Below are 287,760 nucleotides of genomic sequence, written 5' to 3' on the forward strand. Positions count from 1 at the left end.
CATGTCTGCATTTCAACCCTGTTAGAACAGAGCCTGAAGTGGCAGATTCACCATGACAATTAACATAGCTGAGAAATCAAGACCCCTCTCTTGCAAGGACCCCTTAGGCCCTGTATTTCACTCTGTATCTATAATTTTGTTTTTCCAAAGAGGACTCCAAAAATCACGTGAACCTCTGGCCACCCAGAACCTGGATCCACACCTGCAGAAATGACACCTTTACCTAAGAGATTTTCTAGCCAAGTAGTCAGGTGCTGCACGGGGGTTCACAGATCATAGTCTCGGGGTTACAGCTTAGATTACAGACACAGACCTCTCCGTGCCCCACGTCTTTCCACTTGTGCGCCAGGCTGGGCGCCTCCCCCCACCCCATGGGACTCGCTGGCCTTGGTCAGCCCTGCTCCGCTGTGGCCTTCAAACCAAGGGAAGGCCACGGCTCCCAGCTCAGCAATTCGCCGGAGCTCCACCCTGGTCCAGCTGTGTCCACTGGGCTCTTGGGGAAGGGCCAGCCCAAGCCAGATGATCTGACATGATGAAAAGGGAAATTCTCTGCATTCTTTCAGCAGAAGACATTTGCCAAATGCAATGCAGAGAAGAGAAGCAGGCTGGGGTTTTCTTGAGCAGCCAAATGCATCTTTACCCCTAATACAGTTCTCTAAGGGGAAAAGCTGGATCACATCTCAGTAAATCGAATTTCAGGGGGAGCTGGTGTCTGCTGTGGACAGAGCTGGGGGCCAGGGAAGGGGAGCCAAGGAAGGATGCTCGACGAAGCATCGAGATGCTCTCTCGGTGCACGAACTTCCAGTATTGGAAAAATGTCTTCCTATTCCCAGAAATGACCCAATGGAACAATCAGATTACATTATTTTCTCCAGTCATCAATGCACAGTGATGGCTTTAGATGGAAAGGGCCAAAACCCTGTTTTTAACTCTGTCCTGACTCTCCCACACTAACCAGTTACCCAAAGATTCTCTCTCATGAAGGTCCTCTTTCCCAGATGTTCATTTTCCTCTCTCACCAGCAACTAAGGAGGTTTGGTGGGGAACATGTCAGTCTGTCCATCTGAACCTCCCAAGCCAGCTTCAGCTGGTCAGCTTGCACCAGGACACTTGAGGGGTGCCCAGAAGGCTGGCCAGAGCCATCTTTCCCCACAGCCAGGGGGGCACCTACAGCTCTAGAATCACTTCCAAACATACCCTCTCAGGAAGCCCGTGCATTTTAGTTATTAGATGTACCGGAATATCTGGTCAGGCCGGCAGAGCCAAATATTCCTTCAAAACGCAGCTGGTCACCTCCTCCACGAAGCCTGTCTGATTGCCTCCCACCTTGAGGCTGAATCAAGCATCCACCTCCCAAGCATCTCTGTAGAATATATGATTTTATATAATTGTCTACATCCATTCTATCTCCCTCACCAGTCTGGAGGCATAACATTTCCACCCTCCCCTGCTATGACTGTATCTCTACTACCCTTTAGAGTTCAAAACCACCTCTGACTTACTTCCCACTTAATTGTTATAACTATGAGTTGCCATTTTATCCGTCAAGGACCTGAGGCTTGGAAAGACCGTTGACACCTAGACCTACATCCAGATCCCCTGATTTCAAGTCTGGTGTCACTTTCCCCATTCCAGGGCTACAAGAAACAAGGCTTTGAGGGAATAAAGATCCTGGAAGGGCAAAACCCCAGAACATAGCTTCCCTGCTCTCAAACATAAGGCTGGATGATAAATTATAGTCAGAGGTGCCAAAAATACACCACAACCACAAATCAAAATGCCCCCAGATGCCCAGCTGGGATTGCAAAAGGCTGACACAGTCTGGGCGGGGACTCGGACCCACCTGTCGTGTCCACCTAACAGGCCCACTTTTTATTCAGAGCCAACAGGTTGCTACCACACAGGAACACAGGCCCAGAATGACTAATTTTATTTTTGTATTTGGAAATCTGGACTTTTAATACAAAATCTACAATATTTTAATGTCGGCAGCTAATCTAAAGCTTAAAAAAGTACTTAGGGCCAAACAACTACATCAGCAAGCTGAACGTGGCCTACGTGTAGGCTACCGGTGTACAAACGCTGGTGCAGGACCACCCCCTGGACATCCACCGATCCACGCACATCCATTTAACGCAGCTCCTGTGCCCCGCCCACTCACACAGCACCGCCTTGCCATGTAGAAAATGGGGCGGGCCATCATATTTCCTAGTGTACAGTCTGCGTTGCTGTGATTGCTAGCTCCCTTGGAGAACTGGAATTTCGGAGGGTTCAGACACAGGAATGGTGGCCTTCAGCATAAGGCCGCCACTCTGACTTGACTTTCTATTCCTCCATAAAGCCTTTATCCTCACAGGTCACAGCTGAATAATAACCTCACGATTTTATTAACCACAGGCCATTCAGATCAGCCAGCCTCCCAGAAGGAGACTATCTTTTAAAATTTGTGTCTGATTTGGCATTTATTTTGCGTCCGTGAATCTTTCAACTACTTTCACATAGGCTCCCTTTCGGATGGCTGTTCAAGTGCCCCACAGAGCCTCACCTGACATGTGTACAACAGTGACCATGTCACAAATGAGAAACAGAGGAACGATGGACCTCAAACCTTCAACGCGCCCTCTCCTCACTGCCCCTCTGCAGGCACTTTCATCTTAGGCCAGCGGAAAGGCTGATATCTCTCTCCCGCCATTGCAATCATCAGCACCTACCCCACACCAGGCCTCACTGAATCCTCACAGCAATCCTCTAAGGCAGGGCCGAATTTTGGTGTTGTAAGGAGAACAAGGCCCAGAGAAGGGAAAATATACTTAAGTAGCCAAGCTAGGATTTGAACCCAAATGAAAGCAATTCTGGGGTCCACACCCAATGATAGATACCAGCTGTATAACCTTCACAGGCCCTGTTACAATCCCTATTGTACAGATGGAGAAAGTGGACAGAGAGATCCTAAAACGCCCTGAAAGTCACGCCCAGCTGGTTAAAAAAAAAAAAAGAGAGCAGATTCGCAATTATATCAGGTCAACAATAGACCCAGTTCTAAATCCACTTCTAAATTTTAACACAGGCTTAGTTGAAATGAAAAAAAAAATGATGATAATAAGCGTAAGAAAAAAGTTTAACCCTGGCTCTGCTCTAATCCCTGCTAATCGCACCTTTAATTAAAAAACTAAAGGGGAAAAAAAGGTACACATGAGCTTACCCTGCTGGATCTCCCCCTTCATTTGTAAGTCTGATTTCTCCTCTGTTTACATGTTTGCTCTTGTCTGCCAGCCTCTCCCCACTCCATGTGTGGTCCATGGATCCACAACATCAGCAACATCTGCAACATCTGTGAGTTCCCCAGGAGCTCGGGATCTCAGGCTCCCTGAATCAGGATCTGCATGTTAACAAAGCCACCAGGTTACTGGTGTAGACAGGGAACTTTGAGATGCACTGACATGACCCCAAGAAATCTCAAACATCAGCTGTTTCTTATCTGTGTTAAAGACAACATTGGCTAGTGGGCACTGATTTTTACACACACACTCTCTACCCAGAGACACAGCTGGCAACAAGAACAGCCTGAGGGGAACACAATGAAATGTCTCAGAATCCCCGTTTACAGGCTCCGGAGTCCACTTTGGGGGACCCCGGATTACACCTGTGTCCTCAACTCCCCCTGTACCCAGTCATCTGTGTCATCTGCCACAGTGACTCTGCCTCCTCATCCGAGATGCCCACTCACCCTGCTACCTGTACTCTGGGTCTGTTTTTCAGAGATGCGGGGAGGGTGTCATGGTTTTCAAACAGTGCCTTGCTGAACAACAGGAGAAAAACTGATCTTTTGCTACATGGAAAAAAATGCACCCAAAAATGAAGTAATAGGGGAATAACAATGAACCTTAGGGGCTGTCCATAAAGCAAGCCTAGGATAGGATTGAGAACTTCCTTATAAAGCCAGATGGAGGTTCCTCGGTGGCTGAGCTGTGGGTGGTATGGGGCTGAGACCAGAACCGTGGAATCCTGGGTTATAAAAGGTCAGAACAGTTTCTGCCACTGGTCAAATCTTCCATGAGTCCTTGGGGGAGACACAGGGGAAGGGACCCTTGGCGAAAAGGAGGACGCAAGCCCGGGAAAGCCAGGAGCCTTCTCCAAAAGGCGATGCTTGGCTTTTCTTGGGGCTTGTGGGAATTTCATTATCCTGTGCACACTGTACAGATGGGAATTTAATAATTAATTAGGGAGGAGCTCACCCGAGAGCTCGTGCAGGGGGATTATGCAAAGCAACCGAGATGTGGCAAGGGGCTGAATATTTTATAGTGTGTTTAATTTGCAAACACTACCTACTCAGAAGGCTTAGGCAGGAAACCTATCATCATCATAATAATTATTACTCATGCAAAACTACTTGAATTTCCATCAGACCACCTTCCTTTCAACTGTTTTCACCAAACACTTCTCACAAAAAAGTAATTTTTTTAATGAAGGAAAAGAAAGTAACAAATGCAAAAGAGTATTAGAAATGAAAGGAACCCATGTTTGAATTAAAAAAAAAAAAAAAACCTAGACACCGCCTTTGTGTAGCCTGCAATTCTTTTTAACGTTCGAACAGCTTCCATTCTGATAATTTCCTCTTACATGCATTCTATCAACTGAGCTCAGACGCCAAACCCCCAAAGAAACCAACCAATACATTATTTCTTGGACGCTCTAAACACAGCGCATTAATTATGCCACCCACTGATTCTGAGTACCCCAACATTCTATCTATAAATTCTCCTCTGCTTAAATAAGCCAGAGCAGTTGCCTACTGCCTCCCAACAAAAAAAAACCCTCACTGCTCTAAATTGTGTGGATAATAGGGGCTAGAGGAGTGCACGCCCAAGGCTTTCTAGTTAATTCCACCTGTCCCGCAACCAGCACAGGTGGAAAACTCAATCATCTACACAGGGTCAGCAAACTTTTCTGTAAGATGCCAAATAATAAATATTTTAGGCTTCGCGGCCTCACCGTCTCTGTTGCAACTTCTCAGCTCTCCGGCGGCGAAGGAAAGCAACCACAGACAATCTGTAAACAAAACAGACGTGAGCGTGGCTGTGTTCCAATCAGACATTTCCAAAGCTGGTGGCGGGCCTTAATGGTCCGCTATGGCATTTTTTAAGACTTTATGCAATTTTATTGTTTAAATAACGACTGGGGGTGGGGGGCTCTCTCTGATTCCGAGCACACGTTAATATGCAGACCTACATATATTAGATCAAACCGGTGGTTCTCACGTTTGGCAACGTCTGGAGACCAGGGTCAGTTTCCCAGGTGTGTAAGTTGCACGATGGAATGGCCTACCACACTTAGAAGGGCCCCGGTCCCACACTTGATTTTAACACTTGACTATCACTGTGTTGAAATTCTTAATACTTTTTCTGCAGGGGGCCCACATTTTTCTTTCACACTGGGCCTCACACATTAGCTTGGCAGGCGTGCCGGAGACACGGAAAACATCAAAGATTGCAACGCCTGGAGAGACGCTGTTTGGGCTTCGGCTTAATGGGCAGAGCAGGGAGGCTGTTCAATATTCTGCAACTCACCAGACAGCACCCGCAAAACGGCCAAGAATTACCAAATCGTCAGTAGAGTGGTGCGCGCCCCCCCCCCCCATTACCTGCAGCTTCACTTACCCACCGTCAGCTGCGGCCTAAAAATATTAAATAAAAAAATTCCAGACACAAGCAATCCCTAAGTTCCCAACAGCGCCATTTTGAGGAGCGGGAGGAAATCGCCCCAGACCTGCTCCCGCCGACGCCGGCGGGACGCTGGCTTTCTGGAGCCGAACGGAGCGGCGCACGCCACGCACGTTTCCCGCCAGGTGGCCCGTCCTGGCGCATGCGCGATTGCAGGGGTGAACCCGATACCACAGTGCTTGTGGTCACAGAACCCTTATTTCACTTCGTAATGTCCTCTGATCGCAGAAGTAGGGCCTCTGGCCATTCGGAAACATCGGAGATTAGCCGGGCATGCTTCCTTTAAGTGACAAGGTAAGTATACAAACCCCCCCCCACAAAAAAAAGAAAGCAAAACCACAGTGCATGTAGGGTTCTATACTGTCTATGATTTCAGGCACCCACTGGAGTTCTTGGAATGTATGCCCTAGGAAGAGGGGGTACTACTCTAGTGCCCAAGCTTTAAAAAAAAAAAAAACAAAAAAACAAACTAAGCCCTGGCTGGCGTAGCTCAGTGGATTGAGCACGGGCTGGGAACCAAAGTGTCCCAGGTTCGATTCCCAGCCAGGGTACATTCCTGGGTTGCAGGCCAGAACCCCCAGCAACCGCACATTGATATGTCTCTCTCTCTTTCTCTCTCTCTCATTCTCCCTCCCTTCCCTCTCTAAAAAAATAAATAAATAAAATCTTTTAAAAAAAACTGCGTTAAACCATGTAAAATTGTTGCTATTCTACCTTTTTGGACATGCAAGTAAAGTCATTTTGTACAGTGCAGCCTAATTGAACCAGGTTTTACATGTTTATGAGACATAAAAGTATTTATGGAGCAAGAAGAAAGCCCTCTATCAATCTATGCATTTCTGGTTTGTTTGCATTTGCCACAAATAGGCCTCTTTAAATCTATCCCGACTTTGTGTACCCGTGCATTTATTTGTTTCCTGTTTATTTTCTTAAGAAGGAATACATGCGAATGCAAGACGTTTGAGGTTCTGAAACATGCTCAGTAAAGCGACTCTCCCACCCATCCTGCCCCTCATCCCTGTTCCCCTTCTTAGGACAATCCCAATTATCACTGTCCTGCTCAGGCACTTGGTAAAAGGGAGCACTGTGTGTACGGGGCTACTCCATTTTCTTTAGGGTGTCCTTTATCTGCCTGCCTCAGACGTTCACCGATGATCCGCTGTGCATGGTCCAGCCCTTGCTTTGCTTCCCATTTCTCCAGGGGCCCCCCCCGAGGGCGGGGAGGTGGCTGCTTTCCAAAGAAGGACTCCATGTATTTCAGGGCCTTCTCCTCCCCCAATTCTGCCTCCTGTTTCCCTTCTCTTGAAGTCACACCTGAATAAAAAGTAGCATTGAATTTTCCATTTCCTGATTTCTCCCCCTCCGTGTGCTTTGTCACAGAATGCCTCATTGCTTTATTTCAAGTCTGCTGGGACCCAGCAACGGTCAAAGTTGTTGAACAGAGTAAAAAAGCACTTGAGCTAGATTCAGGCCAAACCTCTATAGATAGATTTGGCCCTCATTTCTGTTCCAAAAAGAGCCGGAAAGAGACGGCCTGACATTGGAAGCTCAACTTCCCTGGTATTGATTTTGACTTGAAGCATGAAGGAGAGGCTGCCTCTCCCTATGCATGTGAGCATGGGTATATAGGACCATGTAGGTGCTCGTAAATTATTAATACCACGTTTGAATTGAAAAGAGAAAAAGACAAGCGAAAGCAACCAGAAAAGCATAGGCAGGCAGAGAACACCAATTCAAAAGAATGATTAATTATTTAGAAGTATTTAACGACTATCTTAGTTGAAGGGCAACGTTTCTCATTCAGAGAAGTGAGAAGCCTGTGGGGAAAGTGTGGCTCTGGCCCCAGGCGGCAGCAGGTGGATGTGGGAGAACCCCAAGGCCCTTGCCTCCTTCTTGACCCTTGAACTCCTGGGCCACCATACTTTGTCTCCCAGGAGGAAGGCTGTAGGCTCCAGTCTCCCTCAAGCCTCCAAGGAGGTGAGGATGAGATGCCCTGGAGGGTTGGTTGTCCTGGCAGCTTAATGTCAGAGGTGGCAATTCTGTGATGACGAGAAGGCTGGGTTGCATTACTTCTGATGGGGTCACCTCCCCAGAGCACTGCTGTCCTTACACTCCAAGGTGACCCTGACTGGTGCAGAGACTAGGTTGGCAGGAGAGGGGGGTTCTTATTGTTGGGAGGAAATCCCTCCACCAGCTCTTCTAGCTAAACCCTCCTGCCTCCCACTCCTGCTACCTTGTCCTCCAGGGCACGTTGGGTCCTTCCCAGTTCTTGCCGCATCCCTGTCTAAGTGGATGGCTTGAGATGGTGCAAAGGGGTGAAGGATAAGATAGGAATAAAAGAACAGAAAATAAGCATTTGGAATGGTGGAATAGTCTCAATTTTAGATTCCCAGATTTGCTGTGCTAGAAAAGTCTGTGAAGGGTTTTTTGTGTGTGTGGTAAAATACACATAATATAAAATTTACCATTTTAATCATTTTTAAGTGTACAGCTCAGTGGCATTAAATGCATTCATACTTTTGTGCAATGGTCACCCTCAGCCATCTGTAGAACTTTCTCATCATCCTAAACTGAAAGTCTGTTCCCATTGAACACTAAGGCCGCCCCCCAGCCCTGGCATCCCCTCCCCCAGCCCTGGCAACCACCATTCTACTTTCTGTCTCTATGAATGTGACTTCTCTAGGTATCTCATGTAATTGGCATCATACAGTATGTGTCTTTTTGTGACTGGCTTATTTCACTTAGCATAATGTCCTGAAGGCCCATCTGTGTTGTAGCAAGTGTCAGAATCTCCTTCCTTTTCAAAGCTGAATAATATTCCATTATATATATACCACAATTTGTTGAGCCATTCATCCATCCATCCATGAATGCTTGGGTTGCTTCCACCTCTTGGCTATTGTCAATAATGCGAATATGAACATGGGCGTACAGATATCTGTTCAAAGTAGGTAGCTTTTTAAAACATATCCCTAAGTCTTACCTTGTGAGATTTTTATTTCACTAGCTCTGGAGTAAGTGCTGGGAACCTGTACTTTTAATAAGCATCCCCCTGATTCTAAAGCCAGACCAAGTTTGGGAGATAATGAACTACATGCCTGAGCAAATTGTGCTAATCTTAGGGAGTCCTCTTTTTAGTTCCTTTGTAATCCCTGATGATGAAAGCAAAAACATCTTTCATTTTGTAAACGTCTGCTCCAGCAGTCTGAACAACGTCTGATATTTTTCGTTTACAATAGGGAAACTGAGGCAGAGACACAACTCAAGCACCAGGATTCAAGCTCATTTCTCTGACTCCAAAGAGCTTGCTGTTTGGTCATAGACTGTCCTGCTCTCACTCCCCTAAGTCTGTAGCAGCTCTCCGGAGGAGCACAGGGCAACATCAATGCCAAGGGATATAAGTGAAAGGAGAGAAGAGCCTGCACCACACAGGGGTGGCCGGCCGCAGGCGCTGTCTGGAGTAGCCATTTCTCCATGTCCAGCAAGGTGTCATCCACAGCTTGGAAACAGTGAGTATGGCCCGTGTTTGGCTTTAAGACCGTAGGTCAGCCTCCTACCGTCTTTAATGCGAAGATGCAAGGAAGATGCACGGAGACCTAGATGGGCTGGCTGCCTTTTGCTACACTCCCGCCGATCGATTCAAAATCCTGTTCTGGGTATTTTATATCATTTAGCTTATTGAGTCCTCGCCGACTCTTCCAGGAAAGATCTTTCCACTTTACAAATATGAAAATGAGAGCGATGTTGTATGATTTGCCCGTGGTCACTCAGCTAAGGCCAGAGCCAAGGTTTAAAAGCAGATCCTTCCAGCCTGGCAGCGAGTGTCCTCTCTTCCTCACTCTTTGCTTCTCACTCCTCCTTCCCCACCTTCCATCTCCAAAGAAATTTAAGGTCACAGCACTTGAAGATCAGTGCTCAGGAGAAAAAGAATGTTCTCCTTTTTTGGCACTCTGCTAGACTTCTCATCTTCTAGCCATTAATCGTTTTTGTGACTCTGAAGTTCCCAGAAAAGGGGCCATTGTCTGAGCAAGCCTACTGTGTGTCTCTGAGCCCCCGCAATGCTTACTACCTGGTTGTTTCGTGAGACTCTACTGGGCACTTTCAGGGAACCACAATATGAGCCCATCACGCTTTGATATTACAAATCGTGTCCAGGGCCCTCTGCAGGGCTGTATACATGTTTATCTCAATGAATGATTACTGACCAGATGAAGGAGTGAACGAATGAATGCATACTCCTCATATGTCTTGAGTGGACCTGTTTGCTGTATTAGTCAGCGTTTGCCAGAGAAACAGAGCCAGTATTAGAGAGAGATTTATTTTAAGAAATTGGCTCACATGATTCTGGGGCTGACAAAAAAATTGTCGAGCAGGACAGCAGGCTGGAAAGTCAGACGGGGTTTCTATGTTTTAATATTGAGGCAGAGTTCCTTTTTCAAAAACCTCAGTCTTTGCTCTTAAGGGGCCTTCAACTGATTCGATGTGGCCCACCACGTTATCAAAGATGATCTACTTTACTTAAAGCCAGCTGATTGTAATTGTTATCATATCAAAAAATACCTTCACAGCAACATCTAGAGCAATGTTTGACCAAACTGGGCACCATAACCTAATCAGGCTGATTCATGAAACCACCCATCCCAAGCACATACCTCTCAAATTCAGAGATTTATAAAAATACAAGATACTATGAATATTACCAAAGGAGAAAAGAATAAGAATGTTACAGATTGACAACTGTTAATGATAAGATTACTATGAATTTATAATCCCAAAGTCTAGAGTCGGGATGTTGTTACTATTTATATCCTACTTGCTTACAGAAAATATTTGAGGAATCACAGTCAAGAGCAACAATCCAAAAAAAAATTGTCAAGAGAATTGGAGTTATTGAGCTTTGCCCTAGTGAGTAATAAAATTATATATATTTTATCTCCGCTAAATCATAGGATTTTAGAACTACAAAAGAACCTAATTTGGAGACCACTGTTTTATGTAAAAATAAATCCAGGACCAGAGAGAAAAGTTTACTGAAGGTCTTACCCTATTAAGCCATATGCCCTAGCCACTCTATAACCAGATCACACAGTGAAATTAACCCAGCCTAGAAAAGGAAAAGATTTTTTCTTAATTGAATTGGACTTATTGCAGAGGCCAGCTTCTGGGGATCATGGGATCTGGCCTTCACATGTTAATGAACCATTTTAGTTTTCAAAGACGTTGAGGGGTTACTTGGGAAGCATGGTGAGCCGAAGGGGGGCCATAGTGGATCAAAAAGAATGAGTATCCACCAATGAGCTCCTTACCAACGGGTCCAAATTTGAATACCAAGGTAAGATCTTTAGAAACAGGTGTGACTCACTCATTTCCTGGGAAGCTCACCGGAATACTTAAAGGAAGCAAATGTCTCTCTGAGCTTCCCCACAATTTATGGACTGACAAAGCCCCCCAAAGCCCACCAGGAGAACAACCCACCAGCAGAGCTTGCTCTGAGGACATTGAGTACCCGTGGCCGGAAGTGACAGCCCTCCATTCTTACTCCACCAGCGTTGCCAGCGCTGCAGAAAGTGGCAGGTGTAGGTGTTCTGGCTCAAGCCCAGCAGGAGAGGTGGGAAAAGGATGATAAGGAAAACAGACAGTATGCTTAGCGGAAAATGTGTCAGTTTGGGGCTCAGGTGGGTGTGGATTGAGTCTACTCCGTGTTCATCACCTCAGTTAACACTTTGAACCTCAGTTCCCACCAGAATGGGAATAGTTACACCCACCTCATAGAGAGTTATGAGAACTGAGGAAACATCTATAACATTCATTCAATGTCCTGGTAGGGATGGTGCTCGGTAAATGATAACAAAACTCAAACCAATCCTGCCCCTGTGGCACTGGCTTCTAAAAGGGCCTGGAGAGGGACCCCTCTCAGAAAGAAAAGAAAAGAATGGCTAAGAAGGGGTGGACACCCCAGCTCTCCTATTTTCTTCTACAACTATGAGTCCAGACTTTAACCTCTTCCTTGGGAACATTGCACACTGGACAAGAGAGGAAGTCATGGAAATAGCAGCCTTGTACTGCATTAGATACCCACCTCACACACCCACCCCTGCTTGTTTCTTCATGACTTTACTTTTCTAACTCTTGAGTCCAAGTTAGCTATTGCCTGTTCCTATTTTTAAGGAAAGTCAGGCCCTTTGCAATAAAGGAGACAGGCATTCTCTGGCATTTTCTATTGGGAATGTCTCTCGATTGTCAGTAGAAAGCACGTACATTTGTTAATTTGCACCCTAAACACACCCCATGGCCTCATTTAACTCTGAGTGCTCATCTGTGTATTGCAACTGCCTATGCATGGTTCCAACTTAATCAAGTACTTAATGAGTAGCATTAATATTCATTGTCTTCTCCACAGGAGCTTATGCTCATCAAGGTAAATAGCTGCTGGCCTGCCGCCTGTGCAGCCTGTGGTGGAGCTGAGAATTGTCTGTTTCCATCTAGACAGTGGACTGTTTGCCCCCCCAAGGCGGGGAAACCCTCCTGGGTACTTTCCAAAGGCTTCATTTTAAAACGAGATGTTTCCACTTAACATCTCGTATGAAAATGCCAAGTTCCTTGGCATATTTTGAAAATGCCAAGCAACTTGGAAGAGCAGTAAGAAATCCATTATCTGTGTGATAGTCATTCCAAAATTCTTGTAGCATGCCTATTATGTGCCAGCAGGCACTGTACTAAGTACTGGGGATGCGGTGATGGCCCCAGGCAGCCCTGGCCCCGCCCTCCTGGCTGCTTACGGTGTAGTGGAAGAAGCCCACACTTATGGAAGGGTTACCCTCAAGGGCATAACTGCCAAGTGAGAGCAGTGTGAGAGCATGGGGTGTTAGGAGAGCTATTCCCGAAGGAGATGATGGAGCTGAGTGCAAAGGTGATTAAGGGAAGAAATCAGTCATTCACCAGATACGAGGACTGGAACACACACTCACCCAACATCTAGTACAACTCTGTTTACAGATGAGGAAACTGAGGCCCAGCAGTGTCTCAGTTTGCCCAACCTCTCGCCCAAGGTCAGAACTAATTATAGAAACCAGCCTTCCCAATACTCAATCCCTTCCTGCTAAATCCCATGATTTTATTTATATCCCAGCAATAGATTCTCTCAGTACACTTGGCCAATGAGATGCAGGCTATTACTGTGTTAAAACCACATCCCTCAAGACCACAAGCATCAATAACGATTGTGCTTTAATGTGGACAATGCCTTTTCATTTTGCAAATCCAAAGAGTTCCCATCATATCAAAATCCAAGACGGTTTGTTTTCTGTAAGAACGGGAAGGTCATAATACTGTCTAAAAAGTACTGGCAAATCTCCCCCTGCGCGACGCGATGCTGGTTTGGGAGTGAGCCGCGCTGAAGCGGACTTCCTACCCCGGCTGGGGTTGCAGATCTGCAAGCGGCGTTTGGGTGGCTCTTCGCTGTTTCCCCGCTATAGTCTGTCTTTGGCCTCCGGAAGCCTCTGGGGATTTATCACCGCTGAAGCGGCGTGGTGGTGTTCTCGCCAGTGTGTGCATGCGCTGCATGGTTAAACATGCTTTTGAAAAGCCCGTGAGAATCCACTTGCAATCGGTATGTATGCATGCAAAAGTGCAGAGCGAGGACGGAAAAGAGCCGCAGCTGAGCACACCCTGACCGGAGGTTACCTCTGGGGAGCGGCTGCCATGGGGAGGGAACGTGATGTGGTCTTTTTGCTCTCGATACGCCCAAGTTGTGTGAAACCTCACGCAAGAACGTATTCATGTGTTACACATTTCATACATATGTATGAATTCTTCAAAATAAGATTCTGAAACAAAAATAGCTTGTCAGTAGAACAAAGGTGCGTCTCCCAGAGGGCAGCGGCGTTTCTCGCGGCTGCGACTGTCTACCGCAGAGACCTCACAGCAACTCCCTCTGGCCATCAAGGAATTGAGGGTGCAAAACGTGCTCTCCACGGCATCCCTGCGGGAGATTTGGAAAGTTGGGGACATCTCGGGGATGGCCACACTAGCCTGCACCCCCAACCCGTGCGTTTAGCGATGTCTTGACTTTTCACAGTGCGTACCCCTCACCGAGCCACCCAACGGGTGCTGATGCGGGAGGGTGCGGCAGCGACGGGGCGGGGCGAGCGGAACTCTCACCCCCACCTACTCCCCAACCCGCCCTCGCCCCCCGCCCACGCCTGGGCGCCGGCCCGCCCCCTCCCCTCCGCGCGCAAACGAACCTCGCGACGCCGCGCTCCGCGACTGCGGGCGGGGGCCGGGCGAAGGAGGGGTGGCCCGAGCCACCCGACTCCCGACTCTGCAGTCGTCTCCCGAGCGCGGGCTGCGCCGCCCGAGCCGCTGGGCTGGGGACGCGATAGCTAGCTGTTCGCTCGCGGGCCGGCTCCTCCAGGCGCTCGCGAGCATGCAGCGGGGGAGCTGGCGGCACGTCCCGGGCCGCTGCTGATCCGGCCGGGGCGGCGGGAACCAACGCCTGCCGAGCCCCTCCCTCCTTGCCCCGGGGCCGAGAGCGGCTCCCGGGCACCCCCTCTTCGCCTGCAGCCCCGCCACGCCACCCCCCGCGGGCCGCAGGGGCTCATGCAGCCGCCAAGGTAAGCGCGGGCCAGAAGCGGGGTGGACCCGACTCCCGCCTCCCGGAGGCGCCTCTGACATTTGCCGGGGCCACCGCACTGGTTGGGTCCTCCCTAGCCCCACGTCTCATCTTGCTCCCATCTTGCCCAGATTTGGAGCTTTGCTGCGCCTCGATCGCTTTTAGCTCTTGGCAGCAGTAAAGTTTTTGTGGTTTGGTATTTGCTCTTTTTTTCCTAAAAGTCTCTCCCCAGGCAGCCAGCAGCGCGCGTGGTTGGACAGTCCCGGCGAAGGTCTCCACTGTGTGCGGGCTGAGAGCTCCTTTCCTTTTTGCTTGACCCCCTCTTCCCGGTAGCCAGCGATGGAGCCGGTCACCCGGCTGCCCCGCGGAGAACGCCCGACTGGCTCAACTCCCTCCTCCGTCGGTGCGTCGGTTTTTCTAAACCAGCTGCAGAGCCACAAGATGAGTGCCTGCACCCGGGGGCATCAGCTCAGAGCTAGGCCAGGGCTCAGGTCCCAGCGGTCCTTTGCTTGGGAACGCAGGTGTGCTGGAAAATGCAGGACTTTGCTTAAGTGCTAAGGATAGGATTTCCAAGTGGCCCTGGTGTCCCTGAGTGGGTGGCTGGGGCCTGCAGGCCAGGCACAGGGATCACTGCACGCCTAGCTCTCGCGGTGGCTCATCCCAGAGAACCAGCTGGGGCAGGGGGACAGGTGTATTTAGGGGGGTAGGCCCAGGTGGGGATGCTGGGATGCAATTCTTGATTGCATCCTGTTAATGTAATTGCATTGGATTTGCTCGGAGGTAGAATCAATTCCCTCAAATTGAGATTTTAATGGGGGCCTTCGAGCTGCTATTATGTAGTGTGGTTTCTGAAGGCGTTCGATTTTATTTATTTTATAAATAGGGTGTCTTGCGGACGAATTAGGGGAAATTGCGCCATCTAGAGGAAATGGTGAGCTGCGAATTCCTTTTAGGCTGCAAAGTTAGGTGTTCTCTACAATAGGTGTCTCTTGAGCCAGGTGGGGAGGCAGGAACAAGACTGCAAGGAAGACTAATTGCCTATGTTTCTACAGACCCGCTGAGCCCCAGAGTCTGAGCTCAACGGACAGAATTGCAGGTCGTGGTGAGTGGCACAGTCGTGCTGTCACCTCAAGGAGAGCCATCACCTTCTCCATCTGGCTTTAGGATCCTCCAGCAGAAATGTAACATAAAATGTTACCTGCTGGTAAGAGGGGGTGCCTGTTCTTTAGGCATCTGGGGCAGGAATCTGGAAAGTCTGTGCACGAACCTTGCTCTTCTCCCGTGTATCACACGGATGAGTGATTTTTCAGGTGAATCCTGAGCCCCGATCCCTGAAAACAAAACTAGCTGTGCTCTGAAGGGCAGCTGAAGGAGAACTTGGCAAGGCTCTTACCAATCTGTGCAGGAACTGTGTGGTGTGACAAAAATGGCATGTTTACATCTACAAAGAAGAGGTTTCCCACTGTTCCGCCACCATAGCAGGTGACAGGCAAGCCCCCCTCGTGAGGGACGTGATCTCCAGTTAACAACAGAGCAGACTTGGCTGGGTGGCAGGCAGAGTGAAGGAAGGCGCTGGGTGGGGCGCCCACGCATCCAGGCATCCCCACATTCTCTGTGGCTGAGTTTTGCTGCCACCTTCCAGGCCAGATAGTGTTAGCAATGAGCTGAGTTCTCTCTGTCCAGAAAGGGGCCGCAGTTCCTCGCAGATTAGTGCCAGGTTCTGCTTGTGGGGAAGACCCTGCCGCTTGAGATCCTCGGAGGAGCTCTGGTGGTGGATCCGCTCCCATCCTTCCTGCCCAGGTGTCAGACAGGTGCTTCCTCTCTGGATAAACATGGAGAATGGTAGGTGGCTTGTCTCCCACCCCCAAGCTGTCTCTCCCATTTGCAGGTGTTTACTTAGTAACCAGATTTGTGACAAAAGAAAAAAAGGGTCTTGCAGTAACCTGGCGGTTTTTTTTTCAAGGAGGGCTTCTCTGATCTTTGCCGAGAAACCTCTGTTTGCCTTCTCTCCTTCCAAGCCTCCTCAAGACACAATTCACTGCCTCCCTAGTGTGTGTAATAATGCAGAATAAGGTGTCAAAAGCTCCTACTTAAATGGCTCTCCAAACACCCAGTGAGGGACCAAACACAGGAATTCTTAAATGAGGAGATGCAAAAGAAAATGAATAGATACTGAGCATCCCTGACAATGGAGCAGGCGGTGTTATGAGCCATGCTCCCAGTGCCTCTGCATGTGCTGGTATTTCCATTTCTTGGAAGAAGAAACTGACTCTCAGAGAGGCAAAGAAGTACAGGCCGGGCTCTGTGGAATTAAAGTGCTGTTTCCCCTACAGCCTTGCTACCAAATGAATTAAACTCAAGCACTTGCTTTTACACTGCGTGGTTCCCAAATCTGGTCACACCTCAGGAGGTACAATCACCGACCTCTCCAGAATTCTGCCATCCAGACACAGAGAAGGTATATTCCTAAGTGAAACTGAGCCTAGATAAATGTATTATCAAAAACCAGTGCAGCCTCACTGGAATCTATTATGTTGGTGAAATGAAAAGGTACCACTCCTTAAAGATCATTGTTCTAGAACTTGACTTATAATCCCAAAGAGAAGTTCAAGTAACTTATAAGCGTCTGTGGTGTTCCTGGGGCTCTTTAGGAAATGGCTTTGCTTTTCAAACAACATCATTGCTTATTCATTCAGCAAACTGAACATAAGTTCAGCCTGAAGCAGGGAGGTCCAGGTTTTCCCACCTGTGTGGTATCCAGTCCTATTCCAATGACAGATGGTTCTTTTTCCTTCTTTTGAGCAAATGACAGCTCGGCATCGGCCTCCTTTCCCTCAGCTACGGAGCTGTGAAGGAGCGATCATCAGGGCAGTGGGGAGAACTAAGGACTGCCTCGCCCAAGGGTGCACACAAGGTCGGAGTCACCTGCCGACCTGACGAGGTTCCTGGTGGCATCCCCTCCCAGGTCCAGCCCTGCTCCTCATCCCTCACTGTTGAGTTTGGCAGGCCATTCTGCCCCCAAACGGGATTCATGGGAGTCAATATTGTTTTACATCAGTCAGTGGAGCTAAAATACTCCGATCCTTCGATTTCAACATCCTGATTTCAAAATGCTTCCCTCACGACCCTGAAGCACACCTGGTTTCGGAGCTTGGGTGTCTCAAGATCATACGGTGAGAGAAAGCCAGATGCCAGCCTCTTCCATGCTGTCAGGGTTTTACGTTGCTTTTATGTGTCTCTGTTGAGAGCATTTCGAGAAAGGGTATCCCTGTGCTCCGAGTGCCTGATCTGTTCATGAGCGCATGGATTCTGTTGGCAGCCTGGCTGACTTTGGACCTCACAGGGGACACATTGCCCCTCTGAGCCTGGGCCCAGAGTTAGTGAGGGCAAAGCAAACCCAAGCCAAGATGCTGCCCAGGCCCTCCCTTCCAGGGTCCATGACCCATCTCTAGGGGCAGAAGCCCATCTAGCTTTGAACTTGAGGCGTGCCCTGAACAGCTTGTGGCTGAAGGGACTGCAGTGAATTGATGCTACAGATAGGCTCACCCAGACGCCTTGGTGCGTGGTACTCACCTGTCATTCAGAGACTTTGAAGTGCAGGTGAGTACTATATGAAAACTTGACCTAAATGTACCATTTAGAATGCAAAAGAAAGAAAAATAATTCTGTAACTATTTTAACTTACTAAGTTTATAGGGAAATGAGAGAGATTATTCAGGGAGACTTATCTTAAAATGTATGTCTTTGTTTATTTCTGGAAGACAGTATAATTCTAAATATATTCCCATCTCTAACGCATGGTCTGTCATTGGACGTACAAGGCGTAGTATCTGACTAACGACAGCAGCGAAAGCTCTGAGTGAAGATGAGAAGCAGCGTAGCAGTCTCCTCGTTTATGAATGGAGACGTGTGCACCCATCCCATAGTTGAGACGACCCTGCAGTTACGCGGGAGACCTACTCTGCTAACAGGAGCTCACCAGAACTTGAGTATAACTAATAGTGCGCTTTGAACCCACCAGGAGTCAAGTTTACCTAAGAGTCCTTGGGGAATTCTGCCTATTTCCCCGCTGGTAGACACTGTCCTAATCCAAACAATGGTTCTTAACCATAATATAAAAGTAATATCGGCAACTACTCATCGACACTTTCTCTTTGCCGTGCATCTGTACGAAGTGGCCTATTATTGTTTTCACTCATTTCATCCATACGAGAACCCCCTTGTATGATGAGCTCAAGTGTATCCCTGATTTATGGGCCCAGGTCTCGGCTCAGCCTGCGTGTTCTCGGCCAACATGCTATGCTGCCTGTCAGTGTAGAAGTGAAGAAACCCCTCGGCCTCCAACACATTTTAAAAAGGACACCGTGGAGGTAGAAGGGAAAGTCACGTAAATCTGACGCGTTCTTTCTGGATGGGCGCCCTTCCCCACCTCCCATCAACTGGGGATCTTCTTTCCTTCAGCTTTGCATGAGCCTTTCTAAACAACTTTGAACTTGATAAATAACCTGGTTATCTGTTCCTATTGCTAAACGTTTGTGGTATGTGTGCTTGGCACCAAACTGTTCATTAATCCAAATACTCCAGCCTTCTGCTGGTTGAGAGAGACACAGAGACTCCCTGGCAGTTCAAACACTTGCCTTTTGGTGCCTAAATGGTTCCAAGCTGGTTCTTCTCCCAAGAACTTTGTGGAATGGGGAGAGGTAAACACTAGGTTGTCTGTTTTCCATGACAGGAACCTGGTGCATCTTGATATGGGTACCCAAAAGCTGCTTTAGAACAAGAGGTTGCTAAATGTTTTTTATGGTGTGGTTTCAGATATGTAGAAGTATTGCTGGGGGTTATGGCTGAAGAATTCATGCTGAGACTAAAGCACAAGATGTCACTCCTCAAATGACATTCCCCACTGTTCAGTGACATGCTCACTTGGCATATTCAAAAATGCTACAGGTGAAGCTCCTCAGAGTCAGAGGTCGGTGAGGCCAGTTAGGTACACAGCCAACACCAGTTCACAGGATGCCTGGACACATGGGGTCCCTCAAGCTAGAAGATCACCCCTCCAAGCAGCCAGGCCATGATTCTGTGCACTGGGAAGCTGAGGGGGTCGAGATAGGACAGGGCACCCAGGGGCCACAGAGCTGGAAGTGAAGTGACCCCATACCCCACGTGTCTTTCTCCATGTCTACTGCCGTGTCAGGAAGTCTCCATTTCAATGCTGGCAGTTAAGCAATTCAAAATGCTATCGTTCTCATCCCTGGCTTTGGAGGCAGAAGCATTTGCAAGCTTATGGACCAGATAATAGATGTGCTCCGGAGTCTCAGACCAGAGGCTCAAGAGGGAAGAAGAGGAATCTTTTGTGTATGAAACTCCCGTTAAACACTAGTTTATAATCCCAATAGGGAAAGATGGGAGAAGTATCAAAAGAGAAGATGCTGCTGCTGCTGCTTCAGAAGTTTACTGAGCAACTCCAAGGTCAAGAAGGAGAGGTGTGAAAAGATAGAACGGGTGGGGCTTAAATGCAACCCCAGAAACTGTTAGAGGTCCCCAGGAGGGCTCCAACCCCAGCTGAGGCTGGGGGGAAGAGAAGGGACCCCTTGCCCTGTCCAGAACCAGCTCAGGAACACGCAGATGGAGTAGCGATAGCAGAGGCCGAGAGAAGACCAAGTATTCCCATGCCTGGGCAGGAGTTGAGCTCACTGGAGGCAGGGTGACAGCGGAGAGTCACCTAGACCTACTACCATGTCAGCTGGGTGACTCGTGGCCAATTACCTGCCTTCTACAGTGGAATTTGGGATAAGTACGGGTTGTCTGACTTCCACATGGGAAGGGAGAGAATTAACATCTTTACATGGGAATTGAAGTCCTAGAGAGGATGTAGCCGTGTGAAAGCATTTGGCATCCCTCATCTGGACTGTTTTTTATATAAGTCTGCCTGTACATCCCCTTTGGCTGGTGAACTCAGTTCTTCTCTGACTGCTTATGCCTTGCCATGATGGAAAGGTTCTTGGGACTGTTTCACTGAGAAAGAAAATAAAGTAGGAAATACCCACCGGGGAGGGAGCAGGCAGAGCGTTGCTAATAGTTTTTGGGAAAATGATAGGTAGCTAGATAGCTTGATGGATTGATTGGTTTTATATCTGTCTATCCTGGGGTCATCTGGAGGGGAGAAACCAAGGGTAATTAAAGATGGTAGCGCTACCTAGTGGCCCAAATGAGCAACTGCCCTTCCACGCCAGCCCCGCGCCCAAAGGCGTACACACCGGGCCCCTTGTCCACCAAGGGAGCCCAGCCATGTAGGAAGGGTCATTTTTAGTGGTCACTTTGGTGGAATATATACTAAAATATAACATCACTGAGCACTTTTCAAAGTCCCAATTAACGGCACAAAGCACAACACACTCTCTGAAAAAAAGACCGTGAAACCAAGCCAGTCCGCGAGCATTCTTCGAGGAGGCAGAAAGAGGCTTGGAGACCAGGGAGAAACCCAAGGGTGAGTTCTGTTTAGACTTCCAGAATTCCTTCTGACAAAAGTCCACCCCCAGGGTCATTTATGATAGTAAGTTGTGCCAGAGCGTGGGGGAGATCGCCATGGATCGGAATTGTCTTTAGAGGCGGGAAACAAAAAAAAAAAAAAAAATAGAATAAACAGGTACTTCTCTGGATGAATAATTATAAACAGCGGGGATCCCCAGGGATCACTGGTGCTCCCAGACTTAGTGTAAATGTTCATATTTCATCTGGAGCAGAGAACACTCAGCTGGTTTCAGGCCTGTGGTTGAAACGGCGGCTCTGCAGAGAGATGGCAAAACAAATGGTGATTAACAGCAGGCCAGGCTTAGGCCTCAGCGAGAGAATGTGTATTAGGCTTTTGCAGGGGCCAGCCTCACTTAATGCGTTTAGGGGAACATAATCCAAATTACAAGAAAATGGACTCTGTCTGTCCTGTTTACAGCCACAAAAGGGATTCTGGGGGAGTCTTTGCAAAATGTTTGGTTGCTAACAGCCACACGGGACTGAGTGTTCTAGAAGGTATCCAGCTTGAGGCCCAGGCTACAGTCTCGGGGAAGAGGTGTCAGTGATGGGACTACGGCAGGAGCTGGGTGTCTGAAGTCAGCTACACTTTAAGTTCCATGAGTTTCTTTGGCAAATGACATGCCGAGTTCCAAAACCCAGTGTTTCAAGGATTTCTTATTCTCGCAAAGAGTTGTCGACAAGCTGGCCGCTTTGGCCAGCATAGACAGGTTCCTCCAGGTCAACACAACCCCACACTGCTCTAATAATGGGCCTGGATTTCTCTTGATAGTCTAAACTGTGCGAAAGCCAAATCTCCACTTTTTGTGATGTCCAAATTCAGCCGCGCACATGGCTCCTCATGAGAAAAAGGCCCTTGGCATTACCTTTTCCAAATTATCTGCTTCTGCTGTGAGAGTTGCTTCCCCTCTCCAAATGACAGCCAATGAGTCCCTGGCAGGAATGCGGGGGCGCTCCTATGGCAGGTGTCCCTCCCAAATGGTATTATCGGCCTGCCCTTTACAGATGAAGAAACTGGGGTATAGAGACCAGAGGTCTTGCTGTCAAAGGCCTGCTCTTGGGCAGGGCAGGGCTGTTTCGGGTCTTGACATCACACCGCCTCTCTGCTGTGTTCTGGACCTGCAGATGAGGCAGCAGTGGTGGTGGTGCATTCACAGGTAGGCGTACGAATGGGTCCCTTCCCTCTCATCAGCGGGAGGCTTTAGGTTAACTTGTGAAAGGCAAACTCCAGCCAGTGGTGCTGACTGGTAGAGCTGGAAGGTGCCTCGGTAACAGCTGGTTCTGTGCCTGCTTCAGTGTGCCAGGGCTGTCCTGGGCTCCTGAAGATTCTCCATCGTTGGGTCTGGCCCAAGGATGGGCCAACCTGGAGAGGAAATGTCATTTGAGACCTGGATTTTCGTAGGCAAACCTATAGTGTTTTGCAAACCAGGGTTTCAGATGTGGCTCCGTTTAGGGAAGCGAGCATCTGACGGAGTCTGTTAGACTGAGACCTAGAGATTGCAGGGAAATGGTGGTGGCACCCCAGCTGTAGAGGCCAGTGGGCAGTTGTTTGGCGTGGCCTTTAGTCCCCAGGGAACCACAGCTTTCCTTGTGCCCCACGGCCCGGCTGGCCTCAGGAGGCCTCCGTGGCCTTTTGTACCTGTCCTGCAGAAGCCAGATTCAAAGCGTTACTGCTTTGGGTTGTGTCTTCGCAGACTTAGGGCTCTCTTCTCTTGCCCAAAGTTTGCTCCTGCAGAGGCGGCTCCCCTCCTGGCAGCGGAGAGCCCTGCAGCCTGTGTGGCCTCCAGCAAGTGAGGACTGTGATAGTGCTTAAGAGAAACATCTAAATTGGATAAAAACTCAGACTTCTTTTCCAACGAAGCAGATGAATAGGCTTGGAAGTGACGTGAGGGGGCCAAAGGAGGAATTGGTTTGACTAAAAACACTTGCTCTGGCCTATTTGTATTCCATCCAAAAGATGTTTCTCAGGGGAAGCTGCCAGTCTCTTAAATATCCCAGGAGCAGCGGCAGAAGAGCTGTAGGGCCTAGGAGGAGCCTCGGGGAGGAGACATTTTTCTCCCAGAAAAAGAAGCGACCAAGTGAAGTCTTCACCCCGATGCCCTCCCAAGAGTGGCCTTGGTGCCAGGGTCCTGAGCACCGCAGGGATGGCGGTATCCACACCTCCTCTGCGGTAGCAGTGGTCCTACCCCCGACAGGATCGCAGGCCCGCAGCTCGGGAGCGCAGCCAGGGCAAGTCCTCTCGGGAAGGAGCTTGGAGGGGATGCTGGAGGCAGCCGAGCCCAGGCAGGGTGGGTGGCCCGGGACAACGGCGGGCAGGCCGCGAGGTACGCTCATGGCTGAGGTCCGACAGGCCATCCCGCCTAACCCCCGACAACTGGGAAGCGGATTTGCAGCCTCTTGCACCGGGGGACACATCTGAGTGAGAGAAATGAGCGGCTTCGGGACGACAGTCTAGTTGGAAAGGGGACCTGGGGTTTGTCTCCACGTGCAGTCTCTACTTAGATCGGATATTTACGGGGAAGAATGGGGGGCTGGCGGGCCTGGGGAATGGACCCGTTCTGCGTGAGGAGCTGCGCGCGCCCTACGTCCCGGTATCCCTGAGGTCCCCAGGGCCAGCGCCGCGGCCGGACCGTCTGGGTCCCCGCCCAGCTTCCCCACCCCTGGCGGGCGGCGCTGAAACTCGAGCGCCAGGGGGCGGGCAGCGCGGCGGCGGGGGTGGCAGGGCCACGCCGGCATTGGAGGGGACTGGGTGATGGATGGCGAGGGCGGGGCGCGCGGGGGGGAGGGGGCGCGCCGGGCGCCCGCAGCTGGCTGAGGGGGACCGAGCCGCCCGGCTCGCTGCTCCCGCCGGCGGAGCGAGGCTACCCTTTCTCCGCAGCGTGATTGATTTTCTGCTTTTCTTCTAAACTCTTCTTCTAGGGAGAGGCTAGTGGTAACAGGCCGAGCTGGATGGATGGGTATGGGGAGAGGGGCAGGACGATCAGCCCTGGGATTCTGGCCGACCCTCGCTTTCCTGCTCTGCAGCTTCCCCGCAGGTAAGGCATTGCCGTGGGAGTGCCCCCCGGGGGATCCCGCCTCCCATTTCCACGGGTCTTTGTTTCTCCCGCGCCCCGCGGAAGGCGTGACGGATGCCGTGGGGAAAGGGTGGGGGGCTACTGGGGCTTCATTACAAAAAGGCTGGACGCGGAGGTCACTTGAGCCAGGGGTACCTCCTTCCGGGAAAGTGGGGACCAGGGATGCGTACCTAATTCCCTGGAGGAGGGGGAGAGGGGGTGGCCTGGCCTCGGAACTGGGGGCACTTTCCCTGGCTCCTCACCCGCCAGTTTGCAAACCTGCCGGCGCCCAGGGGTGGACCCGGGGCCGCTCCCGAGGTCCTAGCCAAGTCCCCGAGACCCCTCCAAGTGGGACCCCCAGCCCGGCCCCACGCGGGGAGCCCAAGGACTGGGCTCAAACCCGCCCATATTCCTGTTTGATAACATCCCGCGTCGCCCCCTGTTTGTTTTTATTGTGTCAGAAAGGGAGAGAATTTCAGAATTAAAGCTGAAAAAGCCCATCTGTTTCCAATGAATCCCCCATAGTTTTTCACAATGTTTTTGGCAGATCGCTGCTTTCAAATTCCTCCGAGCCCGGACCTCTTGTTTTTGTTGGGGGAAGGGAGACCAACTCCACAGAGAAGCATTTGTTCGTTCCCAAACGCTCCAGTTTCTTGACTTTTTTTTTTCCTTGGGGGGGGAGGGGGGAGGCACGAAACTTAAATCCCTGCTCTGTTTTCTTTATAATGTTTCATAAAACTTTATTTCATTTTTGCCATATGCTACTCACAGCTGGGAAACACTAGTTAAACCCTTTATACCCATTTTTCTCTTGCTAAAAATACAAATAAACCCAGTGTCGTGGGCCAAAGGGTCCCCCGTCGCAAGGCGGAATCTCCAGGCCATTGTGGTGTTGGGGTTCTGAGGTGTCTTGCAAAAATGCAAGTTTGTTTCGCTCTGTAGCCCAAGGAGCGGATGCACAGCCCCCCATGCTCCACGGAGCTTTGCAAGAAAGGACTTGAGTTAGACTGGGATGGGGTTGTTTTGTTTGCTCCTCAGCCAACTGGGTTTCAGGAACTGGCAGAACTGGGCCATCCAGGCTACAAGTTACGGCTCCCCGCAGGCGGACCGTGCAGGCAGCTAAGGGGCCAGGGATCAGTTTACCTTCCGCCCCAGCCCTGCTGCGGGTGCCCTGCCTCGCCCTCTGGATCCAGCGCACCCAGTGCATACTCTGCAGCTGAACCCCCCGGGGGCACCCTGGAGAGCCCTAACCTGTTCCCAGCCCAGGATTTCTTTGGAGGCCCAGGCCGGGGAGCAGGGGAGAGGAGTGGTGTCAGTGCCGCAAAGAGCCCTTGGACCTCCTGTGTCCCGGCCAGCCCGGGAATATTAAAGCCTCCACAGTGGGTCGAGCAGCCGGGCGTCGTCCTCTCTGCCTGTGCCATCCCCCAACCCTTTCTAAGGCAGTTTCTCCATCTACTGAGAGGTCTGGCTGAAAGGCTGATTTGGTTGTCTCCCAGGAACCAAAAAAATACCATTAAAAATGATCCTCTGCTTTAAAAGGAAGTTCCCCTTTTGGAGAGCAGGGGTTTGCGATATGTGTGCATCTCAGTTTGGTCTAGATAAAGATCCAGCCCATTGGAAGTTTTATCAGATGGGTTGATAAATGGCTTTTGTCCCTTGGCTGCCATGGGGGATGTGATCTCAGCTCCAAGCTGAAATTGAGAAGGGGGGCTTAGAGGCCCTTAAAACAACACCTTCCTGCTCTTAAAGTGGCAGCGCTCTTTAACTTCTTGGGGAGAGAGGGAGGAAAGGGAGGCCTGATGGAGCCCTCAGGGGCAGGGGGAGCTGCAGGGGCTACTGGTGGCAATTTTGTTTTTGTTTTTGTTTTCGTTTGTCCATCTTTAAAACCTTCAAGTATCCCCCATAGTCTGGGGAGAGCTGGTGGGTTATGTAATTCACAACCCGAATTCCATCACTTTTGTTTCCAAGAAGCCCATTTCTTCTTGGCTTCAGGGCTGGTAACTCAAACCTGGCAGATAGAACAGATAGCTGCAGGACTGGCATGCCAACTGGCTAATGTTTCTTCTAATTTGAGGCCCTAACAGCTGCATTTAGTCAAAATTGCCCACCTTACTGAAAGCTGAGCTTTCAAGATCCCCAAACTCAGTACATGGGAGGGGTGAGGGGGTGGCCAGAAAGTTGTGTGCTCGAGAAACCCGGGTCAAAAGACAGTTTCTTCAGGCAGAGGTGAAATGAGCCATCTCCATGACAAAGAGATGGACTGTAATATTCTTTGATGCATTGGCAGAGGGGCTGCTTTGGGGTTAAGTCAGAGAACCCTCAGATCTGGGGGACAGCAGGGTGGACGTTAGGTGGCGGCGGGGAGGGGAGGACGCTCTGGCAAGGGCGAGGCACAGGGACCTTCAGGGACCCCTTGTGCCACGGCCTCTCCCGCTGAAAACAGGTGGACTGTGGCTCCAGCAGCCGCGTGAAAGCGTCGGTTTGTTCGATGCTAGTTGACTTGAATGCCTGCCAGCAGTAACCCCAGGGGAGTGCAAATTAAATTGGACGTAGTTATGTGGAGAAAGATGCCTTAATTTCTGCTAGACTGAGAGCGTTTGTATCATGCTGGAGTGTTTACATGTACTCGCCCGACGTTTATGGCACACCTACCGTGTTCCTGACTCGAGTGACATTGGGGGCCCCTCATCTGAGTGAGGCTGGCATCTGCCGTCAGGGAACAGGAAAGGGGCTCTGCGGTGTCCCACGCGCTGTGAACGCGTCTGCTGGGCCCGTGCTGCGTCCTTTAGTGGATGGACGGAGCAGCCCCGTCTTCTTACTGTAGGGGACGGGGCCAGGAGAGGCTCCTTACAACAGTCTTCCACAAGCAGCAGCCTCTTCAAAACACGATTAATAGATATGTTGATAACATGGAAACCGTTGGGACTTCTTAAAACAGATTTCTAAGAGCAGCCCGTCCGAGGCGTATGTGGCCGGCACGTTGGCACACGTCCTACAACCCCACGTGCGTGCTGTACTCTGGCGGGGTGGTTCTCAAAGTCTGGTCCCTGGACGAGCCCCGTCTGTCTCCCCTGGGCGCTTGCTAGAAACACAAGTTCCGGGCCCACCCCAGACCTGCCGGAGCGCATACTGTGGGGTGGGCCTTGCGGTCCATACTCTATAACAGGCCCTCTGGGGGTTCAATGCACACCCTGGTGTGAGGACTGCTGCACTAAGAATTGCTGCCCTGCAGCCTTCCTTTTGTCTTTATTTTTCCCCCTGTTCTTTTAAACGGCAGCTGTTTTTACAGTGTTAGTCCTCGGTGGGGAAACCAAGGCTGGGGAGGCCCAGGCCCTCTGTAGCGTGCAGGCGCATCTGTGGCGTTAGAGACAAGAGACTATTTCTCGCAGAGCTGTTCTTTAGAAATGTGCAAGCAAGGCAGTCAGCCCGCTTGCCACATCACGGCCCTCCTGGTAGGACTGTGTGTCCCAGAGTGAGAGAATGAAACGGTGGCCAGTCACAAGAGCCAAGAGGCAGCAGTGCCAGCCAGCAGGCTGGTGCGGGACACCCCGGAGGGCCTGCCGGACACAGCCTCGCCTCCCAGGGAGAGCGGGGGGTACAGTCCTACAGAGAGTTGGCCCCTTCGGCCCAGAGGGTAGTAAGGAGAGGATGTCTGAACTTCCGGGAACCGTCTGTGAGGCTGGAGAAATTGCTAGCCATCCCCCCAAAGCTCCGTGAGATGGGGGGGGAGGTCCCAGGACCCTCGAGGTGAGAGGGTGGGCTGGGGCCAGTTTCCATATTGGGGGGCTGCCCCCCCAACAGAATTGGGCAGAGAACCCCGACTTCATGCTTTGGTTGAACAGTGAGGACCGAGATGCTGTTTCAGTCCCTCGGCTGAATCCAACCGGACAAAAGTCGAAGGCACTGTTTCTTCCAGGTGACCAACCGGTCTGGGTTTGCCTGGGGCTTTTCTAGTTGTAAAACAAAGTCCCATGTCCTAAAAAAGCCTCCTCTGTCCTGGGCACCTGTCCTTGGATGATTGCTCACCCAAGGTTCTTCCCCTCCTGCCCGCCGGACTAGTACCTGCCCGTGTCTGTTAGGGACGCCATGGCCCAGGGCCACGAAGGCCGGTCCCCTGGGGCTGGGCCTCCTCCTCCTGCCTGTTCTCATGGCCACTTGGCTACAAGCAGCTGTCCGGCTCGAGGACCCGCTTTCCCGCACCCCCCCCCGCACCGAGTTGCCAAATGACTTGCAATCCCTTTTCCAAAATAAATTTGTCTGCTTATAAAAACAAAATTCGTTTTTAAACCGCAGGCTGAAAACTAAGTGAGAAAAGGTAAACAGCCCACATCCCACCCTCTCAACAGACCGCTATCACTGACGAACATTCATGAACGTCCTTTGGGACATAATATGTTTATGTTGTTCTCTCCAAAGCGTGATCATTTGAAGGACAACAGTAATGTTTCATTTGTAAAGCTCTTTAAAGCTTTACTGAGTGGCCACGGTATCTACCAGGCGCTCTGCTAAACGCATACTGACAGCGTCAGGTCATCACACTGTCCTGGTGCGCATCATCACGCCCACCGTACAGGTGAAGAAACAGGGTCCGGGAGGTTGCCCGGTATCACACAGCCTGTCGGCAGCAGCAGAGCCAGAAGTAGAAAGAACCCAGACCCCCGCCCTTTGCACACAGCTGATCTTGCATCCGGACACTCATTGAACTTGCTGCGTAACTTATTAGACGTTGTTCTGTGAGTTTGCGTGGCTTTGTCGTGGGGAAAAATAAGACACAGACTTTGGAGATAGGTGGTAGCAGAAGGAGGGATGAACACATTTTCCATGGATCTAGCTCCCTCGCCTCCTCCCAAGGCTCCTCTCTGCTCCCTCTCCGTCCCTGGCTTAGCATTCCGGAGAGGATGCCACCCAGCCATAGGTTGGGAAAACCAGTTGGCAGGGCTGTCTCTGTGCAAATTTTCCTGAGTCAGATATTATGTCTTTTCGGGCTTTGCTTATTTATTCATCTCATGCACCATTTCACCCGAGCAGTCAGAATACCAAGACGCCCATTAAAGCCGTCCGTCCCTCCGCACCCAGGTCCCTGCAGAAAGGAGCCCATTATTGCCCCCCATGCTACGGAATGTCCCATGATCACAGGCTCACCCTCGTGTGTGTGTGTGTGTACACACGTACCCTGGGCACGTGCCCAGCTGGCCTGCCTTTGCCCTCCCACGGCAGGAGGAAGGTGGAGGAGGAAGGCCTGCCTGCGGGTGGCAGTGACGGAGAAAAGCCACTTCAAATGAGGGTTGACCTGGAGTGGCCAAGCAGATGAGCCCAGGGTTGCTGGAGGCAGAGCCAGAATGGAAAATTAGCATCTCCAGAGCTAGCCCTAGACTCAGGAAAACGGGTTATGCCTCACCTCAAAACAGAAAGACTAAATTGCCCACCTGCAAGCATCAATTATATCTGAAAAGTGATGTCTTTCTTTGCCCGTAACTGACCTCCTTGGGGAGCCCCAGCACCTCAGTTCTGTGTCCTAAGCCAGGGTGGTGTGGAAGTGGAATCCGTGCCCGGCCCTCGCCCACCATGGGGCCCTCCTACCCAGAGAAGCCCTTGCCTGCCTGACTGGCCGTTCTGTTTGCCGTTGACCTGGCTCCGTGTGGCCCCAGTGGGAGCTGGGGGAGGGCGTCCAGTTTGTAAGCTGAGGTGTGCCCTCTTGCTTGGCACTCGGCATGCTTTCTTGCAACAACTTGGCATGTCGGGAGGCTGGGGCAGAGCGGCCCGGCTGGGTGGGGCCAGGGGCAGTGCCTGTTGCCTCAGCCACCTCTGCCCACACTTGGCAGGGAGTTAACCCCTCACTCCCCAGGCCACCCTCCTCCCCTTCCTAGCTCACTTGAGATTCTCCAAGAAAATTCCTCTGGCCTCGCTGTTTCTCCTGTAAGCCAGCTCCTGGAGGAAGCCCCCCAAGACTTCCAGTGCCTTCAGTGGGTAGGAGCCACGTTGGAGCCACGGGCTAGGCCGGTTCCCTGGGACAGTCTGCGTCCGGACTGGGGAGGAATGCCTTTTCAGAAAGGTGATCAATTCTGTCTGCTTGTCGCTTAAGTAAGGTTGTGTCTGCCGTACCTGGTGAAATACCCAACCCCTCACCTGGGTGTGTTCCTTTCGGTGTCTGATGCCAAACATCTGCGTGTTTACACCGGGACGATGAGTGACATTCCTGCAAGAGCGACACAGACAGGCAGCCTTAGGCGTCTGTCAAGCGAGGAGACGCCAGAATACTGCCCGGGCCAGAGTTTACCAAACACCGGCCCTTGGTCAGGTTGCTGTCCCCTTCTAGGTTCAGGCTACTGGGTCTCACAGGGGGCGAGGCAGGTTGGCCCTCCTGCCTGGCGTTCCTTGCCCACCACCTTCAGGACCCGCTCCACAGCTTGTGGCCAAGGAGGAGCCTTAGCACCAATGCTGCCCAGGGTGGGTGGGCGGGCAGTGAGGACAGGGGACAGGGTGGACTCTCAGGCTTTAGCATGGCCTTTCCAGAGGCCGTGCAGCAAATTCTCTCTTAAGCTCTGCCTGCTTCTACCGCGATTGGAGCCACAGTCTCTGAAGTTACACCACGCCCTGAAATGGTGTGCAGGTGGCGCCGTGTGCTTACTGAGAACTACCCAGGAGCCCCTGGGTAATCAGATGGGTCTAGCCCGAAGTCCTGAGGCTGGTGAAGGAAGACCACACGGGGCATGTCCACAGAGGGACTCAGCATAGGGGATGGCAAATGGGGTGGAGGGAAAGTGAGGGCCACGAGGGACCTCGGGGTGGCATGCAGAGTTGCAGAAAGTGGTTTCCAGTTTCCACCCCTGGGGTGGAGAGTGGGGGGACAGGTCGCTGGGGAGGGGCCCCCACCTGGCTGGTCTCAGTGCTTCTCAGTGGCAGCAGCGATGCTAAGGGGAGAGAAGGGCCACTGTCCCGTGGTGGTGACAGAGCCCGGGGACAGAAGGGGCAGCAGTGTGAGCCACCATCTCTCTCTCCTCCGTCCTGTGCCCCTTCGAGGTAGAATCTCACAGGGAGCCTGGTGGGGTCCCACCCCTCACAGCAGAGGGAAGTGGACATTCGCTTCCTAGCGGGCACAGCTGGCACTCGAGGCTCTGGTGTCCAGCCCCAGACCCCCGGCTCCACACCCACCGGGCAGCACTCGGCCTCTGGCCAACCTCAGCTGGCGGGAGGCCCCGTGTCTTCCTGGAACTTTGGGCAGCACCCGTGGAATCCCACTGCCCTTCCAGACCCGATTGAAACGCTACCGCGTTTCAGAAAGAAATGATAGCATCTCCAGCCTCCATGCTTCTATCGTTGTTGCGTTTTAGTACTCAGATGAAACCCTGCATTCTGGAAGTTTCCATGGCTTACTCTACCTGAGCACAGGAGCTCACGGGGGCTCGTTCCAGGAACAGCATGAAGTGCAGTGCCTGGCACCAAGCTGCACCCGGAACTTGCAGCAGGTCACGCAAGTTGCCGGGCAGAGGCCACGGCACTGCACACCCCAGCATGGCCATGGGGCTAGTCTGCAAACTGGGCTTTACCCCTTTAAGAAGAGGCAGGTTTTTCTGTTTCCTGGCTCACCCCACCCCTTCTGCCCGGCATCTGAAACCTGATCTAATCCCTTTGCACGCGGGTAATTTATTGGTCTATTGGGCTTTTCTTGGTGGCAAATTGCATTGTCTTTATTCCTGGGTTCAGGCTGTGGAGCGGCTCACCGCATTCCTAAGACTCCTTTCTCAGGGCCCGTCCCTCACACCCCCTCTGCGCGCAGCCAAATAGATTTTATTGGGCTTCTTTGTCATGCAAACAAGGCGGTAATAATCAGGCTATTATTCTGAAAGATTGGGCTTGATTAACAGTTCAAAGGAGGTCTCTGAAAGCAGCTAATGCCGCTCTGGTGCACTCTGGTGGGTAAATATTTTCATCCCGCCTGGGACAGTGCAGCTGGTCCTCCAAGCTCCCTGCCTCCCTCTTTCTGCTTCTCAGAGGTGCTGGGTTGCTATCGAGGACAGTCATTGAGCCAGAAAACCTGCGTGGCTGTGACTTCTCTCTCTGCTGTGTCCCAGTCCACGAGGGAGGTAGCCTGGAGCCCCCCTGCCCCAAATGTGAACGTTACACCTGTGGAGTGCTGCTGAGTGAGGAGGGTGGGAGCCAAGGATTCCAGGACAAAAATGAGGGGCTCCTACTCTCAGGAGACCCGAGGGCAGGAGGTGGCAGTGGAGCTGGGGTATCGTGGATGACACAGACAGTTCAGCGAGGCCCACAGAGTGGCTGAAGGGTGAGGCCAAGGGTGGCGACACAGGAGAGCCGAGGGCCTGTCTTTGCTCGCAGGGTGGCAGTGTTCCAGCCTTTTCTGTGTGGCTCTACAGGGCGGATCGAGGTCCCGTGAAAGTCCCTGGGAGGCAGGTGGGAGTTCACCACTGGAGCATCCCTGAGCCGGGGGTAGGGGGACCAGCCCTGCGCTGGCCGAGTTCAGTGGCAGTGAAAGCTTGGATGTCCACAAGGCCATGCTACAGGGAGATTTCCTACCTTGGGGGCTGGCTGGAGGTAGAAACCAGTGACCTCCGGCATCCTGCTGGCATCCCTCTGGCTCTGAGTTTTAAAACTCCCATGGCACATCTTGAGAAAGCAACACAGAGGCTGGTCACAAAGTGCTCACTGGGGCTTTTGACAGAGTCCCTTGCACAGAGGACAGAGAGCACTGGCCTTCACTGCACGAGTCAGGGGCAGACAGGTCAGATGGTTGCCCAGGGTTCGCTCCACCCCCAGTAAGTCTGGGAGACCCGAGCACAGGCATCGCCTGCACCCTCCTCTTTCCCTGCGCCAGCCACGTCTCTGCAGCCTCTGAATTCTCCTGTTTGTCCCCCTGTAGCTGATTCTAAACGTGCTGTCCCACGAGGCCTGGGTCGAAACAAAACACGCATCATGGGCTTCAAAGGAGCGTCCATCGCTGTGCGGGGCCTTTGCGTTTTCCTGGGCCTCTGCGGTACGGCCCTGGGTACGATCCTGGGCCTCTGCAGTACGGCCCCGGGTATGAGAGCTAGCAGAGACCCCAAGAGCCGTCCCTGCCAGAGGACATAGTGGGCAAGACGGAAATCTTAGTTCCAATCAGTTTCTTTAATACCCTGGCTGCAACCTTCTGGCTGTCTAGGATCCATCGAGAAGTGGCTGAAGGGCCAGAAGGGGCTGCCTTGCCGCCTGCAGCCACATCTCTGCAAAGGGGCTCGCGCCTGTAGCCACAGGACCCGTGTCAGACTCCCAGACTCTGCTCTCCTTGCTTCTTGTACACTCACACCAGAAAAGGCCAAGGTTTACTGCCCAGAATTCAGGTCTCATGGCTTTTTATTGGAGATACTGAACATAAAAACCAGCGCCCCTGGGGTCTCTTTGGCAGGTGACGCCTCGGCTGAGAGCTCTCCCTTTTGATGCCAGGCCAGGCTGCATTCCGGTCCCTGACCTGGGAGGCCGTCGACCCGTGATTTAATGGGGTGGACACGGGGAGGCAGGATGGCTCCTAGGGGGTCCGGGGGCCCCTCATCTCACCACCATGGGGACTGTCCCACCCTGGCATCCCTGACACCCTTCCCCAAGACTACAAGGAAATGACGGCCCCATGCAGTCCACTTGAGGCACGCAGGCCCTGAAGAGAGGTGACAGAGGGGAGCAGTAGCCATCAAGTCCAGCCCCAGCCTGTCACTCTCAGTGGCCTCTGGCAGGCCAGCCCCCACCCTGATCTATAATTTCTCCACCTGGAATGGTGCATGGGCTTCCTCTTCGACTCGTAAGAAGATGTGTAAGGGCCCAAGCTTTTAAGCAGCTGGGGACACCCAGGAAGTCAGATGTGTTGAAGCCACGGTTCTCAGGCATGGTCATTTGTAGCCATCGTGAGGGTCTCAAAGCTTGTGAGGGGCTTTAAAAAAAAGAAAAGCCACACATTGTGCAAATCCGGAGTTACCACCCTCACTTGCTTCCTAGCTTGCTCTCCTGAGCAGGAGGCGGCGGGGGAGCTAAGGCAGCAAGGTGAGCGGAACCAGGCCCCTGTGACGAGGGCTGAGCCAGTATCATACTAGCCAGCGGTCACTGAGCTTCCGCTGCGTGCTGGTGCCTTTCTGAGTCCTCTCATGCTTTCAGCAGCCTCACACGGTAGCTATTGTTACCCATTTTCCAGATGAGTACAGTGAGACACAGAAAAGTTACTTGCACAAGGTCACACAGTGTCAGAGCTTGGAATGCATCCATTCCCTGCCAGATTTCTTCCGCTGTTACCAAATTCTTAGGGGGTGGGACTCTGAATGTGTTAACAGATGTCAGAGGCCTGCTGCCCCGGAAACTCGGACCACACCCCTCCACAGGCTGGGAGCTGTGGGAGGGCTGCCACAGCCCTCACAGCGGGTGGGAGTACGTGCCTGGCCGCATGGGGTTATTAGGGCCTTCGCGGAAGGATCTGGACAACCGAGAGCCTGCACTTCATTACTACCTTTGGCTTGGGTTTGTTTTTCTCCAACTGTGTGGGTGCCTCCGCCCCGGCTGGGGTGTCCTTGGGTGTGCACCCCCCTCATGACACATCCCTTCCTTTCTCCGCAGCCACCTCCCCGTGCAAGATCCTCAAGTGCAACTCTGAGTTCTGGAGCGCCACGGCAGGCGGCCACTCCCCAGCTTCAGACGACGCCCCCGAGTTCTGCGCTGCCCTGCGCACCTACGCGCTGTGCACGCGGCGCACTGCCCGCACCTGCCGGGGCGACCTGGCCTACCACTCGGCGGTCCATGGCATAGAGGACCTCATGAGCCAGCACAACTGCTCCAAGGATGGCCCCACGTCGCAGCCGCGCCTGCGCACGCTCCCGTCGCCGGGGGACAGCCAGGAGCGCTCCGACAGCCCCGAGATCTGCCACTACGAGAAGAGCTTCCACAAGCACTCGGCCACCCCCAACTACACGCACTGCGGCCTCTTCGGGGACCCACACCTCAGGACTTTCACAGACCGCTTCCAGACCTGCAAGGTGCAGGGCGCCTGGCCGCTCATCGACAACAATTACCTGAACGTCCAAGTCACCAACACCCCTGTGCTGCCCGGGTCTGCTGCCACGGCCACCAGCAAGGTGAGGGTGCGCCTGAGGCTGTGGCGGCCCCTCGGGGTCCCCTCGAGGTCGGGAGGCGGCCTCCTACCCACCCGGGGCCTCCTATGCCCAGCCGTGTTCTCATTCTCAGTAGATGAGCAGATCATTTAGAAAGGAATGAGAGATTTTTAACATTGCCTGGAGGGTGGTGCTTCTCAAGCTGCTGCACACCTGCACTGTGGGTGTGTGAGACCGGCTTTCAGGCTGGGGAGGTCTCAGAAACCACATATATACGGTTTGTGGAATCGGGCAGGGTAGAACAGGGTAGTGGAAGCTGGCATACCTAAAAGGCAGTTTACAAGTGCACTGTGCTTGGTTAAGGGGCAATGTTTGAGGAAACCTAGTTTCTGTCACGTGCTGTGTGTGCACACCTGTGGCCCAGATGATGGCTCAGCCTTGTCCACCCCAGGTTCGCCCACCTCTCGCACTCACTCCCAGAGACCTCACGTGACCTCACGTGCAGACTCGGCCAGAAGGAGGCGGGTGGACTCTCAGAGTCCAAGCTTCAGGGGACACCTCTGCCCCCTCGGGGCCAGGCCCACCGGAGCCTCCGGGGTTTCCAGGTTGGCTGCGGGTCTGTTTTCCTGGGAGCACCCCGCTGCCAAGGCACCAAACTGGCCCACAAGGGTGTTTCTGTTCCTTCCCATCCCTCCCTGCCCCAGAGGACAGCGAGGTGACCTGGGAGCCAGGAAAATTCCCGCCATTTCCCTCTGTGCCCGTGGCCCTTGCGTGCCCACAGAGGGTCTCCTTCTGAGACCAGCTGCTGGGTAGGAAACCAGCAGGTCTTCGCCCCGTGGACGTACTCAGAGGCTCTCAGTGCCAGGCCTTGCAGCCTGGGGGCAGCAGGGTTGTGGCCTGCCCTCTCTCTGCCCTGTCCCCCTCCTAGCCCTCCACAGACTACGGGGGGCCCATATCAACAATCCCCTCTGCATTCTCTGCAGCCCCTCCACCTACCCACCTCCCACCTTAGATCCAAGGTAAATGAATACTGGGAGCCTGAGGCTGCAGCTTCTAAATCCAGCAGCAAACACACTCTGGAAGGGAACCCCGCCTCCGTGTCCCATGCCAGCAGGGGCACATGGGAAGGGACCTGCCCGTCCTAACCCCGAGAAGTGTAAGCACCAAATGTGATAACAGAGCCAAGGGAGGCATTGTGATTGGTGACCAGCCAGGCTGGGCTGCTGCTCCTAGTGACTGGGGGTGGGGGGCGCACAGTGGAGCGAGAGCCATGAGGCCACAAACGACTGGGGCCCACAGGCTGGGGCAGTGTTGTGCCTGGGCACAGAGCCCCCGGGCCCCGCCCTCAGCTCGCTGCCGACACGCACTGGGGCGCTGAGCCCAGCGGTGCTGTCCAAAACCCAAATGGATTAACCACTCATTCTTGTGCTCCGTTCTCTCACTTGGCTGCATTTTCCCAGTCCCTGCTCTGCTGCAGGCTCAGTGCTGGGAACTGTAGCTGCAGGCCTGCCCCGGCAGTCCAGCTCCCAGAAGGCTGCGGGGCCCTGAAGCAGAGCAGGACCCACCCAGCCCCTCTCTGCTGCAACGCAGACTCACCTTGATTTTGCGACAGGCTGAGAGCACGGGGGCTTTATGCTCTGTCCCCATCAGCCAGGAGGCAGCGGGTGGCCCTGCTAGAGGCCCATCAGGGACGGGGTCACCGCCTGTGCCACCCAGGCAGCCCGCCCCCTCATGGTGCTGGGGTGAGAGGTGTCGCGGCTGTTTCCCGGTGCCCAGGGCCTGCCCCGCCTGTCCCTGCAGGCCCTGCTGCAGAGGGGGGTGTGTTGGTCCGTTCGTTGAGTCAGCAAACACCTACTGGATGGACATCCCTTGTGTGTCAGCCTCTGCGCCGGGGGTGGCCTGCCACCCACAGCTTTCAGGCTAATCATGGAGAACAGAGACCAGCAGCCGGTGCTGGTGCTGAGGATGCTGAGGGCTCCGCCCAGAGCCCTGGGGGCAGCCTCCTGCAAGTCCTTGCACTGAGCCTGCCCCCCAGGATGGGCGGGGGCAACCTCAAAGCCAGGCTGCAAGTGGGTGCAGCCTGGAACCCACCAGGGAAGGAGGAGGAGCTGGGGTCTTTTATCTCTGAGCCGATGCTGCCTGGGCTTTTTCAGCCCTGGCAGGAACGCCCTGCTCACCTGACCCCTCTCCCCTCCAGCCTGCCCTCCGTGTGGCACGTTTCCTCATTTCCCACAATAAGGCCATTATCCCGCCCGGCCCGGCCTCCTGTTCTCGTGGAAGAGCAAGATCTGGTCTGCCGGTTTAGCCGCCCTCCCACCCCATGGGACTGCCCGCCACACCTGTCTCCTTCCAGCTGGGCTGGCAGCACCCCACGCTCAGGCGAGGAGACAGGCTCAGGGAGCAGCCCCTCCCCCCCCCCCCGTCCCCTCCTCCCCGCCTCGCTGGTCCCCCACTGTGGCACACTGCACAATTCACCTCCTCTGTTTGGTCGGTGACCCCTTCCACCCCCACACCCCAGTGAGCTCCAGGAGGACAGGAGTCTGGGACCGTTGTGTTCTTGGTGTGGTGTGCGTGCAGCCCCTAGCACCAGGCCCAGCATGTCACCAGCGCTCCGTGAGCAGTTGTGGATGAAGCCCGGCTCTGCCCCACGCCCACACGGTGGGGAGGGCCCAGGCCCCTCTGGGAAGGGAAGGGGGGGCAGCTAAGGCAGGAGCGGCGGCCCCGCCCGGGGCCCTGTTGGCAGCGAGCCGCCCGGCTTTCGACAGGCCCCCTTCATGCTGTTACTTGTGGTTGAGTCCCTGGCACCGGTGCCAAGAAGAGTCAAGCCGCCTGTCAGCCTTCCAGGAGACTGTCTCCACAAGAGATGGCAGTTAGAGCAAAACCAGCCTTTCCTGTTCCAGGGAGACGGATGGCACTTGGAAAGCAGCCGCCCGCCCCCCCCACCCCCAGTGCCCCCTGCCCCCCGCCCCCCGAGCACACAGTGTCTGTACACCAGGCAGGGACACCAGAGTCCCTCATCCCGCACCCCCTCCTCCAATGACAGGACCACCCACTGCCCAGACCACCCTGGCTGGCCCACCTCCCGGCCCCCCGCAGGCGGCCTCCACATCAGGGCAGGAGCCTTGGATGGCGAGAAGGAAGCAGCAGGAGGTGGAACCATATGAAGTCGCCGTTTTTTATAAGGCAGGGCTGGTAGTGAGCGGCAGTTTCACACGGTTCTATGCAGAGGGCTCTGAGCAGGATGGAGAGGCCGCGGCCACCTTGACCATCCCACAGAGCACCAGCTCATCCCCGCACCCCATGTAGACAGCAGAGCTGCAGGTACCCTTGGCCCAGGGGGCAGTGGCCTCAGAGGCACCACGTGAGCCTCGGAGCAGGAACAGGAGAGGCCGTGGTTGGTTCTCCCCTAGTTCTGCTCATCTCCAGCCCATGCAGAGAATTCTAGAGAATTCCTAGTTAGGATTCTAGAGAAACAAAGCCAGACACCTCTGCCCGGATGACGGGTGTAGGGGATTCACACTCACACCCTGGGCTGTTTGTCTCCCATCCTTCTCCCAGGCCTCCCATGCTCCAGGCTTGTGGCTGCGAAAGCCCGGGGACTGGGGACAGACTGGTGCCAGCCCTGCCGCCTGCTGGCTGTGTGACCTCGGGCAAGTCACTCGACTGAGTTTCCTTGTCTGTCAATCGGAGGTAATGTCGCCCTCCCCTGAAGTGCCGCACAGGACTAGGAATAATAAAGGTGGTGCCCAGGACACCAGTGCAGTGAGGGTGCCTGTGTCCCTTGGTTCTCGGGAGGTCAGTGACTAACATGACCCACCGGGGACTCAGCCTGGCCCCGCCCCCTGCCCTGGGCTCCAGTGCGAACGGGCCTCCCAGCTCCGGCCCTGGCCAGGGTTTCACAGTCAGTGGGGAGACCCATCGTCGTCTTTTTGGCAGCCTGCCCCTTCCTCCTCTCCCTCTGCCTCCTGCTCCCCTCCGAGGCCTGCCCGCCTGGGTTTCGCCCCCTCATTCATTCTTCTAGCATCGGCGTCTTCTCTTCCACCCACCGTTAGGTCCAGGCCGTGGCGTGCAGCCCTTTCTCAGGAACTCCGCTGGAGGCCCGCTGCACCTGAGAGATGGTGTGAGACGGTTGTGCACCATACTAGTTTCCTGTTGCACTGTAACGAATACCACGAACTAGCGGTTCAGACAAGCAGACCTTTGTTCTCTGACGGTTTGGGAGGCGAGGAGCCTGCTACGCGTCTTACGGGGCTAAGGTCAAGGCATCGGCAGGGCGGGTCCTTCCGGAGGCTCCAGGGGACCGTGCGTTCCCTGTCTCCTCCAGCCTCTGGCGGCTGCCAGCACACCTCGGCTTGTCGCCACATCACTCGCTCGAGTCTCTGCCACGGGAAACAGCCTTCTGTTCTGTGGTCACATCTCTTCCGCTTCCACCCTGTGAGGATGGATCCTTGTGGTTGCGTGCAGGGCCCAACCCAGGCCATCCAGGATCGTGTCTCCATCTCGGACCATCATCGGATGCCCTCCGCAGCGCCGTGGGCCCTGCCTGGTCCCACGGGTCACAGGGATGAAGGCCCTTATCCTGGGGACCCGTTGTTCAGCCTGTGACAGTGCATGAGGGCCTTTTATTTTTAATTAGCGCTGCTTTTCTTTCTATGGTTCCCTTTTTTATACAGTAAATGAGCTGGTTTCTTATTTAGTGTCATGATACAAAGTTCCTATTCTAAGTCAGTTTATTTTTTTTTTTGGAGTAATAAGTTGTTATAAAGAAAAATACCAAGTGCCTAATAGTGCAGGAGGCAACTGGGACCAAAACGGGGCAGGGACGGTCCAGGGTACCCTGGGGCTCCTCCATGCCCCCATGGAGCACTGTGAGCCTGGGGCTGCACCCCCTCCCCCCCGCCCCCCGGCAGTTGTCCGCTCCGTCTAACCCCCCTCTCCGCCTGCTTCCCTGCAGCTCACCATCATCTTCAAGAACTTCCAGGAGTGCGTGGACCAGAAGGTGTACCAGGCTGAGATGGACGAGCTCCCGGCCGCCTTTGCCGACGGCTCCAAGAACGGTGGGGACAAACACGGGGCCAACAGCCTGAAGATCACAGAGAAGGTATCCGGCCAGCACGTCGAGATCCAGGCCAAGTACATCGGCACCACCATCGTGGTTCGCCAGGTGGGCCGCTACCTGACTTTCGCGGTCCGCATGCCGGAGGAGGTGGTCAATGCCGTGGAAGACCGGGATAGCCAGGGCCTCTACCTCTGCCTGCGGGGCTGCCCCCTCAACCAGCAGATCGACTTCCAGGCCTTCCACGCCCATGAGGGTGCGGGCGCCCACAGGCCCCAGGCTGCCAGCCCCGCCCCTGCCGCCCCCGACACCTTCCCATACGAGACGGCCGTGGCCAAGTGCAAGGAGAGGCTGCCCGTGGAGGACCTCTACTACCAGGCCTGTGTCTTTGACCTGCTCACCACGGGGGACGTGAACTTCACGCTGGCCGCCTACTACGCCTTGGAGGACGTCAAGATGCTCCACTCCAACAAGGACAAGCTGCACCTGTATGAGAGGACACGGGAGCCCCCCAGCCGGGCGGCCACTGCGGAGCTGTCTCCAGCCCCCTGGCTCCTCCTGGGCAGCCTCCTGCTCCTTGCCCTGCTCCCTGTGTCCCTGGAGGCCCTCGCTGCCTAGGATGGAGGGAGCTGCACTGCCTGTCACCAAGCCAGCCTGCAGCTGCCAAAGGGCTGGCTGCTTCCCAGCGGCCCCTCAGTCTCTGCAGGGGCCCGAAGCGAGGGTGGCAGCGGCTGGCTGGCCGGTGAGCTGTGGGACAGTTACCTCAGAGCTGCCTTGGGCTGTCTGCTGGCAGGGGCTGGGGGCGCGGGGCGGCCCCTCCCCCTCCCCAGGGCCTTGGACAAGGTGGTGGCGACTGACTGGTGCTGTGACGTCTGTGACAGCAGAGCTGTGTGAGGGGGAGAGCTGCTCCCCCCTGCCCACCCCGCAGTGTGAATGTGCAAAACCGAGCCCCTCGGGGGCTCCAGCCCCCGCCCCGCCAGAGACACTGGGAAAGGTCCGAGTCAGCTCCTCCCGCCCCCTGCAATGCACTGAACGGCCCGGCCGACTGCTGCACACGCGCGCCCGCCCGCCATACGCGCACACTCCTCCACGAGCACACTCGCACACACTGGGCTTGGCAGGCCCGGGGCACCCTCCAGGCTGGGCCCCGGGGCAGGGCCTCCTCTCCCGCGGGGCCTCAGGGCACCCAGGTCCCTGCCTCGAGAGCCCCCAGCTTTGGGCTGGGGACGGTGCGTGCTGGCACTTGCTCGGAGCGACGCCACTCCTGGGCTCGGATGCCCTTCTCTGGCCCCCTCCTCCTTGTGCTTAGAAAGTTGAGTTTCTAAATGTCTAAACGGAGAACTGCCCTTTGATTTCTGTTCCTTCCTCTCCAGCAGATGGTCAGACCCCCTGGGCAGGGGGACCTGGGCCACAGGGCGTGGGCAGGAGACCAGCGGATAGGGCCAGCTGGCCTGCCCTGATCCTCTGCTCTCCCCAGCTGCTCCCCAGAGCCCTGCTCCCCACCCTGCCCATCCGCCCAGGGCTGCTGCGTCTGGGGAGAGGGGCAGCCTTGGCAGGGTCTCCCCCATTGGATCCCTTCCCTTAAGCCTGGGGCCACACAGCCAGGAAAGACCTGCTGCTGGGAGCCCCAGCTGCCCATCCAAGGAGCCCTGGGCCAGCCCTGCCTCTGCTGCTGCCCCGGAGAACCGCAGGGACCAGCACCAGCCTGAGCTCCGCTCCCAGAGGGGCTGCGGGGCCCCTGAGGGCTGTCTCCCCAGAATCCCTGCAGCCCCTCACCATCCCCACCTGCCCGCCGGCACCAACTTGGCCCTTCTGCTGTTCCCCAGGGACCTCTCATACACTGGCCTCCCCCCCCAAAGAGGTCCCCTCTCTGCCAAACCTGGGCAGGCGGGTGGCAGGGGTGAGGCCCCTACTGGTTTTTGAACAGCCCCTCTGTTGGAAGGAAAAAGTGAAGCACTTTATTTTGGTTGTGTTTGCTCACGTTCTGCTTGGAAGTGGGGACCCCTCACTGCGTCCTTGTGTCTGTGACCTGTGTGGAGTGTCACCCCGTGTACATACTGTAAATTATTTATTAATGGCTAAATGCAAGTAAAGTTTGGGTTTTTGTTTTGTTATTTTCCTTTGGGCTACGTGTTGGAGTTTGTTTTCGGTCTGGTTCCTTTGGGGGCTGGTGAGGCGGCCGGCAGTGGGTGTCCCCTTCCGGAGTCCTGAGGTGTGTGTGGGGAGGAGCCAGCGTGTGTGCGTGCACGTGCTGTGTGTGTGTGTGTGTGTGTGTGTGTGCAGATGACGGAACACTTGAACCCCCAAAGTCCCTGCTTTTCTAAAATGACCTTCTGTCCTTATGATGCACTGTCTCTGGGACTGGAGGGGTCCAGGGTCCCTGGCTCTGGTGGGGGTGGAACAGAGTCTCAAGGACACATGGGCACACTGTGGAAGGGTGTAAGGTGCTCTGGGGGCGAGGGTGCACGTGCTGGCCTGAGACCCAGGGTGACTCCATCTCAGTGGTCAGTCTGGAGCCTCAGACCTGGGACTGTCGCTGTCTCCCCTCCCCTAGGGTTCCTCTGTCACATGCAGCCTGGTGGAAGAGTAATGGCTCCACAGAGCCAGGGGCCACCCACCTCTGTGAGAAGGACCAAGGCTGACTTGGGGTCAGGTTCACTGCTGACTGTCAAACCACTCAATGTGCCAGAAAGAAATGCACTCCCATTTTGCAGGTGAAGGAATGGATACTCAAATGTGAGTTGCCTTGCCAGGGATTCCTTAGCAAGGAGCCAGGCCAGCCAGGTCCGCTCCTGCTCTTGACACTACATGCCGTGAGGCAGAGCAGCACCAGGGTGGAGCCAGGCTACATCCCACTCTTCTGGCTGTGTGACCCTGGGCAAGCCACTTAACCTCTCTGTGTCTCCAGTCCCACCTCTGTAAAATGAGGGGCGTGTATCGCATCAGGCTATTGGAGACTGAGTTAATTCTTGCACAGTGCTTAGCCCAGGGGCTGGCACACAGTGAGTGTGTCCCATGTCGATGGTATTCCTCCAAAGCAAGAGGGGTTGAGGGAGACGGTGGGGGGGGAGGGGAGGGGGAGGGGGAGGGCCACGCAGAGCCTGGGAGCTTGGGAGGGATGTGAACCGTAAGGCTAGCAAGGGAGGGGAGGAGTCCGGAATGAGCACGTCCACCAGTCCCCACCTGCAGAGAAAGGCTCAAAGCAGGGAGAACTTTCTAGAATACAACTCCTACACTTCCAGAGAGGACCTGGGGAGTCTGGGCTCTGAAAGGGACAGAGCCGGGCTGCATCCAGCATACCCTCATGTCTTACCTACCCAGTTGCCCAAACTGTCAGCACCAAGGGGCCTCTCCCTCCCAGCAGAAACCGGGAGGAAGCCACTGGCGGGGGAGGCACCCCAAGGTGGCAGAGCTGTGGGCACTTGGCCAGCACAGAACAACTGATCACTGTGAATTCAGGGCACACGGGCATTTTTTTTAAAACCCTGCTCACCGTCCGATGAAAATGCTGCGTTACTTGCCCGAAATAGCCTTGGTTTGGAATTTGTTCAGAACCCTCCATTCAGGATGGAGTTCTTTTCCAAGTCCCTTGCTACCGGCTGCCCTCCTGAACATGGACATTTGTCATGTGAATATGGAACGCAGAGTCTTGGGCTCAATGGTTCCCAATAAGCAGCTGCATTGCGCACAGTGGGCTGGGTGGGAGCAGGTCTCCCGTCAGCCAGCCCCCGGTGGTGAGCACATTTGCAGACGGAGGGGCAGCCCCTCGGTCCTGACTCACTGGTGTGCGGCAGGAATCTTGGATGTGTTGGCTGGAGAACCAGAATGGGTAAGACGACAGGAGAGAAACGGCTACTAAAAGCCAGGGAATGAGGGTGGCTTACAAGAAAGGGGGCAGACCCCGGGATGAAAAGAAGGAGCAGAACTCGGGCCGGAGCGGGTCTCCTCCGCACGGTGGCGGGGAGCAGGGGGTGGTCTTGGGCGGCAGGCCGACTTGGCATCCAGACTGGCTCTGCCCAACGCTAGCTGTGTGGTCTGCCTTGGATTTCTTGAGCCTTGGATTCCTTATTTGCAGAATGGAATTACGAGTACCTACCTCCCAAGGTCATTGTAGAACTCCAGTGAGCTCACGCTCATAAACTGCCTGGCACCTGGGCCCTGCTGTGGGGCAGGGGCCACCGAAAACAGCGGTCCCCTCCCGCTCCGGTTGTGTGCGTGCGTTTGTTCGTGGACAGTTAAGTAACAAGTCCCGAGAGAGATGCACCCTGTGTGGAAAGAGGGTGAGAGCAGCTTTCACCTCTGCTGGGGTCAGCGCAGGGGACCTCTGACTCACATGAATTTGGGGTGTCAGACATGCAGAGATTGAGGGGGGGGACATTCTACACAGAGAAAAGGGTGAGTCAGGGACCTGGTATAGCAACAGCAGGAAGTGATGGGACTGGATGGCAGTGAGTGGACACATCAGGGTCCGCGGTAATGCCACAAGAGAGGCCCTAGCACAGCAGGCCTCGCCAGCCAGGGCACAGCTTAGCATCTCTAGTCCAGCTTCCATTAAGAAGCCATTCACAGGTTTTGAGCGTGGGAGTGATGGACTTGGGTTTTGAAGGACCCGGTCCAACTGCTGTAGAAAGCTGAGGGCAGGACCATCAGGAGGGAAAGAGGAAGTCAGGGGCCGTGACACAAACCCAGTCAGAAGCAGGTGGTGGTGACCATGCTGGAGATGACACGGACGGCTTTGGGTTTAAGGTGAAGGCAGAACGGACAGGGTTTGAGGAGAACCTGAGAAGGGACTGATGTCCCACTGCAGGGGTGCTCAGGAAGACCGATGCAGGCAGGGAATGTCTGCCCCAGTCTGCTGGGGAGACAGCTATGACAGTGTGGCGGCAGCACATGGTCTCTGGTCACAGGGAAGGGACCGTCGGGACTGGGAACCAAATAGCAGTCCAGTGCGGCTGCTTAGAGGAAATGAAGTGTGAACTGAGTTCTGATGAACAAGGTTTGGCAGGAGGTGACAGAGGGGGGGAGAAGGTGGCAGCCCAAGGGCAGAGCTCTGGCTCAGGGACCTGAAGTGGCAAGAGCAGTGGGCTGGCTGTGGTCAGGACTCCCAGAGACAGGGCAGTTCACAGTGGCCAGCAGGGGCAGCTCACAGGGGGCCTGGGGTGCAGACCAGGAAGCTTCGAGTTAGGGCCAGTTATGGGGAGCAGCAGAGGGACGTCTGGGCCTTGTGGCTCAGGATGGTCCCTCTGGCTGCCACATGAATGGACAGGAGGGGTGGCTGGACCCAGGAGGAGAAGCCTGTGCATCCTTGGCTGAGGTGACCTCACGGCAGGGGCTGCCCTTCAGCCGGGGGGGGGGGGGGGGGGGGGGGGGGGGGCAGAGAACCCAGCTGCCAGGCTGCCCAGTCCCTAACCTGTCCCACCAGCTTCATCTGTAGGCTCTGCAGCCAAGGGGGGTCTGCTGAGCACAAAGGAATAAGGGCTGAGCCTTTGCTGGGTTGTTGGGTCCCGGTGAAGTGCTGCGGCCACGCAGGCCGTCTGTGGGAATGTGCCGCCCTCTGCTGGACCGTTCCAGAACCACATGCACGCGGGCCCCTCTGGGGTGGCTGGTGTGATCTCCAACTGGCGTCAGGATGCCCAACACTGTCCTCCTGACAATGATGGGTGCCAGCCCACCACGTGTCACCTCAGTGGCCTCACTCACCCCACCATGGCCTCACAAGGGGCCCTCTGAACCACGACTCTGGAGACCCCAAAGGCCGACAGGTTCACACCCAGGTCCACCCCGTTCTAGACCAGCCCCTCCCTGTCCCTCCAACAATCATCTCCTGGATCTTTGTCCCAGGCAGCGAACATCTCACCTGACATTACATCCCCTCCTTAGCTGGTCTGGAGTCTGCATCCATCCCTTGGCTAAGAGGGCAGAGCCTCATGCTGATTCAGTGTGTCCCCAGCTCCTGGGACGGGACCCGGCCACAGCAGAGACTTGAGATCTTGGTCAAGGAGAAACGTGCTCCGCTGTAACTGGTCCCAGCTGTACTTCTGCCATCCTGGGAACTCTCTGAAGGTGCAGGATGGGCCTCCCTCCTGGGGTTGAATCCCCCCTCCCCCCCCCCGAACAAGCCTGTTCCTGGGGCCCTTGGGCTCTCCAGGGGTCTCTCTGGCTCTGGGCTGAAGGCTGCTGGGGCACAGCGCTACTAAGTGGGCTGGCATTCCAGGCCACCTCGTCCAGTTCCCCACCCCCCTCAGGCCCGGCTGAGGAGCACCGCAGCCCCTAGGGTGTAGAAGCCTTTCCCTTTCAGGTTTGAGCTCTCACTTAAAAACCGCATTAATGCTAGAAGCTGCCTCCTCTGTTTGCAAAGGACAAGACCAGCTGCCTTAACCACACACAGAGAAGCAATGGAAGGGGACTTTCCTGCCCAGTCCCTTCAGACAGGCCGTGCTGCCTCCTGAAGGCCACCACAGTACCCGTGGTCATTGAGAACTGAACTTTGTTAACGGCAGCTCCCTCGCGGGTCACCAAAGAAACAGATACCATGTGCGAACCCTCCCTGGGCAACTGGCCCTGAGTAGTTGATGGTACTCTGTCTTTGAAACAAGCAGCCCAAGGGTCCCGGACTTGTCCGTGTTCCCACACTAAGCCAGGTCGCATGGCCACAGAGCTGCGCAGGAAATCCCGGTGTCCGGCTTGGTACAGGGTCCCCCGGCTGCCCAGGTCTCTACAGGATAAAGGCCAGCCCAGGGCTTCGTCAGGACAAACCGGGCCCGGCTCCTTTAAGAGCCACAGGTTGGAACCCGAAGCCCAGACTGGTCTGGCAAACGGCAGAGCCCCGTGTTTCAGTAAGTGACCTTTATGTTGGCACTGATTGAGGACTTGCCTTGATGACAGACGTGCGCGGCCCCGCCAGGCAGGAGGGAGGGGGCCTGGGCTTGCTGCTTCCAGTAAAAGGCAGGCATTTTGGCAGGAGGCAGCTGAAAAGGTTCGTTGCTATTGTAAAGCGTAATAAGCTGATTATTGCCGCACTTGTTCCTAAAGTTTCCCCTAGTCGTTCCAGCTGAGTGGTGAATTACAAAACGGCTGGGAGTTTATCGGCAGGAAGAACCCTCGACACTTCTTCCCGACTCTGTCTTAAGGAGAACTACGTGCAGTAACCACCCCAGGCTCGCCTCTGAGCACCCACGGGCCAGACTGGGCGAGGCCCCTGCAGCCAGGCCGGACTGAGAATTACGAGTGTGAGTTTGGTTTCAGAGTCCCTGAGGTATCAGAAAAACCCCTCGGGCCCAGCAGACCTCTGCTGGTGCTGGTGCTGCTGCTGCTGCTGCTGCTGCGCAGACGGGCTCTCGTCCGCGGCCTGGGCCACCCTTCCTCAGTCTGGGCCTCGCCGGAGCTGGGCCTGCCGCGGTGCCAAATTGCTCGAGTTAACATTTGTGTCAGTGTTTCCATTATAAAATGCTTTTTCCCCCTTCAAGAGTATGTAACCCAACTGTTAAATTACCCTCAAGGCCGCAGGCTGGCAGACATGGTGTTTTTATTTCCTACGGAGGGTGGGGGCTGCAGGACCCCAACGCAGAGGGCACAGGTCTTCCGAGGCACCTTCCGGGGCACCTGCAGCCCCAGAGGGCCATCTCAGCAGGTGCAGGGACACGGGCCGTGGGCCAGAGCTGCCCCAGGGGACTGCTAGCCTCAGCAGTAGCTAGCTGCTCAGGGAAAACCTTCGGCCCCTGTGGCGTGAGGTCCTGGACCCAATGGCTGGCGCTGCGTAGGGGAAAATGCCCAACTTGAAAGGCTCCGTCTCACCAGCTGTCAAACGGTCCACCTGACCCAGAGACCCAGGGAGAGGGACGAGGCGCAGCGGCCAGTCAGTCCGCACCGATGCAACCCAACATGTTCGCCCGATTCTACAAATCCTTAGTAACACTTTTTAATATCCAAGAATCCAAAGTACAGCAGTTTTACAATGTAGGAAAATTTAATACATACTATATAAACAACATTATTTACATCAGAAATCACTAGGACAGTGGCATTTTTCACAAATATAAATTAATTACTGTTTAGTCAACAGATTTTAAAAGTCCACAATTTTACAATAAAGAAAAACCGTCTGCCCCCGCACGAGGGAGGTGCAGATGGACTAAAGCAGCCTGGACCTTTGGCCTGGCTCCCCTCGCCCGCACGGCAGCCCCCAGGCAAGCCAGGGGGCCCCCGAGGCAGGCCCCCGAGGCAGGCCCCAGCCCGCTCCTGCTGACGGGCGCGTTTTGGTCTGTAGGATCGCAGGGTCCGTGTGGGCTCGTAGCTGAACTGCGTGTGCACCGCGCGTCCCAATGCGGCGTCCAGTCGCCAGGCTAGAATGTCTGCAGCATGAAGTGAGAAGTGTTCTGGTTTCCCGGGAAGGGCGCAGGGAATGACTAGGAGGGGAGGGGGCCCAGGGCCCTCGGGTGGGCTCTGCGGAGAGCCCGGCTGTTTCCAGCCGTCTCTGAAAGACAGCCATGCTGGGCCTGGGGGTCGAGTGCCCTTTTCCAGGGTGACAGCAGCTGTGTCAATCCTTGTTTATACTCGGGTTTCAGGTGAGGCTAATTCCCCTCTTCCTCAATCCTGCTCTCTCTACCCCACTGTGAAATCTTTCACAGTTGGGCTCCGTGGAAGACCATCTTCCGAGATTCCCGGGGCAGCTGCTCCCATCCACAAACGAGAGCGTCCACCTGTGCAAATGTCCGTGCTTGATCTAAGCGTACAGTACTCACGCTGACTGGCGTCAGCGAGGAAACGCCTCCCTTCTCCAGCGCACTCTCCAAACACACTTCAACGCCTACAACAGATGCTTTTATGGGGATACTGCAATGTCAGAATCAACTTAACACTGATCTGGCTGATACTGCCTTCTGCTCTATTGTATGGCACTCGAGGTCCTGTATGCAAACAAAAGGAACTTCCTTCTTCCTCATGATGACACATCTTTGGGAATAACTCTCATCTCTTACCAACAACAAAAAGCATTGACGAGTACTGAAGTGCAGGGTCTCATAACTCCTTCTGGCCTCTTCACAGTGAAAGGAAACGGGGAGCCTGGAGGAGCCCCCAGGAGGGCGTGACCTGACTTCCCACGGGGGCAGACCTGGGGCTCAGCCCCACCCAGATCTCCAGGATCCGGCAAGCGTACTTCACCTTCCTTCTTCCCCGGGCGGCTCAAACATGGGGTAGTGTTAGCAATGCCAGCAAGAAGCTGACTCATGGCAGCCAAAGCAGAGGCCTGATCTCCTACCTTCTCCCACGGGGCAGTCACAGCATGTCCCCAGTGGGTGATCCTAGCCAGGGCCCCTATGCTGCTCCTTGAGCTCCGTCTCAGGGCATGCGTGGTACACGTGGAGGGTGAAGAACCCCACGTCCATGGGAGGTAAATGAGGAGGTGGTGGGCCCCGTGGACTCCCAGCCAGGGCCGTGAGGGCCCAGACCTGCTCTGGGGCTCCATGCTGGCCGGCCTTGGGGTGTTCTGTGAGGTGGGAAGCGACGGCCACCAAAGCCGCACCCGCTTCCCCAGCAGGATGCAACCAGGGGGCTGTTAGTCAAGGCATCAGTGGTGTTGCCCAGGACACCAGCAAGTATGTGATGATGGTGTGAAGCACCCCCAGGTTGGTGCGGGGAGTTTAATGCCATGTATGCCCAGTGGAAGGCTTTCCCCAGCTCCAAGCCTGGATGCGGACAGCAACACTGCATGTTCAAGCCAGTCACTCTGTCTCCATCCAGAGAGGCCTCTGGGTGTGCCAACAACCCTGCCACGCTCTCTGTAAAATGAATGAAGGCCCCAGCATCGGGAAATGGAAGGAGCCCGCTCAGTGGGTGGGGCCCCCTTGCCCCCCAGTCCTGACTCACTCACTGTCTGCAGCTCCGTCACCTTGTCCTTGGAGGCTTCCTACCTCGGGAACGAAGTTTACCCTGGGTCTACATGTGAGTCGATGTCGTTCTAGAAGAGACTGACTTCAGTTCTAACAGTAACAGTGGAAGCCTATTCACCACAGGTAACTTACTTTTCACCTGTCCACCCCCAACGAGTGTCAGGAAAGAAATAAAGACTCTTGTCGTCTCCTTCTTTGCGCTGTGTAAAGGGGACTCAACTGCCACCAGCAAACGCTGACCTAGCACAACACTGAACGCTCCCCCCACCTCCCGGCACTACCCTCCCACCTGAGCACCCCGGCTTGGTGCCTGCCGGCACCACGCACGTCAGCAGGCTGCCTCTGCTTCCCCCTCCTCTCCAGGCCCTGGAGTTTTACTTCTCTTCACAGGAATCAGAAACCCACCAGGGATTCCAGTTTCCAGCCACACCCGGCCCCCAAACCAAGTCAGACCCCCGCTGACTTCCACCTGACTCAGCAGTACCCAGAAGTCAGCCGCACAGACCCAACTCTCCCCGGCCCAGGAGGCCCACTCAGAAGGACTACGCCTTTGAAATGTACAGACAGTGTGGGAAAAATTAGTGTTTGTAGGGAAGGGCCATTGTGCAGCTGTTCCCCTTCCTCCCCCGCCCCCACCCCCTGCAACACAGGTGTCACACAATGAGGCCCAAGGGTATCACTTTTCCCAAGAACACATTTGAGGGGTATACCTGCTCCCCCCTTCAAGTTCTATGATGCAAGACCCCACCCACTCATCCCCATACCCCATCAGCAGCATCGTCACGTCACCGTGAACCAAATCTCGCCCTGTCCACCGTCCAGCAGGTCCCGGCGGCCTTCATGCACACATTCCTTCCCTGACCACCGCACCCAGGTCCTGGGCACAGTGACCCTGGCAATGAAACATTCACGACTGAGGTCCCTTCTTCCTTCACTGGGGAAGCACAGCCCGTGAAGCTGGGACACAAAAGTCACCTCTTCCTCCTAGCACCCTTTGAAGTGGGAGGCCAGAACCAGACTGGAGCAGGATGGGGTGCCAGGGTGCAGGAGTGGAGGCTAAACCAAAGCTGGACCCGACCAAAGCCCCCCACTCCCGGAAGCGCCCCTCAGCTGATGAGCTGACAGCAGCAGCATGTCCAGAAACGCCACTTACTGGTCTAGATAACCGGCTCCTGTTGGATCAGACCAAAAATATCCAGGTGCTTAATGACTCGTGCTCTCCCATTTTCCGAGCTGTCCTTTATGTTTTCCGGACATTCCAGTTATAGTCTGGGTTGTTTTTCTGTTCTAGTGATCTCTCCAAAGGAGACCTATGATCCAGGGGTGACTTGGAGTCGTGAGGGGATTTCTGAGACGGGGGCGAGCGAGGATCCGAGACTGCAGGGTGCAGCGGGGGCAGGGGTTGCTTGTATTCCCCCAGTTTGTCTGTGTGGAAAGAGCGGTAATGGTCCGAGGGTCCCTGGCCGTGGTAGCCCATCGGGGGGCGGTGGTCGGACATTCGTCGGAAATCCTGCTGGTGGTAATTTTGCGGCCTGAATTCATCAGATCGCCGCCGCTTGGAGTCATGGTGGTGCCTGAAATGGAGGTGCAAGGATTAGCAGGAAGGTCACAGCCACACTCCCACCCCCCTTCTTCATCGTCCAGAGGTCCTCTCGTGTGCTCAAATTCAAGGACACTTCCACAGGACTCATAGCAAGTGCTTACATTACTAGGAATCAAAACCAAAACAAAAGTAATTACAAAAGGCTAGTTTATATTTATTGGCAAAACACGTCCTTTGAAATGACATAAGCCCCATCAAAGCTGCAATGGAACAAGCATACACTTGAGTCACTGATGCCCTGGGACACTCATACTCCCTGCAGAACCGGCAACATCTGCACACACCTTCACAGTCCTTGACCCAGCCCCGGAGAAAGAGAGCTGCAGAAATTGTTCTCTAACTTACTAGCAAGAGCAAAAGCCACAACTGACCTAAATATTTAACAGTAGGTGAAGGGTTAATTATTTTAAAAAATTGGCTCAATGCAAAGAATGTTCAATCTTTTACTTAGGGCCACGGGAAACTGCTTGCTATCCTAGTAAAAGAGAACTGCTACAAGTCACCAACAAGACAAACAATTCAATTCAAAACTGGGCAAAGGCTTCAGTAAACAGCTCTCCAAGGAAGGTATACAGATAGCCAGTGAGCACATGGAGAGATGCTCGACATCCTGAATGAACAGTCACCACTAGAGAGAGATGAAGATCCAACCGCAATGAGACACCCCTTCACACTCACTAGGACGGCTACGTTAGTAAAACCAGGAAATTAGTGTTGGCAAAGACGTGGGAAAACTGCAACTCTCTACGTCGCTGGTAGGAATGTAACATGGTTCAGCCTCTGTGGAAAAAAGTTAGGTGGTTCCTGAAAAGTTAAACACATGAGCACTGTACAACTACAGTCCCACCCCTAGGCGCGCAGCAGCACTATGCACAACAGCCAAAAGGCACCAAACACCCAGACGCCCACCGATGGGTGAATGGAGAAATAAAAGGCAGCATATACGTACACAAAAGAATATTCTTCAGCCATAAAAAGAAATGAAGTCGCATGTATGCTACAGTGTGGATGGGCCTTTAAAACGTCATGCTAAGTATTCAAAGAAGGCAGGCCCCAAAGGTCAGCTTTTTTGTGATTCCATTTATGCAAAATATGCAGAATAAATCACTCCACAAAAACAACACACACTGGGAATTGCCGGGAGCTGGGGACAAGGCAGAATGGAGAGTGACTGCTAATGGCCACAGGGTTCTCTCTGGGCGATGAAAGGGTTTTGAACTTGACAAAGGTGGGTGGTGGTTGTACAACACTGTGAATGTATTAAATGTCACGGGACAGTTCATTTTAAAATAATTAATGCATGCTATGTGAATTTCACCTCAACAAAAAGAGAGAAAGACAAAGATGGATGGTGACTTCAGGTCCCAGTCAAGACAGAGGAACAGGTTCAAGGTCTACCCTCCTGCCTGAAACCACCAAAAAGAGACAGAACATACGCCACAGAGGTTTTCAGGACACCATGTCAGACGGACGCTACAAATAGCAGTGATTCTTGAGGGGCGGGAAACTACTGACATGGGCCTGGCTAGCGGCCAGCACAGCCTGCAGAGTGTCCAGACCTCCGCACAGGGAAGGGGGACCCAGAACCCAGCGGACTTCCCGACCTGAGAGCCCGGGGCGGAAACAGAACCGGGGCGGAAACAGAACCGGGGCAGCTGGAGTTTGCAGGATGGATGCCAGAGAGAGTTCTGCACAGAGAGCAGTTCAGAGCTCTGCAGATGCGTTAACCTTCTGGGTGTCCTTCCTGGCCGCCTATCCTTGGCCTGGGCCCATGATGCCTAGTCCAGCTCCCTGCTGAGCTTGCTCCTCAGGGCCCAAATCAACAATCGCCAGCCTCACCTCCTCCTCAGCCCTCAAAAGACCTCAGACGTCCCGACTACTAACCATCCGACCAGCACAGTGTCAGCTGCCTACACCGTGATTCCTCCACAACACAGCAAAGATGCCGCGACGGCCAAGCGTTTGCTCAAACTTGGGACCGTGTCTGGGCACATGCTGAGATGAATGCATTATCAGCTCACTGTGTCTGATAAATACACTAATGCATCTGCCGCTGGTCTCTCCCCCCACAACAGACAGCTCCTAGGGCCCCAGGGCCTGCCGCACACCTGTCGTAGTAATCTCTGTGTCCCCGGTGGTCTCGATCGCTGCTGTACTGGTCATAGGGTCTCTTTCTGGACAGGTTGTTGGGTCGGTAGCTCCCAGACCGGTGGCTGTCCATGTGTCGCCGGTCCCCATAATGGTGGTCCTTGTACCAGTGCTGCTCGTACTGATGGTGCCTGTCACTTCCCCACGGCGGGTTGTTGTTGCCACCACCATAGTTGAACTTCCTTTCCCTTTGCCAGTCCCCTCGATCTGCGGGAGGAGAAAGAGTGGTCACCTCGTGGCTGGAAGGACTGACTGCATTTCACTTCCACTGAAGTTTAAACTGGAAGGCTGGCATGTGTTATAGACAGACATTAAATTTCCTCCTTTCTGGTCTTTTCGCTGCTGTGGTAATATACCACTAATGAGTCCTAAGAGTCTTTCCCCCACATTTTAAGGCAAAAGAAAATTCATTGCCTTTCTCCTTCTGAAATCTTAATAGCTACTGTGTTTTATTTTCTACCTGTTTACACCTTCCAAACTGGGGCAGACCGTTAAAATGAGCTGCCACTCAAAAAACTGAACACTAATTCAGAAAACTGCACTACAGAAATTCACAGGTGCAAGGTAATAACCTCTATTTACACATCTGAAGTTTCTTGACCTGCTAGTACCATAAGCTAGTGCCTGGTCCCTGAAAATTATTCCAAACTATACTCACTGGTTCTGTTGTTCTTCCCTTGCCCGCACAAAAAAAAAAAAAAAAAAAAAAGGAGGGTAGAAGTGCTCCCTCCAACTTTGGAACTGGGTGAGCACTCAAACTCTCAAGGGGAGAGGCTAAAGTAAAATTTGTTTTAGCTTTTTCAGCCTCCATGTCCCCCTGCAGAGAAGAATCATGCTTATTTCAATCAAAAGAAGTAGTGAAGACACAGAAGTCCAGGAATGGAGGCTATAGTGAGGTGTCCACTCAGAACCCGTGGATTCAGGGCCCTTGAGCCAATGAGACATGCTTTTGAGACAAAGGCCCAGGGACACCTGAGACAGAGACGCGCGGAGGAGGGCCACGCGGAGACGGAGGCAGAGACTAGAGCGACGCGGCCCTGAGTCGAGAACGCCCAGGGTGGCTGGCAGCCGCTGTGGGCCCGGACAGAGGCAGGGAACACATCCCCTGCTCAGTTCCTCTGGAAGGAACCAACCTGGTGACATCCTGATTTTGGAGAGCAGCACAAAAAACTGACCCAGAAGGAACTATGTGGGCTCACGGGGAATCCAGTCTTCTCTCTACAACGATGTGAAGACCACAGACATGCCACCAAATAAACGTCTCCACTCATTCTGCTGGTCTCCTAGCATTTTTCTACAGAGCCAAAGAATAACACCATCAAGGAAACTATGCAGCTTAGACATTTAGAGCATTAAAACCATGTATAGTCAGCCAGTGGCCTAAACTCACTGCTGATCCAGGCAGGATCAGGTCAGAGGACCAAGAAGTAAGAAGCTGGGACACTTCTCCCTAAGAATTAACAAACAACAAAATGAGACACCTCCACAATGTGAAAGGAGCGCTTGAAGGCGGTTCAAACCAAACGGAAAGTCCGATCTCAAACGGGGTGTCAAGGCCTGTGGTGGAGCGCAGATGCTCGGAGCCCCGGCCAAGTCGCACTGCCTTCCCGAGAAGCCACACAGTGCTGCTCTTTCTTCTGGGGCCCTCCGCGAGGGAGGTCACCGGTCGGGAGCACCGAGCTATTAAGGAGATGGATGAGGAATCCAGGGTTTAAATAAAAGACTACAGTTAGCCTAATAAGAAGAGTTCTTTCAAAGGATCAGAATATAAAATCTGTGACATCACAGGAATAACACAAAACCAGCCCAATCCCAGGAAAAAGCCGGCACAATTAATACAAGCAGATCTGAGCACACAGGAACCTTTCCCAACCGCCCTGCACACTCAATCCTCCCCCCGCCCCCCAATAAAATGGGGATCGACTCATTTGGAACTACTTGATTTTTAATATTAGGAGACATCAGACTTCTGCTTCCAAGCAGTCTAGAGGAGCTTGCAGCAGAAGTTACGCACTGCCAAGAACATTAAGAAAGGGCAGACAAACAAAAAAGAATGTTTCAAGACATCAAGGAGCAGCCAGACCAATCAGGACCAGGAAGAGTGCGATTCCAAGGAGAAAAGCCCGACCAGGGACCGGCTGGCTGCTGTAGCCACGGGGGGGGGGGGGCGCGCTGTGGCTCCATGGCTCTGGAGCCCGGGCGAGAGGCCGAGGACGCGGCTAGCCACCCTGTGACACCAGCTGTCGGATTTCCTCCTCTGTATGAATGCCCTAATCCTAGCTTTTGCCCAGTTGTTTCTTTAAATTTTCTTTTTTAAGCAAATAATGAAGACCCAGTTTACCAGCTTTACTTTTTAAGCCTAAGCTGAACACTGCACATTATGCAGCGGTGGAAACCCCGAGTTACCAGCATTTGTGCACGCTAGAGGACACCCTCGACTTACAGTACACCAGGGACGTACTGCTGCTGATGCCTTTACTACCTGTCACCACTGAACACTGAAAAAAAATGAAACTACTCCATTTTTCTACTTGGTTATCCTTTTGTTATTAACTTACAAGGGCTCTTTCAATATTAACAGTCTTGCAGTGTTGACAATTTTGATCACTTAACTACGACATATAATACAGACTGTTCCCCTAAGCCTATCATTTGTCTTTTGTGTATGGGGCCTATGTTCTTCTTTAAGTTAAAAGGACATGCTTTTATTTCATGTTTTATCTCACTCTGAACACTAGAGGACAATAACGTGATGGCTGAGAATACAGCACAGGGGTCCAGGTGCTGTCTCTGGGAAATAAAATGACCCTTCTGTCGTTAGCTCTGTTCCGCAGCCCACGTCACAACCCACCTGCATTACTGAAGTGTCTCTTGTTGGGATGACCGTAGTTGTCTCTCGGGTGTCCGTGCATCTGCGGCCCGTGGGAGGCAGGCAGGTGAGACTTCTGGGGGTGCAAGCCGTGCGGGGTGTGGGACTGAGACATCACCGAATCCCGGCTTGACCCTGAGGCCTCGGGCCGAAATGGCTTCTTACCACCAATCACATCATCTTTCTTCTTTTGCTCCTAGAGAGTGAAAGGAAACCAGAGACTCTCAAGGTCCCGGGCTGAAATCCCAAGAACGGTATACAGATCATCACCTTCAAACAGTTCCCGCTTGGCTTCTGACCTGGCATTTACTACCTTCTTTGCAAAGCTCGCTCAGCACACCACCTGCTGCCCTGCCCCGCTAGGCCAGCTCCGCCGATGGGCACCTGCAATCGCATGGGCCTGGAACAGGTGCCCAGGCTGTCAGTGTTCTCAGTGACACCCCTTCCCCATAAAACCAGGACCACCCACTTTCTGAGGCTAACTAAACCAGACAGCTCCAACTGGCCTAATTTGGTCCATGCTCCCTAAGCCATTTTGGTGTTTTTAAAAATATATGTATATTATTGCAGGTTCGATTCCCAGTCAGGGCACATGCCTGGGTAGCAGGCCATGGCCCCCAGCAACCACACATTGATGTCTCTCTCTCTCTCTCCTTCTCTCTCCCTTCCCTCTCTAAAAATAAATAAATAAATAAAATCTTTAAAAATATATATATGTATATTAAACAAAAATAATATTTGGTATTTTCACTCAACATGAAAATCTGACATGAACACTTATTTCTACAATATTATATTGAAGGGTGACTAATACTCCCCAATGTGGATATATCATGATTCACTGAATCTAGTTCTTGCTGCTGAACGTTCGAGTTATTTCCACTACAAACATGCTTACATCCTCAGTTATCTCCTTAAACTAAGTTCTTGGATGGGAGGCCCATGTTTCAGCCGTGGGTAAGTCTCACTAAGCCGTCCTACGGACATGCATGTAGACCCCATAAAAGCAGGGCCACTGCTGCTGTTGCTCAGCTCGCACCACCTCCGGACGCCCACCCCGAGGAAGCCCTTCGCTCCCCATGTCCAACCTGCAACGCTCATCCCAGCTCTCACTCCTTCCCAACCGCTCCACCACTCCTTCTCCGGGCCTCTCCCGACTACCCAAAGACTTCTCGTAATGCTTCAAATTTACACTACTGTCCAGCAGTGCTAGTTTATCACTGCTGCTTTACTGCTGAATCACACATCACGTTCCTCCACGTGAGTGAGATCGTTAGTCACGTCAGGGTACTGCTCCACAGCCCGACGCAGCGCTGCCTCCGCACTGGGCGCAGGGCACGCTCATGCGACACGTCCTTCTGAGCACATGCCCTGTGCTGGTGTTGCTCCAGGTGCCGCGGGTACAGCAGAGGCCAAGAGACATAAAAGTCCTGCCTTCCCGGAGCTGCCAAGTTACTACAGCCGGTAGTAAATGCTCCTAGACGGGCCCTAATGGCTAATGAGGGCTGGGCCCGCATGCCATGTCAGCACGTCTGCAAATGGACCTGTCTACACAAGGAACGTTGGCCTTGCACCACCCCCTACACCAAAGTGGGGGGTGGGGGGCAACTTCTGGGCACCCACTCTTGTCTGCTCCTTCACATGAGCAGTTGGGACCCTCAGTACAGAAGCCAGAAGTTCCCCAAGTTCACAAGACCCAGAAAAGAACAGAAAAAAGATTTTCTGCCCACAATCCTGTCACCTATCAGGAGCCACATTTGTAAGTGACAACAGACATGTGCATCGGAAAGAAAAGACCCGGTGAAGAAATGATCCCAAGACAGAGTAACAGAGAAAAACAACCCCTTATCAGAACTTCAACACCGTTGGAAATAGCCAATCAACGTACTGGCTATTTTCCCATCAGCTCGTGTATGGTTAGCTAGTGGTGCATGCTGGGAAGCTGCACAGCTAATACAGAGAAAGGGCGCACAGGACAAGGCAGGGTGGCTGGGGTGGGCTCCTGCACCCCTCTGGGTCCTACGCCTCCATCCATACAGTCAGGAGGAGACCTGCTGACCCCTCTAACACCACCGTCCCGTGATCCTACGATCCCCTCCCCAGGGAAAACAGCAATCAAGGAATTTTCCTATGGAACTGGTTTTTATTTGAATGAACTCAAATTAAATTTGTATTGTACCTACCTCTTCTTCTTGAGATCTTTTCTTATGAGCCATCTTGTATAACTTATGCAATTTTCGAGCATCGAATTCTGTAAACTTGGAAACAAAGATCCATAGGTTCCTAAAAACAAAACCCAAAAACCACAGTTCTAGTAAACTGTAGAAAATAAAAAATTACTTTTTATTCTTTTTTGATTAATGGCAAGCTACTGAACTTTCCTGTGCAATCTCTCCAAGTGTAGAAATCAAGTTACAGAAAGAAATACTCTTTCAGGCCTGTGCCTCAGTCACACACCTTTCCATGCTACTACTCTCAATGGGATCTGACTGGGCTCCGGAGACCAGGGCTCCCTCTCAGAGCTCAAATCTGTCGCACTGGCACCTGGGACTCCAGTCCGAGCCTGCCTCTGCCTTCCCTGCTTCTGGCCTCCGCCACGCAGTCCACCAGGACCCCCACCTCCCCGATACAGCCGGGTATCTCCGCATGGCTGCCCGTCGTTCTTTCCTTCCAGAGGTCAACAAGGCCTCTCGTTCCTTCCCTAAAACCCTGAGGCACTCCTCCCCTCCAAGGGCACTGCCTGCAGCCCGGCACACAGCCTTCCTATCGGCAGGGGAGTGCCGGACCAAATGGGTGTAAACTCGGAGGCGCAGTCCCTCTCGGGGAGCTGGAAAGGGAGCCTCACCACCTCACGCTCTTTCTAGAGCAGTTCCACCCCACTGTGCTCCGCTCCTCGCAGAACACAGGGCTGGCTCCCGAACTCGCACACCTGCCCCGTCACGGAGAAAGCTGTCTGCCTTCCTGTCTAAGGACCGCTCTAATAGGACTTCCCCATCTAAACTGCCTTTACATCCTAAAAACCCCCCAGTCCCCTGCCTGGCCGGCCCACTTTGGGCCCTTGCTGCAGCCTGAGAATGCTCTTCATCTAACTCCACTCCACTTTTCTGTGACCAGTTCAAGCGCACCTGCCTGCCTCTCAAAAGACCCGCCTCCCGGCTCCTCTTTGGCATGTGCTTTGCTTCCGGGAACTCCTGCTACACTTGGTCTCGCAGTCACTACTTCACGGTGCACAATTTCTCAGGCGCGAGCAAGAACTTTCCTATGAATACTGACAGCTAGGACACAGCCCCTGGTGCACTTACACTCAGGCCCTGGTGCACAGGAGAAAGCCCAGCTTATGGAGCCGTGTGCTAGCATGGCCTTTTGTTATCTTCCAATAGGGATGAAGTCCGGTTAAAAGAAAGCCAGATGGCTAAGGATAGGAAGTTGGTAACAGTGTAAAGGAGAAGAGTGACATTTTAAAACTTAAAAAAATTTGAGTGTGAAGCATGCTACGTACGGATGGCATCATGACAGGAGGTTTTAATTAAAACCATTTTCACTCTGAAACTAATCCACTGATACTGGGCATATGATATGAAAATAACAATTATATTAGCCATGAAGTATGAGAGGTCAAAGTCACTGTGGATTATGGAAAGAAATTAATGTTACAATTATCTTTGAGAAATTTATTGTATTTTCTTAAAATATCAGAAGTAAATATATAAATGAATATGTAAGTCATGATGCCTTACAAATTAAAGTTGTGCATTAACTGAATTAATCTAAAATATTGCTCGAGTTATTTAATTATCACAGCTCAGTGACTTTAACTTGTTTCCTCTCCTGTGTAGTCGAGAGCTAACAAACTAGTCATTATATCTGAGTATCAGCTTCAGACGGGTCAAGCAGTAAAACTAGATGATTTCCATGCCTTGACTTAAAGGCTCAGTCTCTCCTGAGAACAGGCTAGCGAACCCAGCCTCGCCGTCTTTCTCGCATAAATTAATGATGTCACCCAACCCACTCAGAAGACTGGTCTCAGTGGAACGGCCTGTTTCGGGACAGTAAAATTCAAGCCTTCCAGGTATGTTGCCAAAGATGGCTTTCGTCGGGGGAAAAAATGTTTCATTGCGTGGATGTGTCACCTTTTATAAGACAAAAACAATTCTCCCTCCTACCCTCACACACTCTCTCTCTCTCAAACCAAAGCAGGCAGCCGGAGCCCCCGGGGGTTACCTCCTCCACAGTTTGATGTGCTCCTGGTCGGAGTAAGCTTTAAGGCACTCGGCGATGCGGTCCCCGATCTTCAGCAGGCAGTTCCGGGTGTGCTCCAGCTGCTCCTGCACGCTGAGCCCCTTGTCGGGTTTGTCCAGCTGTTTCAGTGCCTTCTTCACGGGCCTCATCCTCTCCTTACACTGGAACAGGCCAAGAGGGAGAGACATAAAGCGCCTGCCGCAGAGAGGCGTCCTCCTCCCCTGCGTTCTGTGCCCTGAACGCCCAGAGAACACACGGCCCACCCCCGTGCCCTGTGATCGCTGGGGGAGGTGGGTTAAGCCAGTGGAACGAGTACCAGTATCAGAGTCAGAAACACCTGAAGTGCAAGTCCCACCACCACCACTTAGAGCAATGACCGTGGACGCCTTACTTGGCCTCTGAAAATGCTGCTGTTTCCTCCTCTGCCAGAGGGGCCTGATAATCCCACAAGGCCTTCATGAAGATCAAATGAGAAGCAAAATTACAGACCTAGCCTGAAAACCTCCCACCACAAACAGCTAGAATGGCAGATAAATTATTTGCAAGTTTTTTTTTAATCGATTTACAAGTTCTTTAGATTTGTAAGAAACTCAGGGAGGGGCTTGCAGACAAAGATGGTGAACTGAACATAAGAATCTGTTTCTCTCCTCCCCAACCCTGACATAACAATAATAAAGGGATTGTCTTAAAAAAAAAGAAATAAGCCCACCAAGTAAAAATGAGAGAGAAATCAGCCACAAAATACTGGCACAAGGGAAATGACATGAGAGCTGAGAACTGCCTGAGGTACATGGCAAATTTCCCCCCAAGCTCTGTCTCTAGAAATTAGGGCGAGGGCTCAAAATAAGGACCGGTTTTTCGAAGACAGCCTACAAGTAACTGACACTCAGACTCATAACAGACACCCAGGTCTCCGACCCGGCCCAGCCCGAGACGAGGAAACGCATGCTCTGAGAGGGCAAGAGAAAGGCCTCTGAACTGGGCTGCGCGAGCAGAGCGGAGGAGCAGCGATCCCGCAGGGAGGACAGAGTTAGACAAACACAGGCATACTAGACGAGCCACAGCCCAACCTTATGCTGCTCTCAGACTCCAGAAGGAAGACAGCCAGGCCTTCACTCTCCAGTCAGGGGACTGGGAGATTTCTCCGTAAAACCTGACCACCCGAGAGGAAGAACCAAACGATGCTGACTACCCACTGGACGCTTCCCAGGGAAGCTGCGCAGCCAGATCAGCCCAGAGCGAACACTCTCAGTCCACCAAGCCCCGCCCACATGCTCAGAACTCCCAGTCCGAGTCGCACCCCACTTGCAAAATGAGCAGATGACCGAGGACAACTGAGCCATTAGAGTGTCTAACATGAACAACAGTGGCCAAATTAAAAAGAGACAATTGAGGATTGATTACCAAGCCATCTGAAGAAGTATCTCACATTAATGATGGAAAACAAAGAGAAGTACAAAAACATTCAGAGAACCACAGGGAGGGGAATGCTGGCAGTAAAACATGTAAAAGAAACAAAAACCTCAAAAGAAAAACTGGGAGATAAAGTTGAAAGGATCCCCCAGGAAGAGAGTTTAAGAAGCAGAAATCGAAAAATGAAAAAATAGCTAACATAAGAGACCCCTTTCAGAGTCCATTACCCAAAAACAGGAAGTCCCATAAAGATACAACTAAGAACTTAGGAGGAAATTATCACAGAATAATGCGAACGAATTTCTCAGACCTGCCGGACATGGTTGTGAGCCACTGAGTGTCTGGGACCGTGACTCAGGCAGGCTCACGGTGTGACCATGACTCCACCACGACACAGCAGGACGATGCAAGTCCTGCAATCTCCCGCCACTCAGGAGTCACTCCCAGAACCCAGACAGACTCTCTCGCCAAACTGCCTGGGACATAGGACGAGCTCCTCAATTCTCTTCACCTTATTTTTTAATATGTAGTACTGAGGTAGTAACCTTCGTCATAGGGTTACTATGCAGAAAGCACACATAAAGCATGCAGACAATACCTGGCTGCTTACGGGAGCAGCATTATTATTGTCTTTAGAGACCTAAGCAGTGAAACTCTGACATCACCCACGAGAATAACGATGGAACTTAGCGTCATGGTCGCTTCTGGGGAGCTGACAACGAAATGCGCGAGTTGAGCGGGGGGAACAGCATGGGCTTCCACTTTATATGCTGAGCTCTGAAAGAATGCAGATTTGACTGAGTTTCATGGCACCGTATCAAGGAGTGTTACACTCCTAAAACTTCTCTGTATTTATAAAGATTTCATAATATAAAAATGACTAAATGAGGCGATATGTAAAAGCATCGTCTAAAATAGCATTAATTTACTCATTTATTGATATTCTACTAGCATTTGCATGTACAGAAAGAGAATTTGCCCTGAGAGAGGTCACAGGCTGAAGAGCACAGAGAATGAAGAAAAAGGAGGAGAAAATACGTGTATGTATATACACACCCCATGGGTTTGGGGAACACAGAGGAAAGGGGAAAGACAGGAAAGACCACTTTACAGGGATAAGGTCAACATTCGATCCTCTACTGACACAGCGCAGGAATACTTTGAGATTTGGAAGATCACCTCCTCTCTGAGACAGAATTAACCGTTCAAGTGAACTGTAACTTGTGAAAACTGGGGGCAAGGGAGAGACCACGAGAGAGGTGGGGAGGGGAATCGTCACGTGCAGCGCAGTAAAACACACACAGGAGCTGCGGGAGGGAATCAGAACCCTGAGGACGCCCCGCGTGCGCCCCATCCACGCAACTCCTGGTCCGTGCACAGCCTCCCCAGTGCTGTCCCTGTCCTCGAGGAGACAGCGGGTATCCGAGGCCATGTCTTAGCTCCGGCCCCCCGCAAGGAGGAAGCACGTAGGGTATGCCCCCTCCACCGCTGCTCTAGCTAACTCAGCCGGGACCCCAGCCCTGTCTTATGTCATGCTGTCCCCTTTCTCTCACCAGTCCAGACACAGTGGCCTCTGCAACCTCAATACCAATGCTGGGTCCTGCCACATGGCCTTCATGTGTGCCACTGTCTTGCCTGGGCACGGTCTTCCCCTCCCTCCTGTCCTGTTACCTTTCCTCTTCCTTGAGCATCCAATGCAAACATCCCTTCCTTAAACGCGCCCTCCTGACATCCCGACTGGGTCAAATCTCCTCCTCCACTGCACCGTGACAGCAGCACACACACGAGCTGCGTGGTGACCTGACTAGCCCCTGCTCAAACGCAACATCTACAACGACAGAAACAGTTCTCTGTTCACCATGGTAGCTCCAGGGGCTGCACACAGACAGCATTCAACGAGGGTCAGCTCAGTGGACACTCCCGTTCTCCACACGCTACGAAGGGCCCCTGCAGCGCTTCCAGACCAGAAGCACACGACATGGCCTTCGGTCCCTAATGTTCTTTCTCACTAGCAGTGCAGTATGAAGATCTTCCTACCAGCCTTTTCCAGAGCTCAGGGCTTTCGCTCTTAGAAGCTGAGGTTCCAAAGTGACATGCGGAGGCTAAGACTGAACACGGCTGTGTGGCAGGGCCTACGAAAGGCAGAGCCACATCAAGCACTGGGGCTGCAGGCGCTGGTGTCCCTCCATGTCAGGACTTACTATGCTGAATGTCTCCTGGTCCAGATCATCCTCCTCATCCTCGCCAATGGGGACAGGTTCACTTCCTGCTGTAATATGGACAGGACCCTGAGATCGCTTTGATTTACTCGAAGATTTGGCATCACCACCTTTAGGCTTTTAAAAAAGAGTTACAAGGAATCATTGTCACTTGTGCCATCCTGCCTTGCAATTCGGACTTCCTGTCTGTGTCCCATCACTCCAGCAGGTGAATATGATGCCCTCCGTTTGTGAAAAAGGTAACAAAGTCCTCTGGGACATCACGAAGCCACACTTACACGGCTCACAGCTTCATCATGCATCATTCCCACTTCTGTCTCTAAATGTACCAGTTCTAACTTTAGTTAAAATTTGGTTCATTTTTAGATTCATTTAATGCTATTTTGGCTTGTTCCCTCATCCATAAAATGCACAAAGACACCATCAAGAGGTTACGAATATAAATTGGCAGAGATCTAGTATGGTATCATTTAGCAGCTTTTATTAACAGCTGATAAATGACTATACAACTTTGATCTAAAAAGTTTTTTATTAACAAAAATATTCTCAGTGATTCAAATCTGCATAAATCCAAATTGATAAATCTGATTTCTCCATAAAAGGTTACAGAAGGGTGGAAATATAAGTAAATATAGATACATTTATTAAAAATTGCTGCATCTATGAATATCTAAAAACGTAAAACAAAACTATGCTTTGTGATTATATATGTAGTAAAGGGAGCTATAATATCCGGGTAGTGGATACATGATGTTTGTTAAATCAATCTTTATTCTTTTATTTTTGAAATATTTCACTTTTTAAAAACGGTACCTCTGTGGAAGATAAAACCATAAAGACAGCTGTCACAGGATGGTTTATGATATTAGATTTTGGAAACAACTTCAATCAGAGAGACATAAGCTGCTTCCAGGTTATTATAACCATACAGAATTTTTTCTATTAAGAAAAATTATTTTAACATGCATTATTCACTTGGAAAGTTGTTTTGTGACATATTGCTAAGTGGGGAGAAAAAGATTCTCAAACAGTCTGGTCTGATATTTATATTTGTTCTCATGTGCTTAAGACAAGAGATCCAGATGTACCCAGCAAGAATTCTACTCAAGTTACAACTACAAGGTAGAGTTAAGAGTGGTTATTTGTGTGTTTTAACGATGATTAGGGACTAATTACAAAATACTTTCATTAGAAGTCGGTAAGCATACAAGCTCCACTGTACCACAGTCCTGTGGTTTGGAACAGAACCATGAAGGGAAGGTTGTATAATAGAACTTTTCACCCAATTCTATTCCAAAAGCTTAACTCTTGATGGTATTTGGTTTGAATCCTAAAGCCTTCAAAATATTCAAACTCATCTGTGGACTGTGTTCCTCTATCATGAATCTGAGAACACAGCTCAAGCAGTTACCTGCAAACGCCGGTTTCTGCCACCTGTCCTACCTCACCCAAACATCCCTCTGACATATGTACGACATTTGTAGGTAAAGGCCTTCTAGTGGAAGAAGAGCCCAAACTTGCACGCGCCCTTCTCTACCAGGAGAGGCGCAGCCTCCCTCTAACAGCCCCTTCCCTCCTTCTCGGATGCACCCAAGAGATGATGACTTCGGGGCCCTCAACACCCCGACCTATTTCTAAGCCCCAGAAGGGAATGTCAGAGGCGGCGGGCATCTCAGGAAGTAGAATGACACAGGTACCTTCTCTTTCTTATCTTTCGATTTCTTCCTTTCCTTGTCCCCATCTTTGTCTTTCCTAGAACTCATTTGTTTCTCCTTGTTCTCCTTGTTCTCTTTCTTCTTCTGTTTCTTTTTCATTGGACTTTTTTCTAAGCCATCGTCCTAGAAGACAAACAGGGCTATGAGCGATGGCCACCAACTCTGCATTGACTCATCCACACTCTGGAGAAGGCAGCAGTGCCCCCAGTGGCTCCTCACCGCATCTACACGTAGTAGCGTGTTTTCCAGCAGACAGCCCTAAAGCGGGTACCCAGTTCTAAACTCTAGTAATGACCAGTTCAGCCAGCAGAGGCTTCGCTTACATCTCCTCTTCCGCCCAGCGACCCTTCAACACAGGTACTGTCATTCCCATTTCACAAACAGAAGAACTGAACACTGGAGGGTAGATAGCTGTCAGCTAGTGAGTAACTGGTGAGATGGCTGGTATCTGAATTCATGTTCACGTGGCTCAAATCCAGGCTATTCCTGCACCCACTGCCGAGCCTCTTGGAGCTCATCTCAAAGCACAGTTACACTCGAAGAGTAACCAAAACGCCCCCCCAAAAGTTTCACTCACTGAAACCCTCCGAATGATGCTAGTGTATTTTCCATGTTGCCTAGACCAGAGGGCACACACTGGCACGCGCTGACCAAGCCTGACCCGCAGGTAAGTTCTGTCTGGCCTGACAACAAACTGAACTGCATGGCGGCTGTCCCTGGACATGAGCTCCCCGGTGGTGTCCTCACCACTCCCTGTTGGTCCCAACAACGAGGCTGAGTGTCCACTGCTACTTAGCACTGAAACATCCTTGGTTCTCTTTGTTAATGTCCACTATCTGTGAATGTGCAACTGCTGACTTAAATGAACAACTACACCCCTCTCAGGTTAAGCAAAGACATACATATTCTATTTTATCTACTGCACGTGTACACGAAACGTATTTTCAATGGTTTCATACAAATTGGCACAGTAAGTGTAGCTTAAAGAATAACCCTCAACTGGGGAGCACGGCCCATACCTTTACTTCCCCCTCCTCTGATGGGTTATCGGAGTGTCTAGGAGAGGAAAAGTCAATCCCTTGTTCATCTTTTAGCCTGGGAGCTTTGTTCTCCTTCTTTACTCGAGGCTTGCGCTTCTTTAGCTTGGCCTTGGAAGAGAGAGAAAATGATGATTAAATGACAAATCCAGACCCTCAAAAGCTTGGCCAAGTAACACAATGACTCGTGAAACAGTTGCGACCATACAGTCAGACAAGGAAACTCAAAGGTGTGTGACCGATACGCCTGGGGCGGAGGACTGCAGGCCTCACACACCGCCGGCCCCACGTGAAAACACTGGGGGCCTCGGACCTGCCGATTCCACTTTTTGAAATTCATCCTAAAGGTGAAATTCAAATGAAGGAAAATCCCCTTACATACAAAAATACAAATAAAGGTTATATATATAAGACAACAGCAACCAAGAAAAAAAAAACAAACAAAACCAGAAGCATGCTTCATCTAAAAATAAGGGAAAGGTGTTTATCTACTTAGTCAAACCTAATGTAAGTATAAATGTGCCGGATCTGTATCTAGAGCACCACTGAGAGTACACGCTCAATGTATTATCTGGAGAATGACACCACTTATGCGATACTATTATGTGAAAAAAACAAGGTGAGAAATTAGGGTAACTTTCTTCCCCCAAACAGGGATCTTCATATGAATGGCAAAGGTCTAACAGGACTTAAGGAACATACACACACAAAGGCTGTGAGGACCAGATGTAACTTGTATCTTCTAACTGTGACAGTCATCTTTCTAGGTCTGAATCGAAATGAAAAGTTGGGGAAGTAAAATGAGACACAGCTCAGATGAGTTCACTGGCAACTCGCTTGGGATTTGTCACTGAGCAGGTAAGGCAAACACACTGAAGTCCTCCTTCTGATTAACTGTGGATTCCCATTACCCGTTTTCCCCCGCCCTACTATTACAAGTAGCCTAGAATGAGCTGTAACAACAGGCAAACCCAGTGGTGTTCAGACAGTTACTGGAACTACGTTCCAAAACTCGGGCAGCGGCATAAGAAAATGCAGCAGTATGTCTGGACCAAGTGATACTGAGAGTGATGAGGACTATTTTGAGACAACCTGGTAAGAAAGATACCAAGGTGTCTGGGTCAGTAATTAAAACGAACACTTCTACTACCAACTAACCACCACTGCTTGAACCTCAGAAGCAGCGCCTGACTACGAGAAGCTGCCACTCTGGGCGGGGGCCGCAGCAGACATCCGTCCTCCCCAACCTGCAGGGCTAGAGCCTCAGAGCACCGAAGAACACCAGCGCGCAGCCGCACTCACTCACCTCTTCCCCGCCGGACACAGCCCCCTTCTTCTCCAGGCTCTTCCTGAGCAGCTTCAGCAAATAGTCCACTCGGGTCTGTAGCTGCTTCCCCTGAGGCTTTTTATCTGTCTCCACCGGCAGAATCTTCAACAGGAAAGGAAGAGAAGCACCCGCCACCACCCATGTCCCGGTTAGTGCATCAGGATAAACAGAGACAAGAAGAACTGAGCAGTCCTTTCCCTCCCCAGCCACCCAAAATACAGATACAGCCTCAGATCCTATCTCATGTCCATGGCTCCCAGTCACTGAAAATCCCTTATGAGCCGTTCTCGTTTTACAAAATGGGATGGAGAAATCCAGCTCTCCCACTGGCTCCTACCTGTGCTGTTAACAGGGTAGAACAACTCAGGTAGGAGGGGCTTGTTGGCTTCATCTGCTAGAACATCCCAGCCGTCGTGATTTCCTCCTTCCAGGAGCAGGGAATCCCTGGAGCTAGGTTAAAGCTTCATTTTAGATTGAAAATGCTTCTTAGAGCATTGCCGGAGAGCACTGAGCTATGCCAGGACAAGATCTGTCCCTGCTACTACAGCTGGGCCTCTCAGGCCGGAATGGATTTGGTCTCAGCGCTTATGGCAGGGTGCTGTCACCCTCTCTAGGACATTGCACGTGGGATGAGCATTGTTTGACGTGCCAGGAAAAGCCCTGCCAGGAGCACCATGTGGAGTGCATCCTACTGAAGTTTGAGCCAGTCAGCCTTCCCTGCTTATAGCTCTGAGCACGGCCTTGCTACCTGGTAGCCCGCTTGCAACGGATAGGGTGGGATGCTCAATTTTGTGGGAGAAGTACGGCCAATGTTTAAATCCATTACAAAAAACACCAAGGTGGTTCGTTCTTTCTTTGTGTAGAGAACAGAAAAACGGTCATTTCAAATACAGTTGCCAACAAAGGGCCAACAAGTACGGCCGAGGGGTGCTTTTATTGTTAAGAATCTTACCCTGGTATTTGTTGCAATGAGACTGACCTATAATAAAAATCAGAATTTTAAGATTTCTCCTGTAATTTCCCAAGAATTTTACCTATCATCTTCACCTATGACACAGAGTCACAGCCCACTGAAGACGGTGACGTTCCCAAGGATAAAGGAATCCCAGGAATTTCCTTCGTACTAACTTCTAAGTTGATCCCCACCCCCCTCAGAAAATAGTTAAAAAGATATATAAAAATATTATGCAACGAATCTTCTAGAAGTCTCCAGCATCACACAGTTCCTTACTTTGTCAGTTAACTTGAGCTCTGGGTCTGTTTTAATCAGCTCCCAGTTTCCATAGCCATGCTCGTAAATCCCCAGCAGGAGGCGAGAATCGTCCTCCACTCCCCACTCCACATCGAAATGGGCAGCTTTGACTCGACAGGTTAAGCAGTACCTACAGGGATTCCAAAAACAGGAGGACGTCAGAGGAGGGGCCTGTCTGATTTGGAGATAAACACTAACGGAAACAGACAAAAGTTTTCTGCCGTGTTAAAGAGACGGCGGCGAACACACCACGTGAGCACACATTAACTGTAGCCCCCAGTCTATCTGCTACAGCACAAGCACTCCTGCCTAGGTACGTATCACACTCACTTTTTTTTTTCTTCAGGGTCCGCAGGGATAGACTTATGCAGCATCTCAAACTCTTCTTCATGCTGGAGAATGGATTTCACATTCACCTGAACCCCAGATATCTTGATTGTTGGACCTCTCTTTTTTCCTGGTCCTTTCCCTAAAGAAGGCCAATTTCACATTAGATAAATAAGAATTGGCTGAAGTTCCACAGAAAACATGAACCAAATCCTGAATGCTTATTCCTTCAATCTCTGTCTTATTGTTAATCAAAGATACAATCTATAAAGCAAAAAAAAAAGCCTCAATTAATATTTGTAAAATAACCTCAAAACAGTTCAGCTTTTTAAAGATTTTGATATTTATAATTATATTTTAATCTTCCTATCTGTTTTATACTTGTTTTAAAATTAACAAAATTAGCAAAAGAAGATTCTGAAGAAATTAGTGCTAAAGATTTTTCTTTTGTTATTCTAACTATTCCAGCACTCACAAATTTTTTTTTAAGTTTTAAAAATGATCTCTACTAAAAAAGTATGAGGTCAAGCTAATATGTAACACCTCTGAAATGAACAAAAGATGTCATGGAAAGGTTACCCTAACCCTTGTTTCAAATTAAAATAATCCTCGAAGTAAAAATAAAACCCAGTACTCCAACCAGAGTCCAAGCTGCAATCCAAGAGGACAACGCTTGTCTGTGACAGGGATGGCTCAGAGTATGAGAAAAGATCTCATTTTTTAAAAAACACGCAAGTCAGTAAAATGGCACAACAATTACAAACGATTATTTAGGGATTCTTTTGCGATCCACCAGACTGTCACTTGCAAATGCCATTCGAGACAACACTCACGGGAGCTGGGACAGAAAGTGGTAAAGTGGGCAAGACCCTCTGCTGAAAATCAGGAATCTGGAATTTATTCCCCAGTCTGCACAAACTACCCCTTCTCCCCTTTCACCTTTAGTTATTGACCTCTCTGGATCTCAGCTTCCTACACTACAATAGAAAATAGACACCCTGACTGGCGTAACTCAGTGGATTGAGCACAGGCTGCAAACCAAAGCACCGCAGGTTTAATTCCCAGTCAGGACACATGCCTGGGTTGCAGGCCATGGCCCCCAGCAACCGCACATTGACGTTTCTCTCTCTCTCTTTCTCCCTCCCTTCCCTCTCTGAAAATAAATAAATAAAATCTTTAAAAAATATATTTTTTAAAAAATAGACAAAGAATAAAGACACAATTTGCAAAAAAGAAAATTCAAGAGGCTCCTGAACATAGGAAAAATACTCAGCCTCACTTGTCGTAACAGAAATGCAAATTAAATGTATACACATGCCAGGTTTACCCTATCAGGTTGGGAAAAAGAAAAAAATGTGAAAATATCACACTGATGAGACTAAGAGAAAACAGACATTCTTACTCAATGCTGGTGGGACAAGATGGTACAAAATGGAATACATACAACAGGATTATTTACCACAGCATTATTATTTACAATGCTGTAAAGCAACAGATCAAAAGCTGAATGTCCATTAACAGGACACTAAAATTGTATGTCCGTAACAGTCTATGAAGCTCTTAAAAAAAATCAGGCAGTGGAGAAATGATGGTCCATTTTCAATGAATATAGCAGACATATACTGAATAGAAGAAATAAAAGAAAACTGGAAATACCAGGAAAAACTCCAAGTGTATCAGAAATATAAAAGTAAATGAAATCACACAGGCACAAGGGGGCAAAAATCACAGTGAGTTACTTTATAAAATCCAGGGAGTAGAGAAAAACACTGAGAACTGCAGGTTTACTTTTGGATGCTTTCTTGGTGCTATGAAAGCACGTATTTGGATCATGGTCCAAAACTTTCAAGGGAGGGAAGGAATGAATGAATGAATTACATCTAAAAAATTTTCACTATATTTAAGATATTTAAAAATCTCTTACTTCAATAATATCTTTGAAGAAAATATCTCAAAGCACAAATACTCCTTTACTTAATGATGATAGCTAATTCCGCAGGCCATAGACTAAACGAGGTAAGTACTGTGCATGTATGGGATTACTCAAGTAATCACCCAACTCTCTGAGGCAGGTACCAAAATACCATTTTCCCAATGAGACCATGAGAAGCCACCACCTGTCTCAGCTCTTCCAGCTAAGAGATGGTGGAGGCAAGATTCCAAACAAGCTGGCTGCCTCCCAGGACAGACCACTAACCACAGCTGACAAAGCCTCTGGTGAGGAGCGAAGGGCCAACAAAGAAGGGGGGAACTGGCATACATAAAGCATGGTCCAGTGAGCCAGAGTGGCAACACCCTCGCCTCTCTGCCTGAGGTTCGACTGTGAGGGTCCGTTAACCAGGAGGACGTCTGAGCTCTCTGTTCACAAGCCCCACACCTGCGGTAGGAAGCCCGGCGGGGACACTGTCTGGTGTGCAAGAGAACAAACTACAGGTCAAATTCACTACAACGAATTCTAGTGCTATGAAAATCTCAGCGTGACAAAACATGTACGATATTCATACGATATTTTACTCCAACTGATTTTCTAAACCCTTGAAATCTGTCACAACAACAAAAAAATGTACAGGTACATCTAAGATAATTACTGATACTTGTGGTTAAGTCCTCGTTTACACCCAAAATACAGGTGAGTCTGCTTAGCTTCACCCATTTCCATCGAACCAATTCAAACTTTCCATAACAACATAAAAAGAAACCATCCGTCCCGTCCATTATTCTGCACCTTCTGCAAATCAACTTCACTTGCAAGTAAATCTTTGGGAATCCTACAGCGCGAACTCACAGAAAGGCAGGAGAGAACACCCACCTCAAAGGCGCACACAGGGACGCGTGGGGTGCAAGTCTGCTGCTCTAAGAAACGCCGCCCGGCAGCGGCAACACCAGCCCACCGTGCCAGGCGGGGGAGGCGCACTGAGGCCGGCCTACTGACTTACCCTCGCTGGCGTTTTCTTTGAGCTGCTCTTCATACTCCTGCATTGCCGACACACAGCTGTTGTGAATCAGTTCGCCCAGACGCTTCAGATCCGCCACTGACTTATCAACTAGCTCAGCATCGCGTGCTATGCACTCCAGCCTGAGGACAGACACGGGGATACTTCAAGGCCCTGTGCCCACTCTTCCACTGTCACCTGAAATACCACTGGGTCTCATGTAAGCTTGCTCCTGCATTCTACATTCGTACTTCTCTCTACATTCGACAAGAATGTACACTCTCTTAATCGACAAGAAGCCTTCGGCACTGACTGAGGGCTAGAGGGCTCATTTTCCGTCATAAAGAATTGTGCCTTGGAATAGTCCAATTTCAAAAGGCAAGGATTCAGCAATCTGTTAACTAAATGGGCCGTCTGATAAAGGTAGCAGGGTAGTGCCTGCAAACAGCGTGGCACCAGTCTGCTTCTGTTGTGCCCCCTTTCCTTTCTCCAGCCTCTTTCATTCATCACACTGTTCCCAGCAGCAAAGTAGTTACTTCTACAATGTTTTTGATCTCTAAGTCATATGCAGCGTGTCAATGGACACACTGACTAAAAATCAGGCTGTCAAAAGGTACCAGACCTTAAATGGAAATAGTATCAAAAAACACCCCAAAACAAAACAAAAAACTCCTGCTATAAATAAAAGAGAAGCAGGCCCTGGCTGGCGTAGCTCAGTGGATTGAGCTCGGGCTGCAAACCAAAGTGTCGCTGGTTCGATTCCCCGTCAGGGCACATGCCCCGACGTGGGTTGCAGGCCACGGCCCCGAGCAACCGCACATTGATGTTTCTGTTTCTCTCTCTCTCTTTCTCCCTCCCCCTCCCCCCCCCCTCTAAAAATAAAAATAAACAAAATCTTAAAAAAAAAATAAAAGAGAGGCAGATAAAGAACTATTACTAAGCTTACCGTTCAAGGGGGAGACCAAACTTCTTATATGCCTTGATGAACCTGAAGAGATGAGCAAAAAAGCACATTAAAAAAAGAGACTTGGGCTGCATGAATGCAAACATATCCAGTGTTATAATATATATATACCAGTGAGCCACGTACACTGTCAAAAACACACTGGGCCCAGTCCTTGCAGCAGGCCCTGAATGAACGGGCGCCGAACGCCTCCACAGACGGCCGACTAAAATACCGCGTGCTGGCAGTCTGCTCCAACTCAAGAGCTGCTCTGTTCTCCTGACTGACGGTGAAGCTGCTTAGGGACCTAACCGAGGACAGTGTCTTAACTCTGGTGTTACCCATTTTACAAGGTATACATTCATTTAGTACATCCTTCAATCACCACAACTCTGGAGATAAAAATCCCCAAATAGTTAGCTGGTCAATGCAGTCCACTACTGTTACTTTCGATTCCATACTGCGATATTTTTCAGTATTTTCCGGTCCATAATACAACTATGAGATTTTTAGGACTGCCGCAAATATTTTGGGGAATGAGACAAAGTAAAATAAATATATGACTTAAAGCTTCTTAGGCAAAATTCTTTTGGAAACTGTGCTGACTCCTGCCCAACCTTACTTCCAACCAAAACTCCCACCTGCCTTTCCACAGGTCTCTGCCCTAAACCACACCGTCTGCCCGCCTGCTGCCCTCCCTGCAACTAACCAGCACTGCCAATGAAAAGCAAGATGTGACAACACATCAAGGGCCTCTCTGTGGCCTGCCATGCCAACCACTCAACTAGGTGAAGAATCAGAAGAGATATTATGGGGAAAAAACTGGAAACAGAGGGCATGGTGAGTGAAGAAAGTGGGAATAAACGTAACAATAGCTAAGAAACACTAAGAAAGGGACAGTGTGGATACAGGGATTAGGAAAGTATGACACCTGAAAAGGAACCTGGGGATTACTCCTCAAGTCTTCATTCCTCCTTGATATATACACTGAAACATTTTACATCTGAAATAATATGACATTTAGGATTTACTTCAAAATAACATTGAGATGGAGAAGCATCTCTGGACCAGTGCACGGCTGCCTCTCCTGCCCTTCCTGGAGCGTCAGGGGTCCAATCAGCCCCCAGCTGATGGCGCACACTTCCCACCAAGGCCAAGTGAAGGGGGGCCCCCGCCAACCTGCGGATCTCTGCGTCCGTAAATCCCTCTACAAGGTCCTTCCGCACGCTCCGGGGGCGCCCTCTGCGCTTTGGCTTCTTGTCATCATCGGAGTCATCCGTCTCACTCTCAGAGGCAGAGGACCTCTGGGCCTGCCTCTTGGACTCGGCGTCAGAGTCACTGTCATTTGTCTGAGCCTGGAAGGGCAAAGTCACATTGGAGCACATGCCAGGTCTGAGAGGTCTAAACACTAAGACCAGACTCTCGTGATTCTTCGGGACGCAAAGCTCCCATCACATCAGACATTTTCATTGAGAAATAAGGAGGCAGATGCTATGCAATGAAGACCTGACTGGGACGTCACGCTTCCAGAGAAGTGTGAATTCTCCGTCCCAAGAAGTAAACCGGAATACAAGTACTTGGATTGTAGGTTTATGTTGACTTCTTTGGACAAGTTACTTCTCTGTGTCTTTGCTTGCTATTTGTAAAATGGGGAGTATAGCATCTGCAGTCAGGGTTTTAATAAAGATCAAATGAATCAGGAACTGCAAATGCACTAGCTTATGCCTGGCACATAGTGAGTACTCAGTAAACAGTAGCTGCTATTACCTTATGCTTATTTACTGAGATCTTAGACAAACTCAAGTCTCTTATCTCCAAAAAACTGGGTAGTAACTGCCTACTGCGATGTCATTGTAAAAATCAGACTTGACAAGGCCTCTGGTAGTGCTTTGTAAGCTGTGAAGTCCAGTTCTATGATGTTTTATAAGTATTTATCCCAGGTGACAGAAACAAACATAAAGGCAAAAACAGGTTTGTCACTGAGAAACAATTATGATTACCGGTTCTAATCCCAACAGCAAAATGCAAACTCTGTCCAACTCTAACCCCCGTTCTGCTGGTACATAAAGAGGCAACATGCAGCAGTGAAATGCCTCCCAGGGGTGCTCCCAGGCCCTGGACACTGTCCCCTGTTCCTCTGCTGGGTTCCCAAGACCCTGCCCCAGAACCCTCTAGGTCTGGGCAGCAATGCAAGGCCCCTTCCTTAAACAATCAGCCCTTCTGCAGCAGGCAGAGCCTAAGAGGAGGGACGTATCTTTCATCTATCTCACTTGGTCACCTTTTTAGTGGAACTCCGAATTCGAGGCAACATGTAAATTTCTTCCAGCTCCTTCTGCCGCTCCTCCTCCTCAACTCTCTTTCTTTGCTCCTCTGGAATGATCTCATCCCAGTCCTTGTGAGGACGCTCTTCCAGCTCTTCCTCATCTTCCATGGTGGCGAAATTGGCAACCTAGACACAGACAGACAACTGACATTTCCCTGTTCCCCAAATGCCATCTACTAAAACACCAACTCACACGGTGTTTTTAAGCTAAGTACATTGCTATGAATAATAAGGGAGGGGCCTGTGATATTACATAATCAAAGAATCCATTTTCTACTAATCTCTCCCATATCCCCCCAGAAATCAACTTTCCAAATCCTCAAGTTCATCAGAAATTTTACCAAAAATGTAGGGAAACAGATATAAAGATATAAATTGCCTTATAAAAGTTTTATTAAAACGTATGCTGTTAATACAGATGATTATAGAACTGTACATCTGAAACCCATATATAATTTTAGTAACCAATGTTACCCCCCAATAAATTCAATTGCAAAAGAAATATATGTTGTTAAATCATACAATTTCTAATATGCAAGCTAAAACTTTTATATCTAGTCAGACTACCACATGCTGACTACCTAACAGTAATCCATTATTAACTTACAGTTCTATAAATTATAAATTGCTACTGAATAGAACTCACTGGAGGCAATGCATAACTCACAGCACTAGCTACCATCTAGCCAACCAGTTCCCTTCTTCTTTTTTATCAAACATACAGAGGCTGAAGTTATGCAATAACTCACATGCTCAAAAATGCCTTTCACACAGTCTCAGACCCTGGCTACACAGAGACACGCACCAGCTCTGGCCAGCCTCTGAGCTGCGGTGGACAGCCCCAGGCCGGGGCTCCACACTCCTTCTCTTCCTTGCCACCTGGACTTTACAACTATACCCAAGTATTGTGCAAGAGGGGTGTCCGAGTTTCCATTCCACAAAGTCACTTAGGACTGACAGTGTGGTCAGAACTGTGGCTTTCAGCCAAAATTAACTCTAACTTGCAACATGGATGTTGAGGTCTTCACAGTCAGATTTTAAAATTCCATGACGGACAAGAGGTGATTTCTGAGATAAAAAATTTAACATTTCTGTTTTATATAGAAAAGGAACCATCTCACCAATCTCTTAAATTAAGCACTGTCTGTAATTACTTTAGGTCTGACTCTTAAAACAGCCCGATGAAAATGGTAACAAATGCTATAAATATCAATATTGCATATACCTATGTTTATGGTTCGTGCAGGTGGGAACTGAACTTTTTCAAAGCTGGCATGGTGGGTAAGGGCTAGACCACCTGCCTAAGAAACAGTCCCACCTCCACGTACATGTGACCTTAGAAAATCTACTTAGCCCCTCTGTGCCATAGTCTCATCTGTAAATGAAGATAATTCATCTACTGTTGTAACAGTTAATATATGGGGAGCATTTAAAACAGGGCTCAAAGTACAGAAGTAGTTTCACAAGTATTGGTTATTATTACTTAAGAAAATGGAGCTCTTATTTATCTCAAAATATACTTGCTGTGTTTCCAACATGTCAAAATACGGTAACAAAAAGATTATTGGGAAAAATGGACTCAGTGAAGCACTCCAGAAAAAGCAATGAAAAGACTCCTCCTTCAATAATAACACTTGACCAGGTGCTCAAACGTAATTGCCAAAAGGGCCTTGGAGGCAAGAATCACCAGTCATGTGACTTCTGATCAATCAATCTGCAGTATGCAGAAATTTTTACACCTAAACACTCACACAACATTCTGACCAAGGCCACAACATGAAGATCACTTCTGTTTAAGAAAGGAGCAGTACTCACAGAAATGGAATACAGCTGAAACACCAATAATTCATCTCCACCCTCGGACACATGAACTCTGAAACCAGAGCTCTTTGATCCACTTCTTCCCCATTCTTCCATGAGACAACTTCTACCTGTGGCCAACCTTGACCTCGTTACATACTGCTTCCTTCCAAACCCTGCACCCGCTTCTCCCTCAATCCTAGTGGGTCTCCCACACTTAACCATCACTGCACTGTACCTGGCTTCTCTAACCAGCATGAAACTAAGCCATGGTCCATCCTTTAACCACGTCCCCACTTAAAACTGGGAAGACTTTGCTGCTTTGGCTCTCCTCCGCCTCCCGAGCCAATCTCCCACCACCCTGGGATCGCCAACCGATCCAGTTTCTCTGACCTCGAGGACTGGCAGAGAAAGTCATATGAGCCAGGTGACTGGCTCCAACTGAAGCCCTATTTTCTAAATTCAGCGCTACTCCCTATCAAGTTCCTCCCCGTAACCCCTGGCCCCACCCATGGCTGTCCCAAATCTTTTCCACTTCTCAGCAAACACCTCACTTATTTCGCTGGTATTTAAGTTCGCCAATTGGAACTCCCACGTCTCTCCCTCAAGCGCACTTTCGTTTTTCTTTCAAAGGCCAACTCCTTCATCTGTGCCTTTGATTACAAACCTTCCAGTCTCCTCTGAGGCAACGTGTCCTCAAGTTTTCCTTCTTCCCTGAGAACCTTCAATAGCTCCTACTCTCAAATCCCTTCCTCAACCTAGAAACATGGTAACAGGTTTTTAGAAAACCTTGTCTTGCTTGAGCCTTCTGTCATATAAATTACCTTCACTCTACTCTTCACTAGTTGTTTACAACTCAGTGCTGGTGCCCAGCTTCTGCATTCAGTCCTTGATCTTATTTGTCTGTTATATCAGATACCACTGGCCATCCTGTAACGACCCTTAAAAAAAAATCTCACCAAGTCATCAAGAGCCTCCTGTCACCTTGTTTTTATACCTTTGACCTCTTTGTCATCTGACTTCATTAACGTCTCTCCCACGAGCCTTCCACCCCTCCAGTTACCACCTATCCCATGACATCATATCCTCAGCCCTCTCCCCAGATGTCTCTTCCTCCACCCCCTGACCTCAGTGGTTACCTGCAGGGGGAGGACGGGAGATTCCATGCTGAGAACACGCTTGGAACTCCAGAGCATGATTCTGGGGACATGAGTCAGTTCGAGTAAAGGGAAGAGCAGAGTGTGCCCTGCGCCCTGCAAGTGCCACGGGCATCAGCTATTATTGGCTAATGAGTCAATGAGAAGGGCTTCCTCCCACGACAACTTTCATACCTTAAATTGTGACAGGAGCTCATCTGTCGCACTAGTTGACACTTCGTTCTCCCTGGTTTCAGCCAAGCGCAAAATTTCATCTATATCCATTTCCTAAGAGAAGAACAGCAATACAGCTAAGGTAACAAGGCGACGGTGGTCAGCATACACTGAAATGCCTGATGCAAATAAGTCAGTTCTCTTTTCTCAGGTTCCATTTCTACCTTTCTCTTACTGACCCAGTTTTACACCATTTTCATTTAATGTCTCAAACGATCATTCATACAAACAATTAGGTGATACTTCAGAAAATACAAGAAATAAAACTAGAAAAAATAAGCCAAAGGAAATCTTCAAGTGCTTTCCTCATTTTCTTCTTACTGAATTTATTAAGAGCTTAGAGCTTAGCCCTGGTTGGCGTAGCTCAGTGGATTGAGCGCGGGCTGGGAACCAAAGTGTCCCAGGTTCGATTCCCAGCCAGGGTACATTCCTGGGTTGCAGGCCATAACCCCCAGCAACTGCACATTGATATCGCTCTCTCTCTTTCTCTCTCTCTCCCTAACCCTCCCTCCTTCCCCTCTCTAAAAATAAATAAATAAAATCTAAAAAAAAAAAGAGCTTAGAGCTTTATTATAAAAATCGAAAACAAAAAACCTACGTCCTTGAAATAATTAATGCTTCTTTATAGACGGCTGTAACACGAACTCGGAAATCTGCTTCCAAAAACCTCTCTCTCACAAACGATGCTTGTCAAAACACATTGTTCCCTCACTGTTAATTACCTGAGGCTCCGACTCCTCCCCTTCAAGTTCTTTGAAAAGATCCTCTGCTCCAAATTTCAGAATAGCTGTCAGCTCTTCTTTATTAAAAGGATTTGAACTGTAAAAGCGAAATGCAGTTGTATCCCTTAGGATGTCAGTACACCTCTGTGGAGTTCTACTTTGTATCTGCCATTCATTAGAGGATCAAATTACTGGTGAAACTATCAATTCTGCCATAAGAAAAATTATCCTCAAATTATCTTATCTCTATCCACAGGATGAGACTGTGGTGGGAACTCTAACCCAGGAAAAGACTAGGAAATCATTCTCCTCCTGTTGGCTCATCTATTACATGATTAAACGAGGACAGGTAATTAGCAACATGAAGTAAGAAAAGTCTGCCTCTGTCCTTTGACTCAGAATGTACCATTCATTCGCCAAGAATTTTCAACCTGCTCACCTCTGGTCCAAAAATAAGAGAACCAAGCTTCTACCTAGATTGCTCTACAGTGGAAAATCATCATCTGAAATATCCTGTTCAGGAAAAGCTCACTTTGATATAGGAAAAGGTCCTATATCAAAGCTACAAGACCACCACAGAACACACTCAGCGATTTGGTCAAAATGTAAATTCTTTAAGAGAAATAGTTTGTGCTTTCAAATAAGATCATAACTACCTTCCTTTTGTTTCGGTAGGAAAGATAACAATTTCCACACAAACATTTTTACCCACAGTAAGAAAACAGCTGCCAATTCAATCTGGTGAAAAGTTCAAGGCAACATTATGCCAGGATGAAGCTGCTGTGTCATGTGTCACATGCGGAGCCAATCACACGAGGCCAGAGAAGGACAGGAAAGAGAGAGTGAGGAAGATGGAGAGGAGGAGAGGGCAAGAGCACACATATGCAAAGGGTTGATAAGGAAAAGAAATAAGGAAAACAAAACAAAATAAAAATGCTATCTTCTTGCAGTCTTAGTCGTTTCCAGATAAGTAAAGGCCTAACATCTGTTGTACAAAGTCCTATTAGAAGAACGAATGATACACCAAATGTTGATGTAAAATCGGCCTGACTCCACTGCCTCCCATCCCTCTGGCACTCACTTGGACCTTCCCGAGTTGTTTTCCAGGACCGTCCGGCCAGTGGTGTCCATGCGCTGAATCACCAGATGGTCCAATACCATCTTCTTTTTGGCCCGTTCTATGATCTCTTCCTCCACAGTCCCCTTTGTAACCAGGCGGTAAATATTTACCTGTAGGAAAAAGAAATGTTAGACTTATGCCCGATCACACCAAAAAATGAAGTTACACCTGTCTAAAACCAGGAGGGGAAATGAAGATCTGTTCTCTAGCATCATAAAATGACTGTAAGCCACCCACTCAAGCAGACAGCTTAAATAGATGCACTATTTTTACTCTCTGCAGCAGGTTACACTTTAAATAAGACTGCCTTCAAGGAATTATGATAGCCTTGTTCTAGAAATAAAAATCTTGCTAAAACAATCCATTTCACCAAAACTGGATCTTTGGCCGAGTATGAAACTTATGAGTTACCCAATACTAAAGCAAACTTTGAAATTCATATACAAAGGAAAGAAGTATATATTTTTCCCACATTCCTTAGAGCTAGAATTGGTCACATATAATAAAAATACGCCATGTTGAACGACGCTAAAGAGAATATTTAACAACTTTTCCATACTAAAATAGATGAAATTTCCGTTCTTGGTCAATTCATCATTTATCTTTCTTTGAGTAAACCAGAAAGTCACCGGTGACGTACTTTTTACTACACTTGATCTTAGCCAAAAGTCCGAGAAGCGATCGGTGACATACTTTTTAAATAGCAAAAGAAAAGCGTTCCTTAATAGGCTCATCTTGGCCCCAAAGACAGCTTCTCTGCACTAATTAACAGCAACAAAATCTTCCCTTGGGAAATGAAGACGAACAGGAAAAAGGCAATTCACAAAACATCCCGAAAGGCCTGAGGAACTCCTCTCCCTGCCCCCTCAAGCCATAACCAGAAGCCTCTCCCCACTGACCTGCTTCTTCTGACCAATCCTGTGGGCTCGGGCTTGTGCCTGCAAGTCGTTCTGGGGGTTCCAGTCAGAGTCAAAGATGACGACTGTGTCCGCTGAAGCCAAATTGATTCCCAGGCCACCAGCCCTTGTCGAGAGCAGGAAACAGAAGTCCTGTACACAATGCAATATACTACTTTATGCAGTGGCCTTCTCAGAAACAGTTTCACAGTCCAATAAGCCCTTACACCTGGAAACCCCTGCAGGTGTGAAGAAAAGTGAGATATGATGGACACACTTTATGGAGGCTACAAGAATGTCAGGGACTTGACGGACGGCAGGGTGAATTTTCATTCAATTAGGAGGTAAGAGTCAGTACAACGAACTAAGGAGTAAGGTAGGATCTGATAAGGCAATAGCAGCAAAACATTTATGTTCGCACCTGGCTAAAACTAGCATACAAGCAGTAACAAAAACTAGACAAACGTAATTATCAAGTGGCCTAGATGCTGACTTTCCACAGGGAGATCAATTGTGCCGCATAAGGCAGTCAGGATAAACAAGGACCCTGTTCTGTAAACATCCCTCCATTTGTCAGGCTGGTGAGGACACAGAAACGCCGCACTCCGAGGCCACGTGACGGGACTGGTGAGAAGCAGGGCAGCCTCCATCCCCACAGGACATGCACGGAGAAACCAGAGCGGGTGGCCCGAGAGCTGCGTGTGCGGAAGGCCTAGGCACTGCTGGCACACTCCAGGGTTCACACCAGTGACAACAGAGACTGGGCGGGCACGGTACACCTGCCCATGTCTCAGTGCTCAGAAAAACATGGGCACGAGGCAGGGGATAAACTATGTGAGCTAGATAAACAGAAGTCAGACTTCCATTTACAGAGCGTTTGATCATGTATGTCAAAGGTTGGCACAGAAGTAGCACTCAAAAACTGACAGTTCTGAGTTGTTGTTTAGTTTTGGGGGATTTGGTTTATTTTTGTTTTTATTTTTACAGAGAGGGAAAGGGAAGGAGAAAGAGAGCGAGAAACACTGATGTGAGAGAAAAACATCAATCAGTTGCATCTCACAGACACCCCAACCAGGGACCAAACCCACAACCCAGGCATGTGCCCTCACTGGGAATTGAACCTGCAACTCTTCACTCTGTGGGATGACGTCCAACCAAGTGAGCCTGAGTTGTGTTCTGATAAATGGGTACATTCAATATACAAACATATGCATGACAAGGTCTCCATGTTCTAACTAGAGTCACAGTGGCCAATGTCACGCCACAGAAATAAAAATGGAGACAGCTGTCTCCCAAGAATGTTAAATAATTCCAATAAAGAACTGATTAATGGGGATGTTGACGCACATGCTCTGTGATCCTTGGTAAAACACCAAGTGACACCAAAATGGTAAAGAAACCTACAGGTAAAGAGGACACTTCAGAATGAAATATCCAAAACCTAAAATCTGGGGTCCGGTTGATCTCATTAGCCATTTTCAAAGTCTCTCTTTATCAAAGATAATATGAATTATAATAAGATGTTCTTTGTGTCTATCGTCAAATTGGCAAATGTTAAAAATTGTGCAATTCAATGAAGCTAAGGGTGAAATATTGGAAATATTCATACGTAAACACTATGAATATCAATTATTTGGGGAAAGTAAATTAACAAAATGTATCAGAAACCCTTTTGAATTGTTCATATGCTGTTACTGTTACCTAAATATCCGACAACAAAGTGGCTAAATAAATAACAGTACAGGCATGAGAAAATATCAGAAATTAAAAATTTTTTAAATCTTTAATAACAAAGAAAAAATGCTCAGCATATAATTTTGAATGAAAGATGGTAACATTGTCCGAATCAGGTAAACATATAAAGAAATAAATGATTTCACTCAGTATTGAAAGGAAATACACCCCAATGATAGGAATAAATAGCAAGTTGTCTCTGGGATGGGAGTTTTGCACAATTTCTTATTTGTGTCCTTTCCCATCTCCTAAATCTACATGTGCATATATTTTCCCCAATGACTAAATATTTAATTCTTTTTTAATTAAGTTAAAAAGACTCAAATTTGTAGAAAAGGGTAGAGAACCTATACCCTATATGTAAGCCATGGGGCAGGGGGATCAATTGAGAACTAAGAAAAAAAGGAATTTGGGCCTCTTTTCTGAGAAAACGCAATATGAACCACCCCACTCTATTTTTTAAACTTGGAGCAGGGAACAAAAAACAATTTCGACAAATACTAACAGAAAAGCTAGCATTCACTGAGGGCTCACTGTGTGCCAGGCCATGTGCTCAGCGCTGAGCACTGGCCACGCATCTCCTCCTCGCAGCAGTGCCATGAAGGAGGTATTGGAATTACTGCAATTTTACGATTGAGGAGACAGGGAGGACCTACAGGAGGAACGGGAATGAGCTCGTGCTCAGTAATTCAGTTCCTCTTCTCCGTACTATTCGGAGCCTTGGTTCTGAGCAGATTAGAGCCCCAAGCTCCTCAGGAACTAAAATTTCAGGCTGGAGAAGTCAGAAAACCACAGTTTAACTAGGACTACACGCAATTCCGGAGGTAGAAGGCATGCCACTCTGGAGTATGAGACAGACATTAAGAGTGTGTAAAGCTCTTCAGAAAGCAGGAAGCCAAGTCTGTTCTGTTTATACAAAACAGTGGCCCAGACTTCTTAAGTTCTACAGTTCTCTCCAGAGTACTTCTCAGTCCACTCTGGTCTCTCCACAGCTTCCATTCCCTCCACCGACACCAAAGCTCTTCTCCCCACTTCCCTCCAACCCCACAGTTCTTTACAGTTTGATGTGCACCAATGACAACGCTACAGTGGTTCCCAACTTGTCCTAAGTGGCTCTCCTGTATGTCTGAAAAGTGAAACACTCTGCAGCACCACATTCAAGCTGGACACTACAGTAAATGTTACTGTCAGCAAAGCAAGATCATTAAGTCTCTTTGTACCAGGGTCTAACGAATTTGAGGCATGGCAAATGTGCTTTACAAGACCTAAAGTCACCAAAAAAGTACAGATTAGAACCTCCTGGTACTAAAAATATGTCAAAATTAGCCTACTGGCCAGCCCTCCCCCACCTTCACCTGGCCGGTTTCCTAGGCCCAGAAGCTTGGTATCTGGAAGCCACCAGAGAAAACTCGGTTGATATGAGAACAACTGTCATTAATTCACACCAGGGAGATAAACAAGCATGCATTTGCTTTCCTGGAGTGAACACAGAATTAAGAGACACCTTTTATGTTAGTGATTTCTCATTTCTTCTCTCATGATAGGAGAACTGCAGTGAATTATTTCTGAAACGGATTATATTGAGCCAAAAGGGCTTGCCCTTGATACAGAACCCAAGCTGTCCCAATAGCAAAGCCATGCAGGGTGTACCTCAGAACCATCTGCATTGAAGTGGTCCAGAGCCTGTTTTCGGATTTCTCCCTTGATGGAACCATCCAGACGCTGTAAAAATAAACCACAAGGAAATCATAAGGTAGGAAGATCAGCTTCACTCAGAAGAGAACACCAGACCTGCAACCTTTATCAGCGCAGCACCCACTGGGTAAAAATAACTGGAATGCCCCGGCAATGTGCTGTCTGGGGCTGTGCTTAATTAAGCAGCACGCTCTACTTGCCCCAAGATCTCCCGTTACAAACTCAAGGTCAGAAGCTTCTGAATCAAAGGGCTATCTGGGTTCATCCAAGGATCAGAAAGGCTGCCAAGACCTATAAGGAAAAGAAGGCAACCCAAGCTCTGGTTCGAGGCTTTGTTTGCTTCTGCATCTGTGGGTACTGAGGAAACGAAATACTACCCCTGGTCACCTAATAATTAGCTCCCGGAAAAAAAAAAAGCTTCATAGCTAATGTAGCTAAAATTTGCCCAGTTATTAAGTATTACACAAACCAAAAAATTATTTTCATCCTTTTTTTGAAAAACATTTTGCAATTAACACTGAGAATGTTGAAAATTAAGTTGGTCATATACCCAGCTTTTCAAAAATTGCACTCTAAAATGAGAGCCAAGTTCAAGCAGCAAAATAAATGCACCTTCAAGAGAGCCTCTAACATTTCCTGGTACATAAAATGCTTTAGAGCATATGTCAGTTCTAAGCAAAAATAAAATGTCAACATACAGAAACCACATATGTAAAATAAAAAGTAAAGATTACCTGTATGTTGTACATACAAAGCCCTTCCTACTCTTTAAAATCATTTTCGTATTTCTTTCCCTCACAATCACCAGGGTAGACAGACAAAATACCTCATTTTGCAGAAGGCAAAACTGACCCAAGAGAGGATGTCAGCTGGCCAATGACCAGTGACTGGCTGGAGACAGCCTATGGAAGGACCTACATACCCCCAGCTCACAGGTCTGCTGACCAGCCCCAGAACCACCTGACCCCAAGTGGAAGCATACACAGGAACCCCCTTCCTTCTTTCAGATGAAGAGCCTCAACCAACAGGTAAGTTTAAGTGGCAGGTTCACTGCCTATATTTGAAATCCAAAACCCAAATGCCCCCATTTAACATTCCCATTAATAGAAGACATTAGACATGATAAAGCTGAATGACTCCAGCCTACTTTTTCCCTAGAGAGAAAAGAAATGCATTATTTGACTTGATATCAAATGATTACTCGACCTGAAAGCTCACAGGGACCCAGTGCCTAACAGTGTGCTGTATTTTGGTAATAATCACAGTGCTAAACTATATGCTGTGACAGCTACTGAAAGACCACACAAGATGTCAGGGATATAGCAATGCCCTCCAGAGTTTTAAAAGACAATCTGTTAAATTTTAAAGCTCAGCCTTCTTAGGAGAGTCACTGACTCCAAGTTTCTTCAATATCAGCAAAACTAGATGAGTTGGCAGAACAGTCCATCCATTCAAAGTTAAAGAGAAAAACTATTTAAATAAAACTTAAAAATCAAAATGTTTTAAAAAATTTATGCCAAGAGTAAAGGTAAATCGCAGACACATCTATACATAGATCAGAAATTAGTTTCCCATAGTCTTACACCCAGAAAATATTATGCTGAAGAAACTCTTTTCCACACATTTTATTTTTCTTATCTCATAGGAGATAACTGAACGAAAACGAAAATCAGCATTAACAAGTCTGCAGAAGAAAAGGGGACCGTTGCCACATGCTTCAGGGACCAGCAAGCTTCAGGCACACTGTTCCGGAGTCCCCAGCCCCACAGCCAGGGCTGGCCTCCCGGGAGCGGGAGCACCGCACTGCCACCTCTCCTTTTCTGTCTAGGGCTCTGGTTTCTGTAACCAGGTTCCCACCTCCTTCCTGTCTACCTTCAACCGGACTTGGGGATGCCAGACATCATCTAACAGGCTTTTCTCTTGCCCAGTTTTGCTTTCTCTCATCCCCCCCCCAAAAAGAAAAATGATCTTCATGCGACCATGCTCATTATAGGGTTATAGCATAAAGGCATGGATGTAAAAAATGAAGACCTCCCTGGAGCCTTCATCTCAGCTTGTTTCACACAAAGGAACTCTTGTTCACTACGGCAGGGTAATTCAGCAAACAAAGCACAGTACCCAGGGGAACAGAGGGAAGGAGGGAGTCCAATTACCGAGCGCCCTTACCTGGAAAGGGTAGTGCTTAATAGTCAAGTACTCGGCCAGGATATCCAACATTCTCACCATCTGGGAGAAGATGAGGACTCTGTTCCCCCTCTCTCGGAGTCTGGTCAGCAGTTTATCCAACAGAATCAGCTTCCCGCTGCTCCTGATCAGGGACTGAAGATTGAAAAGACATTCCAACGTTCAAAATCCTGCAGCCTGCCCTTCCTCTCTACGAGTTCTCATTTTTAAAATCACATTTAAGCTTTCTGAAGCTCTCTGTAACCTAAGTGACATATTTCAAGCAATTCCTGAAATGCTCTTTACCTGTCATCGATGACGTTATTGAGCCACAATACTTTAGGATCTTTCCTAGCTATGTTAACTGTTCGCACCTGTTTTTAAAGCCCCTTCTGATGCTTCAGTCATTTTGATAAGAAGCAAGTGTAGAAACTAAACTGTGTCTGAGAAGCAATGAGAACAGGACAGCAAGCACACACCGTGAGAACCTCCTGTCCGTTCTCCCTCTCGTTCTCCTCGGGCGGTTTGATCAGGTAGCAGTGGTTACAGCACTTCTTTAGTTCCATCACGATATTCAGGAAGCCGGATGTGCTGCCTCTGGTTCCTTTGGCGAGAGCCTTGTAATTCCTGGTCAGGATCCACCTGCAAATTACAGGTGATAATGATACTCTTAGATGCAAACAACAGAGTTGGGGTATGCTATGAAATACGGACAGTGAATCCGGGTCAAATCAACCCTCTACACTCGTCTGTGACTGCAGAGGAAACCAAGTGTCCACAGTAAACGATGAAATAATGCCACAGGGCTGGAATCAGCAAAATCAAGGCAACGGAGACCAACTTTCTTCACTCAAAGAATTTACAAGGAGAGAGGAGGGGAGTGGAGGAAGGTTAAACTTAAAAGACATTACTCCGGTTAAAATAAACTTAAGGGACATGACAACCAATCCTAATGAACGGAGCGTACTCAGATCCCAGTGCAAACAAGCAATATGTGTGTGAGCAGACGCGTGTGCACACCTATTTATGACAACCAGAAAAAATGTAAACACTTACCAGACATAAAAATATTAAGAAACTATTAATTTTTTTAAGGCATGATAACAATACTGATATCATGCTTGACTCTTTTTTTTAAACTGGGGTATAACTGACATATTGCATTAATTTCATTACATCACATTACAGTTCAGTATTTGTACATACTGTGAAATGATCACAGTAAGTCCAGTTAACATCTGTCACCATAGAGTCACAATTTTTCTTCTTTGTGAGGAAGACCTTTTAAATCTGCTCTCTTATCAGCTGAGGTCACGATGCAGTGCATTACACTCCCACGTCTCACTCATTTTGTACCCGGAAGTCTGTATCCTTGGAGCCATTTCACCCACAGCAACCACCCATCTGTCCTCTCTTTAAGCTTGGGGTGAGGTTCTTAAACTTGATTTTGGGGGTTTTATCTTTTTGCTTAACTCTGAGAAAAAGAGTCCCTATTTTTTAAATGTATGGAAACACTTATGCTATGTACCTGGAACATGTTTCAAATGACAGAAGGGCAGGAATGGGGACACAAAAGGAGATCTGGAGGAACTAAGACTGGCCCTGAGCCAGCACCGATGAAGCTGGACTGTGGGTCTGTGACCCCCACTCTATTCTGTGTCTGTATGCAGCATCTGACAGCTCCCATAAAAAATATTTTTTTAATCAAGGGAGTGTTAGGCAAACAGGTAAGAGAGTTAAGTACTGAAAATTAAAATCTTGTTCTTATCCACTTGTATAATTAATGAAGAACAAGCAGGGAATGTTAAGATGGCCAAACTTTCTAACTTTAAAAGGCTGGAGCTTTTATGGCAATATCATTCATTACAATTACTCCAGATCCACCTTTAAATCATCAAAACGAAAGGCCATGTGTGACAAGCACATTGGATGCTGCCCTCTGTCCTAAACCCACCGTTTTGCCTTTAACATATTACAGCCTAGACCCAGGCCGTACGCTCCCCGTGCCTCCTGGAGGGCCTCCTGGAGCACCTCCGCCTTCACAACTTTTCCTTCTGAACTTCCTCCCACAGCCCCAGCACACACCTCAGTGTAAACAGCGCTCCCAACTGTCCCCAGTTTGTCTTCCCTACCAAACAAACAGCGAGGCTCTGGCAAGAAACCATTCCATCATCCTCGTATTCCCAGTATCTACAGGATGGATGCCTGGCATTATCTCAAAATCTTAAATGACTGAGTGAGTGGCAGAGAACTATATAAACAAGCCTGCTTACTCCTAGTAGGAGGTTAGCACTGAGAATTCACATATGCTTCAGCCCAGTCACAGAATGGAAGTACTGTGCACCCTCTCACCCAAATAAAAAAGCAAGGATAATAAGGTGTCCTCTGACCATTACATTGCTCCTTAAGTCTGTGCTGGGACATCACAGAAAGAAACAGTTGGTTTGTCAGTTATCCCTCTCATGGCTTCATGGCATTGACCCCAACCCCATCAGGCCTAACCCAGCCCATAACTTACTTGTAATACTGTTTCTGAAGGGCCGACATCTCCACCCTGAGAATCTGCTCCACTTTGGCGGGCAGGGATTTCTCCACATCTTTCTTCACTCTCGGAGAAGGAAAGGCTCTAGCACCTTGTGAAGACTCTGGTAGCCGTTCTCCCTCCCTTTTCCCGTGGTCTCTTCGAAATCTTCCCAGAACTCAAACCTGGAGATGAAACAATAGTGTTACTTAGCTACGTAGGAGAAAAAGGCATTTTTCCACAAAAACATTTTTAAAGGAAGTGATTTAAAAAATCTGTTAAAAAAAATCTTCCCCATAGGGAAAGATAAATCTTATCTGTCACTAGCCCTTGAATATAAGAGAGGGGGAAATCAAATGAATTAATTTCACCAGTCCACACTGGATAACAGTTTTCCAATTTTGAGAATGCACCTAGAGTTCACAAAACATTTCAGTATATCATGCAATCAGTATATGCACAAACACAGTAAGTCACTGTGTGAAACATTATACAGAAAAAATACCCATAATCTTCTAATAAGCTTCAATTCCTTAGGGAAATAAAATTCCAAGGTAAAAGAATAATCAGTGGCAGTATGAGAGCTGTCACTGCTCAAAGGCGAAAGCTATGTAATTTCCATCAATAATCTTCACTATTCATAGACTGAAAAGTTAATGGAATGTAACAACAGAAACAAGACAACAGCCCTTAGACAAGAACGATACAACTGATATAAAGTTATTAGTGCAATCTGCAGACATAAATTTTATTAAGGAATTTAAAAACTTGTCTCTCGTGTGGTTCTGCCTGAACTCTAGACAGAAGTTTCTCACATTTAAATTTTAATTCAACCATCTTCGGTACACTAAAAGACTTGTGGCAGAAATCCAGAATGGGACGTTATGACCAATTTTCTTCAAAAATAAAAAGGAGTGAGGAAATTTGTTTTACGAGGACCAGAAAAACGTACTTTGTCTTACCACGCAAACACCCACGTGGAAGAACTAGCCTCGTTGTGTGTGTGCGTTGTGTGTGCGGACAAGCTCAGTAGGTGAAAGGGCGCCTGTGACCGAGGCACAACTGGAAGCTTAGTCACTGTCGCAGCCCTGCTCTCCGACACCAGGAGGCCCAGCCCGGCTGAGGGCCAGGCAAGTCCCAGAATGACAAACTGGAGTGACTCGACATTATCCAGGGGTGACGCTGAGTCACCTCAAGGACTCAGAGCACAAACTCTTTGGCAAGATGGAGGTCAGAGACAGTAATGGCCACCAGGCACAAACAACGGCAATTCAACCACATTTGGGGCTACTCCTGAACTCGTCATAAACGGCCAGGCACTGCATCAGGGGCCGCCAAGTGGGTCAACACCAGCCTTAGAGACAGCCCCATCATTGTTAAACATTTACCAAAATGATCAAGAAAAAGAGACAAGACACTAGTTACTACAACAAAAAAATTACATCACTACTAATCCTTCAAAATCTAAAGGATAGGAAATACTGTAACTTCATGTCAAAAAATAGGGCACGTTAGAGGAAATGGACAAATTCTTAGAAAGACACATTTTATGAAACTAACCAAGAAACAAAAAACCAGAACAGACCTGTAACTGGAACTGAATACTCATTAAAAAAATCTCTCACAAAGGAAACCTAAGGCCCACAAATATGCATCAGTGGAACAGAACTGAGAATCCAGAAATGGACCATTATATTTACGGTCTCAACTGATTCTCAACAAAGGTGCCCTGACAATTTAATAATGAAAGGGTATTCTTTTCAACAAATGGCCCCGAACAATTTCCAAAATCCCTCTGCAAAGAAGGATGAACTTAGGCCCTCACACTTAACACTATAAACAAAAAAGTAACTAAAAATGAAATGCAGACCTAAACGTAAGAACTAAAACTTCTAGAAGAAAATAAGAAAATCTTTGCAACCTTATGTTAGGCAAACATCTTATTTTACGACATCAAAACACAATCCATTTTAAGAGTAGACTTCATCAAAGTTAACTTCTGGTCTTCAAAAGGCAACATTAAGAAAATGAAGAGACAAGCCACAGACTGGGACAGATACTTGCAAATCATACACTAGCAAAGCATTTGCATCTAGAATACCAAAAATAAAGAAAAAGAAGTAAAAACCTGTTTAACACAGAAGACAGATGATCCAACTTTCAATGAGTGAAAAGACTTGAAAAGACATTTTACCAAAGATATACAAATGACTAATGAACCGATAAAAAGATGTTTAACATTATTTGTCATTATAGAAATCCAAGTCAAAACCATGACATACCACCACACACCCAGGATGGCTAGAATCCAAAAGACTGACAATACACCAAGTACAGTACTGGTGACGATACAGAGGGAACTAGCAAACTGAAACACTTCTGATGGGAACATGCAATGGTACAGTCTCTTTGGACAACAGCCTGGTAGTTTCTTAACTATATACTTTCCTAGCAACCCAGCAATTCCACTCCTAAACATCTAACCAAGGGAAGTAAAATGTATGTCCACACAAGAACACTACAGCTCAACACTAAATCCAAATGTCCATTAAATGAATAGGCATACAATGGAGTATTAGTCCACAGTAAGAGAATAGTCCCTGATTAACTATGACAAAGGTGAATCTCAGAAATATTATGCTAAGTGAAAGGAGCCAAAAACAGAAGCCTACTTATCAGGAACCCGTTTATGCAGAATTTCTAGGAAAGGTAAATCACTAGAGAGGAAAGCTGGTTCGTGAAGGCCTAAGACTACAGATAAAAGCAGAGATTAAGGAAACTTTGGGGGGTGAGAAAATATTCTAAAATGAGATTACAGTGATAGATGCACAACTCTACTAAAAATGTTCAATTGTATCCTTCCAATGGTATACTTTATGGTATGCTAATTATGTTGAAAAGTTGTTTTAACAGTTAATACCACATGGGGGAAAAGGGATCATTTCTGTGTTGGTCATTAGGCTACCCATAACGCCTTGATCAGTGTATGACTCACAGTAGGCACTCTTACCTTTTTTAAATTGTAGAAAAGGCAGGAGCATTCACCTGCCAGTTTGACACCCCTCAACCACACTGCTGACTGGGTGCCAGGTCCTATTCTTGGCAATAAAGTGCAACAGATCCCTGTTACGTCTGAACTCATAATTTAATGACATGAGAAGGATGAGGGAATGAAAAAAAAAAAGGTGCCATATAGAAATGCAACAGGGTAGGGATGGTCAGCATGTCTAACAGGCTACTTTAGGTTGGATGGTCTGAGAAGGCCTCTAAAAAGAGGTAGTCACATAAGCTAAGGCAATAATGTTAAGTGACTGGCCAGGTGAAGACAAGGAGAAAACTCATTGCCGACCAAAGACATGGCAATGGCACGGCGTGCTACAGGAACAAAAAGATGGCCAGAGGGGCTGACGCAGAATGAGCGGTGGAGAAAGAGATACGAGACACGTAGGGTACCGTCAAGGGGCAGACTGAGTAGGGTCCTTCATATCAGGGGCAGCCAGTACAGATTTCATTTTAGGTATCATCAACCACCACTGGGTAATTTTAACTTTTATGAAACTGCATACCATCTCTCCCATAGAAATCTTTAATGAGTTAAAGACCGGAATAAGACCTTAAGCTGATGCTTCTGTTAGCAAAGGTTTGGATTTAAAATATTTCTAATGCTTGTCAGATTATGTACCTTATAGACTTCATTTAATTTTTACTCAGTACCTTGTAACAACAGTGAGAAGGTCTGATGTTTCCTATTTACTCATTATTTCCCCAAAGCAGTAATGGATTCAAATATTTGGTAGACAACCTTCCCTCCCTAACAGGCTGATTTCTCTGCCTTCTGTCATTTATTATGGAACGCTGTAATACATTTGTTCCTCCCTCAGTCAATGCTTTGCTTTCCCCAAAACATGCCATCCATTTTCCCTAAGATCTACTAAAAAAAAGTTAAAAAGCATTGGCATTTCAGACATTCCAGCATGTTTTGAAATACACAGTAAGGAGCTTACTTCTCCGGCATAATAAAGTGCAGCAAGGACCAGAGCTCTTTGAGGGAATTCTGAAGAGGGGTCCCCGTAATCAGGAGCCTATGGTTGGACTTGAAATCAATCAGAGTTTTATACAATAAAGAGTCATCATTCTTCAACCGATGGGCTTCATCCACTCCCAGAAAGGCCCAGTTAATACTGCCCAGCACAGTCTGAAGTGAAAACAAAACAGAACGAGCCACCAGGTCAGAAGGGAACCCAAAAGTGCGTTCAAGTGTTAATCATCTCTGTACAAACACCGCCACAAAGGTATACACAGGAACATCTACTCTCTGCTGACTTAAAGTACACAAGGACTCTTCTGTTTATTTTAGTTGGCTGCCAGATTTATGTCTACTCAAAAGGGCACATCCTCCTGGAAAAGAGAGGGAATCTCTTATGCCAGGTACTGCTGTGTGCTCTTAAGGAAGAATGCAAAAATTGATATGCTGGGCAAAAAAAACAAAAACAAAAACAAAAAAAAGTGATTTGGCAATCTCTCCTTAACGAATATTCTTCTCTCCCTGTTCTCCAGCCCCACTCTGAAGCACAGAAACATCAGGAGTCACCAAACTGACCTTTACACTTATTTATCACCAATGGGATCACCTGTCACATACATTTCTTAGTAACAATAGAAAGGAGATAACTTGGAAGAGTTTCATTTTCTGCCCTCCTCATCACAGAGACTGTCCCCACCGAGTGCCCTGGAGAAACCTTAGCAAGGACAGGACGGTTCTCAGGCCCCGTTTCCAATGCCTGACTAGAACCTCAGGAAGTTACAGGTCTCAATACACCTGCATCCTGTATCATTCAACTGGACCAGGGGACCTAAGTCCCCCTTCAGCTGCAAGGTTCTAATTTTTATTAACAACCTTCAAATTCTTTCTGGATTTGTCTGTTCATTTGTTTGCTTTTTTAAAGAAATAAAGAAAGATAACATGGTAACTGGGGGGCATAAACCCCACCATTTGGATAAGTCACTCTATAAAACTTAGCCTTTTAGCTACCAGTTACATACCTTATCTTTTAGGAGGATCTCGTATGTTGTAATAAGTGCATTGAACTTGAGCCTTTTGGTCTGAGAATGAATCCATTCATATTCCCGTATCTATAAAAGAAAATGATAATTAAAATACAGTTTCCAGTTTTACTTTTCTCTATCACCAACAAGTCTTATGACAGATGCAACAGAAACATGTTCAACTAAAAAATCTGATTAGAATTTAACAAATACCGTACACATTCTAAAATGACATAATTTAAGCATAAAGCAGTAAAAGAATTAAAAGATCTATCACTGAGCAGCAAAAACGTTACTGCCAGAATTCAAATAAACTGTCGTTTCCTTCGCCCCTCCAACCCCAACACAACTGACCAAGTGATGCATTTCATCAGCAATTAAATCCCAAAATGAGGGTTTTCTTAAGGAAATATAATCTGATTATTCTCTGGGCAAGGCAATACTTTTATTAACGAGTAATTCCACCCACTAGCTGGATCAGAAATTTCATTAATCACAGAGCACAGAGATGTGGGCCCCAAGGAAGAGGAAAGTGAGGGTTAACGGATGAAAACAGGATTTAACATGAGTAAAAACAATGTCAACGTGAAGGGAACTCAAAAGCTGACACATTTGCAAGGAGGGCGTAACTGGACACCCAGCCAGCAGCACAAGGGCCTGGGACACAGCTCTGCCGTTTGCTTGACAAGTTAGAAAAGGACACGAAGAATAAGGAGTACATGTGGCCGATCACCGCCAAAGGGGAAAGAAAGGGGAAAAAAACACACAAAAAAACAGTGAGGACCATTAAGAAAACTTCCCTGATGCCACAATTTTTCAGAGTTCTCCTTGTCTTCGTTATTACATACATAAAGAGCAATCTAAAAAGTTTATTTTTCTTTCATAATGGTAAAAAAATAAATTAACAAAGCTAAAAACTATTCTATGCTTAGAAATTCAAAATTAGGGCAATGAAATCTGCCAGGGATTAGGTTAGACAAACATCTAATAAAAATAAATTTGAATCAGTTTGATAATACATGACTCTAACATTTCCCTCAAAGGTTTCTGGATTCCTGATGATTTGCTTGCATTTATATAAGCAGCCCCCGGGAAACAGCTCACTCGAACACACGGGGTGAAAGAGCAAGCGTGTGGGCCCAGACACGTCTCTGTCCCACCCCACGTTCCAGGGGGCCTGGGGATGAGTGTGAAACTCTCAGTCAGTATCCTCCTTGGCTGGCTGGAAAAATCATGGTCTACTTTGAAGACTATCGTGAGGACTACAGGCAACATACATAAAGCACCAAGCACAGGGCCTGGCACATAACAGGTGCTTCTTAAAAAAGTTATAGTTATTATCAGGAAAAGAACTGCCAAACAAAGATAAACATAAAGCCCAGTGTTCTGAGTTTCTGATGCTAAGTGTGATAACAGGCAAATCTCCCTTCTGCCACCTTGGAATGGCTCCTTGTCCTTTCCCCTTATCCCCTGCTTATAAGTTACGCAACCTCACCATTTTAATTAATTTTTGTTAAGTTTTAAATTTTTTTTCAATTACAAACAGCAACAATATTAATATTCTACAAGGTATTAACTCCTTCTTATAACCCTTCAGAAGTAAAGTGGTCTTGAAAATACAGAAGACAGAAGAAAAAATTAACACTGCAATCTAAGAGATTCCCCCTCACGAATTTTCTTTAAATACAGTAAGCGTATTTTAAAGAACATCTAAGTTGCATTTTCGTGATACATATTATCTCTCAGTATCAGGGGCACAGCAGTGTCAGAATCATAATTTTACTAAACACTATAATGGGTACAGGTCAATTTCCAAAACACATTCATCACACAGATTCCATCCCAGTTCTTTTGGTTTACACACCGTATTTCTGCTCATCAGGTCACCTATGTAAACCACTACGTTAATCTCTGGTGCCCAGATCTCAAACTCCCTCTGCCATGAGGTGAGGGTGGATAAAGGGACGACTATAAGAAAGGGGCCATACAGCTGGTGTTGGTGGAACAGGTAGGAGAGGAACGATATGGTCTGGATGGTCTTTCCTAGGCCCATTTCATCAGCAAGGATTACACTGTTACTTCTGCAGGGAGAAAAAAGAAAAATCATTAGTTCATTCTCACACACACACACACACACACACACACACAGTATGTGCACAGACAGCAAGGACACCACTGCCCCACACTGTCACCAAGTAAGACATTTCATAGTGAGCCTCAACTGTATTTCCTCTCACCTGCAGTCAAGCCTCCTACATAAGAAAGGACAAGCTACAAACAGAACAATGAGTGACCTAAGCATGGTCAAGACTTGGATTACTGCGAGCGCCTACTCAGACCATGTTCCTGACCTTGCCTTTGGTCTTCTACATCTATCCCTTGTAACAGAGAAGGCAGGTGGACTCAAGCACATGACCTTGGCTTCCAATACTGAAAGCAGGGCAGACTGGCTAGCCCCACTGTCAGTGAACCGACTGCCTGACAGTCACGAGTGTCTGCTCGAATTACCCACCCAGTCCACTGCATGCCACCACGTTGTTCAGTGCTACACACACTGCCCCTAGGTCTACGTGCTGCTGTGCATACGGCTTGTTTTAAATACACCGCAGTCTACAGCAGGAGTAGGCTGTAGGGTCCTGAATTCTGCCCCCGCACCTACTGAATCAGAGTACCTGTGAAAAAGCTCAGGAATCTGCATTTTTAACAAGCACTTCTGCATACTCTGATGCAGGTATATTTCTGGGACCACACTTTGGAAAGCCCTGCTTTAGGACACGGGCTGGATTTGAGCAGGACACCAATAGGAAAAGGACTGTGCAGAGATAAAGGGCGAAAAAAAATGACGAAATGGCCAGAGTCAGGAGAAGTATGTTCAGAAAATAGAAAATAGCTTATTCAGCAGGAAGTTAGGAATACATGTATGACACAGGTTGCAAACATTAGAAGTTTCTTGAAAATCAGGCTGCTAAAGGTTTACACACATATAATCCATGTTTACGCAGTGAGGCAGAGAACACGGGACTGATACACAAGTTAAAGACAACTCAACTGAATAAACGAGACATTCACTAGGAAAAGATTAAATTTGTAATTTAGGGAAAAAGCACACAAAAGAACGAAGCAGAACATATTCAAGGAAGGGAAAAGGAGAAGGCCATTTCTCTATAAATCTCAGACACACCTATGTTATGTACTGTTCAGATACAGCGTGTTCCTGAGTCCTCATTATGTCTCTCACCTTTCCACTCCGCTGGGAGGAAACGATAAATCTTCATCAACATTCATTTTCTCTCCCTCACAAACTTTTCTCCCTAGAATATTGTATTCAAAAACTGGTTGAATCTCTGGATTTGAAAGGCTGACTGGACTTCCCCAGAAAGGAATTCTCTCAATGTCTTAATTTTCTTACTTCTACAATACACTCGAGAAAGAAATAATGCTTCGCATCTAACAACAAAGAAGCCAGCAGCAATTCAGACAATTCTGAACATCTTTTTCTACCTACTTGCACCAGGAATGAGCAAGCCAGTTGAGGCCTTCTAGCTGATAATCACGGAGCTCTAGATTTTCCCCTCCTAAATATGCCGGCTGTTTCTTTAAAGTCACAAAGCGTGGTCTCTGCTTCAGGGCCTGAAAAACAAAAATCAGCAAAGTAAAGATCTCCCCAAGATCTGATGAACCTTTGTATCAATACATCTTCCCCCTAAAAAACACCCAAAAACACCAAATCCAGCCAACACCACACCTTGCACTCTCTTGTTGGAATGGTTTTTGAATTGTTCCGACTGTGGAAGCTGTCAATGCAGCCCTGGAATTTCTTTCCTATCAAGGCTTCGTCTTCCCAGCTGCACTCTGAATAAGGCAGTCCCATCCACTTGCATAGATATTCAGGTTCATTCGAAGGTGCCGGTTTCCGGCTGTGAGCTAGTTCACATATAAAAATGCACAGGTCAGCCACTGTCCATTAAAGGAGGGGAGTGACATTCTGTTTTACATATAATGAATGAAACATCACGTGGCAAAACATGAGCTGTTGGTAAATGCTAAACATTTATAAGTAAGATTACTTACCAGGAAAATCTGTTTGACCCAGTGTAGATTTGCTTGTCTTCATAGCTAAACAAATGGAAGATAATAAAGTTATCACTATAATCAAGGAGTGACATTTTAAGTCCTACAAACAAGAATATAAATATATAGGTTCCCATCTTAAAAAGAAAAAAAAAAACTCTCAGGTCCACATTGCCCTGTTCTCTGTGGCTCTTGACAACACAATGCCCAAGGAGAGCTGTTTTCACTCCCTGTCCGCCGCTCCTTCTCCCGGGAGCTGCCCCAGGCAGGCCTGCATCCCCACCACTCCAGGACCTGCCACCAGTGCCCTACCTCTCGCGAGACACAAGGATCCAGTCCCAGTCGGACCGTGTGGACCAGCAGCATTTCCACCTCCCTGAACCACGTGGATCACTTGCCTTTCAGTCTCCCACCCTCCCAGCTCTCCTAGCTCACTGGCTGTCTGTTCTCAGAGTCCTTCTGCTGGTTTCTTTCTAACTTCCAAAAGCCAAATGATCTCAGACTTCCTATTCTCAACATGTGAACTATTTCTGATGATCTCTTTAAACCTCAGGCTTTAAATACGATCTATGTACTGATGCATTCCCACATGTGAATTTCCAGCTCAGACTAAGAGTTCTAAGACCCACACATGCTACAGCCTTCACAATACTCTCCCCATTTGGTGACTAAGTTGTTCATCAAACCAGACTCATTTTCTACCCATGACATTAGCTCTTCCAGTTCGGTAAGTGGTACCTCTATTCTCCTGTTTACTCAGGTCAAATACCTTGGCATCACCCCTGACACCTCTTTCTGTCATTCCCTCACCTCCAAATTTATCAGCACATCTTGTTTGCTTTTCCTTCTAAGTAAATCTAGGCATCTATTCCCAAAATTAAACCTATAAAAAAAGCGTTTTTTTAATTTACATCATTCCCATTATTCGTGGAGCTCACACACTGCTAAGGTAAGTTTCTGTGTTCTTACCTATTACTCTTTCTACTATCTGATACTGTTTGTTCAACTCTGAGGCTAGCTCTTGTTGGCAGTTGAAATATTCCACATCTTCAGGAGAAACTTTCCCCAACCTGGACAGAAGACAGAAAAAGCACACCCTCGTTAAATGTGGGGTATCTGTACACACTTATCAAAGCAAAGTCAGAGACAGGAAGGGAATCTTGTCCTCACTTCCACCTGCCCCTTCAGTACTCTAACTAGGCCAGAGATTTTACAAAAAACATATACTTTTAGAAAACACCAACCAACTCAGACCCCTCTCTGATGTAGCCTATTTCCAAAGAGACCTAAAAATAACTACTTTGTTATTAATAACTACATGAATTACACATTCATGTAATTTCACAGGATAAACTCATGTATCTAAACAGACTGAAACAATATAACTGTCTTCCAGATTTAAAATATACCTTTTTTAATATATAGTGGGCTTTAGGAGTGACTGAATATGACTTTTTTTGAAAACTATCCTTAGCAGCAAAGGTCTTTAAAAGGACAGCAGCAGCCACCTGAAATTAGATAATACTGTACTCCTAAGAATTTTAAATTTCTATGCTTTATAAGCTACTCTTATTTTAGGGATATTTTTGTATTTTGCTCAGAGGAAAAATATGTGACTTAGTGAAGTAGCATATTTTGTACTATAATAAAAGAGAAATTAGAACTCATCTGTCTCTATTCCTAACACAGAATAACCTGATCACGTTACACTGGCAGGTAGGATGACAAGGTATATGGACGCTTCCTGTCCCTCAGGCTGCAAATGTATTTCCTTAATCCATGATGGGAAATGTACCATTGCTTGATTTCATCCTCTTTCTTCTTGAAGTTCTCGAGTTTTTTCAGGCCCTTCACTTTCTGCTGCTGCAAGGACTCTTCACTCTCCCACGTGCTGTGGATGTAAGACCAACCCTTCCACTTGATGAGGTACTGGACTTCGCCTTCCTCCTTTTCCGGGTCGAAGTCACCACTTGGGTCTCCGTTAGCTTCAACTGTATACACAGTAGTAGATGCTCCAGTGGCTGCAAAAGGATTCAGTTTCAACAAACCTTAAGAAGTATGTGAAACCAGACACTGAAAAGTTCCCATGAGCACAACTGTCCATAGAGTCTCTTTTTGGATAAAGCACAAAAATCTTTCAACTTGAAAGAAGCAGAATTTCACAAATATAGAATAAACAAGGTCAGTAATTTCAAATATTTTCAAAATGAAAATCCAATTTTTATACTTTAAAATGTATTCCAATCTGCTGGTGAAATTAAAAAAAAATCCTTGTGCCCAAACACAATAAAAATGGAACAAAAACATCTGTTCATTTTGGTACCTACTAACTCAGAAAGCAAATCCGGACCTCCAGGAATATTAAAAATAAGGCAAGAAAATAAATATCTCTCCACCAATTACCCAAAGTTCTCTGTTAACTCTACTAACCTCAAGTAAGACTGGATTCAAAAAAAAAAAAAAAAAAAGGGGGGGGCAGGGAAAAATGAATTAGGTGTTATCTTGGTATTTCCTATATTGAAAGATTACTTTAAAGAAACTAAGTTATGAGATATCTCAATTTGATTATACAAAATCTTCACTATTGTCCAAATATGCATTTAATCTACTGCATACTTTTCACAAGATTCAGAAACAAGTAAAGACATATTTGCTTAATGTTAATGAGCAAGAAGCTCCGCTGCATCACTGCTGTTTAAGGCAGTAACACATCTTTACTAGCTTCAAGTCTCAAAAATATAAAACACATCCCCCTGGTCTCAGCTCTGAGACATGAAGACGGGGCCAGAAAAACTTCCCCATTTCACAACCAATACAGGCACGGACTGAGTGAAATGCATCACTTCAGAGTTGAAACGTGTAACATTTGGGCCTCACTAAGCAGCTTAGAGAAGTATTTTGCTTCCCAAAGGCACACACCTCCTTTCTTGCCCAGCCGTGAATCTAAGACCTTTTCGATGGTTTCACTATTATCCTGCTGGTCATCCACTCCTTCGCCAGTCATTTCAATGAGGTCGTCGGAGTCAGTCTCAAAGTCATCATCTTCTTTATAACTGCAGGAGGGACAATGCTGAGTGAGTGGGAAACTCTCTCTTCAGAATTGAACACTGCCATACATAACGTCCTCAGAAAAAGGAACCATACCACGTTGCCTCCAATACGCTGTCGTACAGATCGGCCACATATAAAGTAGGCTCCAAGTTCACTTTTGTGTATTAATGCACGTTCATGGATAACTACAGGAAGGCTAATTCATGTTTCAAAATAAAAACAGACTACATTTACACTGATTTGTGTAAGCAAGATATAAAAAACTTTAAGGACATGCCTATGTGTTCTTTTTTAGTGAGATCATTACTATATAACAAGAAAACAATTACAATGAAAATGTATAACAAATTTTCAAAAAACACTACTCCTGGGCAAAAGACAAGCAACATTTCTAAGATTAAATGTTTTAACCCTGTGTTTTGTCTCCCAATAACCAGGATATGAAATTTAAGTATCTTCAAACTGTTAGGACCTTCACCAAACATACTTCCTTTTAATAAAATGCTCAAACATTACCCTCCACCACATATTAACAACAGGTGGCGTGGGAGTCACACAAGAGAAAAGCACAGTCCTGGACTCAGGGCAGCTGTGGGAGGAGAAAGTTCTGCATTAGCAAACTCAGCGTCCAGTCCTGGCTCTGGGATCCCTCACTGGACACGCTGGGCAGGGTACTAATATCTCCAGGACTCAGTCTCAACACCTCTAAGTAGATTAAGAAAACTGCGTATTTTCTAAATAAAAATTAAATGCCCTTTAATTCATGTAACATAAAATACTGTTTGCATGAATCTATTCCTTTATTTCAATTTCTATTAATGCTTCATACCCTATTAAGTAAGCTTGATAAACCCAAATACTATATATAAGCCGAACTTCAGAAAAATTTATCTGATCCCCAGAGCAAATCAGAAGCAAGAATACAACCCAAACATCTTTTCCTAAAAAAAAGGATGTGATGAAACGAAGATACCTCGACAGAATATGAACTTAAAGCAGCTCTGTTTACAGTAATGAAGGCCTGCAATGAGCCATTGCTACTCTTTCCACATTCCCATTGGCCAACACCCCTCTTCTGCAAGAACACACAGCAGATTTCCAAACGCCTATGCAGGACATAGGTCATTATTTTTGCTTAACAGATACACAATCCTGGGCTTCAAACCAAGTGCAAGCCAAGTAAACTATCGCCCTCACACTACCGAAAACCTTCTGGGGTATAACCTACCTAACATTTTTAGCCGCTCTGCGACGAGTCTGCCTTTTTGGAGCTTCATCGTCTTCATCATCATCATCAGAAGACTCTTGTTTTTTTTTCTTTCCACGCTGAGCTTTAGGTTGCTTTTTAACACGAGGTTTCGGCACTGTTCTAAAATGAGAAGAGAAAAAAAAATGGCTGCTTTTACTATCATTTGTTTACTTCAAATCTGCATAATTGTATTTCCCAGATCAGGGGTACACATGTAGGATTAATCAGGGCCAAGATAGAAATTATATTCCTGGGTCCCATTCTCTGAGATTCTAATTCACTAGAAATCTGCATTTTCAACATGAAAGTGATTCTCGTGCTAACAGTCTTCAATCACTGATAAGAGATTCAGTGGGTTCTCAGGCAATGGTTCCCCACTGCTCCTCGGGGTCACCTGACATACACATACACAAATTTCACTTCTGGGGACTCATCGTACAGATACACACCAGTACAGGCATATTAAAAGTATTCGCTGGAGTATTGTTTGCAATAACAAAAGATTAGAAAAACTCTTAAGTGTTCATCAACTGGGAACTAGTTCAATAAATAGGATACTATGGAGCCATAAAAAAAGGAAATGAAAGGAGTGTTTCCATGTACTGATATAGAAAGATTTCCAAGGTAATGAAAGAAAAATACACAAGGGGCACAGGATGCACAATCTGTATAAAGGAAGGATAAGAAATAACTACGCATATATTTTTATGCATAAAATGTATCTGGAAGGCTACCGGGGAGACTGCCCTGCCACAGACCAATGAACAGACCGAGGACACAGCCTTCCGGTGACGCCCGTGCACAGCCAGGACCGGGGGCCATAACGAAGGAGCTCACACACGAAATCCCCAAATTACTACTGTATCAGTGGTAAGAAGGTGACCAAAGAAAAGGGAGACAAAAACTCCCAATCGCATAGATCTGTTTCTGTGGGACCTACCAAACCAACGCTACACAGGGGAGTCAAGGTTAAGGGCTCAGTAAATGACGGGGAACATCTGGAAGACAGAACTGAAAAGCTGACCCATTCCCGAGTGCTCAAACCCAGGTGGAAGGAGACTAAACTCAGCTGCTGATTCCCCTGGGGGTGGGGGGACAGGTATGACGCCCTAAGCCAGGGGTCAGCAGACACTTCCTGTAAACAGAAACAGAATAGCCAGGAAGGTCAAGATATTCTGCTTTCCCAGACAAAAGGCAAAACTGAAGCTACTACACAGCTACTTATGTAGTGAGAGAAAATAAATGTTCACATGTTTTATAGTGACAAAATTCAAAATAAAATAATAGAGTTTTTCTTGTGTGTGATACATATCTACTAATGAGAATATCATTCTTTCTGAAAAAGCAGTACTTCACTTAATTGGGATTCAAACTGAGTGTTCCCGACCATCACACTTGTGACTGTCCCCCTGTAAAAGTGATGCTTAGCTGGCAGGCCGCACAAAGCAAGGTGGTGAGTGGGATCTGGCCCAAAGGCAAGCACTCGCCAACAGCACCCTACTCCCTACTACAAGGGGGTCAACTCTCCTGGGGTCTCTCTACCCCCTGCCCGCCTTCCCCACACCAGCACTTTATGTTGTCCTCTGATCAAAAATCACCAGTACCCTGCTGCCTCGGCCTACTTCCTTTCCTGCACAAGTAGATTCTCTGTTTAGTATTACACAGACTATACGAACAAGGTAATAAACAGTGAAGTAGGCTTTCAACTAGGCAATACACATTTTAAACTTTACAATTAGTTCCCTCAAAAAGAACCTGTACGGTGGTCAAACGCACAGGGAGCGCTTTTTGGAAGATACATTCTTCCCTCAGACCGAATCCTCCATGGAGTGAGAAACAGTAAGTCACTCTGAGCTACACACCGTGCACACCCCCACAGTCAACACAAGCAGCTCCGTCATCCAGGCACTTGCTAACAATGCAGGCTGGCAAGAAGTGAACCACAGACAGTCCGAACCCAGGGCCATTAACACACTGCATTCCACCAACCAAGGCTCCCCTGCTAGCACTGCGCCGTCTGCACCTAACGCAAACTGGGTTCCACCAGAAGCAGAGATGGTCAAGCGAACATTGCACCTTCTGGGCACAGGCCTCCTGGCTTTCACTTTTATTTGCTCTGGTTCACTCTCTGCACTGGTGCCTTGTTCCTGTTCATCTTCTGAAGGCTCCCGTTTCCATTTTTCTCTGTGATCAAAGCAAAGCAGAATAATTTTTTTCCAAAAGAATTCTTCTGGGTTATTTAGTTGTAGAATCTAACAACGCTAATGTTGATTTAATTATCCAAAAGACAGAACATGTGTATTTTAGTTTTATGCTAAAGAGATTTCTTCTAGCTCCATTGACATTTTGGTTCTGTTCTTTCGTGGACTATGTAATATCTATTCCTCTTTTCTCTCTTGTAACAAAATAAATGAAAATGGAAACTAAGAATGTATGTTTTAAACTATTTATTCTGGAAAAAAGTGCCACTAAATCTCATATTGTTTTGATTACTATCGGTGACCAGATTGGAGCTATAACATATACTCAATCAGTTCTTCTTAGATTTTAGCATCAATCGGAGCCACCTAAAGGGCTTATTAAAACAGATTTCTGGGGCCACAGCCAGTTTCTGATTCAGTTGGTCTAATGTGAAGCCTAAATTTTTAATTTTAACAAATTCACAGATGATGCTGATACAGTTAGGGACCTCTTTGAGATCTCTCATGCTAGATGTTTTAACAGAATACATTTGAGGAAATCATCCCTAAAATTACTTTTTAATGGTAAACCTACCACCTACCATCTCAGTTATGTATTGAGCCAAACATGTAGTTTTTTGTAGTTTCTAGGAAGGTGTTCCTTTACTCCTTGAGATCTCAGAAGGTGTGAAAGGGCCATACCCTACAGGTGTCTCAGTCCCCTGGCGTTTGAAGTTTGCTGGAAAACCCAATAAGGTACCACAGGGACTGAGCGCATTTCTCATCTGTGGGGAAGGAGGAACATATAATAATAGCTAGTGGGCATGAAATCTAAAAAAAATAAAATAAAACAAAAGGCAAGTATCTTGGTGTTTCTCTGCAAATAAAACAATCACCACAGGGCCTCTTGGTCTTTGTGCAGGAAATGGTTATGCTCAAGACACCTGTTTGCAGAACTGCACACCTGCAAAGTCAAACCAGCCTTCTTCACAGGAGAACAGGTCAAAGTAATAGTGGAAGCTTGTTGCAAGAAGGTGGCTGCTCTGGGGAGCCTGAGAACCTTCCAAACGGGTGCAGGAGCCACCCTACACCTGAATTTGTAGAGACTTTAGGGAAAAAAGTTTTTTTCAAGCTTTCCATGAAAAGGCAGTGAAACACTTTATGTCCATTACTTAGGTTCTAGTGACCCCGTTTCACATCCATGTCCCTAATAGTAGCTCAGTCCCTGTGAGCAGGGCCGTGTTTGTTCATCTTTGTACCAGAGCACAGGTCAAAGGCAGGCAAAGAGAGACACTCGCTTGTTAAGTGAAGAAATAATTAAAGAGTGAGCCCTGTCAGCCTATCCGTCAGACGGGTAGGGTGCTTTTGGAAGTGTTAGGGATGCACACAGGTTAAGACAGTAAGGCCTGTTAGCACTGCCTAATCCTTCAGTCTCTCTAAAACAACGACCTCCTTATGCCTAACGACACTCTGGGCACCTAGCTTATTCTCTTTCCCCAGAGCCTAGACAAGACGTGTCTGCTGAAGAATCCAAACAGAAGTGATGGCCAGCAAGGAAGCCAGAAGATGTCTGCAGCAGCGGGGAGACTGGCACACGAAGCGCAGTGCCCCGGGACCGAGTCCCGCACAGCCAGCGCTGCAGGAGGGGCTCAGGCAGTCAGCTGCGGAGGAGACAGGCTTGAGAGAACACGAACAACTGAGACTAAGGGATGGCAGGTCCAATGAGAAAGATCCTCCCTTAAGTATTAGTGGAGATACATGTAACCCCGCCGGGTACTGAGAACCTCAGTGAGGGCCGACGTCCTCCCTTCAGGTGGCTAACAGGGTGGAGACGCTGGGAGAAGGGACGCTGTGGCTGGAGCTTGCCAGTTCCCCTGCGGATGTACGGACTTTCAGACAACAGGAGGACCGAGAACCTCCCCAAACGAGAATGTACAAAAACTCAGCAAATGCCTCCTCCTAGAGAAGGAAACTAAAGCCCCGTGAAAACAAGTGGTTTGGCCACGTGTCCAAGCTCTGGCCCTGTAATTCTCAACCCTGAAAACCAAAGAATCAAGGAAAACTACAGCCAGGCTTACACATGCTGAGGGATCTGAACAATCGGAGGCCTAATGGATTTTGTATACGTGTGTGTTTGACATTGACTGAATTATTTTAAATTTTGTTTTGATTTTCAAAACCAGGGGAAAAAGTAAAGGTCAGCAATGATCATGTTACTTTGTACGTGCGGCGAGAAGAGTGATCGGTTAGTGGCGAGAGACTGCCTCCCAACCCTGCAGCTATGTGGTGCAGGAACATTATGCCGTGTACTTTCAGCTCTCAAAATGCTAATTCACATTATGACTTTGGGGAGGTAGGCCCCTGGAAGGCTGTACTCGTTAAAAATGTCAATGTGGTAAAAGCAATGAGAGCCCGTGAACATGCTCTAGGGTGAAGAGACCTGACAACCGAGACAGTATCTGACCCCAGACTGGCTCCTGCAGTGGAGGTGGGAAAATGCCAGGGAAGCCATCATGTCAGCGGGCAGACACGGGAATATGAACTGGACAGAAGTATGTCAGCAGTGCTGAATCTACTCATGACAAAACTGCACTGGGCGTGTGAAAGAGAATCTCCTTCATTCTCAGGATACACACACTTAGGTGTTTCGGGGTAAAAAGGCCCCATGATGGATACATGTATGTCTTCAACTAGCCAGAAGAAATCCTATGTGTGGGTATATATAAAATGAACAGCCACAATAAAGAAAATGGGGCAAAAATGATAACCAATGGTAAACACTGGTTAAAGCACACAAACATTCTTCGTGCTTCTATTCTTGCAACTTTTAGAAAATTGGAATTCCCCCCTAAAAAAGTTACAGAAAATTGCTCCTTCTAAAAATCTTTAAAATCTGCAGTAGTCTGCAGGGTTTCAGAACACCACTTCCCTGTGCTGACATTTTGAAATTCCCCCTCCTCCCGAGTGAGTCTTTCTCACATCTCAAACTCACGTGCGCACAGGTTGGGTTTGGTCCCGCTTGCTGCGATCACAGAGGGCGCCTTTAGCTCCGTGCCTCCCAACCTGAGTCTTAGCAGCTGGCTATGGGACCTCCTCCAAGTAATCTTACTAGTTAAGCTCACACAGCAGAGGCGCTCCCCCAAGTCCAGCTACCCAGAGGCTGGCTGGAAGCAAGGCTAGCTCAGTGCCCAAACACACAAGCTCCCAGTGAGTTCCTAGGGAGCCTCAGACCATGGAAGCAGTGTGACAGAAGACACACACCCCTGTACAAGAACAAAGGGGTTCTACTCTAGGGAAAGAGAGGTCCATGAAAGCCTCTGAAAGCTGCCAGCGTGGACAGCTCTCAGGATTGACAGGAGAGGGAAAATAAATGCAGGAGCCGGTCCAAAAGGGAAAAGCCCGATGACCTGGCCAAGGGCTGAGAAAGTGCAGGCTTCTGCACACCTGGATGAGGCCATAAAGATGGGCAGCAGAGGATTTCAAGCGCAGCACCCCCAGATCCCAGTCGAGAGCCCAGCAGGACGCAGTAAGAGGTGGAGGAAAGAGCACAGTCATGCACTTCTCAAGGCTCCCAGAGGCCACTTAGCCTTCCTGGTAAGCTGAGAATAGCATCTCCTCAGTAGGCCATGCAACGGAGGTAGAAAAACAGCCTTTCAAGATACCAAGAAGAGCAGGCTCGCCTACAGCTATCATTTTTCCAACTCTAAATATTTAGAACAGAAAGGAAAACTGCGTGTTCTGGGAGCAGGTCGCCACCATTAAACACCAGACTCAGCATACTTTCTGATATTCCTGTTAGGTCAGCAGAACAGGCAGTACTCCACTTTGGAAATGAGGAAATAGATTTTGAAAACTCAAATCACTTTGCCTTAGGCCAAATACTTAAGATTACTGATATTTCAGAACAGAGAATATAACTGGGGCTCTTACTAGGGCTCTGAGAACTTCTCTCAGTTTACCAGGAGTAGCCCCTAAGTCTGTGTGCGAAGTTTTTTTTTTTTGAGTATCCACATTTTTTTCTTTCTTTCTTCTTTGAAATGACGCTATACATTCTTCTGAGGAGATGGGCTACAGAATCCAGACTTTCAAAGGCATCCCCACAACTACTCCAAAAGGGATTTTTAAAACTATTTCTCAAAAAAAATTAAATACATTTTCACCATAAATAGAATTATTAAAATAAATGTTGAAATAATGAATTATAATGTTATAAAAGAATTTCAAAGTCCAAGAATTAAAATGTCCTGGCTTATGAACTGTAATATTAGAATTACATGGAAACAAGGTGAATTTTCGTATTAAAATGGGTGTCTCCAACCAATACAATTTTGCCAACACAAAAAACAAGTGGAAATGAAAACCAGAAAACCTAAATTTGTTCCATGTTTGACTAGAATAGAATACGAAATATGTATATATCTGGTATTTGTGTACATTTTTATGAAAAAATAGTAATAATTGGGCTAATGGGGCCAACCAGATGGAGTAAGCTGGGGTCTGCCCCCAAGCAGGAGCCGAAGCACATGTGAAATACTGACTCACACATGTGGACACCTGAGCATCTTGGGCTCTGAATGCTGCTGCCACAGCAGGGCAAGCTGGACAGTGACCCAGGATGGTTGGACAGCAACTCAGGATGGTAAGATAGGGAAGTGGACTCTAGGACCCGGGGTACGGTGAGGGCACAACCAAGCGTTCCCAGAAATGCCAACATGTTACAAACTACTAGGTTTCGTCATATCCCCCAGGAAAGACTTACTGTTTTTTCAGCTGCCTCTGGCCTCTTCTCTTTGGGCTCCCACTCTCAGACCCGCTACTGGCCTTCAGTGTGTGAGGGGAAAAGAATGAGTACAGACTTTAGTTCACAGTTGTTAGGGTCAACACTAGCCCTGGTTCAACAGTCCACCTAGTACAACGTCATTCAGCAGGAGCTTTCAGACAGAGAAACCTCAGCATCTGTGTAATGGTGCTCCCTCTCCTTTTGCTTTGGAAGCTGGTTTGTGTCATTACTAATGCCAGGAAACATTTCTCTCAGCCTGCCTCCTCTACGAGCACAGTGCAGTGAAATGTTCTGGGGCGACGGCAATGCTCTGTGTCTGCGCTGTCCGTCTCAAATATCATAGCCAGCAGTCACATGTCATTCCTGTGGCCCTGAAATGTGGCTAGGGTGACTAAGGAATGGAATTTTTCATTTTAGTCGATTTTAATCCATCTAAAAAGTCACATGTCTAGGGCAACCATGCTAGGTACTGCAGATCTACAATGCCATACAAAAATGCCACATCCAGCATGCACTGGAGGTGGTGACCACTGATCTTCTTCATTTTAGACTCACTGAAGAGCTTGTTCAGTCATGAAGCGACCAGGCTCTGCTGGCAGCTCTTGGCCAAGGGAAGTATACGGTCAGAGACATCTTTGAACAGCTCTTTTCCTCCAAAAGCAAGCAAAATGGCAAACTACCCCTCCCTATTGCTCTCAGTCTTGTGCCCTATGGAGAGCATGTTCATTTATATGCGAGAGAGAAAAACATTTACACAACTACATGGTTGGTTGTAACAAGTGCGGCTCAGGAACCTAGTCCTAGATGCTACGGAAGAAAGAATGCTAAGGCAAACCAGCTCGGGCCACTCAAAATAAAACGCCATAAATGCAATGCAGATTTACAGTCAAACAGATTTTTAAAGTAAAAACCCACCCCCAATTCACTAACCTTTGGTTATTAACATTTAGCTTTCAGCAGAAGGATGTTATATAGTTAAGAAGGGCAACGAGAGGGGACATTTCACCGAGAAATAAAAAAGCATCTCTTTAAAATGTAATCTATAAAGCTAGTATAGGGTTAAGAATCCACAAAAATATCACACAAACTGAAAAAGGTCCGCATCTCTAAAAACAACAGAACCCAATATACAATACTAATTTCAACAATCACCAATGTCTCACAATTAGATCAGAGTAAATGTTCTATCGGAGTGAAACATTTTACAGTGCACACTGAAAATGAAGTAGTAAACTGCATTTAAAGAAGATGACAGACATTACTGATGTCAAGCAAACTCTCCTTCCTTTCTCAGAAATAAACCTGAAGCTACTTCCATTGTTATATTTGTTTACCAGGCAAGTGACTCATTGAACAAAAATCTAGGATATTTAGAAATTAGGTATTTCAAAATGTAAACATCTTGCTACAATCAATTTCTCACTGTGAGAAACGTAGAGAGAAAGGAAGCAGAAACTGGAGGCCGGTTCTGTGTAATGCTCACAGCACTGCACTGAGGCATGCACATGACGTGCACTTTCTGTGAAGTTTCTTTTTTTAAGAGACAGGTGGCTCTCCCTGCGGTACCAGGTTGAGAAAGCTATCATTAGCCACTTAACTCCCATCCTGAAGTTGAGTCTTGCTAATCATCATACACACCAGAGTCGAAAAGGATGAGGTAAGGCCAGGAGTTTCAATACATCCCCGTAAACCTTTTCTTTTCCTTACCTCCTCCTTAATGTTAAATCGTGATGGTTCTTGTCGGCTTCGGTTTGACCGCCTCACCCCGTAAACATCAGGATATTCTTCCCACATCTGTAAAATTAACAGACCATGCATGGATCTTTTTTCTTGGTCCTCCATTTACTATGTTCATTGCTAGAACACGTATTTTAATTTAAGAGTATTCAGGTAACAATATCAAGAGGGTTGTTTTGTTAGTTTTATGAGACAATGAGCAGCCATCTTTAAAAAGAATAAGGCATATCATCCTAGACCACATTAATGTTTACCAATGCCTCCTCATTACTAATGGCTATTAAACTATATGGTACACTGCTTACGCATCATTAAATATATATAAACTTACAGCTAAATAAAATGGCAAGAGAACACTTGCTTCTACTAAAGACAAAGTATTTCCTGCTGTTTAAGTCCCTCATGCTTTCCATTTCAGCTTTCACTGCATACTGACCCATCTAAGACACTCAAAAAATAAGCAGGGCCCGACCAAGTCTAATTAAATAAGAATCAGGGCATTTATATAATTCCTCAGGACGGGTAATATGCCAGGTACGTATGAGTTAGGTATTTCTAACACTTAACTTAGAAATTCTCAGAATGAGAATTCACTGCCACCTTTTTCCAGCACACGTGATTTTAGTTTCTTAGCAGTTCAGGAGCCCTTTGCCTCCAAGCACTATTTTTAGTAAAAATCCTGACTCGTGATCAAAAAACTAAAGTTTAAAGGAGGAATTAGTTGAAGAGAAAATTTTTCTCACAATGTATTTTAGCACCATCTTATACAAAGACTCACGCCAACAAACGCATAGTACAAATATTCAAGGCCCCTCCTTCCTCAGCCTCTACAGGGTCTACCCACAATCCCGTGCTCCATCCAACAGCTAAGTACATTGTATTCTTCTAATAAAATCAGTTATGCGGAACACATCAGAATGCACTGTGGAATAGAGACTTGAAAGTGTTTAACCAGAGTAAAACGTGTAAGAGGTGTTTGAGAGCCAAAATCAGAAATGAGGGCTTATCACCGAAACACGAGCCAAAGCTTATGTCACAAAAATATGTGACGGCAGGAAGAGAATGCCACTGGCTAAGGCTCATGAAATATGTGTCAAGTGGCCCACAAAAGACAAACCTGATGGAAGACAACCCAGAAAAAAACAATGTCATCAAAACAAGGGGGCACTTTATCAAGTGACTTAAAAAACAACAAAACAAAACAAAAAAACCCTGAGTGAGCTACAGAAAAACAAGGCCTCCATAAAAACAAGCGAGACGTCCCAGGAAGAGGCATTTTAGAACTAGAATCTGAGCTAATGACGTAACCCAGGGTCTTCGGTTTTTTAAGGTGAAGACTGTATAGTGGCCTCAGACTCCTGTGAGAGTGAGAAGACAAAAGGTCCAACCACGGGAGTCAGAAGAACCAGGCGGTGGGAAATCTAGGCCGAGGAGGCAGCAGTGCAGAACCCAGGCCAAACCCGGCAAAGGAAGGAAGGAAATGAACAGTTCTACTCCGGTCCCGTCCGCCAACGCCCACCCCACCCCTCTCTGAACCTCGGCTGGAATGGGACATTAGTCCACACAGGTACTGATGGGGCTCTCACTAATGGGGGTGGCGGCTGACTTATTTACTGGCACTGCCCCAACTAGCCTTGCCATTTAAAAGTATCAGGCATTCGGACTCCACTGCTGAGACGTTAATTACAGTACATATGGTAACACACACATCCTGAAACCATCTTAGTCCTTTTAAGGGCTCACGATATCTAATTCAACTCTTCAATGAAAAAGCTACAGTGTGGAAGGAACATGTACGAAGAAAACAAAGAACCTTCTTTAGAAGCTCTCCTTTCAGAGTAACAATCATTAAAATCACAATCCAATCTTTCTGTCTGGTGTGTCTGCCCATGTGTTAGGTGTATTAATTTTTTAGAACTGATCACCTTAACTTTAAAAGTATTATTTTAATATTTCTGCCTGAAGCTGTATTTCTAGGTTGAAATTCGGTCTTAGCAATGGTTTCCCTTCTTTCTTAGTTCCCCTTTATCTTCATAAAAGGCAAGGTCTTACAGTTAACAGCTGAGAATGCTGGACAGTCAACGTGACACACACCGGTCTCCTTTCCTCTGTACAAATAAAGAACTGTGTGCAGCAGGAGTTACATCCAGACTCATTTTTGTCCCTACACTGCATCAAACCTGTGCTGTGGCCCTTGGGAGAGGGCGCCTGGTCTAGACGTCCACAGGAAAGCAGGCTGAGGCGTGAAGCCCTGAAGGTGGCCCAGGGCAGCCTTCCGCTGCAAGTCTGGGAGGTAAGTTTCTGCATTTAATGACACTCTCAGAGCAAGATTTCTCAGTGGCACTCTCGCATGCAGGCCTTTTTTAATGGATCCAGTCACCACCTGACTTGCCTCCTGTGAAAGGCCCACCCTACACAGGAGCAGGAATAAGGTAAGTACTGGAGAGTCTGATGGTCACTTCTCTGATGATGAGGTAGTTATAGCAAGGACAACTTTCACTTTCCCACCGCTAACACGGCCCCTAGCATTCCCCGACCTCCCACCATCTCCTAAGGGTCACTTGCCATTAGCAATGGGTACACTGGGAACAGAACTGAAGCATCATGGTTAATCCCAATTTTGCTCCAGTTCAAGGCAACTTTATTTTCTTAATTTTAGGTTTTTGAAGTTATTCTGCAGCACCTGCAGGTAATTTAAAATCATTTGCACTGCTATGAAAATCTAACTGCGGAATAGCGACTGTATCTTAGAAGGACAAAAACTGATTTAGCATAAAGCTTTTATTTTTATTATTTTATTTTTAAATTTCTAAAAGCAATATTCTTATGTGAATCACTAAAAATAGGTACCTAAGTGTCCCAAAATGATATTTTCAAAGATCAGCTGCATTCCTGTGATTAATTAGACCAAGTCATTAAATTTTCCCCAAAACAAATGCATCTTAAAGTACGAGCATCAAAAGGAAAATGCTATGTGATTCAATTTGTCTTTACATTCTTTGCTTGAAGACTCTTCTCTGCCGAGCGAAGAACACTACCTACACTGCCCAGGTACAGGTAACTCTTCCTCCGTGAGAAGTGTTTCTCTTCCATTGTTCAGAAAACAGAAAGGGCCCTGATTTGTGGATTGTGACTACCCTGTCACACCGCTTTACAACTGCTTTTCAGTCACCTGTCAATGATGCTCTGGTATTTTTAGGTATGGTGTAGATTTTTTTTAAAAATCTAGATTAAAAAAAAAACCTAACCACCTTTTTTAAATGTTAAAAACTGAAACTACAGAAATTTGTCCGTTGCCCTAGAATTTCACGGTTTATGTAATTATTTCCTCTATAGCTGATGATCAGCTAGTAGAGCAGAAAGCAGTGCCTAGAAAAGGAGGCTGCAGTCTTCTTTATCAAGACACCTAACGAGTTTCCCTCGGGAAATAAGTCGCAGGCAATGTGCACGGTTACGGCGAAGGAGCGGTACCTTCTTCACATCAGCTATCCGCTCCTTCTTGGAGGCTGGCTTCTCTTTGGCTTCCGGAAGGACTGGCTGGGACTTGGAACCTGCCGACTCGCTCTCGGATTCCGACTGGCTCTCGGAAGACTCCGAACTGCTGTTGGACTCGCTGCCATGTCCGCTTCCCGGGTCACTGCCCTGCTCACTCTCCGACTGGCTGCCTGAGTCCGAACCTGAAGCTTCTTCGGATGCCGAATGACTTGATTAAATGAAAAAAAGAAAAAGAGTTTAATAACTGCCATGTAAGTCTGCTTTAAAAAAATTCCAAGCAGTAAAATAACAGTAGATACTAATTTCAGTAATACACGATCAAAATGTCTAAATTTACTTTTATATTCTTATATTGCAAATACCATTACTACTAATCTCAACATCCCTATTTGCTACCATTTTCTGAGTGCCTATATGAAGCCACGTACCAGCTAATTTATATGGATTCACTCCCTTATAAAAACTCGGAAGGGGAATATTATTTTCTGCTTTATTCCAATGAAAAAATATCTGAAGCTCAGGAGTACTTAAGTAACTCTCCCAGGTGACACAGGTAGGATTTGAAACCAGTTCCATCTGTCTGAATCCAACAGGTTTACTTGTTTAGTACCATCCCTCCCTCCTCGACAAAACAACAAAACAAACAAACCCCAACACAGAACACAACTAAACCAAGGCAGGGTTCCCCAAACAGTAAGACTGCAATCTCTCTGTGGTTTTCCAATCAGTGTCCTCAATAATAGGTGCTAATCAGACTCGTCTGGGCAGCTCCGTAAAAACACACACATGAACCCCAACCCAGAGGTGCTACCTGGGAATCCTCCTGCAGTGAGTCCCAGACCTGGAAGATCTAACAGAACAAAATAAACAAAAAGAACATTCTGATTCTAAGGAGAAGGACACCTAATCCAGTGCAGACAGCTCCTGGCTACCACAATCCCTGCCCCTTCCTCATTCCCAACACCCCTCCCAGGGAGGCAACCTAAGCAGGTGACAGCAGAAGCCACAGAACAGGAGCAGAAGTCTGTCGGGAGATCACCAGCCTTGAGGGACGGAAGGCAATACACCTTCCTGGTGTTCCAACCAGCAGGAAGCATGCCAGGAACATGCTGACAGGAGTAAAGACACTTTAAGAGAAAGGACCTAAAGGGAGTAGACATGTCAGAGGAAGCTGTGGAGGTGGACAGCTCACTCAGCTCTGCTGCTTAAAAACGACCTTTTCAGCCATGACTAGTGTAGCTCAGTGGGTGGGGCGTCCTCCTGCAAACTGAAAGGATACATGTTTGATTCCCAGTCAGGGCACATGCCTGGGTTGCAGGCTGGGTTGCAGGCTGGGTTGTAGGCCAGTTGGAGGTGTGTAAGACAACCGATCATTGTTTCTCTCCTCTTTCTCCCTCCCTTCCCGTCTCTAAAAAATAAATACGCAAAATCTTTAAAAACATTTTCTAAAAAAATCTACCTTTTCATTTTGGTGAGAAGGAAGTGGGGCAGAACCCAGAGTAACATTAACTTAACAGAAAGGTCCCTGAGTTTAATAACCAGGAGTTAAGACGCACGGCATGAAAGCCCAAAAACTCTAGAAGGGAGGCTAACTAGGACTGACACAAAAGTCCTGTGTGAGCCTCAGTAAGCACAACGAGTACGGGGGCGTTGTGTGAAGACGAGGAAGCAATGACAATAAACAGGGAAGGGTAGTCTGTGCCTCGGGAAAGGGAGACGGGATCATTTCACAAGCACCAAGCATCACTCTAAGTGCTTTATATGTATCCTTCTGCTTCTTCCCCAGAACAACCCTCTTAGGCATTACTATTCCCATACAAAACAAGAAAAACTGAAAGGTTTTAAGTACCATGATTAATCACATAACTCAAAAGTGTGCAGGGTGGGAGGGCGGCAGGAATTCCTCCCCAAGTCTCGCTCTGAAGAGTGCACTCTACTTTACAAGAGGGGTGCAAAACCTTAGAGACTCAGAAAGTAAACTTTTCCCTCTCATGCCAAGTTGCAAACCAGTCAGACACTCGGTATCAGTGACTCAGTGTTGTCAGGGCCTCATCACACTTACTGACTCCCTGATCCTCCCACAGGAGTCCAGCCTGCAGCCCAGGATGCCTGTGAATGCGGCCCAAGACAAAATCATCAATTTACGTAAAACACAATGAGATTTTTTGTGTGATTACATGTTGCAATGTATTTCATGTGAGGCCCAAGGCTTTTCTTCCTGCAGTGTGGCCCAGAGATGCCAAAAGGTTGGACCCCTCTGCCTAAGGTGACTAGTCACTCATCCACCTGTGACCAGTGAGAAGGCATCACCACGCAGAGAGGAGAGACAGGAAGGCTGGGTAGCAGAGTCAGAAAGCGAAGGTTCCAGTGTTCATGGCTTGGGTCTCTGTCCTAGCTCATCTCAGACCTGTGCCATCTTTTAACCTGTGGCATCCTCTGGGCCATTATCGATACGGTCATGAGCAAGAAATGACAGCTATGAGCAAGAAAAGCACCACTCTACAAATGCCAAACTCTTACCCAAACATGAGAATTTCAGAATCTCACATCCAAGCTCCGCCTCCCCCCCCTAACACAAAGTTCTTCCCAGCAAGCTCCCATGGGTGAGTCAGTGCCCACGCAATCCGCGGCACTGGTTGGAATTTATTGACAGCTGGAACTCCACCAAGTGCTCACAGAAAGGTACTGAGGCAGCTCCAGGCATGTGCTTGTGAGTAAGGGATTTAAAAAAAAGGGCAGTCTATTAGAAGCCCCAGTCGCCTAATGGATAAGGCACTGGCCTCCTAAAAAGGGCAATGTATCTGGAAGGCATGTCACTCATCACTTATCCACTCCTCTGCTCCAGCGACAACCCTGAACCACTTGCAGAGTACACAGTAACCCCTGGTGCGGTCACCTCCACTCCTGGCTTCTGCACCAAGCTAAGGACCTCTGATTCTTGAAGTGTCCGGTATCACCTTCTCTAGGAAAACACCCTTTGTGCTCTCCGGTCCAAAGCTCAGTGCCTCCTAGGCACTCCCATGATGCCTTGTCTTAGCATCTCTGCCACAGCAGTTATTACCCCCGGGAACTGAGAACAGGCAGCGCCTGAGCTTCAACCCCCACGCTCCGAAGGCTCTCACTTTTTAACACATCCTAGGGCAAAAGATATTTGTTTAAAAAACAATAAACATCTCCACATTTAAGGCACTGATTGTCCAATTATTCCCTCAAAGGACAGGACATTTCCTGAAATAGTATGCAGCTTTGCTATTAATGCCTGATTATAATACCAAACACCAGTAATGCCAAATTGTAGTTTGCAATGCTGATTCAGAGCAGAAGATGAGAAAAATCCACAAGGCTGACAAGTAGGGTCGAAGTTCAGTTGATGAGATCCTTTAATTAAGCTTTCACCTAAACAATAACCTAGTAAAATTACCTGATTTCCAGTGGTATGAATAGTTATAAGGCAATTAAAAATAGAATTTTCATAAATTATCCACCATACACACAGAATCCTCATGAAAAATAAGTATCTGAACCTGAACCTAATATAATACTGAAGGTAAATTGTAATTGAAAAAGAAAATTTATAAAAAAGGAAAATCAGTATCTGAAACTTACTCAAAATGTAAATTAGAAACAAATTTCTTAATTTTTGACTGAACAATCCATACAAGGGAAATACAACACAAAAATAAATGACAGCAACTCAAGCCAAAACTGAGCTCTTAGATCCCCGTAGAAGAAAGAATGCTTATGGAAAAAGTTTAACACTATTCACTTGTGGATAAAACGAGTTTGGTATGTCTTCAAAACCCTTTTTGAGGCTGGCAAAATGGGGCGGTGAAGTGTTTCTTACAAATGGACTTTGACATCAAGCAGCGTCATGGCTATTGTTCCAACTTTTTCAGCCTATTTCCCAAACGGCCAGAAGAGGGCAGCACGGCAACATCCGCTGAAAAGTGCAAGCCAGCGGTTCTCCGCCCGAGAGCTGCCATTTCAGCACTTAGTGTTTATTTTCCTAAACTTAACAAAATGGCTGAACTGCCTGGCAGAGCAAGTTTTTGTTGTTGCTGGTGGTGGTGGTGGTGGTGGTGGTCAAAGCAACATCTGGTAAAAACACAGAGCAATCTATGCTGAGATTCCATAAAACTGATTTCCAGATTAAGCTCTATCCCTGATACACAGCTAGTGTTTTCGGAGCACTCAAATGTGGCAGACATACACAAAAATTCTTCTGTAACCCTTACATAACCACGAAGAGGAATCATCCTCGTTTGACAGAAGAGACTTAGCCCAAGTGTGTGTGCGTGTGATGCCACCATCCCCGCCCCCAATCTGGAACCTCTAAGTGGCACGGCTGCCCCACCACAGCAGTCATCCTTCAGTTCAGCAGATGACTGCTACGCTGCCCCAGGCCGAGGCAGCACACTGCCTTCCAGGTACCTCCATGTCAGAGATCCTTAAGACCTCCTCCAACCTCTGGCTCTAGGCCCATGATTCTCAAGACTAAGCCACCTACATCATAAACAAGGTGAAAAGGCAAGCAACAGAGAAAAGAAATGTCAATGTATTACATAACACAACAAAAAATGTATACATGCAACAGATGAAGAATTCCACATCAAAGGGAAAAACAACCAAGAACTGAGCAAAGGAAACAGACATGCAGCTACAGAACAAGAACTGAAAATGGCCAATAAATTTATAAAAAAGTAATTAAACCTCACCCGTAATTTGGGGTGTATATGACAACAGATTATTTTATATTCATTTACTTTGCAGAAATTTTGAAAGTCTAGTAATATTAAATGATGGTAAGAAAGTAGGGAAAATAGCCCTGGCTTGTGTGGCTCAGTGGATTGATTGAGAACCAATAGGTCACAGGTTCGATTCCCAGTCAGAGTGCACGCCTGGGTTGTGGGCCAGGTCCCCGGGGGCCAGGCATATGAGAGGCAACCACACATTGATGTTTCTCTCCCTCTCTTTCTAAACCCTCCCTTCCCTTCCGTCTAAAAGTAAATAATATATTTTTTAAAAAGTAAGGGAAATAATACTCATATACCATTATTGAAAAAGTAATCAGTAGAAGCTTTGGAAAGCACTTTATATAAAATGGGAAACAGTCATACTATGCAATGAACTAGGGGATGAATTAGATCTGCAACTACCAACATGACAATTTCAAAACTATGTTTTTTAAGCAAAATATATTACATAAACCATGTATGTTTTAATGTCTTATATGCCAAGCTCACGAAATTGACTAGGGAGAAGGGGTAAACCATACATCTAACTTTCTTAAAACTTGAATTGTATTCTTGGCACTTCTCTGAATTTCTCAAAAAAGAGGTTTTTTTCTAACACTGCAGAACTGATCAGTATTCAAGAGCAGACTCACCTAGGATTCAACAGTTCTGGAAGTTACTCTAACACTAGTAACATATGGATCCTCTTTCCAGAAAAAGGCGTATGTGTAACAAAAATACTGCTGACAGTTCCAGGGGAAGAAAGCCAAGTCCCCTCAGTACCTCTCAGACTGAGGAATCCAGTGGTAAAGTGAGGTGGGGGCTGGGGGTCTACCTTCAATAATATGTTCCCAAAATTCCCAACTGGTGCCAGACAGGTCATTTTTATCATGCTGCTTAGGGCGCATCAAACAAATGACACTCAGGTATACATGTCATTGGAGGAAAATGAATTGTAACAAGAAGTGCGGCCAAGGACAACCTACCCAGGCCAGGCCTGGCGATGCACGAAGGATCACATACAGGAAAAGGCAAAGTTTCTACACAGGCAAGAGCAGGTTAAGAGACTCTGCAACCCACAAGCAGTTAAAATAGGCATCCGGAGGGGAAAATCTCTCTCCCTTTAATCCACCATCCTCAAGTGACCTACTCGCATCCATTTAGAACCCTGAGGAGAGATGGCCTAGTTTGCACAGCAATTCCTTTCAGCCCACTGAGTCTTGTCTTTCCTTATTAACTTCCACACTGTAATTTTTAGACTTTTATAACACAGTAACTCCGAAGTTCAAAGGAGATTTAGAGGCATGGGTGCTAACCTCAATAGTAAATTATGCCCAGAATGTCACAGGAAGTGAGGTTCCTGTGTCACACCACAGGAAAAAAAGGAAAAAAAAAAAAAAAAAACAGAAAAGGCAAGTGCTCACAACCCTCTTAGTAAGAGCCAACATTCACCATGTCAAGCAACTTGCTGAATGTTTCAGACCCATTTCTCAAGTGCAGCATCACTGACCTGTTGGGCTGTCCCATGTGTTGTAGGATGCTAAGCAGCATCCCTGGTCTCCGCCCACTAGATGCCAGTTGCACCTCAGTCCACCCGAAAATATCTCCACACGCTGTTGAAAGTCACAGGGTGGGCAGGGGACGCCCCTAGCAGAAGTGTGGTTTTATTTCAGTGCTTCAGAAGTGTGACTTTATTTCATTCTAACTGCCCCAAGAGGTACATACTGCACATTCAAGAACTATTCCCCTAGAAGATACACCTAATCCTAACCCTGGCTATGCAGCAGGCCCATTTGGGTGACTTCAGACAGAACTAAAGCCCTAAAACCTAATCAAATGTGGGCTGGTTTCTTTCTAAGTGATTCTGCTGCAAAGTCTATTTGCAAACTAAATTTAGAACCAAAAGAAAGAAAGAAAAAAAAGGAAGCAAAGTCCAATCTTCACAAAGGGGAATCAAAGTATGCAAGGACAGAGTTCTCCTAGGTCTCCAGGACACCACCCACTGCAGCCCACCCAGCCCCTCGCCCACCATCCTTGAGCCACTCCCACAATGCTCCTCTAACTAGGACACAGGAGCCACTCCGGCAGCTGCATTTTAACTGGGAGTCTTCCGACGTAAAATTATGACCTGTTGAACAACATTGTCTGTTTGGCACCAATCACAGTGCAGTGATTCTGAGTTTCTTGTTTCTTTCAAGTAAGCGGAGTACAGAATTATTCTTGATTTTTACTATGTTCCACAATCTCCCACAGTGTCCTCATACCCATCTAATTTGACAGCAACTTTTTAAAAGAGACTTTATTTATTTATTTTGAGAGAGAGAGGGAGGGAGGGAGAAAAGAGAGAGAGACATCAATATACAAGATACAATTGGTTGCCTCTCCCATGCCCCCTACTGGGCCCCTGACCCGCAACCCAAGCCATATAGCCTGACTGGGACTCGAACCTGCAATCTTTCCATTCACAGGCCAGCACTCGATCCACTGAACCATACCAGCCAGGGCTGACAGCAACTTTTGACAAGATGTTTAAGTGGAACCAAACTGCCAGTGTTTGACTGCAGCTCTACCATTTATTCTACCCTGTGCCTCGGTTTTCTCATCTACAAAACAGACTTGTGAGGATTACTCAATTTAACATTATACAAAGGACACAGGTCAAATCCCAAGCCATTGCTCAACCTTTCCAAAGGAATCAACTTAGCTTTCACAGAAACACCTCTCAAGCTCATTTCGTAGGCTGGTTTGATATTTAGTTGAAATGCATGAATACAAGCACAATCGGCATAAACAAATGAGAAGTAGCTACTAATTCTTGTTAAGGATACAAAAGTCAACTAAAGGAAGAGAAAGGCAGCATGTATAAAGAAGCTCAGCAGGGTGCAGGACCACCCATAGACCTGCAAAGGCAGAGTGCTCACTGACAGTTACTTTGCAGAGCTGGTTACTTCTAAGGAGGTTACTAAGCAATTCTGCTACACTAACTCCCACATTAAATAAAACAGCACTCAATAAAATGTAAATCTACTGTTACTTTTTTTTATAAACCGCTCACCAAGTGCTACTATCCCTCCAAAAGAAAAGATTACTGGCATTCCAAGCACTGCTGGACTTAAGAAATAACCCCGCAGGCCTGGCTAGGTAGCTCCATTGGATGGAGCCTGGTTCCCCCAGGACACCGGGGTTGCAGGTGTGATCCGGGGTCGGGCACAGGCAGGAGCCAACCCAAGAGTGCATGAACAGGCGGAGCAACAGGTCAATGTTTCACTCTCTAAAATCAGTAAGTAAAAATGTTTTAAAAAAGGAAAAGGAAAAAGAAAAAGAAATAACCCAACAAAGTGCAAAACGTTGAGGAGGTTCATTTTCACATGCTATTCTCTCATTTCCTCTTTAATGCTGGTTACACTTCACAATCCACCAGCAGTGACAAACACCACTCTAACTGGCTCACCAGCGCAGCCCCGTCTACTCATACAGCCCAGGCTTCAGTTACCTGTAACAGCAAGAAAAAAAGGGAGTTCTGAAGGGACTGCAACTGAGTTCAAACTTAATTCTGGAAACCAAGCTTTTGGAGGTATTTCAAAAGGCAAGAGGTAGCGCTAGAAGTTAAAGCAATTTCGGGTGGGAAAAAAAAAACCCATCAGCATACACAATTTAAACGTATGCCTCAGCTGGATCTGGCAGGACACAATGCAGAAACTTCCTCTTCCATCAAGCACACAACCCAACCCCCATTCTGCCTCCAGACCTCCAAACTCAAGCTGCTGTTAAAATTGCCCAGAAAGGGAACTGAGAATACTGGACAAGCAAAGACCAAGGGTTAGAAAACAATATAAGGACAAGAATTCTGGCCTCCATCAGAATATGAGACACATGGAAACACATGCAAATGTATGGAAACAAATGCAAATTTAAAACACATGGAGAGCTTTTAAGTTAACTGGATCCCAGGGGTTGAACTGACCACTGGTATTTTTAGAAGCTCTAAGATCTGATATTAAAATGAAAAAGGAAGCAGGAACAGAATTCAACTGTTAAATAAAAACTCGACCAAGTGAAACTTAAAGATCTAATTGGCTTTATGGAATCATTCAGGAGTTGGGCAGCATGCCAGCTAGCAAGCAGAGAGGAGCTCCACAGGGCTGTACGAAAGGGAAGGATTTAAAGGCAGAAAGGGGGCAGTAAAAGAAAATTATCAGCAGGGAATCCACGGCTTCTGGCAAGGCCCCCCTCCACAGGCGCACAGAGATGTCTATGAGCAGACTGCCTCCAGGATGACCGGCTAAAAGCCACACTCTTGGGGAAGGTTGAAAGTGTAAACAGGTTAGGTATCAGGTCTTGGTCTGCTGTGTGGGGGCTTTCACATAAGTGACTCCGTTTGGGGCCTGTTTTCTCTTTTTTAAAACACAACCGACTCATTAACCATAAAGGAAAGGAAGGATGTGGAGGAAACCCCCCAAAACCCCACAAATATTGGGACTACACAGTTCTAACATAATAAACGGGACTTCAGACATTATGCTAAATCAAATATACAGTGCCAACGTGCAGACCGATTACCGAAAGCAAGCTGCAGCCAACATAAACATGAGTTGTGAATGTTACTGCTGTTCCATGAATATACTCCCAACCAGCACTGCACTCTGGCGTTCACTGTTGCCTCTTACACAGCCTGAGAGGAAAAACAAGGCAGAGGGTAAGCCGGGGCAATGATCACTAGCCCCAGAGGAGGAAAAAGGGCATTTGCTCAGAGTGGCTGCCAAGAGTATAGGACTAACTCAAGCAAGAGGCCGCTCCAGTCCAGAAAGAAATCGCAGACTCCCTTGAAGGCTGGTACTCTCAGAAAGAAATTCTAGCAGAGGCTTGAGTGCAAAACACAGTTTCAATTAACTTAAAGGGAAGTTCGTTCCTTAAAACCACCTGAACTTCTCTTGTAACTGGCCTAACCAGACCCTTGTCAGGGGAGACCAGGACACCAACCAAGGCCCTCAGGGACAACCTAGCTCTTATAATGGGGCTTAGAAAGTACAAAGGGGCAGGAATGTAAAATGAAGCATTAGGAATGAAATAACATTACTAATAGCTTTCCTTTATGAAGCACGTTCAATAAGAGCAAAATTGCAAGACTTTGCTGGCCTCAATTCCAGGAGTTTTCAGCACTCGAGTACACACTGCATTGACACCTACTGTGTATACAGCTGTCGGCAGACCCTGAGGGAACAAACCCATCACCAAAGACCAAACAACTCACTAGAACTAAATCCAAAGTATAAAACCTGGACTCTCCTCAGAATGATGCCTTACCCAGGGCTCTTCTTCAATGTTCACGCTTGAAGGCCAGAGTGATCGCATGAGTACCCAACCATGGGGGGCTCTCCGGGAAAAAGAATTTCAGTATTTTCAATATGAAATAAAGTCCAGGAGATGTTGCTGAAGTGTCAAAACAAAAAAAGTGACCCTTAACCAAAAATGTAAATAAAACGATAAATTGGAACTGTTTAGAAATGTAGCATGGATGGCTTCCACACACCTCACTCCTCCGTGATTTACTTCATAAAGTAATGCCGTCACCCACCTAATAAACTGCATTCAAAGGTAGACAGTATTGGGACTTACTTTAGACTGAATAGGGAGAAAGGTCCTAACAGACATTTAAACAATGTATTCCAAACCCGGCATTTGGTGAGTCACTTTTGCTGAGGTATAAATTTGACTTCAAAGCGCAGTCAGGCTGGGTGCAGGAGGAAATTGCTCAGCTGTAACAAGTACTCAGCAGAAGTGAGCCAACCTAGTTATTTTTATTCAAATACAAAATAACTCGGGTGATTAAAACATTTGTTAAAAAAAAGTGTTAACTCTCCTAGGTGGCTTGTGGCAAGAGATGAAATAAGCACCAAAAAACAACACTGTTTCTTTGCTCAAGTGCTCCCCCTTTCAAGAAAAGCTAACTGAACTCTTAAGGTTTTCAGAAAAAAGAAACGATCTTTAAAAATGAAAGTATTCAATAGATGTCACACAGAGCAGTCACACAATCTTGACATTAGGAAAAGGTTTACTGTGCCACATTTTATGGGAGAAATGACCGGAGTCTGGAAATCTCAGGTGACCTCAAGATTTATCACAAATGTGAGGGGACTGCCGTCTTTGGGAGGTGTCCGGGGAGACACTAATTGTTAAATTGTGAGTTTCACGTACTGGCAGGTATAATGCAATTAAACTTCCAAGTCCACCTCTCCAGCAATGCCTTCTAAAACTTTACCATAGTTTTGCCCACCTTCCTGTGATGGCATAATCTTTACAAAAGATGTTACTCCAAAGAGTTAAAAATATCAATTGAAAACTACAGATTTTCGAAGCAAGAATCCAAAACAGAGAGATCAACCCTTTTCCATTGTGGACACAGGAGGAAAACACAGAAAAGGCTCGATGAACACACCCCAGTGAACCATACTCTGGTACTTTAAAAATATAATTGATTCACCTGGCATGCAAACAGTTCATAGGTAAATTGCCACATTATCAGACTGGTTTTAACTCACATACTAATGATACCTATTTTAAGCTAAAGCATCTCCAGCAGAATGGTTTAGATCCTGGAACATGACTTCAATGACAACTCTATTCCACCTTTAGGAATTTAAGGAAATACAAAAAGGAATTTACCAAATACAAAAAATGTTAATATAACTATTTAATCTTAATGAACAAACAAACCAAACAAAGAAAACCTTTGTTCTTGTTGCTTTTCATGAACTTCAAGAAGCTGGAAAGGCCCTAACCAGAGAGGGTGTGGCTCAGTTGTTTGGGTGTCATGCCTCAAAGTTCAAAGTCGCAGGTTCAATTCTGGGCACATGTGCCTGGGGTGCTGCAGGCCCAGCCCCTAGTTGGGGCACTTAAAGAGAGGCAACAGACCTCTTCATATCCACCTCCCTCCCTTCCCATCTCTGTAAAAATAAAAAATTATGATCAAGTTCTATAGTATTGGTCTCTAAGGCTGTTAAGTATGTTACATTTGACACATTAAAAAAAAAATCACTTAGAGCCCTGACTGATGTAGCTCAGTGAATTGGGGTGTCCTTCTGCAAACCGAAAGGTTGGCAGTTTGATTCCCAGTCAGGTTACACACTTGAGTTTTGGGCAGGTCCTCAGTTGGGGGGTGTACCAGAGGCAACTAATTCGTGCTTTTCTCGCACATCAGTGTTTCTCTCCATTTCTCCCTCCCTTTCCCTCTCTCTAAAAATAAATAAAATCTATTTTAAAAAAATCACTTACAGAACTTTTGGTGATCAAGTCTATAAAACAAAATGAAAACCCAGTTTCACTTCAAGTTTCCATAAAGTATCCAAAGAATTCTTCCTGAAGTACCCAAACTATGAGAACTTACAAAACCACAATGAACTTCATACCTTTCATTAAGTGACACTCGTAAGGGACACATCTCTTTTGAAGTATTTTACTCAAAAAACGTCTGACCTATGGCCACCTACATGACACTTCACTCCTGCTGGTGCTAAAAGTACCCCAATGACTTACAAAACCACCTCTGGTCGGGTACAACAGAAAAAAAACAGGAATACAGCCTTGCCTTCTTGCTTAATTAATTGTGCCTGTATAATGTCATCCTTGGTAAAGTTTGATTTTTTTTTTAACCAGAAACCCTTGCAAGGGTTTCCATACAAGGCAGGCCATGAGAATCACCACAAATTTATTGGGACTGAATTAAAATGTCCAGAATGCAGATTCTGAGATGTTTCCCAACACTTTGCCAAGTGATTCTACTATCAGTTAAGTTTCAGGAGTCACTTTTCTTCCATTAAAGCTTTAAAGGTTATTTTCCTAATATCTGTTTGCATAGTAACGAGGGCCTAAGGCTATATTCTATTTTTTTTAAGTTAACCTAATATTAAGTTATTAAAGTCAAAAACTTCTATTTTACTACCACGTTGTTAACCTTAAAAATAAACCACTATGCACATACTGACCTGAGCTTTACTCCATCAAATGCCAATTCAGAAAACGTATGGTACCAAGTAAAAGGACACGGGGACAAACTCAAATAATCGTCCCTTTGTTTATGAGCCATGTATTAAAACAGCTCTAACACCCGCTAAAACGTTTTGATTTAAATAAAAATGTTTCCTTTGACACTGAAACAGTTTTGGTCAATAGTAACAAAATTCAACTCACTAATCATTTTGAACATTTAAGAAAAGGGGGGGGGCTACAGGATACTGGAAAAGAAAGCGAAAAATGTAAAAACGGGCAATTTTTTTTAATCTGAAGGTTTCCGGCGGGCCCCTTTTACTTTCTCCAAAAGTAGAAGCTACTTCTAACACCGGAAAGCCATTCCCAGGAAAAGTAAAAGAATACGTGCTGCAGGATGTAGACGGCCTGAGAGGGTGGAAAGAACCGCCAGGAGCGAGATTATTCAGAGCAGTAAACTCCCCACGCCGACCGACCGCGCAGGTCCGAAATCAAGATCCCTTTCCTTCCCGCTCCCCTTCCAGCTGCGGCTCGCGGGGCTGAAGGGGAAGCACCTGGGCTGCGCGCGCAGCACGTCACCACGTTCACTCGCGTCGGCGACGAGGCGTCTGACGTCACGAGGCGGAGCCGACGCTGTTGACCTGCTGTTACCAAGCGTGCGCTCAGCCAATCAGCTTTCGGCGCCGGCGCCGGCCGGCCTTTGAACTCGGCACGGCAACTTCCTGCTGTTTGGCGAGTACACAGTGCAATGCAGTATGTCTGTCAGCGCTGCGGCACAAAGGAACAGCCATTTTGTGACTGAGCTGGACCTGCACCAAGATGCCAGGGGCTCGCAGAGCTTCTGCCAGGGCTAAGTACCGAGATGCCCTTTATTTTAGCACCAGAGGACCAAAAAAGGAGAGGTGGGAGGAGAAGAGGTATTTGGTATTTCAGGGTTCAATTCGTTTTATTTTCAGTCTTGTGAAAACTCCCGATCCGTGAGAATTAACAGTGTCATAAAATGGCTGCCACTTAAAAAACTGACTTTTTACAGTCCACAAAAGCAACTGCATTTACCATTTCCAGACACCCCAGGGTTTTAGAATAACTGCTAAAAGCTGAATGTCACCGTACCACAGGTTGCCAAAATAAATCTGGTTCAGAGGCAATTTGGAGATAAATTTAATACACGGTTTCAGTTCTTAAGACAAATTGCAAAGGCGGAGGAGTCCTACAACACAGAAAGAACTCTTTGTGTGCACACACTTCCATTCTGGTTCCCTTCTCTCCTGCTTCCCCCACTGGATATTACTAAAGCCACCTCGAAATGTCAGTTACTTAGATGTGTGTCGTATACATTTCTGTACAGGCCCATCACTGAAACTTTGTTTTAAATATTTAGAAACTTTACAGGTATCAACTGTTTTTCTAAATCTTATTTTTGAAAGTTAACTGGCACTCTTCAAAAGCCATGCTATACAAAATATAACATTGTACTTAAGTATATACTTCAACGAAATACAGGAGTAATTTACATAATCACTGGTTAAGTACTGAATTTTTTCCAAAAAGAGTAAACTTGCACTCAATCCCTTCAGCTCCTAAAGTAGTTCAGGCCAAAGTTTTTATTTGACCTGCAGAAAGTTCTCCCTTCCTCTTGTGCAAAAGTGGTTTTTGTAGTAAATACTATAGATTTTGTGACCTAGAAACAGGTCCTTAACGGGGAAATTCTGTTGGATTAAGGAACAAAGTGCTAGTTAGAGACAGTCTCCTTTATTTTAGCTCACTAAAAACAAAAATAACAATGTACTACAATGAAACACCAATAATATACCCTTTAGCTTTACAAGTTTAAAAGGAAGTGATGTCATAATTATGTACATGTGTTAAGGTATTCAATTTAGGGTAACCATAATTCAAGTAAATTTAAAACTTTAAGGTCTCTTCAAGGAGTCTCACAAATATTTTTGGGCATTCATCAGGTACAGGAATCAAAATATACTTGAAAAATGAATTTAAAAACACACTATATGCTTCTTGTTAAGATGTAACCCCACTGCCAGTAGGTAAATACATGACAGCTTCAGAGTCGTTTTCCAGGTGAAAGAAATTACTAAAAGAACAGCAACACTGCTTTTTCTTTTTAATTAGAAAACAGAATTTGATCCACATTAACCACAACCCTTGCATAAGAAAACCAAAGGCCATGTGAGACTATGCAAAACACACTCAAGGGATTAACAATTTTAGGTGCTGTATCTTTAGTGATCTGTCAAACACCTGTGGGGATTCTTACTTCTTCAAATCACTGTGACTTTTCAGAAAAATCAGTCTAGGATTACTCCTAGAGGAGTTCTCAGTCCTAAATCTAACCTGTGTAATTACAAGGGCATTGGAGTTCAAAAGACAGCACCAAACTATGTGACAACTCAGGTTTCAGAAGAATGTGGAAAGGTATTTTTGGAGGGGGGGAAAAAAAGGGGTAAACTATTTGAAGTCTAATGAAACAGATAAAAGTCAACATTCGTAATAAACCATGTTAAAAACTTGCATATTCACTAACCTATAGCAAACTGTTATTTATACAAAATGATAAAAGTAAAAGCAAAAGTAGAAAGAAAAACTATAATCATTCTTAACTACATGATTTAAAATTCATACCATGACAATTTGTAAGAACACAAGAAAAGCATTCATATACTTTTAAAAATTAACATACAGATCATATAAACATCTCAGAGGCTTTATTCCTTAGGCACTAATATATACTCCAACAAATGTGAAACAAATCATGATTTTAACAGTACATTTGTAAGCTTCAGAAGATAAAGCATTCCAAAAGGCACTGTCGAAATAAATCAATAAATGTAAAGCAGCTACAACGAAAGTGCCAGGATAATATACTATACTACATCTACCAACCAGAAAACATTGTCTGAATGTAAGCATATAAATGTAGCCTTAAAATATTTTAAATGTAAAATATACAATTTTAATCACAGTAACAAACACAAAGCAGAAGTATATTAGTAGTACTCCAGGATTTCTGGGATCACAGATTTAATTTCATAAATGCAGGAACTGTAACCACTGCCTAAATGTTGATAAATCATACAAAATTTCTTAAAATGTCAAAGGTATCAAAAAGAAATATAGAATCAAGTAAAAATATAAACTGAGAGGCATCAGTCAAGGGGTTCCATTTGCAATTTCCTTTTAAAATGTACATTTTTTCATTCATATAACTTTCTCAAATGTCTATTTACTATAATTTACTACCACAAGGCTCCTCGATGGCCTTCAGTTACAAGTTTGGGAATCCTAGTTTCTTCAAAGAAAAAATTTGCCTTGTATGTAAAATGGTGCAATGCAGCAATGGCTAAAACCGACAAGGTCATTTTTCTACAGCACAAAAACCTAAAACCTGAAGTTTATTAACAGAAAAACTGTAGTTTGCAAAAAAGGCCCCCTTGAATAAAGGTACCTTACCTTTAGACTGCTGTAAGAGGCCTTAAGTCAACTCAACTTTCATAAATTGCTACCAAAAAATTAGGGTGTGGCATATTAGCAGTCTCAAGGTCACGCTTTAAAAATCGAATCCAAATTATTAAAATACTTAAAATAACACAGACAGCTATCCTTGTCTGTCAAGGTAAACAATGTAAGCTGAGGTTTCCCCCAAAAAAAAGAAAAAAGGAAGAAAGTTGATAGCTCATACCTCGATGCATTGCTGTGTGGCGAACTGTCCTCCTCTTGGCTTTTGTCCTTATTTCTCATCATCTTTTAATTCTTAAATATTAAGGGGGAGGGGGAATCTGTGTTTGCTTTGAAGTCCTGTGCCCAGGTATTTACTGTCAAAAGTTGAAAGAAAGGTAAGGTCCCAGCTTCTAGCTATGGTTTCATTATCAGGAACAAAGTCCTGACCACGTAATGATATTGTTATAATACAACAGCGGTAAGCACCAAAAAACAAAATATTTCTATTTTTACCTTAAAAAAAGGAGGGGATAAACCGAACAGGGGCAATCATCTCTATCAATAAGGAAAGTTTCTCAAAGTAACACACTGGATACAAATAACAATCTCTGTATCTTATTGCGTCATACAGGAATTTCTCATATTTACAAAAAATAAAGCGAACTTTAACATATAAATCTTCAAAATAATCACTAATGATCACAAACTTACCTGATCCATGTAGTAAGTCCAAAGCAAGAGTCCTATCTAGTAGTAGAAAAATATCAGATCCCAAATAATTAAAAATAAAAACAAAATTCTCCGCTAAAAGACGAAAAATAAATAAAATAGCCCTCAAATATGTTAACTGTTCAAAAAAATAAAGCAACAATTAATATTAAAGCGGGTACGAAGAAAAAAAACCTCATTAGGAGAGCGCACAAAAATGGAGGTGCGCCATGGCTTCTAAGCTGGAAAAAACAACGACCTGGGCTCTCAGTACGGCTGCTTCTTTCCAACAAGGCACGAAAAGAAAGCTCCTAAAAGCTGCTTTTCTCCCTAAAAAAGGTCCGAATCGACCCCAATAAGTCACTAGGAGAGGCAGGGGGCTGCGGGGGCCCCCTGAGGCTGCCCGAAAGTTAGGGAAAGTTGCGTAAAGTGAGGCGAAGGCAGGGAGCAGAGCGCGCTCTCTCTAAGGCACAGCCGCCATCTAGAGCCTCCTTCCCAGCTCTGAGAGCTCTGCCTTTGATTGACACTCTCTACATTTACCCCACAACTCAGGTGATGTACCATAGACCCACCCCTTCATCTCCACCAAAAAAAAAAAAAAAAAAAAAAAAATCTTTCATCCCAGGGAGCCTGAGGACCCCCCACCCCACACCTCTCTGCCCCTCCAGACCACCCCATCAGAGGGAGGGGGGAGGGTTTCTTAACCCCCTCTGGCTCAAGCACCCTTTTTAAGCCAGAAAGAAATGTAATTTGTTCCTTTTGTCTAAAGATCTGCTAAATATTTCAGTCCTTGAGCTAAAATAACTTCCTCTCTGGACAGGAAGTGCTGTTTTATAAAGCCATTTTGAAGAGGGGATAATTCTTAAGAGAATTTTAAGCTCATTTTAGTACTAATCTTTTTAAAAATTAACAACCCCCCTGGGTAAAATGGTTTCTAAATAAAAGCAAAATCTCAATTTCATAAGTTAATTGCAACTTTTGCCTTCTTTATGAAGCCTAAAAATTACCTAAAGACAAAATTTTAGGGGGCATTTTCCATCCCAACAGGAAGAAAGGGGTACAACTCAAGAGCGCCTCCCTAGTGTTCAGTTGCATTAGAGCAAAAATTAACTAGTTTTTATTCTAGCATCTCAATTTTTCTTCATACTTTCACAAAATTCTTTAACCCGTTATATAATCTTGCAAATTCCTCTCCCCCCAAAAATCTCATAGTCAAAGTATATTTACTTCCCACAATGATTCAGGCAAAACAAAGTTATTAAACTCAAGAATATGGAACTACCATAGTCACTTTCCAATAACAAATCCAAGAAACTCCACCTCTAAAACCAACACAACATATATATCCCCAAATCTTCCCCTGTATTTCAAGTCCATTTCTATGTATATACACATTTAGACAATGGTTATTAACAGTCACATCTGACAACACAATTATCAAAGTAATGTCACAGGGCAAATTCTCCTAGATATGAAAACACTAAGATCTATGGAAACAAAATTAACACTAATGCCAAAAATCAAGTTATTCGACACTTTTTCTCCCAGGAAGCACCCAAGAAAACATTCACACATCCAAAAAAAGACTCAAACGTTCCCTGTTCAACATTATAGTCTTCCAGAACAATGTCCTTTCCTGAGGATATACATTTTCCACTTATACATACACTGGAAAAGCAACAAGTTGTATCCAGGTAAATGTAAAACCCATAACCAAAGCCCAGTTTCAATTCCATACTTTCTTTCTACAAAAGGTAATTTTTGTACCAAAATCAAAACCCAAAATTCCACTTTTTACATATACAAACCAACCACTTCAAACCAATGAGAATATATACTGCATATGTACTGATAATGGATGTGTGTGCTATAGTATTTGGCATTAATCGCAAATCACAATATAAATAACTATTTCTCACCAAGAACAAAAATATCAAGCTGGGCTATTCCTTTATAATGAGAAAGTATCATCAACAATTCATTTGGTCTAGCAAAATAAAGTCTGCCACACCTTTATAAACTGATTATCAATAAATATAATGCCAGTATTCACCTGGAAATCAAATATAAGTAGCCTGTGGCATGATGAAATTTCTTAAGGTACAGAATATTTCAAGGCCTTTTATGAATATACTAAAGGACACTTCCCTAATAAAGCCAACAATTCTTCTCCTAACATTAACTAAAGACAAAATGAGGTTAACAGTTTAAATGTTCAGATGAATATTCTATTCCAAGATGTTTTATTAACGATATTAAGGAGAAGTGAAAAATATCTTTTCATCAACACAAAATAACTCAGAAAAACACTGTATCACTCATCTTGAATTTTGAGGCAAGATGCATTTTTGTTTTAAAAGTTCATTAAAATCATGTGGCAAGTTAAAGATTCTATTATTACCCACTGGCTGGTTATTGTTTGCAAGACATTTTAAGAAAGCATAGAACAGCATTTCAACCAAATGACCATCTCTTAAAAGCACAAATACATTTCCACAACTTTCTGGAGAAAAATTTTAATCAACCAAGTAAAATATTTTGCAGCACACCATTGCCATTTTTACCAGCTTTATTCAATATACTTGAGTGCTGGGCACTGTAAAGGCAAAAGAGTTATTTACGGCGATAATAGAACATTTAATTTAATGAAACTTCAGCTCAAAAAAAAAGCCCAAACTGAGAAATTTTAAAGTGTTAGAAATTTTATTAAAGGTAACATTCCACAAGTTCATATTCATACAAATAAAAATGAAAAAAATTCCAGGCATACAAAAACATGCCGTCTTCAATTCCAAATGTCAAAAATGGACTTGTTTTAATGATACAAAAAGTCTTTAGAAAGTCAAATCCACTGTCCATTTATGTAGGGTAAGACATCTACTGTCTTCATTCATTTCATGCAATCCATGTTAAAAGAACCCTGTCTTGGTTGTATATTATCACAGCACTCTTGTATTAATCCATTTTCCTCTATTCCCCACAGTGGGCTGCCATCTTGATTTCTCAGTGGTAGGGTCCATTTGAGACTCTTCAAGCTGACTGGGTGCTTGATGAAAACATTAAAAGAAAAAAATGCTGTTGGAATACCAATAATCTTATTCCTTAAAACAGAGAACATCTACCCACCTTGAAGATACTCTTAGCATACATAACACTTCAAACTTTTAACAGCTTTAAACCATGAAACTGTCTTAAAGTTCTATATAGTTCACACTTAACTTGTCAATCAGAGACTCAAGGACTGTACACGAGTTAACAAAGTTCTTTTACTATCACAGATACATAGGTAACCATAAAAAAGCAGCAACAAAAAGATAAATTTTCACCAGTTAAGTGTGATATTGTTATACTGTATGTGAGAAGACAAAAATTCAAATGTAAAAATCCTGGAAAGCTAAATTACCCCAACAGTTTGAATTTTAAATTCTCAATGCAGAAACTTTCCAAGCTTCTTCAAATAAAACTAATTATGTAAAAGAATCTTAAGGGATAAGAAAAACCAAAGCAGTGGATCATAGCATAATTTTCCAGTCCAACAGATGTTAATTAATTTTGCTTAGGTAATGCAAATAGACAATAAAGATGCCAAACTCTTTAGCTGCATATCTGGGAATGCATGAAATATGGCACCACTAGGGAAAACAATGATAGAAAAGGCAAAATATCAGTCTGCCTTACTAATATTTGCCATAAAATGCTATCATATTTCAAGTTAAATACAAATAAAATACTAACACTGACAAAATTTCAAATTGGGGTAAGGTGGAAGCCAGGAGATTTTACCATTAAATAAATAATCCTGATTCATCAAGATCAACAGAATTGCAAAAATAAGCTTTGGCCTTGGTTTCTCTATACATTTTGCAGCTCTCAAACTAAGTTTTTAAAGTCTAGGTGACTGGCCTAAGAGTTAATTGAATATCAGGGCACTTCTGCTTATTAGGTATTTAATACTTTGTATCTATCCTAAACTATAATTCAAATTTGTTGTCTACTATGTACAATAAAAATCTACTTAATAAAGTATTTGGTTAACCAAGAAACACTACCAACCATATTAAAAAATGACTGGAAATGAGTGTCACGACATCAGTAATAAAAAATATTTTTCCATAATATATTTTGCCAATTTCCCTCCAGCCTAAAAGGAGAATAACTCATTTGTCCCCCACATCAGTAAAATATCTTCCATTTGAATTATTACTTTAAATTAAGGGATATACACTTCTACATAGAACTGTGAAAATAGAAATACCATTTCTCATAATTGCTGATAGTTAATTATAAACCAATTTTTCCCTAATCTTTATTGTTTCGATGTAAAATTGAGCTGTAAATGAAGTGTGGGGTGTAAATATTGTGATAAACAAAACTAAAGGATTGGTATCAAGTTACAACCATTTCAATGGATATAGGTGCAATTTATTCAACTTAGGACATGAAATGATAAATCAATGTTCTATATTCTTCTGCCACAGAATAAGAGGTGAAATTTATCTAGGACTTTATATGAAATTTCCTTTTAAAATCCATTATTTAAAAAGCAATTTTTAAAAAACCTAGTGACATTATCATCATTCCAAAAGTACTAAATAAAATCACCAGTTTGCCTGATAAAAAGAGATTAGGCCCTTCTATCACATATATTTAAGATGGTTAAAAAGGGGGTAGGGAGAATGACAAAATAAAGGATGTTCAGAGAAAAAGCATACAGTCTCTGACATTCAAAACCACTAACAATAAACACTCCTGTAAGGCCAATCAAAAGTCAAAAGTGAGAATCTTGTTAAGTAAAAGTGCTCAATCAGCAAAGCACCAAAGAGTGAGAAGTTTAGGAGTAAGCCATTTATTTTTGTGGAATTCCGAATTCTTAAAAAAAACTAAAATTGCTAATAAGCAAAGTTATGTTTACAAAATTTAAAAAAAAGCAGGCATGAGTCCTGTGAGCCTAGAAATATTCTTAACAAAGTCCAGTTCTTCATCTGTGAAAGAAATAGCAGTACCTACCTCGTGTGGCAGTAGTGAGGCTTAAATGAGATAGTACATCTATAGCATTTATATTACCTGGCATATAGAAAGACCTCAGTGTTAGCTATTGCTTTGATATACCACAATAACCACAGTACTTGGGAGTCTACAAACTAACCTTACTAAATCAAATAATTCATATTCCCATAGTAATGAAACCTTGCAAGAATCCATAGGATTGTGGAAGTCAATTATTTAAAGATAAAACACTTTCTGCTTCAAAGAGCAGTCTTACACTAAAATAACATCAGTACAAAAAAAAAAAAAAAAAAAAACCAACGAGTAGGGTTTAGATATCAAAGGCCTACTACTTCATCTCTCACCAGTAATTCATGAATTGCTGCCCACATACTGAAGAGATGATGGTTCCATCTAGAATTCCTTCATCAAACAGACTAAGAGCTTTCGTGTATTTCACATACAAGCTACAGTTCAAACTCATACTATGGAAAATTAGACTTTTTCCACTATGATGTTCAGTAGTTTATGCTCTCTTTTTTGGGAAATTGTTGCTCTAAGGTAAATCCCACAGCAAAGGTAAAGCCTACTATGGTAAGAAGATAGATAGTAACTGCTACCTCTTAAAATCCCAATATTATACATCCACAAATTAACATAAAATTGAGCAAGGAGGTCTACTCTTTCAATTCTAATTCAGTAAACTTGTTTCAAAAACACTGAGACATTGCAAAACAGGTGATATGCAAGCAAAGTGGTTCTACTAGACTGGGTTTAAGAGGTAAATGCTCCCCAAAAGAAGCAGTCTCCTTTCCTCTACTTCCCAACAAACCCCGCTATTTTCTAATAGCAACAAAAATGTGGGGGACAGGGAAAAATACAAAAACAATGAACTAATGATTCTTAATTTTAAAAACAGGGGGTTCTAATATTGCCACAATTTATTAAATCATCTTAAAACTGGCACACTTAATTTGAAAAATCAAAGGGACAGATGGATATAAAATTACAATCTGCAGCAGACATTGATCCTTTCCACCATGGAATTAATGTTCTTGGTGCTTATGTCTTGATTTCACTATTCTTTGTAATCGTCTTTAATTTAAAAACATGTAATAGAAAATTCAAATCTGTTGTCTTATTACACAAAAAGAGCTCAAATTCTCTATAAATTACAATATATTAAAAACTCTGAGTCCTAATAAAGTGGGCATAGCCCTGGCCAACAGCTCCATTGTTTAGAGCATCATCCTGCCAGTTGGATCCCTCAGTCAGGGCACATACAATAATCAAGCAATGAATGCATAAGTAAGTGGTACACCAAATCAAGATTTCTCTCTCTCTCCCCCTCTAATATTAATAAATAAAAATATTTTCAAAAATTTTTAAAAATAAAGGGGACAAAAACACTAACTACAGAATGATCTAAGAAAGACCAGCCAACTGTTATTTATGGTAACTGAGTCATCTTACTAAATCAAATCTTTCCCATTGCCGCTCTTAGTGTAAAACTTGACTACATCTCCTTTAGAGACTAAAAGTTGTAGTTTCTAGTCAGTTTTAATTTTTACTGAGTTGAAGTTTTAGCTTTCAGGCATACTGGAAAATTAATATTTAAAGCATTAAAACTTAATGTGTTTTTTTGTTAGACCCAAAACACTAGTTGATAATGTTTAATAGAAAGACATTAGTAATGTATCAACAAGAATTTGTAGGTAATATATCAAGAAGGATTTACTGAGCATCTACTATTTGCCAGGCAATTAATATCTTTAAAATATGCTAAAACAAGATCAATAATTATACTACATTAGGAAAGCTTTCATTTCTACCCTCACCATCCCACATCAAAAGAAAAACCACACACACAAAAGAAAAACTACTATTTTGTAGGCCTTAATAGCCATTTATACAATGGAAATTGAAGTAGTAATTAGAAGAAAAACTGTCATCTATCACCTACATTCCCAAATGTGATTCAAAAATAAGTATGCATAAGAAACAGCTAGTTTAGAATTATCATACCTAAAATTATCTGTCAATAATAAATAAATCCTCTTTAGAATTCATCCAAATTCCTTTATACAGCCTTAGTGTTTCCACAACTTCTCAGGTTGGGAGTTAAGAAACCTATTTCACAGTAACTGTAACCAAATCTTCTAATTTCAAAGCATTAACTCCACTGTGAAAAATTTTTGTTGGACTTTCAAGTTTAAGGGAAGTTCAGAATTACTTATTTTATTAGAATTACTACACTGAAATCCATTAAAAGTTAAGTTCTATTTCCAAAAGAGAACCCTCCCCCCACCACTTCTTGGCCTTTTGGCTAAGACCAAAAGAGAACGCCAAAATGTCCGAGTTCTACATAAAAGGACAATAGAGAAGGATCTAGAAAAAGGGCAGGCAGGCTTTCCTCACAGAACAAGACAGTAGATATTTTAGGGTTTGTGGCCATTAGCTACAACTATTCTCAACTCTGCAGCTGTAGTGGGAAAGCAGACACAATGTATAAAAAGCATAGACATGTTCCAATAAAGCTTTATTTATAAAAATATGGGGGAATCTGACAACACTCAAATCTAAAGTGATGTTACAAACATGTTCAAATCTGTGTTGTGCTGCATTCAACCTTTTGCCTCAGTTTAAGCGAAGAAAAGTAGAATAGGTTAGAATAAGCTAAATTTAAAGAATAAACTTCACAAACATCTAACTATGTTGGTTTTGTATTTTTGTGCTGCTTTGAGCTTCACTAAATCCCTCTATATTTTTACAATTCTGACTCACTCAAAATTTCCAAAAGTCACATTTAAAATTAAAAACAAGATTAAACATGTAAATTCAAGAAAACTTACTAAATGCTTCCATCAACATCTATTATGTTGTAGAGGCCCTTTAGAGATTCAGTCTCAGGTCGTATTTCTGCAGAAAACAAAAAGAATATAATTTTATGCATAGAAAAGAAACAAAAATAAATTATTAATATGCCATGATTTATTCAGAAACATAAGGATCACTTGCCAGAAGACCAAGTCATATATGTATTTATGAACAATATAGTCCAAGCAGAAGATAAAAGTTCTACCTCAAATGATCTTAAATCCTTCTGTACTGGAGGCTCACCTGTAAAGTAGGTTACTATAAAAACAAATGTTCCAGTCCCCAGAACTCCAAGAGAAGGTAAAAGACTGGCCTCCCTGGGTAGATCTAATGGGCAGTAAGGGTTGAGATCTAGTTGTTTAGCAGAGCCAACATCACTCCTTAATGGTACAGAATACTTTACCTTCTGGTCTTTTTCACCTAATCTACCTTTAAAACTTCTAAAGGAAAACTTTCATTACCTACCTGCAAGGCCATGTTTCTTCTCACTATATGTCATATTATTTCACATTATCATGTATACTCTTCTGAGCTAAAGTGTGTTAGAAAAGAATCCTTAGGCACAATTTCTAACTATTTTTACTAATTGCATTGACCTACTAGACTCTAACACTAACCCTTCCTAAAACACATAACTGATTATCAAAAATATGATATATATACTTTTCACCAGTAATTCAAACTGAAATACCTCAATCTAAACATGGAAGATTTGTTTCCCATAACTCAAATACCTCTGAATATAGTTTACATTTTTTCAGTCACTCTTGCTCCAAAGTATGATTATAATAATCATAGTATGTAGTGCTACCAAAAAAAAGCTATTTAAAAGTTCGGTATTAAAGGATAGCAATTTAAGAAGTTTTAGAAAGCAAAAGAATAGTTTAGGATTTGAGTTAAAACTAAGCTACTCAATGTCTTTCTATGCTAATGTTTCAAATTTTCAAAGTATTGAATATAAATAAAGTTTCTGATTTTTTTATGAAATCTAAATCCCTTTAGTGGTTTTGACTAATCATAATCAATACAGCAAAAATCTGCTTCAAAATTGCCTCTAAGGGTGAGGTGCTAAAATAGCCTCCTCCCAAGAGGTACAAAGCACTTTACAAGAAACATAGCATTATTTATTTTTAAGCTTCCAACATAATCAAACTTTATAAGGAAGAGAGGATTTTCTGAACAGACAAATCTTGGATCAACAAAGTAAAATAAACTGATACAATTCCTAATAGAAGAATGGAATTGATTTAAGGGATATTAATGAAAGAAATGTCACATAGGTCTTATAATGTGCTAATAAAGATGCTACCTACCATTACAAGTTTGTACCTCTGGGTTCGCCCTTCACCAAAAACAGAAAAGGACTTGGATCTCTGCGCTAGCAGAAAAATGACTAACAGATTTAATCCACCATACTGGCTCCTTCTCAAGAATTGACGAACTAATACTCTGCCTTCTTTTGAAGGAGGGAGAAGCCAAGATCAGCTTAAGCCAACTACAGAGGTTAATGATTATGCCCATATTCCTACCTACCTTTAACAATCTGCAGTACTACAGACGTTCACTTAATATGAAATTATAGGTAACATGTAAATAACCATTTTGATTGTTGGGCCTTTTATCATAAAAGGCAAAGATGGTTTTAGTCAAGTCTTCTGTAAGCATCCTTAGCCCCATCTGTGCTTCACCATACTATTTGATTTTGTCACCTTAAAACACTTTAAAATCCTTAAAACCATTTTTAACATTTAAATTAATTATAAAATCTGAGAATACTATGAAATATTAAAAAAGTCTTCCACAAAAATAAGGTGGTGATAAAGTCATTAGAAAACACTGCTACAAAACAACTCACAAACTAGTAAAACGAAGCAAAATATCTAGCATGATAATCCAAAGTAAAATTAGTATATAATTGCAGTACACATTAAGGATGTAATTCTTTGGGCAATTATTCCATTTCAAATAAATGTTTTAGTTTCAAAAGCAAAGGACTATTTTTGAAAACACAAAACTAGTTTTATACAATGTTTAAATCAAAACTATCAAATTGCTGTAGGAAAAACGTTACTTAAATGTTATATTAAAAAATCAAGTCACGTTTTTTATAATGTTTATAATATCCTTGAATTTAAATTGTAATGATTAATTATACTAATAAATAACAGCCAATTTGAAATTTAAAAGTTTGACCTAAGCCACTAGATCTGGAAAGGAAAGGTAGCTGGTAAAACAAAGACATCTATCTTAGAAGTACAGAGATTTCTTAAAGGAAATTAATTATGTCAGGCATGGAAACTACAAATCCTCACCTATAATCTCAATGGTCAGCTGCAAATGTTTCATTAGATACACTAAAGTTTAAATACATTTAATGAAATAATTATTTTTAAAACTCCAATAATGCTTTTATTACAGTATTCTAAATCTTAATTATTTAAAGACAATCTCATACCTTAACTGCTGTTTAAGATCAATTTTCCAATGTCTTCATTTGTACTACCTATTAATATTTTGGAATGTGTAAAATTAACCAAGTTGGGTCCACTATTGCTCAGATCTCAAGTCATTCAAATAGTTTCACCACGGAAATAGATGATTTGCAATGTAAGAATTACAAAACCTTATTCTCCCATTTTTGTAAGAAAATCAGACACTCCTTACTATTACTTTTATTGCAAAAATCTAAGAGCTGAAGTTATCTTAAAGAGATTAAAACTCCAAATACTCTATAGTAACTAAGAGACTAAGGTGTACAGTGAATTAAATGTCAAAATTACAGGGTTAATTTACATTACAAGTTAGGTCTCTTGATTGCTGAATCTGTGGTATTTTCCGCTCTATCCCACACTAGTGCAAAAGACAGGGATGTCCTCAAGTTACCCCTTTCCCTGAACGCCTCTCAACAAAGAATTAAATCTGAGAGGAAAAAAGGTAAATTCACTGGCTGTCCAGTCACACTTTTTAAATAATCAGTAAAGTGAGTAACAGTGAACTAAACTTGAAGAAAATTTTGTGTTCACAATTACCCATGTCACATCACCTATCCTCAGGTGTCACGTCACGGCTCACGAAAACCTTGTCATCAACTATGAGCCTGGCTTCCTTCCTTTCTGTGGAAACTCAAGGAATGTTTCAATAGTTACTACCTTAATGACAAATGCAATGTAACCTAATCACCAATTTGATCCGGAGATTTTCTATGATTCAAAAAGTAGTTCAAAATGTAATTTAAAAATATAAGCACTATCACGAATGTTGAAGTACATGAAGACTTTTTCAGAGTGTGATCTATCATAATCCTTTATCTCGTTGGTAATAAAAGGAAAGTTGTATCCCATTAGATTAGGGAATGATTTACAAGTCACTATATCATTTAGAGTTTTCTATTATAATTATTGATACTAAAATATGATAAAATGTTAATTTAACATTCTAACCTTCAACTGTTCATTTTTTATTTTACAGGTTAAATTATACCTTTGGAAGGTCATTAGGAATTGTCGATTTATACTTAAACTTACATTGTACTTCACACACGTGTCTTAAGACACCAAATTCTCAATTTTAGTAGGTGCCCAACAATATATGAATAACAGTCTAATATCCAATCATTTGCATAGAGGAAACCCTAATGTTGACATGTGTTTAAGAAGCTTGGAATAAAAGATGTTTTGAATTTTTTGTATGTTACATCTTTAAAATACTATAAAGGTCTAACATTTCCTTTTCTTCTATACACTATAAACAAACACAAATTTAATCAAATTGCAAAGCACTGGAAAAAAAAAAGTAAGCCAAAGCAAAGACAATAAAAATATTACCCTTTTCACCTATTTGAATCAACAGAATAAGCAAACACCAACAGATAAAAGATTTTCCACAAGAAAAAAAATTCAAGGACATAAGGTAAATTTGCCCTTATACTAATTAATGGTCATTTGGTATTCTTAAAATTCCCAACATATTATTATATTACATATTTTCTCTGATAAACCTTTACTAATATCAGCTTGAAATTAATTTTCATATTCAATTTTAACTTGTAACTAAAGAATATTTTCTATAAATTATCAGTGGGCATGTTTTTTCACTGACAAACTAGTTTTAAAATGTAAAATTACTATATGTATATTGAATATTACTTCTTCCTTTTATGATTTAAAAATAATTATTAAGCTATGGAGGTCTTTTTAGATGAGTTATTCTAGTTTTCTGTAAAATAACTAATTTTTCTATGTTTGAAAACAAACTCATAAAAATGGGTACAATGACTATTTAAAATCCATGAAGCAGAAACCAGAATGTGAAAATATTTAGTGTCTGAAATATAGTCCTTATAAGAATCCTAAGATCTGCAAATGCGACATTCTACGCCATTTCTAAAATGTGATCAGTATCATCAAAAAGAATGTACACTTCAGATCATCAAGACCACTTTGATGACTCAACTACTGATTTAACTGTAATCCTCAAGTCCCATTACATTGGAAAGTAGTTAATGTCTTACTGTTCTGATAGAAACTACATGTATCAACTGTTTCAGTATTAATCAAAAGTGCTTTGATGTAAGGAAATAGAATTTAATGGGCTTTTTCTCATCCCTTTCTCAAGGTAAAAAAACAATCTACAGTTTATGTTTCATTGACAAACTTTACTGATATTTTCCTACTCAAATGGTGGTAGCTATTAAATTTCAGATGTTAGATAAAAACATTTACTTACTTGCTACATAAAATACAGACTTTGGCAAAGGTTTCCTTTATCCTCAGAGATAAAACTCCACGGTCTCAGTCTCGAAAATGGTTTATCTTTTAGGGGGAAAAAATATTCTAAACAATTTATTGATGCAACAACCAATAGCAAGGACAAGTGTTTTATAACTTTTTATTAAGTAAAAGAAACAAAAACTAAAATCTATGTTTACAAAATCTGATTTTTAAAATGTCCCTCCCTAAAATCTATTAGTAGGAATAGTAACTAGCTCAAGTTTTCCAGTATTTGTATTTATCTACATATTTAGAAGATTAAAACTGTTTGCACAATATATTAGAGAGCTAAAAACAAAAAGTGTATCATGGTTTTCCTCAGAATATAATCAGTCTTTTCTTACTCCCAAAATTAAACAAAGGCATTAATGGGCCTTTAGTATTTAACTATTCAAAAGGCATATTTATTTACAATGGCTATGCAAATATACTTTCCATTCAGTAAAAAGGTTACAAGGCTTGTAAAATTTCAGATATTTATTAATATTCATAATCACCACTTACTGGAAATATAAATTATCAAAGAACAAAAACAAAACCTAATCGGCTAATTTTTATGTCAAAGTAATAAAAATTTACCCAGTCTTACCTCAAATAAAGAGCTGTATTTGTTCAGAATCATCATCAACCAAATGTAATCTTGTAAGTTACCTTAAAAAAAAAAAGGGAAGATGATATCAATGCTTTGATTTTTAAACATTTCTTGGCCTAAGTTTCAGTGTGATGAAACAATATTCCACAGACGCAATCTATGGATAGATTTAAGAGACAGCTCATCCACACACTACCTGCACCTATTAGGTTGCAGTTATTTCTTATCTTAGCATCTGTCAGTCTTTGTTTTCCTCATCTTTCAGTTGCACGGACTAACACTTGTGATTAAGGTGTTGAAATTAAAAAAAAAAAAAAAAAAAACAGATGATTTACATCTTTGGACAGATTTAAGATTATGTTTTTATTTTTCTTCTTTTGAGGCCAGGCAATACCAAAAAACAAAGGAAAAGTTTACCATTTTTCAAAGACTGAAATCTTAACATTTCCCTTACCATCTAGAAATACCTTTTAAATTTTTGAGTAATTGAAAATTAACTCTTCCAGGAGAAATTAGTGAAGTTAAAATGGCCACTGGCTACTTTAAATTTTTAAGCTACAAGTTATTTGATCTCACCAAATGGGATATTAGCTTTGTTTTTTAGTCAAGTCTAAGACATGTAGTATCTATGACATTTGTTCAATTTCAAACCAGGGTCTTGACCATTTTTAGTCTCTCCCTTCCCCCATTACTCACGTAAAAAGATCCTATGAGGTTAAAATGCCAGCAATTATTTTGCATTTCACTATTCAAAAAGGATTCTGAAACACCAGATTCAGAATATTCATTTCAAATCACCTTCAGTATTCAAAAATTTCAAAAATGTTCATTTGGAAAAACAAAACTGGTACTCAAACAACACTGTCTGTAAAATCAAGATATGCGCAACTGATGGAACATGTAAGCCCTATATGAATGCCATTCAGAAAAAAAGAAAAAAATTTTTACTGACAAATATACCCTCAGAAATACAGTCGACTACTGCAGTTTCTTTGATCTTGTAAGTACTGTACTAGGTAAACTTGCCCAATACTATTTTTACGTAAATCTGCACCTTTACAACACACAAGAGGTACCGCAAAATGAAGACAAATATATTCTAAAATACACAAAGCTTTTTGCATCTGTGGTTTGTTCAAACCACTGAACTTCAATTCCCTCTCAAACAATTTTTCAAATTCGTAGGCAGAGGACAATGCAAATTTTTTGAAACCAATCTATATTATTGAAATACTGTTCCGTTTTAAGAATATCTAGATTTTCGTGCATGCAACAAATGCAACAAATATGGCTCCTCTTCTTCGTCCATTACCGAGAGCAAACCTACTTTAAAATTTACACTGCGAGAAAGTAACTTCACAAAGAGGTTTGGTGTCAAAATATTCCCCTGTAAAAGTTTTGTCGACCATGGCTTGTGATAATATAGGTTATATTTTTAAAAATAATATAATGAAGAACTTAAACTTTTAAAAGTCTAGGAACTGACCCAAGTACGTTCTAACATTCAGGTGTGCTAAGTTACAGATAACGGCTCCTTATGACCTTTTAAAAAGTATCAAAACATTATTCAAACATCAAAATGTCAGATAAACTCGGCAAAATAAACTATTAATCAAACGTCATCGTCTAGCACCCCAATTAAATTCTATTCCCCTTAAACAGCCTTGACATTATAGTAAACTTGTCTTCCTAATTTTTGAAATACGAGACGCCCTCCTCTAACTTGCATTTTAAAAGACAACCCTAACGTCATCAAGGTTTTAATAAGCAGCAAGTACCTTCTCATCTGTTAATACTGCAGCCGTTTTCAAAATCGGCTTTGAAAGAGTTAAGAGCCAACACCCAAAAGAAAAAAAAACAAGTTTTATTTTTCTTTAAACGTAGCCAAGGTGCCATTGTTCTTTTAAACTCGACCATCAAGATGAATTCCCACCTTACCGGAAAGAGGTTAAAAAGCTCCCCCGTTGGAGAACCTGAAAGGGATTTTCTTTTATCCTAAATATCAAAATAACTCACCAGGACAGAAAGGGGTTCTTCTCGCGCGGTCCCCTTCGGGCTCCCGCCTGCAGTCACCCGCCGCCACCCCTTTCCCGGCGGGGCCGATGCCGGCAATGAGGCCGCCCCCTGCCCACCGCAGGGTCTGGAGAAGGGCCCCCCGCGCCACCCGGCCCTGGGCCCCGCGGCGCCGAGGCGCTTCCCGCCCGGGGAACCAGCCTACGACGCCGGCGGGGTTTTCACAGAGCCAGGCAGAGAGGCCCAACCCGCCACCCCCTCCTGCTCGCGTGTTCAAGGACATTTTGCTTTTCCTCCCAAGGACAAAGGACAATAAAAGGGGCCGGGGAGCCACTTACCGGGTCGGAGCGCGGCTGCAGGCACCTGGAGGTCGCCCGCACACGATTCCCCCGCCGGGCCTCTTGCCCGCGCCGGGTCGAGCCTCCGGGGCTTTGGGGAGCCTCTGCAGACGATGCCGCAGCGGCGCTTTCGGCGTCGTGGGCCCGGCCGCTCCGGGCGCCCCTGCCGGGGGATCAGACCCCGACACACGGCCGATCTCGTCTCAGCCGGGACCGCTTCGCCCCCGCGAGCCTGCGGGCCGCTCCGGCGCAGCACCACGCCAACCAGCGGGCTCCGCGGCCGCGTCAGGACGCCTGACAGCTCGGGGTGCTGCTGCCTCTCCGGCCATCTTGTGCCGTGTGTGTGTGGTGTCTCTCTCCCGTCTCCTCTCTCGGCTTTACTCCCTCCTCCTCCTCCCCCCCGCCCCACACACCACACAACATGGCCTCTTCGCTGCGGCGGCGGCTGCGGCGGCGGCAGGAGATCCGCGGCGCTCTTGCCCGATCCCCTCCTCCACACTCTCGCCTCCCGCCTGCAGCCCCAGGTCCCAGCGCGCACGCGCGCCGCCGCCCGCCCACCGCGGCCATTGGCTCTGCATTCTTCCTGCCACGCCTTCCCCGGAGCGGCCTCACGCACGCTCGCTGGGGTCTCCCTTCCTCCCAACAACAACTACTTCGATACTATTGGTTAGTTCTGACCCCACCCCTTCAGGTTCCTCCGCGCCGATAGGTTTGTCTCAGTGTCACTCACTTCCCTAGAGGGTTTATGGTTCTTCTGGATGAGCCCGGGCCAACGATTGGTTGATGATGAAAGGTTTGGTTTGAAGCTGTTACTTTGCACCCCGCAGTGCGGACCCCTCAGGGCCGTCTCGCAGGGTGGGTGGGTTCGTGACGCGGTGTCCAGGCCGGGATTACTAGAACAGTGCCCTGGAGATAAGGGCTTCTTCGCCTCTGGAAAAATCTTGGGATTCTGTGCTTCTGAATTCAGGTTCTTGCTTTTTTTTTTTTTTTTTGAGGAAAATGACTGACAGGATGATGAGCAAACAAGACGTAGGTTCATAGTCCTAAGGCAAGCAGCCATATCTTCTCAGCTATACGTATCACAATTTTTGTTCTAAACAACCAGGCATCCTTCAGGGCCACAGAGTCAAAGCCAATGGTTTTACAACCAGCGCGTGCCCTTAGCCCAATATCTGACTTGAAATGCTTTTACTTGAGGGTATGTAAGCTTCCTGTTGCCCATTTACACGAGACAACCTACTGGCATGTCCAGTGTCCTGAGTCCTTAATGAATCAGGATCTCATAACCCTGGTTGGGCCAGATTGCACCCTCTAGGGCGGTATTTGTTAAACGGGTAGTTTGAACCTGAGCTATCACCGTCCAACCATTCTTCTCAAAGAGAATCAAACAAAACAAAGTTTGTTTCCTTCCAGCAAATCTCCCCCCCTTTTTTTTTCATTGTCTTCCGACTTAGATCCTGAAGCATCTCTGGGCTGCCCACAGGAATAACTGAAACACTAAATTTTCCTGAATTGACTTGGCTCTCTCCCACTGCCAGCATTTTAGAAACCTTGCTCCTTTTGGGGAGGGACCTGGAGAAAGGGAAAGGAACCCGTGATAACTCCTCGTTTAACAGATTTGTTTTCGAGGGGAGGGGTCTTGAAGCTAGGTGAGAATCTTCTTAAGTTCTCTGGAGACAGTGCCCCTGGGTTAAAATCAAAGGATGTTGAATACTTGTAGGGCCTAGGAACTAGTTTTGGCCTTTTTAAAAAATGACAGTTGTTCATTGACTTGGCTCAATATTGCATCCGCTGCTCTGGGCAGAGTTAGAACTGGAACCCAACTCTCCTGACTTAGAGCTCTTAGGTTCCTGGTGCATGACCCGGCCACAGTCCTCGGCAATATCACTGGAGCCCTAAGTGTGCAACAAAAAGAATGCTTCGAACTGAACTTAAGCTTTCTCCATTTAATTTCCAAGAGTCATTCCCTTAAACCATCTAGCTTTGAACAGGTAGCCTACCAAGGAGGCTGTTTTCTCTGAAATAGTTCCGCCCTGAACGCTTTTTCCCATTCTTCCTGGTATGTCCTTTCTCTTCATCCCCTTTTCCCTCACTATCGCTACGTGAAACCCATCTGTGGGTGTGCTTTTCCAGACTCATCGCCACGTATTTCTGTGCCAGCAAAACAGGCCTGAACAGGCCTTTATTAAAAGTACTAGTAGCTGAAAAGCGTTGAGTTAGCTTTGTGCCAGGCATTGTTCTAAGCCTTCATTGTATAGCAACTCAGCTGATCACACAACACCCCAAGGAAAGACTATTATTATCTCTTGGGTGTTAATCTTCATTAGGAAACTGACACAGGAGGAGTTTGACTTGCCAGGTTCACACTGCTAACAAGTATTAGAACCAGACTGAGCCCAGGCCTCAGGCTCCAAACCCATTCCTTTTTGCCTCTCCCAGTTTCATCTCCAAGACCGTCCCCTTGCAAAATAGGTTCACTCAGGTCTTTTGTTGTATGTAGTTGCCTGATTTGCCCTCTCCTTCCTCCTCTACTTCATTGAAGTCTTCCACCTTCAGAATTGGGCCTCCCTCCAACGGGACATGTCAGATCCTTTCTAATATAATCCCCAGACCTGGGCCCCATCCTGTTGTCAATCTCCTGGCATGTCACCTGGGAACCATCTAGTTCTCTTGTTTCTTGTTTGGGGACACCCACAGTTCAACTGTGGAGAGATGCCGCCCCCCCCCCCTTCATAAACGTACACCTTGGGCAGCTTACATGAAACAGCTTTCTTTTCCCAAGCTTCCACACCACACAGCGACCTCTTCAGAGAAGGCCCTCATCTGCCACATTGAACCTTTATCCTCTATCACACACGAGAGCCGTGACTTCTTTTGCCAACTGCATTGTGTCTTCAGCCATCACTCTTTTAAAGCTAAGCTAGCTTGGTCCTGGATGAAAAGCACCTGACACTTGGCCGATCACATCCTACCCCCACACAGTTCCTTTTCATGTTAGGTGATCTGCCAAGGAACCCAGAGGGGATCCCTGCCGCCTCCAGTCCTGCTGGCTCCTATTTCCACTGTTTCTTTGCCGGTGAAAATGAAGGGCAGAACCCTTAGCCTTGGCTCACTTAGAGGAACGGCCTCTGCATGTGCTCTGAGCACTTCTGGTTCCATTTCATTGTGTCCAAGGGAGTATTTCTGGAAGGATACAAGGATCTGTTTACACTGGTCATCTCCACGGAGACCTGAGAGGGAGGTGGAGAACAGCAGTAAGTCTAAGAGCTCTTTTTACTCTATGCCCCTTTGGAACGTTTGAATTTTGAACTACGTGAACATATTACCTTTTTTTTAGTGAAAGAAAAACTAAACTTAAATAACAAACCGAACTGAAAGCTGACTGCACTTGTCACAATAAATACCTTTAACTTCTTTTTCTTACGAAATAAAGGTCCCACAATAGTCAGTACCTCCGGGAGTATAACCAGCACCTGAAATGTCCCTGGTTGATGATAAGAATTCCTGGCACATGAGATGGGGGAGCAGCAGCTTCCATTCCTGATGTGGCATGGCCTCAGATACTGCAGAGCAGGACTTCCCACCGTGCGCTGTGCTTCCCTGCAGCTCCCCAGGTCTCTTTCCCGGTTTCTGCCCTCCTCTCCTTTGCTGGTAATTAAAGAAGGGGCAGAGATGCCAATAGGCCTGCTTCTCTCCTGTTTCCAGTCCCTTTTGTCCACCTTTGGCAGGGGTGTCTCCCTTAGAGAGTCAACCCAGCTCATTATAGAGGCTCAGTGAAAACCCAGGGTGACCTTGACTCAAGTCAGAGACACAGTTTTCAAATACAGGGCTTTACAGATTTCTGCAGCTCTGCCCCGGCTCTTTGCAGCTTCGCTTGCTGCTCATACCCTGCGTGACTTACACACAGACTATCTTATTTCTGTACACACCCTGCTCCTTCATGGTGGCAACCTTTCCTTTTCCCAGGGTACATCGCACACAGGATTGGAGCTCATCTGATACTGAAAATACCATCTCCAAGCCCAGTTATAGAGCTTCTTCCCTTTACCAGGTACTGTTCTAGAAACTGGGGATTCTGCATGGACTGGGGTACCTGTTCTCATGGAACTTACATTCTAATAGGGCAGAAGTCCACAAACCGGAAAGTACCAGGTAGTGATGAGTATTAGGATAATGGGCACCTAATTACAGTTCAGTGGTCAGGGAAGGCCTCTCTGAGGAGGTGACATTTAGGTTGAAACAGGAAGGACACAAAGGAGGCAGCTGTGTGTGTGTATATCTGCATGCCAGTTCCAAGAGAAGATGGCAGATGGTATGCGCATGCAACTAATTTTGCTCCGTTCCCAAACTACACTAAACATAGCCTTTTTTTTAAGTCATAAACTCAGAAAGAAATGTTCACTGAAATCCCTATATAATCTGGCCCTGGCCCCTGTGGCTCAGTTGGTTGGGCGTCACCCCAACCAAAGCAGAAGGCCACTGGTTTGATTCCTGGTCAGGGAACCAATGTCTTTCTCCCTCCCTCCCTTCTCTTCTCTCTAAAAATAAATAAATAAAATCTTAAAAAAAAACCAAAACCCTTACAATCTGAATTTTGACTTTCTTAGAGGAGTGGTGAATAATCATTTTTGCATTATCCAGGCCTTTGAATCCTAATGTAATCAATCCTTAGGCATCTCAGAAAAGTGTACATTCCATGCATACAGTCTTTATACAGTTTCTGGAGGTCCACAGACCCCCTGCAAGCCGTTTGAGCACTTCAAGATAGGCGGGCAACTTCTTCCACGTTTCACCTTGGCGTCTGAACTCAGACTTCCATCCTGAAGCCAGACTGCTTTCCATTAGCACACCTCTCATTGGAAATGCTCTTTCCCTTTTACTCAGAAACTCATTTACTACATTTCAAAAGGAAGTGTAAGGGAACCTGTGCTTACCAGCCAAGAAGTAGTGTCAGAAACCAGATTTACAGAGCCACGTGACACAAAGCAAAAACAAACCAAATACAAGAAACGAGGGTTTTTTGAAGACATCAGAGGGCAGGTAACAGAGGATCACGATTCTTGCGTACAGGAAACAAATGAGGCAGGCACTGCTGTTGCCCCAGCTTCCTTCCTGGGTTGTGTCTCCAGGCTCCAGTTCTGGGGGTGGGTGGTTCAGCCACAGCCCAGCGATCTCTCTAAGTTGAGGAGATGGAGCTGGGAATCCAAAGAAGGCAAGGTGACTGGAGTTAGAGAGACGGTACCAGAGGGAAGAGAACATGAGCCATAGAAGAAGAAAAAAATTAAGATCTTGACTTTATAAATATTAAAACATCTCTTCTTTGAAACTGTTAAAAAAATGAAAAAACAAGCCACAGATTGGGAGAAAATATTTGCAAATCACACATCTGACACAGGACTTGTATCCAGAATATGTAATGAACTCTCAACATTCAGTAATAATAAACAAACAACCCAATTTTTTTTAATGGGCAAAAGTTTCAGAGACAGTTCACCAAGGAAGATAAACAGATGGCAAATAAGCACATGAAAAGATGCTCAATACCATTAGTCAAAGGGGAACTCCAAAATACATACAGAAGGTTGAGAATTTTAAAAAACCTGCGAGGTGGTGAGGGTGTGGGGCAACTAAAAACTCTCAAACTTTGTGGGTGAAAATGCAAAATGGTATGGCTACTTTGGAAAAGTCTGGTAGTTTCTTGTCTTAAACATGCTTGGGATATGACTCTGTAGGTATTTACCCAGTGGTATATCTATAAAATGGGATACAACACAACAATTTTTAATGAATGGCTATTAATACATGCAGCTATTCGTCAGTCTCAAAAATAGTCTTGCTTGAATGGAAGAAAGCAGACAAAATGATTCTGGTTATGTAAACCAATAGAAAGAGGACAAATTCTTTGGATGTCTGGGAATGGGAGAGAGGGTAGAAAGAGGTAGGAGGTAGTGATTTCAAAGGGCATGAGGAAACTTTCAAAACTAATGAATAGGTCCATTATCTTTATTGGGCTGTGGCTTCACAGATGTAAATGTGTGTCAAAGCTTTTAAATATGTGCAGCCTGGCATGTATCAATGATGCCTGATAAGCCTGTTTCTGTAACAGTTGCATGAGTAATTTGCTTGTTTGCTTATTTGGTGATGGAGCATCATGTGACCATAGTAATGCTCTTAAAACATTTGTTCCTATTTCATCTATTTTTCTCAGCACACACACATCCTTTCTCAGCACACACACGTATCCTTTGATTTAAATTTTTTAAATAGTTAACACTTCATTCAAAAATTGAAGAGTGTACAGTGAAAAACACCCAGCACCCGTCTCTGAAAGCAGTTAATATAACTAGTTTCCCAAGTGTACTTCCAAAGGTATTCCAGCTTTTCTTGTAAGAAACACACTACTGAGATGAATTTACAGTGTGTTTGTATTTTATGTGTTGGTTCCAAGTTCGCAGGTTCAGGGCATGTTCAGTATCAGACAGACTGATCCAGTCCTTCTAAAGCCACATTATCAGGACACCTGGCCCCCTGAAAATACGACCATCCATCTCGTGGTTTTTCTCACACTGACTACCCGCCTCTTACAGCTCTCAGTACCTGTACACTTCTTCACGCAGATGCCCCTTCTACAGAACCAGTGCGTGCAAACGGTCATTTTCTCTCTTTTGAAGTGACAGCTTTCCCTCCTTGGAATTTCTATAACTTAATGGCTGTGCTATTCAGTATTCAGTTGGCTCTTATCATAGTTAATATTTGTCTGTTGCTCTACAGATCACATGTCCCTAAGTAGACTCCATGTGGCTTTCCTGGAGGTAGACTTTGACTTAGACTTTGACTTAGACTTTGTTTACCACTGTGTAGTTAGAGACGCCCAAGTAACAGCTGGTTAAAGAATTGCTGTATTAAAACCGCCCAATAGACCATCAAAATCCCCAACAACTATAAATAAAATTCCATTGACTAGATAACTTGATATGGAATGAGCTTCAACAGATTTAGCCAAAGTAACTCTTCACAACTTCATGCACTTTTAATATAAACACAGGTTTCTATTTGTTAGAGCTCCTTAAAAGGAGGACACACCCTGCGCGTTGGTGGTCAGAAATAGATCTTGCCCCTGGCACTCCGATGGAGTCTCTGGAATGCTGGCGTGTTAGGCAGTTGCTCCTAACCAGCCAGCCAGAAGTATCTCTATCCTGAGAACTCCTTGGTATTTTACTCCAGCTCTGATCATTTTAATGTGCAGCAGAATGACTCCTCAACACGTTGTTTCTCCTTACTAGGTGTAAATAGTAGGAAAAGAGCAGGTAGAGGCAGTACAGTCACAAGGAAACCCCAAGGGCCCTGGCATCTTCAGCTTTGGGACCCCACCTGCACTTGGCCATAGCCTGGTGTCTGATCCCAGCCAGGTTCTGAACCTTCCCTACAGTCAAAACTCATGACCCCCACTGTCTCGGGCTCTCTCTGCTCTGAGGTTCTGCTTTCATTTCCTGATGGCTGTAGCTGCCCTGGGACAAATGTCTCCTGGTTGCTTAGACCAAAAAAGATGGCAGGCAGTCTATTAGACTTGAAGCCACCCCAAGCCATACATACAATGACTCAGGCTAACCAACACCCCTCCATCTACCCACCCACCTCAAAAGGAAACTCACCTTGAGTTTTTTTTTAATGTCTCCAAATTTTGACTTCCTTTCAAAATTTGTTTGCTTTTGTTCACTGTTCAGAGACATTGCGTAGTTGTGTTTTGCATTTTGTGTATCATTTGCAGTTGGTCTCTGTGGTGGGGCCAGTCTGTCAGGCACCTACTCTGCCCTAGTGGGGGTGGAACTCCTTCTCAGTTTGAATCTGTTTTTTATTGTTGTTCAAGTACAATTGTCTCCGTTTTTCTCCCCCCATGCCCCCCTATGCCACCCATCCCTGCCTCCCATCAGCTGAATCTTGAGCAGAGAATTGAGAAGAGCTGTGACTGAATCGTTCCAGAAAATGTTCTCAGTAGATGGTTCCACAAACTCCCCAAGCCTCCAAGTTCTTATCTTTTTGGAATCTGGCCCCTGAGACTTCGCTTTTCTGAGTTCCAACCAGAGCAGGTCTGTGTAGCTTACAGCTAAAGGTTAGGTTCTCACACTTGTCCTCCCAACTGGGCTTTGGGTGCTCTGAGGGCAGGCATTCGTTCGGTCCTTTCACTTTGGTGTCCACGGCCCCTCAGCCCTGGCTGCTTTCCTGTCCTGGCCACCACCCCCCTGCTGTGTGGGGGTACTGAGACAAATAGGTGCTAATGACCTTGTTCTTGAGGATCTGCCTGTAAGTCTGGTGGCAGGGTTGGCATTTATGATGTGAAGGTAGCTAATAGGAAGCAGAATACAATCAAGTATCTGATTGGGGGCTAAATAATAACATCTCTGAAGTCCAGGAATGGTAAAGACCAGAGTGGGTGGGAATTGCCTGGAAGAGTTTCTTGGAGAAGAGGACTTACCCTGCGCTGTGGGCAGCTGGGTAAGCACAGGTAGATCCATGCTCTGTAGAGAGTAGCAGGATGGTTGGTCATCAGTCCCCCAACACCACGCTCTTGAAAAGTCATACTTCTTAAAGTTATATGTTGACATAGCAGCTGTATTCAAACGGGAATAAAAAGCAGCAGCAACATGAAACTAGCATCAGACAGGTGGATAGAACGAGCAAACGATATAACAGATAATCAGCTTTGCTCAAAAGCTATGGGAGACACTTCATACTGAGTGCAGTACACAGCATTTAAAAATTAATCTGATCAAGCAGGGAAATCGGTGTCGAACTCCTGCAGCCTCAGCCTGGAGGTCAGAGTGTATTATGTGTGACGTGAACATATTTAAGGGTAAAATCGGTTTCATTAGCTACCTCCTCCTGCGGACATGGTATAAAACTATGGGGGAAAAAAGAGGCAGAATTCTAGGAGCTAATATTTTCCAGTGTGCTCAGAAATGGGCAGATAAGTCAAGTTCAGGAAACTAAGGGCAGTGCTACATACAGGGAAGACTGTTGCTCAGAGAGAAGGCACAAGAGGCAAGGGGAAGCCTGAAGGTTAGAAGAAAAAGCTGGAAGGCTGGGTAAGAATTAAACTCAGCAGCCAAGGTTTTACTGCTGTCCTGCAATGCTGCAGGGCTGCGACGTTAACCCGTTCTTCGCCAGAAGTCTCCCGTTCAATGTACGTATTTAAATCCATGACAGTGGGAAAGGGATTGACTTTAGCACAGTTAAGCTTCTGCCCCACAATTATGTAAAATAAAGATTAGGGAAGAAAGCTACTTAGAGGAGCCCTTTGACCCTTCTTTCTTCTCAGTCTCATTATGCAACAACTAAGGAACTCTTGTGTTCTGTTTGTTCAGATGTTTAGTTGTACATACTACAGACACCGACCATGAGTATGGCACTCGTGAACATGAGCTACAGCTGAAGTTACCTCCGAAGAGGAAGCAGAAGAGAACCCTGGAGATTTAAAAAAAAAAAAAAAAAAAAAAAAAAAAAAAAAAAAAGGCCTGTTTGGTATTGGTTGCTGAGAGTTAGGGGTAATATTTTAAATACCTGAGGAGGAAGGAGGCTAGAAGAAATTGGAGGGGGTGGGGAGTTGAGCGGCTTACTGAAGGACTGAAACTGGGGTGCTGTGAATCAGCAGCCTTGAGCATGAGAAAAAAAGCTTTAGAAGAAGCTTGCTCTCCTGACAGTCAGAAGGGCACACACACCAGCTGGAGAGATCTACGGCAGGGCTGAGGATGGAAGGGGGTCCTTCTGGCTCTGCAAGGAGAAAACACTTCCGTGACTGGGAAGAACCTGGGGTCAGTCACTCCAGGTGCTCCGAGTGAGGAGAAATTGGCTCCCACACGTGACTGGGCAATTGAACATTCATGGTGCTGTTTTGTGAGCACTGAGGCTATCTATAAAGCAGAAATATACAAAGGGTGACCGGACTTTCACAATCATACTTCAAGTGGTAACCGGACTCTAAAGATGGATTGTTTTTCCAGGATCAGTGTGAAACATCAAGAAAACCAGAGTAAAACTCTTCCCCCAACAGATACTTAGGTGATAAGGAAGATACGTCTGTGACACACTAAAACACAAATATCCCAGAAACCCTTCATGTGAAATTGTATCTGCTTTTAAAAAATTGTAGCCCTGGCTGGCGTAGCTCAGTGGATTGAGCTCGGGCTGCGAACCAAAGTGTCGCAGGTTCAATTCCCAGTCAGGGTACATGCCTGGGTTGCAGGCCATGACCCCCATCAACCGCACATTGATGTTTCCCTCTCTCTCTCTCTCTTTCTCCTTCCCTTCCCTCTCTAAAAATAAATAAATAAAATCTTTTAAAAAATTGTGACAAAATACACATAACAAAATTTACCACCTTACTCACTTTTAAATGTACAGTTCAAATGACAGTAAGTACATTCATATTGTTGTGCCAAGGTGTAATTACTTTTTAAGAGCCCATGAAGCACTTCCGGATTTTGTGGTTCACTTGGTCATCATTGAGAACATTAATTACGGTCATTCAGGAGGTTGGGAAATGCCTGTCAGTAGAGAAGTTCTAGTTGACAGATGACTGGCTGTGAATCTCTGGTGTTCATGTTGTTCAAGGGATCTGGTAGGGGCTGTTATTAGCCCAGCGCTGGGCCGAGGCAGCCTGGCTGTGTACAGCTCTGGGTATGTTCCCTGAGAGGTGGGGCCATGGAGGAGTTGAGAGCATGGGGCTGGAGCCAGACTGCAGGGTTCTGAATTGAGGCTGAGTGACCTGCTGGCTGCATGACCTGCAGAAGCTGCCTAAACTCCTGTGCCTGTGTTTCCTCTTGTTTAAAAGGAAGGTCACTATAGCTACCTTATTGGTTGCTATGAGCATTCATGAGTAAATATATAAAAACCCTTAGAACAGTTTTTGATATGCCTTTTTTTAAAGATTTTATTTATTTATTTTTAGAGAGGGGGAAGGGAAGGAGAGAAACATCAATGTGTGGCTGCCTCTCATGCACCAGTACTGGGGACCCAGCCCGCAACCCAGGCATGTGCCCTCATTGGAAATCAAACTGGCGACCCTTTGGTTCACAGGCTGGCACTCAATCCACTGAGCTACACCAGCCAGGGCCTGGTATGTCTTAAGTGCTATGAAAGAGCTATTATTATTGGAGGGAAGGTAGAGTAGAGGAAAGATAAAAGGTGATGTTTCTGACGTTCAAGCTTGAGAGAGATGGAGCCACGTCGGCGTGGGAGGGTTGAGTCAAAACCAAACCAAACCAGGTTACATGTGATTTCTATCTATGACATAATCCCTTTGGAGGGAGTTTGGGAAGATTGAGTGCCAGCCCCTTGGCACTCTGGAGTACATACCCAGCAGATCTAGCCATCTTAACAGTCGTCACAAGGACTCACATTGGGCTAACTTAGAATTCTTAGCACAGCAAATGGATGCAGGAAAGAAAAACAGAAGGCATTCCTGCAGGTCTTGTACATTTTCTTCAAATTCTGTGTATAAGTGCTTGAGGGCATGTGCAAAAACGAGTCAGCACTGCAAGCCTTGGCTAGCATCCGGGAGCCTAGATTTCAGGAGGGGTCCCACTGTTCCCAGAAGTGCTAAGAATGGCTCACTATGCCTACACTGTCTGGACAAAAATGTAGAGCATGCTTTCCTTCTGGGAGTCCAGAATTTCGGTGTGTAGTAGGCACAGGGGGGCCTACGTGACTGGCCCCCAGTAAAAACCCTGGGCATGGAGTCTGTAATGAGCTGTCATGATACACACCACCTTACACATGTTGTCACAAGTCACTGTTGGGGAGTGAAACGTGCTCTGTGTACCTCGCTGGGAGAGGACACCTGCAGGCCTGTGCCTGGTTTCTCCAGACTTCACTCCATGCGCCTTTTCCCTTCGCTGACTTTGTTTCATATCCAAAGTAGCCTTGAATGCTTCAAATTACCTTTGGTTTAACTACTCGTGTACTTGTGGCTGAATACTTATGATTGACCGTTAGCTGTTTCAAAGGCAAAAAAAAAAAGAAGAAGAAGAAGAAATCCACAACCAGACTTTGATCTTTACTTTGATACTTCAACTTTTCCATCATTAGATTTGACCATGAAATCCTTCCTTTCACTTAGCTGTCTTTGGTATTATTCTGTGGAGTGACAAGACATTTTTAAATGTCTATCTACCTGGAGATCTAGGGAAAAAGTCTTCTCGGGCAACTTCTACTGCTGAACATGTGGCAAGACAAAAATCCTTTCAATCTGTCAGAACAAATTCCTGTGTGGTTTTTTAGAGTAATTGAAATGAGCCTCTCCAGCTTATTGTAGTTTCCTCAGAGGGTGAAATGTGGAGAAACCTGAATGTTGAATTACTGCTTCCCCTACAGAGAAGGTCTCCAAAACTCCTGACCAGTCCTAGATTGTGACTCTGAGTCAGTGATCCTCCAAGTTTCTGTGGGTGTTCTACGTACCTTCTCTTGGTGAATAGATAATAAACAGAAAATAAGGGGAGCCTTGAAATGATCTCACTGAGAAACCTGCTGGTTTCCTTATGTCTTCAGTGTCTGAATGTTCACGCCATCATTTTTGTTGAATTATAAGAATTTCTGTTTATGTAGTTGCTAAGCAAAAAAAAAATGTTCTTACTTAAAATGAGAAGTTAACTCAATTTCCAAGACCTCTTTCTTCATTAAAAGCAACAACAACAACAAAAAGAAAAGTAATATGTTTCCACACTGTGTTCGTTCCCCAGGGCTGCTATAACAAGCTACCATGACCCAGGGGACTTAACAACAAAAAATTTATTCTGTCACAATTCTGCAGGCTAGCAGTTTGAGGTCGAGATTGTGGCAGGGTTGGTTCCTTGTAAGGATTCTGAGGAAGAATCTGCCCCATGCTTCTGTCCTAACTTCTGGTGGTTGCTGCAATCTTTGATGTTCCCTGGCTTGTTGAAGCATCACCCTGCTCTCTGCCATGTTCGAATCATCTTTGAATGGTGATCTCCCTGCGTGCAGCGTCTGTGTCCGAGCTTCCTTATTTTATAAGGACACTAATCATACTGGGTAAGAGGCCCACCCTACTCCAATATAACCTCGTATTAACTAATTACATCCGAGGCAACCCTGTGTCCAAATAAGGTCACGTTCTGAGGTGCCAAGGTTAGGATTTCAACAGATGAATTTAGGGAGGGACACAATTCAACCCATAACACATGTGACTACCTTTATCTTAACAAATAACTACATGACATTGTGTAAGAGAGCTCCTTCCCTGGACCTCAGGTTCTTTTGTAAGAAGGGTGATTGTGACTGTTCTTGCTCCCAAGACTGTGGGTCTCCAGGAGGCCAAGGACCAGCTTGTCCTAATTGAATAGGCTGAGACGGAAACAGGTCCAGTTTTACTTTTTCTGTTCAGACAAGCACCTGGAAGCAGAACCATCTCCTTACTCTACCTTCCATGCTCCTGGTGGCAAGTCCTTTGTTCTCATCTGCTGCAGTCCTTGCACATGAGCTGTGCTTCAGTACCAGCTCAGCAGCAGCTCCCCACGTGGTTCCATCCCCTTTGCCAGGTCGGCATCCCTCCCTCCTCCCTTCCTCCCAGTACGTGAGCAACTGTGGTCATTGCAGGTTCTCACATCTGGCTGCATGTTCTTCTTCTGACTTAGTGACACTCTGGCCAGCTGGCACCTCCAGCCTCCCTTTCCCAGGCCTGCCTTGTTGTCCCAGGACTAGTATGGCACAGGCCTCCATATCACACCCAGACCGTGGGCATTGAACTGCACACTCAGCAGCTCCCCTTATCGTGTGCCCTATTAGATGTGAAACTCCCCAGTAACCATATTGTAAAGCTACACATAATGTATTCATCATTCCTAGAATAGAATTCACTGCAATCCAACTTTTGGAGCAGTTGGTTTGTGGAGCCGGTAAGCCAGCTATTAAAATATGCTGGCAGTGATTGTGCTCACAAACAAAAACTACCAAAATCTTAACCTATATTTAATAAAACTTAGTAGACAACATACTCACAGACCTGCTCTCAGGTCATGGAAACATGGGCTGGGAGGGGCCTTTAAATAAAAAAGAAGACCAGGTGCCTCCCTGGATATGTGATATAGGAAAGAAATTCAATCCTATGAGAAGATCAATGTGAAGGTTAATTTCATGTGTCAGCTTGGCTACATTACGGTGGCCATTTGTTTGGTCAAACACTAGACTAGATGTTTTGCTGTGAAGGTATTTTTAGGTGTGATAAACATTTATAATCAGCTGACTTTCAATAAAGAAGATTATTCTCAATAATGCCTCATCAAGTCAGTGGAAGCTCCTAAGAGCAAAAATGGAAGTTTCCAAGAAAAGAAGGCATTTAGAGAGAGAGAGGGAGAAAGAGAGAGAGAAAGAGGGAGAGAGAAGGTATCCTATTGGTCCTATTGTGGTGAAGAACCCTGACTGATAGGATCAGACTCATTCTTAATGAGTTGTGTGAATAAAGGATCTGAGATAAACTGAGAGGCCCAATACCAAGTCTTCATCAATTGTGCACTCTGGGTGGTAGGGAAACAGAGAAGGAGAAAGAAAATGGCATTTGACAACTTCAGATAATTTGCTTCACACTTGGAAGTTTGCCGATAAGACAAAGTGCTTCCAAGAAGGAAATCTATGAAGTTTTCATAAATCCCCATACCTCAGATCCAAAGATGAGGTGAATTCTCAGTCTACCTCTACAAGTAAATGCTTAGGACATGTCCCCATTAACAGGCTGTAAGTGTAAGGTGGACTTCTCTTCTTCATCTACACAGTTTTTGAAAAGATGCACTAAGTAGGTTATTCTAGCCTCAAAGGCAGTGAAATGAAATGAATTATGGATGACTCAATGGAGAAAACTGTGCAGATAAAAAATATACATCTTCTAGGTCAAAAATAAGCTAATTAAATCAAAACTCAAAAGGCAAACACTAGATGAAGGGAACTATTTTTTAATATTATGGAACAGAATTAATAGTCTTAATATTTAAAGAGGTCATACCATTCTGTAAGAAAACCCCAGTAGCTAAATGTGCCGAGGATTCTACCAAGCAATTCTCAAAAGCAGGCCCTATGAGTAACTGGCAGACATTTGGAAAGTACAACGTAATTCAAAGAAGTGGAAACTGAAGCAACAATTGATTTTTTAAAAAATAGTTTATTTACTCATTTTTAGAGAGAGGCAAAGGGAAGGGGAAAGAGAAGGAGAAAAACATCACTATGTGGTTGCCTCTTGCGTGCCCCCAACTAGGGAGTTGGCCTGCAACCCACACATGTGCCCTGACTGGGAATCGAACCAGCAACCCTCTAGTTTGCAGGCCAGCATTCATTCCACTGAGCCACACCAGCCAGAGCTGAAGCAACAATTGAGATTCCACCAAACAAATTAGCAAAGGCAGAAAAAAAATGAAACTACCCATATGGTAGTGCTGACGGAAGCAAGTAGCCTGTTGGGAAGCAAATTGGCAAAACCTAAAAGCCTTGACTTAGTAATTCCTCCTTTGGGAATCTACCTAAGGAAGGGTTGAATGACCGAAATGTTTCATCCAGCATTATTTAAAATAGAAAGAAATTGAAATATCTCACCAAAGGGGACTGGTTCATTCATTTAGTTATTCAAATATTTATTGAGGCTCTACCATGGGATCATTTCCTGAGACTGCTAAACAGTGACTAATTATTCTTGATGAATCTTCTTTTAAAATGTGGGCATGTGGGTTGAATTTGTGTAAATAAATAGATGTGCATGACTATTCATAAGCTGATATGTGATTACGTGTGTTTAAGCTATGGCTGGAAGGCTACACTAGGAATTCAGAAAAGAGATTGCTAGGTGAGGGGTAGAAGGCAGGATTACTTTTCACTGTGCTCTTTTGCACCATCTTGAATTTTTAAACATGTACATGGATTTGGTTAGCATTTTAATAGTGCACTGTGTGTATCTAATCTTATTTTTCACAGACATGTCTTGAGTTGTTTTCGAGTGATTCCATGAGTGTCTCATCTTCCTGAATATGAAAAGCTCTTCAAGGGAAGGAACTGTTTTACATTTCTTTGTATTCTCCCATAGCGTTTAGCTCAATTTTGACACATAATGGGTATTCAAAAATACTTGAATAGAAAGTAATGTAATTTGGTGCTCAAATACTCTGAGAGTAGAAGTTAAAGTCAATTGACTCTGGGTACTGCTTTATTTTGAATTGTATATTTTAAAGGATATCACTTATATTTTATATCATAGTTTGCTACTCTGCAATGGGGAAAACAAGATAATCAATGACATTCTTTAGTGAAACTCTATGTAGAAAAATGCAAAATTCCCGTTTAATTCCTAGGTATCCACCTGTAATCTTAATAGTTAAATTGACTTAAAGGCCTCAGTAGCAAGTAAGGAAACTATATATAGACAATCTGAAAGCTTTAGTTATTAAAAAAATAAAAATTATAGGAATTATGCATTTATAACACACTAGGTTTGTTTTCCTATATGTTAGGCATCTGTAATCTGCAGCAATTCCTTTGTCATCAAATACACTTTTATTTTTCTTTATTCTCCTCTATGTGAGAGACAGAGGATGAGGTTGTTATGGTGATAAGTTGCGTTTGCCAGTAAGTTTATCTCTTTTCTACAGTTTCGTGAATGAACCACAACATCGGTTGAAACTGGCACCTGATTTAGTGTATTGATTCCCTTCACTGTCTTTACACACACACGCCATGCCCAGAGCCATTTACTTTCATTGCGGCTGAAGAAATTAGCTGGCAAACTACCAAAGGAAGTGTATTTCACTAAATGAAGTTCCTGAAATGCAGCTTTTGTTTTTTGTTTCTTTTCGCTCTGCCAGCAACTTCCGATAATGAGACAGGACATTCTCTGCATTGCATAACATAAGACAGTTCAGGAGTGTTCCAGAAGGTACAGCCACTATTCAATAGAGTACAAAGCAGGGGCAGGCTTGAAGAAGAGAAGGAAGGAACTACTAGGCAAAGGAGCTGTTTGTGTTTCTGCAATTCACAGGTAGAATTAGTTTGATGTTGAATGTTGGTGAAAAGGCAAACAGAAAAGGTCGGTCCGCCCCATGTGAAAACACAGGTGTGGAGACAGAGGTGTCAGTAAGGTCCGTTTTAACCTGAGTGTGAAAAGGGCCAAGTTCAATGAGCAGAGTTCTCCCAGCTGGTTCCAGGGCATTTCACTGCAAAATTCTGTAATGAAAGGAAACCCACACACCTGCTGGAATGCAGTTACGCTACATGATGGGAAACTGGAAATTTTTTTTAAGATTTTATTTATTTATTTTTAGGGAGGGAAGGCGGGGGGTGGGGGGGGAGAGAGAGAGAGAGAGAGAGAGAGAGAGAGAGAGAGAGAGAGAAACATCAATGTGCGGTTGCTGGGGGTTATGGCCTGCAACCCAGGAGTGTACCCTGGCTGGGAATCGAACCTGGGACACTTTGGTTCCCAGCCCGCGCTCAATCCACTGAGCTACGCCAGCCAGGGCTGGAAATTGGAAATTTTATTAAAAACTAGACGTATAGATGGAGTTCCCAGTACAATAACTGACAGATGACCAATGGTCAATTGCCAGCCTGAGGCCAGAAATCAGGAAGGGTGGCCCAGTAGGATCTGGAGGATATGCCTTGTCACTGAGGGAGGGGGACAGAGCACTGTGCTTGTGGTGGCCTCGGCAGTGTTTCCTTCAGTGAGAGGAAGGCAGAAGAACAAAAAGGGAGGAAGAGAAAAGAAATCAAGGAAAAAGACAGAAGATAAAGAAATTCTCATTTCACAGAGAGTAAGAAAAGAGAGGAGGAAAGAGAAGGAGGCGGAAGTTCATAGATGCCACCTCCTCTCCCCCTCTCGACAATCCCCAAGTGGGATTTTATCCCCATTCTACAAATGAAGGAGGCGCAAGTGACAAATACTAGAAGTGGATCTTATAAAAAGTGAAGAATACTGTCCTCTTAACTGGCTAAGGTGAAAATGAGACAAAACCACCATCATGAAGCAAAGAACAGATTTTAAATTAATTATCTTTAACTGTGGTAAAATACACAGAACATAAAACTCACTCTTCTAACCAGTTTGAAATGTTCAGTTGGGTGCAGCCATTACCACCATCCATCTCAGATCACCTTTCATTGCTGAAACTCTGTCCCTTAAACAACAATAACTCCCCATCGGACTGAACTTGACCTCTCGAGGTTACTCCCGGAAGTGGAGCCATACAGTACTTGTCCTTGTTCTTGGCTTCTTTCACTCAGCATGATGTTGTCAAGCTTCCTCTATGTTGCAACACGTTTCAGAATTCCCTTCCTTTTGTAGGCTGAATAATATCCCCATGTACGTATAGACCATGTTTGGTTAAACTTTCACCCATCATGGACACTGGATTGCTTTGGCCTTTTGGCAATGGAACTGACTTTTAAAATCTTGCATTTGTACCTCAATTTTCAAGAAAATTTCAAAGCCCTTTTCCATACATGGCCTCACTCTGTTCTATGTATCTTCTTCATTGTGGTTAGGGATAAATTCATGGGGTTATTTTTTTAGACAAGTTTTGAAAGGGAAGTCTATCCCAAAAGGTGGGAAACAACCATGCAAAGCCATTGCTACCAGTCCAGGGAGAGGCCCCATCAAAGGCAAGGAGAGTCTGGAGGCAGCCAGCTCTGTGCCCCGGGGTAGACTGGGTGTCAGGTTGCCCACGGCACACTGGGGAAGTCCAGTGCCAGTTGGACCAGGTGGGAGAAGGGAGGGCTTGCCCTAGACCTGGCATTTATGCTTTGCTGTCCTGTTGTTTGATCACTGGCAAAAAAAAAAAAACATATGATAGGTTCAGCGGTGCTATAAAATAACTGAGGTCACAACACAAATGACTCTCTTGTCATCTTTTAGTTAGACCCGACCCTTGTATAATTCGGGATTAGAGATTTTCCATAAGGTTTCTGTCAGAGGGATGCTCCTATAAAGTTAATGATTAGAGAAAGCAGCCAAGGAGTATGACAATTATTTGATGAGCTCATCCACGTTTGGTCAGTCATTCAACAAACATTCTCAAGGACCTGGAGGGTGCTAGCACTTACTCATGGGTTGTCTCACTCTGACCTCTGCAGCAGACCTGTGCAGTCACATGTGGCAGGGTCACTGCCAGGCACGGTGCTGAAGGCATGGCAGCATGTGGGCTCTGCAGCAGAGGGTCTGGCTCCACCACCACCAGCTGAGCCACCTGGAGAAGAATTTCCCCATTCTGAGTTTCGGTTTCCACATTTCTGACAGGAGGTCAGTAATAGTGTCCACCTCCATAAGGCCATGTGGAGGAGATAGAACGAGATAAAGCATGTAAACCATTTAGCCCAATGCCTGGCAGATAGCTGGCATTTCATACGTCCCACCCACTATTGCATGTCTGCATTCATCCCATCTCACCTGCCCACCAACCCTTTGAGGTGTATATTCTTCATGTACAGACTTATGGATGAGTGTACAGCAGCTCAGAGAAGTGAAATAACCATCCAAGGGCTTATGTGCCAGTAGTACGCATGGGGATGCAGTTCAAAGCTGGTATCTTTACATATGTTTGTGGAGCTGGACCTCCCCGGCCAGCAAGCTCCATTGTCCTGGGGTGGTTGTAGGTGGCTGTGTTGACAGCGACAGGGGGAGGTCAACAGGCTGGGAGCTGGACTGGGTCCCAGTTGTGTCCTTAACAGCACAGCAGCTGGTGTCTGCGTCCAAAACCTGCCCCGCTTCATTTGCAAACCCCGAGGCTCCTTCCCTGTCTTCACACCCCTCCCTCCTTGTCCCCCTCCTCTCTCTCTCACTCTCTCTCCCCCTTCCTGCAGCCACATGCCCCTCTTTATAGTTCCCTAACTTTCTCCCTTCCCTCCCTATTAGCTTAATTGGGAATGGAACTAAATTATTCTGTGTTCATTAAAGAAGGTGTTAAATTTCCTGTTCTGAAGTTTTAAAAGCAAATGAATTGAATATTTAAGCCAGGCTTTGAAAACACCTCAAATATGAGTGGCTTGGAGAGATGAAAGAATATATTAAAAGGAAAGGAAATCTAGGAAAATGTTAATTGTAGAATCTCAGTGGTACATAGGTGAGTGTTCACTGCATAACTCTTTCAACTTTTCTGGATGCTTGGGAATTTTCACATTAAAATGTGGTGAGGGGGACGGCAATCAATGACTTGATATTAGTTACTTTCAAACAATTTTTGTTAGAAGGAGGGCTGGAACAATGGCCTCGATATAAAAAAGGGTTCTCGCTCATCCTGGCAGAGTGCATTTGTGGGGGGTCTCAGTGTTGGCATCTCTTCTGGGAGGGACATCATTAGGGCCTCAGTCAGGGCTGGCAGTCCAGGGAGGAGGCGTTTTCAGACAAAGCAAGACAGGGACAGGCATGCAACTAGCTTTGCTGAAAGCTTTGATCTCAGGGCAGAGCATGTGAGAACTGAGCTGAACTAAGTTGCCCAGGTCTTTCGCAAGAGAAACACCCGCAGGTCCGTAACCTTGGAGAACCCCCTCCTGTTCATTCCCTGTCTGCTGGTCCATACTGCCCTAACGTACAAGCTCTGCCTCTGACTGCCTGAGTCATAGAACGGGGTCCAGCCCCTGGGCCTGAGGGTCCGGTGGAAAGGATGACAGGGGCATATTTGCCCAGGCAGATTTGGAAAAGCACAAGGGGTGCTCCTGTTGCTGCTGCTACCAGACTTCAGCTGCTGTCCAGATGCTTTTTCCGAGCTCTTCCTCCACACAGCCACATGAATTCTCTGCTGACTATGGAGTAAACTCCAGCGGTAATCTATGTCTTGCTGGCTGGAAAAGGGGGGCCCGCCATAAACTCCGCACCCTCCCTCCCCCACACCCGTGACATGAGAGATCTCAGAGGGGCCTACGCAGCACTGCAACAAAAACACACGCAGATTCATTACGCTGGCCTGTCAGAGCTTCCGGTTGGAAACAGCCTCATCAGTCACCGTAGGGGACTGGCTAGATAAATTATGACACAGCCCGACAACAGAAATGCACGCAGCCCCTTTAAAAAGCAAGAGAGTGCTTTAGGCATTGACGAGGACTAGGTTCCAAGCTACACTGTTAATTAGAAATGAAAAGAAATATATAAAAACAGTGTGTGTAGTCTGTCCCCATTTGTATCATTAAAAACATGTACCTCTATGGTTATATATTCAAGAATATCTTTAGCTGGATGTACAAGGAAGAGGTTGTCTCAGGGGATGGAGACAGGGCAGGGGAAAGATGAAAAATCACAGTCACTAGATAAAATATGCTTTTTGTATTATTTGACTTGTTATCATGTGTGTAGTCTCTATTAAAAAATTACTTAGCTGGAGAAAGTACAAAAGGAAACCAGACTCTCAAGGCCACAGCATCAGAACCATAGTATTCAGGCTGCCCAAGCTCCCCTTTTTGACTGACATGTAAGTCCCAGGTAATTAATTCAACGTTGGGCCTAGAGGGTTGGAGACCGGCTTACATCAGATATTGAGGACTCACTGGGGAGATCCCACCAGACTCCCGCATTATCTTTTCTGAGAGCAGGTTCCCTGGGGCATGTACAGCCCTAATTTCTGACTTCCAGGCACCTGGCTTGATAAGAGGGGAAGAAAAGAAAGGGGGAAAATGCAGCCAGGTTGGGGTTTGGAGTGGGAGGTGTGGCCGCGTCAGGTCAACGTGGGTGTTTCCAGGGGTGCCGCGGTCCAGCCGCAGCTAGGTCCAGGGTTTCCTGAAAGGTGGGTAAGGCGTCGACGATGGGAGACAGACGACAACACGCCTCAGAGGACAGTGATGCTCTGTTCCGTTTATTGCAAGTACAAGCAGGTTTTTATACTTTCATTTTTAGCAGTGATTGACATTTGCGATTAGGTAAAGCAGAAAAAAATTAATACAAAGGTAACCAGGAAAAATACAAAAATTCCCATAGATTCAGTTACATTAAACAAAGATTATTATAACCATGAGAGCCATAAATCAGACAATTAGAAATAGCTGTACGTACAGAGTTTGAGTGTCTTATTGTTTATTAAAATTCTCAGAATTTGTCATGGGGCAAAAGGACACGGTAAATTGAACAGAGGTTATAGGAAATTTATTATAAGGCCTTTGTGATGTTTAACTTACCTATTTATCTTTTCTGTCTAAAATATTTCTTTATGTACCATGGACTTTAACTCCCTGGTAACTGTTTCTATGTGCTTAATTTATAATAGTTAACCAGATTTTTTATTTCTTTGCCTGTCTAATTTTATTTGATATATATTCCTATTCAAGGTAAAGGCGGGGCTGTTACTCCAACAACTTTTAGACACTCAGGGGCTATTTCATTAGAGGGGATTTTATTCTCTGGTCAGGAAATTATTTTATACAACTTCATTGGAATTATGCAAATCAATAAACCTGAGATACAGATATCTAACAATCCCACCACCTTTTAATCTCCAAAACAAACAGGTAAGGAGAGATAAACAGGAAATTCAGCTACAGTAAACTCTTTTTATTTTTTAGTTAATAAACACCAGGGAGGTCTGCTTCGAGCTAGCCTTTCCATGAAATTTAGACTATTATAAAACACTTGAACTTCATCCTAATTGACCATTCTAATGTCACCCTCATTATATGCTCCTGTATAAGGCAATGGGAGATCTGGAACCCTCTGGAGACCATTAGCTCCTTTTGGGGGATACCATAATTTGCCAATAATCTAATATGCTACCCAGGGGTATCCCTGGGCTGTGGGTAAGGGTCTATATAGTTTTTTTCTTGTTTTCTAGAAAGACTCTTTGTATCTATGGGTAAGGAACAGGCATGGGAAAGTCCGCCAATAATTCAACCTATTGTAACTGATTTATGAATTCTTTTATGGGAACAATCGGGGATAATTTCTGACTCAGGTTTATAAACACTTGATTTAAAACAATCTGGGCATGATTCAATAGTCTAGGGAGAACTAGTTGTCCCTTCAGAATTTCCCTCAAAATCAATCATTGACTCTTTTCGAGCCTCTTTCTTCTCATGTTCTGTTCTTATGGGAATCAGGGTACAAAGTAAGACCATGATTAATATTAGCAAGGAAATTATTAAAAGCAATCCCCAGAAAAATTACCGCCCCCCTTTGTATGCCACGCTCTCTTCCAGGAAGATGGATTCCTTGAATGCCCTCTTTCCATGTTCAGACCTTGTCAAAAAACATGGTTGGAAGAGGGCGTGGCACAGGGGGACTTCTGGTAACATTCTCTGGGGGTGAGCAAGCTGTGATCTCTCTCTCTCCCTAGGACTGTGACACCTGGGGATACTTGCCCCTGGGTTTTAATGACGAGCTGCCCAGGCTTCCCATCCTGGCTCCGCCTTTGACTGGCTGTGGGCCTTGGGACATGAGTTTACCAAGCCTCAGTTTTGTTTTGTTTTGTTTTCATTGGAAAAGTAGGAAGGAGGGTGGGAATAGAGAGAGAATGCTGCTCCTAATAATGTCATAAGGTTGTTGCTGAAATTAGACTCTCAATAAATATTGCCTAGTGTGGTAAGATCATGGATTCTGGAGTCAGACTGCCCGGGTTTAAATCATAGCTCTATCATTTACTAGTGTTACGGAGTCTGGGGAAATTATTTAATCTCTGTGCCTCAGTCTGTTCACCTATTAAATGGACATAATAATAGTACCTACATGACAGGGCTTTTATGAGCTCGAAATAAGTTAACATATGTAAAATGCGTAGAATGGTGCCGTGTATATCAATATTTGAGCTGGATAAGATCTGCACCCTGCTTTTTCTTTTTAATAATGAGGAACTGTGGTCCAGAGAGGGACTTGCCCAATGGAGGACTGTTGATTAAACCCAGTGGAGTTAAAACCAGTCTCCTACCTCCCATTCTGGAATGTTTTCCCCTGTTTACTTCAAAGCAAAATGTATTCTATTTTGGTATGAAATTAGAAGGAAGTAAGCAAAAATCTGTTTCTTTGATGTCTCAAATAAAATGATAGCGAGTTCAAATTCAGTTGCGTGGCCACAGCCAAGTTTCTTCAGCTCTCAAAAGTCCCTCTTCCCTGAGACTAGGTTGAGGATGATGACATGTGCCTGGTAGTGGTGATGTGGTAAGTGATCTGCGTGTGAGATACCTGGCACATAGTGGTTCTCAGGAAATGGTAATGTTGATACCAGTTAATAACAGGTGATGGTGTGGTGAGATCCCCATCTGCGGATAGATGGCTCTTATTCCTCACTTCCAGGGCTTGCAAGCTCACTTGATAATAATCCCAGTGTGGATCATTATGACTATACAGATTCATTTTGGTCACAGTTATTTTCAAAACAAATTGGAAACGGCAGCATAACTTCTCACATGTCAGGGGTAAGTAAATAAGGTTGTTTCCTAAGTCGGGTAGTAACATTTCTGGTCAAAAGTGGGTGTGGCATCATCAGGAAGATATGAACCAACACCGCAGTGAGAAACAACTCCACCCCCACATGAAAGGCTAAAATTGGAAAGACTTGGTGATAGGTATCAAGTGTTAGGAAGGATGAGGCATCTGGAACCCTCATGCACTCCTGGTCAGAGTGCACAATGTTTAGATCGCCTCGGAAAATAGTTTGGTCCTTTCTTATAAAGTTCACTGTAATCTTACCGTGCAATTTATCTATTACTGTGGAACAAATTATCCTCAAAATGAGTGGCGTTAATCTTCATTTGTTAACCTCTCATGGTTTCTGTGGGTCAGAAACTGAGACCGGGCACCTTTTGCTCCACCCCACCTGGATGCAGCTGGGACACTGAAGGTGGGGACGAGCGCTCCTGAGGGCTGGTTCACTCCCAAGTCTAGTGGCTGATGTTGTTGTCAGCTGAGGACTGTTGTCTCAAATCCCCACCCGTGGCTTCTCTGTGTGGCCTGGGCTTCCTTATAGTACCGTGTCAGGGTTCCTAGGGCAAGCCTTCTAAGAGAAGAGAAGGAGATGGGGGAGGAAGAAGTAGGAAGAGAGAGAGAGAGAGAGAGAGAGAGAGAGATCCATGAAAGCAGGGTATAAACATATCTGTTTATATCCTCACAACAGCTTCAGCCTGGTAAGCAACCTTGTCATCCAACAAGTGAATTTTCCAAAATGGGTATATGTTAGTTAGTCTGTATGATGGTTAATTTACTGTGTCACCTTGGCAGGGCCACAGTGCCTAGATATGTGGTCAAGCATTACTCTGAATGTTTCTGTGAGGGTGTTTTTGGATGAGATTGACATTTAAATCACTGAACTTTGAGTAAAGCACATAGATTGCTCTCCATAGTATGGATGGGCCTCATCTAATCTGTTGAAGGGCTGAACAGTACAAAGATTAACCTCTGCTGAGCAAGAGGGAATTCTGCCACACACAACACTCAGAATTCATGCACCAGTCTGTCATTTCACTTGGCAGATTTTGGACTTGACAGCCTCCATAATCACATGAGCCAACTCCTTAAAATAAGTCTATTTATCCATCCATCCATCCATCCATCCATCCATCTATCCATCCATCCATCCATCCATCCTACTGGTTTCTCTAGAGAACCCCAACTAATATAGCTTGCTGTTCTCATGTTACCAAAGCCATGGAGTTGTTGCCCTTGATTCAAAATTTCAAATGGGATTTTTATGTAAAATATTCCCTGTGCTACTTCTTCATAGTAGACAGCATGCCCCTAGCACACAGCATTTACATAGCAGCTGTGAGGCTTTGTAGCAAGGGGGCAGCTCTCTGTGGCTTCCCAAGGAGGATGCGAACGGGAACTGTTGTGTGGTGCGTCAGTAATCTGTTGCAAAGAAGCTGTGCCCATCAGAGCAGAAGCCAATCTTTCATCACTGGAAAATGCGAATCAACTCAAGTGAAACAGGGCTCTGTCAGCTTATAAAAAACTTAATTATGTTTTTAACTCCATGAATTTGTGCAACTAAAAATGTTTGAAAATGCCCAATTTCCAGCACGAACCAACAGAAAATTACTTATAGGAATGTGGTGTGTTAAGAAATGATCTGAATTTCTTAACGGTGTCTTCCAGCAAGGACGTGTGCTTCAAATTTTTGTGTCACTCTGCATCAGAGTTGCTCAGTTTCTTCTTATAGAACAAATCCCAGAGAAGTCTAAACTTTCCCCAAGAAGAGAAAACAGAGTGGAGGGGAACTCCGACCGTGGCTTAGGTTTTTCACTCTTGTCGAGTTAGGAAAAACACTTCAGCCCGAGGACAAAAGCTCCCTTGTTTAAGCGCTTACCCAGCTGCACTTCAACTAAATATATCCTGGGCAGAGTGTTTTCACTTCTCCACCCCTCTCCTGGAGCCAATCACACGGTGACAAACAGCTCAGAGGCCCCTAGGGACGGGGCCCTGCGGAGGCTCAGCCTTGGTTACAGGATTTCACCTTCCTCTCCAGCACAGGCCTGCTCCGCAGGCGCTGGCTTCCCCCAGAGGCTGCAGGGAGCCTCCGCTCAGAGAGGAGGCCTTCACGGGTTAACTCGGCAGCCTCTGTCTGGAATTCACGCACCACCTGGGCTGACAGCATGAATGACTCATTGTTTCCCCTCTGAACAGTCTGAGGAGTGCTTCTCCGTGTCAATAATGGAGGCAAAGTAAAATTGTTTTTTTCCCTTTCAACATAACCAGTTCTCGAAAACTGAATATAGAACTGGAAATCTGGAGAGTGTGTTTCTTATGGGGTAGCCGTAGTCAAGGTTACTGCTTTGAGTTGGTCTGCAGGGACAAAGGATTTAAATTTACTGTCTACAAACAGAAAGAGGCCAAAAACCAGGGGTCCTTTTACTCATAGCTTGTGTGCCTGTCCTATAAAACAAAGCAAACTTAGCTGAAACGCTTCGTCTGCCTAAATCTGTGGTTGGACTGGATTCAATCCTAGATTTTATATTACTCACAATTTGTAGATACGGAAATTTTGATGGATCATTTCCCGTGGCTAAATGTAAGACATGCATTCATTGCACTTTATATATGTCTTTTACACTCCTATTCCTCAAGCAGCGTACTAATAATCATGCCCCTTCTTAAATTTTTCTGTAAGGAGCTCTTCCTTGGTCTCAGCAAGCTTTACACTCCTTGGGAAATGGGACTGGGAGACTGGCTTGGGCTGTGGGACCCTTTGCTTTTCATAAATACATCTCACTCAGTCCAAAACCTTCAGAGCCAGATGACGTTTTTCTGTCTGCACATGTGTCGTAGACAACGCATTTTCAACTCAGATTCCTCCTCCTTCTATTTACCTACATTCATAGGCGTTTAAAGGAAAATATTGAAAAAAACAAGCTATGGAAAAATAAATCCAGATAGAAAGGAGAGGAAGAAAGCCCTGTGTAGATTCAGGACATAGGTTCTAACTCCGATCGGGGGGAGGAGGGTGGCACACAGCAGAGTGTTCTCCTCATCAAATTCAGTGACAGCCCTGAATAGATTCCAAGTGCCTGTGCCTTGGAATAAGGATGAGGGCTCTTGATACTGAAAGAAGAGAGAGTATGCACAGAATGTGGAGATTAAATGGGGTGCTTGACAAAATGGCAGTAAATGCCTTTATTTTCAGCTGATACGAGTCCATTCACGCAGCCTTTACATTTCTTCAGGAATGGGAGACTGGCTTGCGTTTGGCTGGTTTCATGAGATACATGGGCCGACTCTATCCCATGGATGGGAATTCATGTAGATTCTGAATGAGAAGGAATCGAAATTACAAAGGGCATGTCCATTTCTGTCAAACCCATGCTGTAATGTAGCAGATTGAGTCTCTTTCTTTGCCTGTTAGTATCCTTAAAGTCAAATATCAGAATATTTGCATTAGCTCTTTTGATGCTACTGAAAACCTGCAAAGATGAAGTGTTTCTCCCTTTCTGTAGACAGGACACAATTACTGCAGCATGCTTAGGGAAATGGCAATAATTAAAGCTCTGGTCTCTCACATCTAACCACCAATGTATCATGCTCCGAATGAGCCTGTTTTACATCATACGCAGCCTATTTGCCAGTGAGCTTCCTTAGGTACTGAAGATTCTGTGGTCCTTGTGCCAACACCATAATCAAGCAGAGCTGTTGAACTATCTGGAGGGCTGTGACTGGAGACGAGCAGAGTAAGCAGGATCCTACTATGTGCATTATGGTTTGGGTCTTCCAAACAGAGACTGGAGTGTGTATTTTGGGGCAGCTTCTAGGCTGTCCCAATGAGAGGTGACTTACTTCCGTTTGCTCATCAGAACAACTGCCTTCCCCTTGTCCCTACTGAGTCTTTTCATCAAAACACAGTTCTCACGACTTCAGCTGTGCTTCAGGTCCTTTCCGGTGACTGGCGGGTTCATTCTGCTTTTCTCAAGTCTGAAGGAAATGCAGTTTGCATGGCTGGTTGTTTTTTCTCCCAGTGCATAGAACCCTTCCACCATGAGCTTGACAGATGTAAAGTTCTCTGACACCCTTCCCCTTGAGAGCCCTGCTGTATACCCTTCACTTGTTTGTCAGTGGGCCTAAAAGGAACACGGTGGCTCCTTAATGGAAGGGTATGTCAGAGTCAACTGGGAGGCTCTTTTAACTGATCCTACCCCAGTCACTTCCCAGCAGTTCTGCACTTCGGAAAGTACTAACAGGGCCAGGCAGGGAGAAGGGGCAGATGATGTGAGTTGCAGGCCATGATGTCACGGCATGTCTGGAGCAGAAGGAACACTGGGCCTTGACTCCATGGTACCGTTCCATGCTCCGTAATGCCGTTAGAGGACAGTGAACACTCCAGGTGTCTAGAAAGGTTCCCTGTTCCACTGAACCAGATAGGATACTTGTTCAAACAATGTATTAATAGCTGTAAGCCACCAGGCTTTAGAAGGAAATAATTGAAAATCCTTCCTTGGAAAGAAAAGTTATATTAAATGAATCTCTGGAATTGAAAACTATGTAACATATTAAATATGTCTTTTTAAAGATTTTATTTATGTTTTAGAGTGAGGGGAAGAGAGGGAGAAAAGCATCAATGTGTGAGGGAAACATCAATCAGTTGCCTCTTGCACATCCCCAACCAGGGACCTGGCATGCAACCCAGGCATGCACCCTCACTGGAAACCAAACCAGTGACCTTTTGGTTTGTGGGATGACACCCAACCCACTGAGCCACACCAGTCAGGGCTTAAATATGCTTTTGTTATCTTGGTTAGTTTTAGGTGAGGCAGAACATCAATACCTTCTACTTTATACGTACATCAATACTTGCTGGTGTTTCGAGGAGAAAGATTGTATTTATGTAGACGTTCATTTTGATATGAAAGCATCGATAGCAACAGGACTAATGATTTCCTCTTGTTCATAAGTTTTACAAAATAGTTCAAACATTGTCTATCATACATAAGAAGCTATGGATAATCCTCTAGAAAACCATCTTCATGAAATGATTTTGTGTGTGTATTCCATGCCCATTGAGTCATTAAGGATAAAGGGCATATACGAGTCCATGCACTTATCTCACCGGTTTTTGATAAAGTAGTTGCTATAGGAATCTGATTATCATGTGTATATCCAACCCAAATTCAGAAAATGTTATATGTTCACAGTGAAATTGAAGAATTGGCTAAAGGTGACATTTTGGGAAGTCTGTTTAAATAGGTGGATTTTAGAGTTTGGAATCTTAACCATTTGCTTGAACTGCCTCATGCCTTGGACACGTGGATTTAAAAAAAAAAGAAAGAAAAAAGAAAAAAAAGACATATGACTAGTTGTGTGTGTCCCAATAGGGGAAATGACCAAGTGTCTTGGGAGCCCAAGACAGACCAAATCAGAATGAGGTGAGTGATCAGGAGAGGAGGTCAGGGAAAGATCCATAAGGAAAGTACAGCAGAGCTGTCTTGCTAGCTGAGCCAAGCAAACAGAAACTGGAGGATAGTGGTCCAGGCTGAGTATCAGTGCGTGTGTGCTGAGTCACGGTGGCCACCAGCAGCCCAAGCCTTTTGTCAAAGTATCCAAGCTAGGTGTTTGACAGTCAGGAGATCAGTGGAGGGAAGAGATCTTCTCTCTCGGGCATCTCTAAGGCTGTGCAATGAGGGAAGATTGAAGACTGAACTCGAAAGAACATCAAAGCCAGTCGCCCATTTGGCAGTTCTGAGACACAGTTTCATGGTCTGGTGCAGCAGGCAAATTCACTCAGCATCTGTTAGGAATTAGATGTAATTTCAAAGAAACCAGGAAGTAAGAATTTGAATCAGAATAGAAAATTTAACCCTCTGCATTTGGTCATTCAGTTCTGGCTTCCTACTATTCGGCTCACCAGTTGGTCTGTGGAAAGGGTGGGCCAGCGAGGTGAAAAGTTGAATGCAAGCAGACTCTGAAGAAAGAGGTGACCTGGGCTGTCTCTATATGCTTTGTCAGGGTAAATACAAATCTAAACAGATAAACAAATCTCCCCAGTACAAAAAGGGAGAGAAACTCCCACCTCCCCCTTTCTTTCAGCATTGACTTTAGAAAATTTGTGATGTAAATTTTTTTCTCTGTCCCTTTGAGAAGTACGTAAACCTTTTCAAAAGCTAGGTTAGCCTCTGGCCAGCTTTACAAGCCAAGGATGTCCTTCTCAGTAACCTGGGAGCCATCTCTTTGAAATGTAATCATCAAGGAAGATAACATCCCTATTTCCCAGTTTCTGTGGGAGAGTAGGAGTCTAACTTCGGTAGGTGCCTGGTTTCAAGTTATAAACCCTCCTCTTGTTACAAAAATAAGTTTCTTTTTCCTCCATATAAACTAGTTAGCTACCAGCTACCAATTACCAAGGTGGATTTAGAATGAACTATGTGTGACAAATGGTGTTGCCAAGTCCTCCTACCTGAGGACCTGTTAGCATTTACCTTGAGAACAGGTATGTCACAGGATGTGTCTGTTTAGCTATGTATAAGGGTGAAGTGTCTTTGCAGTCTCTCAGTGGATTGATTGCCTGTGCTGGACATCATATTTTGGTTTAATGTTTATTCAGTAACAAAACTGTTTTCTTTCTCTTTCACTTTTGTGGAGAGTTTTTTTGGGGTTGGCAGGTTATTTTGTTTTTAATTATATTTCCTTAACACCTGCCACAAAGGTTGGCGCAGTTTAGGTTTTCCAGCTCAGAGTATGTTAAGCATATAAACGCCCGGGGTTAAGCAAATGTGGAAAGTATATTCATAACAAAGCAGAACATATTTCTGAGAAAGAGACTTTCACACTCCTCTCAGAGAGTGCTACAATTAGAAGATACCACGTACTCTCTGCGGGGTTCACAGACGCAGTTTAGCAGAATGGCAGCCCAGCACAGGCAGTCCTGACTGTGGCCGTGCTTTGAATCTCAGCTCCACCCTTTACTAGCTGTGCGTCTGGGACCTACTTAAACTCCTGGCGCCTTAGTTTCTCCATCTATAAAATGGCAGATAGAATGGGGTATGTACCTCATAGCATAGTGTTTGGCAGAGTAAAAATCCTCAATAGTTCATTGTAATATACAGCGACATTTTTTGAAGATTTGTTATAGGAAAAAACACTTGTGGGATACAAAGATGGGATAAGACGTAGTCCCTATGCTCAGGGGAATTTACAATCGTATAATTACAATGGTACCCTAGGCTTCACCTGGGTATAAACTAACTTTTACAGAAAAAGAAAAACCAACAGGTATTTCTAAAGGGGAGAGGACTGCCAGGGGCTATTACCTAATTGAGCTCCACATAATTACATGGTTTATAGCCCAGATTAAATCTCGAAAGACTTCTTCCTGAGCAACGTTAACAGGAAAAACCAGAATTCTTATCAAAAGAAGTGAATGTTTCATCAATTTTGAAGCCAAAAGCCCTGCCACGCCAAGGTTAAGAGACCATAGCTTACACACCCTGAAACGCTCCTTGATATTTCTCCCATCGAGATAACCTAACCAAAAGGGTTATAAAAGTAAATAAATATTGACATTGAGCTGTCTTAAAGTCAGCCAACAGCTCTTGATTTCTGCTAAGCTCAAGGGTGTTCAACTGGGTTTGCTTTGTTCCTGGCGCATTAAGACAGCATTCGGAAGCCATCTTGGAAACAAAAGGGTTGCGTGCGCCAGGGGTGGAGGAGTTCGTATCCAGGCAACGAGATGCGCGCGCCTATGCGCAGCCGCACTCTCGCACCCGCCGCCAGCCGCGTGGGTGGAGCTAAAGGGGGGCGGGTATGGAAAATTACAGAGGTCTCTCTTAAAGGCACCGGTAGGTTTCCTGCCCGAAGCTTTTGCCCTGGTCACCCTATTAAACTGGAATGTGAAGCGAGGTCTCAATTTCAGCTTCGGAGAGGAAATAAAATTCGGTTCGAAGTCAATTCCCAAGGCAGGCCTAGTCCGTAATTAGGTAAATATGTCGGAATGAATAGGCTCCCTAATAATCAAGAAAGGACATAAGACAAAATACCAAACTCCTGTAATATCGGCTCTGGTGCAAAAAGAGCTTCTAAACATACAGGCATGGGACACAAGAAGCAACTTCATGAAGCCACATTGACTGTGGAACAAACTTAAAGTGATTGGGCTCTGAAGCAAAGACGACTTGGTTTTTGACAGATGAAATGACAAGTATATTAAAAATTATCCTGTTTAAGAGGCTACAGGATAGGTTCAGGTTCAGCGTGCACCAGATTTGTCTTCTTTTTATAGATCAGTTTATACAGTAAAATAATCTGTGAGGTTTTTCCTGGTTCCTAGTCGTTAAAGAACTTTTTCTTCATTGTTAGAAGCTGTTATGATTTACAAGTTAAGTGGTAGTTTATTGCTGTCTTACTTTTCTGACAAAAGAAATAACATGATTCTTCTGGGTTTTGCAACGTAAACATTCTAGGATATACTCTACTACACTCCGTGGCTCCGCAATTACTCCCCTTACTGAGCAATATTTACTAGAAGCCATCCTGCAAACAGCTGGATGTAAAAGATATACTGGTCTTCCCGAAATAAAGCTCTTGACACATTAAATATCTCTTCTGTCCATTTCAAAAGATGAAAGATCTTCCTCCTCTCTCTTCTTCCTCTGATGGTTTGCTCTGTGCTACTTTCTTTTTTTAAGCTGCAATCGGGCATACCCATCCTCTCCTGCTGCACCCAGGTTCTGACTGCAGACATTGCCGTGGGTATCAGAATGTATTGACAGGAAATATGGAGGTGAGGTTCCAGTCTTATTATGGCCCAGGCAAATTGATTTTCCACTCCCCAACTGAGCCGTTTTCACCATGTTCTCGGCTATATTTAAGCCAACCCTTCTCTTAACATCTCTTTTTTTTTCTTAATGTAAATTCCCTCACATTCCAATCGCTACTTAATAATTTCTGACGTCCCGTTCCGTGTATTCCAGAATGCAGAGCTGTGATATCTGAGAACTAAGCAAATGTCCGGCAGGAATTTGGACACCTAGGACTGGGTTTAGCCCGTAATTTTCAAGTTTAGACGTCAAAGAAAGGATGAGATTTGTAATATTATCCTGCTCTCTAAAACCACAGGTAAAACTAATTACAAGTAACAACAAGGTATGTTGTGTAGAGTTGTCATCCACCTTGAATTTGTAGATTTAATGTCACGGGAACTGTGCTTTTGAAACAAAAATACGTGCAGCTGCAGTTGGCGCCTGCATTTCTGGCCTGCAAAATCATTTATCAAAGCTAAGAAACGCAAATCTTTCAGACCAAATGATGTTTCTAACTTTTAAAAGTCTTGGTAGTGGAAAGACTAGTCTGGAATGATACATAATAGCTGCAGAACTAGGCCAGTGCAGGTACTGGAGCTGGGAACTGTGGCTGCCCACTCTCCTCCACAGGAAAGTGGCATTTTACAGCCGGAATAGCTCTGCAGGGTGTCAGTGGCGGAGAGGAGCCCTACTGTGCCTGGGGGTAGTCTCTGCAGAATAGAGATGGACAGAAAATACTGTATATAGCTTGGGGGGAAAACTGTTGTACACATAACAGTTTATGCTTGTATTATTATTATTGTATTATTTTCCATATGAACAACTATATACCTACTTTTGCCTCACCCTGTGTAAAGAATTCAGATGGAAAGGGTCACCTGGATTTTCCCTGTGAGATCCAGTTCTACTGTTAAGAGGCTAAGTTATTGTAAACTAAAATCTAACTCTGATGGTAGAAATCTGGAAGAAAATTAAGTGTTTAAGTATGTGTAATAATATTGGTAAGCAGAGTTAGGAGATTTTGGGTTGCTTATTTATTTCATAATGATGATAAAATGGCATAGTTCATAAAATTCTCCAAAAAGAATTCCTAGGTCTCAGTGCAGGAAGACAGTTTGGGAATTCGGCCTTTGAAGTAGGGGTGTCAGGTAAAACACAGGACATCCAGACCAGTTAGAATTTCTGATAAACAAGGAATAATGTTTTCATATAAGTAATATACTAAATTACATACTTGCACTAAAATATTTTCAGAAATGTAACTGTATTTCTATTTGCTAAATATGAAAAGCATACTTGAAGGGCCTTATGGAGGGCACATGTAATTAGGTTTCTCCGTCTGCATGAGAGTGGTAACGACCCCCAGAAGCTTCCGGTTCAAGGTGTCAGGCTGAGCTATGAATGTGACTGACACAGCATACAAGTATGTTGTCCCAGAGAAGTAATAGATAGCCACCATGGGCAGCCCATCAGAATATCATGAGCACTTACTATTAGCTTCCTCATTCATCCATTCATGAAACAATTATTTATTGAGTGCCTGCTATGTGCCAGGCATACATTCTGGGAAGAGCAAGATAAATAAGGTAAAAGTCCCCTTCTGTGAAGAGTACTTATTTTCATCAGGTGGACTAACATGTAAAATAATAATTGCAATAAATGATAGATTACAAGTTTGATTAGAGAGCTGCAGGAACATCAAGTTTATCTAAGGCAGGGGAAAAACAGGAAGGCTTCAAACAGGACGTGACCTTGAATGACGGAGACTAAACTGGCGAAATCCAAAAGGACAATAGTTTAGGGAACTGATGTGCAAAGGCAAGGAGTATGAGGGCATTGTGGGGTTTCTTAAAAAGCAAACAAAATAGGACAAACCAACAACTACAAAAACAGTGAAAAGTCAGGTGGAGCAGGGGCTCTAAGAGAATGATTTGATGAGGCTATCTGATAGGACAGGATGGGGCCAGATTATAAAGATAAGTCTACTGAGCTCAAAATCTCTTGTGGGCAGTGAGAACAGGCTCAAGGCGGTAGTGAGAGGGACTGGTATAGAAGACCTTTTCTATTTATTCTTTTTCAAAAAGTGTGTGCATGTGTGTGTGTGTGTCATATCTTGTGCTGGATCCTTGGAACGTAAAAATGAGCACAATACTGATCCTACCTTCTAGATGCTCTTAGTTTTTTAGGGAAACCAGTTATGTGGACAGTTACATTCAATACAATGGAAGAAGTGCTGTTAAGTAATAGAGACAAACTCTGGGATGAGTCGGGGCGTGTGAGAAGGGCAAACTCCCTGGGAAGGGAGTGAGAATGCCGGCCAAAGCTTCCCAAATGAAGAGATGTTGGAATGAAGGTGGTTTTTTTCTGTTAATTTAAATAAATTTAATACTTTTTTTTTGCAAATGGTTAGACATTTTCCCAACAGAACAAAAAGGTATACAGTGAAAAGGAAATATTTTCTCACCCAGACCCTTGACTGACATCAGAGGCAATCACCACTGTATCATTGACATAATACAAATGTACCACTCCTCTCTCCTTTTCAGACAACTGAAGGCATCATCTACTCACCTTTTCATACCTCCATTTTTTAAATTTAACAATATATTTTGGAAATCAGTACATGAAGAGCTAATAATTTCTTTTTCAGTTTTTATGTATTTTTCTTATTCAGTTCTTTTTAATAGTCCCATAATATTTCATTGTAGGGATGAATCAAAATTTTTTATACTGATGCTCCATTGGACATGTAGGACTGTATGTCTTTTACTATTATAGACAGGTATCTCTGTACACATCCCCTTTTTGCCCCTGTGTAAGGACATCAATAGGATGCGTCCCTAAAAGCAGAATTCCTGGATCAGTAGTTTGCTGTGTTTCATTTTGGATAGTTTTTGTGAAAATTCCCCTTCGCAAAGAATTTATATTAATTTACACTTTTGCTGTCATGATAGTGAGGCTTGCATTGCATTCTGATTAAAGAGTTGTTTACCAGGCAGATAAGAGAGCAAAGAGCACGTGTAAAGGGAAGATGGTACAAGGGACCGCCAACAGCTCAGGCAAGGCTGCAGAACCGGAGACCTGTTTGAAAGCTACTGGGCAGAGGAGAGAATGAGGAACCAAGTGTGGGCAGAAGGTGGTTTGAGCAAGTAGAAGGGTTCATAATCACTACCACCAACTGAGAGCTTATTTGTGCCAGGCATTTTGCTAAGCACTGCATACTGTCTATTGCATCCTCATAAGAAAAAAAGAAATATTCCCAAATTGGGGGAAAGAAACTGAGACCTAGAAATGTTAACCTGCCCAAGGTCACACCCGTTTGCAAATGATGGATCTGGAACCCAGCGCTGGCTTTCTCTGACTTCTATGCCCCACTTCTTAACTGCTTCTCCGTGGGATCCTGTAACAATGAGGAACAGGACTTGGGGGCTATCAACATGGGGAGAGAGGGACATTTGGGGGAGACTGGAAGACAGTGAGGCAGAGGCCTGGAGGGCCCTGACCCTGCTTGAACATGCGTACAATGTGCACGACCTCTTCCTTTCATGCTGGTACTGACTGAGTGGGATCTGGGTGTTTTCAAGTTTAAACAATTTTTAAATATTGAGGAAAAAAAGGTTTTTCTTCTTCCTCCTCCCATTCTCACCCCCTTCTTCATTTATTCAGTAGCAGATTTTACACTTCAGCTCCTAGGAGACAGGTTTCTAAGAGCTATGTAGCTTCCAAAAGCTGTTCTAAGTCAACTGACCCTCAGAAGAAGTACATTTAAAAATATCCATCCATTTGATGTCTTAAGTATCAGCTCTGAAATCTTAATGACAAAACAAACCAAAAAACCCAGAGCTGTTTTGAAAGGATTACAGTGAATCAATCAATCTCTGATAACTGATTTTAATCTCAGATGCAGTGCCGACATAGATAAAAAAATCCTCCTGTTGTATATTGTACATCTGTAGAATTAGACTCTTTAGTAACTGGCCTCTGCACTTGGGAATTGTTGCCAAAAGGAAGACTAATAGAGAATAATAGGGATTGCCAAAAATTGTAGCTTTTAATGCATCAAGCCCTTTTGAATAAATGTTCTGAAACTGTGTTCTCTATCCTAGTGGAATGCATCTGATTCTAAATATAGTAATTAAAAAGGACTTCATTTAAAGAGAAACTAGAGTTGTTTAAAATATAGCAGGGGGATCAAAACAGGTATTACCCCAGGAAAGGGGGTCACATTTCTGAACTGATTTTATGACCATCACGCAATGGCTCCTGATCATATTTTTCTGTTATTCATGAATTTGTTTTAGTCCTCTTTACCTCTTGGTATTCTATAAAACACTTTTAGAGAGCAAAGGAAGGACTGTGGCAGTTCAATTTTAGATTAGACTATACAGTGGCTTCCTGGCAAAGAGTATCAAAGTATCATTACACCAACGTAGAAGAGAAACCTTAGACTTGCTCGGCCACCTTGCTTTAACAGACCTGTCTTTCCTGTCCCTGTGGATAAAGCATCTAGCAGCATATCCACAACAAAACAACAGAAAATTGCTAGTAAAATGATATGCATGCTAATATGTGATGTTTAGAGGTCTTTAGCCTAAATGACAACATTCATTTACATTAGGTAATTTTGGAGAATTACAAAATTTATGTATTTGCTGCACTTTGGAAAAATAACTTCAGCGATTAGTTTCTCTTGAATCACATCTATATACAGAAATGAACTAGTTAAAAAAGAGGTTTCTGTATTGTAATAGGTTGACAGTGAAAGGATTCCTTTTAAATATTTTACTTGAAGTTAGACATCCATGTCTGCTGCTTGTTAGACACACATCTGTATCAAAACAACACACCAAGATCGTATGATTTAGCCCTGACTGGTGTGGTTCAGTGGGTTGGGCTTCACCCTGCAAACCAAAAAGTTGCTAGATTGATTCCCTGTCAGGGCACATGGCAAGGTCTCCAGTGGGGGTGTTGCGAGAGGCAAGCAATCTATATTTCTTTCCCTTTCTCCCTTCCCTTCTGTCTAAAAATTAATAAAATCTTTTTTAAAAAAGGATATATGATTTAATAACTTAAAAGAATAAGTTTAGAAGAGTGAAGATAGGAAGGAGGAGGGTGGGTAGAGGTGGAAAAAGGCAATATAAATGGTGATGGAAAGAAAAAAAAAAAGAGTGAGGACAATCAAACCAGAAGAAATGAGATTTGAACTCAGGTGGAATGTTGATGCATAGTAATTAGAAGACTCCAGTTGGAACACCATTAACCCAACAATTTGGGGAGTCAAGTATGCATCAGTGAACCTTAAAAAGTTCAGATTCAGAGCCCTGGCTGGCGTAGCTCAGTGGATTGAGCGCGGGCTGGGAACCAAAGTGTCCCAGGTTCGATTCCAGCCAGGGTACATTCCTGGGTTGTAGGCCATAACCCCCAGCAACCGCACATTGATGTTTCTCTCTCTCTCTCTCTGTCTCTGTCTCTCTCTCTCCCCCCCTCCCCTCCCTCCCTGAAAATAAATAAATAAAATCTTAAAAAAAAAAGTTCAGATTCATTGTAAATTGTACTTTACCTAAATCTGTGAAAGCTTTTCAAACAGAAGTATTCATGCCAGCATTATTTATAACAGCAGAAAAATGACAAATTTGGTGTCTAAAAGTAAGAGTGTGACTAATGGTTACTTTTTATATAATCATCTGATAAGAGTATCATGCAGGCTCTAAAAATCATGAAGATTGTTATTTGACATAGGAAAATACACATTATACATGGCTAAATACAAACTGTGTGTTGTAAAACTAGGCATACTATTATTTTAAGACAAATACAATTTGCTAAATATTGGTTATGTCTTGATAGTGGCATTCCAGGTGATTTTTTTCCTTTGTATCTCTCCATATTTTGTATATTTTAAGTTAAGCATAATTTGCTTCAGGTAACATGAACTAAAACAATTCATTTTAAAAATGGTTAGTGTGGCACAGTGGATAAGAGCGCCAGTCTGCAAACCAAAAGGTTGCCAGTTCATTTCCCAGTCATGGCACACGCCTGGGTTGTGGGCCAGGTCCCAGGTTGGGGGTTTTTGAAAGGCAACTGAACAATGTTTCTCTCCTTCTCCCTCCCTCCCACTCTCTCTAAAAAGTAAATAAATAAAATCTTTTGGGGGAAAAAAAGGGTCAGTAAAGGTACCAAATTGTATATGCAATATAGTCTCCCCCATACACTTTATGCCTTCACGGACAAGTACTTGAATTACTGGAGTTCATGATCTTTTTTCACTATTTTCCAGTTTAACAAAATCAAATATGCTAAATAAAATATTTTAACGTTTAAAATACATTTCCTCCTTTTATCAGGAAGGAGTACTAATGAAATTCTGGAGGCAAACAACTTAAGGTCTGAGGATGCTAATTCTTGTGCTTCTGTGTATCAGGCACATTTACAGAAAAATTTGCCCAAGATTCTATCTGGATCCTGTGTACAAAAGGAGACAAAAAAGGGGTAATCACTGCAAAAGATAAGGACAAAATGAGGCGGCCTCCTTTTCAGGAATTTCGAAGACAGGAAGTGCGTTCTTTTCCCCAGCTGAGGGAGGAAGGGGTTTGAAACACAGTCCGGCCTTTCTTTGCCAAATGATGGACTTGGAAGTGAAACCTGCGAAGGCATGTGTACAAAAAGGGAGTGGCTGAAGGGGCATTCTCTCAAACTTCTGCTTGGGTCAAAAATCTGTCAAGTCTTAAAATGAAAGCCTGGGTCTTCCCTCCCACCCCCCTCCTGATCTATACATTATACCCTTTCCAGTCTGTCCCTTAATAGCAGTGCAGTATTTTATCAGAGCCCAAGTGTTAAAATCCCTACTAGTTCGAGGAAACCATAAGGACTCCCTCCTTTATAAAGAAATGTCTTTCCTGAGCTTTGTCACCGTAGCGTCAGAAATGTTATTAACCCTTGCAAATCTTTGGGAAGCAAGTTTTACTACTAAAATTTAAAAAGTCACATTATTTCAGAGGCTTCCCAATGGTCTCACAAGAATGAAAATCTAACCCCAACTCTAAGGGGACACATTTATAAATAAAACCAAGGACAAATGACTCCTTTATGCTAAATATACCATCACAAGCCCAAGGGCTTGTTCTATTTTTACCCACACTGGCTCTTTTACATCCCAAACTCAGTAAAATAAAAAGTGGAGGGAAGGAATGAAAATTAATCCAGGGCAGTTGCCCAGGCAGAAACTGAAGGGCCCGGTCTATGAACCTGAAAGGGAAGCTTTGGGCCTAAGTGCCATGCACACTAAGTGACTCTGCTTCCAGTCTTATTTCCTGCATTACATAACACACAATTATCACCATCTACATTTTACTGTTTGAAATAAACCACCCAGGTGGTGATGTAAAATAATAGAACTTCGTACTTTGCCACACCTTTTGTCCCAGAGCCACTCCTGGCAACAAATCAAAAGAATTCCAAACCACACTTGGGCAGGGCAGGGCAGCTACTTTAACCCCCACAATCATTCAGCAACATTTTTCTCCATCTGCAGGGAGGCTGGCCTAACGTTCTGAACAAAAGCTGGAAACTGTAAATGAAACTGCAAAGAGGAGAAAACATATTTTAATCCAACTAGGACTCGCCCGGCCCTATCTGCAGCACCTTATTTCTCCCTCAGCGGGAAAACGCCCAGAGAAAGGCGTTTCTGCCTTCCTGGTTATCGTTAACAAGGAGCAGCAATCATAGGGTCAGAAGACAATGGGAACCTAAAAGACCCGCGGCTCCTGGCGAAAGCGCCGCGGGAAACCTTAGGGGTGCCCAGTGCCTGGCCCACTTCGCACGTGCGGCTGTCTGCTCCTCTGCCCAGGAGCCGCCGGGTGGCCTCCAAAGCCGGGTTAAAGTAACAGCGGGGCAGGTCTCCAACGCGCCATTCTGCTCGTTCAACCCTGCCTCCTGCTATCCGCCCTTTAAAGGATCCGCCAGCCCGAAGGGCGTCTAGCGAACCACACCCTTCACTGCTGCGGCGGCCATCTTGTTGTTTTCCTCCTGGCCGGCCACGTGACGAGCCTCTGCGGAAGCCCAGGTCCCGCCCCAACTTCCGGCCAGACCGGTTCTAGCCAGCCGAGGCCTACAGACGCGCGGCTGCCCCCTGGCGGCCGGCCGCTTCCGGACTCGCTCACTCTTCCGCCATTTCGTTCCTGTTATGCCGCACGTCCTGCTTTGCGGCAGCTCAGCGCCTTGCTGTTCGATCCTGGCGCCGCAGTTCAGGCCTGTCTGTGCGGCGCTGCAGCGTTTTCAGCTTTGCTCAGTGCGAGTCACCTGCATCATTACGCGCACTTTAAACATTAAACGCATCACACTTGTATCGAGGGATTTTGGTACGTGGTGATTGGTGTGTCAGGACTTTCAACCAGGAGCCCCCGACTTCGGGGTTCCGACCCTGGCCCCGAGCACGTGGCGACGCAGCCGTCGCCGGGGGTGGGGCTGGGGACGTCATCCAGGGCCCTCCCCCGCCTTCCTACCCGCCGCAGCTCTCCTCCACATTGCATTTCCAGAGTGTCTGTCATGACAAAGGCCCGTGCACGTGGTTTACTTTATTCACCCTGCACCACTCTCTGGGGGGTGGAAGTTGTTTTTTTTTTTTTTTTTTAATTGAAGCCCGGATTATTTGCTCCAGTGGTAGAACCGACCTTGAATCTTGGGCATCAAATTACCCACACGACCGTGGGTTTCTCAAATGACCCTGCAAATCTGTAGCCTCGAGGGGGCTTGCTACAAATGCAAATAGTGGGGCCTGCGTTCGCTGAGATTCGCGGAATTAACATTTGGCCACATCCGTTTTATCGTTTTTCTTTCTGTATGAGAGTTGCAGAGCAACCCTATTTTTTAAGTTAGGGAAACCAGAGTCTAGAGAAGTAAATAATTGTCCAAGGTGCTCAGTTGATAAAGGACGGAGTCAGGATTTGAACCCAATCTGTGTGTCTATTAACCTCCATAAAAAAAAAAAAAAAAAGTCCAGTGGAGTTTGCCTTAACTTCGAAATAGGAACGGACAAGGGAACTGTTTCAGGTTAAGGATCGTCCTTCAGAGCAGCTGACCCTACAAGGCTAAGTTTCTCTCTTTGCAAAACATGTTAAGTCAAAGGCTGTTATGTGATAAGGTGTGGGGAATGCTGCCGCTCAGGTTTTGGGCCCAAATGTTTTAGCAGCCCCTGAAGGGGCGGGGGCCATTAAAAGAAGCTGATGGAAGGAATGAGAGCCACTTGCCTAGAAGGGAACTGAGTCACGTGCTTTTCATTCTATTATCTCCTAGTTTTTGTTCTTTTTATGCTTTGATTCTCTTGAAACATTTTTTCTCTACCCAAAACTCAGTCCTTAGATACCTAATGCTTCCTTTAGCATATCTCTAGATGATCAGTTGCTGGATTTCAGGGCCCAGGCTATTGGTCTTGTGGGGGCCTTGCTTCTTTCTCCTGTCTTCACTGGCTGGTGGTGTTCTCCCTGCCCAGCTGACTGACATGGTTCTATTTTCAAACTGTAGACTCAAATATTCCTTTATCTCCTGGGCGTTTCCACCTGGATGTCACAAAAGCCCTTCAAAGTGAGCTACTCAATCTCCATTTAAAGTCCCTTCCCCTGTTCAGTTTCCTTTTTGTCTGCTGTCCTGTCTGAGCAGATACTTGGGAGCCATCTCTGGCACCACCCCTAGCCAGTGACTTTTCCCTGTTGCTCAGGCCTTTCCCTTCTCCATTGCCCCTACCCTGACCCAAGACACCTTCTTCTCCCATTGGCTCCAATGAGAGTTCTCTAACTGGCCTCCCCACCTCCACTTGGCTGCCTTCAGTCAAATCGCCAGAAGGGAGCCCTGTCAAAATGCAAATCAAATCTAGCCACCAGCTCTCTCTCCCCTGAAGGGCTTTAAAAACCTCAGTGACCTCCTATTGCACTGTGGGTCTAGACCCAAATCCCCAAAAGAACAGAACAAAGCTCCTGAGGCCATTGGTCTCTACTCTCTGGGGTGCAGACACGGAATCATGCAGGCTTCCTACGTGTCTGGGATCCTTTGCCTGAGCCCTCCTTTCCTGCCCGTCATCTTCCATCTCCTGCTATTTCTCAGACCTTGGCTGCTTCATTTTTGCTTACCTCTTTCTCAGGGTTGCTTCCCTCTCCCTAGGAGATGAGTTCTCCCTTGTGCAGTCTCACAGCACTTAATAAGGAATGATATTTTATTGGTGTGATTCTTTGTCCATTTCATCACCCCAGACCATAAGGTCCACGCACAGAGACTGTGTGTCTTCCTTTGCTGATCCTTGTATCCTAACTGCGGTGCCAGGCACATAGCAGGCATTGAATAAATATTTGTTGAAGGAATGAATGAGTCAATACTGAGTAACAGAAACAGTGTTCAGTTCTGAGAAGGACCCATCTTAATAACCAATTACGTAGCGCTGTTACTGCCACCTAGTGGCGACTGATGTCACACCGCTGGGCCCATTCTTGTGCGGTCCTTGCGCGATCCCTCACTGTGTTCCTGGCACAGAAGGGAATCAATATGTGAGTAAGGAAGAGCTAAATTAAATTAAACATGGTTGGTTCATTCTCTTGACTCTAAGTAAAGAGTAACTGCGGGTCTGATTCTTTGACCACGCCAGGGATTTTTTAGTAACTGAATCTTACCAACGGTGTGAGTTATCAGATCTATGCAGTACTCAGAGAGTGACTTGAAAAAGCCCCACTTAAATGAATTGAAGGACGAACCCTAGACGTTATACACTGTTCTTTCCAGAGGCTGTTCAGGTATAGGCTTCCTGACAGCATGTAACCCAGAGCAAAGCCCCGCTTCCTTGAGTTCTTCCAAAACGTATGTACTACAAGCCCAGGTTCTGCAAGTCCTTTCTAACGTCCTGGCACTGAGGTGCCCTAATGTCCTGGCACCAAGGCACATAGACTTCATGAGGCTCAGTGCCACTTTCCAGACACAAAGAAAATTGTCGTCCTTGGCTCTTGAGTGAGGTGGCAGAAGGGGAAGAAGCCCTGAGATGTGGTTCTGAGTCCTGGTGCTGTCGCTTTCCGGTGGAGGTGCTTTGGTTGGCTTGTGGTGTCTCCAGTGTAAAGTGGGGAAGATTGTATGCGACTGTCGTACCAAGTTCTGATAAATCATAAACTTTTGTTTTCTCTACAGTAAGTCCTCATTGAACTTTGTCAGTGGCTTCTGTGGCTTTAAGCAAAATGCTGTACGATGACAAAATCAGTTTTCCCATAGGTTAATTGATACAAACAAGAGTTATGTTCCTATGGCATCTCATTGCCAATATTACTAAAGGACACTGAAGGAAATGTCCTTATTCAAGGACCTCGTGGGTTGAACCCAAGAAACTGCTGCGTCTGCTCCTACTGCTTGTGGTGGAAGTAGGGTGTAAGGTCGGTAGAGACGGGACTGCCCATCATGGGCTGGAACATGGCAGGTCTTCCGCCATCCACTGGCTTTTGATAGCTGCACGCAGGTGTGACCCCTATCCCTGGGCTATACCAGGCATGCAGCTCAAAAGGTTTGCCAGTCTTGATGGAAGGATATGTAAATCTGACTCAATTCACAGCTTCTTTTTAACAGTTCAGTGGAAATTGCATCTAATTTAGGCTCATTCATAATTGTCAGTGTTGTAAATAATTGCAAATGTGGAGGAGCCCACCACAAGGCCTGATAATTACTTCAGGATGAAAACCCAACTGTAGGAACATCATGGTTGCTATGACAACCATGGGAGAAGCCCGGTTGCCCACGGTTACCTATGTTGCCAGATGTCACTGGCGCTTGAGTCTTAGCTCTGAATGAGCCTCAGGGGCATAATGGGGAAAGGCAATGGGAACTGTGTGAGTGGGTCTGAAAGGAAGAGCCTCCTAGTGCCCCTGGGGATCCCTGACATCCCTTTTGTCTTTTTAGTCCTGATGAGTTCACGGAGAGTATCCCATTTCAGTTGTCATCTTGGAGCCAGAGACTCCGAAAATGACCCCTCCTCTAAAAGGCTTTTCCTTTTCTTTAAAAAAATAATGTGTTAAATTTAAAAAGTAATAGAAATAGTGTGGTTCAAGCCTCAAAAATGCAAAAGGTCTATGGGCAATTCTCTTTCCTATCCTTTTCCTCCTCCCATTTTCTCACTTTCTATTTTGCCCCAAAGGTATTTTGTATGCCTATCCAAGATATATTTCTTTCCTTTTCTTGTATTACACAAAAGTATATAATACACACAAAAGAATAATATATCATAAACGCTGTTATGCACCTTGCTTTTTTCCTTACTATACCTGCAAATTGTCTTATATAGATCCACAAAGCACTTCCTCAATCTTTTTTAAAGTGCAACATATTTTATTATATGGATGTTCCAAGTGTGTTCAACCAGTTCCTACTGATGGCCTTTAAGATTGTTTCCAGGACTTTGCTGTCACAAAGGTAGCACTGTCTAGCCTTACATTAATGCCCTTTTGCATGTGTGAGTTATCTGCGGGATAATTGCTAGCTGTAGAATTGCTGGCTATATGGATTTGTCATTTTGAATCACCTCCCACAGATCTCGTACTGATTCCCGTTCCTCCCGACGTTGTATGTGAAGCAGTTTCCCCACAGGCTCAGAGTGTTTTGTCTAACTTTCGGGTTTTAGCCAATCTGGTAGGTGAGAAATGGTTATCTCAATGAAGTTAAACCTGCGTTTTTCTTGTACATATTTAATTTCAGTGAACTAGCTATTCGCATGCTTTGTCTATTTTTCTCTTGGGTTGTTGGCCTTATTCTTAGGGAGAACTCTTAATATAGTAGGAAGAGGAGCACTTTGTGATATGAGTTTAAAAAATTTTTTTCTTCCAGTTTGTCAGTTGTCTTGACCTTTGACAGTATAGTGTAATGGAAAGGGCGCAGGCTGCAGAGTCGGGCTGTCGATGTTCAGATTCCAGTGACTTGAATGGCTGGAATATTTGCTTACGACCCTTCTGCTCAGAATTTAACGGGTTATGCTTTGTGCCTCTTCCTTTTCTGCCTGCTTCTGGTCAGTCTACAGTGCCTCACACAGCTGCATTTTATAAAAAGTCCCGAAATTATCATTGTGATCATTGAGAAGAACAGACAGATAAAAGTCACTATGCTATTAAACAAGCTAATGTTATTTCTTGCCTGTATTTTTGCAACATATTTTCCTGTACCCTTGATTCCTGCAGTCCAGTCTCACACTGGTAAGTCCGGCGATGCTGCTCCTTTCCTTGCAAGTCACCGGCAGCCGGTCTCCCCGGGAATGAAGGCCCAGGTCCTTGCAGTCGGCTGTGTTGTCCTCTGATGCACCCATCCCCACTCTGTCTTTCCTCTCTGACTCGGTGTCCAACTATCTTCCATTTTAATCGCTCCCTTCTTGCCAAACTCACCCTCTCCCTATTCTTTGCCTCAGGGCCTTTCCCCCGTTTATTCTCTCTTCCTGGGATAGGCCTCCCCAACCCACTTAAAACCATAAATTCCTACACCCCTTCCTACTCTTGCAGTCTTTTTACTGTCTCCGCTGATGGTCCTGATCTCCATACTGCTCAAACCCAGCTTGTTAATGGACTGTCTTCCCGTGCAAGGAGTGAGTTTCATGAAGGCAGGGATTGTTGTGTGTGCCTTGTTTACGTCTGTGTTCCCGGGGCCTGGGGGAGACGATGCTGAACGCATCAGTGTCCCTTTGTCCCTAGCGATTCATAAGGCTCAGCTCCCCAGTGCTGAAAGTGTATGCCCAGGGCAGCTCCCAGCTACATTGGGAAACGGGTGTATTTTATCTTGGGCTGTGTCTCTCCACTCCTGTGGAGTCTTTCCCGTCACTCTTCCCTTGCAGTGCTGGTCATTTGTCTTAAAATTTGGCAAAATCCTAGGTATCCTAGGACGTAGTGCTGGAGTTTGATAAAATGGTGGCGAATTAGGTTTCTGTGTGGTTTGGGTTATTATTTTTTTTGAAAGGCTAGAAATGCCTTTTAGACATTCAAGTGGAAATGAGAACTTTTTAAAAAGATTTTATTTATTTATTTTTAGAGAGGGAAGGGAGGGAGAAAGAGAGAGAGAGAGAGAAACATCAATGTGCGGTTGCTGGGGGTCGTGGCCTGCAACCCAGGCATGTGCCCTGACTGGGAATGGAACCTGCAATGCTTTGGTTCGCAGCCCGGGCTCAATCCACTGAGCTCCACCAGCCAGGGTGGTTTGGGTTATTTTAATCAGAGATAGCCTCAGGAGAACATGGTATCTTTTAAACTTGTTACTATCATGTAAAATGCACCAGTGTTCTAGTGTTTATAGAGTTAATAGGTAGAGATAAAAAAAAAAGGAAGGGCATATGGTTTAATCATCATTTATGTAATGCAGTTTTATAAGCCTACATAAATTATGCATTGATGACCTTTAAATTAATTTAGGCTTAATGAGACAGTTTCATTATGTTTAAAGATGTAATATAATTATTTTACTATGTTTTTTATTGTTGTCTAAGCTTGCTTATGCTTTGTCCTCATTAAGGCTGAAGTGTGTGGCCTTCTTGTGGAATATTATTTTAGCTGTTTTTTGCTGTGAGGTTTGCAGAAGCTGGATCTAACTTAAGTATAGTGCTTATAAATTGTTTAATTGTGCAGAACACAGTACAAATTTAATGGAGGCCTATATTTCCAAAAGAGTTAAACATTGTGACCTGAAAATGGGCTCTTTAAAAATGAAGTTTGCGACAGGAATCTTTGTCATCCTGAGTACAAATAGAGAAATGAATCTCGAGTTCAGCTGAGGCTCAGCCTGCTGCCCTCTACTGTTGGATCTTGAAAATGCAGATTAATTTCGAAGAGGGCATTGTGTCCCACGGAGTCCCAAGGATCCCCTGGGGATCCCAGGGAATCCGAAGGGAAGGAGAAGGACGCTGAACAGGTTAGTCTCTGGCCTCATCACATTCAGCCACAGAAGCTACACTGTCACATATTTGCTTTCAATTTGGGACATTGCTAACCTCACCTGATAATATAGTTATTTTAATGCTTCACAAGTAAAGGCTGAAAAATTCTAGTACTAGAGTGTAAGCACATGAGACCTAAGAAACTGCTTGTCCGTTTATGTCATCAGATTTTAGGATTTGGGCAGTATTTCCTCATAAAGAACACATCAGTACTTGGGCTAGCCCCAAGTAACTAACCTATGGGGGAATCGAACATCTCTTTTCATTAAAAAACATGCAACAGGAGACTGTTGATATGCCCAGGTTGCATGCATTTGTAGTCAAACAGCCAGGCTTGGGAACTCCTTTGCAATACTGCATGTATTGCTTATAATCAATCAGTGGGTCTTCGATCCCACGGCAGGGAGGCCCTGGTAGAGGCACCGAGAAAGCAGTTGTGACGTCTGCGCTGTGGCTGGTCGTGAAATGTCCCCACCAACCCTTCACTGGCATAGGGAGAGGCAGAACATTCAGTGGTCTGCTGAGAGCTCCCTGGAGACACTTCTGTTCCCATCACCAGTAAGTCAGGCCCGCTCAGCGCAGATGACGGTCACCTTGTCTGTGAGGGGACAGGCTTGCTCTCCTGATCTCTTCTTCACATTTGTACATTAATGACCAGATGACCAACCTTCAAGTTCTCATCCAGTGTGTCCCCTGACCTCTCACAGTGTGCTCCTTCTCTCTGAAATGGGCATGGAAATACCCTTCATAGGAGGTCTGCAGGTTTCAATGGGATAATGTTTGTCTGGCATAGTCCCAGACACTTAGTAAGGGCTCAAAAAATATCCTTTTTGAGCCATATGAAATTGCTGGGTTTTTTTGTTTGATCAAACATGACTGAATGTCAGCAGTTCGTGTGGTTCAAGCTAATAGTTTTTCTTTCAGAGTAAAACATTTGAAACAGAACTTTCTACGTTACCCTTCGGTGCCTGGGAAGGGTACCGTGTAGGGAAAACAGTATGAGCAAAGGGTGTCTGAGGCCTATTTTCCCCATAGTCTCAGCCCCCTTCCTAGTGATAGTTCTGTGTGCCTGTAGGGCTGAGCCATCCCTGCAACCTTGTGAGAGACCCCGGTCCCTGCTCAGCCTCCCCTACTTCAGAAGCTGGCTGTGCGTCAAAGAACACAGTTAGGGGTGGTGGCCAGTGTCGTGGGCTTGCTCCTTCCTGGAACAAGCATCAGGAACCTCTGGGGTCTGCAGAGCCAGCAGCTTCACCCTATGGACTGAGGAGTCTCGTTTTCCCAGCAAAGTCGAGGGACAAGCTCACACAGAAGTCACTGGGGTCTAGTGACCAGTAGAGAGTGAATCATTAAATTTCATTTTCTTCCTGATGGTTAAAGTTATACATTTTTATTGTGGGAAATTTGGAAAATACCAAATAGCACAAGAAAGAGAATACAGAGGAAGTATAAAGAGACTGTCAGATTCACCCCCTCCCCAAAGTAACAGGATCTAAGTGGCATGGAGTTTTTAAATAAGTTTCTTTTCTGTTTGCTACTGCTGCATAGCCACCCTGAAACTTGTGGCATATACTAACCGTTTCCTTCTGTTCACAGGTCACAGGGGTCAGAAATTCAGACTGTGCACAGTTGTGATGAGGTCTCTGCTCCTTGATGTCTGGGTGTCAGCCAGGAAGCCTGAAGGCTGGGCGTGATGTGACTGCAGGGGCTGGAATCATCTGGAAGCATCTCCACTCCCATGTCTGGCGGGTTACACTGGGTGATGACGGGGCCTCTGCAGCAATGGCTGCTCCACGTGGTCTCTCCGAGTAGACTAGCCTGGGCTTCTTCACAGCTCGGACACTGGATCCCAGAGTGAGTATTTCAAGACATGGGAGGTACAAGCTGCTGGTGCCTTAAGAGCCTGGGCGTAGTCATAGTGTTATTCCTTCTGTAGTCTATGGGTCAAGGACTAACAGAGCCCAGACTCAACCTTGACCTCACCTTTTGATTAGAAGAAAGGGAAAAAGTTTATGTGGCTCTGTTTTAAAACCTTCAGAGTGCTTTCCTGGATGACACTGGTTCAATCAGGGCCTGGACTTAGACTGCCTGGGTCTGCATCTCCCTTCAGTGTGTGCTGGCTGGGTGACCTCAGGCAGGTTCATTGTGGTAGAAACTATTGTTGCTTGCCCGTGTCTACCTCCATTACTCTCTCCTTCCTGAGATTGCCAGTATTTCCCAGCCCCTTGCATTCAGAGCCAAGAGACTGAGCTAGCAGAGTAGGAGTGGGAGCACCACATGTCACCTTGGGTTGAACTAAGAGTCTTGGATATATACTCACCCTCTCCTCCTCACCTGCTAGCTTAGCGGTAGAGGATCCAGTGGGATCCAGTGGGATCCAGCACGGGAGGTGGTGGAGTCACAATATGGGAGGAGCCTGGGTCCCCGAATGATTGCTGGAGCGAGTCCGTTCTCTCATGCCCTCTGCCAACAAGGACGTGGAGGACCAGTGGGCCTTTACCATGTTGAGTCACTGAGATGTTGGTGGTATTTGTGATAGCAGTTAACTTACCCTGCCTAGTACATTACCTCCTGGACCTCTTTCCTTACCTATAAAGGGGCATGTCAGCAATAACTACCTGTGGGTCCCCTGTGAATTAAGTAAAATAGTTTAATGTACAGTACTGGGCACATAGTAAGCGCTCATTGGACATTAGCTATTGTTATTAGTGAACATGACTGCCAGTTAGAGGAAGGGGCAGGTTTGTGTCTGAGAGGATGGTGGTCTAGGAGGAGTGTTAGCTGGAGGATTGTCATTGTCATCACCATCGTGGAGATGGCCCCGCCATTTACTGAACACCTGGTTGGGCCCGGCTCTGTCCTCGGGTGCACCACTTGCACTCACTTCAGTCCCCCGGGGCAGGTGTTACTAACCTCGATATCAGGATGAGGACTCGGGAGCCCAGAGCTGCTGCTGGCGCTGCACGGAGCACACAGGTGGGTTTCGGCTCAGGGCCCCTGACCTTGAAGCCCGACTCCTTTACTTCAGAAATGGCACCGTGTGTATTTTAGGGAGATGTGATATGCATTGAAAGAATTTTTTTAAATGAGACCTCTACCTGCTTTGCTTCTCGCTAGGGAAGTATTATGTTTTCCTCCTGAGACTTGCTCTACTTCACCTTGTAAGGCTTGGCTTTTTATAAATTAATCCTCTGGCGTAGCGATCGGCTGTAGAAGTGAAAGGCCCAGTTTCCTTTCCTTTCCCAGGGTCCTGTTGCTCCTGTTTTGTCTGAACTCCGTCAGGCTCTATGTGGAGCAGGTCAGTGGGAAACGGGACTGGATTTCCAGAACGATGCCCGTGCCTGAGTCCCGAGACTCTCCCTTCGGCCCAAGGCCTCCGGTGGGGATCGCGGCTGTCTGAAGGCCCTCTCAGTGCCTCACATCCCTTGAGGCGGAGCTGGCCGGGAGCAACTTCCAAGTCTTCACTTCTCTGTGTGGGGCGAGGGGAGACGTGTTTGCGACTCCACAAGAGCAGGAAAGGCCCGATGAAAACTTCTGAAGTGCTGGTGCTTAAAATCATGATATCGGATTTACTAAATTAACTGAATGATTGGTTTCTCTTCACAATTATGTAAAATCTATTCCCTCTTCCTCCCCTTTGAGAAAACAATTTTGGCTTTAGCAATGTAGCCGACCCCAAGACAGGTAGATCCGTAGGTACTGACTTGGTCACTAGCAACACGGGGTGTCGCCGGGCTGCCTCTGCGTCTGTGTCAACGAGACGGTTCTGCTTGCAGCTGTTCAGGCCGTGCTCACTTGCTGCGCGTTAAGACAGGTTTATGATATGCTTTCCTTTCACTGATCCTCGTCTGGGTCTGATGAAACTTTAAACACAAAACGTCTCACCTTCCCTTTCATCTCGCAGATAGTTTCTCTGTCAAAGGCAATGCCAAGGGCGAGATGAATAAAACCAACTTCTACCTTTAAGGTTGTTTTTGAAATATTTATGAATATGTTCGGGAAAAAGCCTAGACTCCTCACTGCTGGAGCAATGGGTTGAGTTTCTTTTCTTCTAGAATATTATTATTATGATTATTATTAAAATATTATTATATTAGAGAATTTTGCAGAAATTCTTCTACAATAGATTTTCAGAAACTGTTGTTCTTGAAAACTTTGTGGCTGTTTCCAGAATAACACGAGGTGGCGCTAGAGAGCCAACGTGGAGATGGATCTGCTTCCAGGCAGGAGCAGGGCTTGAGTGGAAGGGGTGGCCTTTCACCATGCATTCTCTGAAACAGTGCAGGAGAGTTCCCATTTCTCCACGTCCTCCCAAACTTGTGATTTTCTGGCATTTTCTTTTTCTTTTATTAAATAGCCATCCTACTGGGAGCGAAGTCTCTTATTGTGGTTTTGATTTGCATGTCCTTGAGCAAAGGGTCTTACTTACTTGTTGAGCCACAGAGCATTCTGTTGACAGCTTGTGGGCATGGCCTGGTGGTTGGGGACTTGGGGCCTGCTGTGTGCGGCCTGAGGGAGGTCCCCAGCACCCTCACACACTAGCCATGGTGAGTCACAGCCACCCAAGCCTCCACTCCTTCCCCCGTTGGGTGATAACTCCTGCACATAGGTTGGTTGGAGGAAGTCAGCGGGTAGATCTATACATAGTTGTTGGCATGCAGTAAGTGCTCAACAACTGTAGCCATTGTACAAAAGCCAGGAGCATGAAGTAGTTAGTTCATCAGGGAGGTGCTTAGGTTGATGTGGCCATGGAGGGCCTTCAGTCCCCTTCCTGAATACTGGCTTTTGTCCGGATTGCGGTCATCCTGTCCCCACACGGGACATCTTTAGCAAACAGGAGCCCACTTTGAGCCCTTCACTAAGTGGTTTCCAGGGTCCCTCTCAGTGCCAAAGTCTAAGCCGATCCCCAGGGGTCAGTTGAAAGAGACCAGTGTCACCAGTATCACCCTGGGTCCTTGGGAGCCATTCGTGGCTCTTGGCCCACACTCATTCTTCTGGAGAAGGACAGCCATGCTGGGGTTCCCACACGTTAGGGAGCCCTGATTAGGACACCTGGATGGCACTGGAACATCCGTCTGCCCAGCTCGGCTTCGTCTTTGAAAGATAGGAGCCAGTGGGCTTCAGAAAGAGGCAAGAGAGAAAGTGTCATTTTTACTCAAGACATGGAGCGATGCTTGGAGGAAATGGGTTGTCTTGAACTTCATTAAGTGCGCAAATGTGTCCATCCTTTGCAATTAGAACAGAGCAAGAAGTAGTTTGAAAAAGTGCTGCAAGTTCACCAAGAAGCCAGGAAGCTTGGGAGGAAAGAGCGGCCAGGGCAGGACCTGGGTCCCTTTTCCTTCCAAGGAGCCAGTGGTAACTTGGCGGGATGATTGCGTTTTGGATCTGCGCCGAGAGGTTTGTTTCCTGTGCAGGAGCAGTCCATACGGGAAGAGATAGCATCTGTACAGGGCAGTCAGAGAGCAGCAGGCAGGGGCTGGCTCACAGAGGAGGCTTGAGCCAGGGAGGGCCAGGCTGATGGGGCAGGCGGGCCTGGAAGGAAGGGCAGACACCAGAGTTCATGGTCAGATGTTGGACGGTACCAGGAGCTGCCCAAAGTGGTGATGCTGCAAAGGAATTCTTCCTGGGGCTGAGAGCTCCAGTAGAAGGTTTCTCAGCCATTGAGAGGGGCTGAGGAGTGGGGCCCGGGAGACCCTGTCTGGAGAGACAACATTGCCACCTCTTCTTTCCATTCTGGAAGGGCTCAGCCCCACCTTTTCCCAGGTCATTGCTCACCACTCAGCAGAGAACGTGAAAAGCACACGTTCCCATAAAAGGGACATCGCAGATTTTGTTGGCCATGAACCTCAAAGATGAATTTTCCTATCACATTTTTTAATGAATATGGATTTTAAAGCCTTCCTAATGCCGGCTGATCTTCTCCAGAACCCATGAACTTCCTCCTAAGGTGACGACTGGTGGTGTTAACTCAGCCAGGAGAAGACGTCGGGTGATGCGTGGTGCCTTAACTAACGCGTGGAACTGATCGGGGTGATTATCTTTCCTATTTTTTTCATGGGTAGCAGAGGGAAGATTTTGTCTTCTTTGAACTTCTTAAGTCCATAGAGGGGATCCGGCCCTCTGTGGGGAACTTGGGGGGATCCCGAGTAGGCAGGAGATGTGTGGCCCCCAAAAGTGTCCAAAGACTCTGAGGGTTAGTAAGAACAGATACAATTAAGATGTGGATTTTAAAATTGGTTTCATTTTCTTTTTGGTGTAACTATTTGCATAGATAATCCCGTCACTGCGTGGAGGAATACGCAGCAACAAGTCACCCCGACTGCTCAGTGCCCGTCACCTCCTCCCACAGGAGCCTGCTGTCTAACACCCACTCCCCCGGTTTCTGAGGCATATACAAACAGATTCACAGGCACGTTCTTATGCCCACCTTGTTTTTAAAACTGAAACTACTATTTTCTGCCCTGACCAGCATGGCTCACTTCGTTGAGCATCATCCCACAAAGCCAAAGGTTGCTGGTTCAGTTCCCAGTCAGGGCACATGCTATGGTTGAGGGTCTGATCCCGGCTTGGGGCACTGTGTAAGGGGCAACCGATGGATGTTTCGTCTCTTCCCCCCTCTCTAAAAATAAGCAAGTAAACTCTTTGAAAAATAAATAAAGGTAAAAATGGTATTGTATTTTGCAGTACTGTTTTATATCTTGCTTTTTCCAGTCAATACGGCTGGGAATGTGGATTCTGAAGGCGCCTCCGTGGAGGGAAGGGAGCGAGGCGGACAGAACTGTAGACTGCTGGTGTGAAGCCTCCGGGGCGTTTGCCCAGTCTGCTCAGCTTACGGACTGGGCACCGGAACTTGAGCACGCTTGAGGCTTTACTCAAGGTTACCCAGTGGCCTCTAACACTTAAAAATAATTCTTTAATTTACAAAAGCAAAGTTTCTTTTGTTAAGTGGGGCAGTTACATGAACACAAGCCTTAATTTGTAGCCTAATAATAACCCAAAAGTTTTCTACTGCCCTAAATTAAATAAACCTCATTAAGGAATGGGGCTGTTGCTGCAAGAAGCCACGAAGCATGGCCTGTTTTCCTCCTGCTTAGAGGGACAGCCGCAGTTGTGGCTCGTGACCGAGGCAGCGGTTTCCTGTGCCTCTCTGTGCTCGCGGGAGATGAGAGTCCTCAGCGAGACGCTCAAGGTCCCGCGCTTAAGTAGTGTTCACTTCTGCCTGTCCTGGAAGACGTGAAGAGGCCTTTTTTTTTCTCCCCATAACCTGTGATGGTGAAGTCAAGCCAGCTCTGGAGCAAGGGGCACATCTGCAAAAGTTGGGCAGGCTGAACTCTATCCATTTTGGGGAGCTGATTTCTCCAGGGAGTGTGCACCCTGCAAGGGCACAGAGCCCCAGACAGCAGGCTGCACTTGTAGGCTTTGGAAACCCAGCTCTCCCTCCATCGGTCTTGTTTTCTAGTCGGAGAAAGCATGACCCGAAACAGATCTGCTCGGTCACATTCTGTCCACCTGGCTTGGCCCCAGAGGTGGATTACTCTCCCCTTTGTCATCTCGGACCTTTGCTTATAAACAGAGGCCTGGCCTGTCCCTGTATGCACGGGCAGCCCTTCCCCGTTAGATGCTGTTCCAGATCTGCACAATGTGTATAAAGACTCCAGTGTGGTGCCTGGCACACAGAAGTTTCCAATTATTTAGTTTAGGTTCCCCTAGAAACAAATCTTGAGGCGCACTGGAAAGAGGTGGGGGAAATGAGAAATGAGCAGGCAGGCAGCCAAGAAAAGGTTGTTGTGAGGCCAGCTGCCACCCTGGGCAGCTGGAGCTCAGTCCTGTGGGAACCATGGGCTGTGGTAGAGAAGTATCCCATTCAAGGGGGGAACGAGTTGGGGTATTAATGCTGCAACTGTCAGGGGTTGGCTGAGAGCTGGTGGGTGCTGATTCCTCAAGTGCCCGCACAGCTTCTGCAGCTTTGAGAGAGCCCTCAGGCACAGATGGCGCTGGCAGTTGGCAGTGGGCCAGAGCACTGGCCCACCGATATGGGCACGGTGTGGACAGTAGCCACCACATCATTACCGTTATTCTTTCCCTCTCCTCCCTCTGCCTTGGTTTTACAGTTTGCCTTACAAACTTCCAACCCACTTCTGGCTACCAGCTCTCCACTGAGATTGTGTTCCAAGCTCCGTATCTTCACTAATTTGCCTCAGGTGCCACCACACTCTCGCTGTGACATTTAGTTTTCTTTAAATTTCTGGCAGACGTGAGCTAGAATGCAAAGCTAGCTGCTGTGGATCTGGCACACTCCGTCTGCCCACCGGGATGTAGCCTGGGGGCAGGTTGCATGGATGCCTTAGAAACTGGTCTTCTAGGTGTTCCCCAGGAGGAAGTACATAGCTTGCCCAGGGCCATGCTGCTTGTGCAGCGGTCTGTCTGGCTGCACAGCCTGGGCTGTTTTACTGGTGTCCGCTTTGAGACGGCCTGTAGCCCGTGGTTCTGTGTCTCTGGCCCTATTTGGGCCTTGGGGGTATCTCTTCTGAGCTGCTCTCTTGGGGAGCTCCCAACCTTCCTCCTTGGCTCCAGAGGACTGAGTGTTGGATGCCTCAGGAGCACAGTGGAGGAGGGGCACCTCTGCCATGAGGTCCTTGACGATCAGAGGTTGGGAAGCCTGCAGTTGGCCCACAGTGGGTGAGGGATGGAGGGGCCCTGGGCCATTCTCCACGCAGTGTGCTTTCATTGTGTTGCAGTTTGGTAAAGCAGGCATGCCCACCCACTGCTGGGTGAGTGCAAATTGGGGACATCTCAGTGGTGGACAATATGGTTATGATGAAAATTAGAAATGCACAAGGCCATGCAGCCAGTAATTCCACTTCTGGGAGGTTATCGTGCAGACGCACTCACATGCGTGTGAAATGGCTTGCCTATTTAGCGGGTCCCCACAGCGCTGTTTGTGCCAGCTCGGAAACTGCCTGAGTGACCATCGGTGGGAGACTGGCTACAGCAGGAGCTGGACGTCCATGCCGTGAAGTGCCATGCAGGCACGGGAAAACAAGGCCGCTCCATGTGTGTTTATTTGTTAGAGAAAAGCCCCACAGAGCAGAACAGTGCTCATTATGCCATAACTTGTGTGGGGAAAGAACATGTGGGTGTGTTGGATGACTTATGCGTGTCTCTGGCAGGAGACCCAAGAAGTGGGAGACCCAGCCCCGACTGCCTCTGGATGGGAAGCTGGGAGGCCGGGGTTGAGGGGCGTAGGGGAGACTTTTCCCATATGCCCTTTGGTATGTTTGGAATGTCAGATGGCATGGATGTATCGAGTAGCTACTCAAAAATAAATAAAATTCGGAAGTCTGCATATTCTTTTTGTTATATTACATTTTACTTTGAAATCTCAGTTTCCCTATTTGTAAAAAGAGGAAAGTGGTATTTATTTCAGAGAGTGATGACCACTGTGTCTGTTTGTCTATAGCATTTCCCGCTGCCCTGACAGGTTTAATTTTAGGAGCAGTTGGCTTGGTCGGCCTGCTGCTGGAGGGGAGAACGGTTCAGTCAGGTCCTGCGGGTCACTTGGTCGCCACTGTATCTCCAGGACCTGCAGTTGGTGGGTGCTAAACAAAAATATTTTTTAAAGTGAATAAAAAAATGAGAGTACTTTGTTAATTAGGACATGCTCTTCATATCTCTGCTTTATTATTCATAGCATTAAATTGCAAGAGGCAGTGGTGCATAGAGGCTCAGATACTCTAGGGTCAAATACCAGCTCTGCCACGTGTTAGCTGTGTGACCATGGACAAGTCACTTAACCTCTCTGTGCTCCAGTCTCCTCAGCAAATTGGAAGCTGTAAAAGTACCTACCACATAGGAGTGCTTTGGGGATACGAAGGTCTCATGCATCTAAAGGACTCAGAACAGCACCTGACATGCAGTAAGCGTGAGGTCTGATGACCTGCCATGACTTGGGTACTTTTGCTGCTATAGACCTTCCTCTCTACAATTCTGGCAAAACTTCTTTCAGAATTTGGAAAGACCTTTAAGAGTAGTCATACTTCTTTGCTTGTTTTCTCTTCGAATTTTTCCTTTTTTGGAACATTAAGGGGGCTCATTCTCTGAAGGGTCTCTCTGTTTTTCCGCAGAAGATCATTCCAGGAACAGAGGCTTTCTGATTGAGAGGACAGCCGGCCCGCAGGTGACTGGGTAGGAGTTGTAGGTGGGGATCTTCTGTTCTTTCCTTCCTGGGCACTTGGAGTGTTCACATGGTCCTGGAGTCCCCGGGTCCCTGAAAGAAACCCTTTAACTGCTTGCTGGCCTTCCCTGGGAAGCCCCGCCCTTCTCATTTCCCCCAGGTACAGGCCTGTCCAGCCTGTCCAGCTGGGGCCCGAGGCAGAGGAAGCCACACAGGAGTGCTGGAGAGCAGCAGGGAGCCTTGGAAACTTTCTGCTTGAGCTGGTGTGGAGAGAGACGCTTTTGCTGCCAGCGAACTGGAAATTATGGCCTGAGTGGCCTTGATGGAGACACACAAAGGAGACAGACGACTGGGCCCTGAAATGCTCAGCACAGCTCCTTAGGAAGCGGGGCTGGATCCATGGGGGTCTGGCTGAGCTGATCAGAGTGCATTGAGAGAGAGGCTTTGAGGACATTTCCTCAGCATCCTGTCTGCATTCTGATGGCCTCCCTGTCCTTGCTCTTAGCCCCTTGAGTTTCTGAGTGCCCACCCCTCTCTGACAGGTCAGGAGAGGCAGCAGCTGCCTGCTGGCCTCGCTCTCCTGAGTGGTTTTCACCCCAAGGATTGCATTGCAGCCATCACGCTTCAGGGTGCTGCTGGCAAGTTCCCTGCCGCTGGGAGTCGGGGTGCTGGTGGGAGGTGGTCTCCCCAGAGCACTCTGCGCCCCTTTGAAGTGTCTCCTTCAGAAGGCGCAGCTACCTGGGGCTGGCTCGTCAGAACCTGGGCAGGTGATGGTGACAGACAAACTCAGAAGACAACAGGAGCCCTGCACACCGCTGCCTGGGCTCCGAGGCCGAAATGAATCTGCTTTCTTTTCAGGAACCTCTAGGTATATTTGCTTTTCATCTTGTTTCCTGACACAGGATAACATCTTTTCACAGTAAGGTGAAACCTCGGTGTTCACTCCCCCTCCCCCCACCCTGTCTTGCTCAGCCATATGGAAACAGCAATAAACAAAATCACCAGAGTGTTTCAGACACTAAAGACAGGACAGTGAGTTGGCAGCAGCCTGAAGGGGAGAGAAGAAACCCAACCTCTTCAAACCTTAGGATTTAGCTGCTTATTTGCTGGATCCTGGGGGCAGGATGGAGAGAGAGCCTGAATGTCTCATGGTAGCTGTTTCTCTTGCTTTGAAGTCCCCATGCCCTAGAGTTCATGAAAAAGAAAGAAAAAACTTCCAGAGCCCGATCTTTCAAAATAGGAAAAAGCCAAAACAAACAAACAAACAAACAAACCAGCAAATACACCTCCCAGTCTCCTGTCTTCACACCCCACCTCCTAAAGGCAAAACATGAAGTAAAGGCCACCAATGGTAGACTGCAGGCTGTATCTGGCTTGCTGGTGTGTTTTGTTTGGCCCATACAGTATTTTTTTTCCTTAAACTGGAGCCAACAATGGGAGATTTCAAATAATCCAGAAAATCTGGAGATTCTGAGCATATACGCTGTTGCACAACCAGATTCCCCGGGACGCAGCAAGGGTTCATCAGCTTTCTACCATCTCACTGTTGTCTTAGTTGGTCTCTGGTGCCTGCAGGGTCTGAGTTTGCCATCTCTGTTGTAGAAGAGCTGGCAACTAGCTGTCATTGCAGTATTTTTCTGGATTGAGCTTTCTGGAGCAGTGAGGTATGGCTCTAGTATTCTTTGGTTCTTCTCCAGATTTCTCTCCCCAGTTCAACTGCCTTGACTGGTTTTGTTAACCCTGTTTCTGTATCCACATTAAGCCCAGAAGGGAAGCTTCCATTTGAGTCTCTCTGCCAACACCCTGATTGGAGAACTTTGTTATTTGACTTTAAATGATGAGGCTTTGTCAATTTATGAGTGTTCTAACTTGAATGTTAGTGAGAAAGTGTAAGTGTGTAGGTGTGTAAACTATAGCATTTTCCCTCAGTTTGCAATTGAAGTCTCAGATTTCTTCTACAGCCTTGGACCATATCAGCTTAGGAATTTTTTAAAATTTATATTTTAATTGTAGTTAGCTTACAGTATTATGTTAGTTTTAGATGTACAACATAGTGATTAAACATGTCTGTACCTTACAAAGTGATTGCCACAATAGTAATTTTTTTGAGGAATTCGTCTATTTCATCTAAGTTGTATTTTTTGGTAGAAAATTGCTTATGAAGTATCTTTTACTGTCTGCAGGATCTGTAGTCATGGCCTTCTCTCATTTTTGATACTGGAATTTGTGTTGTCTTTCGTTTTAAATGTTCAGTCTCACTCAATGGTTCCTTTTTTTAAGATTTTATTTATTTATTTTTAGAGAGGGAAGGGAGGGAGAAAGAGAGAAAGAGAGAAAGAGAGAAAGAGAGAAACATCAATGTGCGGTTACTAGGGACCGTGGCCTGCAACCCAGGCATGTGCCCTGACTGGGAATAGAACCTGTGACGCTTTGGTTCGCAGCCCGCACTCAATCCACTGAGCTATGCCAGCCAGGGCTCAATGGTTCTTAATACAGCCGTTCTTTGGCTCTGTCCCTGCATCCACACAGACTACCTTCACTGTCTTAGATTCCCTCTATGGCCTCTTCTTTTCTTAAGGCACCAGCCATATACCGGACCACATTGCAGACACCACCAGGCCAACCGGTCACCTGCCCGCAGGGTGTTGTGCCCTCCTATCCCCCCCATGCCCCGCCTACCTGCCCCTGCCACGCAGCCTGGTCAGCCAGCCATATGCCTGGAGTTTCTGGTTCTTTCTGCCATTTCTGGACTTGAATAACCAGGAGGATTCTTTGTGGGTGTTGGCATTGTAGTGCATGTAGAATTTAGGCCTGCCAAAATGGAGGGAAAAGTTATTCCATACAGAGATGAATGCTGGATAGTTACATGGTTACTTAGTTGTACTATCTCACACTGTTCTGTGTAATTTTCTATATTCCTCACGAGATTATTAAAGTTTCAAAGGCAGAAGTCTTAGAGTGGCTCTTTCTCCATGTCTTCAGCATGGTGATGGGCATGCAGAATATGGTATGAAGACGTGCATGTGATTGGCTGGGCTTTTCTGTATTCAGATGGTGAGACGTCCTTCCCTCTGCTTACAGTTGACCTTAACTTTGACCTGTTAGAGCCAGGAACCCTGCTAACTGATTGCTTTTCACTCCTATGAGATGGGCCAGGAGCATTTAGCTATTATAAACCAGTGTTGAATTCTGCTTCTTTTCACCTTCAGCCGCTCAGCAGCTGTCAGGCGCCACTGACTTCAAGTCAATTGCTGGGTGTCAGATTTATTGGGTGAGTCATTGGCAACCTGTGAATGTTTCCCAGTGAACCAGTCACCTGGAACGTGATTTTGAATTAAAGCTCATGTATTGCTTGGAAGGAACGTGGCAGATACAGCCACAGAGGCAGAGAGGGGCAGTGGTAGATGCTGGCTGCTGCTGCTGCTGCTGCTGCTGCTGGTGGTGGTGGTGGGCATGAAATGGGAATCCTTCCAGTGGGGTGGAAGAGCAAAGCTGAGAATATAAATATTTCACCCTGATGCTTACCTAAGATCAAACTGCAGCCAGGAGCTCTCGAATTCTGGGGATGAGCTGGCGGGTGGTATGCTTTTTAGTGCTGATATGTTCGGTTTGGAAGAAGGGAGATGGAAACAAACTCAGCATGGCACCCTGAAGGGCTGCGGGCTGGTCGGCAGACCCGAACCCTCCAGAAAGCGCCCTTGCGGTGCCCCCTGGTTGCCCTTTTGCTTTGGGGTTCTGCACTAAAGTAATAAAAATTTCTCCCCGAATTCAGAGATTTCACTTATTAGAGATTCATTTTGTAAGAATTGCCTTCTCTGAGTATCTGAGTAGGGTACCAGCCTGTGGTGTTTGAGAATTCCCCAGTGGTTGCCCTGCAGACAAAGGGAGGTGCTGGATGTTGATAACTGCTAGAGTAGGGATAACTGTCTGGAAAGACCCAGTGCAGCAATTAAGAGTTGCAGAGCAACTAACCTAGTACCCTAAGGCAAAGGTTCTCAACCTGGTTGCCTATTAGAAGCACCAGGGGAGCCCTGTGCGGAGCTGATGCACAGATCCATCTCTGGAGGTTTGAATTAATTGGTCTGGGATTGGGTATCTGTCTTTGTAAAAGTTCCCTGGGGGATCCTAATGTGTCGCTGAGGTGGCTGACCACTGATTTAAGGGAAGCTTTCTCTACAGCGTAACTACGTGTAAGGCCGCATGCATTAATTTATTTCGTGGGGGAAGCGAACCAATCCTTACTGGGTTCACTGTGCTACCTCTTGAAATGCTAATAAGTAGTAGTAACATTAACATGTATTAAAAGCTTGTTATATGCCAGGTGTTATGTTAACCATTTTATATCCATTTAATTTTCACAATGTGTCTATGAAGCGGCTATTATCTCCATTTTACAAATGAGGAAACAGAGACTCAGGGAGACCAAGAAATTTGCCTGAAATTCAGGGACAAATAAATATATACATGAGAGTAAGAACTCGCCCAGGGTCATGAAGGAAGGGGCACAGGATTTGAACCATGCCCTTCAACTCTTTCACTGCGATTAATTGCCATCTCGATGGACACATTTCGCAAATATTTACTGAAAATGGACCAGATATGTGTCTGACGTTAGGTTAGATGTAGGGAATGTGAACACGAGCAAGACAAACTGACGCTCTCCAGCCTTGTCAGAGAGAGACAGTTAATTCCGCAACAATGTGATCGATGCCATTAGGTGCTCCAGTGCCCCTGGGGCCCTCCGGTTTTAGCAGTAAAAGCCTGTTATTCGGGGTAATGCTTCAGTTCTGGGTGAGCTGGGACAGTTGGTCTGCCGTGCAGTCACAGAGGGGGGTGTGTGGGCGGGGGCGGAAAGACCATTCTGGCCAGGCCAGTAGGGTGGGAGGGAATTCGCTTGAGGGGAGGAGTCTGGAGTCTAAGGGAACAGTTGGGAGGATGTTACACAGGTGAGGCCTGAGCACAGGAAAGAACGCTGACATCAATAATATTTCATGCCTTGTAGCAGGCATTGTGATGAGCTCTTCGTACATGTATTATCTCATTTAACCCTAACAATGAACTCTTGAGTTGGCTGCTATTTTATGCCCTTATGATACATGGTGGAAATTCAGACTTAGGTTAATTTAGTTTAAAAATTCACACAGCAAGTGTCTGGGCCAAAATTCAAACTCTTGCTTTCTGACTTGAAATATGTATGCTTAACTACTGTGTTACTTGGCATAAAGTAGAGCCGTGTGTATTTGTTCATTCAATCGAGAACGTTTAATAAGCACTGACTGTGCTAGGCCCCCTCTGGCCGACGAGGACACAGTGGTGAACAAAGCAGACAGAGCTCCTGACTTGATGGACATTACATTTGTGTCTCTGTGTGTGTAGGGGGGAGACAGATAAGTGAATGAATGTGGATTGCTTTGGACTCTATTCCAAGGGAGAAGAGAAAAGACTTGGTGATGTGGGAGGGCGGAGCGGGAGGAGTGCGGAAGACCCCCGGGTTGTTGGCTCTGCCAACCGATGTGCAGTGGTCAGCAGAGACAGGGAGTGCAGGGGGCAGAGCAGGCTTGTGGGTAAGACAGGAGTCTGGGTTTGGACATGTTGAGCTTGAGGTTTCTGGAGACAGACACTCTTAAGGATGGTCAGGGGGAAAACTGAGAAAGTCATTGAAAGCTAGGGCCATGGTTGGGGCCCCAGGGAGGGGGCAGAATGGGGAGAGGTCTTAGGTGGCAACTCTGCAGACTGAGCTGGAGGCAGGGGAAGCAGCTCCGGAGAGGGAGACCGAGGTCCGGGGGAAGATGGAAAACCTGGAGAGTAAGGAATCCGGTCTCTCCGGGGAGCAGAAAGTTCCGAGGCAGAAAGGCACCTAGAAATTCCTGGAGGGAGCAGCTAGAGATAGTGGGGGCCAGGCGGGAGACACACAAAGTTGCCGGGACTTTTTTACAGTGATGGGAGACCAGAGTGGGAAGTATCTAGTAGAGAATTGAAGAGACAGAGAAAGTGGGGGCAATTTGTGGGACAAAGCCTTGCAGGAGACAGAGACAGGATCCGGAGTAAGGTGTAATGAACGGGATGGTCCTGAGTGGGAGGAACGTTCCTGAGATTGAGGGGAGCCAGGGAGGGACGCGGAGATAGAAGGGTCTGGAGCGGGGCTAGGAGGCATCCACAGAGGGGTGAAGGTTTGGGATTCACACGGGCAAAGAGAAGGTGCTGCCTGGGGCCATCTCAGAACGTACCCTTCCTGGGTCTCTGTCCTTCAAAAGGCCCTGCCTGGCCATTCAGACATTAGTGTGCGCAAACGCAGAACCCAACTCAGCCTTCGCTGAGAGCCTGGCGACAGCAGCTGTGGGAAGCACAGCAGGACAGGCACGCAGAGGGTGTCTGTGGACATGGGGTGACTCCTCTTAGAAATACAGACACCCATGGATACGCTGCGAGACGACAGCTGGTGTGTTTTGATCAGGCAGGCTGGAGTCTGCCTCCCAATTGCTATTTATTTTACAAACAGCCTTAGGAGCGTGAACTGCCCCCCGTCCTCACCCTCAGTTTTGCCCAGCTGGTCTTGGCCTCTCAAAAATCTTCCTTTTGAGAAGAAAAAGAATGACTGTGACTTTGATGTATATTAAACAAAAAGGAGCTTGGCAGATGGGCCACCCTTAGCTCAGAGGTTGGGCCCTCCTCCCATGATGCACTTGGGGACTTTGTGTCCTATTAAAAGCCCATAGAAGTTGCTTTGTGGGTGGCACTTTGTACTGCAGTGTGATTGGCTGGGAGGGTTCCGTCAGCCAATATTATGTCATCCCTGCTTGTTGGCGGGCTCTCCTAGGGGACACTTGAGAAACTTTGATAGAAATATTTCTCTTTGGCAACAGCCTTCTGTTTCCATGGTTGGACAATACTAACCAGATGTGAAGTCGGCCATCAAAGAGAAGCCGGTCCTGGGAGAGAAGGTCTGTCCCACACTCACGTCCAACCCTGGGCCAGTTGGATAGCATCGTGAGGTCTCCTTTTTCCTAATCACCTCCTTTTTCCTAATCATCGATAGGGAACCGTCTGAGCCCCAGTTACCTTCTGGTCTTGTGAGAATGAGTGTTAGAGAACTTGGCAAACTTTTTAGTTCTTTTGCTGAATGACTGTCAAGTCCTTTGGACAATATATTTCAGAAACAAATAGAATAATAAAGCAGAGCTTAAATGCAATGATGTTAATTTGGCTTAGGTCATATAAACTATTGTTTGCCATTCTTAGAGATCTACTAATGTAAATAGTCTTCTCACCTGATATTGGCAGAATAGTTTTAACCTAATTTTTTGAAGAGGTCATAAACTCACATGGTTCAATACTCCAAATATGTGAAAGCGTGTAGTCCCTATTTCATGCCCTGCCCTGTCCCAGCAGTCCAGAGTCCCTCCCCATGGGTCAGGTGACCAATGCGTCCTGGTTTTCCTGGGACTTCCTGGTTTAGCACTAAACTTCCCATGTCCTGGGAAAAACCTTGGTCCCTAGAAGACTGGATGTTACCCCTGTGTTATAAGGAACCAGCGTTATGTTTGCTGTGCTTCCTTTTGGAGAGAAGCTGACAAAAACAATCAGAGTGACTTAAGAGTCATCACAGGTGACAAAATAAAGATCTCAAAAACACTAGTGCGGGATGTTGGGGGACGGGTGGGCCCGTGATAACACTGAGGCCCAGGATTTTTACGCCTTTCCAGGTCCGGAATTGCTATCCTTCTGTAAAAGAAATCTCGCTGTCAGGCTTGGGGAAAAGTGACATAAATGTTAACAGTCTGTGGTCCCATTTTCTCCAGCCTCGGGTGATAAGACTCCATTATGCTTCTGTTTATTATTTATTTTTGTAGAGTTAAAAAAGTATTTGTGTCCTGGGGGCTTGGATTTTGTAAATATGCTTATTTGCCAAGTAATCTTTTAGAGTTCCCTGTGTGAATGTAACTGATTTGGGAAAGCCCACTTTCAGAGAAAGCATAACACTGCCCTTTATCAAGTGTGAACTGACAAAGACGTTGGGAGGCCTTTTCCAGGCTAAAAATAAACTTAGAACTCCATGTATTTTAGCTCAGGGACTTTCACAAATTGCCTGGCAAACCAGCCCATTATTATTTTATGAATCAGGCATCCATGTTCCTTTTAAATGTTCTAGCTTTGGGCTATTTTACTTCTGTGCAAAGAAAGATGAATTATTTATAAAAATAGGCATGAATATCATATGATAATACCCTCATTTCCAGTGGGGAGTAGAATGAGCTGCAGCTGGTCCTCTGTCAGCTCCACAGGAGAGCTGCGTGGGAGCAAGGTGAGGGTGGGCTGCATCCTTCGGAAGGGGCTGATGCCGAGATGCAGGATGTTCTCCTCACAGGGTGCCCAGATCTGCCCTCTCTCACTGATGGAAATATAAGAGGATCTTCTTATTCTCTTACTCTCTCTTCTTATTCTTTCCTCTTCCATCCACCCTCCCTCCCTCCCTCCCTCCCTTCCTTTCTTTTTTCCTAACTTTTAAACTCCCTCCCTCCTTCCCTCTGTCTCTCTCTGGCAGACTGCAGAAAGCAGAGTAGGAGACCCTTCCTAAACTGAAGTGTGGGCTGGTTTTATGGAACTATTTGTGTACCAGTTATTTAATATCTGCATGTCTCAGTTTCTTCACAGCGATAATTGCATTTTCTCCAGAGGCCTCTGTGGAGGATTAAATGGGGTGATTATGTAAAGTACCTGATACCGGGTGAACACTCAATAACCATTAGTTGCTATGAAAGCCTACCAGTTGGGGAACACGTGTGTGAGGTGTGTACATGGGCTGAGGAGGGACAGGAGCCCGAGGCTACATTACCTGAGCACGGAGAAGTTACATAAGGTGACCCAGGCTTCCGGGCACTAGCCTCGTCTTCGGAAGGAAAGTTCTGCCTCCTGGGAACCTCTCAGACTCAGGCACATGGGAGGGCTGCTCCCTTTCTTGAGTTAGGTCGGGTTGACTTCGCCCTCATTAAATCTTCCTCTCTTCTCAGCTGGAGACTGAATTTCAATTCAGTGATGTGGTTTAGACATTTAGTCTTCCACCCTTTGATGGCAGTGGCGTCTACAGTCCAGTGACAGGGAGGCATCGGTGGTGGAGGAGCCTACAGAATGTCTGGTGGACAGTGCTGCTGGTTAATAGCTTCCTATCACAGTCCTGCCCCCAGGGCAGGATTTTGGCCTTGGTTCTAAAAGTCTAGCCAGAAGCAGCTGCCTTTTTCATGCCTGATGGAATGGGATTGGTAGCCAATACAACATCCATTTCTTCTTTCCCTCTTCTCTACAACAGAATTTCCCCTCTCCTTTCATTTTCTTCAGGGGGCTGCCCAAACCCTAGTTCTGATGCAGGTCCAGTCGAATCAGTGCATGACATTCCCCTGGTGGGCTGTCACTCAAGGTGGACCAGTTACAGTGACAGGTGGGTTCACATTCCATGTTGGAAGGTTTCTCTCTCTCTCTCACCTGCCATATGTGAACAAGAAGGCGTGCCCCCCTGATTGCCCCTACAGCAATGTTGTGACCAGGAGGCCACCCTCCTAAGGTTGAAGCTAATACTGTGGGCAGCAGAGCAGAGGCATAGAAGGAAAGATCCAGGGTCCTTGACGTCATGTAGCTGCTGAGTCCACCAGCCCTGGGGCCACCCCGTCTGGGATTTCCTTTATTTGAGAAATTTGCTATTTGTTTACCTAGTACAGTTGGATTTTCTCTTTCCTGTAGCAGAAAGTATTCTAAGGGATCTGCTCCTTTCTTTGCAAGCCTGATTCTGTGCACTCAGCATTTTTCAAACAACTTTTTTTTGTATGAGGAACTTCTTGGCCCCTTTTGATTTCCAGTCTTAAGAAAGGAAAAGGACCTCAAAGGCATTTGTTTCTGTGTGTCATACTGAATTGATATTTACTACACCAGAAATTTAAAATGGAGATAACTTTAAAATATTTAATTCATTTAAAAACAAAATAACAGATGTATTAACATGTCAACATCAATGACATACTTAAAAACTACATCCCCCCCCCCCAATTAGAGGAGTAGCCTTGTTTACCATTTTTTACAAATCTACTTAATGTCATGCTTCTTAGAAGACAGCTGGACCTTCATATCTATGTTTTCTTTCAATCCGTGGTGACTTGTTGTTTTGGTTGAAGAATATGGAGAAAGCCTAGCCTCACCCAGACATGAATAGAAAAGAGAGGAGATTTTAAGAGCCTCTTCAGATAGGATGGCCATTCTTCTTTGTTGCCTCACCAAAACTTTCAAGTAGCAGTTTCTTAAAGATCAGTTGCAATGTGACACCTGGAACCACACCAGTGAATTTTTGCACTCTGTTCTGTCTAACTCCATTGGCTTATCTTGCACTTTGAATGGATCTTTCACCCTTACATGACTGCGCACTGGCCATTTGGAAAAATTTGTGTGCTAATCATGCTCTTCCAAATTTTGATGTATTTCATTATACAACATCCAGACCCCACACTTTTTAGTACCACCACCATGCTCATCAGAAAACTCTTGAAGCAGACGTTGAGAAGCCTGAGAAAGACTGAGAAGCAGTTCAGCCCATGGCAGAAAGCACCTGAATTGACAAGTTTTTTAAAAATTCCAATTTTTGCTTGAAGGTTTGAATTTTTATCCTTGCCTACAACACTGTTACTTGTTATCCTTGAAGTGACAGGCTCATCTTGTTCATTTTTTGAGAAGAAGCCTGTCAACGACCAGGTCTGAAGTTTGTCAGGCACCCTTCTGATTAAAAATGGTGTTCCAGGAAAAAAGTGGCAAGTTCAGTTTGCACGTGTGCTTTTTCTCGAGACAGTCACCACGCTTCGCTGTGCAGCAGAAGTGAGTTATTCATACTTAACATTTCTTCACGTAAAATATTAAAATGGTCTGTTTTCAAGGGCCAAGATTTAAATAATTTCATGGATAGGTCAATGGCATTCTAAAGTGAACCTGGCTTTTGTCCCCTACAGTGCATGGTCGTGAAGAACACAGTGACTGGCGTGTCGCTTGTCCTGATTTACAGGGACTACCGTCAGGTTCCATCACCCTTGCTTGTGTAGCATCAGAGCAAACGCTGACTCCATCAAAATGCCAAATAGCATCCTAGTGTTACTACGGGATTAGTGTGGACTTTGCAGGCTTCCTGAAAGGGTCTCGGGCACCCCGGGAGTCCACAGACCACATTTGCAGAACTTCTGATCTGACCGTTGACTCTAACAGCGGCCCAGCATGCTTCCAATGAAACTCTCTCCTTCTGAAATCAGCCAGAGTTGGTTTCTGTTGCCTGTCATCCATGTTCCATGCTAAAAAAAAGTCATATGGATGGTTGGTTGAATCAAAATACTTAAGAACTCTAATTTAGGGTGTTTCATAAGTAAATCCTTTGTCGTTGATGCTTTGCACAGTCAATAATAGGGAGGAACGAAAGACTCTAAAATTTGACTTTTATAAAACAACTAACCTCTATGCTTTCTACGTTCATGACGTTAAGTCAATATTACATAGTCACACAAATCTATGCTGATCCATGAATTGTGGTAAAAGAAGGGTCAGGGGACTAACATTTTCTCCCTGCTGTGATTGCTTCCAGTGACCTTTTCGAACTAAGTATGACTGTCCTCACTTTGACTTTCAAACAAACAAACAAACAAACTTGAATTTGGTGGTTAATTCCTTGGCATCTTGACTAAGAGGCTCCCAAACCCCAGTACCTCTTTGCTTTAGAGGTACCTAAGAATTTCCGATAAGGGTAAAAATATGAAACTGTGATGTAAGAGATTTATGCCTTGGAAGCTAGTGCTGCAGAATTGTAGACATCAGGGGTGGTTCGTTAGGAATTTCTTTTATGAATTATATCATGATGACATGATAATACTGGCTTTGTATTAAAGCAACATTTTTGACCTTCCATGAAGTGGTATTTTTGAAGTGGGAGAGACCTGACTCATGTGATCTGTCCAAATCTCTCACCACTGGAGCATGCCGGAATAGTCAACATGCTTTTCAAATAGCACTTTCTGGGTGGTGACTTCTGATAACCTGAGTAGTGCATTTCATGAAATCAAAATGTAGCGCATGCAATGGCAGCCATCTCCTTAGATGTCCTGGAGAATCCCCTCCCCCTGATGGTCACACCCTTGTGCAATCCTTCCGAGTGTGGACAAGACCTGTGACTTGTCTCTAACCAACAGAATATATATAGCAAAGGGGTTGGGATGTCACTCCTGTGATTGGGTTTCATAAGTTAATGGCTTCTGGCTTGCCAGCAGACTCTGTTTTGCCTTCTAGATTTGCACCTTTTGGTGAGGTGTGTGGCCATGTCAGAAAAACCCGTATGGTAAGGAACTGAGGGCGGCCTGTGGCCAACAGCCATGGGGAACTGAGGCACTCAGTCCAACAGTGTGTGGACAGCTGAATCTGGCCAACGACCATTGATTGAGCTTCAGGTGAGACCCTGGCGGCAGCTGGCACCTTAACTGCACCTTATAAGAGACCCTGAAGCACACCCACTGTGAGATCATATATGTGTGCTGTTTTAAGTTGTGAAGTTTGGGGATAATTTGTTACACAGTAATAGCTTACCAATACACTCTACTTGCTTCGTCTCTTTCTCTATCAGGTCCAGGAGTGAGTTGTGTAATGTCACTGAGTTCTTGCCAGGAGCGTTCATCAGTTTACCCACCAATGGAGAGTCTCCTGCCAGAGCCCACCCCCAGGGTGAAAGGTGACACCTGAAGCTGTCAGTGTTCCAGATTGCCCGTGCTCCAGGAAAGCCGTCTGTGCTCTCCATCAAATCCCACCCTCGGGCCTCACACTAGAACTTCACTTAAGCATCATTTAGCCTGCAAATCAGAGACAGCCAAGCAGTTATTCCTTGGGGTCTGAAGCCTCAGCCTCGGAGGGAGACTGACTTTGAATCCCCCCAACTGCTGTCCACAGCGAAGTTAGGAATGCAGAAATGCACATTCCGATCCAGTTCATAAGTGGAGGTGCAAAATGTCCGAATAACTGAAGCCATGAGTTAAGAGACTTTTTGAGAGAAGGAAATTAGGAGACACTGAAACACATGCAATGCACAGGGCATCCCGCAATCCACTTCACTCCAGACGGTTCAGTTTCCCCATCAATAAAACAGGGGTTGGCCTCCAGGTCCCAGAGTCTTGGAGTCTTACTTGGGCACAGTCTGGGTTGCTGTGAGCTGGCTCTCTGGGTCCTACATCAACTGTTAAATGAAAATAACAAATAGTTATCTCCTAAAGGGGTTGTGGGACTGAATGAAATAAACGGAAACTGCCAGCACAGAGCATGCACACGACTGAGCCTGGCTGTTATTACTGCTTAAAGGGGCCCTAGATCCTTAGGGTGATTGGGGCCGCGGGTGAGCGGAGCGCAGCCCGCACCCCGGCCTGGTGGCCTGCCCCGCCCCCGTGGGGCCGCGGTCGGTCGGATGACTCGGTGCAACGTGTGTGTGGCTGCGGCGCGGGCTCTTCCGGGCGCTGCAGTTTCCTGCCAAGCACCGCGCAGCCGCCTCGGCCGCAGGAGCCCCGGGCACAGGCCTCTGCGCGGGTGCTGGACCCGGGCTCAGCCGCGCACCCTGCTGGGCCCCACGCCACCCGCCCGCACGATGCGCGCGGCGCCACTGCTGCTGCTGCTGCCACCGCTTCTGCTGCTGCTGCTAGCGCTCCTGGCCGTGCCCGCCGCCCACGCCAGCCGTGTCCAGTCCGCGGCGGCGCCGCAGCCAGAGCACCCGCCGCCTGGCTCGGGGCCTGTGAATACCACCCGGACCCGGTCTGGGGAGGCGGCGGTGGCAGGCGGCGGTAGCTCCAATAGCAGCGGCGACGCTCTGGTGACCCGCATCTCCAGCCTGCTCCGAGACCTGCCCACCCTGAAGGCGGCCGTGATCGTGGCGTGCGCCTTCACTGCCTTCCTCATCGCCTGCCTGCTGCTCCGCGTCTTCAGGTGGGTCCATTCGCCTCATTGCTTCCCCAGCAGGTCCCCTGCACCGCCTGCTGCTGTCACTGCGCGCCCGCGCCACCTTCACGCACGGATGCTCTGGATGCACCGTTCTGTTCCACCCGAGCATCTTGGTGCGCTCCATCTACCCCTGCTCCCTTTGCTCCGCGGTGGTACGCTCGCCGGGTGTTCCTGGTACATTTTAGGAATTTTCTCCTCTTTTAACTGGAGAGATATAAAATAAATATTGGTCTCCCTTGAACTCTCTGTTAATGCTTAATATTAACAATAGCGCTCTGACTTTTGATAACCTTACGTAGAATATATTTTTATACCCATGTCACAGATGAGGAAAATATTTCCCAAGAGGCATGATGGCTTATCCAGGTAAACTTAGTGGTGGAGATAGAATTTGAACGCAGGTCTGTCTGACTTCAACCTTTCCCTTCTTCCATCCGTGGTGCCCTTAACCCCCAACCTGCCTTTCTCATGCTACCGAAAGAAGCAGTACCTAGCATGTGGCGATGACCACTGGATGCATGTTGGGGGTGTGCTTTGCAGCTGGGATTGGGGCTGGGCTTCAGGATGCAGGGTAACTCAGTGGCCTCGGTACTTTCTGTTAGTAGGGGACAGAGACAACTCTACTATGCTTCTGCCTGTCTGAGCTGGCCCAGTGAAAACTCCATGGCCATAAGGGAGCTTGGAGAGGCTTTTGTAGGTAGCTCAGGTTCAAAGAAAAAGTTTCTGGGAAATTGGGAAGGGTGCCCAGGTCCCTGGGGTAGTGAGAAGGAAAGAGCCACCTCTCTGTGTAGCTCTCTATGTAACTCAGGTGGGCTGCCGGGTAGAAACAGAGAGAGAGAGAGAGAGAGAGAGAGAGAGTGTGTGTGTGTGTGTGTGTGTGTGCATTCACTCCCCATTCCCTCCCCTTCCAAGTGTACACAGTGTGCTCCGGTGTTTGATCAGCTGTTGGAGGTTTGGGGCCAGGGGCTTGCTCTCTCCCTGTGGGAGCATTTTCAGCGGCAGGAGCAGAAACCAGACCTGGAAGGGCAGGCTGGGGAGTTACCCATAGGTTTGCTTTTGTTGCGGTGTGACTTTGAACCAAGGCATTTCCCTGTGGGTCTGTGGGATTAAATGCCAGTGGACCTAAGAAAATGGAGAAGGGGGAATTGTGGCCCCCCAGCCATCCAACCCTCCTGTGCCCTGGCTTAGTTTTCCTCACTTTCCTGGTCCCCTTCATGCGGGAATTGAATTGTCCCCCTCTTCACCGTGGCCTTGCCACTGCCCATGCCTCTCCGTTCACAAACCTCAGTGGCTCCCTGGAGCCATTACCTGGGCACGGCAGTCAGAGCCCTGACAAAGTGACACCAGTACACCTTGTGGCCATCAGCCCTTCAGAGCCTTCTCTCTGTCACTCGCTCCTTTTCTTACACTCCACAGTGCTGGCTTGTGCTCTCCTGCCCCTGGGCCGGGCTGTTCCTGCTGTAGCACCTGCCAAGGCTGCACACAGACACCGAGACCCACTCCCTTGCTTCTTCCTCTGGGTGGTTTCATGGACCTCTGAGCGAGGCTGGGACTTCCTCTTCTGGCCTCTTGTAGCCCTAGCCCAGCCCTTCTCATGCTGGGTTTAGTGCCCTGCTCCCATACTGAGAGACAGCCCTCGAGGGCGTGTGTGTGTGTGTGTGTGTGTGTGTGTGTGTGTGACCAGTTCGTCCCAGTGCCTCCATACCCCTCACCGGCTTGGCATTCAGCGGACACTCCATTATCCTTTACTGATTCCTTGACTGTTCAGTTGGAGTGAACACTGATGCCTAGAGCAACTCTGAGCCTGCAGGTTTGAAACTGTTAGCTCAAAAGAGGCCGCCGAGCCCACAAGGCAGTGTACTTTTAAGGAAGGTATTTGAACTATTTCGCCAGTCTGCTCTTCATTATCCAGGAGTGGGGGGAGACAAGCAAGCAGCATGCGGCCAGATGTGAGGGCCCCGAGCTGCGTGTTTGAGCGGGAGAGCGGCACCCAAGCCTGGCAGGGGTGGGTCCTCACTGGCTTGGATGCAGAGTGTTGGGAGAAGGTTCTGACTCCATAGGAAGCCGGTTGTGGACATGATCTGCCTCCTTGTCCCGGGAAGGTGTTCTTGTTGGGGTGAGTTTCCAGGTGGACAGCTGTCACCCTGGTTGTTGATGCAGACCGGAACTTATGGAACATTCACAGCAGGCAAGGGCCCAGATGGTACACAGTCCACATGTGCTCCTTGGCAAGGGAGAGAGTTGTATCTCAGGGCATGGTGTGAGTCATCTGTCTGATTCTAGAGCACTCTACAGGCCTGTGGCCCAGGTAGTGCCAGGGCCCCATCACGCTGCTCGGTGGTCCGTACTGTGACCTTTCCCTCTTTCCACGGTCCTCTGCAGGCTTGGTCCATCAGGCTCCCGAAGGCAGGCTGCACTGGCTGGACACCCTTCTTACCTGCTCCCTCTCCCAGCTTCTTAGCAGGCAGTTCCCATTCCTGGCCATTCTGCCCCCTGTCACTCTGAGGCTGTCCCACCTGTGCCCACAACCCTTTACCCCGAGGAAGCTTCTCCACCTGCCAGCCCTTCTGCCCACCCCGAATCCCTACTTTGTCTCTGAAATAAACACAGCAATAGTCTTTAGGGGTGCTTCTGCTGCCAACGTTGTCCCTGCTTCCTGCACCTCCTCTTCTTAGCATGTGGGCAAGGTGGCTCTCCACAAGCAAGGCCTTGCCTCCCTCTTGAGCCCCTGTCTTGGCTCTGTCTGCTCCTCCAGCCCTCCTGGACTTCCAGGGGTCCTCCAGAGGTGTCCTGTGGCCATGGGCCTGCATGCCCTGCCCCACTCCACCCCTCTGCCTGAAGTTCCCTGTCTCACTACCAGCTCTTGGCTGTTGGTCCTCCTGCGTTGTCTTTTGTGAGAAGCCCGCCTTGCCAGGGCTGCCCAGTGCTCCCAGAGTATGGCTGGAGTTTTGACTTTCCTGCGTGGGGTCTGTAGTGACTGGGTATGTCCCTTTGCCATGTGGGTATGATTTGGTATCTCATTGCTTTGTTCTGCATTTCCCCGCTTTCTGTTGAGGTTGAGTAGCTATGTCTTCCTATGCTTGTTAATCCATAAGGTTTCCCCATCTGTAGTCTCATTAATACTTTTTTGACTTATTTTAATCATTAAGGAAAGCAATTTTAAGATGAGACAGAATTGGAAGGTGGGAAAGGCAGTTTGCAGTCAGACTGCCCTCTGGTGAGAGAGAGAGAGTGTGTGTGTGTGTGTGTGTGTGTGTATGTGTTGCACACACAGTTCTGCCCAGCTCACATTGAAGCCACCCCTTGTGTCTGTTCCTCAACAAGTTTCTGAGAGCTGGAGGGAATCAACACAGAGGCTGTGTCTAGTAAGTAGAAAACTTAGACTCCTTCAATTTTTTTGTGCCGGGGTGTCTGTGGGGGTAGCACGGATGCAGGGATACCACGCACATGCCAGTGCTCAGCACTTTTTGCCCCACGCGCTGTCTTAGGTCTAACTGTGCCCTTTGAGATCTGGGGGGACTGAGCTTTCCTCTCTGGTGCCTTATGACAAGGTGGAGACAAGCCAGCAGCTGCCACCTGAAACCACAACTTTCCTTTCCTCTTGGGGAACCTTTCCCTGTCTTGGCGAGTCTCCCCGCTCTCCTCCCAGGCCACCTTTCTCCCAGACCTCTGTTTGGCTGTAGCCCGGCCACCTCTCATTTCAAAAGCTCTGCAAAACCCGCTCGTCTGGAAGAAGGGTTTGTTGTGGTGCTTCCTGGGGGATGGAGAGGAAGAAGAATTCCAGGCGACCTGCCATCACCCAGCTGTCGCACGGGCGTCAGTGGCAAAGGTGCACACCCCCGTGTCCTACAGATGTTGGAAGCAGGGAAGCTTGGTTATTTTATTCAGCCAGGTCTCTGAAAAGGAGCAAAAACTTCCCTGCTTAGCCCGGAATCCCCCAATTTCCCATCGACTGTGTATTGACATTTGTAATAGAATGGAAGTGAAGAAAACATATAAAAGCCTAATAATACTGTTAGGATTTGGAGAATGTTGCCATTCTGAAATGCTTTTAGTTACTGCTCATTTGTGTGTCAGTATTGTTTTAATGAATTTGGAGCTTTGGGCAGAGCCACGGTTAAAAGGCCCCGTCCCTTTGTCTGACTTTGGGAGAAGCCGTGGAGTTTGCTTCACACCAGGAGGTCATCTCTGGTGGTTTGACTAAGATTGTGAATTGACAGAAAAGCTACAGAAGTGAAACATATTCATCTTAATTTAATTTAAAATTTCAGTTGATTTTTCTTTAGTTATGCTGAGATGTAGTTGAGATACAGCACTGTATACATTTAAGAGGTACAGCATAATGACTTGGCATGTATATTGTGGAGTAAATTTAGCTGACACTCACCATCTCAGGTTTTAAAAAAAGAAAAAAGTGTGGGTTTTTCAGTGAGGGAAACTTTTGGGGTTTGCTTTCTTAGCAACTTCCGAATACACCGTGTAGCAGGGTCAGCTCGAGTCATCACGCTGGGCGTCACTCCCCCTGTAAGTGTCTGGCTCGTAACGGGGCGTTCGCACCCCTCCATCACTTCCATCCCACTGCCCTCACACTTGGTTTTGTGTGCCACGGTGAAGGGAGAGCGTCCAGTAAACCTAATGCAGCAAAACTCCACCCAGACAGTTTTAAAGGGGGTACAGAGGGGGCCCTTGATTCAGTTCCCTACCAGGCTGAAAGAAGACAGTCGTGGCTCGTGGGAAGAACAAGCCTCTCAGCTGTTTCTCACCCGGGGAGGCTGTTCCCCGTGGGATCCGTTGGCAGTGCGTGGAGGCATTTTTTATTGTTGTGACCCGACGAGGGGGATGCAGCTGGCATCCAGTGTGGGGAGACCAGGGAGGCTGCTGAACACCGACTGTGTGCAGGGCAGCCCCCTCAACACAGAGTGGTGCAGCCCGAGATGTCAGTGCTGCCAAGGAGGGGAAAGCCCGAGAGTCCTGGCTGTGAGGCCTGCTGGTAGGTAGTCTACTGTGGGCAGTTACTGTGCCTTTCTGGTGCATCTACTTCTGAGTCGTGTGAAATGGAATGGGTGATCCCTTAGCCTGTGAGAGCCTCCCTGGACCCATAGGACCCCTTGTAGAACCTGCCTCCCTTGACTACTGAACTCCCAGGATGCAGGGGGTGCCCTTATTAACAGGCCTGTGATGACCTGGGACTTCCACTGACTTATTCTATCAACTGGGAAAGGGAGGAAGATCGCTCTTTAATTTAACCTTGAGCGCTTTGGCTTACCCGGCTTTATCGGTACTCTCTCGTGCCCATGTACCCGTGTGAGTGCTCAGCCTCCTGTGAGAAGGTGTCACAGGAGGGAAACCCTCCAGATTCAAGCAGAGGAGGTTTCTTGGGTGTGTTCAGTGTTTTGGCTTTATGGCTGATGTTTTGGTTCTAACCATTTGCAAAGGGAATTTCTGGGACTGTGCATTTAGAATCATGTTGTCATGGTTTCACTCTCAAAACCTGTATGCAGTCTAAGGGCGATCTGTCAGGAATCCGGGCTTGAGATTTCTTTTTCTGAGGGTGGGGGGAGGAGGAAACCCACACTCGGTGGCAAGTGTGGAGCAGGGGAGGGCGTGGCAAAGAGCATGGGCAGGGCACCCAGGCCTGGCAGGGCCACGGGGTCTTGTAACCCCTCGGGTGTCGGGGTTCCTCACGTTCAGAACTCCCCTGGCCTCTTTCCCTTCATCTGTTTTACAGGCGAGGAAACTGAGGCTCAGAAATGAAGGTCACCCAGTGAGTTTGTAGGAGAAATTGGACTTAAGCCTAGTGGTTCTGATGCTCAGCTTGGCCTTTTCTTGGCCTTCAAGATGTGGTGGGCTGGGTTTTGAACTGGGCAAGCTGAGTGTCCCCAACCCCCAGCCAAAGATCCAGGAGAACACCTGGCCAAATGGCTGGTTCTTCCCAGTGCGTTAATGAGACCTCCTGTGCATGTAGGGGCTGCTACAGGGAACACTCAGAGGCGAGGGAGCTTCCAGTTCAATCTGGGAGAAAGGATGATGCCCTTGGATGCTGCTGCTAGGCGGGTGAGAAGGAATCGGTTCGAAAGAGGGAGTGAGGTATCAGAAGCAACACTAGGTAAGCTCTCAAAGGAGGGGCCCGGGGGCTTTGGAGGGGTATGGAGTGGCCTAGGAAGGCACGTGGGGAGGAGAGTCAGGACTTGACAGGGTGTGAGGAAGAAGAGGTTCTTCCAGGGCCCAGTGGACCAAGCAGGGTTTGCTGTGGGTAGGGTTTGAGCAGGTGATCCCTTGGAATCATTAGGATGCTGGTAATAATAGCAACTATTATTTATTAAGCTGTTACTGGGTACCAGTCAGTCTGTGTGCAAAGTATTTTGTTTAGGTGTTTCCTCATTCTTATGTGCTGCACTGTTGGAGTCCCCATTTCACAGATGAGTAAACCAAGGCCACGCAGCTGGTGAAGGGCAGGAGTTTGACTTCCAGTCCAGCCTTCCCCACCCTTACCCTGTTGCGGATTTTGGAAGACAAGAATTCCAGCTGGAGGATTTTGGGGTTTGCGGTAGGTCAGAGGAGCAAGTAGGAGATTTGAACAGAGGAGTGAAATAACAAAAGGGTGGCATTAGACCCAGGATGGCTGGCGAGACCTGGGGAAGGCGCTGGAGGCACCAGGAGGGAGGGCTGGAGGCCTGAGTGGAGGAAGAGAAACATGTCAGGATGCCCGGGAGGGCCTGGAGTGGGATCCGTGGTGAAGGGGGTCAGGATTGGTCCATCAGGTGGAAGGTTCAGTGAGAGATGATGATGTACAGGTGAAATTTGCTCATGGAAATGCCAGTCATGCAGCCCGACATCTGGGCTTGAGGTGAACAGTTCAGGAGCTTCTGCTGAGAAGTAATTGTCCCTGAAGTGGGGGGTAGTGGTGGCAAGAACTGACATGTGGCAGGGGCAGGTAGATGCTGAAAGGATCATTTATGACGCGTGCCCCAAGGCACAGTAACACCAGTGTTTCTAGGCTGTGTCGGGTCCCCTGGGTTCATCCAAGAGTCCTTCCCGGTCATCTGGCCGCTGCCCTGGAACCAGCGGAGCTGCCCCTGGAGGCTGCCTTCCTTGCTCTAAGCCTCACTTTCCGCAGCGGGCACCTCACATGAAAACGAAGTGGACCCGGCCCTCGGCAAACACACTCGAGAGCCGGAGGAGCAGGTCTTGGGGCGTTGCTGTTGACATATTTCAGGTGGTTCCTCAAACAGGTCAAACCCAGGGTATGATTATTTTGTCTTAGAGGAATGAGAATTGCCTTTGTCCCTCAGGCACTGAGGGAGGGAAGAAAAACAAGGGTAAGGAGCAGAGAGAGGCAGAATGCTGTAGTGTTGTGGAGAAAAGCCCTAAAAAATTGTCATTGAGCTTTTAGGGGTTGCCTGGCCCATGTTGTGTGATGCCGTGTGAAGCACAAACCCCACTGGACACACTGTGTGTTGTGTGCTGGACACAGTTGTTGGGGTCAGCTAACATGGTGCCACTTTGTCAGTCCTGCGGGGGCAGTGCCCAGGGGGGCAGGGGAGCAGCTAGGTTGTGTAAATAGCAGTCGGCACCCTAAAATCGTGCCTGAACTGCTGGAGAACAGATATAAGGGAGACCTTGGCTGATCTTGTGTATCATTCCATCTCTCGGGGCTCATGGTTTTTAGCTGGATTATTCAATGTCACTCATGCTTGGCACTTGTGACAAGTACACCCTGGCCAGGAACTGAGTCAGAGGTTGTGAACTGGTGGCCCACAGGTAAGGTTTTCGTTGTTGTTTTGTTTTGATGTGCACAGTGGTTTTTGACTGAGGCAGTTAAGGGCACTTAAAAATGGGGAGTCTTCAAATCAAAATGAGATCTGCCGCTCTTCGTGATAAGTAGACATACCTGGACACGCAGGGCCTCCGTTCTGCATGGCAGTGCCGTGTGGAAGCAGGGTAGCTGCTGGCCCCCCACTGGGTTGGGGAGCACCGCTCTTTGTATCTCCTTCACTCAACAAAGGCAGAGAGTCGGCTGCCAGATGGCCCGATGTCATCACGTTTGTTCTAATGTTTATGTCACACCTGGCCCGCGTCGCCGGTTTTCTGTGCTTATGGGGCAGAGGGGCATTTGAGCTTTGATGTAGTGCCCTGAGTCATCTCACCTGCCTGGGTGCTGGTGCTGCGGCAGAGGGGCCCAGCACGGTGGGGAGGGGCAGCCCCAGGACAAGGGTGAGGGGTGGGGCCGCTGCCGTGTGCATCCGGGAGGCGCTCCAGCCCCTGTGTTCAGGAAGGCCTGGCTGGCGCCCTGTCAGATAGAGGTAGGGGGTGGTGACTGGCTCGGAGAACCCGAGACAAAGGAACTGCAGGGCTGACATCCGAGCCCCAGTCTCGGGGTGTGCCGACTGTGGATCTGACCACCACACGCCCCGAAGTGAACTTCCAAACACGAAGTAACCCTGTGGGCTTGTTTTGTTTGCTTGTCTTTGCGGGGAGGGCGAGGAAGGAAGGGCTCTCTCCGAGTCTGTTGAGCTGAGCTCCACTCCCTCCGCCTGTGTTTGCGTAAGCGGTGCCTGCCAGCGCTCCCTGGAACCTGCTGCCGACCAGCTGTTGAAAGGGCCTTTGAATAAACAACCCCCCGGCTTTGGGATTGCATTTCAGGGTAAAAGAATTTTGAACTTCTCCTCTGTCTTGTTAGAAATGTGTATTTTGGCTCCAGTGGAAGGATCCTTTGTCTTCCAGAATGTCCCTGGTCTTGCCTGATCCTATGAAGCGCAGCGTGGACGTTTGTTGAAATCCACCACCACCGCCACTTTGTTGCAGCCACCTTGTTTAATGAGACCGTGTCCCAGGGCAGAGAACTTGCCTCAAAGGGGCCGTGCTGTGGAGGATGGGCCAGCAACACCTTTTCCCTTCTTTGCTTCCTCAGTCTCCTCCTCCTCCTTCTTCAGGAAGGCATATGCCCAGTAGCTTCCTGAAGCTGCTGTCCTGCTCAGTTCCCACCCCTCCCCCCCGTCTGCCGCCCCGCAACATCCATGTACTGCAGAGGAATCAGGCCTGCGTGTGCAGGAACACTGGGTTTTGAACCCAAGTCCGACTCTACACCTGGGCCCCTTCTAGAACCAGGTGCTTCTTCCTTCAACTGCGTGCGCCTCTGAGTGAGGTGCGGGCTCTGTCCACGAGGCTGACCCACTGTCCCCTGGAGAGACCCCAGTGGCCGTGTAGCCTGTGGCTTTTGCTGAGGCCGGTGCGCTCATAAACAGCCCTGTGAGGAGGAGCCACCAGGATGTCTGTCTGCTTGGAGAACCTGTTCGCAGGGAGCCCTAAGCAAAAATGTTTGTATTGTCACTGAAGCACTTTGACACGTACGGTCCTTTGTTTCTGGAGCAGGGAAGAGTCCGAGGGCTTTAGAAGGTTTGAGGGAAGGAGAAAATTATGCTCATATGTGGGAGGTTTACCATTAAAATGTGGAGAACCCCCCAGAAGGTATTTATTGTTACAGCCGTGGTTTCGGCTTGTGCTGCGCCTGCCTCCGTTTCTCCATGGCCCTGCGGCATTCATTGGGTTTCTTTAGGTTGTGTGTAATGGGAAATTCAGCTCAGCCTGGCTTTGGTGAAAAAGAGAGTAGCTTCGTAGTTATCACGGAGGGCTGGCTTCACAGGAGATTGAAACTTGGTCCCTCTCTCTCTTTGGGTGTCCGCAAGGGGCTTTCCCAGGCCTTGGGTCCGTGTGTTGGGGCTCAGGCACAGTCCGCAGAAGGGCCAGTCCGTGCCTTCGCAAAGCCAGTGCCCCTCCGGGCAGCCCTGAGTCATCCGGGTGGAGGTGGGGCTGTTTTCCTGAGAAGGGTGTGGGGTGTGGGTCTGTGTAGATAGGAGCCTGACCCTCATCTCGAGGGCATGGGGACGGGTGGTTTTCCTTGTGGCTTTGTCTGGAATTGTCTGGGACATTTGGAGTCATTTCTGGGCTTAAATGTCCCCCATCTAGCACTGGAGGTGGATTTGGTCAGGGATCGTAAGTCACCTAGGGCAGGATGCAAAGATTTATTTCAGTCCTTCGCGGGGAGGTGGAGATAAACCAAGAATCTGTTGATGGTGAGAACGTGGGGCCAGTGGTGTTTTTGTAAAGTTAGCATTTACACCCCGGCACAAGGCCTGCTTCCAAAATACCATTGTCCCATGACCACTGGGGTGGCAACTGGCCACGCTGCCCCTCTTATCTCCTGTCACCAGGCTTGGCATTGGCAGTGGCATTGGCATTATGCTTCATCCCAAGTTCAAAATCCAAGCAGTCTCACACCCGTCTCTCTCTCTCCCCTCCCCCCCTCTCTTTCTCTCTCTCCCTCCCTCAGTCCCTCCCCAGTGATAGAAGCAGGGAGGACACATTGTCCTGTGATGAGACTTTGGGGTCATCAAGCTTCATAGCTGGTTTCTTTCTGTTTCCCAAAGCTTCTACCCAGAGAACTCAGATGACTCTGGAAGTGTTATTCACACATAATATGTCGTATTGTTGGTAAATCACACCAGGTAGGGAAGACGAGCAAACTGATGTTGCTAAGAAACTTTGAAAGTGAACTTGTGTTTTCATTGTTCTGTGAACGTAGAGAATTTGTGTATGCTGAGGACGGAGAGCTCTCGCGTGAGCCTTTGACATGGTCCCCAGCGGGAACGGCTTACAGTCTGCAGGAAGAATGGTTGGGAATATGATTCTTCAGTGTCCTGTTTGTGATTTTTTGGGATCGCCTGGTTTCTCGCAGACAGTATCGGATATACTTAAAAAGGAGGGACGCCAGAGAAGATAAGGCATTTGGGACAGAGTTCAGGAGACTGGAGAAATAAATGCAAAGCGCATCAGTAGTCATCATAATAGCAGTATTCCCAGTGGCATCGTGAACCCTCAGCCATTCCCTGATAAATGTTGCATCCTCCACGCAGACAGAATGACGCTGGAGACTGAAGGCCTTGCCTCAGCACTTTCCCTGTGGCCCACAGTGGTCCTCTATTATTTCAGAGGTAAAAGCTTAGTGTTATAACCCAGTAGCCTCATAAATCCTCATGATGGATACAGTACTGACTCATTTTTATAAGTCCCGGTCATAGAAGAGAGGCTATAACACTTGTATTTGTTTATTATATTTACTAACAGTCATTTCTGCTGAAAGCCTCCTGTGTACAGCCTTGTTGCATGCATCATCTCATTTAATTTCCCCCTCGCCTGGGGGAGGCAAATATTATTCTTTATTTATGAGAACAGTGAGGCTTACGGAGATTAACTCACTTGCCCATGACCACGCAGGGAGCAAGTGGCCAGGCTGTGACCCAAACCCCACCTGGCTGGCCCAGGGGGCAGGACTCTTAACACCAGCGGGTCCACCTATGCTTTGGAGCAGGGCCGGGCCGGGGGTGAGGGGCGGAGGGGCCAGGCCACCGGGTGCGTCATGGCTGTGCAAGTGCAGGGCTGGCTCCTGTCCTTGTTGAACATTTTAGCCTTTTGTTCATCATGGATTTTTCTTTGTATTGATTTTGCCATTTAAAAATGTTGTTCCTGGGTATTATTATCTATCTTGGTTACTGGAGTTTCCAGCATTCAGAGCAGGTGTAATCATCTCTGTTGTGTGGGTGAGGACCACCAGGGTTATTGAGGCCAGGAGCTGGCGTATTTGCCAGGTCTCTTGGGACCTGGGTTGGGGACAGTGGTGTGGCTTGCCTTGGTGGGGACTGTGGAGTTCTCAGGAATGTGCTTCTCTTCCAGGTCAGGGAAGAGGTTGAAGAAGACCCGCAAGTATGACATCATCACCACTCCAGCTGAGCGCGTGGAGATGGCCCCACTCAATGAAGAGGAGGATGAGGATGAGGACTCCACGGTATTTGACATCAAATACAGGTACCAGTGGGGACAGCAGCTGCCTCCTGGGTCCCCGGGCTTGGGGTGGTGGAACACTTCGCCTTTGGAAACCCCATAAGGCTAAGCGTGTGCTCTTGTTCTCTGGTCAAGTGTGTGACCTTGGGATGTGCTGCCTGTGGGGCAACTGCTCCGATCCCTGCAGTAGCACACAGCACCCAGGAAGCAACGGGAAACACTTGCAGAGAAGCAGTTATTGCCTACCCTTCCCGAGTGCCAGTGCTGGAAAGTCAGCTTGTCAGGAGGAAAGGGAGGGCTGAACTTCCGAAAAGACGCTCTCCCTGTACTTGCTCTGGGGGACTTGCTGTGAGCAGCCCCATCTGTCACACACTGTTCGCAGAAATGGAAACCTCTCTCTCAGCCCCTCTTGCATTGAGTCCCTGGAGCAGGGAGTGAGCGTGGCATTTACTGATAAACTCGAACGCCAGGTGTGCTTTCTGCAGGTAGCCTGTGGGAAGGTCATGGTGATGTCGTGACTTCGAGAGGGGAGTGTGGTTTGTGGGTCCTTTTGGGATGTACTTCAGATGTGTGGGATCCTCAGTCTGAGAACCGGGGGTGAACACAGTTGAGAGACGAGGGCTCATGGGTCCTGAGAGGGGATGTTGCCCGCCCAAGGTCTCAGTTATTAGGGGCAAGGGTAAGACACAAATCCACGCTGGACCTAGTTCTGAGCTTCGTCCCCCAGGGCTCTCCAGAGAAATAGAACCAACAATCCTATATCCATATATAAAGAGACTTGTTTATAAGGCTCCAAGCCTGAAGGACTGAGGACCAGGAGAGCCAAAGGCATGAGTTCCAGTCCCAGGGTACGAGAAGACCAATATCCCAATTCAAAAATAGTCAGGAAGAGCACCTTCTCCTTACTCAGACGTTTGTTCAGTTCAGGCCCCCAGCGGGTTGGATGAGGCCCCTCCACACTGGGGACGGCAGTCTGTTTTACTCAGGCTTCGGATAGAATTGTTAATCTCACCCAAAAACATCCCCAGAGACATGCCCAGAATAATGCTTGGCTGAATATGTGGGCACCATGTGACCCAGTCAAGCTGGCACATGAGACTGACCGTCGTACACAGCTTTTCCACACCTGGGAAGGTGAGTCTCCCACATCTCCCCGCCTTCTCCGGCACGGCCTTGGCTGTCCCCAGCCCACGGCCCCCCTGTGTCAGTCAGTACTCAGATCCAGCAACACAGCATTTGGGGTTTTGACCAGAGCTGTGTGGACTCTTTCGATCGGTTTAGGGAGAATCAACCACTTTATGGTGACTTTTCCAATCCATGAACATGAAATGAGTTATCATTTTTTAGATACTTTCAAAGCTGCCTTTTAGTACTTTCAGAAGTTTCTCTGTAAATCTATTATAAATTTTTATTAGATATATTCCCAGGTATTTTATATTTTGAGACATTTATGCTTTAAAAATACCATTTTTATATTCATGTCTAAAAAAGGGTTGTACTATATCATATGTACACACATTACTGATGTTAGAAATAGTTTGTTAATGAATCGCACCTAGAAGACACAAACAAAACACAGCTTGGTTACAGATAGCAGAGTTGAGGAACAAATCATTGGCTGTAATTGACACTTTTGGTGAAGAGCAGCACCTTTTGAAAAGAATCCAAACAACTAGTCAATTCATCCATACTGCAAAATAATACACACACATGAAAGGTAGTGATTGTACTGATTTTATTGCTAGGCCATTTTGTCCACCTCGTATTCAATGCACAGAAATAAGACCTAATGGGAAGAAAACTGCATCTTTATCATTAGTCACAATACAAAGGGTTTGCTGCACCCCGCAGGCCGCAGGCTGGGGGGTTTGTAAACAGGAGCACTTGACGGCTTAAGTGGATCAACGTGCTGTTTGGATTCCGAGCCACTGAATAGAGTTTTATCCATATTTGGTGACCAGAGTAGCTCCTTGGGAGCTGCAGTACGCTGAGCCATTTTTGTTGTAGACTCAGATCTCGCCAAATAAGAAAAGACCCCCAACAGAGAACTATGGCAATCACCCTGTCCAGAAATTCTATCTGCAGGCTCTTCCTTGAGTGTGAAGTGGAAAAGGGGGCCCCTTCTTGAGTGCAGGGATAAGAGTATTGTCGCCTAAAGACTGCTAGATTGGTACTGTGTCGGCTGTAACGAAGATAAGGTGTGTACTGGAACCACAGTGGATGAAGAAACTTCCCTTGCTTGTCTCTGTTCTTCAAACAGTGGGGCAGGTTTCTTTTCCAGGCTGACGGTCATGGTCACTGCCGTGCTGGCACTGCTGGCTGCAACACTCACCACCAAAAGCAAATGAGTTTTTAAATACTTATTTTTTTTCAGTTTTATTGAGGTATAAATGACATGCATTACTGTACAAATTTAAGGTGTACAGAATAATGACTTCACATACACGTTTTGTGAAGTGATTACCACAATAAGTTAACATCTATCACCTCATGTAGTTACATTTTTTTTTTTTACTTTGTGATGAGAACTTTTGGGATCTGTTCTTGTAACAGCTTGAAAACACACCATACAGCAGTGTTAACTATAACTATAGCCATCACGTTATATATTATACATATCCTCAGTGATTCATTTATTTCATGACTGGAAGTTTGTGTCTTTTGACTGCCTTTGCCCAGTCCCCCCCCCTCAACACACCCACCTCTGGTAGCCACAAATCTGATTTTTTAAAATGAGTTTGGTTGTTTTAGATACCACCTGCAAGTACGATCATATAGTATTTGTTTGTTTCAGTCTGACTTATTTCACTTAGTGTGATGTCCTCAAGGTTCATCCACATTGTTGTCCTTGGCAGGATTTCCTTTTCTTTTTAATGCTGAATAATATTCCATTGGATCTATATCCATTTTCTTGACCCATTTGTCTGTCGATCAATACTAAGGTTGTTTCCATGTCTTGGCTATGGGAAATAATGCAGTGAAGACGGAGGTGCAGATATTTCTTCGACAGAGCAATTTCGTTTCCAAAGGCAAACGAATAAATGAACCACTTGGTAGGTGTTGAGGTAGCAGATACTACTGTTTTTAAGAGAACAGTTGCAAGGGCAAAGGCAGGTGAGAAACCAGGTCTCAGAGCATGCTCTGGAGCGTTTCATTGTAATGAGCTCTCACCCTTTGACACGACAGCATGCACCCTTGCACACGTGGTAACTTGTAATAGAGGAGTCCTCCTCTCCCTCCGCCATCACCATTCTGGGCAGAAACCCCAGACCCAGCCAACCCACGTGTGTCCGTCTTTGACCCCAGATCACCTGTCATAACAAGCCCCTGTGTCCCGCAGGGTCAGTCTGCACGCCTGGGTTTCTGCCTCTGGGGCTGCCCGCTTTGCTCTGCGGTCACCTTGGGGACAGCTGCAGAGACAGATTCCTCTGTGAGCCCTTGTCACGGGGTCGGAGACCTTGTCTCTGGTACCTTTTTAAAAACACTGTTTTCTCACTTTTTCCTCATGACGTTTAAAAATGTAGTGGGTTTTTAAAAATCCAGTAACTTCACAACATTCTTATTGATTCTAGTACTATCAGTGGGGATTTGGGGGCTTTTCTGTATAATAAATATATCATCTGAAACTAGTAGCATCCCCTCCAAGTCCTTCAACATGTTCTCTCTCTCTCTCTCTGGTTTTTCCTGTACTCGTCTCTGGCCTTTAAGTCGCTGTTAAAAGGAAGTGATGATGACAGGCATCCCGTCTTGTTCTTGATCTTACAGGGTGTGCTTTTTGTATTCACCAGGAAGAGTAGTGTTTGCTGCGAGGTTTTGTCAATCTTTTTCTTGTTCTTTTTTTTTTTTTAACCAGGAAGTCTCCTTCTATTTCTAATTTGCTAACGTCAAATTTTGTTAAATGCTTTTTCTGGCTTTGTTGAAAACATCATACTTTTTCCTTTACTCTGTTAGGGCGGTGGAATTATATTCATTGATTTTTCTAACATTAAACCAACTTTGCATTCCAGAGATAAAATGAGCTTGGTCATGGTTGGGTTATCTTTTTATGCATTGCTGCATTTAGTCTGCTGATTTTTTTATATTTCACAATTTATATTTTTTAGTAGGTAAAGACACAGTCTGTTAAATAAAAGCAGTGTTCAGTTTGCTAAGGATTTGTTCAGGACATTCTTGTTCCTCTCAGTGACTGAGATTGGTGTGTGGTTTCCTGCCTTGGAATATCCTTGTCTGGGCTCCAGGGAATGTTTGAGGAGCCTCCCACTACAGATTGGGGCATGCGACTTGTTTTCCTTTCCTCTGAAACAGTTCGTATCAGATCAGAATTACTTGTTTCCTGAATGTTTCGTAGATCTTGCCAAAACTGGCTGGGAATAGCCTGATGCTTTCTTTGTGCAAAGATTTTTAAAAACTATTGATCAGTTCTTTGAGCATTTATAGGACTATTGAGTCTTTATTTTTTTCTGGGATCTGTTGTGATGGGTTGTATTTTTTTTTTAAATTCTGTCCATTTCCTCTAAGTTTTCAAATATGGCGCCCTAAAGTTGTTCACAACATTCCCTTATGGTCATCTTTTTAATCGTGGTAGCATGTGTGCATATGGTCCCCTTTCATCCTTCATATTGGTTACGTTTGCTCTCCTTTCTCTTAATCCAGCTAGAGGCTGGAAGTTTGATTTTAATTCATTTATACAAAGAACAAACTTTGGCTTCTTTGATCTTTTCTATTATATTATCATTTCCAATTGATTTCTGCTTCTCTTCCTCAGGCTTTCTTTGGGTGCATTCCCTGCTTTTTTTTCTAACTTGTATTGACTATTTTGGCTCATTCATTTTCAGCCTTCTTTCCTGGAGTGTTTATTCTGTAACTTGATCTACTCCAGCTGCTTCCCACCAGCTATCCTTATTTTGCCCTAGCCTGCCTCCCTGTTTGTTGGGAAGAACTGGACTTAAGTAGCTCACGTTAGAAGCTTGTCCTGTTCATGGTTGCAATGATACGAGGATGTGAGTGAACTTGGAATGAATCCCTAGACACAGGACCGCTGTAGTCCTCAGGCTCAAAGACAACTGGCCATTTAGAGAAACCACTTAGAGGCTTTTTACATTACTGGTGCAGTGTATGGGATAGAAATGCAGATAAGGAAAAGGAGAAATAAAATTAATCTCACTGCTTCGCGGTAGCCACTAGGGTGTGTGTGAGTACATATGTGGAGCTTTCTCTTTTTAGGGAAACAGGACCGTGCAACGCATGCTGTTCTGGAACATTTCTCACCTGAACAGCGTACTATGAACAACTTCTCAGGTCAATGCATTTGAAAAGAACAACAGTTTTAAGGGTAATTTTATGTTTCGTTCTGTGTTTTTGAGAACTACCTTGTCTACATGTGATCATCTGTTCACAGGTTCTTGTCTTTCCTGTTTAGACGGACAGAGTTCAATTAAATGTTCTGGTTCCCTCTGGGAAACAGTACATTTAAGTCGGATGTGACTGGATCATGACCTTGAGTGATTTCATGAGTGAGTGCAAAGAGGAAAATCATGTTCCCGGTGCCAGGGCAGCCAGGCAGTACCCTAGCTCTTACTGTGACACGGGTGTTGTTCTGAAAACATCTCGTGACTTAGACCCTGCCCGCCTCAGGCAGGCAGGAAACGGAGGGAAGGCGGGCAGGGCAAGGCTGCAGCCAGCCTTGCTCTTTGGCTTCTGTCATTGGGGATGTTAGAGTACATGAGATAAGGCCTCTAATGTGCAGGGCCCGGAGTTTGGGGTGTGTGTGTTGTGGGGGGAGGGTGTGTAGAAAAGAGATTCCAAGTCTGTACTTAAAAAGGCTAATTAAAAGAGAGGAAATGGTGGCTAAACGGAGTACAGAGAACCCTGGGACTGTGAAATGGTTCCATATTTCACAAGGCTCTTAAATCCGGGTTGCATGTGTTTTGAGCTTGGTTGGCCTCGCATGCAGCTGGGGCTGCTGCTTTGGGCCTCCCTGCATCCCTGGCTCGCCACAGGGGATTTTTATGGCACTCTCTGTGTGTCCCCTACGGCCAGGCAGACGCCGTCCCTCCTCCTGTCTGTCTGGGAGGTGGCACTGGCATCTGTGACAAACGCTGCTCCAAGGTATTGTGCTGGGAGGACACACTGCTCCTGCCAACCCTGCCTACCCCAAGAGGGAGGCCCTCGTTCTTTCGCTTCTTAGGTTTGGGGAAAATGTGGCCCGTGGGGATGCAGGCAATTGTTCTAGAATCGCCTGCCTCCCGCCCTCTTGAGGATAGAGCTTCCAGTGGGAATTTAATTAGAAGCCCATGAGATTTCTATTGTAACCCTGTAGGCCATGCCTGGCATCTTGTCTTGGGAACAAAGGGCATTTGGTGGCTGTTTGCTGCAAGGGGACCCTGGGGGCTACGCTGGGAGTAGGAGAAACAGACTTGACTTCCTTATTCCTAGGCTGAGGCCCAGGGCTCGGGGTCCCCAGGAACACCCCATGGCAGTTGCTAAGCACACTCGGGGCAGGGACTTCTTGAGTGGTTGGGCTCGAAGGCCCTTGGGCCTACCCCATACTTCCTCATGTTCTGGGGATGGGGAATGAAGCTCTTTGGAGCGCATGCGCATGTGGACCGTGTAGAGGCAATGGATGTTGTGAGCCTATGAGGCCTGAAACGAATCAGAAGGGACCTAGGGCTCTGCAGGTTTCCCTGAAGGTGCTGGAGCATCCAACCTGGGCCTGAGCCATCATCTGGGGCTGCCCCCAAACCAGTGTGGATAAAGCTCTGCCGCCCCGCTTCTTGCACAATACTGAGCTCATGTGTTAGAAGTGGGCATTTCCAAGGCATTTTTGTTTTTTTTTGAAAAGCAATATTGGTCCATGGGGGGCAGTTCTCAGCTACGGTATTGTGCATCTTAAAATTATTTGAGTTTTATGTCTGTAAGGGACAAGGCTATGTGAACAGGAATTTTTGTGGCAATGAAAATTTACTACTAAATCTGACTTATTCACATGCAGCTTACAGTGCTACCTAAGAATCTGTCAAAAAAAAAAGGAAAAAGAACAAAATGGAAAACAACACAAATAACCTTACCTAGCAATGCTTGTGTAGAAGCTAGCCACATTTTAGTTGTTTTTTCCCATTTTGCTGTGCTGGGGTGAAGATGGTGGGGTGGCAGAGGGCCCCCATGGCATGCAGTGGTCCTCACATCTGTCCATCTCGGGCCTGCTCACAAACGGGGACTGGTTTTCTCCCTCTGCTTCTCTGTTGTAGTTTATTCCCGTGGCCTCTGTGCCCTGTTCTAGCCACATCCTTGCTTGATGCACCAAGAGGTCAGCTGCCAGGGTGGTGCTGAACAGGTGCCGAGACAGGTGTTTTCATGTTGAGGGCTGTTTCCACCAACAGACAAGCTTCTTGTAGGACAGGTGGGGACATGTTTTTCTCCTTCTGCGGGGTGGTGATAACCCAGTGTCGTTGTACAGGACAATGGGGAATCTGAAAGGAAGAAGCATGGGTCGAGGCATCTAAATGTGCTTTCACTTCTCACAGGGTTTCCAGGGAGGGCAGGGGCAGAGGGGCAGCCTTGCCATCCTTTCTGGTTTACTTCGATGATGAAATGATGATACAGGAATGTCATTAACAGTTTGGCCATTCTGGGGGAGAGAAAGGGGTCGAGAGAGTCTTCTTAGAAATCTCTGCTTGTCACACTCTGCACGTGTCCAGCTCAAGATCCTGCTCGTTTCATTCCCTGTGAGTGCAGGGTGGGTGAGCCTGGCCCTGCTCTCCAGGAGCTTGTGCTGTGACAGGAAGGCAACCAGGAACTCGGACACAGGGTGACCTGGTAAGCGCCACAGGGAGGAAAGAGCAGGATGCTGTGGGCGGCCAGGAGGGGCACCTGTTCCGGGCAGGAAGCTCTTCTCAGAGTTGGCGAAGCTTATGGAAGGGTTGAAAGGCCCAGGGAACAAGCCCAAAGTGGACTAAGGGGCAGGGGGGAGTGAGGGTGTTGCAGGAAGAAGTAGTTTTGAGTGAGTGTAGGGTCAACAGGTGAGCTGCAGCTGTGCGCCTGTGCGCCCCCAGGGCCTTCCGTGGGGGAGAACCTCAGGGAGACAGATGCAATGAAGAGACCTGGAACTTGACAGCCAGCCCCCTCGCCCTGTCCCTGTGTCCACAGTCCTGGCAACTTCCTGAGGCACAGTTGCACCAGAGGGTCTGAAGGGCAGCCAGCTCCCCCATTCAGACTTGGGATGGGGTCACATCCTGGTGGAGAGCCCCCAAAGCCAGTGACCTCCATGGGAGCTCTCAGGTACCCAGAGCAATTGCATCTCATGGAAGTGTGAGAAAGATCTGCTGTGTTCTGTTTTCCAACAGCAGCCCTGGAGGTTTAGCTCTGCCGTGGAAGGAACCCAAGGATTAGTGACATGCTGGATGAGTTGTGGGGGGGGCTCCCACCATCTGCTTAGACTCTCCCCACCCTGTGTGTGTTTATTCCCGTCAGCACAGGGCATATCAGCAGCTGCACATGGGGTTGCAGTGCAGGCAGGGGACCTGGCAGAACATCCTCGGGGTATGCTCTTGGGACATCTGTAAGATGGCATGTCACCAGATCAGAAATGTTGGGATGCTGTGAAGGTGAACCCTTAGCAGGGTGAAGGTATACAAAGTTAATACCTCTATGGAGGCATCTCCCCTTCCTGGAGTCAGCAGGCCTGCGGTGGTTGGCTCTGGTTCCTGGGCAGGTCTGCTCTGGTGCAGGTATCAGAAACTGAGTCCTTTCACTTTGGTCTGACTTTTGGCTCCCCAGTCGCTGGGCTCCCATCCCTCACCCTCATCAGTGAGCTTGCAGGGGATGCAGTGGGAGACCTGACTATGGAGCAGGCCCAGTGGGGGCTTACCCTCAGGCTGCATCTGCAGGGTGGGGGTGAGTGCCTGGGCTGTTGACATCAGCCAGTGAGGGTGAGCCGCCCCTCCTAACCCGGAGGCAGGGGCACTGGTTGCCGTAAAGAGCCAGGCTATACAGCTTGGACATGGCTATGGGGAGTCGTCTTTATTTTCTATAGTCTGTTGACCTTATTTTTTATGGAAATAATTTTAAACCTAAAAAACATAGTACAGGGAGCACTCTTTACCCAGATTTTCCTATTTCAACATTTCGCCTCATTTGTGTAATGATGGGTATCTATGTGTGAATACAGATTTTTTTCCTGACCTGTTTGAGGGTAAGTTATGTATATTATATGTAAATAATACTCAAGTGTATATTTCCTAAAAATAGGGTGTCTATATCTTTTAATAAATAGTTACCTGGTGTGATAATATTTATATTTGAGATCATACATTATGAGGAGAAGTTAATATTTTATAAATCCTATTAAATCCCCAATCTTTGTCCACGTGTGGTTATATAATGCCCATGATGGGACACCAGTCGATGTTGGTGGTGGCTCTGACCTCTTGGACTTTTCTCCTTTTCTAAGTCCTTTTAGATGTTGTCTTTAACAGATTTTAGAGGCGAGTGAACTCAAACAGGGTCTGCCTGCAAGGAGCTTCCAGACTAAGCAAAGGACAGACACGAATCAGATAATTATGTAAACAGGGGGGTCAGCAAAATGCAACTAAAAATTACATGCCATTCAAATTTCAGTGTTCATAGAATAGTGTTCCTGGAACACAGCCACACTCAAACATCCGTGCTGTCCGTGGCCGATTTTGCCCCACAGCAGTGAGTTGGGTCAAAAATACTTCCTTTGTGGACTTTCACATAGAACTTTTGCTGAGCCCTCACGTAAACACCTGTAGAAGTGCTAGGAAGGAGGAATACATGGAGGAAAGAGGTGGTGGGCTGGCAGGTCTACATGGGGAATTAAGAAAGGACCCTGAGCTGGGAGCTGAGGGAAGGGAAGGAGTTACGTGGAGGAGTAAATCAGTTTGCCTTCCAGGCAGCAGCACGTTCAAAGGTCCTGTGGTCGGGCAGTGTGACCTCGGGATGGAGACTGTAGGGCGGGGTCGGAATGGGTGTGGAGCTCTGCGGGAGGGCACTCACTCCCTCTTCCTTTTCTTTCAGGTAAAACCTGTTTTCCAGCCTGTCGGCCTCCTGCGGAAAGTTGATCGGCTGCAGCCTGAGTGTGAGGGCTCTGGAAGCCGTCTTTCCTCCGAGGTGTTGCAACCAAGACAAACATTATTTATGAAACTCTGGCACGTTTGTGTGTGTCGCGCCTGCTCAGAATGTCACCGCAGGAGAAATCACCTCTACCACCCTCTGGACGCCCCTTTAAAATGTCACCCCTTCTTCCTCCTCAAGAGGGCAAAGGGTAGAAATGTGTTGACTTAAAAATACTAATTTGAAAGCAACTGTTGACAAAAGTAAAAGTGATCAGAAGTTATCAAGAACCGCTCCCCCAAAAATCTACAGGATATCCATGTGTGCATTTAGGATTTCTGACACCCTGCTCTCCCGGATCTATGACATTCTAGATGTCTAAACCTCTGGTGATCTTTTGGGCTTGGTCAGGTTCTGGCCTTATGTTGGGAATGACTGTGTGAAAGTTCAAAGTGGAAGTGCATAGGGCTGGTCAGCCCACAGCAGAAGCATACATGTTTGTGGCACCTTCCCTTACCTCACCTTCCCTTCTTTCTTCTTTTCCTGTTTGAAGGGTTCAGCAGAATTAAGCATAGCTAGTTCACAAAGAGTTTTGAATATCAGGACTGTATTTGAAGTTGGTCTCGGCCAGGCTGGACTAGGAGCCCACCGAGCTCAGGAGGTAGCACGGGTGTGGGTCAGGGGTTCGGGTGGCTTCTGGAAGCGAGGACTTGGGTTGACTTCTCAGGTTGATAGAGGCTCCCGTTGCGCTGTTTCCCTGGGGTCAATGCTTCTGCTAAAGTGGACTGGCAGTGCCTTTGGGGCCCTGGGACTCTGTTCTCTCTGGAAAGGTGTTTTGTACTTTTTTTATCTCCTCTTTTCTCTTCTGGCTCTCTGCAAGGTTTGTGTATTTGCCTGTTAATTGCACCATTGCTTTGGATAAAAACTCTAGCCTTTCCCTGCTCACCCCCTTTTCAGATTCTTCAGTCTCCTGAGAAGGGGCTGCCAGAGCCGCAGGGTCCCCTGGTTCCCAACCCCCCTGGGCACAGTGCTCCGCAGCTCTCGCCTGTAAGGACCATATGTTGGCCTCTGCAGGAAACAGGGGACCCTTGGGGAGACCGTTATGAGAAGAGTGCTTGCTGCATGGAACCCCCATGGCATGCCTGCTCCCCTCTGATGTCACTTCCTGTGTTGACGTTCCTTTTCCTTTTCTCTGCTGTTTGCCAGAGGGCAGGCCTGCTTTGCCTCTTCCCTCCGCAGTGTCCTCCTGGGTCAGACTGGTGACTCCGAGGGACCGGCCACAGAGAAGCTGTGTGCCCCCTGAACCTTTGAACTGGGACTGCAGCTCACACTTGCCTTTTCGACAACTGTCAGGGAATGAATGATCAGCGGGAAAGCTGGGTCCCTCTGCCTTCCTCCCAAACACCGGCTCCGGCTGCCAGGTGCTCATCGCCAGGCCTGGCAGAAGCAGTGGAGAATGACCTTCCAAGTTATGGAGCTCCAGCACTGTAGGCTCTTAAATAAAACAAAGAAACAAACAAACAAACAATAACAACAATAGCAACAACAACAAACAAACCCTTGGGTGTGAACCACGTGTGTACTGGCTTGGATGTTTTTGAGATGGAGGCCAGCAAGGTGACTTTGATGATCAGGGATGAGGACACAAGGCTGGAGTGGGAGGAGGTGGGGCCCCGTGGGAGGTGCCTGGACCTGGTGGTTTAGAAAAAAAACAAACAGAAATAAAATGACCCTTGCGGGAGAAGGGGGGCAAGCTATTATTTCATATATATTCTTAGGCCCACCTAATCATTTCTTGAGAACTGCCTCTTTGGTTAGCAAATACGGAACCCTCATCGTTTTTGGGGAGTCTCAGGGTATCTCCAAAAATAGGTAACTAGTTGTGTCCCGAACTGCTGGCTGTTGCTGCCTTCCCTACCTGGCTTGGCTTGAACTTTCTAGGAGTGGGAACGGGACAAGCTGAGGCTGGGTTACTATGCCAGTGGTTTAAGCCCCAGGAAGAAGAGCCCGTTAGCTTCCATTCCAACACAAAGTCCTTGGGTGCCATGGAGAAGCTGGCTGGTGAGGCCTGCCTTCCTCTCCTGAGGCGCTGCTCCTGTTCTCCGCCTCCTGAAGTTGTCCAGGGGGTTCTTTCTTGTTTTTACAGCTGTCCTCTGTGCCTTTCTTCTCTGATCACTTCTCTTGCGGTTTGCTCTTCTTCTTTAGTGTATTGTTTAAGTTCGCTTTGTGTGTGCTTTGTAGGTTTCTGGTTTGTGGTTACCATGAGGTTTCTGTATGTCATTCTTTGTAGCAATCTATTTTAAGCTCATGGATGTTTAAGTTCCAGTATATTCTCTAAGGACTACTTTTTTACTCCTCCATACATGCTTCATATTATCAATGTCATATTTTAGATCTTTTTGTGCTGTGTATTTCCTAGCTACACAGTTTGAGTTGAGTTTGATACATTTTTCTTTTAACCTTTGTAGTAGCTTTTTAAATGTGTGATTTGCTCTATTTATTGAATATTTGGCTTTACCTGTGAAGTTTTTCCCTTTCTCATATTTTCTTATTTCTGGATATTGCCTTTCCTTTTCTACTTAAAGAAGATCCTTTAACATTTCTTTTAAGGTCAGTTTAATGGTGATGGCGAAGTCCTTTAGTTTTTGCTTGTCTGGGGAACTGCCTCTCCTTGAATTTCTCGTTGGGTAAATTGTTCTAGGTTGCAAGCTCCCTTTGTACTCTGTACACACTCTCTCTCTTTTAAAAAATAGATTAAGGACTTTATTGTTGGATGAAAATAGTGCCTATTCATGGATCCTATGCTGTACTTTTCCCTCTCCAATTATGGGCCCAGTCTGCCTGGTGCTGGGCTCTCTTCCATCTTGGCAAGATGAAGAGCCTTCCCATAGGTTTTCCCAGAGTGTGGCACAAGTATCAGGAAACAGACTTTTGTCTCCAGTAAAAACCCTGGAGCAACTGGGGTTCTTCACCTTACGCTTAGCACACCTGGCTCTTCTCGAGTCAAGGGGGAGGTCAGCAGACCCCATTCTGCAAAGACAAGAATTCTTGAAAGAGATCCTGCTTTTCCCTTCTGATGTGTCAAGTTGCTGATGAGAATGAGCTGACAGACATACAGGGTTTCCCTTGTTTGTCACTGGTTTTTCTCATGCTTCCTTCAAGAATGTCTCTACCTTTCGATTTTGTATCGGTGTGGGTCTCCTTGGCTTCATCTTGTTTAGAACTCTCTGTGCTTCCTAGACCTGGATGTCTGTTTCCTTTCCCAGGTTAGGAACGTCTCCAGCCATTATTTAAATAAAGTTTATGTTTTTATTTCCTCTCCTTCTGGGATCCCTATAATGCAAATGTCTGCATGTGTGATGTTAACCCAGATGTCCCTTAGATTATCTTTTTTTCCCTTGTTTTTAATTATTTTTTCTGTTGTTCTGATTGGTTGATTTCCACTAGTCTGTCTCTAGGTCACACTGCTTTGGTTACTTAGAGACAGACCATTAGCTAATCTGTTGATTTCCTCTGTGTTTTTCATTTTAGCTATTGTGTATTCTTAAGATCTGCTTGGTTCTTTCTTATACTTTCTCTTTAAGTTCCTCTATTCTACTTCCAACATTGGTGAGGATCCTTATGACCATTTCTTTGAAATCTCTATCAAATTATTTGTTTACTTAGTTTTTTTTCTTTTTTCTTCTGGGAATTTTCTTAATCCTTCAAGAGATGTCCTGTCTTTTCATTTTGTTTGACTTTCTATGTTTGTATATATCAATTAAACAAAATAGCTGTCTCCTCCAGTCTTGGAAAAGTGGCCTTATATAGAGGCCGGCTCCGTGTAGACTGTGTGCCACAGGGTTTTGACAGGCCAGTAGGAGCTGAGCGGTACCTACGTTGTTGCCCAGGGCACTGGACCACCAAACAGGAATGGGCTTCAGGTGGGGAGACCAGGGGTGTGTAATGATGCCCTGTTGGTCCTGCTTGCTCTCTTTGTCCTGTGCAGGCCAGAGCACCTGCATAGAGCCCCTGCCCACCTTGTGGAGGTGGAAGGGATGTACACCATGGAGATCACCAGCCTCTCTAACTCTGGAGGGCTCTCAAGGTTCCTCTCTCTGGTTTATTGCACTAAAAGTGATCCGTGCAGAAGCAACCTCTGTGGCTCTGTGTTCTGGGTGGTTGTGGGAGGCCACAACGAGCGGAGCATGCACTCTTGGCACCTGGGGGGGCAGGAGCCTTGCAGGCGGAGCGGGTGCTTGTGGGAAGCCACGTGGAGCTGAGCTTGCACTCTCGGTGTTTGGGGCACGAGCCTGACACGCAGAGCAGGTGGCTGTGGGAAGGAGCTTGGCGCGGAGCACGCGCTCATGGCGTCCGGGGAAAGAGCCTGGATGCAGGCGCACCTCAACAGGGAAGTTGGTGGCTCTGGTGACACCCTGTGGCTCCTGCTTGTGTCCTCTGTCCGAGGCTGAAGGCTGCAGGCCGCGTAGCTGGGACTGGACTGAAGCTGTTACCGAACAGGTGAGGGGGGAGGGTCAATTACTATTACCCGAAAGGAACCCCCCAGGTTCGTTATGTCTGCCCCCAGAGGAAAGACGTCTCTCAATGCCAGAGATTCGTGAAAAGGAAAGGAAATGTGTATTTAATGCTGTACAGACTTAAAGTAGTGACTTTAAGTAATGTCTTCATCAAAATCCCAAAGTCCCTTAAAACACCCACAAACACACACAGTCCTTCCTTCCCCCTTTGCCAGTCTGGGGTACCGTATCTCAGGAAAAGAAATAGAAGTCCATGGCTCAGGCAGCCCCCGGTTCTTCCCAGTAATCCGTGCTCCGCTGGGAGGCCTCCTTCGGTTCCTGGCACCATCAGATGTGTCGCCGGGATCTCTGCTAAAGCCGGGTGGTGGTTCCCTCTTCTAAAGCTGTGGGGGTCCCCAGTCAGGCAAAGCCGCGAGGTTTTCTCTGCCACGGCTGCAGCCATGTGGTCCCCTCGGCACAATGGCCACAGGAGTCTCCACTCTGATAAAGACCATATGGTTCTCCCTTCAATGGCTGCTGAGTCTTGGTTTTAAATCCCGGTGCCAATCCTCCTCTGCAGCCCCATTTCTGATTCCTCCCACAGTTGACCACACTTACCAGCACTCATATCCTTCTAGCTTTACTGGGCTGCCATTGTGAGTCTGGGCAGGCGTGGCCCCATGTCATGGAGCCAATCTTCTCCAAGCTCCCTTGTAGGCGCTGTAACTCGGGGGACCTGCCCCCTCAGTTACGTCTTGGTGGGGAAGTTACTTCCATTCTCCTGGCTCAGAGCATGGCCACAGCTATTTAACATATCTGTGCAACCAGTTAAAGGTTATAGACATGTTAAATGACCACGCCAAAGGTTAGCTGCAACGCTGTTGCTAGGCAGAACAGCGCTCACTGGCCCTGCTCCATGTGTCCCTTCCCCCAACCCATACCTGCAGGGGTGGGGTGGGGGCGTGAGGACATCTTAATATTTCCTGGACACCTTGAGTTCTGGACCCCATTCCAAATCCCTATTTGGGGTCCCCCCTCTTGGCTGCACCCTGTTACAAAGCCATCTAGCAGGTAGGTCCCGGCCCCGGGGTAGAGGTCCGGCCGCCCCGCCTAGGGCAGGGGACGTGAATGCAGCCTCAAGTGCGGAGAGGTCCCGCCGCTCCCTCGGCTTCCCAGGCCTCTCTGTGCGGCTCTTTCTCTGGTTCGTTGTCCCAGGCCGGTTGTTCAGGGCTCTGCTGTCTCGCAGGAATAATTGCTGCCCACGTTCGAGTGTGTTTGGTGTTGCTCACGGGAGGGCTGAGTGCAGTGTCTTCGTACCCGGCCGTCATCTCTACCTTTCTGCATTTTCTGTCAAGAGTTATATGGCTATTCTCACACTGTGTGGGGATGGGGACAGATTGAAGAAGTTTTTAAAATTATTATTATTATTTTATTAATTGTTGTGTAACTGGAAAAGACACCAGCATTCAGGCTGCCTGTCACTACCAAATCTAATAAGTAATGACAGTGATTGAATGGAGGGTTCACACCCTAACAAACCATCTTACCCTCTGTGTCCTGGCCAGATCTTTTATAAGGGGGTGGGGGAGGACAAACAAGGTGAGGTGAGGGCTTTGAAATTCAGGGAGGATTAGGTGAGCGAATCTGCAGCATTCCTGTCCTCAGGCAGTTAGCTGTTCCCAAGGGGTGGGGGTGGTCACACAAAAGGCCCGGTTGCCTCCAACATGTCCCCAGGCGGTAATCCCTAGCAGTGCTCCAGGAGGTCCGCTGCTTTTCTGAAACAAAAGCTTAACATACACACGACTTGCTACACTTACAGCTTTTTACCTTAAAGCTAAAATTTTCCAAGTCTTGAGTCCCCTATCAGTTGTAGACTGGGGAAGTTTTTGTAAAATGACATTCTATAAAGACGTTGGCACATTATCCCCAAATGGGATTTGCATCCCCTCCTTGCCTCCTTCAGTGGAATTCCTTTGTTTGAATACCATTTTATTTTTTATTTTTTTTTAATTTCTAGGTGTCTCAGTTTTTTTTTTTTAAGATTCTATTTATTTATTTTTAGAGAGGGAAGGGAGGGAGAGAGAGAGAGAGAGAGAAATACCAATGTGCAGTTGCTGGGGGCCATGGCCTTCAACCCAGGCATGTGCCCTGACTGGGAATCGAACCTGTGATGCTTTGGTTCACAGCCCGAGCTCAATCCACTGAGCTACACCAGCCAGGAAATACCATTTTAATACAATCAAGGGGAACTCACCCAGAGGAGCAGGATAAGGGGCACGAGGTGTATCAGTGTCCCAAACTGGCTAGTGAGATCTTAGCAACCACAGCCATTTCAAGAGATTGAGACATTTCCTGGAAAGAGGAGGGGAGGGGAGGGGAAGTGGGTGGTAAGGAAAGAAGCATCAGCAAAGAGCGTTAACACTCAGCTCCTCCACGGGGGCAGCATCACCACCAATCTCTCCTGTGCTGACTGAGCCTTCCTCAGGCACCCACGCTCCCTGCACACCTCTTCCCTGGCGCAGGGCCATGAATTTGCAGGTCCTGGTACTGCTTGCGTTTCTCACCACTGACAGTTTCTGGGCCTTCTGAGGGTGTTGGGGTTAGGTCCTACCTTATGTAATTAAACGCCTTCATTCTTGGAGGGGGAGGGGGAGTGAGCTCTGGTGGCCTGGAGCCGTCTGCAGCCCACCAGTGCAGAAAAAGGGCCTGCCTCGGTGAGACCCCCAGGCTGCTCGGTAGAGATAGGGAAGACAAGTAGAAGCAGCGCTTACTTTGGGCCTGGCAGTGCTGACACCTCGAAACATCCTTGTGGTTTTTATTATCAGTCGATTTAAGAACGCTCGATGTGGACTCAGTGCACACAGGACACGGTTTGTGAAAGCAAGGTTTATTTGCATTATTGCTGGGAGCTAAGTAGACACAAACATTCCGGGTGGATGTCATGAGCCATACTAATAAGCATTGCCATCTGAGTCCTTGGTCCACGAAGTGCCTGGGTGTGACTCTCCTGGTAAAGTGTCTTGAAATATGCTGGTGTTTTCTGTTCAGTCTTCTCCAGGTTCAGTTGGTTGGCTTATCAGCAAGCTCTGTTTTCCCGGGGCTGGGTTATTTTGATGAGCTACGTTGACAGGGATGGGAACACGGTGAGCTCTTGTGTGTCTGTGGACAAAGCCGGCGGCCCACGGTCTCTGGCTTAAATATTGGGCTGGCAGCTCCAGCATCGGGCGCTGTGAGTTGTGGTCTGCTCCTTCGTCCGTTACCGTCAGAGTCTGTAAGAAAACTAGCCAGGCGGTGCTGGCTGTGGTTAGAAGAGGAATCGGAATGCACACAGATCCCCTGTGCTTCCTGGCCTCGCTGCTCATGAGCCCTGTGAGCTTGGCCTCACTTTTCTCACCTGTAGTATGGGAGCAAGCTGATCTCTTTGTTTTTTTTTTTTTTTTTTTGTGATCATCAAAAGGATTATACTAACAAAGTGCATGCTGAACATGCCTGGCACAGTGTCAGTCAGGAAAAAGTCACCTCCACCACCGGTAATGTTTGAGTCCCTTCTGTGTGTCAGGTGCTTCTACCTCCATTTTCTTATTCAGGCCTTTGGGGAGCCCTTTAGGTAGGTGTCTTTCCTGGAAGTGGCTTAGAGTTCTGCTGTCACATCCACAGGTCTGGGGCTCTTTCCACTGAGAGCCACGTTGCCTTCCTGGGCTCCCCATAAGATAACACGCTTCACGTTGGCCTAGCGCGTTAACACTCTCTTAGTTCAGCCAACAGTGTGGCCAGGGTGGTGACTGTCTTCATTTTGTGCTTGAAAGAACAGGACTAGGAAGGTTTCGTTGCTGTGCAGGGTCACCTGATTATAAGGGGCACGTCTTAGACCCAGAGTGCCGTGCCCTCTTCAGCACTGTCCCCTGAAGGAAGGAGGCAGGGAAGGGGCTTTCCTTCTGAGAACATAGCAGCTCACTCATGGGGTGACATAAGATGTCTGAACTTTGGGTCAAGGACACTGAAGGTCCCATGTCCCAGCTGGCACCCCAGACTCTAGGGAGCTCCACTCTGCCTGTGGTCTCTTGATGGGGGAGAGGAATCAGCAAGACAGAAGGGATGTGCTCCCTGGGGTCCGTGCCCTTCTCTTTCTGGGTCTCACCCTAGAATTCTCTGTGTACATGTATGGCTTCCAGGACACCCTGCCTAGGTTCACTTGTGAGCCTACAACTTGGCCAAAGAATGTTTCGGCGTGACTGGGTTGGAGTGCGCAGGTTGGGCTGTCGCTCACAAATGGCAAGAGAAGGGAGTGGATTGGCTTAACTGGGACCTGACTTCAGCTGCTCATGGAGGAAAATAATGCCCTTTGGTCTCAGTTTCAGTTCTGATCTCATCAGCATTGTTATACAACATCAAACCATGAAGGGGCGGATAAGGAGACACACACATGCAATGAAAAGCCCCCTCGGGGTGCCTGTGAGGTTACGATGGACCATTTGCCAAATGAGAGTCTGGTTCCAGAGATTTTCCATGTCTCTCTCTCTCTTTTTAAATCACAGATATGGTAGGGATGTGTTTGAGATCGTTAGTGTTCTGAGATCGCATTGTTTGTGCTGATTCTGTCTCTCACATCGTAAGATTTTGCGACCAGTGTTGACTCGTCTGGCCTGGACATCAAACCCCGTTTTCTGACGCTCTTGCTCTCCCTCACAATTCCCTCGAGGTCTTGGTGGGCACCAGTGTGCATTTCTCTCCTTTACTTGGGATTGCTACCCATGGAATATCATTAGTTGGAAATGTTCTGGAATGGCAAGTTCCCTGAGCACCACATACAGTAACTAATGAGTGGAATAATCTCCTATTCCTTTGAACGCTACCCCAGGGCATGTTGCAGTACTTTGAGAGTCAGTCTCCCTTTGTCCACCTCAGGCTGTGCTGGGGATGCCTAGCTCAGCTGCCTTCTGGCTGGACCCCTCTGGCAGAGACGCTGAAATTCTCAGCTTCCCCTAAGGCAGGGTGTATGTGTGAGCTGGATGAGATAAGGTGTGCCTGGTGGGCACCCGATAAGTGCAATGTCATTGTATTCCACATCCAGAAGGTGCTCAGGGAGCAACAAGGCGTAATGTGGGTCTGCTGGGTTACAGAGGTGAACGGGACAGGCGTGCCTCTGTCTTTTAAGGCTGTTAGGGTAGGAGGGATAGGAGGTTTGCACACAGTGCCCCGTCTTGGCTATCTTCTGCTTTGCTAAGGCATCTGCAACAGGAGAGCATAAACTACTTCTTATGCTGCTTTTAAAAGGCTCCAGACACAGTCTTAGGACCTCAGGCTCTGATTTGCAGGCTCAAATCCTGGTTCTAGCATTTACTGCCTGTGGGACCTTGGGCACACCTCTCACCGCTCTGCGAACCCCTTTTTCACCTGTAAAAGGGGGCTAGAAATCATACCCACATCTTCTGGGCATGTGAACTGGATGCATTAGCATATTTAAAGCCCTTGCACCACCGCCAGGCACGCAGCACTGACGTGGTAGTGTATGTCAACACTCTAAAGTAGCTTGTTGTCATTTCTGCTTCACGAGGAGGAAACCTAGACTTTGGTAGTGAACTCACCCAGGTCCGAAGCCCCGGGTGCTATGCACACTGCTTCATCATCCCCCAGTCCTGGGGCTCGATCCAAACTCGGGGCCAAGTGCCAACCAGGCCCCTCTGCCTCTAGGCCCTGCCAAGAGCTCCGGAGTTCTGTGGGATTCCAGGAATGCAGAGAGAGTGCTGGGGATGTGTGGGGGTCCCCTGAGGCCACTCTCTTTCCCTGAGCAAGGCATCTGTAGTGACTGGTGCTTGAGAGAGTGGGGTGCAGGGTTGCAGCTCCTGGGCAGGGGGGAAAGGGAGGATGGGGCGGGAGACGAGGCTGCTGAAGGGCCTTCCTTCACCTGGATAGTCCAGCCCCTCCTCCTGGAAGGCGAGACCCATCTTCTAGAAGCAGAATGAGTTCAGCCCCCTGGGAGCAAAGTCAGGTTGGAAGGAACATTGGCCCTGGGTGGGGTGTCTCCCTCCTTTCAAGCTTATTGTGGGCCTTTTAGAAGGGCCGACCTCAGTGGTCCTGAAGTGCGGAGAGGGTTCAGAACCACTGGTCACCCTGAGCCCTGTCCCTGAAGCAGCTGTCGGGTGAGGCGTACATTCAACTTTATTTGTTCTCAGATGTCCAGCCATTGTCCCAGCGTCACTGACTTCAGATGCCACCATCTCTGACATACACTGAGTTCTATATAGGGTTTTATGTTTAAAGCCTGAGAAGCTCCAACTCAACGTCTGAGGACTGCGTGTTGCTAAGTGGGATGGCACAGGGGATTTAGCATGTGCGTGTTCAGGCGGGAGGGGCACTCGGGGGCCGTGGAGCCCAGCGTCCTCGTTCCACACTGGAGAACGCATGCTCACAGAATTTATGGAAACTCCAACTTCTTATTCCATGGAGGGGTAAATTCCCTCGGAGGCTGGACCATTTGTACCCGGATCCCCAAGCAAGACTCAACCAGAGGCTACTGGCTTCCTCTTCCTCCAGTTCTTCCTTCTACACTTGGGCCTCATGGCTGTGCTGCCCTGATCGGGGGAGGATGTGGAAGGGCGCGTCGTGCACACCTGATCCAGGTCGAGCCTGCAGAAGGTGTGACCACCGCACGAGGGCCAGAGAGTGGATTTGGACCTATTAAAAAAAAAGTCAGATCCTAGCAAAGGAGTGCATCGTATTTCCCAAGGCAGGCAGCTCAGTGACCGAAGGATCCAGATTACTAAACCGATTCTGAAAGGCATGCACTTTGCCAAGGGGGAATGGGAGCTCCGTGACAAGGGGTGGCCCCAACTTTTCGGCTGTGGCCAGCTTCAGCTTCTGCTCCAAGGGCTTTGGCTGCATGTTTCTCAGTCTGGAGGCCCTGCCCGAGCACACATGGGCGGGGACAGAGTGTGTCAGGGCTGGGGTCTGGCGGAAGGAGGCAGCGCCCAGGCCTTGACGTGCCCACAGCCAGCCCACTGGTCCTCCGAGAAGGCCCACTTGGGGCCCACTGTGAGGTCCGCTGAGGCCAAGGCTGCATGACATGTGAAGACACATGAGAACTCGTCATAGACGCCCAGAGAGATTCAGGAGGCCTATGGTCTAAGACTCTGCATTTCCAACAAGCTCCCAGGTGAGGCCAGTGCCACTAATCCAGGGAACCGCACCTTAAAGAGCAAGACTTTTAGGTGGCTTTTTTCCTGTATCCTGCTTCATCACCACTCCTTGGCTTCCTGAACCCTAGCTGTGAGGGTTAGGGCACAGCCCCATGATCACTGTTGACCCATCCCCAGTTCTGCCACAGTCCTCAAAGGCTATGGTGCTTCCTGGACGTCTTGGCCCAAAGGTCAGCTGTGCTGACTCCGCAGACCACTCCAGACGCCTGAGGCTGGCAGGCCGGGCGGAGGGTGTCTCTCATGCCTGCAGAAGAACGGGGAGTGGGGGCTTGGCTGGGGTGACAGTTTCTCCCCCGTGCCTAGGAGACCCACCCTGTTTGGAGGGTCAGGGTTTCTACGATGGCAGGTGCCAGGAAGATGGTTCTGAGGTCAGGGAAGGGCCTAACTAGCCTGATAGGGATGTTGGAAGAAATAGATGCAGAGGAGAGAAAGAGAAAGCACCGTGCAACCTTTGACTACAACGTACATAAAGTTACAAGTTAAAACTTTGCAAGCAGAGATAAGGAGTCATGAAGCTCACATAACAGCATGATAAACACATAGGTGGGATATCTGAAATATCTTGACAAAGGTCGGACCTTTGCTCATGGGATACTTCAAATGTGTTCAGGACTTTTTTTGTAAGTGGGGGACTAGATGGTGCAAGAGAAAAAGCAAGTGGGTAGAGGGGCAGCTGAGTGGATTCTGAGCGGGGTTAGGAGGACGGCATCGTGGTGATCCCTTGGCCTGACTCCCAGGAGGGGCAGGCAAGGAGGACCCGGCGCCGGCGAGAGCTGCCTCACTCAGGCTCACGTGTAAGTTCTTTACCCAGGGGTGTATGAATGGCTGCCAGGTAGGCATTTTAGGGTGGCACCTGTCTCTGTCCAGGGAGACATAGACACCTCTCTTAGTGCAAGGCAGGATGGCATGATGCTCCTGTACACTTAAGAAGACAGAGGAAGACAATGAAAGGAAATATGCATCTGAGAAAAGCAGCTCGGAAATCAAAAAGTTCTCTTCTTTCCCCTAGATGAGCTCATTTGGCCCGTTTTCCAGCTAGCATGCCCCAAGCCCTGCCTGCACCTTTCCAGGGCCCCCTGGGTTCCCTACCCTTCTCCCAGACACCAGTGTCACCCACGCCATCTTTTATTCAGTGTCCTCCTTTCCTGTTCCAGCTTCCAACCAGCTGCACAATGGTTCTTGTCACTTCTCCAGCCATTGTGAGTCTCCGTCTTCCCTCCCCACCCACAGCCCCGCTCCCGTCCAGGTGCCCCTCCTGCGAGCCTGAACCTGTTCAGTTTCACAGCCGGTCTCTTGTTGCCTAGGTGCCCCTGATGCCAGGGCAGGGCTTCTCAAATGCCACCCTCAGGGGAGGTTGTCTCAAGCACTCTTTGACCCAGGCACTCCCCTGGTCAATAACCTTCAGCGGCTCCCCATCACCAGCAGATTAAAAACCCAAACCCTTTAACTTAGCTTGGGAGGCTCTCTGTAGCCGGCTCCTGCTTTCTCCGCTAGTTGCCTGCATAGCCCTTTTGTTTGTGTCTAGCCCATCTCCTCAATTGTTTCTGGAGATGCCACATGCCCTTCCTTCCCAGTCAAGATCCATGGCCAAGTTCCACTTTAATGTGACAACCATCTCCAAGGCTGACAGGCCGATTGGAGATTTAAGGTCAGGGGAGTTCAGATGCAATCCTGTTCTTTGAGGTTTCTTTGGAGGCCTGAGAGGTTTGTGGCTGTGGGGTCATCTTGTCCCCCTGGTTCCTGCCTCTGCCCACCTGCTCTCTCCATTTACTGAGTCATTCTGGGTCTAATACAATCAAAAGTCGATCACACAAAATACTTGGGGGAAGTCTTGACTTTCTGGAGAATGTGGGGATGTTCTGGGGAGGCCTAAGCTTGTGTTCGACGAACATGCATGTACACTCTTACAAGGGTGCCTTAGACACTCCTGCTTTTAAACATCCTTCCTGCCTCCTTGCTCCTGGACTGACCCCTGGCCCAGGGTCAGTGTCCAGTGTCCAGTGTCATGCTCTCGCCCACTTCTCTTTTTGCCCACTTTCTCTTTTCTTGCTCTGCTTACTCCTTTCATGCTTTCCCCCCAGCCCCAATTTTTTTTTTTCAGATTTCCTTCTGGTCCCAGTTAGTTCATCCTCTTCTCTGAGCCTTGGAGTTCTCCAAGCCACGCTCTCAGACCTCACCTTCTGCCATAGGCACTGACCAAACAGCATTCTTTCTCTCAGAAGATGCAAGTTCAGACATTCCCCAGGCACCTGTGTCTGCACCATCACGAGAGCACACTCACTGGTCCAGCCTTCCCTGCGATGCCTCAGCTTCTGGGGAGTGCGTGGGGGAGGGCGGGGCATGGGTTGCTAATTTCTTTTGTGCCCAATCAGGTTTTGCCCTAGGGCAGCAGGGCAGTGATGACTTTTGACAGTGACAATGACAGCAGTGTGAGGACTTGCCAGGAAGTGACATTGGGAGTGTTTTCACCAAAGGAAAATAGAGTTGATCTGCACTTTACTGTAAGACTACTCTGAAAGTGCCCGATGCCCCCAGCACCTGAAAAGTGTTGTACAAAAGGAGACAGAAGAGGAAAAAGAAGTGAGAGAAGGAGGGGGTTCCCAGTATTCCTGAAGGAAGAGGAAGCCCCAGAACAGGCTGTGCTGAAGCCCAGGCTTCATGGGAGATGCTGTGGTTTCATGCAGGCATTAGCTGATCTTTACTCGGTGCCATGCTCTGGAGCTGACTTCCCAGGGTCACACCCCCTCTCCGGACCAGGGCTACCTGCTGAGAGATCTTCCTGGCTCCTTGCAAAGGAAGATGTGGAGAAAGAGGATGGTGAGTTTTAATGGTTCTAAAACAAATTGGGTTTTTCCTTTCGCTTAGCAAGAGGATGCCTCCAGCGTGGACAAGCAGCTTTCCTAGAGAACCTGCAGCTGGTCCAGGTTCATCCCAGAAAAGGGCACAGTGAGGGCTCGCTGTGGCATCAGAGGGGTCGGCATGTTTCTGCCATGGGACTCAGATGTTTTAGCATCCTTGAGAGGCAACTTGCATGAAACTTTTTAGAGAAGGTGACCTGCCAGGAGTTCCTGATGAAGAAAGACTTAAAGGATGGCTCTTTCTCTGAAGGAATTATTTCAGGCCTAACATGACATTATCTTGTTCCAGAGGAGACTTTTCTCTGCTGTTGACAAATGCCTGCTGGCCACACCAGGCTGGGGTCACCATGGTCTGAGTTCACAGCTGCAGGCTCCTGAATCACCCAGATGACATGAGGCTGAGCTGCACATGCGGTGAATTGGCTGAGTTCTCATTCACCTCCACTCTGAAAGCGTAGCTCTTCAGGGTCAGTGTAAAGGAGGTGGAGGCGGGCTTGGTAGGGCCCCCAACTTTGGTGGGCCTTTGGAAGCTTAGCTTACTTCTAAGCAGATTCATCTGCGTCCATCAGTGCCCTCCAGGTCAAAGCAGTTTTGAGAGCTGAGTTTAGTGTGCTAGGTTATCTTCTCTTTTCTACTGCTGTACCCAGTAATTCCTCACTAACTTGTCGTCTCTTTGATGCTTTTAAGAAGATTGTTCATTTTATAATATCCCACCTTTAAAAAAAATTGTCGTCAGGGAATAGTTTCAGTGGCTCAGTGGGCCATTTCTGGAAGCGGAAGTCTTGGATACTTCTCTCGTCTCCCCCTCCCCCTCCCCTTGCAATGGGGCTTCTCACCAGCTTCAGCGATGCCCACCCTGGGAAATGGAGCCCAGCAGAGTGTGTGGGATGAGGAGGGCAGCGGGAGGCTGACTGGGGCCTGGGATGGGGGTAGAGGCAGGCGCGTTTGGACATTTGGGGCAGGAGTGGCTCAGATGTGCAGCCCCAAGTCAGAGACCCGCCCACCTTCCCAGGAAGGTTTGGAGGGCCCGACATCTGGGCCACCCAAGGGATCTTCCATAGTTGACATCTTTAGTCACTAGCTACCAGGTCCATATTTGTCTAAGCGATTTTGGGGCCGGGGGCAGCCCAGAAGAAGAGAGGAGGAATTGGAGTGCTGGAGGAGCCTGCAGAGCTTGGATGACTGGTGAGGAGGAGGGGATCCACTTGCTTGCAGGTGGAAAGAGCCGACATATTTCTAGGGGACTCTCACTTAAACCCGTAGGTAGGTAGGGTATTCTGGGTTTTTCTTCCCCCCGAACTTAGGCAGTGCTATAGAAAAAGAGGTCCAGATGTAAATCAAGTTACATTTCCATTCCTTAAATTCACTCAAACTCTTTTAGTATTTACATACATGTTTATGTTATTGGGGCCAGCTTGTGCCTTCTGATCGGAAACGTGTCTGCTTCTGGCACATTTCACGGGTTTCTGTGCCAGTGACCCCTGGTTTGGCTTGGGACACAGTGCATTTAGGTCTTTCTTTTTATAAATCTCTAATGAGGGGGAAAAAAGAAGCAGTGCGGGATGCGAAATCCCGAGGGTGGAGATGACAGCTGCAGGGGTGGTCAGAAGGCTGGAGATGAGCCCAGGGAGACACTGGGACACAAGCTGAGTACCGAAATCTGTCTCTGCTCTGAGCAAAATGCCGCGCACTCCGCAGTGTCCATCATCTCCATAAACCCCTGTAACTTCCTGCAAGTTGACCAAGCCCTCCGTGGGCTTGGCTTGAATTTGAGGTTCCTGCCACATTTGCTGAGTGCGTGGATGGTTTTCGGAGGAACGGACTCACGCATCTAACCATTCTCCTATCTCGGGACCTTTATTTGGCTTCCAGATTTTCACAGTGACTTTATCAACACTTTGAAAAACATCCTTTGACAGGCATCTTACGATTGCCTTCTCTTTTTTTTTTCCTCAGAACAAATTCCTGAAAATGGGATCACGGGGTGGGGGAAACTGTTGGTATAGACACACTCATGGCTTTTGGTTTTTCCAGAGTTCATACCAGTTTGCACTGTAGGAACCCGCGTGTGAGCCTCGTCAACAGCCCTTACGAATGTGCCGTGTCCCGATTCCACGCTCAGCCCTGATATAAACTCAGGCGCATCCTGGAGCCGGCCCCGGGGGGGTGAAAAGAATCAGGACTGTCGGAGAGGCCTGCAGACCTCAGGGTCAGAGACCAGGGGCACACACCGGGAGGTATGCCTGTAGGCCATGCCGATGGCCCCTGGGAACCCGTGTCCTTCTATCTTTTCTAGTGATTACGTTGGCCTCGGAGTTTATTCATGTTCTGTACCAAGTAGAACCGTGCTTCTGAGTTTGCAAAGGTGGAACGCAGGCCCTCTTGCTTCCGCTGGGCCTCCATGGCCTCTGGGGAGAAGCATGCCATTGGGTCGCAAGCCAGTTGCCCTTTTTGGTAACTTGCCTTGGGCAGCTTGGCTGGCATGCACCCTCTTTAACTTCATAATTTCCCAGATCTGCTTTGTTTGTAAGGAACCAATCTTGATTGATTGATTCACTCATTCATTCATTTCACAAATATTTACTGAGCACCTATTAGTGCTAAGTCCTATTTTGGACCCTGGGGACATAGCAACCTACAACACAGACCCAAAAAGCCCTCCCTGTGTAGGTTGCACATTCTTTGGAAAGATGTCCTGCATGAGGATGTGCTTAGGAGCCTTTCACCCTTCTAAGTTGTTAGAGTAGGCATTCCCCCCCCCCCCCATTCCTGCCATTCCCCTTTCCCCAACCAAGGTTTGCTTGTTTCTGAACAAGGACGGTTCCCTCCAGGGCTTGTTTTGCCCACAGCCCAAGGTAAACGGAGGCTGGGCAGATCCCTCGGTCAGGTTGATACATGCAGGGCAGGGCAGGGCAAGTGGCAAGACAACCAGAGCTCGGTGGTGTCACCAGCAGGCTTCCGTCAAGGAGGGGTGCGGGGCTGGGGGCTGCGGGCTGGTCAGACGCAGCACATGGCATGAAGCCCAGGCAGCCCCGATGTCAGCCGAGAGAGCTACAGCAGTTCCTTCCACCTGAATGTCAGGACCCGTGGTAATAATGGCACTGCTCGGGTTTAGATGTGTGTCTTCAGAGGAACGCAGTGACTGAAAACAGGCTTGATCCCGTCACAGTATCTTCTGGATGCATTCGTTTGCCTTGTGTTTCTGTTACGTGGAGCATGATGTATTTGCAGGATTGCAATTTAGCGCTTCTCCAAACCTGCAAGTGACTGAGCTCCGTGAAGACGTGCCTGTCATCCTCAGCAAGGCTGCAGTACAGGGGCGGGGTCTCCGCGTCATCTGCAGCTCCCGGGGCCGCATTGTCACCAGCGCTCCAGGTCGCAGTTCTACAGAAGGCCAAAGCACACCTGTGTTTTCCCGCCGCTTTCCCGAAAGGGCCTTCTCACTGTGCTCCGGCCTCAGACTTGCACTTGAAACCATGCTGCCCCTGTTCACAAGTGTGAGGCACAGCCCCTTCGCCGTTTTCCCCAGACAAGGCAAGCACACTAGGCATTTCTTGGCCTCTTCTGCAGACTTGGCTGTTTCAAAGGGAGGGGGTCACGCTGAGCCACACGCGGGCTTTAGAACCGTCACCTGTGTCCGCCCCCCTGTGCTGTCATGACTTCACTTCCCCCAACTGCCTTCCCGTTCGGAGGTGGACGTGCTTCTCTGTAGGGCTGACCTTGCCTATGTGGACCACTAACAGCGAAGTAAGGGGCTTTCCACTCACTCACCCAGCCGCCCCCCCCCCCCCCCCCCCCCGGAGGAGGTAGCGGTAGCGGAAGTGATGGCTAGAACCTCGGGAGGTGCGGAGGAGAAGGTGGTGAGGGTGTTTATGTCGGGAATTCCTTTCCCAGGATGCAGTCCGCCTGAACCTGGCCCCGCTCAATCTGGCAGTGAGCCCTTCAGCAGCTGTTCTCTCTGAACTGACCGGGGGAGAGGGCTCTGATGAGGGCGTGGCCGGGGGCCATCCCCTCCCCCTCAGAAGACAGTTTCTGGAGAGAAGGGAGGGGTCGCCTCAGGTCCCGGGAAGCTCCTGCGTCGGAGAATTAGGGGGTGGACAGGCCAGACAAGGGTGGTTTCGTGCCTGCCTTGAGGCCAGGTGTCCTCATCTCAATAAGAGGGCAGTCGGTGCACCCCAAGGGACACACTTCTCCTTCTGCAATGGCAGCTAGTGCGGGTTTTCCCAGGTGAAGGCGTATTTCGGGAAATTTTAATGGGAACTGGGGAGAGTATACATCAGGTTCTGCAGTATGCAGCGTGCGGACACGTGCTCGACGTATGTTTTAGGATGTAAGCTCTGGGAGCCTCCCCGAGAGTTCCCACGGCCACCTGAGCAGCCGACGGAGGCAAGCATCTCTTCTCCCCTTGCATTCCCACTGAACACGGATGGTGCTGTGCTGGCAGCCGTGGTTTTGTTCCCAAGACCCAGTTCTCCTCCAAAAGAAATTTCTAGGGTGAAGTCAGAGGCCGTTGCTCCTTCCAGAACTCCCTGGTTTTCCTCTCTCATACACCACATTCCTGCGAGCCAGCGTTCTCTAGGGCCGGGAGAAGGAGCTTGGCAGGCAGGAACCAGCTGGGTCACACTGTACTGGATTGCTTTTTCGGACCCCAATGAGGGATACCATTGTCTCCAGGGGGTCAGCTGAAATAGGTGATTCATCGATAACCGCAATGTCAAGACCAGTGAGGCTGGGCATCCTGGACCCCCGCTCTGGCCCCTGTGCCCCCAAGCTCAGCAGCTTTCTGTCAACAGCTTCTGTCAGACTCAGACAAGCTTCGCCCGGAGCCGAGAAGCCGCTCGGCCAGGCAGGAGGAGAGGGCAGAGCCCTGCAATAAACCGTCGGTGCTTATCTGTCACCTAGCAGACTCGCTGGGTCAAGGACAGGCTGCCTCCTCTGGTTTGGGTCCAGTTCCCTTTCCAGGAGCTGGTCTGTCTACCTGTGAGACTCTCAGGAGGTGTTTGCTCAATCAAAAAACAATCCTTAATTCGATGCCTTCTTAGAGCCAACGTCTGCGTCTGCCTTTAAGTTCAAATGCAGAAACACAGAAACTAAGGTCGACACCTCCAAAAGGTTTCAGAGGAAGTTTATGACTATGTAACCCTTCACTTGATCGCCACCTAATGTTCTCTTTCCCTAGGTGGTCAGTACCCAGATTGTAAGCAATCGGGTATCTGGTCATTTCGTTGATGGATAAAGGAAAACTCGGGCCTCTGAGATTATGTTAGGGCAAGCCAAACTGCTCTAACAAACAGACCCAAAGCATAAGGCTCGAATGCAACAGAAGTTTCTTTCTTTCTCACATAGCAGTCCAGAGCAGGTGTTCCAGATTGCTGAAATCCGGGGAGGCGGTTGTGCTGTATGGATTCCCTCGGGGACGCACCCAGGCCGACAGTGGCTCTGCCATGTTTAAGCGGCTTCCATGGTTGCCGTTACCATCGCCACTCCAAGTTACGGAAGATGGGGAGCGCGGAGGAGGATACCCAGGAGGCCTTGCGGGCCCCCTGGGAGTGGCGCGTATCCCTCCTGTTCCCACTGGGGAGAACGTGGCTGCACCTAGCACGACCGGGGAACCGAGTGGTAAGTCGGTGGTCAGCCGTGCACCTAGCAACCTTGGAAACAGAGGATGAATTGGGGTGGGAAAAGAGAGACTCAATGACTTTGGATCTGGAGGAGGTCGTATCTGTCTGCTCGTCCAGTGACCAGCGCAGTCCAAGCGCTCACCCGTTTGCTCAGAGTGCTCCGTGCCCCCATGGCGTACCCAAGCTGACTTTCTCATCCAGGGCCCCGGGGGAACACTGGGCATAAGTCTCTGGGAAGAGAACAGGAAGGGTCCCTTCTGCAAACACATTCTTAGTCGCTTGACAAAAGTGACACCAAAGGAGAAAATAAATCCAGAGGAGCTGCCCGCAGGGGTGAGCCCCCTCTTTGTGGCCCCGGGGGACTGGGGTTGGGTCGGTCCCCTCCATTACTCATGTGGGGCTTCCTGTGCTCAGGCCACCCCCCTCCAACTCTCACTCTGTGGACTCCTGTCTCAACCACTTCGACGTGGCCTGGATTGTGGCATGGATTTTTTCAACGTTAATTGTGTCTTCTGAGTGACACTGTAAGCTCCTTGAGTGGAATACACCTTGTTTCTTGTTGCTTCTCCGGGCTCGTGTGTGGTAAATAGTGAGCGTTCCATAAATGCTTGCACATGACTGGGGGTGTGTGCAAAAAACTCGGGAGACTGCAGTGGCTTGAGCAGGAGACAGAGATGAATGTAACCCCGCAGTGGCAGGGATTGATGAAGTCCCTCTGCAGCCAGCCCTAGGCACCCCTGGTGCCTGGGAGCAGAAGAGGAGACTCGTCCAGAGGAGGGAACAACAAAAGAAAGGGCTCCCAGCCTCACGCAGCAACAGTGAACGTGGCCCCAGCGGAGTCAGGTCCTAGTGGGAGGATCCTGGGGCCTGGGGCTGTGCGACCAGTGCCGGAGAGCTGACGGTCTGAGGGCTGAAACCCGCAGCTCAGAGGAGAGGACAACAGCTTCCCAGAGAGATGGGGAGGCTAGGGCGATGAGAATGGAGCGCAGCCGGGAGGGCAGGGTTGAGAATGGGCTCTGGGCCGCCTCTCCCACCTTTCCTGCCGTATTTCCCCGGGGGCCTTTCTTGCCCCGGAGCAGGTAGAGAGTGGGACAGGGGATGGGGAATCACTTATTTCTTGTGTCCAAAGTGAAAAGTGTGTGATGAGCTTCGTCTCACCCTCTTCAAGTGGAAATTTAACGGAGTCCCAGCTGCTCCTACACTCTAGTCATCTGGGAAGGGGGTGACAAACCTGGCTGTGTTTGAGACTCTGGGTCCAGCAGCCCAGGATTCCCTGAGCTGTGGTCCCACGGGGTAATCATGTTTCTTCAGCAGAGAGGAGGAAGGGAAAAGGCCTAGGAATGCGGGTGCCCGTGACTCTGCTGTGCAAACTGGCTTGGGACCTGGATAGGGGCCGTACCTCAAAGCAGGCTTTCTCCAAAATTCTCTTTGTTCCCCATTTGCTTTTCTACAGACACTGGCTCTCTACCTCCACCCAGGGTCATGACCTTTTCCCTGTCAACCTAAAAAGTGACAGGAAGTATGCAGGGGTGAGTGCTGGAAAAAACACGAGGTTCTGGAATGGCATCCATAGAACGGGCTCTCTGCTGAGACCATTCATCCTGTGCCTTTTTCTATGGCCCAGATTCCAGCAGGGAAATTTTCAGTGTCTGACCGTCCTTCCCCAGCAGCTCTGTCGGGGTGCCTGTTGGGTTCCTGTGACATACTACAGAGGGGTGTGTCACGCCGTCCACTCTGCTTTGCTTTTCACTTTTTCACTTCTGCATCTTATAGCAAAGCCACACCTGTCACTCTTAGACGTAAACTGAGCTCCCTCCCTGTAGAGGGCTTCCCCTGCCCCCAGCAGAAGGGAAGGGAGGGAGGCCTGTCACCAGCTCATTCTCATTCTGATTGTTCCCCTCTGAAACCTAAGAGGAGAGACCTAGGATGTCCAGGGCCCCAGGGGATACCACCCGTCTCCTAGAGCACCCAACAGCGAGTTGTAGGAAACATCAGAGTGCACTGCACATAGCAGGGTGATTACTGTTTGGTGAGACTCATGTTGCAACTTCGAGCATGCGTGTGTGTAACAGGTGCCCACGTGAGATGCATTTCTTACCGCGCTCCTGGCTAACACCACACCAGAGTGACTCTCCTAGAGTGTCTCAGCTGGTCCCCTCTAATCCTGGAGCTACGTAGCGTGGGAGTGAAGCCCAGATCGGCTAGTGGGGGAGGCCCCAGAGGAAGAGGTGACCCTTTTTATCTGCTTCCCGGGAACGCCTCCTCTGATCCTCGGGGGTCTGTGGTCCTTGGGCCCAGCCTTTCCGGGCCTGGGGGTCCACCCTGAGCCTTGTGCCCACATCACATTTTGGGAAAGGCATCTTCCAAGAGAACCTGGGCGGAAGGAGCTGTCCTTTGGGAATTTCAAGGGATTCAGCAGTGGAAGTGTAGCCATGTCCAGGGCGTTCCTCCAGCCCCGCGTTCTCCGAATCTCTGAGCTGCACAGACTGGAAGAAGAGAGCCTGCTGAGCCCGGAAGAGAGGAGGGAGGTGAGGTTGGCCCTGCTTCCCCTTCTGCCTCTGGGCCCGAGCACCCCCTTCCCACAGCGGGTGGGAGACTGGAACAGGCAGCCTCTGGGTGTATCGGGGCCCCTTTTCCTGGTAGGTCAGAGCCACAGTGGCCTCGGAAGACCCTACGGGGGCAGAAAACAGCCTCTGGGGCAGGAGGAATCCTCCAGGAAGGGAGCTCACAGTTTACGTCTAAGAGTGACAGGCGTGGCTTTGCTACGATACACAGAACTACAGAGCAAACGAGCGGAGAAACGGGGCCTCAAGGGGGGAGGGCTTCGTGGGTTCCCTAAGAGCAACAAGAGAGGCCTACCCCCCAAGGGGGTGGGGGTTTCTTAGCGTAGGCATTCTGACGGGAACGAGGGCTTTGCTATGATTTTTTCAAACTGAAGCATCTTTAGAGGATCAGTTGCCGTAATTTGCCCAAGCTACAGGCGAAAACATGGCTAAGAAACATTGACTGAGGTAATTTCCACAAGTGCGTGCTTCCTCCAAGTCTTCAAGGTTGGGGCTGGCGTTCGTTTTCTGTTCCTCGTCCCCTCCACCTTTTTTTTTCTCTGTTTACTCATTTTGGAGCTGCAAGGGGTCACTTCAGGGTCAATATTTACAAAAAGGTGGGACGAGCAAACACGCCCTCAGCCGCCTTCCTCTCCGATTTCCTCCCAGGCTGCAGTGGGGAGACCCGACCGGGAGAGATGGGTCCCTGCCCAATGTGTCCACGTGGGGGAGAGTGTTTGTACTTGAAAGAGCTCTCCGAGAGATCAGCACCCGGGTATTCGTCCATACAGGGTCTGTTTCCCATAGGGTAGCACCTAAAAAATGTGTCACGGGGTTATCACACATCTCTAAACGGATGGACTGTTCAGAGTCACACTCTGGGAATGCATACGCAGAACCTTTCCCAGATACCTCCTTTCTAAAACTAAAACAGATTAAGCAAAACAAGAAAAGTCAGTCCAAGGAAATAACCTTCTTCCAGGAAAGCCCGTCTTCCCGGGATTGGATGGTGGGGACGGTGCTGAGACCCTGTTTCCTGCCGCTCCAGGCCCCGTGTCTGCCCACACCATCTTACAGATGGGTGCCATGGACTCAGGCCAAAGCACGCCCGACCTTTGAGACCCCACCTGCTTCGAGCGGCTTCGGGGTGTGCGTGCTTCCTCTGGGTGAGCAGTCGAGTCTGGGGATGCAGAGATCTGGGGAGAGAAGGGTGTGGCTCCACTGGCAGTGTCAAAGAGCCCTGGGGGGTTTCCACGGGCTGGTAAGTCTAGCATTCGAAGACGACCCTCTTCTCCTGCAACTCTTGAAGGCTGTTCTGACCGGAACCTCTCCCTCGGCATTTCCTAAGACCTTTCTTCATAAGCCCTCCTTCCCATTGGTGGCCGAGGCCGTGTCCTGTTCGTATGCATTTCCTCCCTGTGGCCGTGGCCGCTCCAGTCATCAGATGTCCCCCTTCCCATGCCGCCCAGCCTGGGGCCCTTTGGCCTTTCCCTGTCCCCCGTGATGGCTTCCGTACATTACGTTCGGCTCGGTTCCACCGCTACCTCTTGTTGTGGCTTGTGTTTGGGTCTTGTTTATTAAAGCAAGGGCTTTTGATTATAGTTTGCATTGTTTGCAGAAAACATGAGAACTATGGAAAAGTATAAAGAGAACAAAGTTGTTCATAACTCCGCCCTCGGAGATAGCCGCCTTGTACATCTTGGAGGATTCCCTGCCTTTCTTGGTGATCATTTATAAAATGGATACAGCGCTGTCAATGTAGCTTCTCAGTTTATACAATTCGGGTTATAGCACAAGTATTTCGCCTTTCAGGCATCTTCCCAAGTACTGGCCATAACAACATCCTGTTGGATGAGAGAGAATCACAACCCAGTTATTCGTAGGTTCCAGAAAGGTGTTCGACGTTCACACTCCCATCAGCAGTATGTGGGACTGCCCATGTCACTTTGGCGTCTGAGGAGCCTCTGGACATTTGTGAAGGCAGGAGAGGAAAGCACTGGATTAGAGCCTCAGGCTGCCATGCGGTTCTAAGAAGGTTTGGGGCAGAGGATGGGAAATTCCCCCGCTAACATTTCTCCGAGGGGGCATTCCCAGATAGGCAGGAAAGGGCTGGTGTGACATGAGGGGGGCGGGCAGCTGGAGCTGTCAGTCAACTCTGCTTCCCAGAGGCAGGCTGTCTGGAAGGGGACCTCAGCAGCACAGCACCCCTCCTTGACCCGTGGCCAGCCAGCTACTCCCTGCACCTGATCAGCCGTGAGTATGAAACACACAGCAGAACCGGCCTTGGTTTTCCAATCTGCCTTTTTCTGATTAGGGTTCAGATCAAACCCTCATGAATTTTGTTAGAGACTTGTGCTTCTTCTAAAAACTGTGTGCCCAGCTTCTCTGTTCGGGCATGATTACTTTCCTTATTGATGCATAAGAGCATTTGCTATATTAAAAGTAAATACTCTTTGTTCATTTTCCTCCAGCATTTTTAACCAACTTGTCATTTCCTATTATATGTAGGATGTTTTTGAGGTGTTTTTTAAGTAACTCACTCTTCTGTTATTACTTTCATTTGCTTCATGCTCAGAAAGCTTTTGCTCATATAGGCTTTAAATACTCACCAATATTTTCTTAGATATTTCCTAGATCTTTTTGGATTCACTTTTTATATTTAATACACTGGGGGCTTTATTTTGGTGTATGGTATGAGGGAAGGATCCAATTTGATTTTTTCCTCCCAAACAGGCACATATTCCAATTTCACTTTTAAAGAATTCAGCCATTGATTTCTGGTGATTCTGTTCTCAGATTTAAGCTTTAAAAATCTATACAACAGATTTCAGGAGTGTCTGATTCTACTTCATTGATTGGTCTGCAGGGTCCTGCATCAGCACCACACTAGTTTAATTACTGCATCAACAATAGTAGAGTTGGATTATCTCTTAGGGAAAACACCTTCATACTCTTTCAACAGCCCTTAGCTATTCTCGTTCCCTTTTTCTCTTCTAAATGAACTGTAGAATCTTTCATCAAGTTAAAAAATTCTGAGCTATAATTAGGATTGCATTTCACCTAAAAATTACTTTGGCAAGGATTAACAGCTTTAGTAGATCTAATATTTCAATCCGAGGTTATGCCTTTCCATTAACACTTTTATCCATCTCTGCAAAAGGCTTATGTTTTTAATATAGGTCTTGGACATTTCTCATTAGTGTTGTTTCTAAATTTTTTCAATAGTCTCGTGAATGAAATGCCCCCCCCCTTACGTTTTCGGCTTTTGTTGCAGTAGAGGAAAGGTATTAATTTGGGAAGTTTTGATACATTAATCTTGTCTCTTACCCCTTCCTAATGTCTGATTCATAGTCAGACTGTTCCAGTCCATGCTCTGATATTACGTGGTGCATAATCATATTGTAGCCCACAGACACACGTTCCGCTTCCTTCTTTTGAACAGATACATAGCTACTGTAGACTTTGAGTGCAAGTTGACATGTTGTCCTGTTTGCCTCAAGGACTCAATTTCCAAATTAAGAGTTGACTTTATTTTGAAATTTTCAATAACCTTAAAGGAGAGCGTGTGATTTTAAGGTTTATTGAAATGAAGGCTGCCTTTAAAAAGCTTGAGCGATGCTGTTTGGGGCGACCAGTGAACAGGGCGGCCTGGATTCCAGAAGCAGGGGACCACCCGTGCTTCTCTCAGCTGGGTGAGAGCGTGGGCTTTGGTGAATCCCAGTGTTGTGGCTACTCCGTGATGGTGGGCGGGTGCTGGGACGGGCAGCTCAGCCGGAGTAGGACTGGGATCTGCTAGGAAGGCTGAGGAAGCCAACAAGGTTGAAAGCGCATGGGGTAGCGATAGCGCGCACAGGCTGGCAGGAGCGTTTCCCCCCAAACGAGCCGATCTACAAAGAGCAGCCCCAGACACAGCCCTTTGAAATTTTTAAAGTCCTAGTCCTGGTGCCTTTCCGTCAGCTGCTCCAGGAGATGTTTCCCAACTGTTGGTTTATGAACTCGGAGAGACACGTGGAAGGGTTAAAGGAGGTAACTGTCTCATTTTAAAAGTCTGTAAGTATTTTCAAATGATCCCCTTTTAAAGCAAAATGTGGATGTCTGTGCATGTATTGATCGCGTCTGCAGGGTAGCTGGGGAGACTGTCTGAGCATCCTCAGTGCTCAAGTGGTGGAGTAGTAGCTCAGTGCTCAGCCGGTGCCTGCCACGGTGCTTTCGGACCCCCGAGCGGTTCAGGCTCTCTCCTCAGCCCTCTCTTATGTGAACAAGACCCACAATGGACCTGTTCAGAAAGGAAGCCGAGGGAGTCTGGACAGTGAATTACAAGTCCACGTGGAGCACAGACATGAAAACAATTTATCATCATCTCAGTATCTAACAAGTAAAAAGAGGAGTGATAAACGGGGCCTAGTGTGATATGATCTGTGGCACTGGCCCTGGAGTAGAAACAATGTTTTTGTGTTTTGTCTTCCCCAATTCATGCTGTGTGCTGCATTGAATGCTATCAGTACTGTTTATGAGTAAGTGGGTCCAGGGATTTGCTGTTTAGATTAATAATCTGGATTTAGAAGAACAGCCCACGGGAAAGTATTCTCTTTTCCAAGTCAAAATAGGGAGGGCCCACTGCTCATGCTAAAAATCCTTAGACTTCAGGTTTAGACGGTTACCTTTTTAGTGGAACATACAGAATAAATAAAAGATCACCGAAGGGTGACCGTATCCCCTGAGCAGACAGACTGTAGCACATACACAGAAGGGACGTAAATGTAGTTGACCTCAGTGTTGTTTTTTAAATTAAGAGAAGGTAATCCCTCCCCTTTAAACACCCACTTGAGCATGCCTATTAGTTATGTAGACACAGAGCAAGCACTCATTTTTTTTTAAATAGATTTGTTTCAGAACTTTCCCTGAATCTCCTGAATGCAGAGCTAATTAGGTGAGGAGGCGGGCCTATCTGCACGGGAGCTAGGGGCTTCTGTGCAAAACTCCAAGCTCTGATTCCTGATATCCGAGGCCCTGAAGTCTTTTGGGGATGTGTATAAGGGTGGGGCAGAGTCAGGCATGTAGTATTACCTTGGAGAAAGAGTGCTGACCCAGGCTCATTATAAGCAAAATGCAAGGAAGGTGTGAGTTGGGGAAAAGGGTGGGACTTTAGCACACTGTGGGAAATGGGTGGAAGCATCTCTTGGCCCAGCTGCTCAGGCACACTGGACGTGCTTTGGGAATAGCAGGCGTGTGTGAGTGTGTGTATGCATGCGTGTGCTTGGAGGCAAAGCACCCTCGTGTGAACTGAGCTCCCAGACAGCGGGGCCACTTCTGTTGGAGAAGCCTGCAGCCTAGCCTGTTCAGGGACCAACAAGCAGCATCCTCACTGTGGGCTGGTGCCACCGTGGAGAGCCACGCAGGGCCAGTGCTCAACGGTGACCCCATGTGGCGGTGACTCCCAACAACAAAAGAAAAGCTGCTAAAGAAAGCCAAACTAAGGAGGCACTTGTTGCATCAACCCCCCGAAACCACACTTTCTGGCCGCCTTGCCTCCTTTCCCGCCCTGGGCCGTGCTCCCCATTTTGAACAAGCCCACCGTGAAACCTAACTCCCTGGAGGGACTTCCGAGCACCTCCTCCTTGGAGATGGAGGCCTGTGAAGAAGACCCAAGCCGGCAGCGCCTTCTGGGTCCTCCAGGGTGAAGGCGCCGGGGACACATACAGGGTGGGTTTTTTCTCTGTCTGCCTTCAGGCATGATGTCGTCGGGCCTTCGTGGAGACACGTGATAGAAATGTAGTACACAGAAGGACCAGCAATACAGCCACAGTCTAGGCACCGCGGCCTCCTCGCATGGGCAGGGTGTTGGTGGTTCTCCTCGGGGGGCCGCCGTGTTCCTGCCTGTCTAGTCCGGCACCTGTGAGAGTGGGTGGCTGAGGAGGTCTCCCGCAAGTCGGTGGAAGTCCCAGTGACCTTTAAAACCCTAAAGGCTGCTTCTGGTTTGGTTGTCAGCAGGAGAGCCCTTTTACCTAATAGTTTGGGATGTGAAAGCATCATCAACCAGTTAGTGAAGTTTTGGAAAGTCAAATTCAGCTGGGAGAAGAGGGGACATTTCCCTAAAGGCCTTTTCTCCACTCCAGCCTTCACTGTTCTTAGCTCATTCTGGGTGTTACCCTCCTAGCACTTAGAAATGTAAATACAAATTCGCGTGATTATTTGATTAACGTCTGTCTCATCCCTCTAAACCACGGGCTTCCTGGGGACACAGGGCCTATCTGCTTGCCCGTCACTCCATCCTCATGAAGGCACAGGAGGCTGAGGTGTGCCCATGAAATTTGGGGGACATAGCTACCTGTTTCAGGTGCGGAATGGGGAGAGGGTACTCAGGGGCTGCCCGAGGCCACTTTGTTTTGGGTCGGGGGGCTGCTCAGAGTCGGGGGGCATGTGCTCAACGGCAGCTTCAAAGCCGTCTGTGGACAGGAACCCCTCCCCGCCCCCCCGCCCTGGCCCACACACTAGTTTTAGGTTGTGATAGTCCTGCGCCTTCCTTGTCAGGACTGATCGGGGCAGGGGACCGATTGGATGGAGAGGGGGAAGGTGGCATCTCTTGGGCCTTGAGAGAGTTACAGCAAGGGGGTGAGCAGTTGCCCTGGCTTCAAAAAGTCATCCAAACAAGTGGGTGTAACGCCCGGTTGGGAGGCAAGCTGGCCGAAGAGAAGACCGAAGAATGAAGGGGAAAGAGGCCCTCTCTCGGGGAGCCCTGGGCTGAGGGCTGCACCTACGGATGGGTAGTGTCTGCCCCCATTTTCCCAGTGTCCCCCCGTTTTCCCAGCGTCCCCCCGTTTTCCCAGCGCTGTGAGCCCCATCGTAACACCCTCGGGGCAGAGTCACCTAGACAGGGCCCCCTCGGGGCCAGCATCCCTAAGGAAAGGGGCCTGGGCTGCCTTTCTCCCGAGTTTGGTTCCAGGAAGGAAGGAACAGTGTGCATTAGCCAAATTTGTGAAAGTTTCTTGGTGTCGAAAGGTCCCAATCTCCTGCAAGTTAAAAAAAAAAGAGAAAAGAAAAGAAAAGAGAAAGGAAACACCAAAGCAGAACAGGTGCCGGTGGTGCTATCGAGTTGAGCCGGGAGGAGCGTCATTCACCCCCTCCCTGCTGGGTTGCAGAGCTCCTCAGCCCGCGCTAATTTGGGAGGAGGCAGGGGCGTGGGCCTCGCTCTGCTGCACCCTTGAACCTGCCTGCTTTTGACGGTCTATTCTTTGTCTGTCTGTCCTACCCAGGCCTGAGCGTCGGGGGCGGGGTCTGACTCGTTCCTTTCTTGTCCCCCGGGCTGGCACCCTGTCCCCCTGCCAGAAGCATTCAGAGCGGGGACCCTGCGAGCGCCACCACCTGGCTTCTGCTCAGGCAAATGTTAGTACCATCACAGTGGAACTGAGGAGACACGGAGCTGGGTCGTGCCGTGTGGACTCCTACCTGTGTCCCCCGCCTGTAGGAGGCAGGACAAAGGGAGTTGGGGCGAGGAAGGTAAAGCGGACGGCTCTTCACAAAGTGACAGGCAGCTAGCGCCACAGGGTCGCTGTCGGCCCGCTGAGTCCAAAGACCTCATTTTACTTCGGGGAGAACTGGCCTGGAGGGCCCTGAACGTTCCCTTCGCTCAGTGCCAGGCTTTCTGAGGCCGGGCCCAGTGCGCAGCCACGCGGGACGTGGCCCAGGGGAAGCCGTCACCGTGACCAGCTGGTCACAGCCCACCGTGGCTTCTCTGGCTGGTGGCACTGCCTTGCGTGACCATCCCTCAGTGGGGCCAGAGGAAGGTTTATCTGTGAGGGCGCAGGCATATCAGAGACTTGAGTGAGACCCAGTGTCAGCAGGGACAGCCTATCTTTAGTGGCATGAAGACCAAAGCACAGAGGGAAAGGCACAGGAGGACTCACTCCAGAGCAGTTTACCCTCCAAAAAACAAGTCCTGGATTGGACGGGGGAGGGGGCAGCCCTCAGAGATCCGGCTGGACTCCCCTCTGATCATCTTCCGGAGCAACTCCTACCCCTGCTGACCTGGGCGGCGGCAGGGATTATGTGCTGGGAAAGCCGCCCTACCTGCTGACCACTGATGTTCTTCCAGAGGCAGCAGCCCGGGGCTTTGGGGTGGCCTGGCAGTATCACAGAGAGGAGAGCAGGGACCTCCCCTACCCGCCCCCCGCAAGTGTGGATAGACATGCACTTCGCAGGAACTAGCCAGACGTGAGCGCCAAGAGGCGTGGCCCTGGGGGGTTCGGGCAGAGGTGGGCTGGGCTTTTGTGCATGGCGAGGAGCACGAGTACATAGCCTTGTTCCTGGTTGTAACACACTTTTCTCCAGAGACGCCCGTCGCTCTCAGTGCTCCGGAAGGCCGGCCCAGACCACGAGGAGTGAAAGTGGTCAGGCTCTCGCCAGCCCCTAGAACCAACAGGAAACAGGAAAAAAAGGTGAGGCTATTGTTCCCCAAGGACAAGTCAGTTCAGAGGCACAGCGGGGCTCCAGGCAACGCGCCAGCTGTCCTCTGTGAGCTGCCGGGCCCTGCCACCCGTAAGGTGGTAAGGCGTGGCCCCGCCTCTGCTCAGCTACTGGTAGGGAAATGCCAGCATTGCTCAGGGCAGAATGACGCTCAGGTCCAAGGAAAGCATTCTGTAGTACCGGAAGAGATGCAGGGAGGGTTGAGAGAGAGGGAAAAGTAGTGCCCGTCCCCTTGGTGGAATTTCTGTGGTGTTACATTGAGGTGGTAGCATTTCCATGGAACCCTGCTTGCCCGGTCCTCCAGCAGATGGATGCTTTGGACTGTGCTCTCAAATAATGGCAGACCCCTCCATTATGCACTAGCACCCACTTCTCCCACACCAGAGACCTGGATGTCACCTTTGACCCCAACACAACCAGCAACTCATGTCAGTTTCCACTCCTCAACTGCTCAGAGTGTGCCCACAGCCTGCAGAGGAGTCCAGACCCTGCCTGCCAGCCACAGGAACTTCTGCACAGATTCCCCATGGGTGCCCAGTTCTTACACTCAGCCCTTCCAGTCCTTTCCGTGCACCAACGGCAGTTCTCCCCTGACACCGTTTAGCCCTCCCTTTCTCCTGGCTCAGAAAACCTTCAGCAGCTTCCCATTGTTTACAGATGAAACTCCGAACTCCCTAACTTGCTGTGGGTGGCCAGCCCTTCCCTGTGTAGCTCCCCCACTGGCCTCTTTTGCTTTGTCTCTTACTCTTCATCTGGAGGCATATTGCATTCTTGTCCAAATGTTTCCCCATTGTTCCTTTTCCCTTCCCACACACCCCCTACCTCCTTCTCACTGTGGAGAACCTCCAAACTTCACTCAGATTCCAGCTCACACCCCCTGCCGCAGTTGCCTGGCACTCTTCAGGAAACTTGCAAACTGGTATTTTTTCCTGCTGCTACCTTATGTGGTTGCCTGTCATTTGTCTTTCCCTCCAAAGACACTGTAAATTCCTTGAGGGCATGGATTGGGTTTTGTGGCTCTCTGAAACCTCAGCCTTAAATAAATGGGCCCAGAGACTGCAATTTCTCACCCTGCTGGGTTGTGAGTTACAGATTTTCCCGTGACCCCTAGGGTCCGGGTCCAGGGGAATTGTAACACTCAGTTGAAGAGATGCATCATGGAGTCAACAGTGACATCCAGTCTGGACTGGAAGACACCTGGGCTGAGATGAAATGAGGAGGGAGGAACAGAGAGAAGAGCCTGGAGGTGGCTCCTTGTGACCCCGAGGGGACAGGGGAACCTGTCCATACCCATCAGCTGAAATGCCAACCAGCCCAGCCCCAGCCCCAGCTCCAGCGGGGCAGAGCATTCGTCACATCCCCCCAGGCTTCCGGGATGAGTCAGGGGGGCCAATCTGGCTGCACGTCAGCGGAGAAGCTGGTGGGGCTGGAAATAGCACCATGAACACCCCAAATTATTTAAGAAGAGTAAACATCTCAGACTGATGCAGAGTGACCTTCGCCATCCAGAGAGGAGTGGGGAAAAGAATGTGCGTGCGGACATGGGGCTTTGGGCTGCGGCCGCAAGGCTTCCGTGCCTGCACCCACCCTGCCTGCCCGGGGCGGTGGCTGTGGCCACGTGGGGAGGGCCAGAGGACCGCAGACTTCTGCCAAGGGATTCCCTGGCCTCTTCCTCTTTACGTTGGGACTGAACATCATCTCAGATGTGCCCCAAGCCCCAGCCATCCTCGTACGCATGACGGCCTGCCCTCTGCTGGCTCCTCAGGGTCAGACAGAGGTGGTCTCTCTTATGAAAACGGCTTTCTGGGTGGAAAAAGAAGTTGGGATCTGAGGGGTAGGCCCCTCTGCCCAGCAGGGCCCCCCCCCCCCAACAAAGTGCTATTTTCCTGGGGACAGGGACAGCGCCGCTCCCACCCACCCCGGGGAAGGCCCCGACCTTTTCTTCCCCCACCACGTGCCCACCTCTCCCTGCTCATTCTCCCCCCATCAGAGCTGCTGGGCACCCCACAGGCCTGCCACTGCTGGAAAGAGAGAACGAGAGGGTGGGGAAGTTCAGGGAAGACAGCCGTGCAGAGGGATGTGGGGGAGCCCGCCCTCGCCCAGCCCGGCCTCTGTGACTTTGCGGGGAGCAGACACTCGCTGCGCAGCAGAGCAGCGGGACTCCTTACCGCCACCCCAGGGGCAGGTGGGGGTGGGGGGTGAGGGGCCTTTCGGATTAGTTCAGATTCGGCACTTCCCTCGGTGTTCATCAGACTGGAAAGCTGCCTGTGGGGTGCAGGACTGAGAAAGACGCCTTGCTAACCCCACGCAGCAGTGGTTTTCACACCGCCAGTCCCGAAGCATTAGCGGGCTGTGAAATGGGTGCAGTGGTTGATAGCTAGTGTTTTAAAACAGACTGAGAACCAAAGCGTCAGTGTACCACTTGCAGAAAGGGAGGTTTGGTTTTTAGAATTGCATGTCCATCTGCATCTATCCATACCTATAACTCTACCTACCTATATCTGTACCTATACCTGTATTATATCTAATATCTGTAGTGGGTGATGAAAGAAATGCGATCCTAGTTCTTACTAGACTGGCCTGGGCTAGACCATCGCTGCCGGGCCCTGCTGGCCCTGGAGTACTGCAGAAAGAGACCAAATCAGATGGCCAAAGCCTTTTTTGGCCCTCATGAACCTGGAGGCCTGGGATTAGGTGACCACCTCCTCCTCACTGGCCCTGTCTCCCCTTGGCAAGAGGACGTACTGGGGCCCCCGGATGGGAAGAAGTGTGACGAGGAACATCCTGGCGGACACTAAGCATATATCTAGCTGTCTAAATGCTATGGCTCCCCAACGCTTGGGGGCTCGCGTTAGCTTCTGAGGTGCACAGACTGGAAAAAGAGAGCCCAGTATAGCTCGGAAGCCCTGGTGGGGCAGAACGGGAAAAGCGGAAGTTGTCAGCGGCCTTCTGGGACGTGGGGGCTGTTGAGCGAGCCTAGGGGATGGGCAGGAACAAGCAAGCACTTGTCTTTGGTAAAAGCACGAAATCCAAGGTTGGCTGGAAGAGCGGAGGTGCCAGGGACAGTGACCTTCCTGGCAGGCCAGAGTCACGAGACTGTGCCAGGAGGCCACTGGAGAAAGAACAAGGGACGAGGAAGGGGCAGTCCCTGCGGGTGCCTCAGAGCAGGCCCCTCTGCTAGCCGCCAGCTGCACTAGAGAAAGACAGGCGTGCAAGGCTGATTGCTCACTATAGGAACGCCTCACAAACTGCTGAGCACTAGAGAACAGCTTCCAGAATTCTGAGAGGAGGCATGCCGCACACAGCGCTCCTGCGTGGTGTCTAGTGGTGACTGCACTGGGCTGGGGGGGCGCCCTGGGTGAGAAGCACTTTGAGTCAGGGTTGCAGGAAGGCTACACAGAGAACGGCACATTTCGCTGTGGGAAAAAATTACGCAGTGTCATCTAGCACGCCGTCTTGAATATACTCACATACTGCATGCTTAATTTACTTGGAATGACTTTACCCGATTTCAGAACTTTTTTGTGCTTGGTGATTTCTGTGTAAACACAGAAATTCAAAAGTGTGCCATGCCCAGGGCGTGGGAGCGTTCAGATTGGGGTTTTGGTGTTCAGCAGAGGCTCCTGCTCGGAAGCTCAGATAAAGTCTGCCTTCTTCTGTCCCTACTGATAAGAGACCCTTTCCCTTCCCCCATTTGCCTCCCACCTCCCTGGTACTCCCCACCCCTTTCCAGGGCTACCCATCTCCCTGGCTTTCGATACCCTACGAAGAGGGTAGAAAAATTAACTGGATCGAGAGAAGGCGTGGGGATTCAGGTGTTGAGTCTGTTCTAGGCCGCGTCTCAGGCCCCGTCCTCAGCCAGATGTAACTTCCATTTGCTCCTGACCGGGGGCAACAAGAAAGGATCCAGCCTGCCTCGGATTTGGCACCGGGCTTGCAAAGGAGATCTACATGGTATGTACCACGTTGCTGTCATTTTCATCACCCCCAGCCACACCCTGAAGCTGCAGTGACTGCTCAGTGGTGGCCACGTCTCGTGAGTATTTCCACACGCGCTTCTGAGCACCTGTGTGGGCCGGTGCCGCACCCCTGGAGGGGTCCGAGCAGGAGGGGGACGGGAGCTGTGCCCCCAGAGGGCGTCAGTCCTGCTGAGGACAGCGTGGAAACAGAGACAAAGAATAAAGGACGGCGAATAAAGGACAAAGAATAAAGGATGAGCTCCAGAGCGCTGCTTTCCGGAATGGAAATTTCACTGCTGTGGTTGCTTTAAAATGGGACGCATTTCGCACATGAAACATGCGTGTTAATGGGAAAAACTTTCTGAGATGCTTGGGAGCTTCAGCTTTCACAGTGTGAACTCGAGTCGGCAGAACTCTCAAGAAGGCGAGTTATGTACGTGGCTGGAGAAACCCACCCTGGCAACACAGCGCCTCTTTTTGCAATAAGCTTTCACAAAAGTGTGAGGCAGGCATGCCTGCTGTTCTCTCACTTGGGCAGCGTGTACTGAAGGGCTCTCTGCCAGGATCCCTAGCCCACTGTTTGTGTCCGAGGTCCCCACGTTCTGCCCCGGGCTGCCCCAGGGCCCTGCGGCGAACACACAAGAGCACCACAAAATATTGTAAAATTTCTGCGGTGAACACGGTGACATTTCCCAGGCACCGTGCTCTCAAGTTGTTCGCACCTGGCCACCCGTTCGTGGAACTGTCAGGTATTTATTTTAGGGCAGGGGTCACTGCAAACTGTTACTGAGACAGGGAGGAAACCTTGCACTGAGAATGTTCAGCAGCCTTTTATGGGCTCAGTGAGACCCCAGCACGTACCCAGTCTGATGGATATACAGCAAAACGCCAGCTCCCAGGCTCCCTTCCTGCACATCCACCCTCAGTCCTATCATTGGCTAGCTCCTTTGAACTTGCCATTGATTTGTTGCTACAAAATACTTGCATATGTGCACGTGTTTCACCTTGTTTCACAGCATAGCCACGACCCCTGGTTTTTGGGCTGAGAGAGAGCCAGTTTGCTCAGTGGCCCTGGCAAAGGCTGTGAGTTTTCATCCCTGGAGCAGGCCTCCGATCAGACACACAAGGGTTGGCAGAGTCTCCTTTTACACCATCTGATCACAGTGGTCAGGCCCCTTCCTCCTGGCCCCTATCCAGTGTTCCCTGCTGGCTGCCCGCACGGTCTCGGCTAACCCTCTCCTCCCTCCTGTCAGCTTGCCCCTGAGGCCCCAGACTGGCCTGTCCCCCTCTGTGTCCCCTCCCAAGACCACAGACTCTGCAGTCCAGAGCCCTCGTTTGACTGTTGCCTCCAACTGCCGTCGGAATGTTCCCTCGCTGAGATTCTCAGCAGTTGGGACCCCGCCTCTGCAGCCGGTTGGACTCTCAGAAGGCCTCAAAACCTGGGTCCAGACCTGTGTTTGGGGAACTAGCAGCGGGCACATTGGAAACGCTCGGCGAATTATGAGATAAATCAATTCAGTGACTTCATTCCCAGCATGGGTTCTAAGCCAGTCATGGCTACACTTGACATCTCCTTGTCACCACCTGATCCTTTTCCAGGGGCTCCCCCCTGACTTAGCTGAAAAGACGTGATGTGGGCGTCTTGGCAGGCCCCGGACAGACCTGTGGCTGGGGGACGTTGGCTGCCTCGTACAGCTCCTCTCGTCCCCCTTGGCTCTCGTGTCTTTCTTTCCAGGCAGACGGCCAAGTGCACTAGCCCACAGAGACAGGGCAGGGCTGTTTGGAGCGTATGTGCTGGATATAATAATCTTTTCCCTTCTCGGTGACAGGGCCAGGAGACCTGATGTCTCCACGTCCCACCGTGGCTGCTGCGCTCCGTGTGTTGTCCCTGTGACTCACCAAGTGCGTGCAGGGGCTGGAAGGGGGCCGGGGAAGAGGTCACCCCTGCCTTCGACACACACACTCCTCAGTGTTACCACGCACCCTCTGTCAGCACCGACAGGGTATTTTAAAGATCGAAAGGGGCCCTCCTCTGTTCCATTTTTGAATACCTTGAATGTCAAAAAAAAATTGAACAAGAAAAATACCCAAAATCAGTACAAAAACTGTAAGTGGTATATTCGATTTAACTGCTTAATAAATGAATGCTCTTGAACACAGAAAAGTACAATGGCGAGGCAGCCCCCCATGTGGACAGAAGGTTCACTGCCTATAGTTTGAGGCCCTTTGTGAATGAAGTTCAGAACCCGCGGCCATCCCCTCCATGTTGGTCTGGGTACCTTTTGTAGGTTTTTTGCCAGAATGCCCAGACTCCTACACTCCTCTGGGACCAAACTGTGCCCTTGGGCGGGGCATGGTGCCCTTGGGCTATCCTGGCCTCCAGTGGGAATGGTCTCCTTGCTGGGGATTGAGGGGCGGGGAAAGGGAAACGCTCAGGACACAGCCCCGATTGGGGCCAGTCCCTGGGGTCTCCAGGCCCTCATTACAGTGCAGGCAAAGGAGCTTCTCCGGGTGCCTTCCCTCAGCCTGTGCAGCCTTTGGCCCTGAGCTCCGTCCACAGGGCCACCTTCCTGCTGGTTCCTTCTGTGAAGGTGTCAGCTGTCATTCACTGCCTGACATGCCCCCACAGGCCAGACCTTGTGCAGAGAGCCGCAGATGCGAGGGTTATTCACAGAGGCTGCCCTAGAGGGGCTGGCAGTTGACTTGAGGGCTAGGCACAGTGCGTGAACCACGGCCACGATGAAGTGAGCTCTCTACTCTGGTTATGGCAGAATCACGGAGGAAGTCCCCCTGCACGCCCATCCCTAGGGCCCAAGTTTCTGAAGAGGTTCTACACCAGAGGGAGACTGAGCTGAGTCCTGCCTGAGAAAGGATAGCCAGGCCAGGGCTGGTTATGAGCAGTCCGTGCAGTGGGGGCACCCGACTTGGGCAGGGGTACCCAAGGAGTGAAGGGTGGGGCCTGCCGGGGACCTGAGTGTCAGGAAGCCAGAGAGAGGTGGGCGCGCGGAGGGAGTGCGGGTGGCAGGGGTGTTACCTGTGGAGACGAGGGAGCAGCGGGTCAGTGAGGGGGGCAGACTGGTGTTTGGATGAAATGGTTCTTAAAAAGAAATGAAATGCATCAAGGGAGCATTGGCTAATAATATATAAATATCAGGTTCACCACATTATAATTCGATATCCGTCCACACTAAGGCGTGCGTGCTCATTGGGTGGAATTCTTTGGTTGCACTCTGCATGGCACAGGTCTAGGTAAATCCAAGAATACTCAGAAGCACGCAGACCACTGCAGCGGACCAGGCAGGGCGCGAAACCCCAAGTGCCAGGGAAGGGGAAGGAGGGGTTGAGTGGAAGAGATAGATGATCGCAAGTTAGGGGTGGCCCTAGGAAAGGAACAGAGTTGGGAGGTGGGGGTGACGGTGTCTTTTTAGGAGAAACAAATGGTGCTTCTGAATACAATAGGGGAGGAGAGAGCAGGTCTGGGGGGGGGGCGGGCTAACCTGGCAGAGGAGCGGATGAGGTGTCCTGTGGCCTCAGGGGAAATGGGAGGGAAGGCGGCTGTCTTTTGCTTTCACAGTGGGGGCTGACGAGAGAGGCAGCCCAGGGGAGGTGGGAGGAACCGTGGGGGCGGAGGGCTCCCTGGGGGCAGATGTGCCAGTGGCAGGCAGAGGAACCAGATAGAGGCAGAGGGGGCCAGGGCACAGGCAGGGGAGCTTGGGACTCCAGAGAGCACTGGGGGGTGGGCTGTCACCCGTGTGCCCGCTGCTCCCACAGCTTATGAAGTAACTCCCTGGAGGCAGTGAGCAGAGCCTTCTGGGTTCATCTCTCTCCAGTGTGCCTCATAGAGACAGACAGTGGAGGTGGTTTTCTGGGGGTGCAGTTGGGTAGGGTCGGGGGGTGTGAGAAAATGGAAAACAGTGAGTTTCAATGTTCTTTCTAGACATTTGACCAAGACAGGCAGGAAGGAGGGAAAGCAGAACACTTATGGTTGAGGCGATTTTTAAAAATTAAAAATAGCTCATTGCCCTTCCACTCCCCTCCCCACAAAACCCATGGCTTGTTTCTTGCATGAAAGCTATGAAATAATGTAAGAAAGAAGAAAATAAAAGTCACCTGTAATTTTATTCATTAGAAATCTATACTGTTAAACCTGGGGGTAATTTCCTCCCCCCGGGGTTTTTAGTAGGAAAGGTGGTCACGCAGTGCATCGTCATTTTGCCACATATCGTTTTCCCTTAATATTTCTTTTGTTTCCTTTTCTTTGGGTGGGGGGTTGCTGAGGGCCTAGAGGCCTTTATTTCTCCACTGGCCCACAGGGTGGTGGGCAGGGCCACTACAGGGCCACTCTCTGGGCCCTGGGCCAGATCCGCCTCCCTCTGCTCGCACTTCTAACTTCTTGCACCAGAGCAGCTGCCTCTCCCCAAACTCCTGCTGCTCCCGCTGGCAGGCGGGAAGCCTGGGAAGCGGTCGCACTTGCCCTTGGGCAGCCGGGTGAGGTCGTGGGCGCAGCAGTCCAGCTGCTGGAGCATCAGCCCTGCGTCATTCATCTCCTGCTGCACGGCCACCATCTCTTGCCCCTGGCGGCCTGGGGAAGCCAGTAGTCCGGCGGGCGGGAAGGTGGGCACCCACAGGAGGGCGGGTTCTGCTGAGGCACATTACCCAGGCAACGACAGGCCGGGTGCACCCCCACAGCTGCTGTCGCCACGGATTCCTGTGGCAGCCAGGACCACCTCATTCCTACCCAGGAGCACTCCCCCTTCCGCTTAACATTTCTTGAGTACCTTGAGCTGCTAGTCTTCCAAACATCCTCTAAGATGTCATTTCCCTGCCTATCTCGTATGTATAATTCCAGCGGTTCAAACTGCAGCGGGTAAGAAGGGCATTCAGTAAAAAGTGTCCTGGTATCCCCTGCCTCTGAGCTACGTAATTCTCTCTGGAGGCGACTGATGACCTTGCCATATCCAAATGGTGGCCAGATAATATTCCAATGGGTGACTGTTTCAAAATTATATAACTCCCCGCTTTGTGTACTTAGATGCTATTTAATTTTGCCATCATCCTAACGCTCTTGTGAATATTCTTCTAGTTCAGTTTTTGCACACACGCCTTGTTTTTTTTTTTTAGAGTCAGAATTCTAAAAGTGGAATTCCTGGGTCAGAAGGTAGTACCAGTTTTTAAAAAGCCTTTCAATGCCAGATTTTGCCTCCAAGGGAATTGGTGTCGATCGTGGCACTCACAGCAGAGCAGGAGAGGGCTCCTGCCTCTGCCTGGCCCTCCACCCGTGTCATTACTACTCACTCCCTCCAGCTGTGTCTCTAACCCGTATCCCCAGATGCCATTTGTTTGGGGAGAAACAAATGGCATTTGGCCCCGGGGGCCTGCCTCCAGGCGGAGCCTAGGTGTCGAGAAGACCCTGAGTGCCTCGGAGGGGCTGGCCTGGCCATAGAGCAAAGACCAAGCCTCATGATGGGCAAGGTGGCTGTGTTGTCACTGAGTGCTAAGCCCAAGGACAAGGCCCCTCTTCATTTTCAGAAATTCCCCTGCAGGAGGGGGGGGGGGCCCAGGTTATGAAAAGCCCGAGGGTGGTAAGAGAGCCAGAACCCACAGGCGAGGTGCAGGGGCAATGGGTACACAGGCTGGATTTTTGTTTGTGCACTGTCCCCTTTTCAAGGGGCAGTCCCGTGGGTTCTTTACTGAGGGCTTTTTGGAGACACTGGGAGGGGTTCCCGGAGCAACGTGGAGGCGGCGTGAGTGCTCTTGGGCGAACAAAGGCCACCTGTTGCGAGATTTTTGCCCCAGGCGCAGTCCTTGGGGTGAGAGCATGTGTCCTTGTGCTCTCCGATTCGGGCTGCGTGGTTCCCGGTTGGGCAGGGGAGGCTCAGGGCTGCTTGCAGCGTGCATACAGCCAGGAGGGGAGGGGCAGGGCAGGGGAACTCCGAGGAGACTGGGGATGTCCGAGTTGGGCAGGGGTTTCCTCCTGGGAAGCCTCTGCTTCCGCAGTGCCGCCTCCAAAGGCAGCGACTTCTCTTTGGCTTATTTGACTCCTGTAGACGGTAGACTATTTAGAGCTTTTATTTTTTTTAGAGCCTAAAAAAAAGGTGGGGGGCAAGATCATTTGTTTGGCAATGTATAGTTACTTGTCTTTGGGTTCAAGTTGCTGGAGCTCGCCCTTCCTTGCGTCCAGTCTGGTTCTGGGAGTTTGGGAGACCCAAGCTAACCCACCCTGTGCTTTTGCTGTCGTGGCACATGGTGTTCTCCTCTCTGGATGCGTCTGTGTGTGTCTCCTCCTCCTCCTCCTATGAGGACGCCAGTCATTGGGTTGGGGGACCACCCTGGTCCAGTATGACCTCGCCTTAACTCATTACATTTGCAAGCGCTGTTTCTAAGCGTCACGTTCTCAGGTTCTGGGCAGACATGATATTTTGTGTGTGTGGGGGAGGGAGGGGATACCATTCAAACCCTTGGAATCTCTCTGCCCGCAGACACTGCAAACCATCACTTTATCCCACGTACTCTGCCAGAGCCATTTTTCTCAAACCCCGCGAGGGCGGAACACCTCACCCTAAAACTCTTCCGTGACTCCCCCCTGCTGACACGATCAAGTCTTCAGCTGGACTTTAGAAGACTTGCCGTACTCTGGTCGCAGTGACCTTCTGCAAGTTCCATCTCTCAGTTTCTTACCCCCTCCGGTCCCATTTGCAAGGTCTGCTATATTGCTGCATATGGTGTAAGTGCCCTCCTCTCCTGCCTGGTCCTCTGTCCCCCTGCCTAGGCGCAATCCTTCTCAGACACCCGCGTCACGTTTGACCTTTCCGACCTCATGAGGACACTCGCAGCCAGCCGAGGCGGAGCGGCTCCTCTCTGCTCGCAGGCGGACCCCCCACCCCACGTGCCTCACCACTCAGACTGGAGCGATGCTCTCCTCCGCTGGAACTGCATTTCTACCCAAGGATGTGACTCTGTCTTCTACTTCTTTGGGCCCTTAGACTTGAAGCTGGCGTATTAAACCGGGTGGCCTCATCTGGGAAAGGACTGTGGGCGCTGCTGCTGTTGTTGCTGTGAGCACGCTGCGGGGGGGGGGGGGGGGGGGTCGGTTGGCACCGGCAGCCCTCCGGGCGGCCATGCCTCGGTGCATTCACGGAATCACTCCGCGCCTACGGCCCTGGGGAATGTTTAGACCAGACGAGGAAGAGCCCTGCGCTGAGATGAAATGAGGGGAAAGGAGAGAATGGTTGCTGCTTTGAGAGTCAAGGACAGTGGTCTGCCGAAGCAAGAGTGGACTGACAGAGTCACACGGCAGGAAGGGAGTAGTCATGGCTGGGTGCGGACGGGGCCCGGGGCTCAGTGGGAAACCCGGTAACGAAATCGGGGCGTCCTCCTGCCCCGTCCGCCCTGAAGGAGAATTGGCGAGCAGCGTGCTGGCGGGGGCGGAGGGGGGGGGGTTGCAGGGGGAAGGGCTGGGAGGGAGGTAAAGGAGGAGGCGCGTGCAAAGGATAGCAGCACCTTTCGCTGCTCGCTTTAATAGAGGCCCCGAAAGCAAGAAGGATTTCTTATTCCAAAAACTGCTATGTTCTCGCTAGCTCCTGAAAAGTGGCGGTGATTGGCCATTGGCAACTGACTCTTCAGACTCTCTTCCCAAGCCTTGAGTCTCTACCGGGGCACCCGGGAACTGGGTTCTTCTGGCAGCGGGCGTCCCCTAAACGTCCTTGTCTTTTGTGCTGAGCCCTTTTCCTTAGATGTCTCAGCTGGAGAGAAGCTCTGTAGGCATTGCCCTTGGGGATCCAGAGGGGTCCAACCCAGGAAAGACGAGTAGAGGTACAAAAAGTCAGGAGGAGTGTTGCCGGCGGGTGCTCCAGGTGCGGGCCCCAGGCCGAGCCCACCGGCACAGGACGTGCCGCCTCGCAGGTGCGCCGGGGCAGGTTTGCAGCGCTCACGCTGCTGAAGCCATGGCGGCCCTTTCCCGATGGATCTCAGCAGTACTCCTCCTCCTTGTGGGTTCCGGAGCTCGGGTTAAGGACACACCTGAGGGAGCGCGCCCGCCTCTGGAGATGTTACGGAGCACTTGCAGTGCTAGCTCCGATCCTTGCCTGCTAATTTATAACTGTGCATATATGGCCTCACCTGGCCGGGTTCAGGAAATGTCTGGTCTTGTGAAGACAGGCAATCCTTGACTCCCATAACAATGATAGTTTCCTCGACATCCCACTGAAAAGGTCTGCCAGGTTTCTCCTCCTGATAAATGGCCAGTGTGGGTATTTCTTGTGTTGACATTTAACACAGGAGGATGGACTTAGTCAAATGTCCTTCGTCAGTAAGTCTTCAGTGCAGCACGTTTGTTTCTGGGCCCTCGCAGCAATTCTGCTCCGGTTGAAACAAAAATAAAAAACAAACCCGAAAGGAATGACTCAGGTTTGCGTTGGCCTTACCCATCTCCGTAAAGACCCTGTGCGAGCATGAAGTGCTCTGGAAACCAGGAAGGGGGAGGAGTCCCGAGACGCGGAGAAGGGGGCGTGGTCCATGATTCTGCTGTGAAGCAGTGATTTTTTTTTTTTTTTTTTGCTCACGCCCTGTGACTAGAATTTTCCATCTCTCCCTGACAAAAGAAAAATACGAAGACTGTTTGACACAAAGTAAAACATGCAAAAAAAATTTTTCGGTGGCTCAGTGTTCTGACTGAGTTCTCAGAAGTAGTCCTTAGATTAAAACAAAACAAAACAAAATAAAACCGTGCGCCTGGGTCGGCTCCTCGCCTGAGTCAGCGTCGTGGTCCGATGCTGGGGGAGTGGAGCAGAGGCGGCCTGTTAACACTGTCCTTCTTGCCCCTTGCCATTTCCCCTGGGGGGAGCCGGGTTGGCCCACTCCAGTCTGCCTTCCGACAACATATCAAGGATTCTAGGTATTTGCTTCTGTGTTTCTTTTCCCAACGAGACAGTGAATTCCCTGGAGGACAGGATGACATCCATCTGGCTTTGCCTCTGCACAGTCAGCTCCATGATGGCATGGGAGAACACCCTGATACGTTTTTTTTTTGTTTTGTTTTTGGACAGTGGTTTGCAAACAGCAAGGCCCTCTGTAAATGTAGGACGCTGCACGCCTGTTTTCCTCCAGAGCATGTCAATGTTGGATACGAGGTTGCACTAGAACTGGGGTTCCGACTCACTGTAGTGTTCGGTGGTGCCTAGGGCACCGGGACTGAGAGGCCGGAGCCCGGGCACCGGTGAAAAGGTGGAGCCGGTGGGAAGTCGCCGTGTGGGTGTTGGAGACAGAGGGTGAATCCGTGTCGTGCTGCCGCTGTAACAGATTCCAGCACGACGAGTGGGTTAAGAGATCACACATCTCTTCTCTTACTGTTCTGGGGATCTGAACTTCAAACTGGGTCCCACTGGGCTAAACTCAAGGTGTTGGCGGGACCACGTGCCTTCTGTAGGCTCTAGAGAAGAATACTTTTCACGTCCCCTCCCGCTTCTAGAGGCCCCTGCGTCCTTTGGCTCACGGCCCCCTTGCTCCGTCTTCTAAGCCAGCATCTGCAGTGCGTCTCTTACTCTGACACCGGCCATTCTGCTCTTCTCCTTCACGTCTGAGGACACTTGAGATTATGCTGGGCTCACCCGGATAATCGAGGATGACCTCCGCGTTTCGAGGTTATCCGATGAAGCAACCTAAATTCCATCTGCAACTTTTAATTCCCCCTTGCCATTGTAACATACCACTCACAGGTTCTGGGGCATGGGACAAGGACATGTCAGGGCAGGGGAAGGCATTATTTTGTGTACTACAGAGGGGCCCTTGGAGATGGTAGAGTTCATCCTCATTGTACACTTGAGGGAACTTGGACCCAGAGATGTCCTGTGAATTCCCGCTGGAGGCTGGACCATCTGTACTCTGAACCTTAAGCAAGATTCAGCAGGAGGCTGCCGGCTCTCCTCTTCCTCCAGTTTTTTCTTCTACACTGTGCCCCATAGCTTTACTGCCCCTCTCAGGGGAGGGTGCCGAGGGGAGTGTCGGGGCCGGGGGGCACACCGGGCCTGTGTCCAGACTGAATGCAGAGTGGCTATTTCCCGAGGCCAGAGAATGGATTTGATCTGTCCATAAGAACCTCGCTGG

The 287,760-nt window shown here is 47.3% G+C and overlaps 3 protein-coding genes and 3 long non-coding RNA genes across 7 annotated transcripts; 4 read left to right on the top strand and 2 right to left on the bottom strand.

Moving 5' to 3' along the window:
- The first annotated feature begins 13,968 nt into the window (after positions 1-13,968).
- Positions 13,969-42,168, top strand: RGMA (repulsive guidance molecule BMP co-receptor a). Its single transcript, XM_028502376.2, has 4 exons — positions 13,969-14,332; positions 23,779-23,894; positions 34,503-35,017; positions 39,948-42,168. The coding sequence occupies exons 1-4, from the start codon at positions 14,319-14,321 to the stop codon at positions 40,665-40,667; spliced, it is 1,365 nt and encodes a 454-aa protein (XP_028358177.1). The 5' UTR covers positions 13,969-14,318; the 3' UTR covers positions 40,668-42,168.
- A 9,011-nt stretch (positions 42,169-51,179) lies between these two features.
- CHD2 (chromodomain helicase DNA binding protein 2) lies at positions 51,180-133,394 on the bottom strand. Its single transcript, XM_028502399.2, is given in 40 exon segments — positions 51,180-51,513; positions 53,651-53,897; positions 56,542-56,755; positions 58,743-58,842; positions 60,781-60,959; positions 64,413-64,547; positions 66,128-66,268; positions 67,165-67,293; positions 68,489-68,611; positions 69,741-69,891; positions 70,092-70,230; positions 73,025-73,164; positions 73,968-74,009; positions 75,144-75,319; positions 76,243-76,413; positions 79,419-79,511; positions 80,180-80,276; positions 81,261-81,409; positions 82,199-82,348; positions 85,580-85,651; positions 87,791-87,943; positions 88,267-88,429; positions 90,306-90,399; positions 90,402-90,493; positions 94,313-94,503; positions 95,352-95,441; positions 97,219-97,435; positions 98,860-98,984; positions 99,100-99,278; positions 99,426-99,470; positions 100,395-100,495; positions 101,221-101,446; positions 102,345-102,478; positions 103,705-103,845; positions 105,802-105,909; positions 110,665-110,726; positions 112,393-112,479; positions 115,894-116,125; positions 128,633-132,463; positions 132,801-133,394. Coding segments are annotated over 39 exon segments (5,523 nt in total). The 5' UTR covers positions 128,734-132,463; positions 132,801-133,394.
- LOC118497728 lies at positions 114,371-127,990 on the top strand. The gene is made up of 3 exons (XR_004900259.1): positions 114,371-114,505; positions 122,063-122,066; positions 127,979-127,990. It is a non-coding gene; the product is annotated as an uncharacterized LOC118497728 (long non-coding RNA).
- Positions 133,395-148,878: 15,484 nt separating the features above from the next.
- Positions 148,879-152,860, top strand: LOC118497727. The gene is made up of 3 exons (XR_004900258.1): positions 148,879-149,339; positions 151,492-152,423; positions 152,749-152,860. It is a non-coding gene; the product is annotated as an uncharacterized LOC118497727 (long non-coding RNA).
- On the bottom strand, positions 150,123-168,386 carry LOC118497729. Its single transcript, XR_004900260.1, has 2 exons — positions 166,442-168,386; positions 150,123-151,602 (listed from the first exon to the last, which is right to left on the bottom strand). It is a non-coding gene; the product is annotated as an uncharacterized LOC118497729 (long non-coding RNA).
- Positions 168,387-219,319: 50,933 nt separating this feature from the next.
- Positions 219,320-244,410, top strand: FAM174B (family with sequence similarity 174 member B). 2 transcript variants are annotated; one of them, XM_036013117.1, is made up of 3 exons: positions 219,320-220,599; positions 232,345-232,476; positions 241,901-242,454. In XM_036013117.1, the coding sequence occupies exons 1-3, from the start codon at positions 220,088-220,090 to the stop codon at positions 241,920-241,922; spliced, it is 666 nt and encodes a 221-aa protein (XP_035869010.1). In that variant the 5' UTR covers positions 219,320-220,087; the 3' UTR covers positions 241,923-242,454. The 2 variants fall into 2 exon arrangements, with proteins under 2 accessions (XP_035869010.1, XP_035869011.1); XM_036013118.1 differs by lacking the exon at positions 241,901-242,454 and adding an exon at positions 242,488-244,410 and having other exon boundaries at positions 219,336-220,599.
- Positions 244,411-287,760: the final 43,350 nt, after the last annotated feature.

This window comes from Phyllostomus discolor, chromosome 12 (genome assembly GCF_004126475.2).
Source record: "Phyllostomus discolor isolate MPI-MPIP mPhyDis1 chromosome 12, mPhyDis1.pri.v3, whole genome shotgun sequence".
NCBI lineage: Eukaryota > Metazoa > Chordata > Mammalia > Chiroptera > Phyllostomidae > Phyllostomus > Phyllostomus discolor.

Bases quoted from the DNA above. Each gene is read 5' to 3' on its own strand.
- RGMA (XM_028502376.2), top strand. The intron at 23,895-34,502 runs GTAAGGCATTGC...CTTTCTCCGCAG, and splicing joins GCTCTGCAGCTTCCCCGCAG to CCACCTCCCCGTGCAAGATC. The intron at 35,018-39,947 runs GTGAGGGTGCGC...GCTTCCCTGCAG, and splicing joins CTGCCACGGCCACCAGCAAG to CTCACCATCATCTTCAAGAA.
- FAM174B (XM_036013117.1), top strand. From the start codon at position 220,088: ATGACTCGGTGCAACGTGTGTGTGGCTGCGGCGCGGGCTCTTCCGGGC. The intron at 220,600-232,344 runs GTGGGTCCATTC...CTTCTCTTCCAG, and splicing joins CTGCTGCTCCGCGTCTTCAG to GTCAGGGAAGAGGTTGAAGA. The intron at 232,477-241,900 runs GTACCAGTGGGG...TCCTTTTCTAAG, and splicing joins GTATTTGACATCAAATACAG to TCCTTTTAGATGTTGTCTTT.